This window comes from Heptranchias perlo, chromosome 11, assembly GCF_035084215.1.
Source record: "Heptranchias perlo isolate sHepPer1 chromosome 11, sHepPer1.hap1, whole genome shotgun sequence".
Classification (NCBI taxonomy): domain Eukaryota; kingdom Metazoa; phylum Chordata; class Chondrichthyes; order Hexanchiformes; family Hexanchidae; genus Heptranchias; species Heptranchias perlo.
This window is the reverse complement of record NC_090335.1, coordinates 59,654,871-59,943,228: the sequence shown is the minus strand read 5'-3', so window position 1 is coordinate 59,943,228 and position 288,358 is coordinate 59,654,871. Positions and strand designations below refer to the sequence as shown.

At 42.3% G+C, this 288,358-nt stretch overlaps 1 protein-coding gene across 2 annotated transcripts; it reads right to left on the bottom strand.

The window, feature by feature from the left end:
• Positions 1-49,112: 49,112 nt before the first annotated feature.
• Positions 49,113-267,640, bottom strand: epha3 (eph receptor A3). Of its 2 annotated transcripts, none has more exons than XM_067993160.1 (17): positions 267,446-267,640; positions 248,230-248,294; positions 217,135-217,798; positions 145,086-145,241; positions 131,635-131,970; positions 107,970-108,094; positions 102,461-102,623; positions 101,983-102,085; positions 96,621-96,688; positions 94,557-94,682; positions 93,599-93,784; positions 92,145-92,206; positions 91,832-92,041; positions 80,921-81,070; positions 77,526-77,719; positions 66,860-67,015; positions 49,113-50,037 (listed from the first exon to the last, which is right to left on the bottom strand). In XM_067993160.1, exons 1-17 carry the CDS (start codon positions 267,627-267,629, stop codon positions 49,932-49,934), a joined length of 3,054 nt encoding a protein of 1,017 aa, XP_067849261.1. In that variant the 5' UTR covers positions 267,630-267,640; the 3' UTR covers positions 49,113-49,931. The 2 variants fall into 2 exon arrangements, with proteins under 2 accessions (XP_067849261.1, XP_067849262.1); XM_067993161.1 differs by having other exon boundaries at positions 102,461-102,620.
• Positions 267,641-288,358: the final 20,718 nt, after the last annotated feature.

Genomic DNA, 288,358 nt, shown 5'->3' with positions numbered 1-288,358 from the left:
TGGTGTCAAATTTTGTTTGATAATGGTCCTGTGAAGCGCCTTGGGACGTTTTGCTACGTTAAAGGCGCTATATCAATGCAAGTTGTTGTTACATCCAAGTAGAATTTGAGTTATTGGGCATGATTTTAGCCCCCAAGATCGTGTGGGATGGGGGGGGGGAGGCAGAGAAAATTGTTGTTTTTCGGAGCGTTTTACCCAGATGTATCAGGGTGCGCGCTGCTTCAGGAAGCCAGAGGTCCCACCGGCAATTAAAGCTGGCAGGCCGATATTTAAAGCAGCGATTAAGATACTTAAAGTATTTAAAGTGTTTACTTTTTTTGGATTGAGGCAGGGAAACGATTCTGCCTCAAGGTGTTTCCTGTGGCCTCTGAAACATGCCATGGAAACAGAGCCGAGTTGCAGCCGACAGCCACTTGGACCTTTAAACGAGTGATTGACACGTGCATAAAAGATGAGTTTTTGCTGGATGGCAATCAGTTCTCTCGCCTTTGTGTTTAGATTGAGATGCCTTTGCTCACACTCACAATTCTTGTGTTCACACGTAATCACCTACATTTTGGACCCCCTCAAACTGACACCATCAGGATAAGGTTTGGGGGCGGGGGGTGCACAATGGATTTATTCAGCAGTACATCTGAGGAGGAGGCACATCACCATCCTTGCAGTTCCACAAGGCAGAGGTGCACCACAAGGACCTGTAGAAGAGCAGAGAGGGGAACAACGGAGGGGCCGAGGTCACAGGAGGCACTACCCATATGAGAGGGCCTACAAGCAGAGGCTGAGCTTCCTGGACCTCTCTGAGGAGCAGTGCCTACGAAGGCTCAGATGGAGTCTCCAGGTGGTCGCAGACATTTGCACACTCCTACATGCAGAGCTGCTCCCGGCTGGGCCTGATGGCAACGCATTGCCCATCGCAGTCAAAGTCACCACTGCCCTCAATTTCTTCACCTCCGGATCCTTCTAGGCTGCCACCGGTGACATCACCAGGATCGCTCAGTCGTCTGCACATAAGTGTATATGTCAGGTGATGGATGGCTTGTTTTCCAGGGCATCCCACTACGTCAACTTCCCCATCGCCGACATCAGCCAGACTGTGAGGGCAGTGGGTTTCCACTCTCTGGCTGGCTTCCCATGGGTATAGGACGCAATTGATTGCACACATGTAGCAATCTGAGCATCTCCACATGAGCCAGGACTGTTCATCAACCGAAAGGGATATCACTCCATCAATGCACAGCTAGTTTGCGACCACCGGAAGAGGTTTCTACAGGTGTTTGTCAAGTTCCCTGGCACTTGCCATTCTTCCTTCATTCTGCGCGAATCCAACATCCCCGGCCCTCTTCCTTGCACAAAACAGACTTAAGGGCTTGCTCCTTAGAGACAAAGGATATTCCCTGCAGATGTGGCTCATGACATCTCTGAGAAACCCCACCAGTAAGGCACAGCAGTGGTACAACCAGAGCCACATCACCACCAATCTGTCATTGAACAAGTCATAGGACTGCTCAGGATGCACTCCAGGTGCCTGGATCGATCTAGGGGAGCACTTCAGTACACACCAGTGTGAGTGTGCGGAATAATAGTTGTTTGCTGCATTCTGCACAGCATTGCTCAACAGAGAGGATTATCAGTGGATGAAGTCCCATGCGCTCATGAAGCATTCGCATCTGCCATCAACATTGAGGAGGAGGAGGAGGAGGAGGAGGGGGAGGAAGATGGGGAATCCATCGTGAGAGCAGCGGCTTTCTTTTACAAATGATGTCAGTTGGTGTAAAGCTTCCCAGCACTTTGCCAAGATATTGTTGCCACAAATGTTTTTCACAATTGCAAAGCATTTGCCTTCACTGCAAATCTGCCATCAGTCAGGGTAGACAGGGAATATATTTGGGAATTAAAGCTTTTTATTTCTTTTAGTTTTCTCACTTTTATCTCCTCCTCATGGTTACTCATGCTGGGGCACAGTTGCCTCCCAATCAATTTAACCTCACCAGCTGGTCAGAAAAGGATAAGAGGGCTGGGGATGTGTAATGCCTTTGGTCATCTCTATGGGTGAACACAGAGTTAGTGCCAGACAAAGGAATACCAGAAAAGGTGTTGATCCCTATTCAGGAGCATAATCCATAGGCATGACCTCTTTTTCAACTTCCAAAGTTATTACATCCGTCAAGAATGTCCATGCACTCCTCCAACATTATTGGAACACAGTGCCAGAAACAACAAAATCTAGTACAAGGAAAGCTCGCCTAAGGGTGTCATCTTTCAAAAAGAGCATCTGCTATGGGCAAAATTACGTTTTTAACAGAAGAGTTGACAGTTCCAGATCAATTCTGTTCAGCCATGGAGGATGCAGGTTTTTACATTTTATTAAGGATTTTGCAAATGGTTTATAAAATCCTCTTTTGGCTCCAGCTAAAGTGAAGGTTAATGCATCAAAAGAGAGAGGGAGTTAAAGGCCAGCTCAGCTGATTATTATTGAGTGGATATATTTTAATAATCTAATTATTATTTTAATAATTTTAGAATCATTGCTGACATAGAAACTGGCACTATTAATCTAGTGATGAATAGGTTTAGTATTACATGAGCTGACCTGCAAGCCACCTCAGTCTGGAGGTGTAATATATACCTGTAATATAAAGTGATCTCTAATGTCATAGTCCAGGGTGGATTTACACTTCAAGTTTAACATCAGTACAGAGCAATTTCACCTTTATGCCAAATTTAAAATTGCAGTGTAAATCCAGAGTCAATGGCCAATCCTGGACAGGGTAGTCTTACACCGCTTTGGACTGACACCACATGCAGTGCAATTTCAGTGCAGAGAGTTAGAATTGGTATAGAAGGTGCTTAGGGGCCCATTGGACCCATGCACCTACCTGACCTTAATTTGAGAATGTAAGAATATAAGAAATAGGAGCAGGAGTAGGCCATTCTGCCCCTCGGGCCTGCTCCGTCATTCCATAAGATTATAGTTGATCTTCTACCTCAACTCCACTTTCCCGCCCTATGCCCATATCCGTTGATTTCCCAATCATTTATTTTATTCGTTCATGGGATGTGGGCATTGCTGGCAAGGTCAGCATTTATTGCCCATCCCTAATTGCCCTTGAGAAGGTGGTGGTGAGCCGCCTTCTTGAACCGCTGCAGTCCGTGTGGTGAAGGTTCTCCCACAGTGCTGTGAGGAAGGGAGTTCCAGGATTTTGACCCAGCGACGATGAAGGAACGGCGATATATTTCCAAGTCAGGATGGTGTGTGACTTGGAGGGGAACGTGCAGGTGGTGTTGTTCCCATGTACCTGCTGCTCTTGTCCTTCTAGGTGGTACAGGTCGCGGGTTTGGGAGGTGCTTTCGAAGAAGCCTTGGCGAGTTGCTGCAGTGCATCCTGTGGATGGTACACACTGCAGCCACTGTGCGCTGGTGGTGAAGGGAGTGAATGTTTAGGGTGGCGGATGGGGTGCCAATCAAACGGGCTGCTTTGTCCTGGATGGTGTCGAGCTTCTTGAGTGTTGTTGGAGCTGCACTCATCCAGGCAAGTGGAGAGTATTCCATCACACTCCTGACTTGTGCCTTGTAGATGGTGGAAAGGCTTTGGGGAGTCAGGAGGTGAGTCACTCGCCGCAGAATACCCAGCCTCTGACCTGCTCTTGTAGCCACATTATTTATGTGGCTGGTCCAGTTAAGTTTCTGGTCAATGGTTACCCCCAGGAGGTTGATGATGGGGGATTCGGCGATGGTAATGCCGTTGAATGTCAAGGGGAGGTGGTTAGACTCTCTCTTGTTGGAGATGGTCATTGCCTGGCACTTGTCTGGCGCAAATGTTACTTGCCACTTATGAGCCCAAGCCTGGATGTTGTCCAGGTCTTGCTGCTTGCGGGCTCGGACTGCTTCATTATTTGAGGGCTTGCGAATGGAACTGAACACTGTGCAATCATCAGCGAACGTGCCCATTTCTGACCTTATGATGGAGGGAAGGTCATTGATGAAGCAGCTGAAGATGGTTGGGCCTAGAACACTGCCCTGAGGAACTCCTGCAGCAATGTCCTGGGGCTGAGATGATTGGCCTCCAACAACCACTACCATTTTCCTTTGTGCTAGGTATGACTCCAGCCACTGGAGAGTTTTCCCCCTGATTCCCATTGACTTCAATTTTACTCGGGCTCCTTGATGCCACACTCAGTCAAATGCTGCAGTCACTCTCACCTCACTTCTGGAATTCAGCTCTTTTGTCCATGTTTGGACCAAGGCTGTAATGAGGTCTGGAGCCGAGTGGTCCTGGCGGAACCCAAACTGAGCATTGGTGAGCAGGTTATTGGTGAGTAAGTGCCGCTTTATAGCACTGTCGACGACACCTTCCATCACTTTGCTGATGATTGAGAGTAGACTGATGTGGCGGCAATTGGCCAGATTGGATTTGTCCTGCTTTTTATGGACAGGGCATACCTGGGCAATTTTCCACATTGTCGGGTAGATGCCAGTGTTGTTGCTGTACCGGAACAGCTTGGCTAGAGGCGCAGCTAGTTCTGGAGCACAAGTCTTCAGCACTACAGCCGGGATGTTGACCTGTATATTCCTACTCTTTATTTTCTGTCTGTTAACCAATCCTCAATCCATGCTAATATATTACCCCCAATCCATGAGCCCTAATCTTTTGTAACAACCTCTTGTGTGGCACCTTATCGAATGCCTTTTGAAAATCCAAATATACTACATCCACTGGTTCCCCCTTATCTAACCTGCTTGGATAGAGGATTGGTTAATGGATAGAAAACAGAGAGTAGGGATAAACGGGTCATTTTTAGGTTGGCAGGTTATAACTAGTGGGGTACCGTAAGGATTGGTGCTTGGGCCTCAGCTATTTACAATATATATTAATGACTTAGATGAAGGAACTGAATGTAATGTATCTAAGTTTGCTGAAGATACAAAGGTAGGTGGGAGAGTAAGCTGTGAGGTGGACACAAAGAGTCTGCAAAGGGATATTAGACAGGTTAAGAAGATGGCAGATGGATTATAATGTGAGGAAATGTGACGTTATTCACTTTGGTGGGAAGAATAGAAAAGCAGAATATTTTTTAAATGGTGAGAAACCATTAAATGTTGATGTTCAGAGATATCTGGGTTTCCTGGTACAAGAAATACAAAAAGTTAGCATGCAGGTATAGCAGGCAATTAGGAAGGCAAATGGCACGTTGGTCTTTATGGCAAGGGGGTTGGAGTACAAGAGTAAGGAAGTCTTGCTACAATTGTACAGAGCTTTAGTGAGACTACACCTGGAGTACTGTGTACCATTTTGGCCTCCTCATCTAAGGAAGGATATACTTATCTTGGAGGCAGTGCAACGAAGATCCACTGGATTGATTCCTGGGACGAGAGGTTTGTCCTATGACGAGAAATTAAGTAGAATGGGCCCGTACTCTCTGGAGTTTAGAAGAATGAGAGATGATCTAATTGAAACATATAAGATTCTGAGGGGGCTTGACAGGGTAGATGCTGAGAGGTTGTTTCCCCTGGCTGGAGAGTCTAGAACTAGGGGACATAGTCCCAGGATAAGGGGTCAGCCATTTACGACTGAGATGAGGAGGAATTTGTTCATTCAGACTCCCAATACCCACAAAAATCCAAACACCTCAACACACAAAAAAAGCAAAACCCCAAGCCCCAAAACACCAAAAAAAATCACACCCTCCCCCCCTACCCACCATTCTTACTCGCTTCCTTCTCCCCACATTCTCCCGCCCCAAAAATTGAAAGCTCGAAAGGTTCAACCTCAGCTCATTGAACCTCATGGGCTCAAGGGCCAATTGATGCAAAAAAGCTGCTCTCTCATTGTTGGAATTAGATCAATCATCTCATATTAAAAGCACAATGCTGATTTTAACCATTACGGTACCCCACTAACCATTTCAGCTCCCTGTGAAGCTAAATGTAGTTCAAACTGGCTTTGTGCGTTCAATATAAAAAGAAGTGTGGGCCAGAGCAAGGAGACACTCAAACCAGATTTGGACCTTGGGCTGCCTGTTGGATGCAACTGCTTTAATTATTTTATGCTAATTCAACACCTTAACAACTGGTAATGAACTACTTGACTTTGTTAATGAGTCTCAGTTAATAGCAAAGAAAAGAAAATAGTGTGGCTAGCAAAGTTGACCAGGCTTTCAAGAATTCTTTTAAACAGGTCTCGTACAATTTTTTTTTTGATGATTGTGCCTAGGTATCAAAAAGCCTGGGCATAGTCAACAAAACAAAATGACAAAATAACCCCATGAAGCCATTACAAAAAGCATTGTTTAAAGAGTTAAAGGATGGTTCAGCTGCAGGTGCTACACTGCCAACAAGAAAAAAAAGTACAAACAGTGATGCTGTGACCCACTCAGAAAAATAACTTGATAGTTGATGAAATGAAGATTTCTCTTCTCTTCCACATTGCTTGGATGAGGAAGCCAAAACATCTGACTTCTGCGACTGGTAAGTACATTTCCAATACACATATAATAACATCCCACTCACTATATCCAGATATCAAACATGTGCAATGCAAGGTAAATTCATATGGATGACAATCTCTTTTATAAAGCTTACTAATGTTCATTGACATCTCACAGTTCATAAATTTGAGTGGAAAATTGATCTTGGGGTCAAATGTAATTGTCTGAAAACAAAAATAGGTTTGCAGATGATGATCCTTCAAAAGTCATAAATTCATTATTTAATGTTCACATCTTCACAAGCTGATTCATGCACATCCCAAGACACCAATGACTCTTCTCTTCTGGCGATGAAGTTCTTGTGGTTTTGAATGGGCAGGAAGAAAAGGATTCTGAGGGGGAAAGCAGTGAGTCTGAAAATTTATAAGCACTAACATCCCAGGAGCAAACAAGAGCACAGTAGACTCAATGGGGGGAATCCACCTCTGAAAAGGCACAGTACATCAACTGATCGACCTGTAGGACAGGAAGTGACACATTAGAGGGAGCAGAGGTTGGAGCCTCAAACCCTTCAACCCACATACCTGAGACAACAGGAGGGGGAGGGGTGATGGCAGGCAGGGAATTCGGCCTTCTGCATTGAAGAAGCTAATTTTTAGTTATATTGTTTGCTGACTACTCAATGTTTACACAGCACCAACAATCGTTGGACTAGTTTTTCTATTCAACTAAGATATTAAGCTAGAAATTACTGCTAGCAATGTTATCACATGAATGCTTGACACATTTGTATCAAGTACCAGTCTGCTATTTTGATGGAGGTGTTAACCCATTTAAAATTAATTTAATGTGAGTGCATTAGTGTTCATACCATAGTACCATTGACAGTAGCTTCTGAGCTATTAATGCTCACAAACTCTTACAGGGGAGAGTGCCCTCAGAATAAAACATGCTAACAAAGCAGTTTTAATCTAATGTTTCATTCTTGAGAGAGGTTACAGAGTTCTGTGATTAATGCTTCATATTCTGCTCTGATCTAATGTCAAGGGTATCAGAAGAACAAGCACTCTTTGTGCTCTCTTCATCCCTCCAGAATAACTACCTTTTATACACTGCCCCTTACAATTTGTGTTCAATAAAATAAAAGTGGCCATTTGCTTTCAATTTGTTCAATTCTTACAAAAAGTGTCAATTGTAGGGTTGATGGCCCTGATATTCCTGGGGTCCTTCTCCACCAACACAAGAATGGTGGACAGGAACCTCTGTCTGACCATGCCCATAAATGCAGACTCCATGACGGATGATGGGGACAAAATTATTTGCATAGCCAGGGGACATGCAAATCCGCTGGTTGGATCGTCAGAGCGACAGCATGCTGCTCTGACAGTGGAGGGGAGGTCCTGGAATCACCTGACGACAATCTTACCTTCTGCTCCCAGTGGAGCAAGAGGGACTCTTGGGGAGAGTAATCAGTGCCTTCTGAGATCGATTTACCTTTCCTTAGGTTTGGGGATTGTCACAAGGCTGTCAGCCCTCCATTGGCGTGAGTATCCCTGAGACATTAAAGGCGAAATGGACGGAGTTTCCCATCATAACTTGAAAGCTTTGCCAGGTATGCTGCCTTGATGGTGTGAAGGGTGGGAAGATGTGGGGGTGGAAAAAAGATCCATCTCAACCCGCCCCGCCACTGGAATTTAAAGGGTACTTTGGGTGGAATCCCAAATGTCTAGCCCATCCGAATGGAAATCCTCTTCACCCACACTTTCCAAACCCAATGAACTGATTTGAATATCAATTTTGGAAGAATTTTTAATGCAAATTTAGTGATTAAAGTCATAATGTTTGACATCAGTAGTATCCTTTAATACAGGACAATCAAGGAAGCTTTCCCAGGGACAAAATGCTCTAGCCACTGCATGTAGCAACATTGGAAGTGCACTGATAAAGAATGGGTTTACAATTTTGCTGCACAATGACCACAACAATTGTTCTGATTGTTAAGTTAAGAATCTAACACTTGAACGAATTCAAATTCTGATATTGTTTTCAGTTGTATCTGAATATAATAATCTACAATATTATCAGTGTAATAAAGCTGTAGTGACTTTGTTAGTACAGTTGCCCAAACAGTGAATTAAATTCAGAGTCATAGGCCGAGATTCGTGTCGCATTGAAAACCAGCATGAAATGGGAGTCACAACTGGAATGTGCCGCCAAAGACATTGGCCTGAAGTTTGCTGGAATTTGGGTCTTGGTCCTCATTTGCATGAAGTGGGTGAATGGTAATTGGGTATCCCGATGCAGCTCGTCGGTCAGGGTCTTAGGAATGTTGGCCATCTCCGACACCAAGCCTGCCCACAGGTAGGTCCGGGGGAGTGCAGGGAGAGGGGAAGGAGGCAGAGTTAGGATTTCCTCTACGTGCTTATGTGTATACAAAACCCTGGTTAGACCACACCTGGAGTACTGTGAGCAGTTCTGGGCACCGCACCTTCGGAAGGACATATTGGCCTTGGAGGGAGTGCAGCGTAGGTTTATTAGAATGATACCAGGACTTCAAGGGTTAAGTTACGAGGAGAGATTACACAAATTGGGGTTGTATTCTCTAGAGTTTCGAAGGTTAAGGGGTGATCTGATCGAAGTTTATAAGATATTAAAGGGAACAGATAGGGTGGATAGAGAGAAACTATTTCCGCTGGTTGGGGATTTTAGGAATAGGGGGCACAGTCTAAAAATTAGAGCCAGACCTTTCAGGAGCGAGATTAGAAAACATTTCTACACACAAAGGGTTGTAGAAGTTTGGAACTCTCTTCCGCAAAGGGCAATTGATACTAGCTCAATTGCTAAATTTAAATGTGAGATAGATAGCTTTTTGGCAACCAAAGGTATTAAGGGATATGGGCCAAAGGCAGGTATATGGAGTTAGATCACAGATCAGCCATGATCTTATCAAATGGCGGAGCAGGCATGAGGGGCTGAATGGCCTACGTCTGTTCCTATGTTCCTATGTGTAGGGAAATAATTCTTTACAAATGTGTTGATATGTTAAATTTGACCTTGAAATTATTTCATTAGAAATATGTGAAAGGGAGGAATCCACAGCCATTCTGATGCACTCACATCATGGGCAGCATTTTAGCACCCGCTATCGGGTGCGTTTCTGGCGGGGGGGCCCTGAAAATCGTGAAATCCCGGAGTGGGACCGGAGCCCGCCTCGAACCCACCCACTTCCGGGTTCCCCGCTGACGCGCCGGCGTGCGCGCGCAGCCCCTGCTGGTGGGAATCCCGCAGGCAATTAAAGCCAGCGGGGTTCCACTTGAAAGTATTTATTTGGCTTGTTCAGGTCATTAACTGACCTGATTAAGGGATTATGTGAGGAGGGGTGGGATTTTGGAGCAAACTGGGACTGTTTCCCACACTGGGGGAAACACTCCCAGTTCAAATGGACGTGTTGCAGCTGTCAGCATTGCAGGAGGCCACTCATTGCAGGAGGCCACTCTGTCATTTGGGACAAAGTTTGGCCTCCACCACCCTCCCCCTGACAATCAAAGTCACTAACTTGCACACTTACCCCGGTGTCCAGAGACATGTACCTACCTTGCGGACCCCCTCAGATGTACATCTTCCGGATGGGGGCCGCCGTAGCTGCAGTCATGACCTCTTCGGAGGGCGAACAGCATCACCAGCCTCGCACAAAAGAGCCCTGCAAATACACCTACACCCACTCTGCAGTGACACAATGGGTGGCATCAGTTGTGGGTCTTCATAGTGATCCTCAGGAAAGGGCATTATTGCACAGACCAGACAAGATTCGCGAAGACGTGGCAGTAGTGGTGCCAATATAATATGTGATGTGAGTTGGTCAGAAATTCATTATAAGTAACAACCATGACAAACCCTCAAACACCCTTGTGCATCCCCTTCATGCTCATGACACGTTTGCCTTACGCTGCCTACTGCACATATGTGATGCATGCCCTGTGGCTGCAGCACAGGTAGTGGCAGGTTGGGTGAGGCTGGCCGTGAAAGAGATGCACGAGAGGGTGCGTATGAGATAGAGCCATGAGATTGTATGAGGATTGGGTTGAGTGGTAATGGCGGGATGAGTACTGGCGAGGTGAGTAGGTGCAGGTACGATGAGGATGAGGTTTGAGTGGGTATGAGGGGTGATGTGACAGAGTAGTGTTGGCGGTGCAGAAGGAGATGTGGGTTGGGGGCGGTGATGTGGCAGACGGAGTGTAGGGGAAAGAGTAAGTGTACCCACTTTGGCTGACCTATTGAGGTCATTGGAGCGCCTCCTGCACTGTATGCAGGTGGGCGATATGTTGATTGTGCAGGTGACCTCCTCTGCCACCTCGGGCCAGGCCTTTCTGGTGGCAGAGGCAGGCCGCTTCCTCCCGCCCGCTGGGAGGAAGATCCCTGTCCTCCCCCTCCTCCTCACCCCATGTATTGATACCTGGAGTGAGGCATCATTAAACTGGGAGCAGCCTTCCCCCTGGGCTGCTCCATGCTGTAATTTTTTCTGCTTGTTGCAACATCTGTCAGTGGAGGACTGCCCCTTTAAATAGAGCTCCTCCAGCTGACAGATCTTACTGCGCATGCGCAGCCCGCCCGACGCGCAGACCAGCAGTGGAGAACCCGGAGGAGAAGGTAAGTGGATCCAATTAGTGGATTGGATGCTACAATCGCGCGGGAAGCTGACTAATTTCACCGGGCGTGTTACCCACGCGCCCGATAGCCCCCACCGCTGAGAACCCGCAGCCCTGCTAACATCGGGCCCCATGACTCCAATAATTTCCTAATGGCCTTCTAAAGGGCAAAACCTCTGCCCACCTCAATCCAGATTATTAGCATAGGAGGGGGTTGGACCAAGAGCAGGGATTCCCAACCCCAGTTCTCAATCCTCAGTAACCGGTCAGATCTTTGACAGGCCAGGTGAAACCAGGCATACCAGTCACCAAACAGCAGAAGTGGGACCTACTTAGGGGTCTAGGCCTGGGTCATAGCCTGGACCCTTGTAAAGGAGATAATTGTTTTTTTTAAACAGTCATTTTGGTGCACTTACATGGGGTGTTGAGGGGGCATCTCTCTCTTCATTATGTCACTTTGTAGAAGGAAATGCACTATACCAGAACAATCCCCCCCTTCCCCCACCAAGATATTTATTAAGTTTCCTTTTTGATAGAGTTGTGAAAACTTATTAATGAAGGCCAAAAACCCAAGGGGAGGGAAAATCACTTTTGGCTGCTCTTACAAAGATTGTAAATGATTCATAAGGCTCTTCTCCGCTTCCTATTCGAGGAGGTGCCTGAAGAAAAGACCGCGTGGTAAGTTAGTGAGTTAGTATACATCTATAGAGCGGCGAGTAGTGTTGGTTTGCCGCTCCGAGCAATTTCTACCCCATTGTGAATGGGTTCAAAAAGAACATGATTACATTGTAGCTACACACAACATGTGGGACAACTCTTTGTACAACATAACTGCAAATGAAAGATCTGTGCCATTATAGCGCACATAACACAACTGTTCCATTTGATCTACCCTTCCTCTACCCTCAGACCAGGTGAACTACACCTTCATGTTAAGCTTTGTGCTGGTCCCTATACAACCTTTATAACTGACTCATAATAAAATCACGTATATCAGGATCATTGATCCTCGTGCTGGGTTTTCTTAGTTCCAACTTGCATATCCATATTCAGGCTAACTGTTTCAATACGCCTCAGCAATGATACTCATGATGATTACATACTCAGTAATGATAAAACTGGAGCACTATATCAAATAAATGCTTTTGGCCACTTCAGACTGCCTAACAGCTATAAATGGGATCAATCAAATGCTAAATTTGTTAGATTTCAAACAGGTAATATCAAAGATTAGCAATGAAATAAAATATTGCAGTTTCAAATAATTAAACTACGGATGGATTAAACCATGTAGCAGTATTTAGAGGAAATCTTTTCACTGCATAATTTTTTTAACTGCACTTATAAAAATGATAATCTCAATTCAATTTTAAAGCATTTAAAATAATTTTAAACCAGGACCATGTCCTAATTGTTGAAAAGATGGTATAAAGAACACAGGCATGAAAATAAAAGAATTTTTAGGAACAGCTAAAGGTCAGCCGACGTAAAAAGCCTAATTCTTTTAATATATCAATCCCCCTGCCCCCCCTCCAAATCCCACAAGCAGTTAGATTGGGATAGGTTCTGAGATGCTCCCAGACTGCTTCAGCTTGTTCTCAAATAGGGGATTATAAGAAAAATGGTGATTATAATACATATACTCAGCCTCATTACAGAAAAACATAATCAGCAACAGATTTTCTAAAATCAGTAGACTCTGAAATGGGCTGCAGTTATACTGTCGCTGCCAAGTGGTTTCTGCATTCATGCCAACCTAGAATATTCACAAAAGCCGACAGTCCCAAAAAAGTTGACAATTCATGTTACAACCAACAACTCACAGATATCCCTGAATATAAGCACCACTGCTTTATGGTGACTGAATGGGTGCGATGTGTTGGGTAGCAACTTTGGATGAATCTAATCAGCCAGAGTGGAGAGGGTTAATCAGGGTAACAGCAGTATTTGATGGAGCTTGCTGCTATAATACTATCAATGCTTCGTTTTGCATTTCATAAGGTTACTGAGCATGTTGTAACTGTGTGAAAGTTTCACTTTTTGTTAACTTTTCCACATGTATTCTGATGACACCCAGCTCTACCTCTTTACTATCTGTCTTGTCCAACATCAAGTCTTGGATGAGCCCTGAATTTCTCTAGTTGAACATTAGAAGACTGAACCACCATCTTCAGTCCCCACCACAAACTCCGTAACCTTGCCATTGAATCCATCTCACTTTCCTGTCGCAGGCTGAACCAGACTGTTCTAAACTTTGATGTCTCATTCAACCCAAACTGAGTTTCCAACCCCTTATTCTTTTCATCACACAGCCCACCTACTTCCACCTCCATAACATCACCAAACTCTGCTCCTACTTCAGCCCATTTGCTGCTGAAATCCTCATCCATGTCCTTGTCACCTCTAGACTAGACCATTCTAGTGCTCTCCTAGCCAGCCTCCCATCCTCCAACCTCCGTAAACTTCAGCTCATCCCAAAACTCTGCTGCCCAAATCCTGTCCTACAGCAAGCCCTGTTCACCTATCACCCTTGTGCTCGCTGACCTACTTTGGCTCCTGCCCCCCCCAATGCCTCAAATTTAAAATTCTCATCCTCATGTTTAAATCCCTTCATAGCTCTACTCCCTCCTATTTCTGTAACCTCCTCCCTACAATCCTTCCGAAACCCTCCGTTCCTCTGACTCTGGCCTCTTGTGCATCACCCCACCATTGCAGGTGTGCCTGCAACTGTCTAGGCCCCATGCACTGGAATTCCCTCCCTAAATCTCTCAGCTTCTCCTCCTTTGAGACCCTCTTTACTACCCAACTCTTTCACTCCTCCTAATATCTCCATCTTTGGCTCAGCATATATATTTTTTAACTACACCTCTGTGAGGCACCTTGGAAAGTCTTTCTACATTAAAGGTGCTATATAAATTAAAGTTGTTGTTTCCCTTTCTACAGTAATAATAAATATCTGTTTTCTGTACAAAGATAGGCACAAATCCAGAACACAGTAACCTATCCATATTAATGTCATTTCCCCCAAATGCATTGCAGAGAGAAGAAGCAATGACATCTCCTAGTGGTGAAAAATCAATGTTTATAAATAGTATTTCTCCGTAGCAGGATACATCAAGTTACATCGAAACTACAGCACAGAAACAAACCATTTGGCCCAACTGGTCTATGCTGGTGTTTATGCTCCACATGAGCCTCCTCCCTCCCTACTTGATCTAAACCTATCAGGATACCCTTCTATTCCTTTCTCTCTCATGTGCTTATCTAGCTTCCCCTTAAATAAGGTGTGAAACCCAGGTTGAGGGGGAAATATGCAATGAAAGCCTCAATTTCCATCCATTAATATTTCACATACAAAGGTGTAAAAATTGTAACATCTTTGTTTGCTTGTTTACTTCAAAAGGAAAGGCTATAACATAGAATAACATAGAATTTACAGCACAGAAACAGGGTCTAAGCCGACGTTTATGCTCCACACGAGCCTCCGCTAAACCCTCTTTATCCAACCCGATCAGGATATCCTTCTATTCCTTTCTCCCTCATGCTTATCTAGCTTCCCCTTAAATGCATCAATGCTATTCACTTCAATTGCTCTTTGTGGTAGCAAGTTCCACATTCTAACCACTCTCTGGGTAAAGAAGTTTCTCCTGAATTCCCTATTGGATTTATTGGTGACTATCTTATACTTATTTTTTGTCTCCCACCACGCCCCCCAAGACGTCCCATGGCACAGAATTGCAGGTCTGACTTCTAGTTTACAGTTATGGGTAAGAATAATAAACTCCAAAGGGTGTAATGGAACTTAAGTAATTCACATGAAACATCTCCAAAAATTGAACTATTTCATTTAAAGGACCTGTCAGTTGCTCACATGCTGCACATGAATTACTGAAAGAGAATACGTTATCTGCTGTGGATTGATTCTAGTTCCATTGTTTAAGTGATGTGCTGTTTTAGTACGTTTGCTGTGCTCTGTATATTATTTCATCCGTAAATAAGTCTGAACAATTAGTTTGCCTGACAGCATGTTATTATCTGCCTTTAGATACATGGTGGGCAACCTATGTATTTCTGTAGTAATCAATTTTCTGTGATTAGGAGCTAATTGTTCAACACAGGCACTTTAATCTGTACAAGACAGTGTAGGTTTAGGTTTAGAAGGGAATTAGTCTGCTTATAGAAACTGACCACAGGAGCCAAGTGTTGGGAACTATGCCTGAACTGTAAGACCCAGATTTTGTCCTCGCGTGTGTACTCTCTAGCATGGGATACTGAATAATCTTTGCTAATCATAGAATCATAGGAAGGTTACAGCACAGAAGGAGGCCATTTGACCCATCGAGTCCGCGCCAGCTATTCCCTTCAGCAGTCCAACAGCAACGAGACCAATTGTAGTGTCCCTAGTGTTGCACCAAATGAGATCAGCTAACTCCACACTGACCAGGAATCAAACCTGGAAACTATATTTTTAAAAAATAAGATGAATTCCCCTGTAATGTGAGTGTTCAGACAGGAAGTGTTTTGCATGGTCTCCCACTGAAGTGAATCTTCCTTGACAGGAAGAGAGGTCATTTTTACTTGTAAAGGGATTTGTGACATTTATATTGTTTGAAATGTTTAACTCTGCTGTCTTCCCCCCTCCACATCACCCAGCCATTGCACTGTGGAGGGGTTTCTCAAACTCTGTTGTTCACGAATGAAATGCCGCGCCAGGGACCAAATGCTCTTCAGGCAGACAGAGGCACCAGTGGCCAGTGACTGTGGTTCCCAGAGACATCTGGCAGTCTGTGATAGCTTTCTGCAGCTTTCCTTTTCGTTTTATTTGCGTATGTAAGTGTATCAAAAATAAAGATAATGATTGGGAAATGTAATTCCTTTCTCTCTTCACTCAGTGACCACATCAAATACACTCAAATATGGTGGTTGTGTTATAGTAGAGCTTCATCTATGATGTTCATACAACTCCAACATCTGAACAGTATTCTCCCTTCCCCAAGACTGATATTTTCATTCTCAAACTTTATACTTCTGGCATTCCTGAGCAAATATGTATTTATTAGGCTAAAGTTGAAGGATACTGTAGACACTGGATGGTATACTGGGAAATAGATTGAGTCTGCCTATAACATTTTCCAAAGCATGTTGTTTCCCCTTCTTTATTTTCTATTTGGTATCCCATTTTTCCAATTAATAAATTGAGCAAGCAGAAATGTAACTTCCCCCCCTTCTTCCTCCTTACTGGCACTAACAATATGGCTCCTAAAATCTGCAGGGTTGTAATCCTGGTGGTTAAGCAGTGATCGTGCCCACCGTGGAACTCTGCTGTTGCTATTGCCAAAGTTAACAGGATCGGGGAGGAGCCTGCAGGAGCAGACCTTCGACTGTGTGGCAGGTATCTGTAGCATCCCACCACTGAAGACCCTGGAAATGCAGTGGTCAATGCCTAACCTCAGTCCAAACACACACCCCCCGCCTCCCATTGTGGAGTCCACTTGCACCCTTCAGGAGATCAGCATGAGTCATCTCAGTAGGCATACCAGCCTCCAACCATATACAGGCTCTCGTTGAGACTGAAGAAGTGGGAACTCCCAACAAGCAGAGTCCCTGCCACCTCTGTGCCAATGGTCATGGTTAGGATGGCTAAGGCCACTGGAATCTCCCAGGCCAGGACTCGATGCATCTGGGTCCCAGCGGAGTGTCCAACCATTCTGGAAGACTCCTGCCAAAGTCATAGTGGGATTCTGCTGGAACAATTGAACAAATTTGGGGTCTACATATTTTTTGAACCACAGGTTTAACTTCAGAGTAAAGTGCTTTCTTACAGTGACGTTAAAGGATCTGCCTTCAATTCCACTCTATTGTCTTAAGGTGAGTTTACATAGCCCTGAATGGCAATGTCCTTGTACTGAATGGTTGGGCACTAGTATAATCAGCAGACTAATAACAGAATCAATGTATTTGATTAATTGGGTCCAGCCTTGTTGGATAATGAACAGCAAGTCAGCAATGCTGTTATGCAGCTTAAATAACACATACAGCACAGAGGTCCTTGAAGAGCTCCCATCCTTTGGATATCTCCAAGTATGAATCCAGAGCACAAAACTACCCCTAACTTGCACTGTCAGTCAAGTGTCAGTTTGGTTCAGTTAATAGTACTCTTGGTTGGGAGTTCAAATCCCATTCTTGCACTAACGCAGAAATCTAGACTCACACTATTGTATAGCATTGAGAAAATTGTCAGAGGTCCTGTCCTATATATGATGCGTTAAGCTTGTTCCAGTGCTTGTTCCAGTGGTTCAGGTGGATATTAAATATCCCATGGTAAAAGAACAGGATGTTCTCCCAGTTTTCTGTTTATAATTTCTCCCTCAACTAACATCACAAAAAACAGATTAATTGGTCATTGCTGTTTTTCAGATCTTGCTGTATGGAAAATGGTTGCTGAATTTGCCTCGATTATGACAATCATTGTATTTGAAGCACATTGAGATATGTTTGAGACATATGATAAGGCCCTATATAATGACAAGTCTATCTGATTGCACTTCCAATTAGGGAGGTCAGAAGCCATAAAGTTGTCAGGTGTGGAAGATAGGACATATCTTAGCATGCAACATTTCTATCTCATGTCCTGACATGGTGCAGCAGGGGATGTTCTTCTGACATGTTATTGGGATTAAAGGTAAATTTACGTTTCAGTTGGCTGTGCTGTACCTGATTTAGGAGTGCTTGTTGCTGATCGTACATGTTCAAAACGAGAAGGCGTTCCATTCTCCAACACATACATGAACCAATAAATTGCCACATGCAAAATAATCGGAGCAAATGAAGTCAGTGATCCGACAATGTCACTGCTTCATCAATCATGCCAATCCATTTTTTGCTAAGTGAGTAGAATGCATTCCAGCACTTCTTCCTGCCTACGATTCAGAGGTAATAGTCTTCAAGTAGCAATTCTACTATAATTAGCATTGACTCATCCTTCATAAACATGAAGTTGAGCAGTGAGCACTTCTCTCTGCTACAGTGACATCTAATTACTCATAAAAAACACACACCCCGAAGGCTGGCCATGTTTCCTGTTAATTGCACCAGAAACAGACTTGCAATGCATCACTCTTGATGAACAGTGACATTCGATTGTCGTTCGAGCTTGTGCCCAGGTAATTTGCCAGCTGAAAATGCCAAAGTCGGTTTAGGATCTGGCCTTCAAAAAAACACATGCAAATTAAGAGTTGTAATTAGTGTTGACCTTTGGCTAATGTTGCGTGCCAATCAATATCTCACTCTGCTCAGCAGGTATATGTAAATTCCAGCCAACAATTATAAACAAGTAAAATGTGGAATTGAATTGGATTAGAGAAATTGATGCTTTGGAGAAATGATTGCATCAAGTGACTTCTTTTGAGAAAGCCTGTTATAGCAGCTTGCACAATAATATGTGCTAACTCTTGCTGTTTGGAGAAAAAAAAACTTATTTCTTGTATTGTTATATTACAATTGTTAATTAACCTGTCATGTGTCATCAAATAATGCTGCGGGGGGGAGGGCGGAGACAAGGAGAGTTAATTAGAATGTGTAATCATAATTATAAATCAACAGGAAAAATAGCCAACTGCTGTTTGTGATATTTTGGAATGTTGTTCTGGTTCATTTTAACAAAAACAGACATGAGTCTACATTGTGCCATCGAAGAAAGAAATACTTGCATTTATATAGCAGCTTACAATATAAATGTTACCATGGCCCCGATATTACCAGGGAGGCGGGATGGCAGCGGGGGGCAACTGGGCGCGTGAGTAACCCGCCCAGTAAAATCTGTCCATTCCCCATGCGATCGCGGGTAAATTGAAGCCACTTAATGTGGCACCCGCATCACAGGCTGTCAGCTGGAGGAGCCCTATTTAAAGGGGCAGTCCTCCAATGACTGATCCTACAGCAAAGAACCACACAGCACCATGGAGCAGCCCAGGGGAAAGGTTGCTCCCAGGTTTAATGATGCCTCACTCCAGGTCTTAATAGATGGGGTGAGGAAGAGGTGGGAGATCTTCTACCCAGTGGACGGGAGGAAGTGGCCTGCCTCTGCCACCAGGAAGGCCTGGCGCGAGGTGGCAGAGGAGGTCAGCAGCAGCAGCAACGTCTCCCACACTTGGATACAGTGCAGGAGGCGCTTCAATGACCTAACTAGGTCAGCCAAAGTGACTACACTTACTCATTCTCCTACACTCCATCTTCCACATCACCGCCCCCACCACAACTCCTTCGGCACTGCCAACACTACTCTATCACATCACTCCTCACACCCACTCAAACCTCATCCTCAACTTACCTGCACTTACTCACCTCCCCAGTACTCATCCCACCATTACCATTCAACCCAATCCTCATACAATGTCATGGCTCTGCCTCATACCCACCCTCTGATGCATCTCTTTCATGGTCAGCCTCACCCAAACCAATGCATTCAGCGGTTGGCCACGTCATCATCCCTCACTCACGCCTCTCTACATTCTCCCCTTATAGGAAAAGAGAGCCCAGAACGCACGGGAGAGGGTGAAGACCGGAGGGGGGCCGCAACATCAGGTCATCCTCACGGACGCGGAGCAGAAGGTTCTTGAATTGAGCCGCACCTCGAGTGCCTATCCATCGGGACGCCGAGACTGCCACCCGACAAACGGCTGGTGATGGAACTTTAACATTCAGCACTCACAATAGCAAATGATGTTAACATGCCTTGCCATCTTCAGCACCTCAACATCTGTCATCATGCTTAATATTGCCTTCTATTCTCTTACAGGGTCTTCAGCGACTGCTGTGACGGCAGAGGGCGATTCCTCAGAGGACCTGCCGGCCTCTGAGGCGTCACCATCATATCTGAGCCAACCATCCACCAGCGCAGATATACACACCTCGGTGGGTCCCCACCCTCAGTTAGTTGGGGTCACACATGGTGAGTCACCACACACGTGAGCACGAGCAGACACTGGTGGTAGGGGCAGTTGTGGAGAGTCCACGTTGGTGGGAGCACTCCTCTCCAGGCTCTGCTCAGCTGGACACAGATGCTGAACTCTGGGGGCCATCCTTTAAAAGGAGAATGATCGAGGGGCAGCAGCACATTTGCGAGGTGCTGGAACAGGTACCACGCGCACTCTCCACAATCGCGCAGAGGATGGAGGAGTCCAGCTCCTGCATGAGTGGAATGGTGGCACAGGTACAGGAGGGGATCTCTGAGATACTGTCACAGGGACGTGAGGGCATCTCTGAGATAGTGTCGCGGGTAAGTGCGGGAATGTCTGCGATGGAGGGAAGGCTAACCTCCATCGAGCTTCAAGCACGGCTCACCAATGAGTCCATTGAGGCCCTAACAATGGCCCTTCGGACTCAGGGTGAGCAACTTTCTGCCGCCTTAAACAGGCAGGCAGATACACTAGCACTGGCCTTACAAGGCTTCACACATGTCCTCCAAACTGTCGTTCAGCAGTGTGATAGGAGTGATATGGGCCTGGCTCAGGAGAGGTATGATGGCGAAAGAGGACATGGAAGTAGGGACACCACTCAGAGTGCTTCCATGTCTCACCCATTGCCCCCCTCTCGACCAGTACCCGCAATGCTGCCTCCTGTCCAGGTGGTCGAGTCTGCCCCTGCACAGGTGCAGGTGGAGCAGTCTTTGGAGGGGCCCTCACGAGCACCGAAAACCAGAGGGCGTAGGCCCAAAGCATCTAATCGGTCAGGGCATGAACAAGAGCAACCTCTGCTGCAGCCACAGGGGAAGCACCACGTAGGAGTAATCGGAAGCGTAAGGCAAAGGTTTTGTGAGCACAAAGGGGACTCACAAGGATGTTTGCCGGTTTGTCATGTTTTTTATTTATATTTGATTTTTGTTAATGGCACATTAAATATTATATTGTCACCACTACTGCCATGTCTTGGCCATTCTTGACTGGCTTGTGCAATATGTCCCTTTCATGAGGTTCACCATGAACACCTACACTTGATGCCACCCATTGGGTCACCCTACAGTGGGTGTATGTGTAGTTGAATGACTATTTTGTGCTGGCTCCTGTGGTGCAGCACTGTGTTGTGGAGCTCCACGTGGTGGAGGTAGACTGCGTGCCTGGCGAGGTTGGTGATGTTGCTCGTCCTCGGATAAGGTGATGAATGCAGCTCTGGCGCCCCCCATCCTGACGGTGTGAGTTTGAGGGGGTCCACAAAGTAGGTAAATGTGTTTGCACAGCAGAGTTTAGAGTATAAATTAATAATTTTGAATGGAAAGACAAAGGTGTTGCAGCCAAAACTTTGTCTGAAGTGACAGAGTGCCCTGCTGCAATAAATGAGGATTTCTCCCCAACTGTCAAAAAATCTTTTGCATCTCCAACTGGCTGCTGACTGAAACACGTCTGCTCCAACAGGGAGTGTTTCCCACAGCACGGGAAACACGTTGAAGATCCTTCAAAATTGCACCCCTGCCAAAATCTCCTGTCAATGAGGTCTGTCAAGTACCTCAACTACCTCAATAGTATCTAAATTATCATCCCGCCGGCTTTAATTGCCGGTGGGAGTCCCGCATGCGAGAACTGCACTCACACCTGAACACATCATTGGCGAACCCGGAAGTGGGCGGGTTGAAGCCGGGCTCCGAACCCGCTCCAGGATTCCGCCATTTTAGGAGCCCACCCGACCCCAACACACCCGCTCAGCCATCCGAAAATCAGCCCTCATGTCTCTGAAAGGGTTAAAATGCTTTGCATACAATGAATTTAAAGTGCAGTTACTGTTCATATATAGGCAAACTAGGCAGCCTTTTTACACACAGTAAGACCTCACAAACAGCAATAAAATGAATGATTAATTATCTTTTTTTGCCATTTTGGATGTGAGAAATTTCTTGGGCAGGATACCAGGAGACTTCCCTGCTCTTCAAATAGTGCCATGGATCCTTAATGCCCACCTGAACTACCAGAACAAGCAACTTTGACTTTGATTTAATATCTCATCTGAAGGGTGACACCTTCACAAATATAGCACTTCCTCAATCCGAGGAACTGTACATGAACCAGGACTATTCATCAGCGGAAAGGGATATCACTCTCTGCGCTCCTCCAATTCTATCCTCCCCAATTTTCACTGCTCCACCATTGGTGGCTGTGCCTTTAGCTGCCTAGGTGCTAAGCTCTGGAATTCCCTCCCTAAACCACTCCACCTCTATACCTCTCTCTCATCCTTTCAGACGCTCCTTAAAACCTACCTCTTTGACCAAGCTTTTGGTCACTTGTCCTATTATCTCCAATTTTTGTTTGATAACACCCCTATGAAGTGACTTGGGACGTTTTACCAAATTAAAGAAGCCATATAAATGCAAGTTGTTGTTGTTGTTCAAACTCCAATCAGTGCTGAGCTAGCTATTCTGAGCCAGGCAGCAATAAAGGCATCACCATTGGCTTCAGTGCTCTGGGATTAGGGATGGGGAAATCAGCCGCTCTTGATCATTATACAATGACTGGAAGCATGCATATCTGGATGCCAGCTGAGGACAGAATATGGCTGTACTGTGATGTCCCCCCTGTGATGTTCAATTAGCCTGCTGAACCACACTGTCTGAGTGAGGCGCAGGAGGGTGAACAGCGCACATGGAACTACATCTCCAATAATTGCCATCAGCAAAGAGGAGAAAATAGGCAGGTAAAAACTATGGTTGTAGAAGAACGTTGAATACTATTGCAAATGTATTATAATCTGGACGATTACATATTGTAATGAGCTGTTTGTGGAGTATTAGCTCAGGCAGTTTCCAGGACTGAGAGAAGTAGGAAAATAGTCCATTCACCACACCTGAATAAATTGTGCAAATGGCCATAAAACAACAAATTCATATTCAATAGTTTGTATCCCCATAATAAAAAAGCCATTAAAGAAAAGAAAGACTTGCATTGATATAGAGCTTTATAACGCCCCTTAGAAACATATCAAATGCTTCACATACAATGAATTACTTTGAAATGTAGTGAGTTATGTAGGCAAATGTAACAGTCATTTTGTTCACAGCATGGTCTCACAAACGGCAAATCGATGAATAACCAGTTAAGGCGTTGGTTGAGGGAAGATTGTTGGCCAGGACACCAGAAGAACTCTATCAAAATAGTGCCATGATATCTTTAAACTACTGGAACAGACGGACAGGGACTTCGTTCCACTAAACAGTTACACCATCACTGGATAATATAATGTGGAATTAGCAGGGTTAATGTTGTGAAATATAAAACTGTAAAAATTTGGTAGCAGATGATTTATAGAAATGAACAACTCTAAGTAGTTAAGGCAGGCATTGCTTTTCAAATTTTGTAATAATGGGTGAAAAGATCTCTTTTTCAACAAGTGGGCTTCTAAGTTGGTCATAAAAAAAACAGATGCTTTCATGAAATAGTATATTATAGTTATAAAATATATGTAAGATAATATCCCATAACTTATAAAAGTATATATTTTCATAAATATTAAGATTTTAGGCATGAATTCACCGGGATAGACCTTAACTTAAAACGGGCGATAGCGAGTCGGCAGCCTGTTTTACATCTCGGAAGCCATTCTTCCATCCTCCCGTCCAAAACGTAATTTTGCCCTTTAACTAGCTGCAGCCTTATGAAGACTGCAACAGCACTCCCTCCCTCCCTCCCAGCAAGGTTAAATAATGGAGAGCAGCATTTCTGCTCCTAGCCTGCCCTGCATGTATGATTAAGGCCCTGGGAGATTTTCAGTGGGATAGTGATGGAATCATGCTGGCCGATGGAATTTCCGCTCCATGATGAACCAACCAACAGGAGAAGAATCGAGGCCAAGGACATACAAGTCCTATCGTAAAAGAAAAATGCGTATGCGTTTACGTAGTTTCTCTAAGGTTTCCACAGATCTTCCGCCAAAGTTACAGTGGACAATCGGGAGAATCCCTGTGGAAATTCAACCCTGTAGAATCTTGAGTTGCAGAAGTGTGAATAGCTTAGGGCAGGAATAGAATTGGTGGAAATGAATTGCCATTTAGAGGACCAATTTGCTTCAAGAGATTTAAATTCAAAACGATATGCAGATGTAGCAATTGAGCAGATGAATGGAAGATGATACTTTGAGATATATAAGGCAATTTATACCTCACTTAAAAAAGCAAATATTATTGCAATGTGGAGAATATACCATTAGCTAACATAATCATGGTATCATAGATTCATAGAAATTTCTGAAGGAAACAATTTGACCCGCTGTACCTATAACTGGTGGGATGAAAGTCTCCCTTGTCTGCTGCCTATAAGGATCCTATGTGAAATGGGTTTGAGCATATTCTCTGCCCACTTCCTACACAAAACGGAGACAAAATTGTCACTATATGTCACTCAGAGAGGTCACAGAAGGTTGTTGCTAAAAATAAAAATGATCCCCTGGTGTTCTTTTGCAGCTGAGGTTGAAACAGATTGTTGGGACAGAAATGAGAGTTTCTGCATGTAACCATGCTATGCCTGACACTAAAGCCTCAATTTTAAGGCAGGTACGGTGTGACTTTCATCCGAGTCCTGCCCGAACCCAGCCAGATGCACTACTTGGCTGGTGACAGGTGGGAACGGCAGATCACAGGCAGGAGTCCGCAGCCGGGGACCCGCAGGATCGGCCCCAGGCAGTCAGGTAAGTGGTGAGGAGAGGGGTGGGGGGAGGTCGAGGGGGGGGTCGAAGTGGGGTGTGGGGGTGGTGAAGCCTGGGGTATGAGAGGCCCAAGGCTTCCTTGTGAAGAGCATTCCTGGCCCACTAGCAAACCTAAAGAAACATTTTTAAAACTTACCTGTCTGGGTCTCTAATGGCCCACAATTCAGCTCCCGGCCGTTCTGGCCTGACAGGGAAGCCGTCACTGCTCTCCCGCTCAGGCCTCCTATTTAAATTGCAGTCATTGGGACCCAATCTGCATATTTGAAGAAGGACTCCATTGCCTTCCTGATCACCTGCTCTAAAGAGCAGGTCACTATCGAGATATGATGGGAAGGACTTGGGATCTCAATGGATAAATACCCTGCCCTTCTTATTTTAACTGTCCCTCCACTGGGTCTCTGCCAGACAAGGGGGATTACAATCGGGGTCTAAATGCCCAGAATTGACAATGCGCTATTTCTCAATGCTAAGATCTCTCATTTTGATGAGCGTGGAAATTTACAGAGAATTAAAAGTGTTTATGTTTTGTACATGAGCCAAAATGGTGGGGAGAGTGTAATAGGAAAGCTACAGAAAGCAATTTGGGCCAGTGATGTTAGATAAAAAAAGAAAAGAACTACTCTCTGGTGGCTTATTGATTTTATTTAGTGGTAGCTGAGCCATACAAATCAGTAAGGCTGCATAGGCTCGATCTCCAGTCTATGTTGAGTTAGCTGATCTCAACTAAGGTGGCAGTAAGGCCATTACAATTTGTCTCAGGGTTAGGGAAGGGAAAATTTACCAGAATGCCCACTCCTGATTGCTATCCAATGACTCCAGCTGGAAGTGCACATGTCGGATGATGGGTGAGAACTCAAGCCAGCTCAAGTCCCCCTGTGATCAAATAGTCATCTGAAAAGTCAAGGATCACACGTGAATAATGCCCACTCGAGTGAGGTATCAGAAGTGCAATCTATGAGGTGGGGCTAGCAGAAAGTCAACATCTTCGGGAGAGGAGAGGAGAGGAGCAGAACATTGGCAATAGGAAAATTGTGAACATTGGACATCTGACATCTGATATCCTACCCAGGATGCATTGTGGAATAAAGAAAGTGTGGACAAATAACATTTTAGCAAGCTGATTTACTCCATAACACACTGGAATATGATAGAAAATACGTATTTCTGTTCTATTTGTGAGTAAACTGCTGAGAAGATTATCCTAAACAGAGTAGAATTCCCCATCAAAATGGTGGCTTTAATTTCCTGTAACATCTAACTATTTGTTAAGATCTGCATTTGTTAACATTGATAAACCAAAGTAACTGTACTGTTCAGTTACTGCATGTAATCATCCTCTTGAAACCCTTTCAAAACGGCCAGTATTTCCTTCTATCCCTTTAGGGTATTTGTGGTGGGAGTTTGGCAGTGGTAGCTAGTTTTAATAAGTGAGGGAATGTTAGAACATTAAAACTGCCGATTGTATACATTGGCCCATGTGAAATGATTTAGTTCATTGAGCCACTTGTCTGGGAATTCTTATTGTACCATTTATATAAATACGCCCATTGAGACTTCTTTGAGATTGCTTTGTCAGATCTGTAGAACTGGTTGGGGAGGTGGGGGGGAAAGAAAGGCAAATTATCAGTTAGAGTTCAGTTTGAAAAAAATAAGAAGTGGCAGAATGGGGAGGACATCAAGCATTTTAGCAATTAGTTACGGTCGGGATCCAACTGTGAATGTGGTGCCAAAGGATCATGACTTGTCTTAATGGACTCAATGTAATCAATAAAAGTGTTGATGTGTCAACATACAGGATTGCACATGAAATGTTTGTAATGACTACCTGTCTGCTCAGAGTGGGAACCAACAGTGTACACATTGCACTTAATAGGTAACTATAATTTAAGAAAATCTATAGAGTAGTGCATTGGTAAGAGTGGCATGCTTTTCAGCGCTTGCTTTTCAAGAATTTGAGAACAACAACAACTTGCATTTATACAGCACCTTTGATGTAGGAAAACATCCCAAGGCGCTTCACAAGAGTGTTATCAGACACAATTTGACACTGTGACGCATAAGGAGACATTAGGACAGGAAAAATGTAGGTTTTAAGGAGCAACTTAAAGGAGGAGAGAGAAGTGGAGCGGCAGAGAGGTTTAGGGAAGGAATTCCAGAGCTTAGGGCATGGCAGCTGAAGGCACGGCCGCCAATGGTGGAGAGATGGGAATCGGGGAAGCACAAGAGGCCACAATTGGAGGAGCGCAGAGACCTTGGAGAGTTGTAGGGCTAGAAGATAGGGAGGGACGAGGCTACGGAGGGATTTCAACACAAAGATGAGAATTTTAAATTTGAGGCATTGCCGGTCCGGGAATCAATGTGGGTCAGCGAGCACAGGGGCAATGGGTGAACAGGACTTTTGGATGAGCTGAAGTTTACGGAGGCTGGAAGGCGGCAGGCCAGCCAGGAGAGCATTGGAATAGTCAAGTCTTGAAATTTGTAACTCACTGCGACTATTGCCAGAAGGATGTACATCATAATTGTGCGAACAACAGTAGTACAGCATCCCTGGCATAGTATTGTGATAATTTTGTAGACATTGTTTAAGGCTTAGACTGTCCTAAAATGGTTTCTGTGCTGAAGGACATTATGTAGCTCATACATTTATATTTCACTGTTATAAATCTTTACCACTCCACATGACAAGAAAATAGATAGTAAGCTTAGATACTGTATTTCAATAAGGATATTCTCAAGCAGTTTTGTAAAAAAATAAACATGTTTTTGAAACATTTTGGTATGCCATCCCCAGCTCACTGAAAATATAGTTGTTAGGATGGGAACTGAACCTAGATCGTGCACTTTGGATCAGGCTAGACTCTGATGCCTCCTGTGGCCAAATAGCCTGTTGACAAACATTGCCTAGGCTCACGCATATAGAACGGCCATTTGGGTGAGGTGCTGGAGGAGAAAAATGAGGAAAATTGGAAGGGGAGACCAAAAATAGAGAAATGTGAATATGACAAATTGAAAAGATGTCACCCATAGATAACTGCTCCCACTGTGAAACTATAAATAACTAATGCTGATTTTCTGTGTAAACATGCTTATAAAATTTGTATTTAACAAAAGACAAAATAAAATTATAGCATCACAGCATTCTTAGAACTGACATTATGCAACTGACATGTAGAAGTGTAATTTCAATATATCTGAACAAACAGTCTTGGAGCCTAGTGGTGTTTTTTTCATTAGAAAAGGCTACGATTTGAGAGTCTGATAATCAAAAACAATTGATTATCTGCCGTTTTTCTTCCAGACATAACATTGCTGCCTTGTTAAGTGCTTTTGAAAAACTTAATTATCTAAACACATGGCATCATCAGTAAAACAGCCATCTTAAAGGTAGTTATGGTAAGTTGCAGAACAGAAATAATTTATTGCGAAGACTGTTTTACATTTATGGTAACAGTATATTTTGGAACTGTTCAAAGAACTTAAAATGAGATTATTACACTAACCAGACACTAAACAATTAGTATAGCACAAATGGTAGTGTGGAATTTAAATTATATCCTTAAAAAAATCCTTATTACAGTATTTTATCTGGAACAGAACAAGACAAATTTGGATTGGACAAATTTGGGCATCTAAAAAAAAACACTCTAGGTTTAACTGTCTTTGTTGAACGTTTTCCCACCTCCTCCAAATAATTAGGGTGGAATCCTACTTCACTGATCATGAATAGACAAAATTTCAACCTGGGCCAAAATTCCTTGGCTCTTCCGGTGCACACCTGTAATTCCTCCAACGGGAGTGCAGTGGAATGGCCGGAAAACTGCCTGGTACCCAGACACACTAGTCCCAGCCTTACATCCTCAATTCCTGGGGCCTTTATTTTGGGGCAGAGCCTTCACCTGCTCCAAACAAGGTCACTGGAAGAGGTGGGGCCAGGCCAGCACAGGAGCTCCCTATGCTGAGAGTTTCCACATCTCCAGTCTCTCTGAGGTCTAGCACATCTTCAGAAACCAGTACGTCGGGGAGAAAGAGGCATCTTCCATGGCAGTTGTAAGGTCCACCATGGGGGTTCCAGCAGCATATTAATTTTCAGGCCCAGTGGCTCTTTTGCTGCTATTCTTCCTTGGAGCCTCAGGAATTGAGGCTCCAAGGAAGGCAGCCAATCCCCCAGCTGTGCTACTGTTTCCTGATGCAGTGGTCTGCCAGGTGGGCCTACCCCGGGAGCATGAATGGTCTGGACACAGCTCAGCCTACTCGGGTGCAGCACACTTCAGGTGCGTTGCATCTGGCCAGCACCCACCCCCGGGGGCAGAGGGGAAAAAAATCAACCCCTTAATCTACTGAACGAGGGAAACAACCATAAGCAAAATTTCCAACAAGACGCTGTGAAATCTTTCCCTCCAGAGGTGGACAAGCAAAGCCCAAAAACAAGCCATAACCAATTTCTAGGCCTTTGTTCTTTAAACTCACCAACCAACACCAGATCTGACCTGGAATTTATTCCCTTTTCAATCTGGCTGTGCGGTTGTGGAATGCTGCATGAATTCCTCATTGATGAACAAACAAAAATTGCAAATGATTTTTTTTGCTCCAGTTCATCAAGTCATTTTTCTTAAGAGGGAGGAATATTCAGAGCAGCAGATGATTTGCTTTGAATGGTTTTTGTGCTTTTTTAAATCTGCGGATCGTAGTGCCTTTATGCAAATACTCAAATGTCAAATATCAGACTCAAATACCACAGCTATCAATGGCCAATCAAATGTTTGCCTATTTGGTGACAATCGAACTTCAGCACTGAATCAATTGTCCTGACTAATCATTAAAGGGGGTGCAGGAACAGAGAGACCTGGGGGTGCACATACACAAATCTTTGAAGGTGGCAGAACAAGTTGAGAAGGCTGTTAAAAAAGCATACGGGATCCTGGGCTTTATTAATAGAGGCATAGAGTACAAAAGCAAGGAAATTATGCTAAACATTTATAACACACTCATGAGGCCTCAGCTGGAGTATTGTGTTCAATTCTGGGCACCACGCTTTAGGAAGGATGTCAAAGCCTTAGAGAGGGTGCAGAAGAGATTTACTAGAATGGTGCCAGGGATGAGGTACTTCAGTTATGTGGAGAGACTGGAGAAGCTGAGGTTGTTCTCCTTAGAATAGAGGTGGTTAAGGGGAGATTTGATAGAGGTGTTCAAAATCATGAATGGTTTTGACAGAGTAAATAAGGAGAAACTGTTTCCAGTGGCAGAAGGGTCGATAACCAGATTTAAGATGATCGGCAAAAGAGCCAGAGGTGACATGAGGAAACATTTTTATATGCAGCGAGTTGTAATGATCTGAATGCACTGCCTGAAAGGGTGGTGGAAGTAAATTCAATAGTAACTTTCAAAAGGGAATTGGATAAATACTTGAAGGGAAAATAAATACAGGGCTATGGGGAAAGAGCAGAGGAATGGGACTAATTGGATAGTTCTTTCAAAGAGCCGGCACAGGCACGATGGGCTGAATGGCCTTCTCCTGTGCTGTACCTACTATGATACTATGATCACAGCCATCAATACCATTGACCTTTCTTCATAAAATGAGTGAAAATAAGGCAGCAACCCATTGTAAACCAGATTTCGTGCCTAGTGAGCTTTCTTGCAAAATAACATCAATAAAATTAAACACTTCTGTTTTGACATTTTCTCTGTGATGAGTTCCTGTTGGCACACTTGAGCACGATATAATTTTTTAAAAACTTGCAGGAGCAGTTCACATTGTGAACTCTTGTTTGTGTTGTCTACAATAGGGCATTCAAGTGGAAAGTGCGAAATCACACTGATTACTGGCTTTGCACTTGAAATCACGCTCTGTGATGCATATGGACTTCTTCTATCTATTTTATCAGCGGCAGTTAGATAAATAGATTAAGATGACCACTGAGTACTCAACAAAAGAATTTCAGTAGAACCAGCTAAGCATTCATACTAATATCACACAGCGCGATCTCAAGTATCTGAGTCTCAGTTCCATAGGGTAAGCAATGCAGCCATTATAAAAGGTTTGTATGCGTTACAGTCTTACGACTTCATTTGGAGTCCAGTTCAATGTTGATATCCCCCCCCCACCCCTTCCTCACATATGAACGTCAGAACATAAGAAATAGGAGCAGGAGTAGGCCACATGGCCCCTCCAGCTTGCTCCGCCAATCAATCAGATCTTCGACCTCAACACTTTCCCACTCAATCCCCATATCCCTTGATTCCACTAGAGTCCAAAAATCTATCTATCTCAGTCTGGAATATACTCAATAACTGAGCATCCACAGCCCTCTGGGGTAGAGAATTCCAAATATTCATGACCCTCTGAGTGAAGAAATGCCTCCTCATCTCATCTAATTCCTAAATGTCTGACCCCTTATCCTGAGACTATGTCCTCTAGTTGTAGACTCTCCAGCCATGGGAAACAAATCTCTCAGCATCTACCCTATCGAGCCCCCTCATAATCTTATGTTTCAATTAGATCACCTCTCATTCTTCTAAACTCCAGAGAGTATAGGCCCATTCTACTCAACCTCACCTCATAGCACAACCCTCTCATCCCAGGAATTAATCTAGTGAACCTTTGCTGCAGGGCCTGTAAGGCAAGTATATCCTTCCTTAGATAAGGAGACCAAAACTGTACACAGTACTCCAGGTGAGGTCTCACAAAAGCCCTGTACAATTGTTCTGGATAAAGAACATTTCAGGCTTAATAGGCTATACTATAAAATTAAATACATGTCACATGTGGCACAGTTAGGTGGTCTGCACTATGCTCTAAAATTTCAAGTGTTAGAAAAACACTCCCATCACAATGCGTGGCGAGTCCAGCATTCCCCTGTGAAAGCGAGGGTTCAAAGCAATCAAACTCGAAATTCTCTTCTGTAAAAAATACTTTCATCATGTTTATTATAAAAATATAAATGTTTCCACTACAAATTGTTTTACATTAGTAACAGGCCATCTACAATTGCACATAATGAACACTAAGCGATGGGGAAAATCATTGTAAAAAATGTACGTATTAAAACAAATAGATATTAGCAATTATAGTGGGATTCTATACATTACTGTTTATTATCTCCATTGTCTCCTAAACACTGGATTTAAACACAAAGAAACAAAATCTTGTACTGTATAATGTCAACAGAAATAAATAATACTTGCGTATTATGCTGAAAACATAATATGAAACAGATCTAATTGGGGCATTTGTCCAGATCAATTTTGTTAACTAATCAGTTATACACTGTAATATCATATATCCTGTACAAACAGATGGCCCACATTATTCCAGTACCTTTACTCCACAGTAAAATACTTACACTGTCTGTACATATGTACAGAGAAATACTGTAGCAAATTCCAAATACACCATTTGTAGGTGGAAAAAAATTACAAGCAACACTTCTTAAAAAAAATTTTCAAGGGTATATACTTTTTTTTTCATTCTTCTGTGCAACTGCCTCAGATTTAAAGAAAAACAATGCAGGTGTGGCAAGATAGATTTGTGAAATGGAGGACATGTAAGAGCAGCAAGCAAGCTGTAAGGTTATAATTACACAATTCTAGTTCATAATTGGCGTTGCAAGGCTTCCATACAAATGTTTGTGTGTATGTGTATAATACTGTAATATCAGTGAATGCATACAGTTTACATTCTCTTTTGTAGTTCTTTCCTTCTCCCCTTCCCCCTACCCCCACCATCTTTCACTCCTCTTTTAAAGTGTTTGACTCATGCTGATGTATGGTTCTATGGCCTCTGGTAGTCCACCCAAGTGTCCATTCTTCATATGTGAATCTATAGCCTATTACACCATGGAAGGTATTGTAGTCGAGCCCAATCCTGTTCTCACCTGTGGTTCGTACACACATGCAGACACACACACACTTTCCAGTCGGGGAGGAGGGACGCAGCCACATGCTAAATAAGAAAGGGAACCCCAGCTGGTTTTCTCTCCCTTTCCTACTCCAAGGAATGCTAGGGCCAATTATAGCACTCCAATTACTGCCCGGGCTAAGATCTGCACAGGTAAGGGGATAAACCTGGAATGTTCTGTTTGTATGGCTCAGTATCACACCATTGGGAAGAATGAACTTTCTTAGAGAAAAATATATATTAAGCTCACTTGAAGCAATTGAGTGCCATTGGTCACCATCCCACAGCACCTATTAACCAGGTTCCAATATCTCGCACATTAAGAATATTTCAAAATACAGGTTAGGGCAGTTTGGATTGGCAACTGCAATTTACTTCAAACCATGTACGTAACAATGTTCAGTCTTTTATATATATTTCAACATTTTCAGGAGTGTGCAACTTTCACTTCATTCCACATGGATCAAAGGGTTAGTGAGGAAATCCTTTCCCCACTTTGTAAGTTCTCTGACACTGTTTATATGCAGGGTTAATAATATTCTACAATTAAAATAAAGTCACTGAGTCTGATATTAAATCGGGCTGCTGTGTAGGATGGGGGCAGTGACAGCCTGAAAATCGAGTTGCTGGACTTAGCACCTCCTTCCTGCTACATTCCTACCTGCCATTATTTTCCTGAGGGCCTGTACATGGGTGACCCTGGTGTCTGCCTGTTTCAGGTAGTCAGGTAGGAAACTCATTCTAATATGCTAATTGGGGTCCCATGAGAGAGAGATATATATAACCCTGACGCAATTTTTAGGTACCGATGTGCCGAGCATGTGCTAGTCCGCGAAGTCCGCCCTGGTTAAATTCTACAACGGTCATGGTAAAACTTGTCAAAGCTTAAACCTTTTATAGAGATGGAACTTCATACATCAGAACATGAGATACACCAGCAGATGATAATCATCTAAACCCCAACATTTCATTATTAATTAAAGTATTTGTGGTGTATATTAAAGATTTACCCACTAATCCACCCATGCCTAAGGCTTTTCATCATTTTGTTAATCTATTCCACACTGAATTTTCCAACAAATTCTTGAGAGTAAAAGTTAGAACATGGGAATTTTAGGAATGGGACAGGACCATTCTGCCAATGTCTCCTACGTACCTTCTCAACATGTCTCTCAATCCTTTCTGTCTCCTGAAATAGATCTAATCTCATTGCCTATGTCCCACTTTGACAGGCATGGTTCCCTGCAGAAGAGGGTATTTCATTGATTGAAAGGCCTCTGCCAATTCCACTCGTAAATTAGTTAACGCTATTAGAAAATATTCAAAAAAGCTGCAGGATCACTTCCTGTATGATCCCTCTTCTTCTGGCAAGTATTTCTCCCAGGCAGCATGGCTGAGACTGGCAACTCACTGAGTGAGAAATCATTGACAAAAGGCTATTTCCTACCAACGCATGATGCATTATGTTAGCACATCATATGGACTCAAGTAGATCAACATTTAGCAGTGTTGTGTATGAAACCTGATCTTACTATTCTGTTCTGGAAAACATTTGCTGAACTTGCAGTGGTCTATTAAGAGACTTGTAAAACAAGCTAGTATCTTAAGAGTCACATATGTAGTCACTCAAATTGTCATTTAATTATATTGTACTAAAGATTATTCTTGATGGAAAGTTACAGTTGTGACTATATGACTACTACTTAATTTTAGGTACCACCTTAAGTAAGTGACTCTTTATATAGAAGTTAAAAGACAGATTTTGAATCAGAGTGCGAATATGTTCAAGTTTTTGTAGGTTTTAGGATGTGTCTGTTCAGCTGTACAATTATAGTGGAGTTTGAAAAGTTTATAAATGTAGTATTCATGCTGGCTTGGCTAAATTTTTGTAGCAAATGAACAACAAATTAATTTCACCTGTTTAAGTAGACTAATGCCTGACAAGTATTTGCAAAAGGAAAGATAATACCATAGTACATTGTACTCTGGATACTGAGGACGACACCAAATTGGGGGGTATAGTTAATACTGAGGAGAACTGCAACAAAATACAGGAAGACATTAATAAACTTGCAGAATGGGCATGAAATTGGCAAATGAATTTCAATATAGATAAGTGTGACGTAGTACATTTTGGTAGGAAGAATAAGGAGGCCACATACTCCTTAGAAAATAAGACTCTAAATGGGGTAGAGATGCAGGGGAATCTGGGGGTACAGATACACAAATCACTAAAAGCAGCAATGCAGGTTAATAAGGCCATAAAAAAAGAAAACAAAGCACTGGGGTTCATTTCTAGAGGGATAGAATTGAAAAGCAGTGAAGTTATGTTAAACTTATATAGAACTTTGGTTATTCTGCACAGTTCTGGTCTTCATATTATAAAAAGGATATAGAGACACTGGAGAAGGTACAAAAAAGATTTACTAGGATGATACCAGAACTGAAAGGTTATACCTATCAGGAAAGATTGAACAGGCTGGGGCTGTATTTAATAGAAAAGAGAAGGCTGAGAGGTGACCTGATAGAGGTCTTTAAGATTATGAAAGGGTTTCATAGATTAGACATAGAGATATTTCCACTTGCTGGGGGGACCAGAAGTAGGGGACATAAATGTAAGATAATCATTAATAAATCCAATAGGGAATTCAGAAGAAACATCTTTACCCAGAGAGTAGTTGGAATGTGGAACTCACTATCACAAGGAGTAGTTGAGGCGACTCGCGTAGATGCATTTAAGGGGGAGCTAGATAAACACTTGAGGGATAAAGGAATGGAAGGATATATTGATGGGGTTAGATGAAGAAGGGTGGGAGGAGACTCGTGTGGAGCATAAACACCGGCATGGTCCTGTTGGGCCGAATGGCCTGTTTCTGTGCTGCTCATTCTATGTAATTCTATGTAATGTAGTGAAAACAGATAACATCATTCAAATTGTCCTACTTTTGGATTTTAAATGGGTTATTGCCAGTGAGAGAAAAATGTCAATCAAAAATTCTACACCACAAAGTAGAACAGAGGATGGTAATGAGATAGACTTTCAGCTTCAAGTTTTGTCATGCTTACTATCCACCTGTCATCTACAGGATATGTTTCTCAAAGCAAGCATTCCGTGCAGTTTTAGAGCATTACTGAGAATGGAGCCAACACAACAGATCTGATTGAAGTCAATGGAAAGGAAAATCGTGCGGGGTGTATAATGGGCATCCGTTCCACTATCGCCTGTATTGGGCCACCACCGATGTTGAGTTTCACCTCCTTCCTATGTAAACGTGTCACATTGCAATCACACCCATCTGTCAGTAGTGGCTTTGCAGCGCCTCCACTGGAGCAAGGGTGTCATTACAGTTTGACAGATTTACATAGACAATTCCCATTATAAATGTGGTCATAAGAATATATAATGGAAAGAGTTAACAGGAAGTATGAATAGACCTAAGATTTTAATTATATTATAAATATGTTGCTTTTGTTAATTACATGGAGACATTACATGTTCTATGTTACCTTTTTTATGATATTTGTCACACAGCTTTTAAATGTAAAATAAGATCATTATTAGTGCAACACCAACATTACATTGGCATTTACACTTAACAGGAGTAAGACATGATGTAATGCACAAATTGTTTTAATATAAATGCTTCTTATTTTACAGTTATAGTACAGTTTAAAGAATTTAGAAGTATAGTATTGATTCTGGCTGGATTCAATTCTTGTAGTGAGCATATGAGGAGTTATGTTTACCTATTTATGAAATAACTGAGTAACTAGCATTTGCAAAAGGCAAGAATGGGGATCAGGAAGATGTCATTTGCTCCCATTCATACTGTAGCAGGCATTTCAGTGAGAAAATTACTTGCCTTATGTTTTTAAATCACAGGGCATTGAAATCTTGTGGAATCCCCTATGCACCAGCACTGACTTAGACCTTGATTCAAGCCTAGGACTTTCTTGGTCACATTTTAGACCTTGGAGATTAACTGCATCACTGAGGTGCCTCATCTTAAATTGCTGATTGTTCATTTTCTATTCTGGGGTAGCCTCATCTGATGTTGGAAGCCAAGCACTACGAATGAGCTGGATTGTTAGTGAGACCTGTCTCTTGTCGTCTCATTTACAGGTGATTTTTCTGTAAATCTATCTTTCTCTTTCAATCTATAATTCCAAAGGGCTGCTATTAACTATTGTTACTCTTTTGCGCATTCAACTTCAATCATTATACTGTCCAGCTCCCTGCTAAAGATGACCAAACATCTTACATACAATGATAAACATTACAGAGGCATGTGTATTAACTCAATTACTGTGGGTGTTGTGTAAGTTCACAACAAAATACTATTCCCACTGCTTGTCCTGGACTATTTTATACAGAATTAAAGGCACACCGTCTTCAAGAAAAAGTGATATTTTTGATAAAAGAGAGAAAGAAGAATCATGAAGAAGATTTTCACTCCTGCCGGGCTTTGGGCGGGAGGTGTGTAGGGCGAGCACAAAACGCACTCACTGGCTAAGTTTGAGGCCTGGGGTATTTCGACTCCTGCCCATCATCTACGTGCCACTGGTCAGCTGCCCGCCCAAAATGGGTGGAAAGCAGCAGCTGGCTGGTAGATGAGAGAGAAAATTCAGGCAGGAGGCACTAAGGGAAGGCTGGCCAGCAAGCAGGTAGATTGTGGAGAGGGAGTTTCGAGAGGGGTCTCATAGGAGGGAAAGAGGATGGGTGATCCGGGGCAGGGGAGGCCGTGACTTTCTTGTGGGGTCCAGGGGATCACGCCACTGCTCAAAAGAAAGCTTGCCATCTCTTGTTTATCTTGTCCCTAAATGGCTCCCAATCAAGGCCCTTTGGAAGCAATTTTTTAAACATGCTTTACACACGTCCACAATTGTGAGAATTACGCATGACCAAGGGGATGGGAATGGAGCTGAAACAATGAAATTGCTGTGACTAGGGTTCATTTTGTCAGTAAAGGTACTGCAGAATGAACTCTTCACCTAACCTCCCCACTTTTTTTCTTTCACTGTAACTTGATAGAAAATTCACTTTCTAAATCAAATTCATAGCGCCGTATAAATAACAGGGCCTGAGAGCTGGTGTGGAGCTAGTTACATTTATCTGTGTATTTGGGCCATCAGTAAACTGCATCACGATTTAAGCATGCAGACACATGGAACTGGCTCCATGCATTTAGCGGGCCAGCAGAGGAATTGCCTAATCTGCGTGGCCCATGAAACTTTGGGTCTGCAAAACCTCCAGAGGTCCTTTGCGATTGTGAGTCGTGTTGACAGCAAGAAAACAGTGAGTCTGCCATTTCCGCATCGTTCACCTGAGGAAGGAGGTAGCCTCCGAAAGCTTGTGAATTTAAAATAAAATTGCTGGACTATAACTTGGTGTTGTAAAATTGTTTACAATTGTCAACCCCAGTCCATCACCGGCATCTCCACATCATGTCTGCCATTAAAGGCAGTCTCTCAAGATAGAAATGTTGGTTGAAATGCTTTGAAGAACTAATATGTGAGTCTGTGCCTGATATCTATCAGTGAATTTTTGCACTCTTCAATGTAAAGGTTGTCAGAGTTTGGAATGAAGCACTTTTCTTAAATTCAGGCAGTCAGTGGCAACATCAAACATACCCAGTTTAGATACAAAATAATGTTTCCTCTACTTTGTCCAAACAGTTGACTAGATTTCCCAATTAACTGACTTTAACATCACTGTTAACCCATTCAAAATAAATGTGTTAATGCAGATTGAATTTCATTCACCTACCCTGCCAATTAGAAATGGTGCTAATGATGGACGTTCAAACTAAACGAATCCATCCCCAGCGATGATGACTAACACAAACATTCACCAGAAGTATACATTTTAAAAAGCAGATATGATTGAGACGTAATAAAATTAAATAGTTGGACTATAGTATTAGACTTCATTACTGCGATAATTTTCTGAAATATTAGACTTGGGTAGATACACTTCCAATGGCTGAGAAGGGCTCCCAGAATTCCTGGGCCACTGTCTCCAGACACAAGCCAATCTAGGATAAGATCTGTGATCTAATTGTACAACTGGGTGGGTGTTTATTTTCCACAGCTCAAGTAGCTATCATATAAAAATTTCACAATTTTACTGAAATCCTAGTGATAAAAACACCGAGAGTGTGGCAGTGTGAAAATTTCATACACCTACCATGACACTTTAGTGATACCCTAGTGACAACAGTGAAAAAGATAGATCAGCAGTGAATACGAATCAGAGTCAAGTGACAAAAGCCCAGAATTGTTATTAAAGAAAATATTTTAATTATGGTTGTTGATACTAGATCTGTGGCTAAGAATTTAGATCATAATTTCAATAGGAAATGGAAACTGCAGCAGTTGATGTCAAATAATTTAACTAAACAGCACACAATTTTCAAAATAATTGGGGGGAAATTACATTTTATTCAGAAACGTTCCTCAAACTGCGCAATCAGCCGGTTCATTTCTGTACGTTCTGATGAAATATAATTCCATCAAATTTTCTAAAGTAAGAGACTAATCAAATCCAAGCTATTTATTGCAAGACTAACCTTTCCTCCCTGATTTCTCAACCCTCTCCAGAAATATTGGGTAGATTTTGTAGATTGGGCGATCGACCAACAGTGAAGAGGCCCCTGTCATTTTGAGGCCGCAGCCTCATTTAAATTCGGCAGGTGAGCTGCAGGGCACCAAATAGCAGCCCAACACAGCTTGCCAAAATGAAGTCTTAAAATCGGGCCGGAGCTGCTGCCAGGAAGGTAAGTTGCGGAGGGGGAGGCCCTTGGTGGGGGTGCACTCCTGGGGCAGAAGCGGCCCAGGTTTGGAGTACAAGAGTAAGGAAGTCTTGCTGCAACTGTACAGGGCTTTGATGAGACCATGCCCGGAGTACTGTGTGCATTTTTGGTCTCCTTACCTAAGGAAGGATATACTTGCCTTAGAGGCGGTGCAACAAAGGTTCACTAGATTGATTCCTGGGATGAGAGGGTTGTTCTATGAGGAAAGATTGAATAGAATGGGCTTATACTCTCTGGAGTTTAGAAGAATGAGAGGTGATCTCATTGAAACATATAAGATTCTAAGAGGGCTTGACAGGGTAAATGCTGAGAGGATGTTCCCCCTGGCTGGACAGTCTATAGTCTCAGGATAAGGGGTTGGACATTTAGGGCTGAGATGAAGAGGAATTTCTTCACTCAGAGGGTGGTGAATATGTGAAATTCTCTACCCCAGAGGTCTGTGGATGCTCAGTCGTTGAGTATATTCAAGACTGAGATTGATAGATTTTTGGACTCTAAGGGAATCAAAGGATATGGGGATCGGGCAGGAAAGTGGAGTTGAGGTTGAAGATCAGCCATGATCTCAATGAATGGCGGAGCAGGTTCGAGGGGCCGTATGACCTACTCCTGCTCCTATTTCTTATGTTTCTTAGATTATTTTTGTGGGGTCCCAAAATAATTCACGACTTACCTTCGCTGGACCTCTTCCTTTCCATCGCCTATGGGAGTGCACAGGCTACGTGCAGTTCCGACCTACATCACAGGACCCCTTTTCTCATATTAAAAGGGGCCTATCACCTGAAGCAGGCAGGTGCTTTCAACACCTGGTGGTAGGCCCTTTCCAAAATGGAGCCAGCCGTATTTCCAGTTTTAATGGGGGGGTAAGGTTACCGAGCCCATTTTGAGGTCGTTACCGCCCTGTTAATGCCAAGTGAAGGCGGTCAAAATCGACCCCGCTGGCCTCTTAATGGTAGGTCCCTCACAAACTCCCATTTATTTTTCTTAAATGCTTCAGATAATTGTCCACCAATAAAAAGCACACTAGTTAATCCAAATGAAATGTAATACCTTCTTGGATTTATCTTGGCAGTTACATTATAATAATATTTAATGGCTACTTTGATTTCATGTTTAAATAAAAAAAATAGTTTCTGTCTAATTCTGGTGCCTGCTATGCAGTACATTGTTATGCTTAAACCAAAGCAATTTCTAAATGTAAACTGTTCCACACACGGCAGTTAGTATCAGTGGAAAGATCAGAGCTGCAGTTTTACAGCCACTTTCGCATTGATGGGAAGAGGTTTCTGGTGTGGATCGTTGTGAAAGTGGCACCATAATATCAGAGTCAGGTCCCAATCTCTAAGTCTGGAATGCACTAAAGCTAACTGGTGGGAGGCCCTCTCCAAGAGGCTGCCTCACACCATTTGGGCTCAGTGCTGTGTCAAGTCTAACTCCAGTATGGTGTGAAGCCAGGTTTAAAAAGAGCTCATGTGGCTGAGATGTCTCCTGGGTGCTTTATAAACTTATTGCAGAATCTTTTTAATGTTCTGAAAAAGTGGATGCTCCTACCTGCACTCTCATAACACTGAACTCTCTTCTCTCCTGGTGGGCAAAGTCTGATTCACAACCCAGGTATTGCCAACTGTGCTTTGCCCTCAATAGCTACAGGTCCTGGACTGGTAATAACTGTAGCCCAACATACACCATATGTGCTTCAAATGCTGTTATGTAAGTTAGGAGGAGACATACACGTTGTTTGTAGCAAAACCCTTGTTTTCAAATTGATCTGCAGAAGAATTAGACGTCATAACACTGGAAATGATCAGGAGTCGGTGGGCTTGTGACCATACCAGTGGAATTGTCACCAATGGTTCCTGTAGGTGTCAGCCATGGCTCAGTGGTAGCAAAAGGTCATGGGTTCAAGCCCCACTCCAGAGACTTGAGCACAAAATCTAGGCTGACACTCCAATGCAGTGCACTGTCAGAGGTGCTGTCTTTCAGATGAGACGTTAAATCGAGGCCTCGTCTGCCTTCTCAGATGGATAGCAAAGATCCCATGACACTATTTCGAAGAAGAGCAGGGAAGATCTCTCCAGTGTCCTGGTCCATATTTATCTCTCAACCAACATCACTAAAGCAGATTATCTGGTCATTATCTCATTGCTGTTTGTGGGACCTTGCTGTGCACAAATTGGCTGTCGTGTTTCCTACATTACAATAGTGACTACACTTCAGAAAGTACTTAATTGGCTGCAAAGTGCTTTGGAATGTCCTGAGGTCATGAAAGGCACTATATAAATCCAAGTTCTTTAATTGGTGAAAGGACAGCATACAGTCGGTGTCAGTGCAGTCACTGACTTCCATTGTGCTCCAAGTCACGAATATGTGAAAAAGTTCCTAGTAAAGAATCAATGAGTGTGACACTGGTGTTGCATTTTTAGCAAGAGACCATTTGCAGTCAATTATCAATTACCAGGAAATTCAGAGGCCAATACCTTTCACTGATCAACAACACTAATATCAAGAATCAAATAAAAGTGAGTTTTTAATCTAGATTTTAACACATAAAAGTCCATTTTAACTGGGTTTATCTTGTTTCAAAATGATCCCCAGTGTACTAAAACATATACCCCATTCTCATTCGTTACTCTCTAAACAAAATTTCTGTCATTCTAAGTAAAGGACTGAATCCATATTTCTCAATGAATCTTGTATTTTGCATATTCTGATAACAGCATATCTACCACTATTTTGTTTTAATTATTTCCACATCTAATGCCCAATGTTTATTTCATATCCACTGTGCACCAGAGTTATTAGCTCACTCTAACAGTTTTTAGTTCAATCATTTGCCAAGCTATAAGTGCTCATGCTATTGTTATGGCAGGTTCAATGGACTATTTCCTTAATTGATAGGGACGGAAGCATCTGTAACAATTCTTACATCTATATAGTGTCGTATCATATCAGAATATCCGAAAGCTTCACGTAAGAAATTACTTTGAAGTGCAATGACTGTAGTTACGTAGGCATATAGAACAGCCCATTAAGAGCCATTAAACCATCAGTTTACATGTTTTTAGGTGATGTTGGTTGAGAGAGGAATGTTTTCCAGGATATATCCTGACTCCTTTTCAAATATTGTCAGGGATCTCAAACACTTAGCTGAACAGGCAGTCATCGGACCTTGGTTCAAAGTCTCATCTGAAAGTCAGCACTTGCAACAGTGCAATACTCCCTCAGTACTGCAATGGAGTGGCAGCCAGATTATACATTCAATTCCGGGTATAAACCTTGAATCTAGGGCTTCTGACCCAGAGGCAATAGTGGTACCATCTGAAGCACTGATGTTCTGAGGAGGGAATTCTGTTAAAGATATTTCTATCTTCCCCCAACCTTCCCCCTCCCCCCTTTCTATTTTTAAAATGCTTTCCTTTGAGTTCCAATCACACTTGCCTTCTGACATTTTCTTTACATAAATATTGACCTGCGATAGTAAATGGTGCATGAGGGTACAGCATGCTCTTTGACTTACTCATGGAAAAACCTTGCTACCGTCACTCCCTAGAGATCCAGTCATCAGCTCTAGTATGGCAAATTGCCAATATTTAGAAAATGGAACTATCTGAACTGATACATGATCTGAATGACATTCACACTGTTGTCTGGTTAAGGTCATACTAAAACCACTTCCACCGTATGCTGGTTTTAAAAAGGCCCAGGAAGAAGTCCTGTAAATAATCTGCAGTAAGTGTCTGCAGCTCGAGGAACTTCAGCTGAGAGTTGTTGAGTTGGAGTCTGAGCTGCAGACATTGCGATGCATCAAGGAGGGGGAAGAGTTATCTGGTCACTTTGATCCAGGAGGCAGTCACACCCGTTAGGTTAAGTCGTGGTTTAGATTTGGTCAGGGGTCAGGGGCAGGAGGATGTGACTGAGAGTCAGGCAGCTATGGGGACCCAGGACATAGTGATGGAGGAGACTTAACCTTTGACCTTGTCCAACAGGTATGAGATACTTGCTACCTGTATGGATGAGAATAAAGACTACAGGGAGGATGGGCAAACTGACCACAACACCATGGTACAGGAGGCCATTCAAGTGGGGGGAGCGAAAAGGAATGTGGTAGTGGTAGGGGATAGTATGGTCAGGGGGATAGCTACTGTTCTCTGCAGCGGCGATCGGTAGTCCCAAAGGTTGTGTTGCCTGCCCAGTGCCAGGGTTAAGGACATTTCCTCACGGCTAGAGAACCTGGAGCATGAGGGGGAGGATCCAGTTGTTGTAGTCCACGTAGGAACCAACGACATATGTAGAACTAGGTTTGAGGTTCTGCTGAGGGAGTTTGAGGAGCTAGGCCCAAATTAATAAGCAGAACCTCAAAGGTAATAATCTCTGGATTACTACCTGAGCCACGCGCAAATCGGCACAGGGTCAAACAGATCAGAGAGTTAAATGTGTGGCTCAAAGAGTGGTGTGGGAGACAGAGGTTTCAATTCATGAGGCACTGGCTTCAGTACTGGGAAAAGAGGGAGCTGTTCCATTGGGCCAGGGTCCACATAAACCAGGCTGGGACCAGTGTCCTGGTGAAACGAATAACTAGGGCTTTAAATTGGGCTTTAAAACAAAAAGGTGGGGGGGTGGGGGGTCAGGTAAGGGGAACTTTATAAACCTAAGGAGAAAAGTCAAGGCCATAGAGCAGTGTAACGATTTGGGTAAAGATAAGCAGAGTGTGACTGGAAGGGACAGAGAGTTTAACAGTAATAATGCATCAGTGAAATAAGGTCAAATCAGGGATAAAAAGTAAAAATTAAAGGCGCTTTATCTGAATGCACGAAGCATTCATAACACGATAGACGAATTAATGGCACAAACAGAGATAAATGGATTTGATCCAATAGCCATTACTGAGATGTAGTTGCAAGGTGACTAAGGTTGGGAATGAAATATTCCAGGGTACTTGACTTTTCGAAGAGACAGACAAAATGGAAAAGGAGGTGGGGGTAGCCCTGATAATAAAGGATGAGATAAAGACAGAAGTGAGAGAGGATTTTGGCTTGGAAGATCAGGAAGTAGAATCAGTATGGGTGGAGATAAGAAATAACAAGGGACAGAAATCACTGGTGGGAGTAGTTTATAGGCCTCGAACAGTAGTTATACTGTTGGACAGGGTATTAATCAAGAAATAAGAGGAGATTGTAACAAAGGGAACGCAGTAATCATGGGGACTTTAATCTTCATATAGACTGGGCAAATCAAATTGGCAAAAGTAGTTTGGAGGACAAGTTCATGGAATGCATTCGAGACAGTTTCCGAGAACAATATGTCATGGAATCAACCAGGGAACAGGCCATTTTAGATCTTGTCTTGCAGCAGGTGATCAAGAAGGCCAACGGAATGTTGGCTTTTATTACTAGGGGGGTAGAATATAAAAACAGGGAGGTATTGCTGCAGTTATATAAGGTATTGGTGAGACCGCACCTGGAACACTGCATACAGTTTTGGTGTCCATACTTAAGAAAAGACATACTTGCTCTCGAGGCAGTACAAAGAAGGTTCACTCGGCTAATCCCGGGGATGAGGGGGTGGACATATGAGGAGAGGTTGAGTAGATTGGGACTCTACTCATTGGAGTTCAGAAGAATAAGAAGCGATCTTATTGAAACATATAAGATTGTGAAGGGGCTTGATCGGGTGGATGCGGTAAGGATGTTCCCAATGATGGGTGAAACTAGAACTAGGGGGCATAATCTTAGAATAAGGGGCTGCTCTTTCAAAACTGAGATGAGGAGAAACTTCTTCACTCAGAGGGTAGTAGGTCTGTGGAATTTGCTGCCCCAGGAAGCTGTGGAAGCTACATCATTAAATAAATTTAAAACAGAAATAGACAGTTTCCTAGAAGTAAAGGGAATTAGGGGTTACGGGGAGCGGGCAGGAAATTGGACATGAAGCTGAGTTCGGATCGGTCAAGGCCCTGTGGGTGGCAGAGCGGACCCAGGGGCTGAGTGGCCGGGTCCTGCTCCTACTTCTTGTGTTCTTTAGGTTTGAGGTTGGGATCAGATCAGCCATGATCTTATTGAATGGTGGAGCAGGCTCGAGGGGCCGATTGGCCTACTCCTGCTCCTATTTCTTATGTTCTTATGTTCTTAATGAGACAGGGTTAATTAGTAATCTCATACTAAGGGATCCTCTGTGGAAGAATCAGCATAATATGATAGAATTTCACATTGAGTTCGAGAGTTTCGTGCTTAAGTCCGAAACTAGAGTCTTAAACTTAAACAAGGCCAATTACATAGGTATGAGGGGCGAGTTGGCTGAGGTTGATTGGGAAATTAGATTAAAAGATATGACGGTAGATAAGCAATGGTGAACATTTAAAGAAATACTTCATAATTCTCAACGAATATACATTCCATTGAGAAATAAAAACTCCACGGGGAAAGTGATCCATCTGTGGCTAACTAAAGAAGTTAAGGATGGTATTAGGTTAAAAGAAGGGACTTATGATATTGCCAAGAAGAGTAGTAAGCCTGAGGATTGGGAGAGTTTTAGAAACCAGTAAAGGATGACCAAAAAATTGATAGAGGGAGAAAATATGAGAGTAAACTAGCAATAAATATAAAAACAGATTGTAAGAGCTTCTACAAGTATATAAAAAGGAAGAGAGCAGCGAAAGTAAATGTGACTCCCTTAAAGGCTAAGACAGGAGAAATTATAATGGGGAATAAAGAAATGGCAGAGACGTTGAACAGATATTTTGAATCTGTCTTCACAGTAGAAGATACAATAAGCATATCAAAAATAATGGGGAACCAAGGGTCTAATGAAAGTGAGGAACTTAAAGCAATTAATAGAAACAAAGAAACATAGAAAATAGGAGCAGGAGTAGGCCATTCGGCCCTTCGAGCCTGCTCCGCCATTCAATATGATCATGGCTGATCCTCTATCTCAATACCATATTCCCGCTCTCTCCCCATACCCCTATTACTAATATTAGTAAAGAAAAAGTACTGGAGAAAGTAAAGGGACTAAAAGCTGACAAATCCCCTGGACCTAAATCAAAATAAAAATACAGCGAATGCTGGAAATCTGAAATAAAAACAGAAAATGCTAGAAAAGCTCAGCAAGTGAGGCAGCATCTGTGGAGAAAGAAATAAAGTTAGTGTTTCAGGTCGAAGACCGTTTGTCAGAGCTCTGGATCACCTGGATCTGATGGCCTACATCCTTGGGTTCTAAAAGAGGTGGCTGCAGAGATAGTGGATGCATTGGTTGTGATCTTCCAAAATTCCCTAGATTCTAGAACAATCCCAGTGGATTGGATTGCAAATGTAACACCGCTATTGAAGAAAAGAGGGAGAGAGAAAACAGGGAACTACATCAGTCATCGGAAAAATGCTGCAATCCATTATTGAAGATGTGCTAACAGTGCAATTAGAAAATGATAATATGATTAGGCAGAGAAAACATGGTTTTATGACGGGGAAATTGTGTTTGACAAACCTATTAAAGTTTTTTGAGGATGTAACTAGCAGGGTAGATAAAGGGGAACCAGTGGATGTAGTATATTTGGTTTTTCAAAAGGCATTCGATAAGGTGCCACACGAAAGGTTGTTACACAAGATAGAGCTCATGGGGTAGGGCGTAATATATCAGCATGGATAGAGGATTGGTTAACAGACAGAAAATAGAGAATAGGAATAAACGGGTCATTTTCAGGTTGGCAGGCTGTAACTAGTGGGGTGCTGCAAGTATCGGTGCTGGGGCCTCAGCTATTTTCAATCTATATTAATGATTTAGATGAAGGGACCAAGTGTTATGCATGCAGGTTTGCTGATGATACAAAGCTAGGTGGGAAAATAAGCTGTGAGGAGGACACAGAGTCTGCAAAGGGATATAGACAGGTTAAGTGAGTGGGCAAGAAGTTGGCAGATGGAGTATAATGTGGGGAAATGTGAGCTTATTCTCTTTGGTAGGCAGAATAGAAAAACAGAATTTTTTTAAATGATGAGAAACTATTATGGTGTTCAGAGGGATTTGGGTGTCCTTGTACACGAAATACAGAAAGTTAACATGCAAGTACAGCAAGCAATTAGGAAGGCAAATGGTATGTTGGGCTTTATTGCAAGGGGATTGGAGTACAAGAGTAAGGAAATATTGCTGCAATTGTATAGGGCTTTGGTGACACCACACCTGGAGTATTGCGTAGGTCTCCTTGCCTAAGGAAGGATATACTTGCCTTAGAGGCGGTGCAACAAAGGCTTACTAGATTGATACCTGGAATGTGAAGGTTTTCCCATGAGGAGAGATTGAATAGAATGGGCCTATACTCTCTGGAGTTTAGGTGATCCCATTGAAACATATAAGATTCTGAGAGGGCTTGACAGAGTAGAATGCTGAGAGGCTGTTTCCCCTGGCTGGAGAGTCTAGAACTTGGGGCCGTGGTCTCAGGATAAGGGGTCGGTCATTTAGCACTGAGATGAGGAGAAATTTCTTCACTCAGAGGCTCAGAGGGTTGTGAATCTTTGGATTTCTCTACCTCAAAGGGCTGCGGGTGCTCAGTCGTTGAGTGCATTCAAGACTGAAATTGATTGATTTTTGGAATCAAGAGATATGGGGATCGGACAGGAAAGTGGAGTTGAGGTCGAAGATCAGCCATGATCTTATTGAATGGTGTAGCAGGCTCGAGGGGCCATATGGCCTACTCCTGCTCCTATTTCTTTTGCAGGTTATTAAGAACATAAGAATACAAGTTATAAAGGATTGAAGCTTGCAAGTTGCACAGGCTAACTTGTTGGTGTTGGGCTTCCTTCTGGACTCATGACCCAATATCAATTTATGAGCTTCATAATATATCTTGAGCCAGCCATTATTGTTTTTTTAGCTTGAACTGCATTCACTGTCGCTAGATGTTATATATGTGAGCATATCGCACTGAAATAAACATCCCGTTAATGAGTATTAAGGCCCTTAATTTGTGAAAACATTGAAGAAATTCATGAAAAATTGCTGAGAATTTATAAATTTCACAAAAAATACTCCTTCTGCACTACACATAGCTACAAAAGCAGCAGCAGGGATAATGTAGAAGATGGAACCGCTCAAGGATCTATACATGATTTAGAGATAGGATTGGCACCATTAGTCTCGGGAGATATTACAGTAATGCCTGACTAGGATAAAATGTTCTTTTCAAGTTGTACATATATTGAAATTTGGACCTAGTCCACATCATGATCCTTTGAGGACTGAGGGACCTTTACTTCTGCTGTGAAATCCATCCCTTTTTTTCACCCTGAAGTGACATTCTGTAAAATCCTAATGCTGGCTTTAATGGAACAGTCTGAGAACAATGTGTAGAACACATGGGCTAGGTCGCCAATTATGGCACACACGGAAGGAATTGGAAACTTCTAATCTTGTATTATTTTTGGACACGGTACAAAATAAATACTCCCTCAGTCCAAAGGGGATTAGTAGAAAGAAGTGCACAAGTATGCATTGAACCTATGTGTATGAGCCTACTAATCCAAGCCTAAGAAATGAAACTGCCACAGCTATATAGGCTACGTTTATCGGTTAAATATTCAAACTTCAGCTGCCATATTGTGATGTGCATGTGTGTGTTAGTAATGTAGACATCACAATACAAGAGCAATGGCAAGATGTTGTGACAAAAATAGATAAAAAATTTAATGTAGATAATACATATTTCACAAAATTTTCAATACTGTGGGGGACACAGGTCATTTTTGAAAAATGAATTAACATTTTAAGACGTGAAATTGAGTTACCTTGTATAGGCTAATGTTTAATGATCATCTGTGCACACTCCAACATGGCAGAACAATAGGGGAAGTTGGGGGAGGGGCTTCACTCTGACAGCAAAGTCTAAAATATGATCTATGAATTGTTTGAGACATAATGCTGTAAGGTATTCATTAAACTTTCCATTCACCATGAAAAGTCTATTGCCAAATTTTATCGGGCTTGTTTTAGTAAATAATTTAACCAATTTAAAACTGAAAGCCACACTCACGCTTGCACTATTTCTGTTGCTTCTAACTCATAGATCGGCTTAACCCTGTCCAAAAGTTCATTTATCTCTCTAACTATAATGTTTTTCTTTTATTTTAAAAAAAAAAGAGAAATTCCTTTCTTTCCCGTGGCAGATTTTAACTCTATTTTCTTTTGATGCCTTCACGCTGAAAGATTTTGAGATTTTCATTTTCTTATCATCATAAATAATACTTAAACATACCACCTTTTTTTAAATATATAAAAAAGGTAGAAAACAGAGCCATCATTCCTTTTTTAAGGCATTTACACTTAAAAGAGTTTGAAAGTCTTTCACGCACCACATCAACTGACCAAACTGGGTTTCCCATTCCTACATGGCCTCGGTAGTATTATCAGTCACCATGCCACTGCTGTGTCATTCTCATTGGTTAAATCCCTGTTGCACTGCAGTCTGATGCACAAAGACTTGGCTTGAAGTTTACACAGGGACAGGGCCATTCTTTGTGTGCGTTTCCAGTTGCTTGATGCTGCTCACTATCTTTTTCTGATGTCCAGAAAGAGTAACTCCTATCTTCATTATATCACTGAAAAAGAAGGCACAACAATATAGTGTTTTTTTTAAAACCATGTTCCTTTCTTCTCAGAATTGCTAAATCCACAACTCCTATTTATTCCTCATTTTGACCCGAACAAATGAGCGAGAACTGGCTGTCGATGTGTACATTCCTTCCATGTTAAACATCCCTTGCCTTCATGGAACAATCAAACATTGATAGCAATAAAGGACAGTTAAACTGCCACTTTCATGTTGATACAAAATGGTTTTGGGGGCACACAAATACAAAAGTGGCAGTATGACTCCAGAAACTAACACACACTAAAAGCAGGAGTTTTTGTTTAGGAAGTCATTTCATATCGGTTTGAGTTCAGCCTAATTGAACCGGAGCAGATTTCTTCCTGTGTTTTTGCCCTATTGTACTCTCCACAGCCTTCCATCTACTGACATGGAAGAACAAAAGATAGAAAATTGAAACCAATTATTTGTTTTATTACATCTCCCTGTTTAAATGTATTTATTTTTGAAATCAGAAATGCTGACCCATTTGAGAAGCAGCTGTACTTCGTGATATTGGAAGCCAACAGCACAACATGTGGGCGCCCCCTTTCAGCATTTTGGCACAAGGGAGCATAACACGTGCAAAAATACATAGCATTTTAGATTGAGATGTATGTGGAGGACAACTACCTGGAACAGTATGGAGACTGAAAAAGCCAAGCATCTTGGTTTGGTTACATGCAAATTTGAAATGATCTCGCACATACATTCCAGCTCCTCCTGGCCCCACAAAAGTCCCCCCCACCCCGCAAAATGTTTGTGCCGTTTTTGGAGTGGCATCCAGCAGTCCAGTGCACACTCGCTCCATTTACACTTGAAAATTGCAAACGGGATCCTACAACCCTGTAGGACCCTGACATGCATAGGCAAATGGCCTCTCGCCTGTTTCAGGCGTTGACTGCTGGATGCCCATTTATAGGCCTTACTACTCTTGTAAATCACATCATGCGGGTTTTGGCATCTGTAGGTTGGCTGCTGTTTTGCAGCCGCTTTCAACTGCTGGAGTCCTTGGAAAATCAACCCTCAAATGGTTTCTTTTCTTTTCATAGGTACATGATGGAGTATGATGGTGCCGTGGCTACTCTCCATGTATGAGCCTTGACAACGTCAGCAGAATCGTCGATTGTGGGATGCCATCACAGCTGAGCCTGATCTTGGCCCTGCCAAATATACTCCAGCAGGAGTCAATGGATAGCACTCTGGGGCAGAACTCCTGCCTTAGCCCAGGGACACTGAGACCAGCTCTGGCTGAGATCAGATAACTCAGTGGAGACCAGCAGTCAAACTGAGAACATCCTTCTCTGTATGATGCAGCAGCACACCAAGAAATGGATCTAGCCTGAGCCAATGGGCAATTTCTCCAAATGCCCAGTTTATCAAGTAAATTTCAGAACATCTTTGACACGTCTCTAACAAATTCCAACTAAACAGTTTTGAACTGCTCTCTTGTCGTGCTTAATGATAATTTTGCTTAAACATTCTAGAGTACATTTAAAGCAGTTGACAAGAACATTGTATACCTTACTATCTTTGTGTCATATGGGTCAGCTCTTCAGGTTAAATATCTGATGTTAAAAAATGAAAAGGGGAGGGAGGGACTAGATGGCACAATGGGTGAGATTGTGGCCTTTCATCTCTGGAACTCAGATGGATGGGACGAAAGTCTCCTCTGTCTGCTGAGAATGAGCAGTCTCAATCCGAGTGGGCATGGGCCTAAAACAAACTGTCGAATTCAGCACTAATTGACAATCTCACTTAGAAAGGCCACAGAATGGCTGGTGTGGGAAAAGGAAAAAATGTCCCACAGGTGCATTCGGGATGCTCTTTTTGAGGTTGAGGCTGAGGCTGAGGCACATTGTTGGGGCAGAGTAGATGTAGGTTTACTCTGTATCTGGTTGTGCTATACCTGACCTAGGAGTGCTGATACCGAGTGCCTGAAACAGGAAGAATGCCATTCCCTCAAAATGATGAGCACAATAAAAATATAAAAGAACACAAAAAAAGAAAAGAGGAAAAAGGAACCTTTGTGGAGATAAGTAGAAAAATGTAATAATAATAATCAGTTTTGGAGACTGACTTGTCTTGGTAATTTCACAAGGTATGTAAGTTTCCTACATGACTTCCCTTTTACTAAAACTATAATTGGATTCTTTATTAAAAACAAACTCTGCAGTTTTAGCCAGATTGGAAAGGATTGCTTCCTTTAATATACTGCAGCTTGGAGCAGTTGATACGAGCCTGTTGTTCCCTGGTCACAGACAGGGACAAAACTCAAACTTCTCATTCTTGGCCCAAAGAGACAAGTTTCCGATTTCCATCTCTGTTTATAATTCTTAATTTCCAACAGCAGTGTTTAGTCCTGCCAAGGGGAACATTTGGCACAGCAGTAAATTCCCAGGAGTCCCTTTGTGAGCTGCTAGCCCTCAATCAGACGTTGTTAGGTACAGTAGCAGCCACTTCCTGTTTTGAACATGCTTGGTCAAGACCTATTTACCTTTTTTTTTGCTTTATAGATTAGACAATTAAATTGTTCAGTGTTCAGAATTTTTTTTTAACATCAAGAAAGATTAGTTTTTAAAAAAAGACATGAAGATTTTCTCTTTGTTCTTTAAACCAGGTTGACCATGTTTAGGGAAATCCTTACCAATATATATTTGTCCCGTGGCTGTTGTTTTGGAAACTAATCTATCATTTGCCCATTCAAACAAATCTGAAACTGAACTTGAAAAGTTACAATTTTTTTGATCCATGAAATAGTAAATATTTTGTGGTTATCAAATTTCATTTTGTGTCAATATTCTTTGATCGGCTTATCACAAGAAAAGATCAGTATCTCAGCTTGTGTGTGTATTCATTCAGTAAAAATGTGATTGTTATCTGGAGGGTATTTCAATAATCCTCATTACATGAGCTGCTGCTCAAATCCATCTCCAGAACTGTTTTGAAAATCCCCAAAATGAGAATTAAGCCTTCAATTCACTGAGCTGCCCATTCTATTTATCAGTGAGCTAAAGAGCTAGTATGAGCCACCTCATTCAATGAAAACACTGGTTTGGCCACAGTTGGGTTATTGTGTCCAATTCTGGGCAATGTGCTTTAGGAAGGATGTCAAGGCCTTGGAGAGATGCAGAAAAGATTTACTAGTATTGTTCCAGGGATGAGAGACTTCAGTTACGTGGATAGATTGGAGAAGCTGCGGTTGTTCTCCTTAGAGCAGAGAAGGTTAAGAAGAGATTTGATAGAAGTGTTCAAAATCATGAAGGGTTTAGATGAAGTAAATAATAAGAAACTGTTCCCATTGGCAGAAGGGTCGAACACGAGAGGAATCAGATTTAAGGTGATTGGTTTAAAAAAACATGAGGCTCGATGGGCCAAATGGCCTCCTTCTGTGCTGTAACCATTCTATGAAAACACAAAAGCATAATCTCTTTGTTTAAATTTACTGCTGCCTGCATTAAAAGAAACTCTTTGGCCCCCATATTTAAGGGAAGCAAGGAGGGAGTGGGGGAACATGACTGCGGGGCGGGGTCAAACCTGGAAATGCCAGGAAGGTGGAGGTCCTGCCGAATTTAACGGCATGACCTCATTAATATTTTCTCTTCTGTTTCCCGCCCAGCAACCGGCCAGATTGAGAGGCTGGCCGGCTGCTGGGCACGAAAGCCTGCGGTAGAAGGCCGTAGCTGGGGACCACTGGGGACAGTCCCCGGCAATGGAAAACATCGGAGCTTGGTGGGGGGGTGTCAGGGCATGGAAGTGAGGAGGGAGGGAAAGATCAGGGCATAGTGGGGGGGGATCATCAGATTGCGGGATGGAAGCAGATTGCCGGGGGGTGAGGGGGTTGCAATGGTGGGGGAGGCTGATCGCAGAAGATTTGCTTTGGGGGGGCCGGGGGGAAGCACTCCTTCTCCTGGCCCACAAGTGCTTCTGGAGAAGTACTTATCTACTGGATCCGGCAGTTCTCGCCTCCCTTTAGCTGTCGGGTTTCCCCGCATCCGTTAAATTCAAATGGCTGCCAAAATCTGAGGAACGGAGCCTCATTAACATATTATAATTACGGACCCGCCTGTCCAGAGCGGGTTACTTGGCCATCCCCCAACCAAAGGTAGGTGCATTTGCGGCTGGTCGGGGTTGGGTTTCACTTATTTACCAATTTAGCCCCTACCCACCCCCCTGCCCCGATTCTCTCCTGCCTGTCGTGAGGGGGTGTTAAAGTTACCCCCTTTGTGATTCCATACAGCAAGCCATAACAGCAATGCTACTTTAAAGCACCTGATAATGGCCTGTTTTGAAGCAATTGGGAGGAACCAGTCATTCTCGCCATGATGCTATTTATGATATTTTAATATTTAATGTTTTGGCATGTGTCTTCAATTTGTGCCAAATTTCACCCGACAATGAACAAACCTCTACAGATAGCACTGGGGCTCAATCCAGTAACTGGCCATGACCATCAATAAAAATACAAAAAGTAGTGTCAGGATTTCAAACATTTCAAATCTATAGCTCTGATTTTTTAACTCAGGGCGGGAATTGGGTGGGCAGAGGGGCGAGGTGAATGGGTAACCCCCATGATGTCACCAGCTTGAGGCCCAGGCGATTTTTAACTCCCAGACCTCATTTTAATATGATCGATGGCTTACAGCACACGGTGGAGCGCCCAGCATGAGTGAGCAACTGCGGTACAGGTGGAGAGGTCCTCTCTCAATTCTGCTGAGCAGGACAGAGACGATAACTTCAGAAGTCCAGCTGCAAAAAGAAAAATGCTTGCCTCTCACGAGAGACTTATACCAGACATTCGAAGGCCTACCAAGGAGTTTCAGCACTATGGCTGAAAGTACAGAGAAGTGCATTCCCAACCTGTGTGGTGTTGTCTCGCAAGGCACTATGCAGTTTACCTTAGAGAGTGCAGCCGCCTCCAGGGACGCAGGAGTCAGTGTCATAGCCCTTCGCAGCTGCCGTGCAGGCTCTGGGCTCCACCTTGGAGAGACATGTGTCCACCTTGGACAGGTTGGTGGACCGAATAGATGGGGGCTTTCAAGGAGTTACTCATCTTCTCCAGTTTACTCTCCCACAGATCTGTGGAAGTGATGAGCCCCAACCGCCCAGTCAACAAATACCAACCATGGTGCCAGCCAGTCAGCTGGGTCAGACTGCCCTGGCAGTAGCAGAGGTGTAGCAATCTGCAGCCGGACCCTCACAAGCTCAAGCATCCAGAATTCACCGGCCACGGGCATCTCAAGGGTTCCAACATGAGGAACAGCAGCCTTCCAGCAGCTTTGCTGAGGCCACTAGGAGAGCACCTCATAGGAAGAGTAGAGATAGGAAAACTTCTTATAAGAAAGGCACGAAGGGGTTGACACTTTGATGCGAAGTGAATGGAATTGCTATGTTTGGGAGTTAAATTCATCACCTTTATCACATTTGGCACTTTTGGCTGCAGTGTGGTTTTGTACCAGCTTCTGATCTGAATTGTCCATATGTCATTGATGTAGAAGTTGGCTGAATGGTTTCAGTGTTCTTTAATGCAGGATTAAGGGTATGGTGAATGATGTAACAATGACTGTTACTGCAGAGAAGCTTTATGTAAGTTTTCAGAACAGGGTAGTGAGCAGATCACTGGAATCGCCGACCAATTAACATTCTTCATAGCTCTTACTGCAAGTTATTGAGGTGGCCCTCCTTCTTCTGCTGCTTCCCTGGGTCTTCCTCATCCGAAGAGGATGGCTGCTGTTGTTCTGCTTCCTCCAAATACAGGCCTCTTTGTATGGCATGGTTACGCAGAATGTAGCACATCACTATGATGTGGGACTCTTCACAGGGCATAGTATAAGGAGTCCCCATACCTGTCCAGACACCTGGACCTCCACTTCAGCAGTCCTATGGTGTGCTCACTAATCATCCTGGTGGCTTTGTTTAAAGCTGTGTTGCTCAGGTGTGGTGGTGAGGTTGCAGAGGGGTGTCATGCTCCACGTATGCAGAGGAATCCATTGTCCTCCAGCAGCCATCCTGTCACGTTGGTGGAAAGGTCGAATATTGGGGCGATGGTTGAGTGTCGCAGGATAAATACATCGCGACAGCTGCCTGTGTACTTTGCACAAACTTGCATGATCCTGTTTCTGTGACTGGAGACTAGCTAGACAATAATGGAATGGTAGCTTTTCCTATTGACAAATGCTGCTGACTGGTAATGTGGTCTCCCAATAGCAACATGTATGCAATCAATGACGCCCTGGATATGAGGAAAATTAATCACTGCTGTAAATCCCCACTTTAGCGTGTTTGCTGTTGAAGTCAATGGGGAAGGTGATATACTGGCCAGCTCTAGCGAACAGAGCATTGGTGACCTGCTTAATACAGCTGTGTACTGCCGACTGGGAGATGCAGGAGATGTCCCCTGGAAGGAGCCAGTGACAAAGATTTTAAGGGCATGTGGTGACTTTGACAGTCACTGGCAAAGCATGGCCCCCTGGTCCAGCAGACAGACAGTAGGTCCTGTTGCAGGAGGCTGCAGAGGTTTACCACAACTTAACTGGAGAAGGGCAGCCTTCTGATGAATTGCTCTTAAGATAGATCCAAGAAACTGACTCTTGACCTGTACACCCTTTGTGCTGAATGTCGCCTCCTACAAGCAGGCCCCCTCACCTTCTGTCTTCTAATAGGTGCTGCTGCTGCTAGTGCTGGTTGTTGAAGCTGCTGCTCCTCTTCCTCCAACTGTTCCTCTATCCAAATTAAAATGGCAATAATATCACCCATCATAAGCAGATAGAGCTTACTGAGGGTAAGTAAGGCAAGAAAATGTGAGAAAGGAGTGATCTGGAAGCTGGAAACTCTCCTGGCAATCCAAATGGTACACAGATCCTGCGATCCAATTAATTGCAGCAGAGTGCCTCTTTAAATATTGCTTCAATGTCTCTGGGAGACCAGTCCCACTAGATACTACTGGCAGATTGGGTGCTGGGCAGGACTTCTGAGACCTTGCGTTAAAGTCACGTTGGGAGCCTAATTGCGTCATCGGACCCCGATTTGTGAGGAGCCTATCTTCCTCTGGAGGAGGTTTCAGCTGACTAAAGAAACTGCATGGTTAAAATGGTGGCTGGCGGGGAGGCAGCGAAAACGGCACGGTGATTCCTCTACAGCAATTGTAACCGCCCGCCTGCCCCGTTCCTGCCACATGGGCCTAGTTACAAACCCCTTACAAATGATTCAACAAGTGACTTTTGAACTGTCGTAGTATTTTAAGAATGTTGGTGAGATGATGATTTATTTTAAGAGAATTGTCTGGACTTAGAGCCAATTTAAATCTCTTAACTGAGTGATTCCATTGATCAGTCAGCACTAAATGTTAGCCAGGTTTTATGACTTGCACTTAGCAAGTGATTCTATTTCATTGATATCTGATGTTCCGTAAATATAATAAAAACCACCATTTCCTCATGCCTCGGGATCCTGATAAACAATGTCATCAATTTACCAAGAAATTTGATCCTTGGATTTGGATATCCAGAATCTACAGAGAAAAATAGCTCATTTGCAAATTGTACTATAGACATTTTTCAGTATTTATGCGGCAACTCAGTCCAAACAAATTCAACAACAAATGTTAACTCAAAAAAGTACACAAAGATGATAAGAATTCTGAAATGCACTCTTTTGCTCTCGAGTGAAGTCTGGTAGTGGATTAACCACCTCCAGCCTACTGAGTACTAAAAATGGGAAACGTTTCATGGCTGGGTTGAGATTATCTATTAAATGTTATGATTGGATCCGTACTTGGGTGCAGAGAGAGACAATGGGCAATGGTTCATTACACTGCAACCTATGTTTGGATCTAGTACATGTTTATCTAGAATCCACTGTATAATTTATTAATGTTTTTTTGGTTCTATTTTTGTGGTTGTTTTTCCTTTGTTCTTCGGATTACCTGATTTTAATCTGAAGTCATTGGCCTCTCGGAGAAACAAAAGAACAAGATAAAAAGATGGACTCAATTAGAACTTTCTTAACCAGTGGCAGTGACGATGGCACCTTTGGGAGAACTGGCTCAGAGGGGCTTTTACATCTGACTCAATGGGGAAGATTTTGAAGCCTCCCGTCTGCCAGAAATAGAACAGTATCGTCCTGAAAATGGTGGGGTATGATTCACCGGCCCCTTCCTGCTAACAGTGAGGCCTACGCTATATTCCTAAAGGCCTCCTTCTGGGTGGCTGGCCCTTTTAACACGCAAATCGGATTCCTATGCCATACATAGGGCCCTGATTGCCATTTTAGGGTTCAACTGGGTGAGTGTGGGCCATGCACACTCCGCATAGTTTCACCTAGGGGTGTAGCCAAAGAGCAGGCCACAAGGTAAGTTTGCGGGGTTGGGAGTAGCAAGAGTGCTCCTCCAGCCTCCACAAAAACAACCTGGGCTGCTACAATACTGGGTTCTTCTCTCTCTTCGCCACCCCTCCCTTCTCCAGAACGGATTTTTCCCACCCAACCCCCCACTCCGGAACCAACCTTTTCCAGGCCTGGAAGTCAGGCCATTCAATATTGCTGCAGCCTAGAGCAGAAGGCCCGACTAGAAACACTCATTTTCGGCCAGTAGGCCATCGGTGCTATGTTAACGAAGCTCGGCTCTCAAAATGGACCAGATCTCCTTTTGGCACTTTTGAGCGAACAGTTGCGTGAAAACTGCATGGGGAAAATCTACCCCATTGAGGGAGCAAGATCAACATTAAAGAGATACATTCCTTGACTAGAGGTGCTTTGACGATGTTGATAATTTATTTGTAAACACTAAAAAGAAAAGAAAGACTTGCATTTATATAACGCCTTTCATGATCTCAGGATGTTTCAAAGGGCTTTACAACCAATGAAGTACTTTTGAAGCGTAATCACTGTTGTAAGGTAATTGAGCTCCATTTATAATCTGTAACTTACCCCAGTCAGGTTCTCTGATGATCTCATCAACACTCAATTTAAGTAAAAACACATTTTAAAATCTCAGCCAGGACAAGAAGTGGAGAACTACAAACGGCCTCAGTGCAATTGGCCTAAGAGGGAAAATTCAGCCAGGGTTCCGACTTCAGATTGCCATACAGTGACTCCTGCTGTAAAATGTACATGTGGGCATTGGATGGGCACAGGGCTAGCTCACGAGGTGTTGTAACCTGCTGACCCTCCCTGTCTAGCCTCACACATGAAGAATGCTTACTTTGGTGAGGTTCTCAAAGGTGACGGATACCCAGGAAATCTTACCTCATCATGAGTCAGGAGACAAAGGGGAAAATTGGAGGGAAAAATGTCAAATCATGATAATTTTCACCCATTTGATTTTTCCAACAACAAGCCTCTCTTGTTTCTTGGAGCTGGATTTGAGCACTTTGCAGTTGTGGAGTACCCGACTGAGAGTTGGCTAATATCTATTCTCTTTCATCACCACTTGGGATCCCAAGTTACAGAAGTGTCCAATGTAAAGGGCTGGTAACAAGAATTTTAGTCATTTAATCTTTTGTAAAGACAGTTTCCCAGGCATTTCATTTCAAATTTTGGATCTTCCACCAGCTGAAGATCAGTCAGCTTAGAAGAAAAGAGAAGGACTTTTGAAATGTATTCAAACACAACTAACGAGGAAGCAATGCCCATCGAACTAGTTGGTTCAAAAATATTAGTGATTTTAAAAAAAATTAATTTTCAGGTTGCGGGCGTCACTGGCAAGGCTGGCATTTATTGTCCATTCCTAGTTGCCCTGTGAAGGTGGTGGTGGACCTTCTTCTTGAACTGCTATAGCAGTTTGATACAAGTGAGTGGCTTGTTAGACGACTTCAGAGGGCTGTTAAAAGTCATCCACGAGGATCCTTACCATTCCTCAGCCCAGACCTACTCTTTTCCTTGGTTCATTTTTGATCAGTTTTCCTAAATGCTTTGAGCCATCTTAATCCGAAAATAATCATTCAAGTGATGTTAAAAGCTTCCCCTTTTGGCTCCAGTGAGTCAATGTACTTCTTAATGAGATACTGAGTTATGCAGACCAGGAAGATCCCACAGTCAATCCCTGGTCTGTGGTGAGTTACCCTTCAATACAATAATGACTACACTTCAAAAGTACTCCTTTGTTTGTAAAGCTCTTTGAGGCGTCCTATGGTTGTGAAAGGCACTATACAAATGCAAGTTCTTTCTTTCTATCTCAGCCAATGGAATTGCGGTAGTGCCAATATTGGTTCCAGTACTCTCATCGTTTTTAATAGCATTGTTCAATGGAAATAAAATCGGGAGAGATGTAAAACGGGCTGCTGATTCGCTATCACCCGTTTTACACTATCGCACAAAGTCAAGATCTCCCCGATATTGTTTCAACCTTTTCAAAAAAAAACCTCATCAACAAATTTTGTAGATGCTGTGTGAACAAGAGGCCCTGGTGGTACATGGAGAAAGAAACCGCAAATAGATCAGAACCGTATGAGGCTTGTGAGTTATGGTTACCCAATGATTTGTTTTTCAGTAAATAACTAAGAATATATTATATATTATACACGATAACAAATATTTTGGAGGTAGCTGAAAGAAATAATTTATAGCCCAATGTACCAAAATAATTGTGTTGATGTATAACACTTTCACTCAAGGTGCACTCTCAACTACATTTCAGCTATTATATTAGACATGTTCTCAATGTCAAAACTACAACAACAACTTGCATTTATATAGCCCCTTTAATGTATAAAAGATCCCAAAGCACTTCACAGATGCATAAGGAAAAAGTGACACCAAGCCAAAGAATGAGATATTAGAAGCGGTGACCAAAAGTTTGGTGGAAGAGGTGGGTTTTAGGGATGGTCTTAACGGAGAAGAGGGAGGTAGAGAGATGAAGTGGTTTAAGGAGGGAATTCCAAAGCCTGGAGCCTAGACAGCTGAAGACATGGCCGCCAATGATGGAGCAAAGGTAGAAGGGTGCACAAACGGCCTGATTCAGAGGAACAGAGTTTGAGGGGGGGTTGTAGGGCTGGAGAAGATTACAGAGATAAGGAAGGGCAAGGCCATGAAAGAATTTAAACCCTAGGATGAGAATTTTAAATTGGAGATTTTGTACGACTTGGGGCCAAGAGAAGTCAGTGAGGAAAGTGGTGAAGGCTGAGCAGAACTTGGTGCAGGATAGGATATGGGCAGCAGAACTTTGGATGAGCTGAAGTTTATGGAGGGTGGAGAATGGGAGGCTGTCTGGAAATAGTGGAGTCTGAAGGTGACAAAGTCATGGGTGAGGGTTTCAGCAGTGGTTGGGTTCATGCAAAAGCAGAGATGGGCGATGTTACAGAAGTAGAAGTAGGCGGTCTTTATGAAGGCGAGGATATGGGGTCGGAAATTCAGCTCAGGATCAAAAAGGACACCAAGGTTGTGAACAGTCTGAGACAGTGGCAGGTGCCATAGACGATGGCTTCAATCCTACAAATGCTTAGATGGAGGAAATAGCACCTCATCCAAGACTGGGTGACAACAGAAAGACAGTGGAGGCTGACTCCATTATTGCCTGTGGGGGAGGGGGGTGATGTTAATGTTCAAAAGTTTGTCTCATTAAATCAGAACCAAAATAATCACTGGGACCGACTGAAATGAGCAATTGTGATTTTGTTTCATATTGCAGATGGTCTTCAGAATGCAGCCGCTGAATCACTGCCTGATGTGAGCTACAAGTATTAGAACAGTATTGCTGCAGCTCACGCACCAATGTGAGAAGATCTAGGAAAGTCAGAATGTTCAGTTCATTCAAAGCTCAGTTTTCTATTAGTTTTACTTTGTATTCATAAATAAAACAGGTCTTGTACAGAGAAAAGTGCTAATCAACTCTTATATTAAAAATAGCGTCTTTGAGAGCTGCTGTCAGTATTTAGAGGGTTGGCATTTATTACTAAACTTATAGACATTTATGGGAAAATCAAGTCAGATGTTTTGCAAAGGCAGATTTATTAGCAGATTAAGATGCCAGGGAAGCAGAATGCTTTTAAAGAAAATGGTAAGAAAATCAAAGATTCAAAAAGAATGCATTAACAGGCTAAGACAGTCCAACGCCACAAAAGCTAGGGGGATTTATGTTCGGTTAAGAACACGGGTTTCTCTATTTCAGTTTATAATAATTATTGAGGCGTATCGTTCAGTTGGCGTAGTTCTGGTCACCACATTACAGGAAGGACGTAATTGCTCTGGAGACAGTGCAGAGAAGATTTACAAGAATGTTGCCAGGGCTTGAAAATTGTAGCTACGAGGAGAGATTGGATAGGCTGGGGTTGTTTTCCTTGGAGCAGAGGTGGCTGAGGGGAGACTTGATTGAGGTGTACAAAATTATGAGGGGCCCAGATAGAGTAGACAGGAAGTACCTGTTTCCCCTAGTGGAGAGTTCAAGAACTAGAGGACATAGATTTAAGCTGATTGGCGGAAGGATTAGAGGGGACATGAGGAAAAACTTTTTTACCCAGAGGGTGATGGGTGTATAGTATTCGCTGCCTGAATTGGTGGTAGAGGCAGGGACCCTCAACTCTTTTAAAAAGTACCTGGACCTGCACATAAAGTGCTGTAAGCTGCAGGACTACGGATCGGGTGCTGGAAGGTGGGATTAGAATGGTCACCTGGTTGTTCTTCGAGCCGGCGCAGACACGATGGGCCGAATGGCCCCCTTCTGTGCTGTATCTTTTCTATGGTTCGATGGTTAATGCTTTTCACAGCGGTTACTGTGTAAAGTATGCCATTTAGGGGTCTCTTTTCAGAGTTACAAAGCTCTGGGGTCCAGTACCATGAACTGACTGATTGTGAATGCCTGGACACCATCTTAATACCTCTGTGGGTGTGCACAGCTGCCCTGGCCTTCTGATTGCATGAGTGAAGAAACAGTGAGAGGCAGAGCTAATAAAGGGAAGGTTCTGCAGCACACCTGTAGAATAGCAGTGGGTTCTGTGTGTGTGCATGTGTGTGTTTATGTGCTTACAAAGCAAAGGTGACTACACCTCAAAAGTACTTAATTGGCTGTAAAACTCTTTGGGATGCCCTGCGGTCATGAAAGGTGCTATATAAATGCAAATCTTTCTTTCTTTATCTATTTAATCATCCTCCTCATCTATGGAAGTTACAGTCCTTCAGGTTTTTGAATGAGTGGTGTCATAGTATCAGGGGCTGTTTCCAATAGCTTGCTGCCAAAATGCCACATCAGTATGTAAATACGGTAAATGTCATCCTCTACCAAGGGGGTGTGCAAGAGAACAGACTTCTGCTAATACCACTGTGTACCTGGCTGTTGCGGATATACAAGAGTAGTTTGGGCTGATCTGCCTTCGATTTTCTTCCTTCACTGCTAGGAAGTGCCCGACTTCCACTCTGCACCTGCCCCAAAGGCAAGGCTGAGACTGGGAATTCATGAGCACAAGTCTATCTCCCAGCATTCTATAGAACAGCACATTGGAGTAAGAGAGGAATTTATAACTGAAGCCAGTTCTGGGGAGGACATCGGTGTGTGTGTTGGGAGTGGGGGGAAGATAATTGGCTGGGAGGTGGAGGATGGGGGGTCTGAGGCCGGATTTAGAGATCAGGAGGTCGGATGCTGGGATTTGGAGATAGGGGGGGTGGCCGATGCTGGGAAGGGATCATAGGTTTAGGGGGACCACCACGGTGGGGGGGGGGGGGGGGGGGGTCGGCCGATCACAGGGGTCCTGTCAGCCTGCTGAGCTTGTTGGGCCTGGATGAAGCACCCCTGCTCCTCCGGGCCCATAAGCAGTGCAATAAAGGCACTCACCTTTCTGGCCCTTCCAGCCTGCTTTCACCTGATGTGAATTGGAAGTGATGATGATGGGAAACCCGAACAGGTTGAATTCATTTAAATTTTCCAATATACAAAGATTTAAGTACCTCAAGTATCCCAATGAGGTTCAATGTCCTTTTAAGTATCGGCCCGCCGGCTTTAAGTGGGGTGGGACTTCCTGATGTCTATTGTGCACATGCAAACAAACCTGCCTGGGTTATTCCCAGAAGTGAGCATGTTGGAGCCGGGATTCGGTCCTGCACCAAAAAGTTGTTATTTCAACCTCCCACCCGTTCCCAACCCACCCATCCTTGGAGATTAAAATTATCTCCAAGGCCTTCATAAAACTTAGTTATTGTGGTATAAAATGAATGAGTTGCATATAAAACAGGAGCAATACAATGAAGAAGGATTAATAAAATTAGACAAATAGCATGTACAAGCTCACACAGCTTTAAATTTAGACAGCTAAGGTGACATTTTATCACAAAGGCAGAAAGAAATTTTCTTCAATTATGTACAGTGAAAACATTGCACTGAAGTTCAAAGTAGATGTAAAGTTATCCCAGTTATTAAGTTTCAGCATTCAATGCGTGTAGCATGATGCATTATCTTACAGATTGCAAGTGTGAAGCCAACAGTTTCACAGCTTCTAAGTCTTTACAGTCCTAGACAGAACTGGCAGTCTGAAAGAGCCTCTTTAAGCTGTGAGATGTCTTATTTTGAATTGGAAGAATGCTTTTCTGCTGGTGCTGTGCACACTCCCCCCATTTGTGAGGGGCCTAATCAATGCTCCTTAAAAGGACCACAGGAGGCCACTCAAAAACGGCCCAGGAAATCAGAGAATCTTGCAGTACAGGAGGAGGCTATTCGGCCCATGGTGCCTGTGCCAGCTCTTTGAAAGAGCTATCCAATTAGTCCCACTCCCCTGCTCTTTCCCCATAACTCTGCAAATGTTTCCTTTTCAAGCATATATCCAATTACCTTTTGAAAATTACGACTGAATCTGCTTTCACCACCTTTTCAGGCAGTTCATTCCAGATCACAGCTCGCTGCGTAAAAAGAAATTCTCCTCTGGTTCTTTAGCCAATTATCTTAAATCTGTGTCCTCTGGTTACTGACCTTCCTGCCAATGGAAACAGTTTCTCCTTATTTACCCTATTAATACCCCTCATAAATTTGGACACCTCTATTAAATCTCCCCTTAACCTTTTCTGCTCTAAGGAGAACAATCCCAGCTTCTCTAGACTCTCCACACAACTGAAATTCCTCATCCTTGGTACCATACTAGAAAATCTCCTGTACACTCTGAGGAAGGAGGAAGCCTCCGAAAGCTTGTGAATTTAAAATAAAATTGCTGGACTATAACTTGGTGTTGTAAAATTGTTTACAATCTATTAATAAAGCCCAGGATCCCATATGCTTTTTTAATTGCTTTATCAACTTGTCCTACTATCTTCGGTGTATGTGAACCCTCAGGTCTCTCTGTTCCTGCACTCCCTTTAAAATTGTATAATTTAGTTGCCTCTCCTCATTCTTCCTCCCAAAATCCATCACTTCACACTTCCCTGCATTAAATTTCATCTGTCATGTGACTGCCCATTTCACCAGCTTGTTCATCACCTCCTGAAGTCTGCTGCTGTCCTTCTCATTGTTTACTACATTTCCAAGTTTTGTCATGTCTAATTTTTTTTTTTGGTGGGGCTAGGAGGAGCAGAAGTGCTCCTCATGGGCCCACAAAAAGAACTCCGACCAGTTGCCGGGCTTTCCAAGGCCCCACCCCATCAAATTGCTTCCCCCTTCAGGTTCTGACTGTTGGCCAGCTCAGCAAAGGAGCCAGCTAATTTTCTGCCTTCCCACAACCGGTGAGCTGCTGCGGGGTGGCGCTTGGTGCCTGTGACTCTCTGGCGGCATGTAAGTGAGGCCTGGGCCTTAAAATGGCTTGGACCTCTTGCCTGTAAGAATGGCCGAGCAGCGGGCAAGCTAAACCTGCTGCCTGCCTGTTCTCCACCTATAGTTAAAATTGGTCTTCTCTCTACTCTTGTCAGCAAATTTGAACAGTTGGTTTCAATATTCAAATTATTTATACAGATTGGAAACAGTAGGGATCCAACCACTGGGCCCAATGACTTCAATCAATGCCTTGCCCTGTCTGACATACACACCTCACAAGTGCTCTCCATTTCCTATTTTGTATCTAGTTCAATGTTCTAGCCTGGATTCCTATGGCAAATAATTTAATTAGAAGTCTTTCATGTGGAACCTTGTCAAAAACGTTCCAAAAGTCCAAATAAGCTTTATCATAGAGAGCTCCATTACCTATTTTATCTGTAACATTCTCAAAAAAGCTCCACAGTAGGTGACAGCAGGACTCCAATCCTCACCCAAGTGATCATTTTACAGATGTCAGCCTGGTCACCGAGTGTAAATGGGCTGTCCTTTTTTTGGGTGGTATGGAGAAATCAAAGCTAAAGCCAACTCGGTGTTCACCTAGAACCGACAAGTGCTCATGTCTAGTATTAGGAGCAGGAACCCTGGCCAGTTTCTCCTTTCTCTAACCTAACAACACTAAGGCCAACTGTAGCACCCCCGATGCTCTCTGACTCAAGTTTTCAGACTCATTGCAGACCATTGCTCAACCCTGAAAGCTTCCTTTTTATACGGCTCAGTGCTGCCCCACATAGTTCATTTACCTGCTGAATGATCAGGAAACCTGAGAGGGCTTTTTTAAAGGATGTCACATGTGCAAGGCGTCAAGTGACTCCCATTTTTTCCAGCATTGCACAACCTAAAGCATTGACATTGGCTTGTCTCTGTAGTATTTCAATCATTAAAGCCAGATAGGAAGCCTCTATGGTGAAATAAGATCTAATTATCTCAGTGTTAGTACTACAAGATGCTTGCGAATCCAAGGTTAATAATGACACTAGCAGTCGGATGCACACATTCCAGTGCTAATGCAACTTCTGGAACCTAGCACTTAATTTCGAAATGTTCTATTGTCAACGAAGATGATAGATTAACTTACTCTGAGGACAATTTTGCCACCATGTCGCAGGAGCTGTATCCCGCCCCCATGAAGCTGTCCTTGTATTGTCCCATCCGGACACCATCAAGCCAGTCACCCACGGAGCGGAAAGCTGTAACGTCTGTGTTGCTTCGGTCAAGCAGCAGATTTGATGGCCTAATTGGAAGGAAATCAGGAAGCCAGGAATAAGTACAGAGCATTGTGTGTGAAAGCAGCAACTAGTAACAGCAGGGACTTCCAGGCTGCACGTAGCTTTTCAGCACGGCCATGGAATTTATCTGTCACTTTGACTTCATCTGTTCAAGCTGTCAGATTATGGCATTGACCGACCACTGTGCAATCTTCAGGTTTGAAACTAAGCAGTTTGTGCCTGTTTTCTAATGAAGCAAAGGATCCAAGTGAGGACATTAGCAATGCCTGAGGAGAGCGTGAATTTAAAAAAATATATGTTTCTGTCTAGTTATTGCCTCCTAACAGACGAAAGTGGACTCTATGTGAGAGGATGGAACGGCTCTGCCCATGGAATTATCAGTGGCCTCCTGCTTACTGTGAATATCCATTAGGGGTGTGAAACTCAACCTGAGGTGGGCCCCCCCACCACCTGACAATTTTTTGATGTTGACTAGGCCCTTCACCTCTGCTACATGTTGTAGCTAAGAACCCGCCTGACAACCTGACAAGTCCAAGTGACCTGGTCAACTGAGACTGGAATTCAAGATTAGGAAACCGGATGGGTGGACAGGTAAAATAGACGTAGCGATTTACCCCCTCCCATCCCGCTGCCTTTGCATGGGTTGCGATTTTGATTTGCTCTTTTGAGCAGACGAGTGGGACACCCGACAGAAGGCAGTGGAGTCCTACTTTAAATATGCAGGACGGTCTCCAATGACGTCATCAGGGCCTGATTGCAATTTTAACCCGAGGCCTGAGCATGGGAAGCCATTTTAGCTTCTCCACCAGACCAACTGGGCGGCAAGCGGATCGGAGGCCAGAAGAGGCCCAGAAAATATGATTTATTTTTGTTTGTTTTGTTTCCTTGTGAACCAAAAAGAGCAGGAGTGCTCCTCCAGGCTCCACCTTGGGCAACTGCTGCTCAGGGCTTCCCTCCCCCTCCAACTGCAATGCCCTCCTGATCTCCCCCCACCCCCTATGCACTTATCTGACTGCCAGGGACTGTTCTTTTGGATCCCCGGTGGTGGCCTCCTGCCCCCAAAATTCCACGCCCACCCATCCGCCGACTGTTAGCGCTTACACCGTATTCCGGCGGGAGTCTGACCAGGCCCATGCAGCTGAGGCCCGGGAGTTAAAATCTCTCAGGCTTCACACAGCGGAAGGCCAGATGGTTTCCATTTCAACTTGGCCCCCACCCGCAGGAGTTAACAACTGGGCACAGGTCTCTCAGGTTACAACATAGTGCAGTAACATGAGTTACCACGCTAACCAGTCCGGTAAACTTTAGCTTTCCCAGATGCCGTATTCTATAAAAATCAAGGACATTTTGCTTTAAATAAAAATAAATCCAAATGGGAGAACTAAATTTTTTTTTGTGTGTGTTTTTTTTGCTTTTTTTATATTTGCTGTAAACAAATTGGGACTGAATTTCTGATACAAGAAATTTATTCCTCTTTTGAACTTTTTTTTATTCAGTTCCAATGCAAATTCTTAGATGATCAGGAAGCTAGGATTATCTGAATGAGATAACGAACTGTCAATTCCTAATAAATCGTTCTGTAGATTTTTGAAGCTCATTGAGTTACCTTATTATAACATTCACCACTTAACAACATGGGGTCACAAAGTAATTTATTCTTATTCGTAGATCTCCTGTGGCCCTTCTCATGGTAGGTTGGATGACAAGCTGTGTTATGATAGGAGCTTATATCATTCAATGCACAATGTACTGTATTATTCTGTTGCTAAAGTGGAACTGTGTTTAATGTGGCCTGTCCCTTTAAGACCATAAAATCTTCTTGCAGTAAACATCCGTGGGACAATAGCAGATTAATTGGTGGAATTAGGCCATTCAGGAGAGAAGTTAGGCAACACTTCTTAACGCAAAGGGTGGTAGAAGTGTAGAACTCTCTCCCACAAAAAGCAATAGATGTTAGCTCAATTAATAATTGTAAATCTGAGATCGATAGATTTTTGCTAGCCAAGGATATTAAGGGATATGGAACCAAGGCGGGTGGATGGAGTCAGGATACAGATCAGCCATGATCTCACTGAATGATGGAACAGGCTCGAGGGGCTGAATGGCCTACTCCTGTTCCTATGTCGAAGGAAGTTTGCAGATTGCCAGTGCTTGTAACTGTCTGGCTCCAGGTCATTTTGCAGGCGTACCTCAACAAAAATCAATTAACCTAATTGACCTAAGCAAGAAGTAACTGTTAATCTTTCTCTGTTGTTTCATATTTTTGACACTTTGAAGTGCGACATCTGAAGCGTGATAGACACTCCCAAAACTTTTTATATAGTCTAATGGGTCTCCCGTGGCATTGCTCACAGTGGGTCAGAGCATGCACTAAAGTGTGGGGGGTGAAAATGGTGTTTGGCGGGAGCATGAAATGGGCATTAGCGAATCAGCAGCTCACATTATACCACGTCTGAATTTCTTCATTGACTTCAATGGAAAAGATAAGCGAACTGCTGATTGGCTATGAGCCCGTTTTGCGTTACCGAACTGTGACATCTAAAGTGTGACGGGAAATAAGTGTGAGGCTTACAGGAAGCGCTAATGTCGATTTTAAAAGGGAGTTGGAAAAAAATAGTAGACTTAGGCTGACTGAGTTGGAGGGCTGGTCATTTAGTGAGGTTCTACTGCAGTAACAGTGGCAAACATCGCTGGTAACAGCTATTACTCACAAAAAGAAGTTTCTCCTTAACAAATTGAGCCTGCTGCTAACAAGCAATTATCTGCATTTGTCTGATGATAGTTAAACAAGTCTGTGTAGGTAAAAAAAAATCATAAAGACCACAGGAAGCACCTCATTTGGGGATTGTATTCTTTCCTTGGCTTTCTGCAGCATTGGGATTTTGGGAGTTGATCAATATTTACCTCATTGCATTGACAATCATTACTGCAAATTTTTGGTGAGTTAGTTAATATTCCCTGGAGACTGTGGACCAGGACTAGGGAATGACGATAACAATCAATGCGCAGATTAAACACTGGTCAATTCGTACCCCAGAGGTTTGCAAGCTTGCTCTGAAGTATTGATTATCCAATTCCAATCAAGGAGAAAAGGTCCAAAGAAAAGGTAATAAACTGCGTTATGTGGAGTCAATTAATGAACTTTACCAATACAACTGAAAGGTTCGTGCCCCCAGGTACCCTTAGCAACCTAATACTTAAAACAAGAACCAGAGCTTACTGGCTAAATACAAAACCTGAGATTCTGATTAAAAAAAACACTCGTCAATAACCACACATTTTTTGTAGTTAACGTTTGATTGTTTTCAAAATGTCAAGTATGAAGCACTTTTACAGTAATTATTTATTTATAATGTTATGTCAGTTAATACGGATCAGTTGTTATAAGGATATTTGCAGATAACAGATGATTAATTGCTGTTCTTGACTGCTCTCAGGATGTTTGCATATAATCGGGGCTTTTTGGCTGTTGATCTCCATCAGCAACCAGCAGGCCTGATTTTGGAGACTTAACACACAGCTGCAGGCCTGAGCTAACCTCAAACATTTTCCCCCTTCTGTCGAAACTATGCTCTGCCAGCGTGCAACAGGGGTGCTCTCGAGCCATGTTAATGGGCTGGGATAGGAAATACTAGCACTCCTGGGCCTGGACAGGGGCAATGCACTTTGAGTGTGCTGTTCCTGTCCAGCACTGAGGTTGCAGGGGAGAGAAGGTGAGGGGGCAGTAGATCTGCTCTGATACGTTTGACATAAGCATGTTACACACAGATTGTTTTTCACATTTATGCAGACAGTAAAAATCTTAGGTAATTAAATGATGACCCTTTGTATTAATGGAAATGTTCTTTCTGCTTCCTACAGACAGAACTAAAAGCCTACTCAATTCATCAAATGTCTTCTACAGGTTGTACATTAAGTGCTACAATACGGCAATGTTAGAATGCAGGGTGTGTTTTTGATGGTTCATTATATTCAGGTGAGACTCATATATGGACCTATGGTTCCCTGACTAGCACACAGAGCCTCCCATGTAAATTCTCCCAGCCCTGGTATCTGTTTAGTCAGCAACCATCTGTTTCATAGAATCATAGAAATTTACGACACAGAAGGAGGCCATTCGGCCCGTCATGTCTGCGCCGGCTGAGAAAGAGCTTTCCAGCTTTTGGTCCATAGCCCTGTAGGTTACGACACTTCAAGTGCATATCCAAGTACTTTTTACATGCGATGAGGGTTTCTGCCTCTACCGCCCTTTCAGGCAGTGAGTTCCAGATCCCTACCACCCTCTGGGTGAAAACATTTCTCAACTCCCCTCTAATCCTTCTACCAATAACTTTAAATCTATGCCCCCTGGTTATTGACCTCTCTGCTTAGGGAAATAGGTCCTTCCTATCCACTCTATCTAGGCTCCTCATAATTTTATACACCTCAATTAAATCTCCCCTCAGCCTCCTTTGTTCCAAAGGAAACAAACCCAGTCTATCCAATCTTTCCTCATAGCTAAAATTCTCCAGTCCTGGCAACATCCTCGGAAATCTCCTCTCTAGTGCAATCACATCGTTCCTGTAATGTGTAGACCAGAACTGTATGCAGTACTCTAGCTGTGGCCTAACTAGTGTTTTATACAGTTCTAGCATAGGCTCCCTGCTCTTATATTCTATGCCTCGGCTAATAAAGGAAAGTATCCTATATGCCTTCTCAGCCACCTTATCCACCTGTCCTGCTACCTTCGGGGATCTGTGGACATGCACTCCAAGGTCCCTCTGTTCCTCTACATCTCTCAGTATCCTCCCATGTATTGCGTATTCCCTTGCCTTGTTTGATCTCCCCAAATGCATTACCTCACACTTCTCTGGACTGAATTCCATTTGCCACTTTTCTGCCCATCTGACCAGTCCATTGATATCTTCCTGCAGTCTACAGCTTTCCTCCTCACTATCAACCACACGGCCAATTTTATCATCTGCAAACTTCATAATCATGCCCCCTACACTTAAGTCTAAATCATTGATATATACTACAAAAAGCAAGGGACCTAGTACTGAGCCCTGCAGAACCCCACTGGAAACAGCCTGCCAGTCACAAAAATAACCATCGACCATTACCCTTTGCTTCCTGCCACTGAGCCAATTTTAGATCCAACTTCCCACTTTCCTTTGGATCCCATGGGCTTTTACTTTTCTGACCAGTTTGCCATGTGGGACCTTGTCAAAAGCCTTGCTAAAATCCAAGTAGACTGCATTAAATACACTACCCTCATCGACCCTCCTTGTTACCTCCTCAAAAAATTCAGTCATGTTAGTCAGACACGACCTTCCCTTAACAAATCCATGCTGACTGTCCTTGATTAATCCATGCCTTTCTAAATTACAATTAATACTGTTCCTCAGAATTTTTTTCAATAATTTGCCCACCACTGAGATTAGGCTGACAGTCCTGTAATCACTCGGTCTATCTCTTTCTCCCTAAAGGTACAACGTTAGCAGTCCTCCAATCCTCCGGCACCACACCTGTAGCCAGAGAGGATTGGAAAATGATGGTCAGAGCCTTCGTTATTCCCTCCCTTACTTCTCATAATAGCTTGGGATACATTTCATCTGGGCCTGGTGATTTATCTACTTTCCAAATGCTAAACCCTTAGTATTTCCTCTCTCACTACATTTATCCCATCCAATATTTTTTAACTATAATGTCTGCATTGTCTCCCTCTTTTGTGAAGACAGACGCAAAGCATTCATTAAGAATCATACCCACATCTTCCACCTCCACACGCAGGTTACCTTTTTGGTCTCGAATAGGCCCTACTCTTTTCTTAGTTATCCTCTTGCTCTTTATGTATTTATAAAACATCTTTGGGGTTTCCTTGATTTTACTTGCTAATATTTTTTCATGCTGTCTCTTTGCTTTCCTAATTTCCTTTTTAATTTCACCCCTGCACTTTCTATACTCCTCTAGGCTTTCTGCAGTATTGAGCTCTCGGAATCTGACATAAGCTTCCCTTTTTGCCTTATCCTACCCTGTAAACTCCTTGACATCCAGGGGGCTCTCGATTTTGGAGTCCCACCCTTTTTCCTTTGTGGGAACATATTCGCTCCAAACCCTCTCTATCTCCTCCTTGAATGCTTCCCACTGCTCTGATATATTTCTTGATATATTTCATAAAAAGGTGAAATAGTTCAGTCAAAAAATCAGACCTTGCAACAGAATCTTCTTCACATTCATTCCAGATCAGTTTATGTACAATATACGTACACCAACACACACACACACACATATATGCACTGCAAGTAAATAATTCAAGGTTGTTACTTAAAGAGGAGATATAGCTGTAATAACAAATCTGTTGACTGCATTTTGATGATGGCTTAATGTAGCTAAAAGTGCCCTATCAGCTATGCAAAGTTTAGGTTGTTCTTTTACCATGTATTAAACTTAGCACGTGTTAGAACATAATCTTATTGTCATATATGATTTCTTTGCCATCTAACTGAACTTCATTTGAACATATGGATTTCATTTCCATATTCACCTGAGGAAGGAGGAAGCCTCCGAAAGCTTGTGGATTTTAAAATAAAATTGTTGGACTATAACTTGGTGTTGTAAAATTGTTTACAATTGTCAACCCCAGTCCATCACCGGCATCTCCACATCATAACTGAACTTAGGTCATCGTCTTTTCCATTTTTTGTGTCTGCCAGCTGTATGAATATCATTTGTTAAGCAGGGTAAGAATTAATCATGATATAGATGTATACCAGGAGTTCTCCCAATTGGCTGCCATAACTTTGGCAGCAGAGCAGCAGAAACCCCATTTAGGCGGTGTTGCTGGGGTTTCCGTTGATCTTACGCCGGGAAAACCCCAAAGGAAATTCATGTACTGCCTGATACAGATTTAGGGGTTAAAATCATATTGTGCAATATTGGTAACATGTTCATCTGAAATTCCTTTCTCCACTATCTTAACGTATCTCCAACTGCCCTATCAGTAATGAAAAATTTAGGTTGTATTGTTTACCATTTATTTTGTTTGCAATTAGCCCATTTATTTTGAAGAAATTTTATCAGAATGCATTAACACATTCGCCATTAATACTGCAGGGTGTGATTTCAACCCATCAGTGGTATAGTTAGCATGAGCTTTCACCCTGTGTGGGTGGTAAGAGCTTGGAACCCCTGCTGCAGCCATTTGATAACTTTTAGAAATGAACTCATAATTTTGAAGATGGGTATTTCCAGCAAATTTCAGTGAATCATTTCAGATTTTTGGAATAGCAGCTTTTTAAAAATAAATCTCTTATGTTGGAGTGGAAATGGGTTTAACCTGGGAGAGACAGAGACCTCACTGAAGGGCAAAATGGAAGCAGTAACATCAATGTCCAAGGAAAATCCTGGTCTGAGTCATTCTTTGTTTCACCTCAAAGAAATGTACCTGTAACATGACACTGGGTGCTCCTTCCAGCAACAGCAAATCAAGTTTAGTTTAATATTCAAAAGAAGACTAATGTTGGTGATTTAACATTAAAAAGAAATTGCTGCTACTTTAGTGCAATTTAAATTTCTTTACCATTGCCGGGTCATGCTTAAGCCTAGAAATTAAGGTCAGCAATGTTATCATACAGATGCTTAATGCACTTACACCAAATGCCTCTCCCCACTATTAACCTGTTTATTATCAATAGTATTATAAACATTATAAGACAGCGGAGATAGGAATTCAATATGAGTGTGCTAAGGGTTTACATGATAACATTGCTGTTTCTAACATGTACTGCTGAAAACAGGAAAATGGCTGAAAATTTAAATATTTATAAATGATGTAAAAATATACAAGTCAAATGCAATAAGTCAATTCGATTTGTTTTTTAAATAGGATCTTTTTCCTGCTGGTAACTGATAGGATTACAAAGTGTACCGCTACTTAAATGATGGTGTTATTGATTACTACAGTGGACTTTAGCTTATGTTGAAGTCAATTGAACTTGTAAATGAAATCTAAAATTACCAGCACTAGCATATTCGGAGAGCCCTGCCTCCCCCCACCCCCCACCCCAGTGATTGCAAAGATACTGGCTATTTTTTTTCCTCCTGAGGGAGGACATCTGGACAATTTAGTAGTCTAAAGGAATTTGGATCTGACTGTGAAGAGTCTGTGATGTCTCAATGCGAGACCCAGGGAACGGTGGTATTCCGGAACAGTTGCATGCATCAGCATGTGACCCAGATGCCTGTCTGTGGCCTGGACCATGCAATTTATTGGCCGGGTCATGCATCCTATTAATTCGTACAGGAACAGACAAATTAGGTGTGTTTTACTCTCTGTTGCTCTTACAAGCTGAGTTGCTGTCCTGCTGTTTCCTACCAGGTTGTTAATGCCTTTCATAAATCACCAAAGCTTAGTTTCTGGGGGGGAACATGAACCAATTTTCTCTAAAGGAAATCGCAGGGGCTACAGGAGCAAATCTGCAAGATATTAAAAGTCAAAAGTTTTAACGAGCTCAGTCTTCATTTGGAATATCAAACTGTCACAAAAACTAAACTTAAAAAATGTGGTACCTCTCCTAGTAATGGAAATAACAACCCTGAATACAACCTTTGTAAGAGCCTTCAATTGCTCTTCATCTACTGCCTTTAAAACACCTAAAGTGTATTCTCTGTGCTAAGTGTCATGTGTAGTCCAGAAATACAAGTAAGTCTACAGAACCTGGCTCTGGTACTGAACAGATCCTGAGAAACTGGTGACTGAAGCTGGTCTGGTAGTTTGATTCCTGATGTTAAACCCCTGTTTATACGGCTCTAGTTGAAATCCCGCCTTCAACTGTCTCTTGAATTTAGATAGCCACGTTGGCGGAGTTTTGCTGGGTCACTGACGGAATACCTTGTGCAGACACTGCAATGAGAGGGGACCTTTGGAAAAAAATATGGAGGCAGACTTGGCCTACCGCACACAGTATGCACCTATTGGCATTCAGTGGCATTGGCAAAGGGCACGGAAAAATCCATGGGGCAGACTGTTACTCTGTGGCAACTAAAGATGAACAGGGTGCAAACTGAGACCTTTAAAGAGAAATGAAGGAAATGCAGGGGTTGCCAGAAAAATTAAAATATGAAACACTGGTGCACATGTAATTTATTTAAATATGCTTAAAAAGTCTCATTAGCGGCAGCCAATTTTGAAGAGTAGAATTCAAATGTTACCACCTTTACTAAATTTATATAGTTTTCTCCTAAGAAAGAAGATTGGAAAGTTATGCTGATAAGGTTAGATGAAGTAAGGTGGGAGGAGGCTTGTGTGGAGCATACACACCAGCATAGACCAGTTGGGCCGAATGGCCTTTATCTGTGCTGTAATTTCTATGTAACTCTAATTAAGATGAGTCTTTTTTTGAGGTTTGTTTCTGATTATTAAGGTAGCCCAGTTAGAAGTTCCATTCGAGAATTGACAAGACTTGTCCGACATGTTGGTCAGGAGGGTGGAGTTTCCACCCAAGACTCAGAACCAGAAAGAGGAGGTAACGATGTGAGAATTCACAACCAACATCAGGGGCCATTCATCCTTAATTGATGTATAGCTTCCCTAAATGCACTAACATAAATAAAAATTAATAACTTCTTGAGATCCAGGAGGCACTGATTTCAACCCCATTAAGAATGCCACACAGGTGGATGGAGAAGCAGTAGCCTATTGTTAGTGGTTTATTTTACAACATGAACCACATTCAAATGAATGATTGTGTTTGATCAAGACTGAGCCTCCGGCACTAAACCGCATAACTTTATACTGCACGACTGATGTATTACCATACCAACAGATTGCTTACACACCCAAGGGAGTCCACTTAAAACCAGCTACATTTATGTATACTCTATAATCCTTAAATCATTTTATTCAAATTACACATATTACAAAAAAAGAGTGAAGTAGGGGCCCCAATATGCGGATTGGGATTTGAGGCTTAATACTTTTATAATATGTTAATGCTGTTTGAACAGAGTATGGTGTTTTGTGCATAAAATGAATATACTCCATAACAATTGTTGGAGGGAGGATGCGGGGTTGGGGTTGGGGGGGGGGAGAGCAACAGAGACAATTCTGGAATTTAGAGAAGGAAGAAGAGACCTAGCCCATACCAAAATTTTTTTTTTAGGAGGGGTATGACCCCCCCCCCTCCCACTCATTGCCATCCATACCCCTCCCTCGCCCACCCCATGGTTGCGCCTCTGCTCTCTCAGAATGAATTGCAATGGTGCAGGAGAAAGCATGAACTGGTACATGTTGCCACTGAATTCAGTGTACGATGGGTTTACCAAGTGCATGTTACTCTGGGTAACGTTTTTAGTGGCCTCTCACATCCCTGTAGTCTGTGAATGGCCAGCACCGTTCACCTTTGTCAACACCGAAAGATAATTGTGGCAATTTAACTGATAGTGTGCGTCCTGATACTCCAATTTTGTTTTTTTGTTTAACTGAGTCATACATATTGAAAACCTTTTTTTTTTGTGAAGAACCAATTGGGTCACCTTGCTGCAGTATTGGCGATGATCTTCAGGCTGCTGGGATTCCGAATCAACTTGTCCAGGATACTGACGATCTGTTCAAACTTGGGCCTGTTGTTCCTATCCTTCTGCCAACAGTCCAGCATCAGCTGATACAGGGCAGCTGGGCAGTCCATGGGGGGCGGCAGCCGATACCCTTCATCGACCGCTTTAATTACCTGAATGAGGATTCAATAGAGGACAACTTCGGTGAATCACCGTATCACAATAAAACACTACTCCTCTGAGGAACGTGGTCAAATTGAAAGAGAAAGCGTTTGTTTATCATGGATTTCAATGCAGTAGGGACTCTATTGGCATGAAGCAAGGCTCAGCTATTGCTGAATCAAGGGCTGGTGTGTTTAAATCCAGATAAATGTACAATTTAAAGCCCTCCTCATACAGGAGCTGCAAATTTGCAGCTAAATAGAACGATCTGGTGCAGACTCCTTAGGGGTCATTTTGCCTTTGTGCGATAGTGTAAAACCGTTGATAGCGAATCGGCAGCCCGTTTTACATCTCTTCCAATTGATTTCAACAGAAATGAAAATTGTGAGAAATGTAAAATGGACTGCCCATTCGCTATCACCCGTTTCATATTATCGCACAAAGTCAAAATGACCCCCATTCACTCTGATCATAATTTAGAATAAACCCTACAGGGATCAACATTTGTGTTTAATTTGGATTTTAAGTAAAACAGAATTTGGATGCAGCTCAGATGGTCTGCATCTGAAGTTTTGGATTCAGTGCCAAGTTTGATCTTTCAATTCATATAATCCAGAGTCTGGATACTTCTGAGCTGACTGAACTTGGAAAACATACAGATGAGTTTAAACTGACTCTGTTTAGTTCAGAAGAGACTTTGGAGCCCATCCCTATCCATCTCTTGAGCTCTGAGCTGCTCTCAGCAGTGAAGGAGGGGAGTGACACTGGACTGATGTAAATGCCTGATGTGAATCTCCTACTGTTTTCTGTGGAAAATGAAATTCAGCTGGTGCTGAGGGTGAGTAATTTAATACGACCGGAGCATTCACAAATCTGGGCCGCTCTCAGCATAAACACACAGATTGCATTCAGCTCAGGTCATCTTGATGTGAACTAAATGTTATCTGTGTGTGTCTGGGGTGGGGGTGGAGGGCGTATTGTGTAAATGGATCATTTCAGATTACCATTACATTAAAGGTATTTTTTGGTTACTGTTTATTAAAGGGATACTGTACTTGGAGAGATTTGGGGAAGGCTCCATTCCTGCAACAGCAGCTGTCTCCAGGAACTTTGCAAATTGGTCAGCAGAGTAAGGATGAATTGGAGACATATTTCTGACAAATAGACTGCGGAATAAGATTTTTAGACTGCATAATAGGATTATATCTGCTATGCCGTGAATGCTTACAATGCATTTTATATGATTTTTTTTTAAAAGCTGGCTTACTGAAATCTTACTAAAACTTAAAAAGCCATACGACTTAGTGGTGGTGGGGAAGAGAAGATTGAGCAAGGTAATAATGGGATGAGACTGGCAGGAGGAATAGAGAGAAGTAAGCAGAATCAAAGTGTGAGGAGGAAGAGGGAACCAAACAGGGTTGAAATGGGAGGGGAGAGAGAGGAGACCAGAAAGGGTCACTGTGAGAGAAAGAGGATGAGACGAGGCAAGGTCACAATACGGGAAGGAGAAAGGAATTGAGGCAGAGTCACTCACGAGAGAGAGAAAGGAGTAGATTTTGACTTTGTGCGATAGTGTAAAATGGGTGATCGTGAATCGGCAGCCCATTTTACACTATTGCACAAAGTCAAAATCTACCCGAAAGAGTTCAAGTAGAACCACCACCGAGAGGGCAAAGAAAAGGAGACTAGGAGGGAACAGAGTTGGACGGAGAAGAGGAGGCAAGGCTGTTACAATGGGGATGGGATAAAGAGATGAGGCAGAGTTGCAAAAAAAGAATGACTTAGCAATGATAAGTTGGAGTCACATTTCTTGCCATTTAAAAGGTGGAGTTTGTGAAGATTGTTTTATTTGATTTTCAACCAGTATTTTTTTTGCTGTCATGGTGGACTGTGACAGATCCCAGGTTCCCAAGATTAGATCACATAGTTTGAACATCAATGATATTTGGATTCTGTTTCCCTGTATGTTACAGAGGAATGTTGCTTCTTGCATGCATTATAATGACATATACATTCATCACATACTGAAATACACATACTACATCCTGTGCGATGCAGACATTAGCTTCATGTATACAATTTATGATGTCGGACAGAATTCTGATTTTGATGTATGCTTTGCTGTACCACAGGGCCTTGATGTGTTGTCACATGGGGGTATATTTTACAACTAGCACTGTTCCTATACAACTGCATAACGCATTCATACGGAATTCTTCTGTGTACTTTTTCACCGCAGGCATTAACCAGGTGGGAAAATACACCTCATATATTTATTTGATGGTGCAAAGCAACAGTTAAAGCAGCTGAATATTAACTTGCATGATGCTTTCACATTGATATAGTGGAACTCTACTGGGATATCCAAGAGGAAATGGCCTGCGGGGTCAGCACAAACACAGAGGCCTTTTCACCCCTGTCAAAAACAAGAGAACTTTTTTTTAAATATGTGCAATCCAGAAAAAAATTAACAGCTACTTTGAAGCAGAAGAGTAACCCTGCTCTACATTTTTGCCCAACAACTTGAGACTAGGAATGAGTCATGTGAGGAATTATAGGCTTAAACTTGTGGTGTGCTGCTTTAGTAGACATGAACTCTGCACCACCTATTGCCTACAGGATACACTGTTCACTGTTAACACTAGCAAATGTAAGGAGTCGTACAACACCAGGTTATAGTCCAACAGCTTTATTTGAAATCACAAGCTTTCGGAGCTTTGCTCCTTCGTCAGGTGAGGAAGGAGCAAAGCTCCGAAAACTTGTGATTTCAAATAAAGCTGCTGGACTATAACCTGGTGTTGTACAACTCCTTACATTTGTCCACCCCAGTCCATCACCGGCATCTCCACATCAACACTAGCAAAGCCAGTGCTAACTATTTTTAAGCAACTACTATGAACAAATGATATATTTTCTCAAACATGTCAGAGCATACATAGTTTTCTGAGTTGTAGTTCATATAATCTAATTATTTTTTAACTAGTCCTTAGTTACTTCTGTGAATTACCACATTTTTTTCCCATTTTACAACTGGTGCTTTTCTTTTATTGTAAGCGTACATACTAATAAGATGCTTAAACTACTCCTCAGTACTGAAAGTTCTCTGTCGCTCTAAATGACACAGAAATGCATGGCCACCTGGCATTCCCATGCTTGACATCCTCACCCAGCTTAACCCATTTTCAAAAGAACAATTCACTGAAGATACTCACATCCTGATTAGACATTTCCCAGTAAGGCCTCTCTCCGTACGACATCACCTCCCATAGAACAATCCCATAACTCCACACGTCACTAGCTGAGGTGAACTTGCGATACGCTATGGCTTCGGGCGCAGTCCATCGGATGGGAATTTTTCCACCCTATGAAAGATTTTTTTTATATAACGGTTATATATGAACAAGTCCTTGAGTAACCATGAAGGAAAAGTTAAACTTATTTATAGATGAAACCAAGACATTTTGCATTAAAATTACATTAAACAAAATTAGTAGCGAACATGTTATGAAACTCCTTTGTGTGCTAATTTAACCAATACTCCATATGAGGAATTAGAAATGCACTTTTACTAATAGCAGACAGCATGATTTCAATCTAATTGTTTGAAGGTAGTTCCTCTGTTTATTTTGATTCTAAGCATATTGCCATAAAACAGAACTTTTGCTGATCTTAAAAAATTGCATGTGGCCGTAGATTGAAGCAGATTTTCCAGAATTGGTGGCATTTTCTGCCACTTGGTGAAAGAAATTGAGGGAGTAAAAGTGTAAAAACCCCACTTTAGTAGATCAGCAAATCCTTATTTTTCCACTCAGTGGTATTTAGTATCGATCCAATGTTTCCGAGAGAATATTATTTTCACAGTACATCTGTGGTCTGTTGCAGATATTAGTTAAAACAAGTGCAATCATACAGCGGGCTAGCAGTTTTCATGAGATGCAAGCTGCAGTTGGGCTTTTAACCTCATGGGTCATGAGATTAAGTTCTGAGGGACACTTGGGGCATGATTTTAAAAGGGAAAAACGGGTGGGTTGGAGGCGGGGGGACATTCAAAATCGCAACCATTTTGGACCCGCCCTCCAACCTGCCCACTTGCGGTTTTCACCGGGGCGGGACGAGGTGACCTCAATGACCCGCGACCCCACCCCCCCACAACGATCGCAGACCCCCACAATGACCTCTGATCCCAACACCCACCCTGTGACTGACCTCCCGATCCCTCATCCCATGATTGACGCCCCTGTGCTAACCCATGCCCCCTGTGCCAACCCATTCCCCTTCCCCCATCCATACAAACAAAGACTTACCTGAACACGTCCTCTCCTTGACTGCTAACCATCCGACTGAGACCAGTCTGTCAATCAGGCTGGTCAATCGGACGGCAAACCGACAAAAGAATATAAAAGACGTTCTTGGGCATGATTTTAACCCCGAGCTGGGAAGGGGGCGGGGGGAGAGGGGTCAAATTGCAGACGGGAAACCCGGAAGTACAGAAAAAAAGACGTCCTTACAATTTTGATGTAAGAACATTTTTTTTTTGTTGGTATGTCGTGTGATTGACTGGCCTGATTGACAGGCTGGTCTCAATTGGACGGGAGAGCAGCCAGGGAGAGCAAGTGTTCAGGTAAATCTTTGTTTGTTTGTTTGGGGGGGCATGGGTTGGCACGGAGGTCACGGGCGGAGGAGTCTGTCATGGGGTAGGGATCGGCGGTCAGTCACGGGGGGGTGTCGGGATCGGGGGTTATCGGGGGGGGTGTCAGGAATCGGGGCTGATCGTTGCGGGGGGGGTGTGTCGGAGATCGGGGGCGTGGGTCCGCGATCGTAGGGGGCTGGGGGTTGGGGATCGGGGGGTGGGGGTCCGTGATCATTGGGGGAGGGTGTCGGCGATTGGGGGCAGGGGTCTGCAATCATTGGCGGCGGGATCGGGGGTCATCACAGGGTTCTGTGATCGTTGGGGTGTTACTGCAGATGGGCTTGTTGGGTCTGAGGGAAGCATGACGTGGCGTGAAAGAGAAGGCCCGGGAATCCTGGCCACCACCCCCCCCCCCCTCTCCCCCAGGCTTGACATCAGAAAGCATAGAAAAATGAAGGCCCGAAGCCTCCTTGAATGGTTTTAATCACCAACTCGGTTCCTAGGAGGTGGTTGGTCGCCTGCCCCTCGTCCCGCCCTGGTGAAAACCAAAAGCGAGCGGGTTGGAGACAGTTTGGGGGCGGGTTCGAAATGGTTGCGATTTTGAATGCCCCCCCCATCCCCAACCCACCTGTTTTTCCCTTTTAAAATCGTGCCACTTACCTCAAAATCGTAAGGACCTCCAGGAAACCTGTATTTCCGGGTTTCCTGTCCGCAATTTGACCCCCCCCCACCCCCCTTCTCGGCTCAGGGTCAAAATCATGCCCTTGGACTCACCAACCCACCTTAGTAAGGTGAGTTTTGCCAGTTCTGGTCCACCCCCTTCATCTAAAAGAAGAAGCACGGTGGTGGAGAGCAGCAATGGAAAAATTAGAATAATGGGAGAGGACTAAGTAACGGGGATCTATACTAACATTTTTTTTTAAATGACAAACATAATTACTAAGTAAATTGAAACCAGATTATCTGTATGAAGGATAATTGCACATTCAGCAAATACTGAAGCAAACCATGTTAAATCTCGAGATTTAATCTCAAGAAGTCAATGAAAACAATGGTGAAGTAGGGCAATATTTTTAAATTAAATTGTTACATTCTCACAATAAGAAACCTGAGATTTATTGTTGTTGGTATAGGTCCTAATAGACGCTAGGGGTTTCCTAATATGCTCCAGATTACCCAACAATTGGGTAACGACCTTTTGTGGTGAATTATAAAACTATTTTAGTTCTATTTGAGGGGGTTAATCATTTAGATTGAGGTAACTGATAAAGGGGTATTGTCATCTTGTGAAGTGCCAGATTTGTATAAAGTGCAATCTGTGAGGATGTGATGAATGAGGCAACGATGTCATGGTTTCACTGATGATGATGTTCCTTGTTAAAAATGTTATTTACGTAAAGTTTCATTAAAAAAACTATCACAATACAAACAAGAAACGAGAACCGCAACACCAGTTTGCACTGTGGCAAATACAGGAGCTGCCACAGATTAAGCTTTGTGAGATGGTAAAGAACCCAACGGCTGAAATTCAGATCGGCCTGCTCCGCCAGCAGAAGTGTGGGCCCATGAGTGCACCGAGGTCAGTTACTGTGGGCCCCACTCCAAATTGAGAGGACAGGGTCATCCGCATAGTCCACATGGCGTTCCGCATTGGTAAGGGCAGATCACTAGCTACCGATGTAACTCAGAGCTACCTCCAGCTATTTGCTATGGAGACCCCGAAGCCCTTCCCAGGCCGAAGATGGAGTTAAGTTTTAAAAAGAATCTTCAGCTCCTATTTGCTGGCAATACAAAAGTTATCCATCCTCTCCAGGGCCTTTGTCTCCAAATATTCTGTGGTCCTTCCAAGGAACTCAATGGGATTCTCACCAGGTCTCAGCTGGGTTTCACTGCAATTATATAGGGCTTTGGTGAGACCACACCTGGAGTACTGTGTACAGTTTTGGTCTTCTTATCTAAGGAAGGATATACTTGCCTTAGATTGGGTGCAGTGAAGGTTCACTGGATTGATTCCTGGAATGAGGAGAGATTGAGTAGAATGGGCTTATTTTCTCTCGAGTTTATAAGAATGAGAAGTGATCTCATTGAAACGTATAAAATTCTGAGAGGGCTTGACAGGGTAGATGCTGAGAGGTTGTTTCCCCAGGCTTGAGTGTCTAGAACTAGGGGACATAGTCTCAGGATAAGGGGTCGGCCATTTAGGACTGAGGTGAGGAAAAATGTCTTCACTCAGAAGGTTGTGAATCTTCAGAATTCTCTACCCCAGAGGGCTGTGGATGCTCAGTTGGTGCATATATTCAAGACTGAGATTGATAGATTTTTGGACACTAAGGGAATCAAGGGATATGGGGATAGGTTGGAAAAGTAGAGTTAAGTTAGACGATCAGCCATGATCTTATTGAATGGCGGAGCAGGCTCGAGGGGCCATTTGGCCTACTCCTGTTCCTATTTCTTATGTACCTATGTTCTTATGTTCACTCCATTTTCCAGTCTCCGTCAGCCAGTTCTACCAGAGAAGTGCCCAGGACCAGAAGAGAATTTTGGAGCCCTAATGATTTTTCAAAGTGGATCTGTTTCAAGTCCTCGACTTTTCTGAAATCTCCCTGATTAGAGTTTTCAATTTGATAAACCTAAGCGAAGGACCAAAGCCAGTTGGATACTACTAAGGCTGAGAATGTGACTCCTTTATTTGCTGTTTGAATGGAGATATTAACCCATTTGCTTTTTTTAAGGTTAATACCTTCATTAAAATAGCAGGCAGAGGAATTTCATATGGCATGCTGACACTGATATTGCCCAGAAAAGAGCTGAAGACCAGGTGAATCACAAAGTTGTGATCAGGTGATGCCAAAGTTGTGCTTTAAAGCCTGTAGATTGATGGAGGCAGAGAAGACTGAGGGAGGTAAGGAGTTTTACAGTTTCATGGTCCTGGGAAAGAATGAGTTAGTGTAATTAAATCCTGTTGGAGCAAACAACAGTCTCTTATTTGTGCAGAGAATCCTCTGCAAGCTCTCAATTGCAGAAGATAAAGCCACTATACGGCGAGGAAAACACAGCTGGATGTTAAACTGACTAAATTAATTTGAATATTTTACAGATCTGTCACCTATTTATTTCTCCTTCTGAAGCACTTTATGTCTTTATATTATTGCTCCTCAATGGCTTTCAGCATATTTTAAACAGAACCACTATTTTACATACTAATTAGATGCAAGGTAGTTTCAAATCAGAATGTTAAAATCAGCAGATTACTTCACTTGTTATTGTTTTAACCCTTAGATTGCAGGTCCAGAGAAATGATTCGTTCGCTGGGCTGAACATTTTTTAAAGCTATTAGTTCACACATTGTTAGGCTGAAACTAACATTGTATCAAGAAAGCTTTTTAAATGGCAGGAGTAGATTTATTGCTGTAACCTTAGCCTTAAGCTAGAAAAATAAATGCTTAGAACAATTTAAATAAAAGTTAATTAAAAAAATTAAACGCTTTACTTAAGCAGTTCCTCTTTTCCTTTCCCCCCATTCTTTCTCTCCTATTTGTTATTAGTTTAACTTTGTTCTTTTTCTTCCTAAATGAACCTATTTATCTTGCTTTTTTTTCCTGTAAATCATAGCATGAGGCTCAAAATTTGGTCATTTCATTGAAAGCAGGAGAAATGCATGTTTCTCCCAAGTATTCATGAAATGGTAAGAAAATCACAGGAATGTGCAGCTTTTAAACAAGCGATCTGTGAGAATGGGATTTCACTGGTAATAACAAAGAAGTAGAAGAAGAAGAAATTTTTCATTTCATTAAGGCTTAGTTACTGCCAAATAACCCCGCTGGCACGGAAAATTAACTTTTACGAGTGTGAAGTCTCATTCCTTCAGATTTTAATTATTGTTGGACATTTAAAAAACAATTAAATAAAAATGTTTTTTCTTAATTTTTCTTTCTGTCTCCTCTTTCTCTGTGTCTTAATCCAATATTTCTTTCCCTTTCTATTTTGCTTACTGTACCTGATTTGACATTGAATTCACTATTCTAACTTATACTTCCTGGTTCAGACTACGCTGCTCATTAACAATGCTTCAATCTGATTAGTTAAGGAGATACAGCGCTGCCTGCCCTGTTCACACAGGTCCCAGATGCCCTGTAGAGGACGTCGTGCTTTTTGGATCTCTAATTTAGAGGAACTTGTCCTACAAAAGCTCATAGAACGTCTATGGGCAAGTGCAAGTCTGGTGAAGGGCTGGCACCGTTCATTCGCAGCTCACATCAAAATCCATCTCAACACCTCAATCTCCATTACGCTTATGTTTCAAAGCAATTTAAAAAAAAATATAACAGTGTACATCAAATAAAACCCCAGATATTAAAACGTTCACTCCACATGAGGGAGAGATTAGAAGTCATTGAGACGGTGGAGTTTGGATAAGAGGGTAGAGCTAGTGGTATGTACCACGTTAACCATATATTCTATGATTTCCATGATATGTTACATCAAAATGCACATACTGATTGCAGACAAACACAAATAATGCGTGTAAATGATGATACAATCCCCAAATGGACAAGCATGCTTATAGTGTAACACAGCAAACAGAACTGGTGGACAACCAGCTACCTGAACACCAACCATCTTTATCCCTACTTGAAGCTGTGAGCAAATCAGAAACGCAAGCTATAGGATATGAAGATAACAGTATAGTGAGAAAGGAGTAATAGTAGTGGTAAATTGATGAGGGATTAGTTCGTAAAGAACGTGGGCCCAACCTGTTGAGTGGCCCAACAGGGTTGCCTAGGGCTGCTTTGAACTGGCAGCTAGTATAAAAGTGGCATCTCATTGACCAGTCACAGGCCTCCTTATACTCATTATTGGAAGGTACTCTGGATAGTGTGGGGGAGCCTAACACCCAGTTATCTATGGTCATTTCTCAGTACCTTCCTGGTGAACCAGCACCTCCTTCACAATGCCCAGTTAACTGTTATGGGTCTTGTGCATCCTATGCCTTCCATCCTCCCAAACCGTCCTGTCCTAAGAATATAAGAAATAAGAGCAGGAGTGGGCCATGCAGCCCCTCGAGCCTGCTACGCCATTCAAAAAGATCATGGCTGATCTTCTACCTCAACTCCACTTTCCCACCGTGTCTACCTCCTGCTCCATGGCAACTGGCTGTTACACCCATGCTTTCGAACAGAAAACTCCTTTGTATTATTCAACTCTCTTACTGCTCTGGTGATATTATGAAAGCTGCTTCTCATTGATTCTGATCAAACTTCAGGTCTGACTTGGAGTAAAATGCTCACTTTTTGATATGATCTCTGCAGCTCTAGAATGCCAATCTAGCTCATCATTAATAACTTTTAATTATGCTTTTAATAAGTTATCTTGTCTTTTCCTTCTCACTTTTTCCTAGCATTTCTTACTCCTTTTGTGGAGGGGCAGAAATGCCTAGAGCGATATTATACAGGATGTCTCATTCATTGTTGCTTTCTCCAACATCCCACCACTCTTTACTCATACCGCCTTTTTTTCCAGTCGGATTAGTGAACATAGAAATGTTGGGCCCTTATTTACGAGCCGGTTTTCTTCTTCCATCTGGCTCCCATCTTCCAATTCGGAAGTGAGAATATCTTACAAAAAACTAGGTTTCATTTGCATAAAACCTGCCACAGCCAATCAAAAGTCCGAAGATTGGTTTGACGATGTGATCAGCTCAAACTTAAAGTGTAAAAATCACAGGTGAGTAAAGCTCATCAGCAGCCCAGACCATAATTTCACCCAGGCAAGTAAACTCGTTTGTGGTAAGGGATGAGCTGATATGGGGGGAAAAAATGACTTTGCTATATTAGCTCAGGAGAAAGAAATAATAAGCAGTCAGCATTATGGAAATAAATCAAAGTGCTAATTATTGTTATCACCTTCATCAGCACAAACTACACTCCAGATGTCATCCTACTTCTATTTTTTTTCTTTCATAAGAACTTTATTTTGTACATTAATAAGTTGAAATTCTAGGTACATTACTGGTGATGAAATTCCTTTGACCACTGTTTCAAAAACAGGTTAACATCTTCATTAAATAGCAAACACAGGGATTCCATTAGAATTAAAATATCTGTTCCTAATATCCCACAGAGGGATTTCAACTCTTAAGTGGCATAGCAAAAAGGTGCAGCTGGATACAACTATAATTCCCTCCCTAAACCTCTCTGCCTCTTTACCTCTCCTCCTTTAAGATGCTCCTTAAAACCTACCTTTTTGACCAAGCTTTTGGTCACCTGTCCTAATATCTCCTTATGTGGCTCGGTGTCAAATTTTGTTTGATAATCACTCCTGTGAAGCGCCTTGGAACATTTTACTATGTTAAAGGTGCTATATAAATGCAAGTTGTTACTGTTGTTGTATAATGACACCTCAAGAATATGATGTTGGTGGCTGCTAGGAACACAGAAAGTTGCTTTGGAGGTATTGTACGTGTGATACTATTGACTCCCTGCTGTGATCTGTGTTCAAATGGAGCGGTGATTTGGTAACAGTCTGATCAGATTTGTGCTTAAGTTACAGGTTGGAGCAGTGTGTATCCCTGGGCTTAAGCTTTGGCATTGCTGTTTGCTTTTTACAGCAAACTGAGGTTATTTTATTAGGAAATTGGCTACAGCAAATAGGACAATAGTGGACTTTGAATCAGGCCTACATGTGCAAATTCTACAACTTTTTCCATTGATGCTAAATAATCTGCACTATTAATGGGTCTTCTATATATTATGAAAACATCCAAATGACAGCAAGTTCTATTTCTCTCTTGACAGCCCTTTTTGTTTACATGTGTAATTCTGACAGGGTCGTACTCCATAAACTTCATATAGGGGAGTAAGAAAATATCAGAAGACCTCTTTTAAATCAGACATGCAAGCTGCAGTTATGCAGCGACTTAATGGCTTGCCATAATATTAATATAATCATTTTTGTTATACTGGCATGTATAATATTGCAAGCAAGCATGTGGAAACCTCAGAGGTCTCTTCTCTAAGTAGCTGAGTGGTTGGTTTAGCCCACTGTTTTCACTTAGATTCTTGTATGCTTAATCAGGAATTATGCTCTAAACCATTGATCCATCATTGGGACCTGACCAAGCTCAACATGGTCACATGTCAAGAGATGGAGACAAATTGTAAAACTGAGTGAGATGAAAATATGAGGCACAACAGAAAACTGCTGGAGTTTTACACAAAGCCAATTAACAAATCTTGCATCCTGAACTGCACTTACTTGCTGAATGGTATAGATACAAGCAGAATGGGTGTGCTAAGTTCTCAGGATGATAATAGCTTATCTCTGCAGTAATAGTGCTGCACACTTTGTATAGATGCATGGCAAATTCCCTTCTCCATCTTATCCAAAAGCCTGCATAATGATCTTAAAGAGACTGCATCACCTTGTGAAAATTTCCTGCAAGACCAAAACACTTTGGGGGAAGGTTCCATCTGTATGCTAGGTATGGAACAATTGTAAATGTCCTTTATAGAAACCTTTGAGACTTTACTACATCAAATGTTCAGAGGAATCTTCCCCAAATGGGGTCAAGTTGGATGCCACCAATAGAATGCATCAAATCTGCAGTAATTTTTATAATAATAATGATTGTGAACGGCTTCAAATTTGTGATTTGAAAAGTTCCATTTACAGCCCTTCTCACATGCTACCACCCGGGAGCTGTGTGGGAGGAGCAATAACACGAGGCTGGTAACTAATGCTGGTAATATTAATGGCTGAACGTGTTTGTATGACATTCTTCTGTCTTTTATTTTAGCCAGTTTATTTTAAACGGGTTAATGCTTTCACTCAAATAGTGGACAAAAGGAATGTCACATGAACACATTGCGTGCTAGTGGGCTGATAATATTGTAAACAGGAATTTCTAGGATTTTACGATTAAATATTCCAGCCATAAAACTGTGATTTCACAAAAGATAATGGAGAATTCCAAACTTTCACTGTGTTTTCTGAGTACTGCTGAACCAGCACCAATAATGCTAATATTACCTATCAAGATGAATTATTTCAATTATAGTGTACAAGCAGGTGTGTAAGTGCCATGGGGTTAGCACACCAGATTTGTCAAAGCAAAGCAATTTTCATTAACTTGAGATCGGATGAAAGAGCTATTTTACTTTTTTCACCCTGATAATTGTCAGAAGGCTGTATAAACAAGTGGAGTTAATGAAGTTCAAGTGATTTTCCCAGGTAGACATTCATATCTGAGCCTTCCCATTGCTAACACAAGAGGCTAATTGGTGGCACAGTACTTTGTATCATGTTAACTGTATGTGGCTTTGAGGTGAAGCAACAAGGGACAATGTTATTGTTATATTCTGGTGTAAGTGGAGGAAGTAATTAATGAGTTTATACCTTTGCTGATTGAAAATGTTCATGAAGGAATTAATTGTATTAAAAGTTGTAATCCATGGTGTCCCACACACGCAGGGAAATGCAGGAAATATTATTAAGTCAGAAAATATCAACTTTGTGCTTTTAGTGAATTGTCTACATGTTGTGAAATCTATTACCTCCAAATAATAAAGAACTGATCTAACAATAATGGCTGTTTGTATAAGAGAATCAAATGGGAGTAGCACAGCAGGATTCAATCCCATAAATGAATTATGATATGTATTGTATAATATAAGATACTAGCCTGTGTATCATGCAGCAAACACGTGACACATGTGCAGACAATGTTCATTGTTTGTAAAAGAGAGGTACACCATTTATAAATATCTAGCCAAGACCTTACTAAATGAGTACTAGCTCCTCCGTTACTAATGCAGCACACTCCTTTTGATTGAAAAACTTAAGTGAAGGGCCAACTTAACAGTGCAGTGCACCACCAAGCCGGCAAATGGCACAAGATAAACTGCGGTAAATCAAGAAATGGTACGTGGGTGATACCAAGTTTGGGTTTTAAAAGCCTATATGTTGTAGGAGAAAGGAAAAACTGAGGAGCTCATTTCCTACATTACACTTCAAAAGTACTTAATTGGCTGTAAAGCACTTTGTGGCATCCTGAGGTCATGAAAGATGCTATATAAATGCAAACCTTTCTTTCATTTTCTTTTAATATGATAGGAGGAACAACAGAAGAAAGCTCAGGAAACACTGGTCATAATAATATCAATAAAGTAGAAGGTGACAGGAAAGGTTGCAATATACAGGGGAGAGGCTGGGGCTAGAGGTGAGAGAGGGATTGCACAAAGAAGACAAAGCTTTTTCTTATTCTTGATCTTAAATGTCAGCTGTGCTTTTACAGCTGGTATGTAATCTAATCACCTTTCAGCACACCTGCACTGGTCAAAAACACAAACTTATAGGGCCATATCACTTGAGTGAACTGTCAGCTTCCACCTGCTTTATGTCTTGATTATTATCCGATTATGAAATATTATACTGATATAATATAACGAAGAGACGGGATTGATGGCATGATCTGGGCAGAAGGGCGTTTCCTTACCCGTGTTGTGTACGCAGCTTCTGGATCATCTTCAAGGACCCTGGAGAGTCCAAAGTCAGACACTTTACACACCAAGTTGCTATTGACAAGGATATTGCGAGCAGCCAGGTCCCGGTGCACATAACCCATGTCGGACAGGTACTTCATGCCTGAAGCTATCCCCCGAAGCATGCCGACAAGCTGGATGACTGTGAACTGGGCATCATGTTTCTGAAAGAGAATGGATAAAGTTTTTGTGCCCAGTCTAAAGTCAACAAATAGGATATTAGAAGCTGTTAATTTGAACGACCTGGTGAATCATCAGTGCGCCTACCCTGAGAAAACTGTCCAAGGAGCCGTTTTCCATGTACTCTGTAACAATCATGACAGGCTTACCTAAAGAAAGAAAGAAAATTCACATGTGCAAGCATAACGTAACATGATATAAATTGGAATTATCCTGTTTAAGCTCTGTGTTGATGGTAGCGGCTGTTGATGTGGTTCTATAACAGTAACACAAGCAAAATCACTAATTATGTTATGTCCTTTTCACTTAAAAAGTATATATTTTTTTAAAAAGCAACAAATGAAGGGATGCAGGTCTGCTATCTTTGAAGTGCAATAGATGAGAACTTTGCAGCTCTGGGCTCATACCCCTACCCAGGCTATCTGGGAGTACTGGTCAGTGTTTCATCCCTTAATGTCTGTGGTCTCCTCACACCACAAGGGAAACACTGACACTGAGGGATGAACACAGACCAATACTCCCATACTTGAGATATGATTTTACTTGAATGTAGCCAGGGAGGATGAAGGGAGGCTATGTCAAACGAACCACACTGACTCAAACTTTTCCAGGTGTGACTCAGATGCAGCAACAGGAAAATCTGTCCCTCTGAGACTGTTGAATTGCTTGGGCGCAACGATGATAGGAAAGTCGGGCAGGGAGGAACACGTGTGCCTAACAGAGCCTGCCCTATTTTCCATCCGTTAATTGAATTGGATGGATGAATGAGGAAGGCTCCCTTAAAAGGCATGTACTCCTCCCCAACCAATGTTCCTGTATTCACTGCACTCAGGCGATCCAATAGACTCAGGAGCTGGAACAGGAAAATCTGCCCCAAGTCTCTTTTATTTCATCTTAGTATTAAAAATCGGCATTATACCACCTCAATCTTCAAATAAATATTTTGAAATCCACAAGTGCAATGTTCACATTTGTGATTTTTCTCCATGTATGCAAATTCAGTTTTTATAGGTATTTAGTGACCAGCTCTGAGAAGGCTTGCATCCAGGTGAATAGATCAGTCGTTCATTTGAATTGAATTGGATGTTTTCATCTGTTGACACTAGTCTTGTGCTTGCAATCATGGTGGATATGAAACAGCTAAGGAAGGATGAACTGGCAAATCAAAACCCCATAAAGGACAATGTAGAAATGTAGAAGGTGAGGTAACACTTGCAACAAAAAAAACCCAGAAAAGTTTGCAGAAGGAGAAGAAGACGTTTCTGACCAGCTGAGAGGACATCCCTTTGTTTTAAAGTTATTCACATTGGGCAGTTGTAATATCAGATCAGTTCGTCGGTGGACAGTATTGATACAGCATAGCGGTTTGTATAGCATGCATCAAGTGACAAATTTATATTAAAATTTTGTTATCCTCTATTCCATATTCCAACCTTTCTTCAGAAACCGTAGGGAAGTTCATTTGCTCACTTTCCCTTCCAATAGACGGTATATAGAGAATATTAATAAAAATGCTGGTTACATTAAGGCAGGTCCCTTACTTTTTGTGACTACTCCTTCCAGATGAATGATGTTCGGATGGTCAAATTGTCCCATGATGCTTGCTTCGCTCAGGAAATCCCGCCTTTGTTTTTCGGTATAACCAACTTTAAGGGTTTTGATAGCTACTGAGATCTCCTTTTTGGAGGGTAGCTTCAGACGCCCACTGCACACTTCTCCAAATTCTCCTGCAGTATAAAAACCAATGATTCTGTCTGTAGATTCAAAATAAGCTCTACATCCCATTCGTTTTGCATCACATGTAGAAATTACTCATGTCAAAACTGGGTCATGTTTCCTCAGATTATGGTTGTATTTGGAAAGAACTATTTTGAGACAGTTTTAAAACATAATGGGATCAATAATCCAATGGTAGGCCCTTGACGCATTGAAGTTGATAATACAGGAAGTGGGAGCCACCTCCATATTGAGGTGTGCTGGGTGCCCACTCTCATTATCAGGTATGATGGCCTGAGGCCTGCAATGCACCTAAGGCCGCAACTAAGTTCCAGTGTGGGCAGCCAGTGTAAATGGAGGCGGGAGCTTGGCCATGTTTTTTTGAGGCCCCCGAATTCTATTCGAATTAGGGACTGCTCCATAATGCAACTGGAATGCCTGAGCAGTGGCCACTGAATGAGAGGTCATCCTTAAAAATCAAACCTTTCCCCTATGCCTCGTGCTCCCTTGTGTCCCCTCATCCCATGCCCTGGCACAGAATGGGCAGGCAGGTGTCCACTGGCTGTTGGCACCCAAATTTCCAGTCTTGCTGCTAAAAGTGCGTCTGGAGCAATAAACCCTGAGTGCAGAGAATGACATAAATGAGCTAACCTCATGTTATCCATGAAGGTCCTGTCTTTTGTATGCAGATCAATGCAGTGCCTGAACAGCATTGACGTAACTATCAATTGTCTCATACCAGTAATCTGCAGTCATTTAATAATCATATGTAGAATTTAGTACCTGCACCAACAACTTTATCAATAGATATGGAGGAAGAATCTAGCTCCTTGGCAAACTCATGGACAGCTTGGCTGGGGTCCTCATATGTGTGTGGATCCACATATGTTCGTAGACCTGGAAGTTTAACTGTTAACACAAAAGTTGAGAAATATCACATGCACCCGTGGCATTAATACGACTTAACAATATTCCCAACACTATGGCTTCCACAGATAATCACTGTGGAGAGAACAGATACAGAAAATGTCAACAATTAATCCAGCTGTTTCAAACATTTCAGATTCAGTGGTGTTCCTGAATTTAAAAAAACATTTGTAAGCCCAAGTTTTTATTTTCCCTTTTCTATTTCTCCATTCTATCATTCTCCCCTAAGTGAAAATTTGGCTGCCAAGCTTCACCTGGATCCCTGCCAATATCACTCTGTAATCAATCCATCTAAGATATGTAACAGCAGACTGGATGACTCACTCATCCACCCTCCCTGTACAAAAGTGCCTTGTCTCAGTGTAGCATCTCTCTACGATATATGGTAGTACAGGCAGTAGTGATTAGGCAGAGCATATTTTTCATGGGGTCAGTATATCATGATGAAGACCATAAAGCAGTTCATGATGGGCCCAATTTAGAGATTTAAATAAAAGTTCTATCAGTCAATGGCTGATGTAATAGTCTTCCTAGTTGCACATCACCTCTTCTTCTTCTTCCTCCTCCATCAAGGATTCAGACCGATTCTCCTGGTTTTATTTCTGAAGGGTTCCCCTCTCTTCACGTTTATGCAAGAACTGCAGGCTCAGATCATTTTTGATGCCTTGTCAGACCTGTAGAACAGTAACCCCGCTGATCTGTCCAGACAGCAGAATCTCTGCCTCAGTGTGCCAATTGCATGTTATACCAGAATTTGGGTGGAGGCATAAGTTTCATTGTATTTCTGCATACGGGGGGTTTTCATTGGGGTTGAGAGCTAGCACACCATGTGGTAGTCTTGGTTCTATTGCAACTAATTAACTAGTTAGTCTGCTTGCTTCTTCAAATAATGCTGGCATGGTGGGCTACTGCAAAATGAGGGCATCATAACTGCTGCCAAGGAGTAGGCTGATACTTAATATTAGAGGTCAGCGTAATGAGGAAAGACTGGAGAAACTTGGGCTTTTTAGCTTTGGAAGAGGGTGTGTGAGAGGTAATATTATAGAGGTCTACAAAATAGTAAATGTTATGGCAAAGATAAATTTGGAAAATTACTTTAAACTAAGTTGCAAGAATAGGACATGGGGATACATGTTTAAAGTAGTTCAAGGCAAGTTTAGGGCTGACTATGAAGCAACCAATTTGTGTAGAGCAAGATCCCACAAACAGCAATGAGATAAATGACCAGATAATCTGTTTTTAGTTGTTTGGGTTGAGGGAAAATGTTGCCCAAGACTTCAAGAGAACCCTCCTGCTCTACTTCAAATAATACCATGGAATCTATTCCGTTCACCTCAGATGGGGCCTCATTTTAACGTCTCATCTGAATCGGTGCAGCACTCCCTCAGTACTGCACTGAAGAGTCAGCCTGGATTATGAGCTCAAGTTCCTATTTTAACACAGCCTTTTTGGGTTTATTTTAAATCGGTCAATTTCTGCATTTAAATAGCAGACAGAGGAATGGCACACAAACCCACCAAGTATTCATTTTCTAAAATCGCAAACAGTACTTTCGAGGCTTGCATTGTCTTTAATTTTCACAAATGTTATCCAAATAACATAATTTATGGCAATTTTCCACTTCTTTACCCCCACACCGCTAATGTACATTGGAATATTGGCTGCAGGGGACTGCATGGCCAATACACAGCCTGCCTGATTTTCCTTCCACTCATTTAAATGGAAGTAACATCGGGCAGACTGTAAAAGGGGCCTTCGTGTTCCATTATTCTGGTATGTGCTCCTGGTGTGGGATTCTCTGTGTGGGGGTGCAAATGCAGACAATTTAACCTTGATTTATTAAAAGCAGATATGTTTTGAGCGTAATAAGCGTGAAGACAGATGTAGTTTATTGCAAAGTGTTTGAAGTTCAATACTTACTGTGACCATTTGGGTAATATATTCTTTTGTCATCAGAAATATGCTTTGATTTGTTGTACCCACAGAACCTGCATAAAAATCAAAAAAAAATTAAACACTCTTAGTAATCAAGCGTTTCAATATTTCACTGCACGGAAAGATTATTTTACTTTTGTAAATGTCAAATATTTTATTAACAAGTGTTCCCTCTACAGAAATGCAAAAAGCTCACAGCACACTCCGAAATGTCAATGTAATTCTATGTAAGGAATCTTACAACACCAGGTTATAGTCCAACTGTTTTATTTGAAAATCACACACTTGCTCACCTGGCGAAGGAGAAAGCCTCCGAAAGCTTGTGATTTTCAAATAAAACTGTTGGACTATAACCTGGTGTTGTAAGATTCCTTACATTTGTCAACCCCAGTCCATCACCGGCATCTCCACATCAATGTAATTCTAGGTATTTTCACAATTGCTCTTGCAATTCCCCTCTTGACTTATCTCATTACTTCTGGTGATTATTACAACATGGGGTAAATTTTAACCCCACGAACGGGTGGGTTGGGTGCAGCTGGGGTGGTAAAAATCTTTTAAAAAAGTAAAACCCGACGGCAACCCGCCCACTTCCGATGTTAACGAAGGCGGGTGGAGGGGTGGGTGACCAGCCCGCACTTAGGAGGCGGGTTGGTCGGTGAAATCTTTCAAGGAGGCTGTGTGCCTCCATACTCCATAGGTTTTTTACTTTTAACTCTTGGGTGCCAGAATTCCCAAGCCTTCTGCTTCACGCCATGTAAGAGGAGGTGAGAAGGAGTGTTTCCTCCAGGCCCAACAAGCCTACCTGCCGCGATCGGTCGACCCTCTCCCCCATGTCCGACCCCCCCCCCAACAATCTCCGACCTGCCCCCCTCATGATCTCCGACAACCCCCACAATGTCCAATCCCCCCTGATTATCTGAACCCCCCCATGGCTGGGCCCCTGATGACCGACCCCCAAATGACCGCCGACCCCGATGACTCCCCTGATGACCCTGACCCCCGATGACTCCCCCTGATCACCCCCGATCCAGATGACCCGCCCCAATGACCGACCCACCACCCCCCCCCCCATGACCAACTCCCCCCCACCCCAGCACCCGATGACCAACTTCCCCCCGTACTAAGACTTACCCGCTTGCATCCGTTCCCTGGCTGCTCTCCCGTCCGACTGACAGCCAGCCTGTCAATCTGGCTGGCTGTCGGGCGGGTGACCTACATAAAAATTAGGAAAGACGTCCTTACGTCAAAATCATAAGGACGTCCGGGAAACACATACTTCAGGGTTTCCTGTCAGGAATTCCCCCCCCGCCCCCCATCCTCTTCCCAGCTCCCCGTTAAAATTTACCCCCAAGAGTCCATATTATCTGCAACAAGATCCAGCTATGATTGATTGTTGGCCTAAGGCAACATGTTTTGACTTTATTAGCGAGCTAAGACCAGGTAGGGAAGAAATTCTATATTTTTTCATTGTATTACTTACTCTTCTCTCCTTTTATTTAATGTTTTATGAATGTTTCTTATTCCTCTGGCTAGAGTAGCCTGTGCTCGCTTATTTAAGACATCTGGGTGGTTATGTTGAGCCAAATATCGATGGGGTCGATATCCCAGTATAAGCGCTGGGATGTGCTTACCGGTGATCTCTGCTTCTGACCCCCACCAGAGTACACGGAGTCCGTGAAAGGTAACTTTATTCAAATATTGCCAGTAGGGGCCCGCACCACTGGGGGCTCATCAATAGTGCTCCTCCGGACAGTGAAGGCCACAAAATGTGAGAAAGGCTGCCTGCTCCATGAGGGATGTGCCGGGGCCAAAACCAGGAAACATTACACAAGGTTACCCATCGGCTCCCTTCGTACGGAGGCCAAAAAAAATCACAGTAGAAAAAAATGTGTTTAGGGATCTGGGCCATAACCCAGTCCTGCACCCCGAGGTGGGTCCCACTTGTGCCTCTGCAGTAGCTGGTATACCTCTTTTCACTGGGCACACCAGGCACTGCTGGTTCATCAGGCCAGGGATGAGAAACTCCAGTTCATAGGACATAGGAACACAGGGAACAGGAGTAGGCCATTCAGCCCCTCGTGCCGGCTCTGCCATTTGATAAGATCATGGCTGATCTGTGATCTAGCTCCATATACCGGCCTTTGGCCCATATCCCTTAATACCTTTGGTTGCCAAAAAGCTATCTATCTCAGATTTAAATTTAGCAATTGAGCTAGTATCAATTGCCATTTGCGGAAGAGAGTTCCAAACTTCTACCACCCTTTGTGTGTAGAAATGTTTTCTAATCTCACTCCTGAAAGGTCCTCTCCTCCAAAATACAAAACCTGTGATGTGGGTGACTTTGTTTTTGGGTGGATGGAAGTTAGCTTACTATAAGCTTACAGTGCCAACTTGGTTAAGTTGGTAGTGCCTATTGGTCAGAAGGTGTGGGTTCAAGATCCACTCCAGGACTTGAGCACACAATCCTGGTTGATACTTCAGTGCAGTACTGAGGGAGCATTGCATTGTCAGAGGTTCTATCCTTCGTATGAGATGTTAAACCAAGACTTTATTCAAAAGCAAAATACTGCGGATGCTGGAAATCTGAAATAAAAACAGAAAATGCAGGAGAAGCTCAGCAAGTCAGGCAGCATCTGTGGAGAAAGAAACCGGGTTATCATTTCAGGTCGAAGACCTTTTGTCAGAACTGGAAGATGTTAAAGAGTTAAAGTTTTTAAGCAAGTACAGAGCCAGGGAAAGGCGGTGGGGTGGGGGGGAGAGGGGAGGAAAGAACAAAAGGGAAGGTCTGTGATAGGGTAGAGGGCAAAAGTGATTAAATGACAAATGGGATGATGGTGCAAGGCAAGGAGGATAATAATGGGAAAATGTCCCATAATGGTCCCATTAAGTTTATAAATTTTTGTCATTAAATAGTCTATTGGTATTGTATAAATAACCATGATCCTTCAATTTCAAAGGAAACTATTTAAGCTGTGGTAAATTACCTCTTACAAATATAAGAACATAAGAACATAGAAATAGGAGCAGGAGTAGGCCATACGGCCCCTCGAGCCTGCTCCGCCCTTCAGTAAGATCATGGCTGATCTTCAACCTCGACTCCACTTTCCCACCCGATCCCCATATCCCTTGATTCCCCGAGAGTCCAAAAATCCATCTATCCCAGCCGTGAATATATTCAATGACTCAGCATCCACAGCCCTCTGGGGTAGAGAATTCCAGAGATTCACAACCCTCTGCGTGAAGAAATTCCTCCTCATCTCAGTCTTAAATGGCTGGCCCCTTATCCTGCGGCGATGCCCCCTAGTTCGAGACTCTCCAGCCAGGGGAAACAACCTCTCAGCAACTACCCTGTCAAGCCCCCTCAGAACCTTATATGTTTCAATTAGATCATCTCTCATTCTTCTAAACTCCAGAGAGTATAGGTGCATTCTACTCAACCTCTCCTCATAGGACAACCCTCTCATCCCAGGAATTAATCTAGTGAACCTTTGTTGCACCACCTCTAAGACAAGTATATCTTTCCTTAGATAAGGAGACCAAAACTGTATGCAGTACTCCAGGTGAGGTCTCACCATAGCTCTATACAATTGTAGTAAGACTTCCTTATTTTTATACTCCAACCCCCTTGCAATAAAGGCCAACATGCCATTTGCTTTCTTAATTGCCTGCTGTACCTGTTTTTGTGTTTCTTGTACTAGGACACCCAAGTATCTCTGGACACAACATTTAATAGTTTCTCACCATTTAAAAAATATTGTTTTTTCTACACTTCCTACCAAAGTGAATAACCTCACATTTCCTCACATTATATTCCATCTGCCACCTTCTTGCCCATTCATTAACCTGTCTATATCCCTTTGTGAACTCTTTGGCCCCGATTTTCAAAGGAAATTGTGGGTGCAATGGGGGTGGGGGGCCTGCGAAAATTGGGAAAATCCCAAGTGGGTGAGGAAGCCGGACCCAACCCACTGACTTCCGGGTTTCCCACAGACGCGCCTGTGTGTACTCGCGCTTCCTGAATGTGGAGGTCCCACCGGCAATTAAAGCCGGCGGGATGATAGTTAAAGAACCCACTGTACCTCATTGAGGTACTTAAGGTACTTTATTTCTGAGGTGATAGATAGTTAAAACGATTTTAAACTTACCTGGGCGGCTTTTCTACGGCTTCCGATTCACGCCTGGTGAAACCAGACGTGAGGGGCCGGATCAGGCAAAAATAAACAAAATAAATTAAATAAAAAACCATTGCACAAAGTTAAAAAACAAAATAATCCTACCTTTCCACCCTGCTCCGATGTCCAATGTCTCCCTCTCTGATGTCCCCCTCTCCCCCCGATATCTCCCTCTCCGATGGCCCTCTCAGCCCCCGATGTCTCCATCTCCGATCTCCCTCCCTCTCCACCCCTGATCTTCCCCTCTCCCCTCCCCGATCTTCAGCGCCCTCCACTCTCTGTTCCAGCGCCCGATGAGGTCTCGGTCTCTCTCCTTCTCTTCCCCCCACCACCCTCAACGTTGCAGCCAGCCTGACAATTAGGCTGGCCGTCGGGCGCAAAACTGGGAAACAACTTTAATCACCATCAATTACATCATGATTGCGTCGGAAAAGGTAAGTTTTTTTCATTCGGGTTTGCCATGCGCACCTTCACCCCCATCCCCGCCCCCCTCCCCCCGCTGCCATCCCGCCACCATTTCAAAATTGAGCTCTTTGTGTCTTCCTCACAGCTTACATTCCCATCTAGCTTTGTATCATCAGCAAATTTGGGTACATTACACTCAGTCCCTTCATCCAAGTCATTAATACAGATTGTAAATAGCTGAGGCCCAAGCACTGATCCTTGTGGCACCCCACTAGTTACAGTCGGCCAACCTGAAAATGACCCGTTTATCCCTACTCTCTGTTTTCTGTCCGTTAACCAATCCTCTATCCATGCTAATATGTTACCCCCAACCCCATGAGCCCTTATCTTGCGTAACAAACTTTCATGTGGCACCTCATCGAATACCTTTTGAAAATCCAAATATACCACATCCACTGGTTCCCCTTTATCTACCCTGCTAGTTACATCCTCAAAAAACTCTAACAAATTTGTCAAACATGATTTCCCTTTCATAAAACCATGTTGACTCTGCCTCATCATATTATGATTTTCTAAGTGCCCTGTTACCACTTCCTTAATAATGGATTGCAGCATTTTCCTGACGACTGATGTCAGGCTAACTGGCCGGCAGTTCCTTGTTTTCTCCCTCCTTTCTTGAATAGCGGGGTTACATTTGCTACCTTCCATGTACAGTAAAATTACATGGGAAATGGTAGTTTTGACATCGAACATAAAGTAGAACTGACCTCCCAATTATGATGTACATCACCACTGTGAGGAGGACGATGGCAACAGCTGCTGATATGGCAATCATGATGACCTGGCTATTCTCACCGGCGATGGAGAAGGCTGAAACCAAAAGAAAATACCTTATTCTTGGGATGGAATTTAGGCAGATCAGAAACAACGTCAGGATCATCATTACCGTGGAGAGTGGCTAGCTGGTATAAATTACAAAGTATTAGTCATATTGAGGGGTTCCAATGGTGATATAAAGTGTGATCGCATAAACCATTAGCTGAACTCTCTGATGAAATTACAGCAATGTAATCATTCCCTAAGCTCATAAGTTTCCAAGTGCTCAGTCACTCTCTCTGGTGATAGATTCCAGTAACTTCCCCACAATTGACTTTAAGGATGGGTCTGTAGTTACCTGGCTTCCCTTTCCCTCCTTTCTTAAATAATGGAATTTTTTTCCTTTCAATGAAACTAATTTTCACTTACAGTCAGGACTGGTCTCAAATTCAAACTTGCGGCTGCTGGTCCCGTAACCAGCCGCAGTCCGGGCCCTGATCTGGAACAGGTAGGTGGTCTCCGGTTTCAGTCCATTGATGGTGACATTGGTGCCCTTTGACCTCATGATAGTGTAACTGGTCTCCTGCTCCTGCTTTAAGACAAACGAAAAAGCATATAATTCATTATGATTCAGTTTTACCTTTAAAGCTCGGTTCCTGTTTGAGATACAACTTTTTTCAACATCAAAAGTTAGACATCACGTTTGAATTTGGATTTTTATCCCTCTCCCATTTTTTTTTCCCACTCACTCCTCCACTCCTGAAGAAAGTGATTCCTACTGGACTATGCCTCTACATGTGGCCCTCCAAATGCTTTGGCCACATGGCTATTCTTCGTGCATCAGATTTAGACTGTAAATGTTAAAAATGACAACTTGCATTTATATAGCACTTTAAACAAAGAGAAACATCCCAAGGTTCTTCACAGAGGAGCAATCAAAAAATGGACACCGAGCCAAAGAAGGTGATATTAGGAGGGATGACCAAAAGCTTAAGGTGAAAGAGGTAGGATTTGAGGAGGATCTTAAAGGAGCATAGGGAGCTGGAGAGATGGAATGATGAGGGAGTGGGCTATTTGACCATGTAGACCACTGCAGCCTGACCTGATCTGTCTTCACCCAATGCCACACATGTGAACTTCACCAGGTATTGGAGAACAGTGATCAGAAGCTGGATACCTGGATGAATTTTCCTCTTCCAGGCCTTGGTGACACTGAGGCCGACTGTAATGTCCCCATCGTCATTTGGTTGAGATAAACTATTTAAATACAGACCAACGATCTAACTTGGGACCTTCCTAGTCTGTATGGTTCAATGCCATGCCATATAGTGCATTCAAGTTTAGATTTTCACTTTAGCACTGATGCCAGCTCATGCATCATAAAGATTTAGGAGTCAGAGTTGCCTAAAGGATAAGATGTTTGGAACATCTATCAAGCATTGAGGTTAGTCAAAATGCAATTAGATGCCATGATGGAAAAGTCAGTACACCAGCGAAATGAGCTTTGATATGCTGAATGACAATTTTTGGTTCTTGACTTTATGTCACCCTTTCATAAGAAAGATATTATTCTCCTTGAGGTGTTACAGAGGCCAACAATCAAAGTGATTACTGGTATCAGGAGGTTAACTGGTGAAGAAAGTTTATGGAAATTGAGCTTCTCCTTCAACAAGAAGAGACTTTGAAGTGAGCTGATTGAAGTTGTGTAGATTACAACAGAATAGATTCCTACATTACAACAGTGACTACACTTCAAAAGTGCTTCATTGGCTGTAAAGTGCTTTGGGATGTCATGATGACTTGAAAGGTGCAATATAAATGCAAGTCTTTCTTTCATTCTTTAGTTAGAGCCAGGTGAAGGGCTAACATCAGCACAGGCATGATGAGCCAGTTGGTCTCATTTCTATGATCCTATAAGTTTTCAAACTAATGTAGGACATTGACAAACCCTAGAATGGTTTATTGTTGATGGTCTAGTCTCCCAGTTGACAGTTAATAATGATAGGTACTGGAGATGATATAATCAATGAGGGATTGTGAAATAATAAGGAAAACATTCTTTTGCCAAACCTAAGTTGGTCAGGGGCCTCATTAGAACCCTGTACCTTCCACAGCCAATGCTGATGAGGATGAACCATGAGAGCAGAAAAATATCTGTAAAAGATTCCTTTAAAAACTTTTCAAAATGGCACTGTGTGACATAATGAGTTACCACACTGTCTTTTCACCTCTGGAAATTGGATCCAATATCAGACCAGATGAATGGAATGAAAGCCTCTTTTCTTCTGCCATATATGATTCTTAAGTAAAATGAATTTGGAAAGTCTCAATCAAGTTTTTAGAGGGCATGGAACTACTGCGCAAAACTATCCAGGGATTTGCACTAAATCTCAATCATACAGGGTTATATAGATGATTGATATGGGAGGTTGGAAAACCAGCCTGGGTGTATTTAAGGTACCCTTCTGAAGGTGAGGTTAAAGCATACGCAGAAAGAAATTTATTCTGCATCTTGCCGTGCTATACCTGGCCTAGGAGTGATTGATGCTGACAGTGAGTGACAAAACATTATTCCATTCCCTAAGACTGACATTCCTCACCCAAATGAATACAAAACAACCCCCCCACCAAAAAAAAACTCCTAAAGGATTTCAGATAAAATCTTTTCATTAGGTAATTCTAAGCTATGATATTTGCATGAACATATTGAGGACAGAGATAGTTCCAGTTTAGCTCAGTTCAAGGCCTACTCTAAGACTTCAGCACATAATGGCGGAACAGGCACGAGGGGCTGAATGGCCTACTCCTGTTCCTATGTTCCTAATCCAGGCTGACATGATAGTGCACTACTGAGGGATTGCTGCAGAGTCAGAGGTGCTGCCCTTTCAAATGAGATCAAGTCCCTGTCAGCCCATTCAGGTGGGTGTAAAGGATCCCATAGTACTACTCAAAGAGCAGGGAGTTCTCCAAATGTTCTGGACAACATTCCGCCTAAAAAAAACAGATTAACTGGTATTATCTAATTTTTTGCTTGTTGCTGCATTTGCTTAAATAACAATAGTAACTATTTTTCAAAAGTAATTTATTGGTAGTGACACACTTTGAGCTATCCTGAGGACATCATAAGGTGCCTTATAAATGGAAATTATTTATTTCTTATAGTCCCAAAGTGTGTGGAAGCTCCCCATTCAATGTAGTCATCATATCTCCTTGGAATGTTCCAAGGGTAGCTGTCATATCGTACCTACCACGGTTTGTGATATGTTTTAGCTATTTTGACTGTTTGGGGTGTAACATAAACAGCTCAATTTGCAGCTTCTGTGAACTGCACTTTGGATTTTTGGATGGTAACTTTATATGGTAACTTTACTTTAGATTCCAGAAATAACCAACAGTAAGATTTGATCCTAAGGGAATGTACTGTGGGCCTCTGACACCATTAACCATGAGAGCAAGTATGTGTAAACCTAATTAGAACTCACCGATTCTGTAACAATCTTGCATGTTTGTTAGTTTTTAATGAACATAAGCAACTTATTTGGAAATTCTTGTCATTTCTGTCCTCGGCCTTGGGCCCCCTCGTTGGTCTTGGTGGGAGAAATTTGATGATGCCGTAAATAGTAACAACGCCAGAATAAAATTGTTTTTGTAACACTGTTGTAATAATAATTAAATAATTCTGAGAGGGGAAAAGATTTCCTCTTGCCTTTATGTGTTAGCGACATTGTAAACAGAGCGGGACGATTTCTTATGGGGTCGATAATGCAGCCATGATGCTGCTCCTCAGGCCCGAGGTGTGCCTAGGGTTGCCAACCCTCCAGGATTGTCCTGGAGTCTCCAGGAATTAAAGATCAATTTCCTGGACACTGCTGCAAGTAACTCAGGATAAAAATTATAGGGACATTAAAAAAATGGTGTGTTTTGTTTTCATTTTCTTTGAACACTTTTGTTTATTAGCTAATAAAAATATTGGAGATGGAGGAAAAAAGACTGTTTGACTGGGTGGGGTGGGGTTGGAGGGGGTGGGGGGAGGTCATGTGATGAAACTTCCAGGAATACGTCTAACCAGAGTTGGCAACCCTAAGTGTGACTGTGCCTCGCAGAGCTGCCATCACCCCATAAAGTGAGGCTAGTTTATTAGCATAATTTTGCCAATGCTCCCAGTTCTCATGCATTGGCAGAGCACTGAGACTGTGGGGCAAGATATCAGGCACCAGCAAGGTGAAGGGGCTGCTGGCAACTCTTAGAGAGGTGCCTTGATTTTTTTTTCCTGCCCAAAATGTTGCTGGAGGAAGATTCTCTAATTGGGCATTAGAGGTCATGGAGAATGAGGTCCTGCCACAAAGGGTGGTCCCAATGTGAAAAAGAGGGCCAGCTAGCAAAGCAGAACTTGAATGTAATTGTTGGTCTCCCTTGATGTGCCCGTTACAAATGAGTGCTGGGACTCTGGTGCGCTACTTATGCACTTCAGCTGCATTGTGGGGATGAACCCTAATTTACATAAAAACAGTCTACTAAGTAAGTGCAGCCATTTTACATCACTTTATCGACCCCTACTTCTATGTTCTCTATTCCTAGAAACATGGTAAATGGATAGTTTTATGATTCTGTTAGAACTGGTGAGCAGATGGAACCTTCCTGTTGCCTTTACGATGTTGCTAAAACAGCTTGTGGAGGAAATTTTCCCTTTGTGTGCATTTCCGCTAGTGACAGTTGAGTGAGTAGTTTGCATAGCAGTGCTCTCTCTTTTAAAATCAAGTGTTAGAAAAAGAAGGTTTTCCAACATTTACTTTTGGGTTGTAGCAGTGTCAACTGCCAAGAAACAAAACAATTAATAGCATTTTTTTAAAAAAGACTGAAAATGCAAAGCTGTATTATCAGCACTTTCAAAGAGAAAAAGACAGGTTAATGTTCACCAGAACTCATATTTATTTATAGTATTTCTATATAATCAGAATATATGGCAGAATCTTTGCAATAAGCAATGTGTACTCTATGGCCGAATATTAGCATCTTCTCAAGATAATAGAACGTGCCTCAGTTGGGAAAAGAGCATGTTGAAGGCCAAAGTTGAAATGGTAGGACTGTGTACAGGAAGAGCTGAACAGAAGAATGACAATGGGGAGCTGATAGAAGGAAGAGCACAATAGTGAGGTCTTGTGGCATCCACGGGCAGCTTAGTTATGGTGACTGACTAACCTTTATACTGCACAATATTTAATTGGAGTTCTTGTAATTACAAATTATCCCTTTGTATTTGCATTTCATTATTAATTGTGAAACGAAAAGCAAAGTTATTACCTTCTAATTACATTGCTACTCATAAATTCTACAGTAAAGTGCTACCCTTGAGATCTGAGGCTTGGTACTGAATCTTTAAAACAAGACACAACCTGTGTAAATTAAAAAGGAAGCAGTCTATTTAGTATGCGCTCTAAGAACAAGAGAATGGGAGCAGCAAAAGAAGACACTTTGATTCATTAAGCTAGTGGAGAACAATTTCCTCTGTGTTCTCTGTGTCGCAAAATCGTACATGCATTTCTAAAGTACGCATTGATGATTTGGCTGCACAAGGCATACAGAGGAAATCATCCCCCATTGAATCTACCTAACTGGTACTATTAGCAGGCCCAACTCATTCGTTTCCACTGATTCCCTATTCCCAAACCCACAGTTGACGTGTCACTACCTCACCTTAAGAACATTTTGTGAAATCAGACCGAAAGTTCAGAACCAATATACTCTCAGCAAAAGCTGATCAAAACCAAAATGCAGCTCTGGCTCTAAAGTACATCTGTGTACATGAGACAAATTAGTCACAGAAACTCGAGAAGTAACGAATGCTCCTTGAAGTGTTGAGAGATCATTTCCAACACTGTTTTCAGTAATATGTTTTTTTTTTGGTTTGTTAAACACCACTTTTTATTCTTTTTCCCACCTTTTCATAGAACTTGACCTCGTAGTCTAATATGATCCCGTTAGGATGTTCTGGTTCTTGCCAAGATAGAGCAATGCTGTTTCGGGATGTCCGGTCCTTCTTAATGACAGTGACTGTAGATGGAGCTGAGAAAGAACAAGATACAATTAAAGAACATTTTGCAAAAACGTGTGCCAAGTGGAATCATTTCCATCCAAAACAATTTCTACTAATACTGTCCCTGTGGCAAGACTGAACAGCTGGAAAAACTGTCTTTGAACACATGTTGGAAATGATAACCTTAACAAAAGATTAGTCTCAACTTCATAATTAATTGTTCCTTCAAGTGGAGACTGCCACAACAGTGAGCAATCTGTCACAATCTTTAACCAAGTGACTGGTGTGTATCTGGATAGAGAAATGCACAGGTATTGCATATGTCAGACTAAAGCTTTGCCAAAGTCATACCCGTTGGCTCACAAGTGTTTTAAAGTTACAGTCCATCCCTGCTAAGCAAACAGCCTACTTTTAGCAACACTGAATCGCAAAATTATGGCGAAACATCGGTATCCATGATGTGTTGCACAGACTCATCCACACTTTTAATCTTATTCTACAACTGTTTTTAATGTAAAGTGTTTCGTATTTTTAAAGATTTGGTGGTCGGGCTCAATTCTTGCAATAGGCAGCAAAGGGCTGCTCTGAAAACTGCAATGATGGAGGATGTGGCAGATTTTCAGATGATACAAAAATTGGCCGTGTGGTTGATAATGAGGAGGAAAGCTTTAGACTGCAGGGAGATATCAATGGACTGGTCAGGTGGGCAGAAAAGTGGCAAATGGAATTCATTCCGGAGAAGTGTGTGGTAATGCATTTGGGGAGGGCAAACAAGGCAAGGGATACATAATAAATGGGAGGATACTGAGAGGTGTAGAGGAACAGAGGGACCTTGGAGTGCATCTTCACTGGTCCCTGAAGGTAGCAGGACAGGTAGATAAGGTGGTTAAAAAGGCATACGGGATACTTTCCTTTATTAGCCGAGGCATAGAATATAAGAGCAGGGAGAATGCCAGAACTGTATAAAACACTAGTTAGGCCACAGCTTGAGTACTGCATACAGTTCTGGTCACCACATTACAGGAAATATGTGATTGCACTAGAGAGGGTACAGAGGAGATTTACGAGGATGTTGCCAGGGCTGGAGAATTTTAGCTATGAAGATTGGATAGGCTGGGATTGTTTTCTTTGGAACAGAGGAGGCTGAGGGAAGATTTAATTGAGGTGTACAACATTATGAGGGGATTAGATAGAGTGGATAAGAAGGACCTATTTCCCTTAGCAGAGGGGTCAGTGACCCTGGGGCATAGATTTAAAGTAATTGGTAGAAGGGTTGGAGGGGAGCTGAGGAGAAATTTTTTCACCCAGATGGTGGTTGGGGTCTGGAACTCACTGCCTGAGTTAAAAAGTACATGGATGTGCACTTGAAGTGCCATAACCTACAGGGCTATGGACCAAGTGCTGGAAAGTGGGATTAAGCTGGATATCTTTTTTTCGGCTGGCATGGACACGATGGGCTGAATGGTCTCCTTCTGTGCTATAATTTTCTATGATTCTATGATTTATGTTTCAGCAGATGCCACTTCTACCCTAACGTTGTTTTTAAAACATTCTTTTGTTTCAATTTAATTTTCATCTTTCTTCCGCTGAAGGCTCGTGTTGAGGTATAGTTTCCTGAGTGTCAGCAGCTCTCTGTTACCTTGCCCAAGTAGAATGTTTTCCTTTGTGACTATTGGCAGGCTAAACAACTATGGGGCCCAATCATTTCTTCATCCAACATTTACACATGCACACATCACGTGAGGAATCGCTGGAGGCTGATCAAACACAGGGACTTTGATTGCTTTTCCCCTTCCCTAGTCTGGGGACAATGAGCCAATTGCACTGTTCCAATTAATGCAACGGCTGAGATAAGCTAACTCAGAAAACACCAAGAGATCAAACCTGAGACTTGCCTGACTTGAATAGATCAGAATACAGTTTGCAGTGCATTTCCCCAATGAGCCATTAATGGAGCCCCAAGACAAACATTTTCAATGCAGTCTTTTAGCTTTTCTTGAAACTAAAATAACCGGATATTCTTCCAGAGTTGCGTACCTGGAGGATAGACTCTCTCATAGGAAGCACATATCAGAAATACCATTACATGATTTTACAACCATTATATAGAATCTACAGTAGAGAAACAGGCCATTTGGCCCAAGAGGTCTATGCTGGTGTTTATACTCCAACACAAGCATCCTCCCACTCTAATTACCTCTTCCCATCCTGCTTCTAGCTCCCTCTATTGCCTTCTCCCTCATTTATGCATCAAGCCTACCCTTAAATGCATCAGTGCTATCTCATTCAACCACTCCATGTGGCAGCAAATTTCACATTCTTACCACTTTGTGTAAAGAAATTCATCCGAAATTCTTCATTTGATCTGTGAATGACTATCATGTATTTATGCCCCTTTGTTTTGGACTCACTAACAAGTGAAAACAGTTTCTCCACAACCACCCTATTGAACTCCTTCATAATTTTAAAGCCCTCTATCAGGTCTCTTCTTGGTCTTCTCTTTTCCAGTCAAAAGAGCCCCAGCCTGTTCAATCTTTCTTGATAGTTCCATCCTTTCAATTCTGGTAATGTCCTTGTAAATTGTTTTACTTTTTAATTGAGCTCCTAACTTCTGATAATCCCTTAACAGGGTCTCCTCCCTGTTTATTCCTATGTCATTGGTTCTAACATAGACCATGACAACTAATTCTTCTCCCTCCCCTTCCAAGTACTTTTCCAGCTGCTTTGAAATATCCCTCACCCTGGCACTGGGTAGGCAACATACCCTTCATGACTCTCAATCGCGACATCAGACGATACCCTTTATATCCTTAATTATCGAATTGCCTAAGACGACAACCTTTATAATCTGCTTGGAAAATCATGCATAGTGTGTACCCAAATTTCCGATATGCATGATCAGCTGGCGAGACTCCCCGCTGGAAGCCTGACTTTGGGAATTAAACCTAATAAATTTGTTAAACCAGAAGAGATTGTGATGAAATATAATTGCTGATTATTGCTTTTTATCCTTCTTTGTGTGTAAAAGAGCAAAGTGCTTTATAAGTAACACTGCCGTGACAATACTGCTCCTTTAACTTGCTGTATGATGGTTGGTTAATGGGGCAACAGAAATCATGAATCAAGCAACTGGAGTTTGGTCCGTAGACATTGTTTCATCTTGCAGGGCAACAGGATTGAATATGATGGAAATATGCAGAAAATAATTTGGGGTTCTTGATTTCTATAACAGAATTTTTTATTTAATTGGAACTAACTCTGTATACAGCAGCCCTGTTACAGCCTTGTCAGTACATTCCAAATATATATAGAACTGTTTGTTTGCCCTGCTTTTAGAATAAATAGAAACTGAGACACAAGGAAGTAAACACAGGCATCTCTTTCCAGAGATACCTTCAGGCTGTTGATAATTAACTTGCTTACACTGGGAAACCCCAATCAAGTTACTCCGTTTTCAATACCATGACTTAACATTACAATCACATCTACCTTGAGTTAGTGGGCCTGTCACACTCAAACTATGCATCATGCAAAAGTTGACAATGGCATGTATTTCAGATGAGTATCTTTTGCATAGAAGTTTATATCTTTTCTAAAGCTGTTGTACCCATCTCTGATATCAAACCAATAAATACTGATGCTTCCACCACCAGCACAGCTAGCCCTGTTCTCAGGTCTCTACTCCAGTGTTACAGTGTATGTACGTGCACACTTTGCAGTGTGCATAGCTCTGAGACAAACCAGATGTGGGTGAATTGTCAGCTTGCAGCAGTTATGTATTAGAACCTGATTAACGCATGTGTTTTCCTTGGGGCAGAATGGGACTAAGAACTTGAGACAGATTGCTGTGAATACTACTTTGCAGTTGGCTATGTGGCACCTGGAGTTTGGAATTTTACTCCAAACTAAGTTGGGAATAAGGAACTCTGCTCTGGTGTATAGAATTTTGACGGCTTTAAATCTGGAGATGGGGCTCTCCTTTAATCTGCCTCGTGTGAGCTATCTTAGCCACCAGGATCTCTTTACTACCCCATTCCAATCCTAAACCTTCAAAACAAATAGATGACTTGCACATGAAGCCCATCTGGATCACTGGAAATGTGGCATGAAATGAGTTACTAATCCTTTCAGTAACATATTTATTCAAGTTACAACACATTTTTGCATTAATATTGTGTTTTATGCACGAATTTCTAATTTATCAGTAATACGTGGATAAACAGAACCACATGATGTCATCATCGAGCATCACCTCCAATAGAGGCCAATATTTTAATCACAGCACTGTGACAATGTTTAAACATCAACATATGAGCAAACCTTAGGCAACAATCCTTTGCGGAAGAATCAGTAAAAATTAAAATCTTTGCGCACATGTAGAATGGATAATCCTGCAAGATTAATGGTTTAGTCTTCTCATGTAAGTTGCCTGAATGGACAGATATGATTAGAGGTTCCTTCAAAAGGCCAGCAAAATATTATTCTTTTCTCAGCGTTTGCCAATCAAAACAAGGATGTAGGTTTAATTGGGAAAGTTTCTATTTGTCTGCGGTGTTCAGTCTTATAAAGTATGAAGGAGTTATTGTTGGAATTCGTTTCTGCAGAATTAGGTACTTGCAGTCTGCAATAATTGCTCAATAATCGTAGAAGTAATTGAGAGAACATGAACTGCTCAACATGATCAAAGTTTTCTCAATGTGTTGTTTTATTCCATATAAGTAAGTGATATTTTCCTTGTCCAGGAACATGGTGACTGTAGTGGTTTGTTATTCCTTGATAATAATGTACAGCATGCAATGCTTATCAGACATTTTTTCACAGTAAATACACTTAATGAACAGAACTTGCTCATAGGAACAATTTCCTCAGCATGACGTCGCCATGGCAATATCTCATTTAAAAAAGTATTTGGTAATGATATTTGAACTTTGACCTTTGCAACAATTTTCTTCAGAATTTTAACACTGAGTTGTTTAATTTTATCAAATCTTGTTCAGGAGGACAGGCTACGAGGTAGAATGCAACAAATATATTCAACTATTTGTCTGATGGACTGCATACTGGTACATCCTGTTCCATGACAGGTATTTCTGCTCTGCTTACTTCTAACACAAATAAACTGTAATACATGTTAGTTTTTATTTGTCAAGCTAACAAGCCCCCTCTTTGAAGATGTTAAAACATCAGTAATGATGTTTGTTTTCAGAGCGTATCAGGAAGTAGATCTAACATCTCACTCTAACACACAGGAAAAAAGCCATTTTTTAATTTTGGAAATCTGGGTTTCCTGTACCCTTAGTTCTATAATTACATTTTGTGAGGAAATCTGCAAAAGGCATGCTTAATACAACTGCTAACAAGCTTAAAGTTACGAGCACAACTCTAAAAGTGCAATTGAAAAATCCAGATTAGAAAGCACATCAACATATAAATCACACCCACTTTTTATAGATGACATTTTGGTTAAAAGAGAATGTATCTACCTAAAAACATAAGAAAAAGTCAAGGACAGGAAAGACCACTCAGACCATCAACCATGTCCCTTAAATATGTATATATTCCTATAATTACCCACTGTTGTACTTATATGTGGTTGAAACTCCACTTTGCGATATTAGTAATGAATGTGTTAACTCGTGCATTTGAAATGTCTCTTGTTAACATAGGATGTAAAACAAAGAAGTCCATGCCTTTGTTAAAATAGCAGAATTTAATACAATGTGATTTCAACCCACTGAGCCACACACAGCTCAGAAGGAAGCCGTTTGACTCCTCATGTCTGTGCTGACTGATACGTAGAGCAATCCAAAACAAATCCCACTCTCTCCCACAGCCGTGCATCTTCCTCCTCTTTAAATGTTTCTTCCCTTAAAAGATGCAAAAATCCACGTCTCATCGACTCCCTGTGGTAAAGCATTTTATGCTCCAAGGATTCTCTGCATGATGAAATTTCTCCTAGCCTCTCCCCTCATTCTCTTAGTGATAATTTTATATTGACAACCCCTCATCACCGACTCTATTACAGCTCCTCGACTTTTTCTGCCACAGTGGAAATATGCTCAGTGTCTCAAACCTTCCCTCGTAACTATAGTTTCTCATCCCAGGTATCATCCTGGTGAATCTACGCTGTATTTTCTCTATGTCTTTCACAGCCTCTCTAAAACAGGTGCCTAAAACTGCACACAGTCGGGGTCATTTTGACTTTTGGACAACCGACCGGCAGAGTGTGGGGGAGGGAGGCGACGCGAGCCGAGGCGGGGAAGGCCGGGCCGTCATCGGAGGAGCGGTCCTGTTATCCTGGTTATTGCCAGGAACCGGCACAAAATCGGTGACACGTTGAAAAGACGCTCCCGAAGACAGAGGCCCGAGGTTCACTCTGAATTGGGCCTCGGTTCTTATCTCCGTAATACCGGTGAGTTGCGGACGCCCATCGGACATCCCTGGAAATGGTGGGGGGGGGGGGTGCGAATGGGAGGCAGGTGTGCACAAGCCGGCAGCAGTCTGCAGCGTTGCTGAGGATCCAGGGGGAGCAATCCTCCTCGGTTTTGGCTTCTCATCGATGTAAACTCTAATTTGTACTCTGCTACAAATGGGGGGCAAATTGTTCCCCGTCGCACCTGTTTTTTGAGCGCAAAATGGACGTCGAGAGGAGCTCCACGTTGAGGTAAATGAAAACCGAAAAAACTTACCTGTTCTCCAGCAGCCTCCAGCGGTCCCTTTAAGAACTACTGATTAGGCCGGCGAAGACCAAGAAAAACTAAGCGGAGCGCGCCTGGCGGATATTCAACCCAGTTTTTGGCGAATTTGGCATCCAGGTCCTAAAACAATCATTAGGCTCCTGATTAGCATATTCAAGGCCCAAGTCCAGTTTCAGGCGGGCATCCCCAACACTTTGGAGTGACTGTCTGCCAATTTGACAACTGGTGCACTTCAGGGATGGATCAGGCATGGGAAATTGTGTCCGGAATTCATTCCCCTCAATGTCCATTTTACACTGAGTAAACAGGTGCGATGGGGAACAATTTCCCCTCATTTGTAAAGAGTACACTATACATTTTACATTGATGAGAACCAAAAACTAATTTACACAACACAAACTGCACAAATGACATATTTAGCCTAACAGAGCCACAGAAAAATAGATAAAGTCTTAATGTGTCATGCTCTGTGTAATTTACCTAATACTTTGGGTGTTTGAATTATTTTGAGCAAAGCTGATTATCTGTCCTTCAAATGGTCACTGAGGGTGCGGTGAATGAATAAAAATGATAGGATGAGTTAGATGTGATCACAGCCCTTTCTTGCCCTTACCTTCTCATATTCTTAAAGTTGTATCTCTTGGTTGAAGTGAAAGTGAAGGGTCATATTCAAAGAATTAACATTTAGGGGAGGGCAGATGACTAAGGAGTACACAAATTTTCAAATGCAGTAAATTGTCTCAAAGCAGAAAGGATTAAGCTCTTTGTACTAATATAAAAAAAAACATATTCGTGGGTGGCCTAATGTTAAACTTATCCCTCTGTGAAATCTATCCCTCCATTAAATATATGTCTGTTAAGCTTATCCACCTATCAAGACCGTCCTTATATTGAGCTTATCCTCTGTTACTCTTTATCCCTTTTCCAAGTATATGCCTATTAAACCTATCCCTCTATAAACTTAACACCTTTGTTAAGTTGAACCCTCTGTTAAGTTCATAGATGATTAAAAGGTCTTTAGGCAGTCTGGTGCTGTCCCTTTATTGTAAATGCAAGACAGCATTTTCCCAATGAATTGCTTTTCATCATGAAATGCACTTTGCATTTATCACTTTTAAAATATTCTTCCAATGTAAGTATACATAAGTAATGTTTCCCCCATTGTCATCATGCAAAATATTACTTGTCTTTTTTTTATATAAAAGACTTCCCTTGATTCAGGACATTAGTGATGGAGTCTTAATGCATCAGTGACCTTTAAGTTAACCTACAATTTTTATAGGTGATTGCCGGAACTGGAAACTGGGGAATTAGAGAACTGGGAAAAGGAAGCTCACTGAGAACAGGAAGCTTTTCACGACAGCTTAAAATGTCAAAGGTTAAGAATAAATTGGGAGCAATGATCCAGAAATGGAGGTGAGGAGGCATTGTCCCCTCTTATCTCTGTCGCTGACAGTCAACCATTTGTGTGGTAGTGCTGATTAATGGAAGTAACCCTGTAACCAGTGTAACACTACTGGTATGACACAACTATAAACTTTAGCAATGTTCACAGTAACAGCATATCACACTGTTACATTCTACCTCCACGTATAAAAAATCCTCAAAATGAAGAAACTTGCGGTTATATAACATCTTTTACGGCCTCAGGACGTCCCAAAGCACTTTGTAGCCAATGAGGTACTTTTGAAGTGTAGTCACTGTTATAATATAGGGAAACGTGACAGCCAATTTTCGCGAAGCAAGGTACCACAAACAGCAGTGAAATAAATGACCAGATAATCTGTTTTTTTTAGTGATGTTAGTTGAGACATAAGTATTGTCCAGGATACCGGGGAGAAATCCCCTGCTGTTCTTCAGATGAAGGCATCCTATTTTTTAAAATGTTATTTAATCTTCAGCAGCTGATTCTTTCTGGGGTAAAGTCCCACATACACTAGGAGCCCTAAGGCACCGCACTACTTCATGAGCCTGGACAGTGAATGCCAACAGGCTATTCTACTGTGTAAGGCATCACAAATTAGACCAGTCTTGTTTTTTTTATTCATTCATGGGATGTGGGCGTCGCTGGTAAGGCCAGCATTTATTGCCCATCCCTAATTGCCCTTGAGAAGGTGGTGATGAGCTGCCTTCCTGAACCGCTGCAATCTGTGTGGTGAAGGTTCTCCCACAGTGCTGTTAAGCAGGGAGTTCCAGGATTTTGTCCCAGCCACAATGAAGGAACGACGATATATTTCCAACTCAGGATGGTGTGTGACTTGGAGGGGAACGTACAAGAAGTGTTGTTCCCATGCGCCTGCTGCCCTTCTAGGTGGTAGAAGTTGCGGATTTGGGAGGTGCTGTCGAAGAAGCCTTGGCGAGTTGCTGCGGTGCATCCTGTAGATGGTACACACTGCAGCCACAGTGCGCCGGTGGTGGAGTCAGTGAATATTCTCACTTCATGTCTGCATACATGCAGAGATCACTGGTAAATTTTCCCCCTCCCTAACATATGGGTAGCATAAGGGTACCAAGGCCAATTGTACCTACTTCTATCCTGGTCTGTATGGCTAAACACAATATTGGCTGTATTACCAGAAGTATGATACCTTTGTTAAAATCATGAAACTGATAAGACGTACATTGGGGCGATGAACTTGCTTGCTTGTGTTATGTGGTAAATTCCACTTGTACAAATAGTGTTTCACACCTGTAGCCATGGAGTTCCTTGCAACACATCTGTGAGGCATTAACATTTGAACAGGGCTGCTACAAGTGCTGTGGGAGTCTGCAATCAGGAAGGGAGCCGAACAATGTCTTGAGTGAAGGGGGTTGTTATTGTCTGGGGAAGAAGGGTAAGCCTCGTGATTCATCAACCCATGTCGCTTTTGTTTTTTTTAAATAATAAAATGAGCTAATGGGAATGCAATTTATAGAATTTTCAAAGCATAAAAAATGATTCATTTGCTTATAGGTAGAGGGAGGCACAGAGTACTTTCATGCTGGTGTGAGCATGCCTGATTTAGAGCAAAGGCAGTTTTCACACCTTTATGTTACAGCTAGGTTTGTTTTACTAATATCGCTTACATGTGTTGAACTATATTGCATTTCATCAATAACTAATAATGCATTTGTCATATTTTTTCTATTTTATAGTTTTCTGGTATGGCCTCTCCCCCTCCCACCCCCATTCTCCAGGGAGATGAGGAAGTTTAGATTTAAAGGGCTATCCCCCAGGACGTCAGCAATGCTGCAAATTGCAGGCAGCATTTTAAGGGTAGCAGACTCAAGTGTTAAACAATGAAGTCAAACAATGATTTCTCACTGGTACCGCAGGATATTCCCCAGTAAAATGAAGGGCACTTGGGCTGTCTGACAGCTCAGAAAGCGATTTCTCTGTAGGTCTTCTTAATACAGGAAACATTTTTAATAAGAAATGGAATTTTTTAAAAACCACTTCTCCGAAGCAGGTGAAAGGCATGAGGTTAACTGTTTCAATTACGAGTGAAACAACAGTCGACGAAGAACTTATAGGTCAAATTCAACAACTCCAAAAGGTTACTGATGAAATCATGGAACGTCTTCAGAAGGAAGTAAACACAGAGAGGTGCGTTATTGTAAAAAAGCATGGAGAGTCTGTTCTCGTTCCTAAACATTTTCTGACCAATGAGGCATGTTTTATTCAGTCTATTTCTGTGACATTGATGTCAATCGCTACACATTTAACATTTTGATCATGTTATATAGGAACATGGGAACACAGGCCCCTCGAGCCTGTTCAGCCATTCAATTAGGTCATGGCTGATCTGTATCTTAACTCCATCTACCCGCCTTGGTTCCGTAACCCTTAATACCCTTACCTAACAAAAATCTATCCATCTCAGTTTTGAAATGTTCAAATGACCCAGCCTCAACATCTTTTTAGGGGAGAGAGTTCCAGATTCCCACTACCCTTTTTGTGTGAAGAAGTGCTTCCTGACATATATGTGGTAAGATTTCTCTCAAAATACGCTGACATGTCAGACTTTTCAGATTCCCTATAACTACTACAACTTAAAAAGAAAGGTTTTCTCCCCAAACAACTGCTGGAGGAGTTACTGTTAGTGACTCTGATAGAAATCCTACTATTGCCAGGCGTTAGGGCCTAGATTTTCCTCTTCCAGGCACAGTTTCGATGAGTCCATCCCTCCATGTCCGCACCAGCCCCAACCCATTTCCCTTCGTCGGGACTCATTAGACATGCACGGTGGGCTCGGGTTGGGATTCTTGCTCTCATGACGAAACCCGCTGGTACCAGCCAGGAATCTCTCCCAAAGATCCAACGAGGGACTTAAAGGGCCAGAAGTGCCTTGCAGATTGGAATGAGACCTCCCAGCCATCTCGGCCAAGACCGAGTCCTTTAGCGATTAAGTCCTTGAGGAAACCTGGAGGAATAGTAAGCTGGACAAGGTCCTCTCCCTCTATTTGGGTATTTAACGGGGCCTGCTGCCACCTCTGCAGGAGGAGGGTGGGGCTGAAGCAGGCAGCGGCGTTCCCGGTGGAGGATAGGTAGAGGGAAATCCCAGTCGAACAGTGAGGACGTGGTAGGTCTCGCCGCCTGAATTTTCCGACATTCTCCACCGCAATGCTACAGATTTTTAAAAATCCTGGATACATAGCAGAACATAAATTTAAATGATCAATGTTTCACCAGGAAGACCTTTTGTTCAGTGGCGGCCATTGCAGAGGGTCGGTAGGAGAGGTTCTTCTTTCTAATATGAAGTTTTTGTGTGGTTCAAGTACAACTGTATTCACTGGGGCCGTATTAATCAATGAAGGGCACCCAGGGGGCTGACGATAGCTATCATGGCAGGGGTTAGACAAGCTCCCTCCAGCCTTATCTGCACCACCAAAAGCATTCACCACAAAAGAGGGAAATTGTACTGCAAGCCTGTTCCCCTCAAAAGCAGCCCAAACAGGAACCAAGACCAAATGAATTGCTACAACCCTTAAGGATACATTATTCCCAACACATGCAAGTCCAATATACCAATGTACTTTCCCACAGCAGCATGCAATCAAAATGTACAATGGCTTCACAAAATATGTACCTGTGTTATATTCTTGAAAATATTACTAAAAAATTTTTAAATAATATAATAAACCAGGTTGTATCCCAAGCATATTACTCCAGCTCTTAGGATAAGGGGAAAATCTATTTTGCAGTGCAACTGCTATTTGTAAACATCCAGCCACCAAGTGTAGGAATTCCACACTCAAGGTATTTTACATGAGAGGTGGAAAAAAAAACCCAAGCTAGGAGACACTGGTGAAGTCTGTGAAAGAATGAGGAAGAATTCACTCCTGAAATCCAGTCTGCACCCCTTTTAAGGAAATTTTCATAAGAGATTAACATCACATAAGAATAGCCAACACCTCCGCCATTGTCAAAATATATATCCACCCTGCCTACGATTTCAATGCACTGATGTTCCCTTCAAGAGACTTTGCCCATTTTGTTAGGTCTCCCTCGACCACACATTGATCAGAAGGACAGATAACCTGCTCCTAGATCCTCTACCTTCAGCAAGTCTGAGAGTAGGTCAAGATATCTCCATTTCCATTTCTCCCACACTCCCTGGTTGTTACTTTACAGTGCCCCCTGATGGTATAGTTTGAACCAAGAACTCAGCATGGACAAATCTCGCTAATACTTTGATAAATACTCATGAGAGAACATTGACGTGGAACAGTCATATAAGTAGCCCGATATAAGGAAAGGTTATTTTACATGTTGAAGCGGGCCTTGTAAACTTAGTAGTGTTCTCCATTCGCCCTGAAGGCAACCCATGTTATTTTACGGACTTTGTTTATTGTCAATCTGTGTGGGTAAAACTTACATAGAGTCAGTGCTGTGAATTTTGATACAGTTCAGGAATAAAATGAAGAAGATATTGTGCACATTGGAAAGAAAGATTTAGAACATCGGTTATTATTCAGATCAACTTTCAATCCAGCATTTGTTATTCCTGTTCTACTTCAGATTTTGCATACATTTTTAGCAGACTGTTATATTTATAAAGAAACATATAGTCTGCCATGATTCCAGAAATAAAATATTTTAAGAAATAAAAACGATCCTTTGTCTTCTCCCAGCTGAGTATTACAACAGATCTGAAATGTAAAATTTTTATTTATAGCCGGGCTGTTTGATTGTCAAAAGATATATGCCTTTTAAAGGGAGCATGTCTCGATCTTGAACTGAAACAGGCTGCAGCTGTAATAACAGTCAGTGAAGCACAGACTTACTATATCATGTCGTTAGATGGCTTTTAATAATTTGCGATACATTTTATGGGCACCTGTAGGGGGAACAATCCATATCAGGCAATAAAATTCTCTTTTGGTCCTGTAAATTAAATGTGAAGATTCAGCTTCCCAGGAATGCTTGTGAATATGATCAAAATAATAAGGAACCGTCAGCGTTAACCCTTTCTAATTCAGACCCCACAAATATGTGCAGTATACTGAAAGCATCCTGCTTTTGGACCACATGAGAAGGGAAGGCCACAGTGAACAATAACATGTCTACCAGCAATAGAATAAATAAAAGTAATTCAGTGTTTTACAGCTCAGATTTGTAGATGTTAATTGGGGTGAGGGAAAAAGCCTAACTAACGGGGCACACTGCGAGATGCCCCGCTCTAGCAAATTCTGGGCCAATATTTTCGGAAAGTCTTCCTGGGCAAATTGATGGGATTAATAAGCATCGCGATCCAATCTTGTACAATCACTCCTCAATGTAGGGTAGACATCTTATAGCCGCACTCTGCCCTACCGGGTTGAACCCTAAAAATTAAAATAGGAATAAAATGAAATAAAAATTGTTTTAATCTTTGTTAGTATAATTCCCTGCCCCTAATGTATCCACAGCTAAGCCAGAAATCCCAATGCAGTCTCTTGCAAACAGCAGGCAATTAAATTGTAGTGACTTTGAAAAATGCGTACATGTTAAATTTTGAATAAAGCTTTTTTTTAATTAAAGAAACTGTCAATTACAATGTAAAAGTGTTACATTTGGATGAACAGCAGGGAGGTGTGGCTAACTGATGAGTGATTTTAGTTTCAATACACATTTCTGTCCTATACTTCCCTATCAATTAATAAGCATCGCGATCCAATCTTGTACAATCACTCCTCAATGTAGGGTAGACATCTTACAGCCTCACTCTGCCCTACCGGGTTGAACCCTAAAAATTAAAATAGGAATAAAATGAAATAAAAATTGTTTTAATCTTTGTTAGTATAATTCAGATTTTACCTGAGGAAGGAAGAAGCCTCCGAAAGCTTGTGAAATTAAAATAAAATTGCTGGACTATAACTTGGTGTTGTGAAATTGTTTACAACTATCAATTCCCCACTTCCTTCGTCAGTCAAGAGTGTGAGCTGGATGTTCTGAGTTATCTGCTTCTGCACAGCCACCAACACCGCTGCCCCATTATCAGCTAACATAGGATCCACTTCTGCAGGATGGGATTGGCCTCAGTCGCATCCTCCCTCTCTCCTAGTACAAGATGGAGAACTTTTTCTGAATGATTTGGCTGAGAACTACTGAGAGTCACCAACTGGAATGACAGTCATGGCTATGTCTTAGATTTGGACCAGCCCAGAAACACCAAACCATCTAGATGCCATTCCACTTTCCTACAGCTGAGCGTCTGCCATTATCCAATTCAAAGAGTTTGCACAGAATACCAGTGACTAAGCTCCATGTGGGAGGATGTCCTGTCCTGGCTATTAGTACTGAACCTGTCAACATGTTAGAACATAAGAACATAAGAAATAGGAGCAGGAGTAGGCCAATCGGCCCCTCAAGCCTGCTCCGCCATTTAATAAGATCATGGATGATCTGATCCTAACCTCAAATCTAAATTCATATCCAATTTCCTGCCCGCTCCCCGTAACCCCTAATTCCTTTTACTTCTAGGAAACTGTCTATTTCTGTTTTAAATTTATTTAATGATGTAGCTTCCACAGCTTCCTGGGGCAGCAAATTCCACAGACCTACTACCCTCTGAGAGAAGAAGTTTCTCCTCATCTCAGTTTTGAAAGAGCAGCCCCTTATTCTAAGATTATGCTCCCTAGTTCTAGTTTCACCCATCCTTGGGAACATCCTTACCGCATCCACCCGATCAAGCCCCTTCACAATCTTATATGTTTCAATAAGATCACCTCTCATTCTTCTGAACTCCAATGAGTAGAGTCCCAATCTACTCAACCTCTCCTCATATGTCCGCCCCCTCATCCCCGGGATTAACCGAGTGAACCTTCTTTGTACTGCCTCGAGAGCAAGTATGTCTTTTCTTAAGTATGGACACCAAAACTGTATGCAGTATTCCAGGTGCGGTCTCACCAATACCTTATATAACTGCAGCAATACACCCCTGTTTTTATATTCTATCCCCTTAGCAATAAAAGCCAACATTCCGTTGGCCTTCTTGATCACCTGCATACTAACTTTTTGATTTTCTTGCACTAGGATCCCTTTCTTACGATTTATGCGCAGTAGCTAATGAAGAAAATCATCCGCCCGTATTCTTAAGGACCTTTAAGTCAGTTTTTAACTGCAGATTTAAAAATCCAGGTTTTTTATTTTTGGATGTTTCTCGGTATTTATTTTTAGTTACATTTGTGATGATGTCACACTCATCTCGGGATGGACTGGGAGCAGGGAAAAGCCTGTTTTTTTTGAAGGTGAGAACGGGCAGAAATCTATTTCCATCAACTTAGAAAAATCTGGGAATTTATCAGCGATAATTAGTAAAAGCCAATTTTAAAAGGTCTCTACGTATTCCGCTGCCTCTGCCTGAGCAGCTCTTTAAAGACAATGTGCTCCTCTTAGATGTGGAAATCCAAACACCAAAGAGTAGATTTTCCAGTGAAAGTGCTCGTGGGGCAGGTACAGCGAGTCATGTGGACTGACTGCTTCTGTGTGGCCAGTCCTGCTGAAACTCCCAAGGTCAGGCATCATTGTGCATTCCATCCAATTTCCACCTGTTCGTTCTCAGGAAGCTCACACACCGAGAGGTGGGGTTTCCCGTATTGGCTTGGGCTCTTAAAGGGGCGAGTCGATTGAAGTGATAATTTTTTCTCCTCCCCTTACTAAAGTGAAAGATTAATATGCAAAATTAGAAAAGCAAAGAAGTGCTTGGGAATGTAAACTGATAGGGTTTTTATCCAGACATGGAAGTATATGGCTGCACCATTTGAAAACTTATCACTAGGTACTAATGTTGATAAGTAATAGATACAGGGTAGAAAAATGAAATGTTAGAGTGATTCTCTGGGATGTAGGTGCAGTGCAAGGGACAACTTATATAAGTAAAAATGTTGCTTCTATCAACAATTACTGTCCTGGAAGTGAGGCGGGGGGGGGATCTGTACAATTAACAAAAAGAGTGCACTGGCAAGGAAGGTGATTGGGGAGTTTTTTTGAACCTGTGTGGCGAACAAAGTGAATTAAAGCATTTTGAACTGTAATGATGTTGAGTGTTTGGTATTTTTCAATTACCTTAAATATATATTTTTTGCAGTTTGCATTATAAAGCAGAATCTGTAAAACTTGTGAGATGAGGAAATTCCCTCAAAAAGAACCCTAATTGGCTGCAAAGTCAGTGAAGAGCAAACTGCAGGAAAACTCTTATTTAAAGTTTACCCTGACCAGCTACAAATAAAATACATTGATTAAAGAAACGATAGAACCAGTTTGCAATTAAAATCAATGACGCACATGATTGATGTTCCTATTTCATATGAGCTAAAGGGAAGGGGTTTAAAGATGCATGCTATTTCTCACCAATGGTAAGTTCCTGAAAGAACATTGGCTATTTAGTGGATGGTACCCTTGAAGTGCTGATGCAGACAATAAGACAAAAAGCAGCGCCGTCCTCATTAGCATTCAAGGGCAGCCTCCCCAGAGAAGAGTCCTCCAGACACCTGGTACGGCATAGCTGGCAAGATATATTGCTCTCTGCAACACCATGTCAACCTAGCTGCAACTGGGAAAGTAGGTGACAGACCTGAGGAAAGCTGCCAACATAATGCTACCCAGGAGATTCCTGCATGATGTATCTGTCCTAGGTATAATGCCACAAAGTGTATCCTCAAAATCTATTATCCTTGTCCTGCTCACCCCTCCATAGCTCTCATACAGCCTCACAGCCCTTTCAATGCTTGTCATGTATGTACAATGTATAGAATGTCAGGCACACAGGATGTTATTTACATAAGGAACTGTTGTAGCACTGAAGTCTTCACAAAGCAAATCCTTCCAACACACCCTAGCTGCACGATAAGCATCTGGTTGCTGATACAGAAGATGGGCTGCAGGATGGCCACTTTGTGTGCAGAAGTTGGGCAGCCATTTTATGTTACTGCTGGTACTCAATGGGAAAGGAGATGGAGTGGTGGCTCTGCTGATCATTTAATGAGCCACTTGGTTAATGTATCTTATAGGCAACAAATTAGCTAATATTGCAGAATATCCCTACAGAAGTCTGGAAAGAGGTGGAGGAATAGTAGTTGAGGAAGGAGGTGACCTCGACTCCCACTGGCAGTGGTGTCCATGTGGTAGAGGTGGGCTGCAAATATCCTTATAGTTAATGACATAGCTCTGTAATTGTCTCTGTGCTGAATCGGAGCCCATGGAGCTTGTTCCCCATCATTGCCAGATAGGTGATTGCCAGGATCTGTAAGTATGGTTGACGGCATGATGGCAGGTGCAGGCAGTTTGGCTCTGGTGCTAGCTGGTATGCCTTATTTCATTTTCTACCACTTAAAAGCATTCAAACTGTCTTTGGTGGTGCTTTCAAAGCAAATTCCATCATTATTGTCCCGTCAAGAACTATGGGTGGAAATTGGACATGGGTGGGGGACGCAAAATAGGCGGAATGGGATCGGCCGTCCTTTATAGGCCCTGCTCGATACTCCGTTCCAATGACTTCAACAAAATTGCATATCGGGCGTGTCCTATAATTAGTGACAAAAGCGATTCCGCCTGCTTTGCCTCCCCGCTCAATTTCACCCCCCTATGTTTCCCTTATGTGAGAAATCACCTTGCCTTAAATGTCCATGTTGAATGGGCAGAATTAGTGCTGGGCAGGACTTTTGCTCAAAGCTCAGAAAATTCAGGGCTTAATGTCAGTGCCCTCATTTGCATGCACTGAGTATGAATTAGCAAACTCTGACACATTCTGTGCAAGACCACAAGATGCTGACATGAAAGGCCGGTTGGAAAATTGGACCCAAGAAGTAGCAATTACCAATTTGACCAAGGTTGCTGTGATGTGCACAAGACCAACAATAGGACAGCACCTCCCAAACCCGCGACCTCTACCACCTAGAAGGACAAGGGCAGCAGGCACATGGGAACACCACCACCTGCACGTTCCCCTCCAAGTCACACACCATCCTGACTTGGAAATATTTCGCCGTTCCTTCATCGTCGCTGGGTCAAAATCCTGGAACTCCCCTCCTAACAGCACTGTGGGAGAACCGTCACCACACGGACTACAGCGGTTCAAGAAAGCGGCTCACCACCACCTTCTCAAGGGCAATTAGGGATGGGTAATAAATGCTGGCCTTGCCAGCGACGCCCACATCCTATGAACGAATAAAAAAAAAAGGACTCTGGGCTTTTCTGTTAGCATCTCAGCACAAATTCTCCCACAGTCATCAGAATCAATGTCATTAGGTATTTGCCTTCTGCAAATTTGTCTCTGGTTGGACTTTAATGTTAAGCTACACTGCAAACTAAAATCATTTCAGAACATTACAACAGTGACAATCCCGCTCTGCTCATTAAAAAGAATTGGGTATTAGAAATCGTCAGACTGAATATGAATACGCCCCTTTAAGATAACCCACAGGTAGGTGTGTTTTACAAGGCAGGAACACATTGAGGGGGTTCACATGGTATTATGACGCATGACAGTGAGAGCAAGATGGCATCTTAACCCTGAGAAGCATTAAGCCCCCAACACAGTGTTATTCTTTCTGATAAATATTGGTTTATGGATGTAGTTTGATTCCAGCAAAAGTGTTGGTATGAATACAAAACAAAAAATTCTGTCTTGAATTTACATCAACTTTTGCAGTAAAATTATCAACAGGAGGAATTTCACCCTTAGGTTTTATTTCACTGCATGTTAGAGGGGAGCAGGACGGAGACAGGCTACCTGGCAGTGTACAGCAGCTGCTTTAAGAGTTTGAAAAACCATAACTCACAAATATCACAAGTACAAGTGTGCTGCGATGGTCTGCATCAACTATGAAAAATGCCTGACACTTCCTGTCATGGTGAGATGTTCTGGTTATTCTAAGGGCACATGATCGCAGAACATTAAGCTTTTCTCCTAATGTGATATAGTTCATCTTTGATGTCCTGGTGACCATCCAACAATTTTCTTTTCGGTACTCTTTCATATAGATTGGTGCTGTTAAAATATAAGGTTACTCCTATCAAAATGTCTGGAGCAGAAAAATGTCATACAAAATATATTAAAACAGTCGATCCCATTATTTCCTCTAGAATGGGCAATTCTTTAGGTTTAGTGCTGACCTGTGAATTTTTTCCACTCGTAATCCATTGCTACCCTTGTGCCAAATCCTCAACATAATATCTGGGTGGGAATCAATTGGACCTCTTCCTCCTTAAACACTTCTATAAATCAACTGCAGAGCACCCAGTTTTCCTGCAAATCATCTAAACAATAATGGACAACTGGGAATACGACAGTTTGTAATTGTAGGTATTAAGCCTGATTGAAGAGACGACCTATGGTCTTATCTATCAATCAAGATGCCTCTCCTCAATTATACCCCATTGTATGTGTATTATTGCTAATCAACCACACCCTAAAGATATTTTGATTTTTAGTTATACTTTTTTTTAAAGTAATTTCTCATTTTCAAATGCTGCCTGTTCATGTGAAGGATGCAGCTTTCAGTCATTGTCCCGGACAGTCAGGATCTCTCCGACTGTCACAAAATTGTGAACCTGTTCTTTATAAACACGTTTACAGTGCAGTACTGAGGGAGTGCTGCACTGTCAGAGGAGCTGAACACAGCCCAAGATCCCACTCTATACTCTGCTATTTGGGCTTTGGACTTGGTGAAAAGTGCCAACCTTTATATACAGCATTTGTCCTTCCTTCCACCCCTCCCTACACTGCATGCCTTGCAATCAAAATCAGACACTCAACAACTATTTCAGTAACAAGGTGGGAATGTCATTGAATAAATTTATTTGTTCAAATGACCATTTCTAGTTTTAACAGGAGTGAAATATTAATTCGGTGAATCTCAAAATGGCTAATTCCACCATTAGTATAAAAACGGGTCCCATTATGGACAGCTTGATTTTAGTTAAACACTTAATTAGAAGTTTCCTAATCATATACTGTTGATTGAGATGTAAACTTGTGCCTGAGAGCAGACCTTGACTGCAACAATCAAGCAAAGGGATCCCACAGTGGGAGTTGCTGAGAGCTCATGGGAAATCTCTTGATAAAACAGACCTTGAAATCACCTTACAGTATGCATTCTCCATATAATAAAAACTAGTCACTGAATTTACCTCCACATCATGACTGAATTTACCAGTTATTGGCTACAAATTATCTTGATAAACTTGCAGAAACAATGTCACAATTGTCAACCTTTTAGTATTATTGGAGACAGTTGGAGTCCCTGCTGATGACCAGTGCTGGCATAAAAACCTAACCAAAGTTGAATAAAACCATCTTATAACATACCTTGCTCTGAGGTGATTTCACAGTAACTGAATCTCAAGGTTCAGGTAAATGGTTTCAATCACTCATGGGTCGCTCTTGCGATGTATGGTTCTATCTGAACCCATTGAGGGCAATTTTTGTTTTTGGCGAATTCAGGCGGGCACTGGGAAGGGTGTACCCAGTGGCCTCCTGATGGGACCCGATCCAGTTTAGTCCTGGGTCCTCATTATAATATGGTTGATGAGCTGCCAATGTAAAATGTGCTCCCCAATAGTGTGATGATCTGGAGGTGAAAAATTGGGGCAGCCAAATGTGAAAGGGCTGCAGCAGCACCTTAAAGGCGAGGGGAATAAGCGTCAGGAATGGAAGCATGCAGCACTTTAGAGCAGCAGGCACCTCATGTGTAGAACCTACACCAGAAACTTTTGGAAACCTATAAAGTTCAAATCCACAAGCGACTGCCATAAAAATGTCCCCTAAACCTTCATCCAGCTTTCTCGGATTGCAGCTGAGGATCCTTTTAATTTTTGCTGAAAATGGCTTCCTCCCTTTTTAAGCACAAACGGGGTGTTAGTGATATGAAAATCATCCCCATTTATTGAGCCCCTGGCTTGTAATCACTCCCAGTTACCCATTATTCGCTCTGTGCGCTGTTTGGTATATATTATGCATTATTTTAGACTATGCGTGTCAGTGTATTTTGTAGACGTTAATTGTACTGACCACAAATGCTGCTAGCTATATTTGAATCCTGCAAATATAAAGGCACAGGATACAGTGCATTAAAATTCCCTACATTCTTCCATCAGGAAAGATACTGATCAGGGGCTTCCAGCCAACACACTGGGGGAGACCTATCCAAGTTAAACAATTGCTGCTTTTATACAAGTCTTTTAGCATGAGCACTTTAAATGATTAAAAACAATAAACTCATCTGTTCCTTTCATTTGTGCAAACCTATATTTATGTTAAACTGATACATGATTTACACTCTCTATTGTATTATCTTATACTTGTTCAATAAACAGAGGTTACTTAATATATCCCTGTGAAAATATTTTTTTTTCTCTTGTTCCATAAGTGAAACTGACTTTAATAACACACAAACACCAATGTTACTAGTGACGACATGAGTAGATACCAAGACATCTTTTGAGCTCCACGGTGTCTTAGTGGGTAAGTGAGCCATCAAATTATAGTACTGAGCCATACAGACAAGGGAGATTTCGAGTTTGATCCCCTGCCTGTGATTTCAGCTGATCTCAGCCGAGGAAACAGTTTTGAGAGTGTGGCAATTGGTCTCAGTGCTCCTGGGCTAAGAAGGAGGAAGTTAGTCAGGGGTCCCACTTGTGATCGCTGTCCAATGACTCCTGCTGTGATACTGCCCATGTTTGAAGTGGCATCACAGTTCAGAGACTAGGCTTGCACCAGAAGAACGGCCACTTGGGTGAGGTACTGGAGAGTTGCCAGTACTCATGGAACCCTACCTAACACGAATCAGCATCTACAGGAGAAAAGACTGGGAAAAGCTGCCAAAAAGTCAAGTAAATAGAAAATATTCTTCACTGAAAATGGTGAGTGTCCTGTTTCTGACACTTTTTTTACATTTCATTCTTTTTTGTTCCTTTATTTTAAAGTTGGAAACCAGAGCAAGTATCACTAGGCCACTGTAAGGCAGTAAATGTGGGATAGTGCTTATGATTAATATTAATATCCTTTTGTTTTGTCCCATCTTTATCAATTTTTGAATTCAATGAATGCTAATAATATCACAGGAATGCTGGCTTCAATTTGTTACTGAAGCTAGCTGTTACAGACTGGAATTAATGTCAACACAAATACAGTCATAAACCAGTAGACGATTCAGGATCAACTTTGTTAATATCCTCATTATACTGGCAGTCGACTCACCTATCAGAGAGGGCTGAGTTAGGTTGCCAGGTCACACCACTACGAGGGGTGGGAATGATACAACTCTGCATATTTTCACTTAAACAGACACGTATGCCTTCCTATAAAATGCAGTGTAGTGCATGAGTCAGTCAGCTCTGTTCAACCAGAAGGAAACTGAATGGTAGCACAGGTCGCAGGGTTAGTCATGAAGACAGTCAGTAAATACATGAGGATTGTGTCATCTACAATTATATTACAGTCAGCGTGAAAGGAGGAGGTCATGGGTGTGGCCAGTAATTCGATGAATGCACACACAACAGCTGCCTGGTGTCGTCCTTTCGCTACCCCCCACCCCCCAAACCATCGTGACCCCGTGACTCGAATGCAGATAGCAACCTTGTTGTACATCCTGCTTTCTTTCTGTTCGATCAGTTTAAAGAAACAAAATGGCTTTGGAATAAGAACAATCTCATCCCTCCAATTGATTCGCCTGTCCCAGCAAAATAAATTTATATACCATTGCGTTCATCATGCACATGACCCTTTGCTCATGGAGGGGCAACTCACTGAGGTTGGGTCAGTACCAACAGAATTACATTGCGTTTTGTAGGATGGCACGGGAATAATTGACAATGTGGGCAAGCACTGGCTATATAAGTACAAGATAATTAAGCCATCATAAAGTTTCCTCACATCCATTGGGTTCAGAAGCCCTTCTGAGTCAATGCCCAATAACGTCATTAACACACACAGTTTAAAACAAAATATTTGTAAAAAATCAACCAAAATCTACAGACCAAAAAGAAAAGATTCATAGAATCCTAGAATCATACAGCACAGGAGGAGGCCATTCAGTCAGTCGTGCCTGCGTCAGCTCTCTGAAAGAGCTACCAATTAATCCCACTCCATTGCCCTTTCCCCATAGCCCTGCAAATTTTTGCTTTTTAAGTATATATCCAATTCCCTTTTGAAAGTTACTTTTGAATCTGCTTGCACCACCATTTCAGGCAGTGCGGTCCAGATCATAACAACTCGTTGAGTAAAAAAATTTCTCCTCATCTCCCCGCTGGCTTTTTTTTGCCAATTATGTTAAATCTGTGTCCTCTGGTTACCGACCCTCCTGCCAGTGGAAACAGTTTCTCCTTATTTACTCCATCAAAATCCCTCTTGAATTTTGTCCTTTTGTTTCTTTTGCCTCTTCAAATAAGGAGCAAACAAGTGACTTACCCGCCTGATTGGTGGTGATGGAGACAGCAGCAAACTGTCGCGGCACTGAGCTGATTCCGGACACCCCATTCACGGCCTCAATCTCAAAGGTGTAGTTCGTGTGAGCCAGCAGGTCGACCACCGTCACCGTGGTGTTGGCCAGGCCCGTCTGCCGAGGCACGAAGTGAACGTTGCTCAGACATGGCTCGCACTGCCTCGGGCCACCGGCACACTTCTTACAGATGACGCTGAAGGTGACATCCTTGCGGCCCCCCGCGTCGGTCGGCCAGCTCCAGTCCAAAATGACGGACGTCTCGTTGATATTGGAAAACACATTCCTTGGGATGGAAGGAGGCCCTGGGACCAAGGGGGGGGGGAAGAAAAAAAATCAAAGGCAGAAGAAATGTTACTGCAGCTCGGCCATCACAACTTACTGGTTTACAACAAACGCATTTAGTTTTAAGCTTGGGGGAACTCAGCATGTCCACGTGACTTTTCAGACTGCAATAATATTTTAATTAAATGTGGCTTACCACAATTTCAGCTTAATCCTTTGGACCCTTGCTGAAAAATGTAACTGATGTCTGACTTTATTAACAAAAGAAAATACGACATGCGAAAGAGATTCATATTCACAATTCATCTCAAAGTGAAATGAACTATTAATCCTTCTCCAATGAGTTTTTAAGTATCTGAAGCCCAATAGATCAATGATTAACCCATAGAATTATGAAGTATGCAGACACTTTATTGAATTTTTTTTCAACTAATATTTCTTATTTCTATTATATTCGCAAGGTGAGATAATAAACCACTATCCAATAATGCCTCTGGGTCTTTTTTTTTACTTTGATGTCTGACAAGTTAGTCCTGGGACCAGTTCTCCTAGAAGCATTGGTACAAAGACACTCCTGCCCCTCGGTTTCATTAAGTCCTGTCACTCTGCTGGCTTTGCACTGCCATACTTAAAGAGATTTTATACTTTTTCTACATGCAGTTTGGGAGTGGTGAATTCAATCAGCTAACAAGTAGCCAGCACAATTCTCCTTGCATTTCACATGTTTAAGAGTTTACCTGAAGCACTCCACGGAGTGTTTCTGATTTTCCTTTTGATGGCAATTACATCTCAGGAGTTGAAACTATGCTGTGTGATATTAGAAACAGATGTGTCAATGTATTTGTATGAAATTCCTCTGTCTGCTATTTTAAGAAAGACCTGAAATCGGTTTACATCTCAGTAATTCTATAGATTATGCAACAGTTCCTGCAGAATGGAGTGTGGCAAATGTAACCCCACTATTTAAAAAGGAGGGAGAGAGAAAACAGGGAACTACAGACCGGTTAGCCTAACATCAGTGGTAGGGAAAATGCTAGAGTCTATTATAAAGGATGTGATAACAGGACACTTCAAAAATATCAACGGAATTAGACAAAGTCAAATTGGATTTATAGAATCATAGAATCATAGAAGTTTACAACATGGAAACAGGCCCTTCGGCCCAACATGTCCATGTCCCCCAGTTTATACCACTAAGCTAGTCCCAGTTGCCTGCACTTGGCCCATATCCCTCTATACCCATCTTACCCATGTAACTGTCCAAATGCTTTTTAAAAGACAAAATTGTACCCGCCTCTACTACTGCCTCTGGCAGCTCGTTCCAGACACTCACCACCCTTTGAGTGAAAAAATTGCCCCTCTGGACCCTTTTGTATCTCTCCCCTCTCACCTTAAATCTATGCCCCCTCGTTATAGACTCCCCTACCTTTGGGAAAAGATTTTGACTATCTACCTTATCTATGCCCCTCATTATTTTATAGACTTCTATAAGATCACCCCTTAACCTCCTACTCTCCAGGGAAAAAAGTCTCAGTCTATCCAACCTCTCCCTATAAGTCAAACCATCAAGTCCCAGCAGCATCCTAGTAAATCTTTTCTGCACTCTTTCTAGTTTAATAATATCCTTTCTATAATAGGGTGACCAGAACTGTACACAATATTCCAAGTGTGGCCTTACTAATGTCTTGTACAACTTCAACAAGACATCCCAACTCCTGTATTCAATGTTCTGACCAATGAATCCAAGCATGCTGAATGCCTTCTTCACCACCCTATCCACCTGTGACTCCACTTTCAAGGAGCTATGAACCTGTACTCCTAGATCTCTGTTCAAGAACTCTCCCCAACGCCCTACCATTAACGGAGTAGGTCCTAGCCCGATTCAATCTACCAAAATGCATCACCTCACATTTATCTAAATTAAACTCCATCTGCCATTCATCGGCCCACTGGCCCAATTTATCAAGATCCCGTTGCAATCCTAGATAACCTTCTTCACTGTCCACAATGCCACCAATCTTGGTGTCATCTGCAAACTTACTAACCATGCCTCCTAAATTCTCATCCAAATCATTAATATAAATAACAAATAACAGCGGACCCAGCACCGATCCCTGAGGCACACCGCTGGTCACAGGCCTCCAATTTGAAAAACAACCCTCTACAACCACCCTCTGTCTTCTGTCGTCAATCCAATTTTGTATCCAATTGGCTACCTCACCTTGGATCCCATGAGATTTAACCTTATGTAACAACCTACCATGTGGTACCTTGTCAAAGGCTTTGCTAAAGTCCATGTAGACCACGTCTACTGCACAGCCCTCATCTATCTTCTTGGTACCCCTTCAAAAAACTCAAATTTGTGAGACATGATTTTCCTGTCACAAAACTGTGCTGACTGTTCCTAATCAGTCCCTGCCTCTCCAAATGCCCGTAGATCCTGTCTCTCAGAATACCCTCTAACAACTTACCCACTACAGATGTCAGGCTCACTGGTCTGTAGTTCCCAAGCTTTTCCCTGCCTCCCTTCTTAAACAAAGGCACAACATTTGCTACCCTCCAATCTTCAGGCACCTCACCTGTAGCTGTCGATGATTCAAATATCTCTGCTAGGGGACCCGCAATTTCCTCCCTAACCTCCCATAACGTCCTGGGATACATTTCATCAGGTCCCGGAGATTTATCTACCTTGATGCGCGTTAAGACTTCCAGCACCTCCCTCTCTCTAATATGTACACTCCTCAAGACATCACTATTTATTTCCCCAAGTTCCCTAACATCCATTATGAAAAGGAAATAGTGTTTAACAAACCTACTGGAGTTTTTTGAGGGTGTAACTGGTAGAATAGATAAGGGAGAACCACTGGATGTGGTGTATTTCGATTTTCAGAAGGCCTTTGATAAAGTCCCACGTAAGAGGTTAGTGTGCAAAATTAAAGCACATGGGATTGGGGATAATATACTGGCATGGATTGAAAATTGGTTAACAGACAGGAAACAGAGAGTAGGAATAAATGGGTCTTTTTCAGGGTGGCAGGTGGTGACTCGTGGGGTACCGCAGAGATCAGTGCTTGGGCCCCAGCTATTCACAATATATATCAATGATTTGGATGAGGGAACCAAATGTAATATTTCCAAGTTTGTTGACGACACAAAACTAGTTGGGATTGTGAGTTGTGAGGAGGATGCAAAGAGGCTTCAAGGCGATTTAGACAAGTTGAGTGAGTGGGAAAATACATACAGAAGCAGTATAACGTGGATAAATGTGAAGTTATCCACTTCGGAAGGAAAAACAGAAAGGCAGAATATTATTTAAATGGTGATAGATTGGGAAATGTTGATGTACAAAGGGACCTGGGTGGCCTTGTACACCAGTCACTGAAAGCAAACAGTTGGGAAGGCAAATGGTATGTTGGCCCTCATTGCAAGAGGATTTGAGTACAGGAGCAAGGATGTCTTACTGCAGTTATACAGGGCCTTGATGAGACCACACCTGGAGTATTGTGTGCAGTTTTGGTCTCCTTACCTAAGAAAAGATATACTTGCCATAGAGGGAGTGCAGCAAAGGTTCACCAGACTGATTCCTGGGATGGCAGGACTGTCGTATGAGGAGAGATTGGGTTGACTCGGCCTGTATTCACTCGAGTTTAGAAGAATGAGAGGGGATCTCATCGAAACATATAAAATTCTGACAGGGCTAGACAGACTGGATGCAGGGAGGATGTTTCCCCTGACTGAGGGGTCTAGAACGAGAGATCTCAGTCTCAGGAGACGGGGTAGGACATTTAGGACTGAGATGAGGAGAAATTTCTTCACTCAGAGGGTGGTGAACCTGTGGAATTCTCTACCACAGAAGGCTGCGGAGGCCAAGTCACTGAATGTATTTAAGAAGAAGCTAGATAGATTTCTAAACACAAAAGGCATCAAGGGGTATGGGGAGAGAGTGGGAATATGGTATTGAGATAGAGGATCATCCATGATCATACTGAATGGCGGAGCATGCTCGAAACACTGAAAGGTCTACTCGTGCTACTATTTTCTATGTTTCTATGTTTCTATATACCAGATAGAGAAAGTCAATGTGAATGCATTAAATCTTCAATACAAATATAACATAAAATTCTACCCAACTGTCTTTTTTAAATTTTATGAGAGATATTTTGGGTAAGTTTCATCTTCTTGTATTTTTTAACTCCTTTCTTCAACTCCCCTTGGTTGGTGCCTGCAGGGTGGGTGCATGGTCTGCACTCAAAACACAGTCAATGCTCCCCTATAGCTGCCTGCCAGGAGTTGTCAAGGACCTCCTATCTTTAACTCTCTCCTCCAATTTTCTATCCCTGCAACCTCAGCTCTCAATGCAGTTCAGCTTAGAAATGGGAGTGAAGCACAATTCAATTCATCAGTCCTTGCTCTGTGACACTCGACATTATTGCACTAAAATCCCACCACACCACCTCACCGAACTATTCATTAGATAACAAAACCATAAACATTTGATATCAAAGAAAGGATTGTCTGATAGTCTGTAGCTGAACTCTTAATAATGTCGGGGTGGAAGATTCACTCAAACTAATGAAAGTTTCAACAATCACCAGTAGGACAAATATATTTGTTATTGCTGATATCTACTTAGAAATCAGCATTTTCACTGCTTCCGGCACTTTTTACACAAAAGTGCCATTGGTGGTTAGTGCAGAAATTCACACGGTTTGTCATGGGATGTTGTGCTGCCCCAAATCATTGGGCCTACTTGTCAGTGAATTCTTCCACTTTTATAATGTTGCATATATTGCAATATTGCATCTGAACCCCATCACAGCACTTGTGCTAATAGATGAAACACCCGTTTCGACAGCAGGACAAGCAATAAAACACTTTCAGGAGAGATGTAAAACATGACATTGGCTAAATATAACTAGATGTGAACTATTAGGTACTAAATTGTTATGTTTAGGTTAACATGCATGATAACAGATAAAATGAATCCTACAGTCTGCTTCAAAACAGTAACATATTGAGGAATTCAATTTACACTGTAGCCCATTGCAACCAGCAGGGTACAATTTATGAGACATCTGTCATGTTACAGTTGGCTTTGGTCATGACCTTTCATTCTACAAACCGATACATAAAGAAAGTCTGATGGGTTTATCAGTGTGTAACTGCCTTGGAACACATTCCTGGAGCTTTTTCTTTCTTTACAAGGTAGATTTCCCAGTCTATAGTGTTGGTTTCCCAGGGTTGGGCGTACCAGAGAGATTCTCGGGCTGGTCTGAGTCACTCCAGAACGCTCCCCGTCATTGATGCCATCAGAAGTAAGACCTTATTCAAGATTCTCCAGGCCAGTAAGAAACAATATTTGTACTAAAACTGAAAAAAATTCTGCTCAGCCTATTTTCTTCTATAAAATGGGGGACTATTTCAACAAGTAATGCACCCTTATAGACTTTCCTTCCCCATTTAACAGAACAGACTTCATAGAGTCCATTACAAACTTGTATATTGCTGTTAAAAATCTGTACATTTAATGGGGACATAATGACTGGCGATACAGTGCAGCTAAATTCTAGCCATAGCACATTATTCTAGTGTTCATATTTATTTTATCATGGGCAGTACAGATCCCGTTTTAAAGACTTCGATTATCTTGATGGAGAGGGTTGGTGCTGGGAGTGAATTCAGGTGCTGACCAAGTTGAGGGATGGGCATTGAAACACTTATCCATTTTTGTCACTCAGTATCAGCACCAAGCTTTCAAAGGTCAGGTATAGCATAGACCACATTGACATTAAAGGTCCTTTTATACTGCCCCAATTTCAGAAGAGCACCCCTTACTGTACTGGCAGAAATATTTCAACTTCTCAAAAAATCCAGGTGGGAAATGAGGGAACATTTTTTTACGTAGCAATCTGTTATGATCTGGAATGCACTGCCTGAAAAGGTGGTGGAAGCACATTCAATAGTAACTTTCAAAAGGGAACTGGATATATACTTCAAAAGGAAAAATTTGCAGGGCTATGGTGAAAAAGCAGAGGAGTGGGACTAATTGGATAGCTCTTTCAAAGAGCTGGCACAGGCACGATGGGCCGAATGGTTCTCCTGTGCTTTACGGTTCTATTCTATGATTATCACACCAACCATTCTTTCGACCTGAAGTTTACCAATTTAGTTCTGAATTGTGTCACAAATCATTTTCAACTTCAGGCTGTGTCTACTGGGAACTGGATTGTGACAGTCCAAACTCTAAGTCCAACAGAATGAGAAGAGTTTAATTTCATCAGAAGTGACAGAAAAACAAGTGTTGCAAACCTAAAGGCAGAAAATGCTGTAAATACACAATTTCTATACACAATCATCAACATTTCAGAGGCAAGTCACCTGGGCCACTTTGATACATCTCCCAGCAAACAGTTAGAGTGGCTGAACCCAGGGAACAAGGACCTGTACACCCACTCCAACAGAAGATGGTGAATAATACAGGGGTATGGGAAAGGGCAAAAAACTATCTTAAGCCAAAGTTAAATACGTTTGGCACCACTTTAAGCTGCATTTGCAGGATCGAGGAGAAGTGGAGAGTTTCAATTACATTAAAGGATTGTCACTCCTCACTTAAAATGCTTGAAGAAATGTCATGTGGTGAAATGAAGGCTTCCAATGACACTGGGAGGATCACTCTTCACTCGAATACACAAACGAAAGTGACGTGAGGAAGTTTTCCATCAGCAAAGGAGACGAGAAAAAGTGATGACAGCCTCATTTAGCATAATTAATTTGGTTGAACAAATGCAAATGGATTGAAAGTGAGGTTAAAAAGTCTGGTTTCGGGCCATATGATGATACCATTACGCTCTTTATCGTGTCAGCCCACTCTGATCTTTGCTGTTCTTTTCATGTAAATCTGTTAAAAATGTGGTTTCAGGTACATGTTAAAGATTACATGGCACTATTTAAAGAACAGCGTGGTGCTCTCCTGGCCAAAATTCCTCCCTCAACCAAAACTGCCCGAAAGCAAATTTACCGTGCATTCATCTCATTGTTCTGTGTGGGATCTCACTGTGCAAAATGACCGCTGTGTTTGTTTACATGACAACAGTCACTTTACTGCATAGTAATTCATTATGTCTATATTTTTAAGTTAGATATAGGGAGATGGCAATGCAGAGAACCCTTATAATGTGGGTGGAGTGCAATATGTGAGCTATCATGAATCCTCAGTGCATCCAGAGACAGCACATTTGCACTATCAAATTGAGTCTCTGAAGCACAGCATCTCCATGTTCGAGGAGCAACTGCCACATTCCACGGCATCAAAAGGATATGGGGTTTCTGAGTCATACTATACAGAATATGGTCACTGAAGAGGCAGTGCTAGACAGTTCAGAACATAGGAATAGTGTAGGAAAAAAGAAAGCAGATGGAGATAGGACTCGCAGGTGCAGAGAACCCCTGAGTTACTGGAACTGTCCAGTAGATACATAATATTGGACAAATGTGAGGTGGACTGTGATAGTGACTTAAAGGAAAATGGTCCTGAGCAACATGGTGGCACTGTGGAGCAAAGGACTACCCACCAGGGTGAGAGTCAGGTTGACCAGAAGAATAGGTGAGTCATAGCAATGGGTGATTCTATAGTCGGGGGAATAGATAGCCATTTTGCAGTCATGGTATGTTGCCAGGGTGAAAGACATCAGAGAGTGGGTAGAAAAACTTCCGTAAAGGAAGGAGAACATCCAAAGTCACGTGTCCATGCCTGGAATCAGTGACATGGATAGAAATACATATGAAGTCTTGCAGAGGGAGTTTAAGAAGTTAAGCACTAGATGAAAAACAGGACCTCAAGGGTGGTGATCTCCAGACTGCTTCACCGCCAATCTGGACAAGAAAGGAAGTTCATAAAGGTCAATGCATAGCTGCATGGCTGGTATAGGAAGGAAGGATTTACATTCATGGGGTATTGGAATGAGTTCCGGAACAAGAGAAGACGTTCCTGAAGGGACAATCTTCACCTGAACCAAAACAGAATCAATATCCTTGCAGAGAGGATAATTATAGCAATGGAGGAGGTTTTAAACTAATATGGCAGAGGATGGGGAAATCTGAGTTTGAGACTAGAGAGGGAGAGCAGGATTAATCAAGCTGTTGGAATAGAAGCAAAGGGTTTAGCTAAAATAAATAGTGAGAAATTATCAGGAGGAGAAAAGGAAAGAAAAAGGCTTTGAGATAAAGAAGGATAAACACCGTTGTAGAAGGGACAAGGGATAATAAAAAAAATTAAATGAGAAAACCAGGAAAAAGAATAAAATCATAAGAACATAAGAAGTAGGAGCAGGAGTAGGCCATACGGTCCCTCAAGCCTGCTCCGCCATTCAATAAGATCATGGATGGTCATCTACCTCAACTCCACTTTCCCACCCTCTCCCCATATCCCTTAATTCCCTTAGTGTCCATAAATCTATTGACCTCAGTCTTGAATATAATCAACGACTGAGCATCCACTTCCCTCTGGGGTAGAGAATCCCGACGATTCACAACCACCTGAATGAAGACATTTTTCCGCATCTCGGTCCTAAATGGCCGACCCCTCATCTCGAGATTATGATCCCTAATTCTAGACTCTCCAGCCAGGGAAAACAGCCTTTCAGCATCTACCCTGTCAAGCCCTCTAAGAATTTTATACGTTTCAATGAGATCACCTCTCATTCTTCTAAACTCCAGAAAATATTGGCCCATTCCACTCAATCTCTCCTCATAGGACAACCCTCATCTCAGGAATCAATCTAGTGAACCTTTGTTGCACCCCCTCTAAGGCAAGTATATCCTTCCTTAGGCAAGGAGACCCACACAGTACTCCAGGTGTGGTCTCACCAGAGCCCTATACAATTGTAGCAAGACCGCCTTACTCTTATACTCCAACCCCCTTACAATAAAGGCTAATATACCATTTGCCTTCCTAATTGCTTGCTGAACCTGCATGTTTCTGAGATTTGTGTACATGGATACACAAATCCCTCTGAATATCAACATTTCTTAGTCTCTCATCTTTTACAAAATATTCTGCTTTTCTATTCTTCCTACCAAAGTGGATAATTTCACATTTCTCCACATTATATTCCATCTGCCACCTTCTTACCCACTCACTTAACCTTTCTATATCCCTTTGCAGCCTCTTTGTGTTCTCCTCACAGCTTACTTTCCTACCTAGCTTTGTATCGTCAGCAAACTTGGACACATAACCCTAACCCTAATGCAGTACGTTAAATGAATTGAGGGAAAATTATAGACCTGGCTAGGAAATTGGCTGTACGGAAGGAGACAGAGAGTAGCGATAATGGGCAGGTACTCAAATTGGCAGGATGTGACTAGTGGTGTCCCACAGGGATCTGTGTTGGGGCCTCAACTATTCACTGTATTTATTAACGACTTAGATGATGGGATAGAGCGCTACATAGCCAAGTTTGCCGATGATACGAAGATAGGCAGCACTGTAAGCAGTGTAGATGGAAGCTTAAAATTACAGAGATATTAATAGATTAAGTGAATGGGCAAAACTGTGGCAAATGGAGGCAAGTGAGAGGTCATCCACTTTGGACCTAGAAAGGATAGATCAGAGAACTTTCTAAATGGTGAAAAGATCGAAACAGTGGAGATCCAAAGAGACTTAGGGGTCCATGTACTTAGATCATTAAAATGTCATGGGTAGGTACAGAAAATAATCAAAAAGGCTAATGGAATGCTGACCTTTATATCTAGAGGACTAAAACAGAAGGGGGCAGAAATTATGCTACAGCTATACAAAGCCCTGGTTAGACCACACCTGGAGTACTGTGTTCAGTTCTGGGCACCGCACCTTAGGAAGGATATATTGTCCTTGGAGGCAGTGCAGTGTAGATTTAGTAGAATGATGGCTGGACTCCAAGGGTTAAATTATGAGGAAAGATTACACAAATTAGGGTTGTATTGCCTGGAATTTAGAAGATTAAGGGGTGATTTGATCGAAGTTTTCAAGATATTAAGGGGAACTGATAGGGTAGAGAGAAACTATTTTTGCTGGTTGGGGAGTCTAGGACTAGGGAACATAGTCGAAAAATTAGAGCCAGGACTTTCAGAAGTGAAGTTAGGAAACACTTCTACACGCAAAGGGTGGTAGCAGTTTGGAACTCTCTTCCACAAATGGCAGTTGATGCTAGCTCAATTGTTAATTTTAAATCTGAGATTGATAGATTTTTGTTAATCAAAGGTATTAAGGGATATGGAACTAACATGACTCTATGGAGTTAGGTCACAGGTCAGCCATGATCTCATTGAATGGTGGAACAGGCTCGAGGGGCTAAATGGCCTACTTCTGTTCCTACGTTCCTATGTCCCCTTATCTAAGTCATTGATATTAATTGTGAACAGCTGAAGTCCAAGCATTGATCCTTGCGGCACCCCACTAGTTACAACCGGCTAACCCAAAAATGGTCCATTTATTCCTACTCTGTTTTCTGACCGTTAACCAATCCTCAATCCATGCTAATATATTACCCCCAATCCCATGAGCCCTAATCTTGAGTAACAACCTCTTGTGTGGCAACTTATCAAATGCCATTTGGAGATCCAAATATGCTACAACCACTGGTTCCCCCTTATCTACCCTGTTAGTTACACCCTCAAAAAACACTTAATAGATATGTCAAAAACGATTCCCCTTTCATAAAACTGTGTTGACTCTGCCTAATCATATTATGATTTTCTAAGTGCCCTATTACTATGTCCGTAACATTTTCCCTACTACTGATGTCAGGCTAACTGGCCTATAGTTCCCTATTTTCTCTCTCCCTCCTTTCTTAAATAGCAGGGTTACATTTACTACCTTCCAATCCACAGGGACTGTTCTAGAATCTAGGGGATTCTGGAAAATCAAAACCAATGCATTCACTATCTCTGCAGCCACCACTTTTAGAACCCTAGGATGTAGGCCATCAGGTCCAGGGGATTTGTCATCTTTTAGTCCCATTAATTTCTCCAGTACTTTTTCTTTGCTAATCTTAATTACAATAAGTTCCTCACTCTCATTAGACCCTCGGTTCTCCACTATTTCCGGTATATTTTTTGTGTCTTCTACTGAAAAGACAGATACAAAATATTTGTTTAATGTCTGCCATTTCCTTATTCCCCAATATAATTTTTCCTGTCTCTGCCTCTAAGGGACCCACGTTTACTTTTGCTAATCTCTTCCTTTTTATATACTTGAAGAAGCTCTCACAATCTGTTTTTATACTTGTTGCTCGTTTACCTTCATATTCAATTTTCTCCCTCTTTATCAATTTCTTGGTCATCCTTAGCTGATTTCTAAAACCCTCCCAATCCTCAGGCTTACTATTCTTCTTGGCAACACTGTAAGCCTCTTCTTTTAATCTAATGTTTAACTTCTTTCGTTAGCCACAGTTGGATCACTTTTCCTGTGGAGTTTTTATTCCTCAAGGGAATGTATATTCATTGAGAACGATCAACATTCCAATATATTGGAGTCAGGATTGAATGGTATGCATGTGAATGCACAAAATATTCAAAACAAAACTGGAGTGTTGGAAGCATTATGAACTATGGAGGGACATGATATATTAATTATAATGGAGACATGATTTGAGTTTGGACATGACTGGGAACTAAATATTTCTGGCCACAACATTTTCAGGTGAGATAGGGAAAATGGGAGGTGGGGTGGCAGTGTTAATAAAGGATCCTATCAGTGCTGAAATATAAAGAAGTCCTGGGGTTATGTTAAGACAGAATCCAAACGGATGGAGTTAAGAAATAGAAAGGGAAAAGGACATAGGGCACAGGGAGCATAGTCTTGAAATTTGCTGATGACACAAAAGTCAGGGGTTTGGCAAACAGTGCGGAGGACTGTAAAAGACTTCATGAAGGCATAAACAAGTTGCTGGATTGAGCAGATAGGTGGAAAAAGCAGTTTAATGTGAACAAGTGTAAAGTAAAACATTTTGGGAGGTGAAACAAAGAACAGGAGTACACACTTAATGAAAAGGCTCTGAAGGTTGTAGATGAACAGAGGGACCTCCTGGTTCATATACTTAATTCTCCGACAATATGAGTGCAGGTGGGTAAAGCCATAAAAAAGGTCAACAACATTTTGGGTTTTATAAATAGAAGCATAGAATACAAGAGAAAGAAGTAATGATAAATTTGTACGGAATGTTGGTTGGATCACAGTTAGAGTGCTATGTGCAGTTTTGGGTGCCCCTTTGTACAAAAGATATACAAAGCCATAGAGCATATACAACATAGATTGGCTAGAATGGGAAACTGTAGTTATGAGGAGAAACTTGAGATACTGGATTATTTCCACTGTAACAGAGAAAGCTGAGGATATTTAATACAGGTTCTTAAAACTATGAGGGGTTTTGACAGGGTGCACAGGGAGGAACTATTTCCTCTGGTTATAGAGTCAGTGACAGGGGGTCATCAATTTAAAAGTGCAACTAACAAAGCAAGGAGAGAGATTAGGAGTGAAAACAGAAAATGGTAGAAATACTCAGCAGGTCAGGCAGCATCCATGGAGAGAGAAACAGAGTTAACGTTTCAGGCCAATGACCTTTCATCAGAGCTGGTTAGGAGTGTTGGAGCATGGAATAATTTGTCACAGGGAATGTTTGAGGCGGAGACCATTGCATCTTTTAAGAGAAAATTAGACAACTATTTGAAGCAGGGGAAGATACAAAGCTATAGAGAGAGACAGTGGGATTCATTTAGGATTACTCCAGCAAAAAGCCAGCACAGACACAATGGGATGAATGGCCTCTTTCTCTGCTGTAAACGTCTGTGGTTCTATTAAGTGCTTTGAGATATTTGCAAGGCATGATAAAGCACTATATATTTAGAAGTCTTTCTTTTACTGTCAACTACAATCAACAGCCCCCATCACCAAGATTTATGTGGAAACTTGTAGATTATTAAGATCCATAACCCTGTAATAAGCTTCTTAATGCTAATGATTAAAATGCTATAAAAACCATCTCTCATCCAGGAAACACAATGAAAGTATAGATTTCAATATCACAGTAAGACTGGGATGTCACTAAAACTGATTGCTTTTCCTGTATGGTCAAAACCAGAGAGAAAGATTAGTACTCACTAGTGCAAGCCATGGAGACAGGATCTTTGTCTGCCCTGAAGTAATTCCTGTCACAGTTGCAGTGCACAGAGCCTTCATCTTGAGCATGGCTGTGAGGAGGGCACTTAGCACATTTAACATTTCCAGCAAAGGCTTTGTAGAACCCAGGTTTGCAGGCTGATGGGAAAAGAAAAATGGATTTAGGTTAATATTACATACTGTGCCTGTAAAACCTTGCTCATGTATCACTGTCAAAACAATTTTATATAACCGTGTTTTCGTATTGAGGAAACCCAGATGAAGGAACAAGGCACATGGTGCAGGACAATACCAAGGCTAAAAAGAGTAGAGAGTTTTAACGGCCTGTAGATTGTGGGAAGAAGGAGAGACAGAGGAAGATAAGATGTTCTCCAGACCTGAGGTCCTTGGGAAGAAGTATAGGAGTTTAGAGTACAGGACAACATGATGAGTTTTGATCAACGTTTGATTTGAGTTCCTCCACACTGGAGCTTCTGCTGGAACAAATGAAAGGATTTGTTCTAGTAAGATGTTCATAGGATCAAGGGCTGTAGTAATAAAGGTTCCAAGGTAGAGGCCCTGACCGCCTCATTTACAATTGAAAATGGGGGTGGTAGGCAAACATAATTTGAAAAACGAGCCTCCCACTGGCTGCCCAAGGCCTGCCTGACTTGAGAGTGGGCCTGGAAATGGGCGGCCAGCACTCCTGTCCAAAACAGTTGTGAGCTTTGTTCAAATGTTTAAATGTCTGTGTCTGGATCTTATGTCTGTTGTACGACCCCGATGTGATTTCCGTGTACTAATGGGCAGGGAGTGAACCACATGTGCCCTCCGCATTGGTCCCTATCTTGGAGTGTCCTTATCAGTGGTTTTTAAAGGGACCACTATAAGCCGTTCCAAAAACTGGGGCCAGGAGGATCAGGAGCTGGCTGATTTCCCGCCTTCCCCGGCCGGCGAGCTGTCTCGGAGCACCTGGCCGCATGCTGGTGAGGCTCAATTGCCAAGATGGTTCGAGCCCCTCCCTGCTGAATTGGACAGGCGGCACCATCACAATGTCCACCACCGACCAGCCGCCCTATTACCACAGCTAACCAAAACAGCTCCATAGTTATAGAATGTTCTTAATTTGTGCTGTTGAAGATATCTACAATCACACAGTGGAGCTGATCTGTCCTTTATAATGTACCTTTGTATGGTATAAGCCCTGATACACAGTACTTTTGCCTCCTTATTAATAGAAAGCCTACACTTTCTAAGGTAGACTTTCAGTTTGATTGCCAACATCAGCACTAAGTGTGTAAGTAGATTGATAGTATTCCAATGCATCCTAAAAGATTCTCCATGATTTCAATGTTTGAAATCATGGAGAATCTTGTCACTTTTGTTGAAGCCTGATGACTTCAGGATATTTGAGGCTGCAATCTTGGCCATTCATCAGCTGTGGTAAATTAAAAATGCCAGGTTTGAGTTTTATACATTTCCCTTTGAGCAATTTTATCTCTGCATCCAATATCTTGATTAACAAATGGAGGTGTTCATCTTAATCTACTTTGTTATGGGAGTTTGATTCATCTCAATAGATGGGCCTGTAATATTTTCACCATCAGGGTTTCTTGCGAGAGTTACTCATCTGTAATCCCATGGTTTTTTTTTGGTTCACTTTTAACCTGCCTATGAAGATCTTCATTCCAGTCAAATTTAGTTTTTATATTTGGTGCTTCTGCAGAACAGTTTGTGGGAGAATGCTCTGCTTTCCTATTTTTATATTGAGCCAGTATCTATAGGTGCACTGGGCTCTCCTTTTATATGGAACCCCTCAGACACGAGGCTTCCATCAGGGCCCTACAGGCAGCAGAACCGGCTCCCTGTGTTTACAATGAATGAGAAGGATACACCTCACAATGAAAGCTATAGATGAATTGTGCCACCTCCTAGAACAAGACCTGGAACCATGGAGCCATATCAGCACCATACTGCAGGAAAAGTGATCATAATATACATCTTTTTTTGTCACAGGTTCCTTCCAGGCAATGGCAGGAGACTCTGCAAGGATCAGTCAACTTCCAGTTCACTTTTGTTTGGAGATCACACATGCCCTATTTTGATGTGCTGGTGAATATGTTTAAAATCAGTACCAATATGCAGCAGCATCATCAGGAGAGGCTTGCAGGCTTTTTTCAAAGGATTGGGATAACCAGGGAAAACTCACGTGACTATTCAAGCACCTGTGGAACATCCTATGAGTTCACCAACAGAAAAGGATGCCACTTGATGAACGTCAAAAGGACTGTTGTTACTGCCAAATTATTATGCTTGTGAATGCATCATTTCCAGGGAGTGCCCATAGGAAATCGTGGTACCCCACTTATTCCAGGTTGAAGTAAAGTTGGATGGTCGGCTGCTCAGAGGTATGGGTTACCTGCTCAAAGCATGGCTTGGGACACCGTTAGGGAGCAAAGAGCATACAACAGTGTGCATTCAGTCTTGTCCAGAAGATGTTTGACTTGCGGTATTAGTGCACGAACCATTAATGCACTCATATGAAATTCCTCTGTCTGCTATTTTAGCAGAGGCATTAACTCTCTCCTTTTAATTCGGAGTTATTCAAAAGTTGCCATTGTGGATCTTCCCTGGTGTTGTTGGGGGAAATTCTGTACAGCCCAGAAATGCAAAAACTGTAGTGAATAGTGAACTGTAGTAAATCGGGAGGCTGAGAACTCAGCATAACAAGAACACAAAGGTGGCATCGCCGATGGCACTGCATCTCTGTGAGTGCAGGGAATAAACCGCCTCCTGAAGTGAGTCTCTGTGCTGCCAGAGGCACAAGTGCCACCTCGTTTACATTATGTCGTGGAAGCCAGAGGTGGGACAGCCTCCACCAACAGTGCTGTAAAAGAACAGCGGCATGAATCGCACTCACAGGGACCACAGGATCAATGAAGAACGTGTGATCTACACTTGGTATAAAAGAACATGCAGCGTAATAACAGAGTGCCTGACAGGCTGAAGTGTGAACAGTATAGTTTAAAAAAAAGCTACTGCTTCAGTAAATTATCCATTTTAATATCTCAGCAACAGGCAAAACCTTAGCAGAGACGCTTTGCGTTCAGTCTGATCATGCTAACACTGCCGATAAGGCAAGCACACAATAATTGGGCCCTCCACTCTAAATGGATCTTCCTCTGTGTACATCACCAAAACCTGTTCTCTCCACTGTTTAACTAAGACGCCATGGGTGCCACTTTGTGGCTCATGACTTCTGCCCAGGCACAGCTGCAGAACTGGCCTACAACGAGAGCCATACTGCCGTCAGAAACAGTAATAGAGCTGACAGTCAGCCTGCTCAAGCAACACTTCCTCTGCCTGGACCGTTCAGGAGGACGGCCCTGAGCGGGTATCCAGATTTGTGGTCATCTGCTGCATGCTCCATAACTTTGTCATCATCAGGGACCAGCCCTTACCACCACCTGGGCAGTCAGAAGTGCAGTAACAGAGGAGCAGGAAGAGCAGATAGAGCAAGAGCAGCATTGACTGCCAGTGCCCCTAGCTGCCAGAGCTCTCAAAGAGCAACTCATCCAAGAGCGCTTCACGCACACTATCCTTCCAGTACACCAACAGTCCTGCAATCCTCATCACCAGCGTCCTTACTACCACCATCTGATTGCCTTCCTTCAGTCTGGCCTTATGGATCTTGCCCTCACTTCACTTCAAAAATAAACGCCAACACCAAATCCAGAACAATAAACAAATTTATCCAACAACTCAATTCCATCTGTATCTAATAGTTAACAGGAATAATTAAAAATCACCCATATACAAGCTCTTAATGTCGGTCTTCTGTTCTCGTTCACCTATCCGAGTGTTCCTACGAAATGTTTCCCCAGTGGCTACAGCTTGCGAGGTGAAAGGCTGCTGAGCTTCCATTGAGGACTCTTCAGATGGTCATGGTGGGGGACCTTGAGCAGCTCTGGGCCTTGACAGACCGGCTGCAGACTGCAGTATCTCGACGTGGGCCGGGGCAGTCTGGCCCAGTTGGCTGTGTGGCACTAACACATGTGGGTACGGTACCATAGTGGTTATGTTACTGGACTAATAATCCAGAGGCCTGGACTAATAATCTGGAGTCATGAGTTCAAATCCCGCCACGGCAGCCGGGGAATTTAAATTCAATTAATTAAATAAAATCTGGAATTAAAATACTAGTATCGGTAATGGTGGCCATGAAACTAACGGATTGTTGTAAAAACCCATCTGGTTCACTAATGCCCTTTAGGGAAGGAAACCTGCCGTCCTTACCCGGTCTGGTCTATGTGATTCCAGACCCAGAGCAATGTGGTTGATTCTTAATTGCCCTCTGAAATGGCCTAGTAAGCTACTCAGTTGTAAAATCTCGCTAAAAGAGGTCATAATAAGAATAAAACCGGACGGACCACCTGGCATCGGACCACTAGGCACCGGACACGACAAAGGCAAACCAAGCTCAGTTGACCCTGCAAAGTCCTTCTCGCTAATATTTGGGGACTTGTGCTAAAATTGGGACAGCTGTCCCACAGACAAGTCAAGCAACAGCCTGACATAGCCATACTCACAGAATCATACCTTTCAGCCAATGTCCCAGACTCTTCCATCACCATCCCTGGGTATGTCCTGTCCCACCGGCAGGACAGACCCACCAGAGGTGGCGGTACAGTGATATATAGTCAGGAGGGAGTGGACCTGGGAGTCCTCAACATTGATGCTGGACCCCATGAAATCTCATGGCATCAGGTCAAATATGGGCAAGGAAATCTCCTGCTGATTACGCCCTACTGCCCTCCCTCAGCTGATGAATCAGTCATCCTCCATGTTGAATACCACTTGGAAGAAGCACTGAGGGTAGCAAGGGCACAGAATGCACTCTGGGTGAGGGACTTCAATGTCTATCACCAAGAGGGGCTCGGGAGCACCACTGCTGGCCGAGTCCTGAAGGACATAGCAGCCAGACTGGGCCTGCGGCAGGTGGTGAGTGAACCAACACGAGGGAAAAACTTACCTGACTTCGTCCTCACCAATCTACCTGTCGCAAATGCATCTGTCCATGACAGTATTGCTGGAGTGACCACCGCACAATCCTTGTGGAGACGAAGTCCCATCTTCACACTGAGGATACCATCCAACGTGTTTTGTGGCACTACCACCATGCTAAATGGGATAGATTCAGAACAGATCTAGCAGCTCAAAACTGGGCATCCATGAGGCGCTGTGGGCCATCAGCAGCAGCAGAATTGTATTCCAGCACAATCTGTAACCTCATGGCCCGGCATATTCCTCACTCTACCATTACCAACAAGCCAGGGGATCAACGCTGGTTCAATGAGGAGTGTAGCAGAGCATGCCAGGAGCAGCAGCAGGCATAGCTACAACTCAGGACTACATGCATGCTAAACAGCAGAAACAACATGCTATGGACAGAGCTAAGCAATTCCACAACCAACGGATCAGATCAAAGCTCTGCAGTCCTGCCACATCCAGTCGTGAATGGTGGTGGACAATTAAACAACTAACGGGAGGAGGAGGCTCTGTAAACTTCCACATCCTCAATGATGATGAGTGCAAAAGACAAGGCTGATGCATTTGCAACCATCTTCAGCCAGAAGTGCCAAGTGGATGATCCATCTCGGCCTCCTCCCGATATCCACACCATCACAGAAGCCAGTCTTCAGCCAATTTGATTCAATCCACGTGATATCAAGAAACGGCTGAGTGCACTGGATACAACAAAGGCTATGGGCCCCGACAACACCCCAGCTGTAGTGTTAAAGATTTGTGCTCCAGATCTAGCTGCGCCTCTAGCCAAGCTGTTCCAGTACAGCTACAACACTGGCATCTACCCGACAAGGTGGAAAATTGCCCAGGTATGTCCTGTCCAAAAAACGCAGGACAAATCCAATCCGGCCAATTACCGCCCCATCAGTCTACTCTCAATCATCAGCAAAGTGATGGAAGGTGTCGTCGACAGTGCTATCAAGCGGCACTTACTCACCAATAACCTGCTCGCCGATGCTCAGTTTGAGTTCCGCCAAGACCACTCGGCTCCAGACCTCATTACAGCCTTAGTCCAAACATGGACAAAAGAGCTGAATTCCAGAGGTGAGGTGAGAGTGACTGCCCTTGACATCAAGGCAGCATTTGACCAGTGTGGCACCAAGGAGCCCTAGTAAAATTGAAGTCAATGGGAATCAGGGGGAAAACTCTCCAGTGGCTGGAGTCATGCCTAGCACAAAGGAAGATGGTAGTGGTTGTTGGAGGCCAATCATCTCAGCCCCAGGTCATAGCTGCAGGAGTTCCTCAGGGCAGTGTCCTAGGCCCAACCATCTTCAGCTGCTTCATCAATGACCTTCCCTCCATCATAAGGTCAGAAATGGGGATGTTCGCTGATGATTGCAGTGTTCAGTTCCATTCGCAACCCCTTAGATAATGAAGCAGTCCATGCCCGCATGCAGCAAGACCTGGACAACATCCAGGCTTGGGCTCATAAGTGGCAAGTAACATTCGCGCCAGACAAGTGCCAGGCAATGACCATCTCCAACAAGAGTCTAACCACCTCCCCTTGACATTCAACAGCATTACCATCGCCGAATCCCCCACCATCAACATCCTGGGGTCACCATTGACCAGAAACATAACTGGACCAGCCATATAAATACTGTGGCTACAAGAGCAGGTCAGAGGCTGGGTATTCTGCGGTAAGTGACTCACCTTCTGACTCCCCAAAGCCTTTCCACCATCTACAAGGCACAAGTCAGGAGTGTGATAGAATACTCTCCACTTGCCTGGATGAGTGCAGCTTCACCAACATTCAAGAAGCTCAACACCATCCAGGACAAAGCAGCCCGCTTGATTGGCACCCCATCCACCACCCTAAACATTCACTCCCTTCACCACCGGCGCACAGTGGCTGCAGTGTGCACCATCCACAAGGTGCACTGCAGCAACTCGCCAAGGCTTCTTCCACAGCATCCCCCAAACCCGCAACATCTATCACCTAGAAGGACAAGAGCAGCAGGCACATGGGAACCACACCACCTGCACGTTCCCCTCCAAGTCACACACCATCCCGACTTGGAAATATATCGCCGTTCCTTCATCGTCGCTGGGTCAAAATCCTGGAACTCCCTACCTAACAGCACTGTGGGAGAACCTTCACCACACGGACTGCAGCGGTTCAAGAAGGCGGCTCACCACCACTTTCTCAGGGGTAATTAGGGATGGGCGATAAATGCTGGCCTCGTCAGCGATGCCCACGTCCCATGGACGAATAAAAAAAAAAGGTGGCGGGGGATCAGGCATGCTGCCATCCTGCGAGAGGACAGTAGGTGCCACTCCCATGGAGCAAAGGCCACTCTCCTCAGCACTGCTACGGCTCTGCGTGAGAACAGAGTTCAGGAGTGATGTGACGCTCTGTCAGTTCCCATCAACAGTGGCCCCCAGAACCAAGATGGCAGCCATCTGAGCTTCCATGGCAGCAACGTGACCTGCCGTGCAAGCTGTCAGATCAGTTAATAGAGGCTCCCTCATGATGGGCACTACAGTTGTGTTCACGGAGCTGACCACTCGGTCCAGTGGCGAAAATGGTCTCCATACCCTGCGCGATGCCTTGACACAAGTGAGAGCTGGACTCCTCCATGCACTGCGGCACTGTGCGCAAACTCGCTGGCAGGCTGCCCAGTGCACCTAACATTTCCTGCCATATGCCCAACAGCATTCTTCAGTAGCCCGGGCCCTCGAGTCCTCTGCAGCAGAGCCAGTATGTAATCTTGCACTCCAGTGAGCTGGCACCTGTGGTGACCTATCCCCCTATCCTAGCTCCTGCATACTTGTCTCCCTCCTCCTGTCCACTATCTGGACCAGGTTCTCCAATGCGGCATTGGAGAACCTAAGTGACCACTCTGGACCTCTTCCAACCATTTTCTTTACACTGGGAAGTTTCCCTGTTGTCTGTAGCCAGTGTGCACCTCCCCTTTAAGAGTTGCTAGCTGCCTTAAGTGGCTTCAGAGACGTCCGATTTCCGTCCCAGGCCCCAAATTTAACGTGGTGCCTGGGACCATGTGAAAAGGCATGTAAAAATGTGCCCTACCCGCTGCACACCCGTTTTCGGGTGCAATCCTAGGCCATTGCCTTTAACGGAAGTCTCTCCGCCCCCCACCCCCCATGCAATTTTATTCAGAATGAAACAGTCGCAGTTCAATAAGAATTCGAGCAAAAATTGGCAGAAATAAAGAAAACAAAATCTGGAAATGACTTCACGAACAGCCAGAATGCAGCTGCATTGCAAAAAACTTGTATCTTCCCTGAATTGGCAGGTGAAAAGGTTAATTATGAAATGGTGCCCTATGCTTTTAAAAAGTAAAACAATGTCCTTGATCTCAATGCAAAAAGCACCAAACTAAGCCAAGCAGTGATTGAGCACAGATGGGAGATTCCTGCTGCCACCCTCGCCCATCAGCACTAGATGCCACACATTTGGTGGCAAAACACTACCTGCCTGCTGCTCATTGTTGGCCCTGAGGTGGTGTAGGTGGGCACAGCGTCGTCGTGGTAACTGAGCCTTGAGCTCAGCAGATGGTTGGTTACACTCAATGTTTAAAGGTACACCACCATCATGAAAAAAGTGCTGGCAAATCTTTAATTTTTTTTTGCAAATACTCAATGCAATGAAGAAATTCATATTGAAATGCTTCGTTGTGTCATTTGTGTGTGATACCACGGTGACAAAAACACTTGGCCCTCCCGACTCTATTACTCCCCCAAACAAAATAAAGGGTTTAGCGAGTACATTTTTTCCACAAAAAATATTGCATCTTAAGTTTTCTTGATCAAACACAAACAAGAGTGCAGCTGAGGGTTATTCTCCTGAAATTACAGCACATAAACCCTCCAGGATATGGTAGAAATAAATAGTTTTACATCAGTTTTAATACTCAAGAGGCCCTGATCACCAGTCTTAGCGCAGCAGCTGACAAGAGGCCAGGTGGTGTTATTTTCTGTGTGCTGTGGAGAAAAAACTAAAAGTGGGGGGGGGGTGAAATTAAACAGGAAAGAGCGGAAAGCATTCCGAGGAGGAATAAAGAGCTCAGATTGCTCTTTTCTCCAGGGAGAGGCGTTGTGATTGGGTTCACACTCATTTCACTTCCCTCAGCTGTTACTGCTCTAAATGATGCTGAAAATGAGTTATTCAGGACCCCGCCATCCCAGCCATGGGTTTTCAATTCATTGCTTTTCCTCAGCTCGCACTATCGTTAAAGCACTACACTGGATAATACTGAAAATGTTCTTATTAGGAATGGACCAGAAGGACCTTATTGATACCACAAAATGCACTCAATTCCAACTAGTAGGTTGAATACATTAATTTTTCCTTTTTCTTATAGTGGCAACATTACATTATTGAAGGGTCTTTGGGCATATTGGTGAAAAATCTCTCTGGAAACTGCACTTAAATGATGCAACGTAGGCAGGCAATGCAGCACAAGCCTTTTATGCAATGTTTCTTGGTTCCAATTTTGAACAGGAAGTTTTAAAACAGAATTGCCGCCAGGCATCATTAGTAATGCAACGACATCATGATGCCGCTCACCGTGCTATTCCTCTGTGCACAAACCTGATTAATGCTGGTTGTGGGATGATTTACTAGGCGATAATCCCTTCAGATACATAAATGTCACTCCCCAAATGTCTCAGTTGGTAACGAGAGTCTGTTACTAAGGAATACAGACCGAAAGGAGTGATGTATGATCCTCCGTTCCGTACTGAGTGAGCTGATCTCAACTTGCCTAACATTGGAGCACTATAAATGGGCACAGAAGCACTGGACTACAGGACAAAACTGTTAGAGTTTCCTCTGCTCCAGTGATCCTTGCTGTAAAATACACATGTGTGGACATCGGGTGAGGACCGGATTGGGGATTCCATGTGAAGCCCCCCACAGTTGAGTGACTTACCATCATTTACTGTCAAGGCTCACACATAGACACTTGAGAGATATACAGGAGGCCACCTGGTGCTTATAATGAGTCAGTGCCTTCAGAAGAGGAGGGGAAAAAATTGGAGGGATTTTACATTAAAAAGGTATAATAATTTATAAAAGCAAGAATTATAAAGCAATTTAGAAATGGGTACTTTGTCATTTGTAGTCACAAAAACACTGTTAGCTTCTTTTGATCGCTCAGTGGGTAAATGTACTTCATTTGTGATATTGAGTTATCCACATTAGGAAGGTTTGTGTAGAGTGAACTGATTTCAGCCAAGATGGCTGTGAGGACATTAGAATTGGGCTTCATTATTCCCAGAACAGGAATGGTAAAGTCAGTCAACGGTCTCACTCCTGATCACTATTAAAATTAAACACACAATGAGAAGGGCACACCTCCTGTTTAATTTCTTCTGTACGTTATTCTTGATACATTAAATGGGTTAACAACTAGCGGAGGCAGGAATTTACAGAACCGTATTAACAGGTGGGCTAAGTTTAGCACACAGAGGAAATTAAATTCCTTGTGGTTGTGTTTCACATCGAATTATCACTCTCAAGAAACATCTCTTTGCCCAATAGTTTGGGATAAAGCTAATGGAAAAACAATGTCGTATGACTTTAAAACTATCTTTCTAAATAGGAACTCAGTCAGCTGCAAATTCTGTTTTCCAATACAACATCACAACATGGATTAAAGTTTAATTACTTGGCAATTAGAATAGCTGTGTGGACAAACAGATTTTTTTTCCTGATGATTCAGAGAATGATTTGGATTGGATATTCAGCTCCTGGTCTGATATCATATTGGTGCTTTCTATAACCTTTTATATTGAATGATGTATCACATGCTGTCTACAGAAGATAGAACACACATACAAAGACCTCCATGACAGTGTTTGACCTGGTGTAATCTTACAGCCAGTCGGGCTTGCAAGGAAAGCTGTAATCAAAGCTCTAATCATTACCTGGAGTTATTGCCCAAATAGATTGTGACAGGCTGGTAACAGGCAGCTTCTGACCTCACACTGATAATAACCTTGTACTAATTACACAACAAAGTGACCCTCTGTAACTCTGGCAGATTAGAACTACCAGAAGCTATGTTGTTTATCCTAATTACAAGAAGAAGTGCCATTCATCCAACCATTCACTCATATTTGATCTGAATCAAATGGAACTAGTTTGGGCTTTCATGTAAATGGAGGAAACTGACTTTGAGTTTCTAAGTAGCACGCGTACTTTCCTCTATGACCTTTGACAAAATCAGGTTTGCATAAGCAAGCTTTGCTTATACTACCGATACAGAAAGCTAAGACATATGATGTATTATGTGATTGATTATCCCTTTGAGCATTGAATTTCCCAAACACTTTGCAGAACACAACGCTGTTTTCCATCACCTAACAGATACAGGAACGATGTTTAGTACAGTTGTAAAGATGAATAATAATGTGATAATAAGTTAATGACTTTGATGTGAGTTGTTCGGTAGTTTTGGATTCTTCAGTTGCAGGGTCAAAAGTTTGAATGCCAGTCATGACTGACATTTAAATCTACCAACGGGTGCCTTTGATAAGCTCGAAGCTGAACTGCTGGATGGCACGTTGCACATTAACAAAGGCCTACGTCCAATGGAACGAAAGGCTAGCAGGACCTGGCCCACCCCGCAGGAAAGCACTTTCTATCGGCCATTAAGCAGCTCTGACAGTAGAAAAGGGCACAGCCAGAGCAACTCTGGCATGTTTGTCTGTATAACAACGACCACTACAAAAAAAAATTCATGTGAAGAGCTTTGAGATGTTTCTCGGTACTGAGGACTGGGGATGCATGAGTTTGCCTCCATCTTGGCATAGATAGCTGAGCATCGGCAACTAAAACCAAAGCAAGAAGTGGAGTTTTCCTTAATTAAATGTGGTCCTTTCTGTGTGTAGTCTCTGGCAGTTTAATGGGGGAAAGGTGAGGTGGAAGGAGATATCTAGTCTTGTGGGGAGTATATTTTTAAGTATCCAAAATCACAATGGGCACACACAATTCTGATCTTTGTTTTTGGGTTGGGGAATGGGCTTGTGATCAGAGGTGCCCTTAGATATAAACTTTGTACTTGTGCAGTCATGCTTTTTTACATTATGACAAGCTATGGTTTGTATTGGGTTGAGTTCAAACAAACTTCCAACATTTGGATGACTTTGGGTTGCTGGTTTAGTTCAGTGATTATCCCAAAAGGGAATAGGCTGGAGTGAGTAAGGATCTCCCTGGGTCATATGGTCATGTGGGACCTGCAGCTCCAACACATTAATGGGTTTATTTTTGCAATTCAACATGTTGCTGATCTCAACCATGTTATCTTGGGGAAGCATCAAGTCATAGAATCATAGAATCACAGAATGGTTACAGCAAAGAAGGAGGTCATTTGGCCCATCGAGCCCATGCCGGCTCTTTGTAAGAGCAATTCAGTTAGTTCCAATTCCCCGCTCTTTCCCCGTAGCCCAGCAAATTTTGTCCGTTCAAGTATTTATCCAATTCTTTAGTGAAAGCCACGATTGAATCTGCTTCCACCACCCTTTCAGGCAGCGCATTCCAAATCATAACTACTCGTTGCCTAAAAAAGTTTTTCCTCATGTCGTCTTTGGTTCTTTAGCCAATCACCTTAAATCTGTGTCCTCTGGTTCTCGACCCTTCTGCTAATGGGAACAATTTCTCTTTATTTACTTTATCTAAACCCTTCATGATTTTGAACACTTCTTCAAATCTCCTCTTATCCTTCTCTGCTCTAAGGAGAACAACCCCAGCTTCTCCAGTATATCCACGTAACTGAAGTACCTCATCCCTGGAACGATTCAAGTAATTTTTTTCTGCACCCTCTCGAAGGCCTTCACATCCTTCCTAAAGTGCCGTGCCCAGAATTGGACACAATACTCCAGTTGTGGCTGAACCAGTGTTTTATAAAGTTTGAATATAACTTCCTTGTTTTTGTACTCTATGCCTCTATTTATAAAGCCCAGGATCCCATATGCTTTTTTAACTGCTTTCTCAACCTGTCCTGCCACCTCCAAAGATTTGTGCACATGTACCCTAGGTCTCTCTGTTCCTGCACCCCCTTTAGAATTGTACCATTTAGTTTATATTGCCTCTCCTCATTCTTCCTGCCAAAATGTATCACTTCGCACTTCTCTGTGTTAAAGTCCCACAGGCCACTGTTCGGCACTTCTTAGCACCTAGTTATAGAATGATATTAGCAGAAGCCTGGGAGAAGATTGCATCTCCACTCTCTTAGTCAGAATGACCATGGATAGTTTGGTGAAGGAAAGACCACAAAAAGAAGAGGCGAAAAATAATGATTTTAAAAAAATGGTCAATCTATATATAAGAGACACATCTGTCACACTTCAGGTGTCACACTTTCTCACATATGCTTTCAGAGAAACTTCCCCACCTGTACAGAATACCCTCAAATCGGCCTCAGGTCCGACATATGAAAATAATGCACAGGTCCATCCAGCCTGTCCCACACAATTGTGATGCCACTTTTGAATTTGAGGATGGACATGACTTATATGTGTTTTAGTTTGCTCTTATAAACTTGCCATTTATATTTCACATCGGTTTCATCCCTATCCAAATGAGTTGATCCATTGACCTGTTCCAAATCCTCTGTCGTATTATTAAAGTTAGTCCTTTTGAAATCTCGAATTAATTGTAGATTTTCAGTACCTTTGGTTCAATCAGCCAATTGAAACCTTATAATATTGTGGTCACTGTTTCCCAGGTGTTTTTCTACATGGAGGTCTGATACCAAGTTAGGCTCGCTAGATTTAGTATATGATTAGTCCTGGTTTCCTCTTTGACATGCTGATAACAGCAATTATCCCTTAATTAACTTTAGAATGTAATTGTATAGTGGTTAGACTTTATGGCCTTAAGGAGGCACAGCTCCAGAATAATAGATCATATATTAAATGCAGAGCATCACCAGCAATGGCTTCTCTTCCTGCTCCCGCACTGTTACCTCTGGAGTCCCCAAGGATCTATCCTTGGCCCCCTCCTATTTCTCATCCACATGCTGCCCCTTGGCGACATCATCCAAAAACACAACCTCAGATTCCACATGTACGCTGACGACACCCAGCTCTACCTCACAACCACCTCCCTCGACCCCTCCACTGTCTCTGATTTGTCACGCTGCTTGTTCGACATCCATACTGGATGAGCAAACATTTCCTCCAACTAAACATTGGGAAGACCAAAGCCATTGTCCTTGGTCCCCGCGGCAAACTCTGTTCCCTAGCCACCAACTCGATCCCTCTCTCTGGCCACTGTCTAAGGCTGATCCAGACTGTTCGTGACCTTGGCGTCCTACTTGACCCTGAGATGAGCTTCCGACCACATACCTGCTCCATCACCAAGACCGCCTACTTTCACCTCTGTAACATCACCCGTCTCTGCCCCTGCCTCAGCTCATCTGCTGCTGAAACCCTCATCCATGCCTTTGTTATCACTAGACTGGACTCTTCCAATGCTCTCCTGGCTGGCCTCCCATCTTCCACCCTCCACAAACTTGAACTCATCCAAAACTCTGCTCACCGCATCCTAACTCGCACTAAGTCCCGTTCTCCCATCACCCCTGTGCTCGCTGACTTACATTGGCTCCCAGTCCGGGACGGCTCAATTTTAAAATTCTCATCCTTGTTTTCAAATCCCTCTATGGCCTTGCCCCTCTCTATCTCTGTAACCTCCTCCAGCCCTACAACCCTCCGAGATCTCTGCGCTCCTCCAATTCTTGCCTCTTGTGCATCCCCAATCTTAATTGCTCCACCATTGGCGGCCCTGCTTTCAGCCGCCTAGGCCCTAAACTCTGGAATTCCATCTCTAAACCCTCTCCGCCTCATTACCTCACTCTCCTCCTTTAAGACCAGCTGTTTCCCGCACCGTTACCTTCAGAAGTCATTGCAGGTGAATCTCTGCATTTAATGTATGATATTATTCTGGAGCTGTGCCCCTTTAAGGCCATAAGGTCTAACTACTATACAGTTACATCCTAAGGTTAATAAAGGATAATTGCTGCTATATCAAAGAGGAAACTGCTCCTTAAAACCTACCTCTTTGACCAAGCTTTTGGTCACTTGTCCTAATAGCTCCTTATGAGTCAAATTTTGTTTGATAACGCTCCTGTGAAGCGCCTTGGGATGTTATACTACATTAAAGGCGCTATATAAATGCAAGTTGTTGTTGTTGATGTATAATATTATATACTGTCCTTGTAAAGCAGCATATCCTCTGACTCACCATGATTAGCACTATCAGAGATCAGCTTAAATTTTAAAATGTCTTTTCCATTTTATGATGATTATAATCTCCCAACATATTCTTCAACTTTACATTTCTTATTCTTCAGCTTAGATGATTTACAGTCATCCCCAGGCCTAATACATCCTCTGTTCCCCACCCAATAAAAATAAAAGCAAATCCAAACAGGCTCCGGTTACAATATAGGTGAATATTTCATTTACAAAATCACACTGCAAACTCACCTATTTTGAACCTGTTATGTGTAAAATGCAAGATTTCAGTTTCATTTTCATTTAATTGAGATCTTAACCTTGAAACAGCTTTGGGTAAAAGTGGCTGTTCAGTATACAAACCTATTTCAGCAAACAGGCCAACATCACCGTAAACACACTTAATGGTCTAAGCCATATTGGCTAACTAGATGATTTCCTGACCCCTCTGTTCTGGACCTACTGGCTCCTGTTTACATACAAGGTCAATGTAACTGTTTATTTAAAAAACGAGATTTGCTCCAAGTTCCTACAGGAAATCTATTCTTCGCATTATGAATGGAACAGAAGCATGGAGGCAATGCTCCAAAAGTTTCAATACCATGGAAGTGGATGGTGGCATTGTGAATTACTGCATGCAGTACTGGGACTGTACAGTGCTGGTAAGTATTTCCTTCCTGTGTTATTGCACCGTACAGTTTAATTACAGTATAGGTAATAACTTTATTTTATGTTAAGTGAGCAACTTGTTTACCACTTTACATATCATGGATGTTTACATTTCATAGAAGTTTCAATCACATTCCTTTTGTGGGCACTGACAGCAACTTAGGTACAAAGGGGCCTAAATTTGTTAGCGCCCCAAGCCGAGCACAATTCCGGCAGTGCACAGCACCAGAAACAGGGAGGCCCGAGAACTAATTTCGTCCTCTGATCTCAGTCATAATTTAGGCGAGCTGCAGGCACCAATCATGCCCCCAGACACAGTTCGCCTGTCGCGGCCTTACCAATTTTACGCAGTGGCCCACAGTTGTTTTGTGGACCAGTGAGGAGCACTCCTGCACCTTCCAACTCCACAAATATCACAGTCCTGGAAGTTTTGGGGTCTTTTTATGAACTAGAGCAAACAAATTTAACAATCCGGGTCTGAAATGGATGCAGGGGCCTCATTTCAATATTGAGGTGAAATCTATGCTCATTTTGCCGCCTAAAAAAAGGCCCCGACCAATTTAGCAGTGGGCCCAAAGCCCATTCAGATAGGGCAGAGGCCCACGCTCTGCTAAATCGGTTATTGTTGCGCCCGTTTTAGGCCCATAAAATGGGCATAGCAAAGCTAAATTTAGACCTCAAAGTTTATGGCTGACAGACCCAATTTTTACCTGCCTGGCAACTTGTGTTATTCTACTCTGCAACATCGCATTTTTAAACTATATGCAAATAATCTAACAACACAGTGGGAGAGAAAAGTACCACCACAGGAATCCACTCTTAACAACCTCAGAGTTCCACTGTGCTTTTGAGGAATGTATCTCTTCTGTTTAGGGATATAAATTCACTATAATGTTAACAGACCAGTTTTTTTTAAATAGCAAAATATTTTATGTTTAATCACAATGGCAATTCAGAGGAAAGTGACTTGATGAAGTGTTGAGACAATTTCTGATGACTGTTGCACTGTATCCAACTGTTCAGCTAAAATGCCTACACTGCATGGACGTTTGCTAATCAAATAATATATTTATGTACATTTGTGTAAAAAGCTGAGTCCTGTGGATGACCTTTGCAGCTTACTGCCTCAAATTTTCTTCAGCTTTCTGTTGGGTTTTGTAAAATATCTTGGTGCACATTACAGAAGACACAGATAAGGTGCAAACTCTTTTCCTGAATTTTTTTATTCAATAAAAACAGTTCATTTCAGAGTGAAATGTGGAATTGATTCTGCTCTTCCCCCCGCACCCCCCCCCCCACCACAGTTTTCTCCCCATCACGCCTGAATGCACTGCCTCATGCAGAGGTAAGGTTCCAGGATACATTGCCCAAGTGACCGTTCTTTAAACACAGCTTAGACGATGACTATCAGCAGGCTATTCATCCGTGGAAGGGTGGTACCAATACTAGAGCTGCACCTGATCCTGTCATCATCCTAGTTCCACATAAGGACACTTTCCAGCAGGGGTCACTGGATGGTCATCAGGAGTGAGAACCCCGGCTGGTTTATCCTCTTCCTTTACCCGTAATGCTTCTTCCGCTGCCCCTCGAGCACCAATTTAGAAGCAGCTTTTGTCTGTCTCTTCCCCATGCCTCTTCACTGCCTTATTTAGATATTTTCCCACTCTTTTCTTCTTTCAATGTCTTGTCAATGCTTGACTGAGATGCTCTTCGTATATAAGCCACCAGTTTTTGCGTCTTCCCAGCTTTTCAATAAACACTGTTTTTTGGGGCATCGGCTCATTATCTCCTCTAAATGACAGGAGTCAACATTCTTGATTCATGACCCCTACTCGTTGTTCTTTCCACTACCCCATTTTGTTCAGTACCATTTAAGAACATGTTTCTCTTACCGTTTCTAGTTCTGTTGAAGGGTCTACAACTGATAAATTAGCCTGCCTTTTCTCTTTATAGATGCTGATGGACCTGCTGTGTATTTTCAACACTTTTCTGTTTTTATTTCTTCTTTCTTTCCCTCTAAACAGATCAGAGCTAAATAAAGAGCAGCACAACAAACAGATTAAAAAGAGAAGCATATGTTGAGAGAAGGAATCAGGAGGGTGTCTCTTGGCTGCGTTGATCTTTGCAGGTACATCAAACTAAAAGTCAAAACAAGCAGAACAGCCTACGCAGTAACAGAGTCAAGTACTAATTAAGCACTGTCAGTGGTTCTATATAAAGTTGTAGCTACAAGAATCTTAAAATAAAAAGCTGGGCCTTGCCTAGAGATATTTCAGATGGCTGCACACTTACTTAATGGAGTTCAATCAGCTCCTTGCTTTGTTAATTCAGTTCTGCATTTCTGTGATCACAATATGCACAGTGTTAAAATGTCCTCCAGGTTCATGATGCGTTTTGCTACACTTTCCACATAAATAGTACCCAGAGTGCCTGCAATTAGCTTTTATGATTACTTGCTATATTTACATGGATGGGAAAATTAGACCCATGTTGCCTGTATGCAATCAGCTAATGGATCTCTGACACCACCCAGGAATTAAAGCCTGTGGAATATAAGGGTGGGAGGGAAAATTAGATGGCGAGCCACTCTGCCATCCTTGCAGGTCTATCCGCTGGTTCACCTGCAGCACTGTAAAGGTCTAAAAACCTTGGGTACTTGTTCTCTCAGGCAGAGAATAGTGTTTTTTTTAGTTCTCTGGATGTGAGGGATGCTGGAAAGGCCGCATTTATTGCCCATCACTACACGACCTGAAAAGGTAATGGTGGGGCCTCCTTCTCAAACGGCTGTAGTCCTTGTGCTGATGGTGCTCCCACAATCCTGTCACATAGGGAATGTTAGGATTTTGACCCAGTGACGATGAAAGGATGGCAGTATAGTAGGGAATTCCAAGATTTTGACTTAGAGATAATGAAGGTACTGTGGTATAGTCCAAGTCAGGATGGTGTGCAACTTGGAGGGGAACGCAGAGGTGATGGTTTTCCCATGGGGCTGCTGCTCTTGTCCTTGTCAGGGCTGGGAGGGGCTGTCAAAGTTAGCTTGGAGAGTTGCTGCAGTGAATCCTTGTAGATAATACTTACTGTAGCCACAGTGCACTGGTGGTGGAGGGGATAGATATTGAGCCTGGTGACAGGGGTGCTAATCAAACAGGCTGCTTTGTCCTGGATGGTGTTGAGCTTTAGCGATGCTGTGGCTGCAGCCATCCAGGTGCGTGATGACTGTTCCATCACACTCCTGGCTTGAACCTTGTAGATGGGGGAGATGATTTGCGGAGTTGGAAGGAGGGCCACTCATGGCAAGGGAGACCTAAAGAGAGAGAATGACCTACTACTGTGCTGTAAAATTGGCTAATTCTATTAAATATTTGAAAATGAAAAATTTAAAACATAAATATGCAAGAAAGGGGAGGAAATGTGACTCAGATTTAGAGCAGGCGCAAGGAGCCAAATTGCCTTCTTCTGTTCTATAGAATCCTCTGATTCTATGCTTCAAGAAATGGAGAGGAGACAATAAAGTACATTTGTTACGGTGTTGAATGGAATGTTTTTGTGATTTGGATAGTTTTTTTTATATCAGCCATGTCACCCTTATTCCCTGGAAGTGCCTGCACTGGTCCACCTCTCTACTTGCCTCTATACCTTCAAGAACTTTCTCAAACCCATCCTTTTGATCAAGCTTTCAGTCACCCGTCCTAATCTCTCCCGCTATGGTCTGTTCCCTTTGTCTATTTTTAGTTTTTTTTTGTCTCTCCCCATGTAAGGCACCTTGGGGTGTTTTCCAAGTTAAAGTAGTTGTCGTCGATATTGCTTACTCACAAATATGCTTCTTTACCTAATCTCCTGAACCATGCTGTGGAGAAATATGGCTCGTAAAGTGGCATTTGTTCATCAGCTGGCCAGTCACTATTCCTTCTCTTTTCAGCACTGCACTCTGGCAAGGCTGGCCTCACTGTAGTTAGCTTGCATCTACATGATAACATTTTTAGAGAACCTTTATCTTGCAAACAAAACTTTCACTTCTGATTGATTTGTAAAAAGATTTGTGGAGCATCTTGTTGGGCACTTCTAGGCTGCAAGATGTCTATTCTGACACGCAGTTCGCAGATTATGTCACGTGAAGGAGAAGCAATGGTGGTCAAAGACTTTTACAATGTTGCAAACCTATTCTCTTCACGACTCACCAGCACAAGGTTCAGGATATTGAGCAGAGAACTGCATTCACGAGTAGACTATTAAAGTAATGTATTTATTTTTAATAGAAATGTTCTATGTGATAACTCTTACATATAGCTGTGCCTGGTTTCGCATTAATGCATGGGGAACTGATCTCTTTTCAGCTGCCTCCTGTACTTTTGCTGTTTACATTACTTGCAGCGTCACTTCTTAATCAGACAGTCTTTAAAATGAAATGGCATATCAGACAAATTAATAGAAGCAATCTCTTTGCTGCCCGTTGTTTAACAACCATAGCCAGTAAGCATATTCATTATATGGCGATATTAGATATTTCTGTCCAACCCTGGGAGGAGCACACAGTCTCCAGTTGAACAGCTTAATAACTGTATGCTGGTGACTGCCCTGATAATAAATCAACAGCAGCAAATCACGCACCTTCAAACAAATACAGTAGCACTTTCACATCTAGTCAATACAGGATACACCGATAATGATGAAATCACGGTGCAGCCCGAACATTAACTGAAATTGGAGATTTCTTTTCTTTTCCTTTATTTACCTTTAATCTAGTAACACATGTCTCATTCTGTTCTCTTGTGGATTTGTCAAAATGTTTCAAGCGTTGTGTTTGATGTGTTGTGGTGTTTGATGTGTTGTGGTGTTTACACTGCATATTTTTGCAAGTTAACATCAAAAAATTAAAATTATGCGAAGCATTTCAATATGTATTTCGGATTTGCAGCAGCCCAGCAAGTAATGCAATTAAAAAGAAAACTTTTTAAAGAACTGTAGCCCTTTTCTATGCACGTACCCCCCCTCACTGACACACACACATAGTTCCCTTGCTTATAGAGCATTTTTTAAAAAGCTACAAGTTGACCTCCCGTGACATTGCTCACGGGGAGTCAAGACCAAGTGTAGTCGTCAGGTGAAGAGAGATTAGACAGTGAAAATTAGTTGGAACAGGGTGCAGAGACAAAATTCAAGTCCACTGTTTAAAGTCCTACATCCTGTCCTCATTTTTATATTTCCAGTGCCTCTACTGGTCAGAAAAGTAGACTGGTCAGCAAAGTAAAAGCCCATGGGATCCCAGGGAAAGTGGCAAGTGGGATCCAAAATTGGCTCAGTGGCAGGAAGCAAAGGGCAATGGTCAACGGGTGTTTTTGGTGACTGGAAGGCTGTTTCCAGTAGGGTTCCACAGGGCTCAGTACTAGGTCCCTTGCTTTTTGTCGTATATATCAATGATTTAGACTTAAATGTAGGGGGCATGATTAAAACGTTTGCAGATGATACAAAAATGTAGTGGATAGTGAGGAAGAAAGCTGTAGACTACAGGAAGAGATCAATGGACTGGTCAGGTGGGCAGAAAAGTGGCAAATGAAATTCAATCCAGAGAAGTGTGAGGTAATGCATTTGGGGAAGGCAAACAAGGCAAGGGAGTACACAATAAATGGAAGGATACTGTGAGGTGTAGAGGAACAGAGGGACCTTGGAGTGCATGTCCACAGATCCCTGAAGGAAGTAGGACAGGTGGATAAGGCAGTTAAGAACGCATACAGGATACTTTCCTTTATTAGCCGAGGTATAGAATATAAGAGCAGGGAGATTATTCTAGAACAGTATAAAACACCAGTTAGGCCACAGTTAGAGTACTGCGTAAAGTTCTGGTCTGCACATTACAAGAAAGTTGTGATTGTACTAGAGAGGGTACAGAGGAGATTCACAAGGATGTTGCCAGGACTAGAGAATTTTAGCTCTGAGGAAAAGGTTGGATAGGCTGGGGTTGTTCTCTTTGGAACAGAGGAGGCTGAGGGGAGACTTAATTGAGGTGTATAAAATTGAGAGGGGCCTAGATAGAGCAGATAGGAAGGACCTATTTCCTTTAGTAGACAGGTCAATAATCAGGGGGCATAGATTTAAAGTAATTGGTAGAAGGATTAGAGGGGAGTCGAGGAGAATTTTTTTCACCCGGAGGGTGATGGGGGTCTGGAACTCACTGCCTGAAAGGGTGGTAGAGGCAGAAACCCTCATCGCATTTAAAAAGTACTTGGATATGCACTTGAAGTGCCATAACCTACAAGGCTACGGACCAAGAGCTGGAAAGTGAAATTAGGCTGGATAGCTCTATTTCGGCTGGCACAGACACAATGGTCGAAGGGTCTCCTTCTGTGCCATAAATTTCTATGATTCTATACTGGCAGGAGAGTGTAATTACAGCATGACAAATTTACGTGGGCAGTTTTCAATATAAACATGGAAACAGTCATTTATAATGGAAAAGGTTGATAACAAGTGAGCATGGACTTCAGTTCCCCAAGTTTTGTAATATATTACTAGTCGTGGTATTGCACATGGAAAGTCGGAAAATATTGCCTCTCAGCCCCAGGACATTGCTGCAGGTGTTCCTCAGGGCAGTGTCCTAGGCCCAACCATTTTCAGCTGCTTCATCAATGACCTTCCCTCCATCTTAAGGTCAGAAATGGGGATGTTAGCTGATGATTGCACAGTGTTCAGTTCCATTCGCAACCGCTCAGAAAATGAAACAGTCCGTGCCCGCATGCAGCAAGACCTGGACAACATCCAGGCTTGGGCTGATAAGTGGCAAGTAACACTCGCTCCAGACAAGTGCCAGGCAATGACCATCTCCATCAAGAGAGAGTCTAACCACCTCCACTTGACATTCAACGGCATTACCATTGCTGAATCCCCCACCATCAACATCCTGGGAGTCACCATTGACCAGAAACTTAACTGGACCAGCCATATAAATACTTTGGCTACAAGAGCAGGTCAGAGGCTGGGTATTCTGTGGTAAGTGACTCACCTCCTGACTCCCCAAAGCCTTTCCACCATCGGCAAGGCACAAGTCAGGAGTGTGATGGAATACTCTCACTTGCCTGGATGAGTGCAGCTCCAACAACACTTAAGAAGCTCGACACCATCCAAGACATAACAGCCCGCTTGATTGGCACCCCATCCACCACCCTAAACATTCACTCCCTTCACCACCGGTGCACAGTGGCTGCAGTGTGTACCATCCACAGGATGCATTGCAGCAACTCGCCAGGGCTTCAACAGCACCTCACAAACCCGCGACCTCTACCACCTAGAAGGATAAGTGCAGCAGGCACATGGGAACAACACCACCTGCATGTTCCTCTCCAAGTCACACACCATCCCGACTTGGAAATATATCGCCGTTCTTTCATTGTCGCTGGGTCAAAATCCTGGAACTCCCTACCTAATAGCACTGTGGGAGAACCTTCACCACACGGACTGCAGCGGTTCAAGGCAGCTCACCACCACCTTCTTAAGGACAATTAGGGATAGGCAATAAATGCTGGCCTAGCCAGCGACGCCCACATCCCATGAACGAATAAAGAAAAAACTTACCTCTCTACTGTCGTTGTGTTACTGTTTCTCTCTCTCTCCCCCCTTCTCTGGATCTGTCTCTCTCTGTATTTTTTCTTCTGCTTCTGTCCACTTAACTCTAATTTTTGCTTTTCCCTCCTTTTCTACTTTCCTTGTTTCCTTTCAGGTGGGAGCTGGTGGGCGGTATGACATGGCGTAGAGGGTAAAGGAGCCACCTACAGCTGCAGGCTGCTTTCGTGGCAGATGTTATGGGAGAAAATGTGGCTACATTGGCTCCTTTCCCATCACTCTGACGTCCCCAACACCCTCACTCCTAATGTGTACCTAACACTTTCACCTTCTCATTACTCATTCCCATCACTCCAATCTCTTTTCCTTTGAACTATCCACTCAACCCCATTATCCCCCCTCTCCCTTGCTCTGCTATCACTTACCTCACCCTTAACCCTACATCCAGTACCTCCACTCCCACCCGCTCCCCTTAGGGCAGGTGACTAGAGGTCAGAGGTGCCCACACTTTCAACCAGTTTCTCTCCTCCCCTCTCCCTCTCCCTCTCACCTTCCCGTCCTTGCTTACCCCTCAAAGAAACTTTGTTTGCTTCAAAATTCAATGTTTCTTTTTAAAAAGAAATCAAATTACAATGAGCTTTCCCAGTGGGAGCAAGAAAAGAACAATTTTGCACATCTATGTCCCATGCTACATTGACCTGGGACGATATTCAGGCATCCTGTGAGGCTGCCTTGAACAGGCGTTTTTGAAAATTGAAGTAGCATTACATGAAGAAAGACAGATAATCTATCTTCTCTTCAACCTATCTATCTTCTCTTCAACCAACCTATCAACCAAGTGCAGGCAATTGGGACTAGCTTAGTGGTATAAACTGGGCGACATGGACATGTTGGGCCGAAGGTCCTGTTTCCATGTTGTAACTTCTATGATTCTATGATTCTATCTATCTCAGTCCCCTCTCTCTCTCTTTCACTTTCTAAAGTTTATAGAATACAAAACAAAGGCTACAAAATAAGTGTAATCAGAACACTGCCATAATTTCTCTCTGTCTCTCACATATAGACAGCCTCTCTTTAAAAAAAACTGTAGGATTTTTTCTTAATAAAGCTTTTGAAATTTGTCCTATAGCTTTCTTCAAATAATTTTGGAAACTGAGCAGAAACTACTAGAGGCTGAAGAAAATATATATGGCAGTATTGGGATTGTTAGCACATTTCAGAGAGGTTTGCGCCCCTGATGTTGGATTGGTTTTATTCATTCCGCACAGCAAGACAGGAAGAAATCAAGAGGCCATAAACTATTTGTAGTATTTGATTTTTAACAATAGTCCTGATGAAATACCCTATTTAATGATTCAATTCTACAATTATAATGAATAATAATTGTAACTATGTTGTGTAGTCTTGCTCTATGTGCTAATCTATATATTTTTTTTAAATTGTGTTTTCTTTGTGTAAATAATATTGCTGGAGATCAGATCTATTTTACGTTATCTTGAGCTTGGTTTAGATATATAATACATTACTCACCTCTGTCAGCGTTACCCTTACACTCTCTGATAAAGTAGCCTCAGAGAAGGTCCTCCCACTACATGAATGTGACTTTTCATTTCCCAGATTGCCTGTCTGTATAGCATCCTGGGTAAGATTGCCAATTTTATGCCAGTTGTGCCATTAGGCCAGTTTTGCACTGCAGACTCATGGGCACTGAAACATAAATTGAGATTCTGCAGATTCATTTAACTTACTCTTAAGAGCCACCAAGCAGTAAAACTCCATCTCATCTGTCTGTGCTAGGTAGCATTGCACCACCAGAGTCCTGATTAAAGACTATTTTAAGTGTAGACTATCAAAGCACTTACGGCATAGGATTGATTGTGGATAAAATGCTCTGCATCTTCTATCATTTTATCCTTGGTTTCTCTTTTTTTAATTAATTTTTCTTCAGTTTTCTCTGGGAAGATGATTCATAACTAATGGGCAGTTGAAGCCCTCTTATACCCAAGGTGACCATTCTTCATGTGTGCATGTTAGCAGGATATTTCATTACGGGAGCATCACTGAGAAACTCAGCCTATCTCAAGCAGACATCCAGCAGGGGTCACTAGACAGCAATCAGCAGCTGGAGCCCTAACTAATTTGTTTCCCTTCCTTACCTTAGGCACTGAGCCCTATTGTAGTGCCTCCACTGTTGTGTCAGATGAGATCAGCTAACTTTACAGAAGAATTGAGCTGAGATCTTCCTTTATGGCTCAGTGCCATATCACATTTGGTCTCACTTTGCTGCAATAATCAATGGAATAGCACTATATTCTAGTTAACTCTTCCAGAAATAATTGTAGGTTGTTTTGGCTAAGTGATCAAAACTGTTACACAACAATCACTCCCAAGCCCTGAAAATAAAACCTCAAATCCAGTTCTAAATACAGATCATTCTGTTCTTTTCCAGGTCATTTAAAACCAGGATGGCTTTGAAATTGTTTAAATGATTACTTCGGAGAGGAGATATTCCCATCAGAGAGACAATAGCGCACTCTCTGTAAGTCTCTAATTAATTCACTCAAAGTCCATTTACTTTTAACAACTATAACTTGAAAATTGAACACCTAACTCTCTGGGGAAAGTAGAGGGCTAACAGAATTATGCTTACAGTTGGATTGAGAATCTCAGCTCTTCAAGAAGGAAAGAAACACCTGAAGAAAAAAATCAGTTCCACACAAACCTCAGCCACATGCATCCATATATCAGGCACTGATCAATCAATACTGACTGATGGGATATTACATTTACTCCCTAATGAATCAGGCGCTTTCATCACCTTTTAACACTGCGATTGTTGTCAGAAAAAACAATCACTAAAGGAAGTACTTCCTGACTCTCTCAATAGCGACATAAACCCTCCACATAGGCTTTAGGATAGCACAGTCCCTTTAAGCGACAGCACATGTTTGCTTCATGAATGTGAAGGCAAATGACTGTTCCTCTGATGAATTATCTTGTGAATGAATCTAAATTGGTATGAGAGGCTGCACAAAATGGCAATGTTTCTCTGAAGTCCACTGAGTCAGTCGTGGTATTCTAAACATAGCTGAGCACTTTAAACTATTGAGAAAATCCCCAGTCTATTAACAGTCTATAGGTGAATATTGTGATAATATTCAATTCTCCTGATGGTATTCCTATTGGTGCTTAGATGCTTACAAATGTTGCCTGGTAATACTGTGGGGTTAAATATGCAAACTTCGGCTATGGTGATGTTAAGGGGTTCTTATGCTGAACCCCAAACTGTGCTTTAAGTGGTCTTGGATGGTAACGCAAAATGGGCAATGGCGAATCGGCAGCCAAGGCAATGTGGAGTAACTGGCCCACTGAATATCTCTTCTTCCTCTTCACTCTCCTCAACTCTTGATTGCTATCCAGAGACCAAGCTTCTCCAGTCTCTCCACATAACTGAAGTCCCTCATCCCTGGTATCATTGTGGTAAATATCATCTGCACCCTCTCCAAGGCTTTGACATCCTTCCTAAAGTGTGGTGCCCAGCTGAGGCCTAACCAGTGATTGATGAAGGTTTAGCACAACCTCCTTGCTTTACTTTTTTTTTTATTCGTTCACTGGATGTGGGCGTCGCTGGCAAGGCCGGCATTTATTGCCCATCCCTAATTGCCCTCGAGAAGGTGGTGGTGAGCCGCCTTCTTGAACCGCTGCAGTCCGTGTGGTGACGGTTCTCCCACAGTGCTGTTAGGAAGGGAGTTCCAGGATTTTGACCCAGCGACAATGAAGGAACGGCGATATATTTCCAAGTCGGGATGGTGTGTGACTTGGAGGGGAACGTGCAGGTGGTGTTGTTCCCATGCGTCTGCTGCCCTTGTCCTTCTAGGTGGTACAGGTCGCGGGTTTGGGAGGTGCTGTCGAAGAAGCCTTGGCGAGTTGCTGCAGTGCATCCTGTGGATGGTGCACACTGCAGCCACGGTGCGCCGGTGGTGAAGGGAGTGAATGTTTAGGGTGGTGGATGGGGTGCCAATCAAGCGGGCTGCTTTATCTTGGATGGTATCTGCAGTATTATGTAGCTTTACATAAAACCCCTTTGTACAAAGCCGTCTTTCCTTATAAAACTCGCCCTCCCATCCACCTAATAAATTATACTAAATGTCTGAGCCTTTGTAAAGATCCTAGAATTGAAAACCTGGATGGTGACTTATGTTGCAGTGAGCATTTGCACGGAGTGTGATTGTGAGGTAAGGTTTCTCTCCACCTTTGAGTCACAAAGACTTTTCCAGCTGCTCTGGAGACAGCTGAGTATCATCCCCTGCAGCTGTCCCAGCAGTCAGCAGACAGGTCGCAGGATGGGATGCTGATCATTCCAACCTAAACAGAGAATTCAACAGCTAAGAGGCCACATTAACTACCAGCTGTACCTCACAACTCAGGGCTAGTGTAGAACAATGACATTACAATACAAGGGATTATTTTCAGCTTAATAAATTATGCTCTGTGGCCTGCAGCCAGGATATCCCACTTGGGTTACATCTCTGAACTTACCACGAACAGATTCGTTTGGACTCAATCGCCACATCGTATTTACCCAGAGCCAGCTAGCAAGGTACAAAACTGTGTTGAGGTCAGGCTGAATGTATTTGGCCCATCCCTCCATGCTAGTATAGATATTGAGAAACCAGCCCCTTTGAGCAGCAAATAAGCCAACAGAAACTGGTAGGGAGAGAACAACAACAACTACTTGCATTTATATTGTGCCTTTAACATAGTAAAACGTCCCAAGGTGTTTTATAGGAGCGTAATCAAACTAAATTTAACACCGAGCCACATAAGAACGTAACGGCATAAGAAATAGGAGCAGGAGTAGGCCATACGGACCCTTGAGTCTGCTCCGCCATTCAATAAGATCATGGCTGATCTTCTACCTCAACTCCACTTTCCCGCCCGATCCCCATATCCCTTGATTCCCTTAGAGTCCAAAAATCTATCTATCTCAGCCTTGAATATACTCAACGACTGAGCATCCACAACCCTCTGGGATAGAGAATTCCAAAGATTCACAACCCTCTGAGTGAAGAAATTCCTCCTCATTTCAGATCATAAGGACATACTAGGACAGGTGACCAAAAGCTTAAGGAGAATCTTAAAGGAGAAGAGAAAAGTAGAGAGACGGAGAGTTTTAGGGAGGGACTTCCAGAACTTAGGGCCTAGGCAGCTGAAGGCGGGGCGAATGGTAGGGTGAAGAAAGTGGGGGACGCACAAGAAGGCAGTGTTAGAGGAATGCAGCGATCTCAGAGGGTTGTAGGGCTGGAGGAGGTTACAGAGATAGGAAGGGGCAAGTCCATGGAGGGATTTGATAACAAAGTTAAGAATTTTAAAATTAAGGCATTGGTGAACCAGGAGCCAATGTAGGTGGATAAAGGGGACTTGTTGTGAGTTAGGATACGGGCAGCAGAGCTTTGGATGAGTTCAAGTTTATGGAGGGTGGAGGATGGGAGGCCGGCCAGGAGAGCATTGGAATAGTCGAGTCTGGAGGTAACAAAGGCACGGATGAGCGTTTTAGCAGCAGATGGGCTGAAGCAATGGCAGAGACAGGCAATATTATGGAAGTGAAAGTAGGCAGTCTTGGTGCTGGGGAGAATTATGGGGTCGGAAGCTGAGCTCAGGGTCAAATAGGTCGTTGAGGTTGCGAACAGTCCAGTTCAGCCCTAGACAGTGGCCAGGGAGGGAGATGAAATCGGTGGCTAGGGAATGGAGTTTGTGGTGGGAGCAGAGTCTGCCCAATGTTTAATTGGAGGAAATTTCAGTTCATCCAGGGTATGAAGCACTCCCAGCCAAGTGTAGTGTAATTAGTTACAGAGTAAAATTCCCTTTATTGTGCCCCAACAATGTGGCCCAGCCTGAAACTCAGAACAAGACCTTGTACTGTACCGTGACATTTTCCATATGAGCCATTCTGTGGCTTCTCTAAGATTGCCAATTTAGTGCCAATTAATGCTGAATTAAAGGCAGTTTTGTGCTGTATGCCACCACAGTGGCAGTAATCAGCAATCAAGCCATTTATGGTCTCTAGACTAATAGAGAACGTATCAGAGACTGCATATCTGGTTAAGAATAGAATTGAATGTTGAAGGAATTGGTGCAGAAACAGATCAAATACCCAATTGAATAATATGGCTCCAATCTTCCTGGGATAATGGAGCTGTCATCTGTGCAATGTAACCAATCAGGGTTGAACAATATAGACTAAAACACTGCTCGACTCCCTTCAGGGATCAGTAAGACACTTTGTATAGCTTTCTCTTCTTAGAAGTTTGACCTCAGGGGATTAAATAAGTTGACAGTCTGTACATTAGACAAATGGACCTGATGAGCTAAATTGCCTTTTTGTTACTGTATACCTTTTTTTAGTACAGACCATCACCAACCATCTCACTACACACGTGCACACACATTGTTGCTGCTGTAACAAAAGCTTAAACGGCAAGTTACCATGTAGCTATTGATTAATAAACAAAGTGACTTTAAAACAATTGATTTTGAATAAATTATTTACCGAAAGGGCCAGGGTTGCTCAATTGGGGAATTTTCAGGAAGGCTCAGCTCCAGGAGCAGCTTGCTCCAAAGATTCCATTACAACACCATTGTGCTGGTAACAGCATCAAGTCAGTGCTGCAGCAAACCCTACATCTGCTGCAGTGTGAACTTGATCAATGCAATTTTTGTGTTTTGACCTAATTAGAACTGGAATAAAAATAAATTTGGGCCCATTAATATCATTGGTGATGTGGTGTAATTTTACTACTTGGTAATTTAATTTATCATTGCACTCATCCCTATGTACAGTGGATACCATAGAATGCCCAGCAAGACTCTGCCTCTTTAAGTTAGACCAGCATGGGAGTAAAAGGTCAGGCTTTATGACAGTGCTGACAGTTGACTGGAATATGTGTGCAGGACTCATTCTTCTGGAAAAGAAAAATACCTTCTCTCCCTAAACAACAGACACCCATTCTGTGTTTTAATTTCCATCCATTTTTAAGATCTCTTCATCCTTGTACTTGATTTCATAATGACGCCAGTATGCATATGTTTTTCTATGTGTCACAAGTAAGGTCTCCACAGGAGAAAATAAGTGAAAATCAGTTTGTCAAAGTCGCTTTTGTTGAGAAAGCTGTGGGAGATCGCCAAGGAAACAGTGAATAAAAATAACTTAACCCCACTATTTAGTCTCTGGTTGTTCTTTGAACAAACTTTAATCATCAATGGCTCCAGGATACAATGAGCTGGTGTAATAACATGCTGTGATGTGACATACTAAGATGAAAGCTTTATTTTTGTCTTGACACTTCTCCCACAGTGGACATCTGGGATAACGCTGAGTAGAGACCATAAGAGATAGGAGCAGGAGTAGGCCATTCGGCCCCTTGAGCCTGCTCCGCTATTTAATGAGATCATGGCTGATCTGATTATTACCTCAACTCCACTTTCCCGCCTTTTCCCTATATCCTTTGACTCCTTTGCTGATCAAACATTTGTCTAACTCAGCCTTGAATGTATTCAATGACTCAGCCTCCACAGCTTTTTGGGGTAAAGAATTCCAAAGAAATAGTGATGAAGATCTTATCCCAGAAGGAAGGAGGAAGCATGATCCAACTCACAGAATCATAGAATCTTACAGCATAGAAGGAGACTATTCGGCCCATTGAACTTGTGCAGGCTCTTTGAAAGATCTATCCAATTAATCCCATTCCCCTTTTCTTTCCCCATAGCCCTGCATTCGTGTCTTTCTTGTATACCTCCCAGCCCTCTCGGTGGGTAAATGGTCCTTCCAGCAGGCAAATATAACAATGAGGGGTTGGGGGTGGGATTTCAAAAAATATTTGGTAAAATATTTGCTGACATGATCAAATATTAATTCAGCCAGCAAGCACTGTTAGGCATAAAAACACACCCCAGAATCAGCCTTCCTGGTCACCTGCAAAGCACTTTGAAGGGCTTACTCCCTATCATACTGTACAATGTAAAGTTTACTATATTTAGTATGTTATGAATGTAATGTATATCTGTGCTTTAATTGCAGAACGATTGCAGCAGTATTAATAAAACACAGCAACAGACTAGAAACATGTGGAACACAGTTCCATCTCATTCTGAAAATCATTAAAGGAAAAGGTAACCTTGGGGGAGAAGAGGCACTTTTTTTGTACAAATATATATAAATTTTTAAAAACTATGACTTTCCAAGATACTTTTGAGACTGCAATTTCATGCCTCTGCTTCCCCCTTAATGTCACATGGGTGACACAGGTCAGGCCTCCTGCATCTCAACTTTAGTGGGAGTTGGGGCGCTAAATTGGGCCGTGTAGCACCCGTTGTTTTGGCGCTACACGGCCTCTCTGACATCGAAGATGGCGTCTTGGATGCACACGCACATTTCCAGCATGACGTGCGCCGGACGCCATCTTGGTATAGGAGTTAGCGCAGGCGCAGATAACGAACGCTGGAATCATGTAAAGTAGGGAGAAAATGGCTTCAATCAGTGTGCAACGCTGATTTAAAGTGATGACACCATTTTGGGACTTAATGCTCAACTCAACGCACAGTCTTAACCCCAACAATCTGAACGTGTCTTAGAGTGCCTGGTGGACCCCGCATCAATGCTATTTAAAGAAACCATGCAGGATTTACAGGTTAGTTGCTGGATTATTGCTTCTGGCTGCCGAGACATTTGTAACTGCTTTTGAAGGTCTCCAACACTTGAATACTGAGACACGGGGACATAGCCTAACATTTAGAGCCAGGGCGTGCAGGAGTGAAGTTAGGAAATGCTTCTACACGCAAAGGGTGGCAGACGTTTCGAATGCTCTTCTGCAGCTGGCAGTTGATGCTAGCTCACTTGTGAATGTTAAATCCCTCCCCCCTGTGGATATAAGATGTCCCTCCTTCTGTCCACCTCTTGCACCAAGGCTTCTAGTGCATCAGCAGAGAACCTTGGTGCACACACTCTCAGGCCTGGTACCAACTCAGATCGGCAGATTGGAGGATGTGGGATTTATTAGTGCGCAACCTTTATTCAATGTTTTAACATAATCATCAGTGTGTAAACATAGGGATGGGACCTGCATCTGTGTTTTACGTGTGCGATGTCTGATCTCCGTTCAGACTCAGTACGGACATTCGACTTTTATTTTCAGCAAATAACAGGTACCAGCTACCATTAAGAGATTTCTAAGAAACATCCTCCCTTTAAGAGATTGAGCTCCCCCTGGTGGTGGAAAGTGCAAACTGTAGTGTGCAAGGCCCGGAATGGGACGCCAATTGGAGGTGAGTCTTCGGGCCGGCCGAAACTCGAGTCCTGCCTGTGCAGAGGTCATTGGGCGCGGAGTAATAGCGCATCACACTACCTACGCCCAAAAATGGGCCTTATCCAATTTTTCTTTCCCCGCTTGGTGTTTTGGGCTGGCATGCTGACTAACCCTGAGCCACCTGACCCAGGAGAAACACACTGCTGGCTGGGTGTTACTACATATTCTGTTGGTAGGGGATTTCCAAGGTCAGGTGGGTCTGGAACAGTCCCCGAGCTGAAACACCCCTTCTTATGAAATCAATAAGCCACTCTGGGACATACATGGGGCATAGGGTTGCCAACTCTGGTTAGATGTATTCCTGGAGGGGTTGCAACCCCTTAATCTCCGGCCTCGACCAATCAGCCTTTTTTCCCCTAATCTCCAATATTTTTATAATTAATAAATGAAAGTGTTCAAAGAAAGTGAAAAAAAACACACAATTTTTTTTAATGTCACTATGATTTTTCTCCTGGATGGCTCGCAGCACTGTCCTGGAGATTAATCTTTAATTGCTGGAGACTTGGCAACCCTAATGAGGCATCCTCATAACTTGTGTCATTGCGGGGGGAAGCAGAGACAAGAAATATCATCCTCCATGGGATACAATAACCTATGAAGTTGAAGATATTTTCTGAAAGTATATTTTATATATATATATATATATGCAAGATGAGAGAGAACTTTGTATGAAAGTATTTTCTTTCAGACTCTCCTTCCCCTCAAATCAGCACAAGTTATTTTTGCTTACATACATACAAATCCAAATATAGATATATATCCACACCAGAGCTAAACTAAACAGAGAAACTTTCACTGATTTCAGATGAAGAATTAGTGGAGCTTTGTTTATTTGTGAGGAAATCAGTGACAGCCGCTGTCGTTTCCTGTGTTTTATGAAAAAAAAAATCCGATGCCAGAAATGCCACGTGTTCACACGGGCTGAGAGAATCAATCATATCAGATGCCTACGGCTCAGTTGGGATGTCACCACATTCATTAATGTTCGGCTGCCATCCCCCCACCCACCCCCATTTCATCTGCACTGACTAGGCTCAGGCCCTTCCAGCCAGCATCGCCAAACGTGCTCAAAATACATCAGACCTCATCTAGAACGTTCACTGAGGGAACAGAAGTATTCATAAATCACATCAGCTGTATGCCAAGGTCACATAAATCACTAAACCTTCCAACGACGGAAGGCAAAAAAAGCCTCACTGTCCTCGCCATCGATAACAGACAGAGGAGTCAAGCGGCACATGCACTGATTCTCATTATACACTTGGCATGTTAGTTTTAACTTTAGTATTTCCATTAGACCAACTATCATGCTCAGACACAGTTGTGAGTTATTGAATCCCTAATAGATTACAATCTGGTTGAAGATGTTATTCTCCTCTTTCCTTGATGCACTGATTCTTGCTGGAGTACAGTCGCATGACGCTGGTGAGTCCTTTGGTATCTCATCCAAGTGGCCAGTCTTCAGTATCTGTATGCTATACAACTGTGGAAGGCATCAAAGTCAAGCCTAACTTTGTCCTCACCCAATATCCACACATGCACACTTTGCAAGCAGGAGTCACTTGATCTTGATCCGATGTGCCAACCGTGGTTGATATTTCCTCTCCACAACCCAAGTGCTGAGGTTAATTGTTGCACCCTGTTGCTGTCCCAGGTGAGATTAGCTAACCCAGCACTAACTGAGAATCAAAGACGCTCTTTCAAAGGGAATATTTGCTCAGATACAGATTAACTCCCTACACATCCTAATGGAAATATTGATGGTTTATGGAGAGGACTCTCTGCAACTCGTCCATTACCAGGTTTGCAGATACAAGTAGCTGAACTCTTTTCCCACCCAGAGGCTTGAAGAATTCCCATGAAGTTAGAAGGAAATTCATACATTTTTTTGGCCACCATAGCATGGAAGGAGACAGTAATGTCAGTCATTATGTGAGTGGATCTGGCATAACCTCATGCTCTGCCATAAAATAAACCCAGTCAATTTTACCCTCTTTTGATTACATATTGGGGTGGACTATTAACATTAGCCCTATGATGCATACAAGATACAATTAAACTAAGGCCTGTATACCTTTAATGGTGTGTTTGCATTGCTGAAGTATTTGAGTGAAGGGAGACTCCCAATAGTATCTCTATTAAAGGGTTTCACTGACAACTGGTGTATAAAGTGAAGGGGCTTTTTTCTTCTTTTTAAAAAGCATGAAAAGCAGATGGGCACTAACACACTGACCCTCTTTCCAGGCCTCCTATTTTTAACCTGAGCCAACTTCAGGATCTGCAGCTGTGCATTCCTAACCCCCTGCAGCCTGACCCCATTTCTCTGACAGCATGTGGTATGGGGACAGATGTGATAGGTCCACTGTCCTGTCTGTCACAATGCCTAACCCCGGTTAACCACACTGACTTGACAGAAACTTTGGAATACAGGCTGTGCTATTCCAATAAAAAGTTTACATTAAATTTTTAAAAAAGGTAATCCCCTCACGCAAATGAAAGTAGGTGGAGCAAAATCATAAGTAAACTCTTCCACAGCGATACCTCCAAATAGCAATTCCATGAAGCTTTTTTCCTTCATTCTTCTGAATGTTTTCCCTCCTCTCTCAAGATACAATATGGGAGATATTCCTGGGTCTGTATCCAGACACACTGAAATGTCTGAGCACAGCGAATACTGGAAAATAAGGCAGGCTGAAGCATGCAACTGTACAGAAATCTGCCCGATTCTTCTCCATTAAGTTAAATCAGGAAAATCGGATGGGTTCCTTTACAGGAATGCATGCCAACCAGGGTTGCCAACTATGGATGGGCGTATTCCAGGAAGTTTCATCACATGACCACTCGCCTCCAACCGCCCACCCCCATGCTCCCGCCATTGGTCGCCCAACACGTCCACGGCACCCCACTTTCCCACGCCAACTGGAAAGCGCACAGAAACTTCATTACCCGTATGACTCTTGGCTGTTGGTCAAACAGCACTTTTTCCCATCTCTAACATTTCTATAATTAATAAAGTTATAGAATGGAGTCTTTAGGAGGGATGTAGGGCTGGAGGAGACTGCAAAGGTAGAATGGAATGAACCCATGGAAGGATATAAAAATAAGAATGAGGATTTAAAATGTTTTTGTATTGGAGGACAGGGAGCCAATGTAAATCAGTGATGACAGAGGTTTGTGCAAGATAGGATATCTCCTCCTTTGAGACCCTTCTTAATACCCACTCTTTGACCAAGTCCCTTCTAATATCTCCATCCTAGTCTAAGCATCCATCTTTTTCTGATAATGCCTTTGTGGTGCTCTTTGGAGCGTTTTGCTACATTAAAGCCACGTAAGTGGTTGACTTACAGCAGAGTTATGGACAGGTTGGAATTTATGGAGGGTGAAGCATGGGAAGCCAGGAAGGATAACATTGGAACGGTTGATTCTGGAGGTGACGAAGGCATGCATAAGGATTACAGCAGTTGAGGTAGTGGTGGTAGTTGATGATGGTGCAGAGGTGGAATGGAGTCTGAAACTCAGCTCACATTTGAAGAATGTCCACTTATGCAAGGTACAAGAGGACTGTTGGCACCCATCAAAGCTGAAATCCGCATTAATCAGCATCTTCAAAGGGTATGGAGAAAAGGGGATAAGAAGAGAAAAAAGCTCATTCCCTGTTGGTTGTAAAAAATACAGCCCTGACAGCGGTAATATAGTTCCTGATGGCACAAAACATCCCACTCTCCCAGCTAGAGGAAGAAATACTCTATTTATGCTGCCCCCTGATAGGGGTGGCTCTGGGAAGCTTCTGGTTCCATCCTAGATGTGGGGAAAGCAATCTGAATAACAGTAACAAAACTAAAAATACAAAATGCTATAAAGTAGTTTGATAAATGTTCTACATCTAAAGTGTAAAACCTATTTTTTTCCTGACAGGTACTGATAGGCTTGCTGTGTATTACCAATATTTTTTTTACTTTTGTTTCAGATTGCCAGCATTCTTTGTTTTTTTTTTCTTTTTATCACCAATGATCACAGGTCCGAGAGAAGACCTGCACACTAGAACTAGTCATCCCTACAGACAGGCTTTTCCAGTACAGCTATAATACTGGCATCTACCCAAGAATGTGGACAATTGTCCAGTTATGTCCGAGCCACAAAAAAACAAATGAAACCCAGCCAATTACCAATCTATCAGCCTCCTCTCAATAATCACCAAAGTGATGGAAGGAGTCATCAATAGTGCCATCTAGAGGCACCACTCACCAATAACCTGCTCACTAACACTGTTTGAGTTCTCCAAGAATCAGTCGACTCCACACCTCATTATAGCTTTGGTTCAGACACAGATGCAGGAGCTGAATGCCAGAGGAAAATTGAGAGTAGCTACCCTTGACTTCAAAGAAGCATTTTACCAAGTATGGCACCAAGGAGCCCTAACAAAAGTGAGGTCAAGGGAGGTTAAGAAGAAAATGGTTGTTGTTAGAGACCAATCATCACAGTCCCAGGATATCACCGTAGGAGTTCATGTGGACAATGCCCTCGGCCCAACCATCTTTAGCAGATTCATCAATTTCCCTCTCTCATTAGTTGAGGACTGGGGCTGTCCAATAACGATTGCACAGTGTTCAGCTCCATTCACAACTTCTCTGATAATGGGCAGCCCATGCCCCTCCAAAGCAGGACCTACACAACATCCAGGCTTTGGTTGACAAGTGACAGGTAACATTTATGCCACGTAAGTGTCAGGAAATGACAATCTCCAACAAAAAAGGCCTAGCCTTTCAACCACGTGACCATCACCAAGTACCCCATCACTGACATCCAGGTGGATCACCACAGACCAGAAGTTTAACTGGACCAGACATATCAACACCATGGCTACAAGATCAGGGCAGATGCTGAATACTCTGCAACAAGTTGCTCACTTCCTGACTCCACAAAACCTCTCCACTATCTGCACAGTTCAAGTCAGGGATTATTTACTAGATTTACTAGAATGATACCTGGACTCCAAGGGTTAAATTATGAGGAGAGATTACACAAACCAGGGTTGTAGTCCCTGGAATTTAGAAGATTAAGGGGTGATTTGATCAAAGTTTTCAAGATATTAAGGGGAACTGATAGTTTCTCTCTATTTACCCTATTTCTGCTGGTTGGAGAATCTACAACTAGGAGACATAGCCTAAAAATTAGAGCTGGGACTTTCAGGAATGAAGTTAGGAAACACTTCTACATGCAAAGGGTGGTAGATGGTTGGAACTCTCTTCTGAAAACGATAGTTGATGCTAGCTCAATTGTTAATTTTAAATCTGAGATTGATAAATATTTATTATCTAGGGATTAAGGGATATGGAGTTAAGGCAGGTATGTGGAGTTAGGTCACAGATCAGCCATGATCTCATTGAATGGTGGAACAGGCTGGAGGGGCTCAATGGCCTACACCTGTTCCTATGGTCTTATGTTCCTATGAATGTGATGGAATACTCACCACTCACCTGGATGGATGCAACCACAACAACACTCAAAGCTCACCACTATCCAGGACAGAGCAGTCTGCTTGATAGGCAGCCCTGCCACTGGACTTGATGTCCACCATATTCTTAAAGGCAGAACATTTTTTATCTTCTGGAAACTAGAAAACATGTGTACTCTATTAGTATGATATTCACTGAATTGGTCCAACAGACCACAACTCAGTTCAGATTTCCTGCATCCTGATTAAAATAAAATCTTGAAACGGCAGATCTGAACCCTACAGCCACCCATATACTAATTTATGTCCTTTCTAATTCAGTTTAACCACTTCATCAAATAATATAAGAAAGAATTAAGTATGGAGATTGCAAGGAACAAAGCACAACAATCTGATTACCAGCAGCAGAATGGAAATGCTTTTGAGCTGGCTTATCCACACTATGTAAAAGCTGTTAGGACAGGTACTAATGCAGAAATCACCAGGGAAATCAAAATGAGAACTGCGTAAAATATGATGGAAAATCATGGTTTACAAAACCCAGTACGTGAACAAATCAAAAGGGCAGAGCCAAGGAGAATTCCCCATCATCACAACCAATTGCTTTAGCTAAGTTTGGTTCTTTCATGTCAAAAATCACAGGGAAAAGACATTGAGTGAAATGAACATTCATATATACAATATGTAATCTATATGTACAGTATATGCTGATGTTTAAGCAGAGAAATGTATTTTTTTGTGAATTGCATGTGAATTATAAAGTTATTCATGCTTAATTATATTTTTGGAGATGGTTTTAAAATGAAACGTCCAAGTAGATAGAGGGCAGAAAGCTAATTAAAGCACAAGCTAAGAGCTGAGGGAGTTAATTAGCTCAAGGCCAACTATTCTATCAGAGAACCTCTGGGTCATAATATATCAGCATTGGTACGCGATTGAGCCAAGATGAGCCAATTTGACATTTACTTCATGCCAACATGTTTTGTTCTCTTCCTATCTGTTGACGGTTAAGAATTTGGGAATTATCTTCTGCACATTACTTTTTAATCCTGATCTTTTATGCTGACACATTATTAAATTATTTTTAAGAACTAGTTTTTAAGAACCATCTGTCTCAGCTTAGCTGAATGGTAGGCCCACTCTAGGATTTGGGCATCTAGCCTGATTGACACTCCAGCACAGTGTTAAGGGAGTGCTTCATTGCCAGAGGATCAGTCCATCAAATGAAACAGCCTAGATTTCCCTATTGGGTTCGCCTAACTTGCAGGGGTGAATCTGGCAAGCCCAACTGGAAAACTGATACATTTAATCTCTGCCCACTTTATTTCAGATAAGGCCCACCAACACTGGGATGGGCAATAAAGGCAACCTTGCCAGCATCACCCACATCCCAAGAACAAAGAAAAAAAAATCTACCTTTGTGCAAATAGCTTCCTCTATTTACTTACATAACAGTAATCACCACACTTGGAAAGTAAATAATTGTGCATGAAGGCCTTTGAGGCATTTTTGAGAGAGGTGATAAGGTGCGATGCAAATCAAAGCATTTTAATTTAGGATTTTTTTTTTTTTTTTTTTAAATCGAAATGTCCAGTCAATCACAATCTTACTCAACAGTGTATCAGCAGGATAAATGCTTGAACATGTCCAATGTGATTTACTCAGGAATAAGCAGAAGGTGCATTCATATACTTTAACCTATATAACTTCCCTTATTGCAGCATAATACATTATTATGTTCATTATGACTGATGGCATACACTCCAAATTATTTTCGTCAGTATTTACTGAATTTTCTGAAAGGAAAGATTTGCATTTATATTGCAATTCATCATACCTTCCAGAAACATCTCAAAGTAATTCAAAAAAGTGCAGTGACTCTTGTTATGTAGGCAAATTTGCACGCAGCAAGATCCCACAATTCATAATTAGGACCTTGGTTTAACATCTGAAAGACAGCACCCCCAACAGTGTAGCAATAAAACATCATCCTGGATTATGCACCCAAGTCCTGGTGTGGAGATTGAACCTATAACCTTCAGACGTAGACCTGAGTGTGCTACCAACTGAGCCAAGTTGACATCATGAATTAGCAGTGCATTCGAAATTAAAATGAGTGACACTAACATAAAGCATCACCAAAGGCAAATGGAAGGAGGCATTACTGCTAAGCCCACATCTTGACATTTCACCTGGATCTGGAGCAGTTCTACTCATTGAGGCTGATGTTTTAAGACCCATGCAGAATCCCTTCATTAACGGTGTCCCAAATGAATTAAGCCAATTGCGTATGCATGCTAGTGCCTGCTAGTTTTTACACATATGTCACAAGCAAAAGTCACATTAGTACCTTTTCACCTGCATCAGATCTATTTCAGATTTAGTGCGAATTAAAGTGTGAGTGTGGGGTGTGTGACAGATGCAATGTAGTGAGATAGTCCTACTCAATTTTGACAGTTGGTATGTATGCAAATATTTAACAGCAGCTGCCATCTTCGTTTCATTAAGATGCACTGAAATGTGAAAAAATACACAGAAAAGAGAGATTTATTTTCTGAGTACATTGTTCATTAAATCCTTCTTTAATGAGCATCTTCTATCCATAAGGAAGTTATAAATACCATATTATACCCAGGTCATAAAGGTGTATCACAGAAAATTGTGGTAACAGACTATTGCATCACTACTAATGTAAAATAATAAATAAATGTTACCAATTTTATTTCAAAGGAGCTGTAGCCTGTTGTAGTGCTGAGCTATACAGATCAAGATTTAAAATTTGATCTCTTGCCTGTGCTGAGTTAGGTGATCTCAGCCAGGATAGAGGTAGGAGCATCATAATTGGCTCCAATTTCCTTTATGATGTGGAGATGCCGGTGATGGACTGGGGTTGACAATTGTAAACAATTTTACAACACCAAGTTATAGTCCAGCAATTTTATTTTAAATTCACAAGCTTTCGGAGACTTCCTCCTTCCTCAGGTAAACATTTACCTGAGGAAGGAGGAAGTCTCCGAAAGCTTGTGAATTTAAAATAAAATTGCTGGACTATAACGGTGTTGTAAAATTGTTTCCAATTTCCTTTGGCTAGGAAGCAGATTTATCAATCCTGATTACTATCCAGTGACCCCTGCTGACACAATTGTATGTCTGGATGTTTGGTGAGGACAGGAATGGACTATGATGCCATAGCTGTCACCCCTGCCTGCACTCACTGTCCAAGCATACACATGAAGAATTGTTTCTTGGCCAAGATATCAGAGCCCATAGAACCATAGTTGTCATATGAGTTACTGTGGATGAAGAAAATTCAAAACATAATGCCCGAAAGTTCTAGGCTAGGGAGTTTTCAGGCATTTTCAGTTCAAGAAACAGCCGGGTATACCTGTTAAGCATTTTTGCAGCAAAAGAAATTTGACTCACTTTTCCAATGTGCTACTCACAGCTTTATCTCAAGTGTTCATTAAAGCTATTATTCTATCAATAAAACTTGCATTGGCAAATGCAGTCTGCACCACAGAATTGCTTCAAACATTATTGGGCCCTCTACAATGTACATTTGTCTTATAGAGCCTTTAGCATGGCAGCAGTGCTCCGTAAACAAGTATGATTTGATGGTTAGTTTTCCAGGGAATATGATCTAGCTCTTTTATTTAGGTTCCTTAATTCTTGGCCCTATAGAATGACATGGGAATTAATTAAATATTGAAAATATCAATATGTTAATAATATTGAATTGACAACTCAGAATGTGTACAAGGTTCTGATCTCTGAGCTGGTTTCTCCAGGTTTGTACTGATTGGGAAATAGAATGTTCTTTATTTTGCATCTGCAAGAACTGGCATAATTAGAAGTGCTGCCATGCAGGATTTATCCCTTTTTTGTTTGTTTTGGTATAGCCCAAATGTTTTCCAAATTCCGGTTTGAATATCTGAAATTTGGATAATTTGACTCACTGAAAAAGGCAAATCTTTTAATGAAGCAAAAAGGAAGATTATTTTTTTTTAATCACCGACTTCAACATATATTCAATTTAATAACCAGTTGCCTTTAAATCTCTTCCAGCGCTCAGCATGGGGACCCCTTCAGCTGTTCTTACTTTCTCGACAATTTCCCCCCCCTCCCTCCAAAGACACCCATTCCATGCTGAGATACAGTTCGATGTTTGCTGATTTCCCTTCAGCCCTTCAACTAAGTGCCTATTATTCATGTGTTATCCTTAACAGTGAGTGTTAGCAAGTTTTTCGGTTACAGCAGCATCAGAGCTGAGCCTGATCCTGCCCTCACCAGCATTCGCACCACATGCACCTTCAGCAGGGGTCACTGGATAATGATCAGGAGATAGCCAGCTGTAGTAAGGCTCTATTTACAAGCTCTCCTATCACCATACTGATTCTGAATGCTTGATAATCTTAAATTTAGTCACTACAACCACAACTTGCATCTATATAGCACCTTTAATGTAATAAAGCATCCCAAGACACTTCACAGAAGCAAAATAAGACAATAAAATTGACACTGACCCAATAAAGGAGATATTAGGACAGGTGACCAAAAGCTTGGCCACTGAGGTAGGTTTTAAGGAGGGTCTTAAAAGGTGGAGAGGTGGAGATGTGGAGAGCTTTAGGGAGGAAATTCCAGAGTTTAGGCCTAAAGGACTCGGCCACCAGTAGTGGGGCGAAGGAAGTGAGGGATGCACAAGAGGCCAGAGGTGGCGGAACACATATTACTCAGAGGGTTGTCGGGCTGGAGGAGGTTACAAAGATGGGGAGGAGTTACTTCTATACTTTGAACACTATCCTGATCACATGTATGGACATGGGTAAAATACAAATTATTTTAAGGTCTTTCAATATTGGTCTTCATTTAAAGCTGGAAATACATAGATCATTTCCCAACTTTGTGCTTCCAGCAGGGAGGCTTGGCAACGCATCATTGAAATTCAGCAGTGCGCAAACTCCAATCATTGTTATATGGAAAATCAGGCACAACGCAGGCCCAAATCTCTGATAATTTTTTTCCAGGCAAGGTTCCCACCAGCAGTGCAAAGTTAGAAAATTCCACCTTACAAGTCTTCCACCAGGACACAAACAGGATTTAACAGGTGCTGGTTCACGGGTGACAGGATCCATCTTAAAAAAAATATATGTATAAAAGTGGCTCTCGTGTGGCTAGCATATCCCCTTTTTCTTTAGTTTAGGAATACAACATATATATATATATAAAGGTTGATTCAGTATTAATGACCAGCAACTATATGTTGCTAGTATTGCTAGTAACTGCTGTATCATATTGCACTAGCAAGCTAAAGAGCAGAATGCCATTATCACAGCAACTTTTACTCCTGCTTCAATCCAATATTAAACTCCTAAAGTGCAACAAATTGAATTCTAGTTCTATCCACACCTTCTCACCAACAAAGTCCACACTGTACTTCTAACTTTTAAGTGAAATTACAGCAAATTAGGTATTTTTTCATTCTCGCATTTCAGAATGTCCTCCCTTTGACAGTAATAATCCACTCTTTGTAAGGGCCATACTCATCTTAAGTTTTGCTCATAGATTTTCTTTCTCTTTTCGTCTTCTTTCCAACAAAAGGCTGAGCTTTTTCATTCATACTACAGCCAGGCCCTTCATTATATAATTTTAGACCCTGATCTGTCAATTTGATCCCATCAGGACAATGATAAGGTTCAGACTGATCATTGGTCAGTTAAAATAGAGTTCACGCCCAATTAATTTAGCAGAAAGGTTAGGTGGTTAGACACAATCTTAAACTATCTCCCAGTAATGATCTGCCCTGGTAAAACACACTGCTTGGTTGCACATGTCTGACTTCTAGCCTTTAAGCTGTCACAAAATGCTTAATACCACACTAAAACATTAGGCGCAGGGCCTAGGTAGCATAGGCTCTTAACTGTTATCAACTGCTGTCAATACTTGAAGCTTCTTCTGGAATTACTGTTCCAGAAGAGTGGTGAAGCTAACAATAAAGTATAATGTTTTAAATGATGTTTTTGTACTTAAAGTGCAAATTCAGATGTGTTTAAAAAAGGCAGTATCTGGGTTTATGTTCAATTTTATCAGAATTGTGGTTTACATTGTAAAAATTGCATTTGTTTTAATAACTCTCACGTAGAACTGCAATGCATTATCCTGCATTGGAATCAATAGACATCACTACTTAATACATCAGGGGAGCTGCAGTACTACATAATTCTATGGCATTTTCATAATATTTAATACAATATCCTAAATGCTGCTGTAGCTAAATGAATAGATTACAGGTTCCTCTGTATATTTTTGAAATCCTAATTACAAAACAATTTTGGAATCTTAGAATCATAGAATCATAGAAGTTTACAACATGGAAACAGGCCCTTCGGCCCAACATGTCCATGTCGCCCAGTTTATACCACTAAGCTAGTCCCAATTGCCTGCACTTGGCCCATATATAGAATCATAGAAGAATCATAGTGTCCTTTCCATTCAGCCAAATCACCTCTTAGTTCTGTAAAATTTGCCTTCCCCCAATTTAAAACGTTTAACTCTGTCCTTTTCCATAATAATGCTAAAACTAACTGAATTGTGGTCACTATCCCCAATATGGTCACACACTGTCACTTCACCCACTTGCCCATCTTCATTTCCCAGGACTAAATCTAGAATTGCATCCCTTCTTGTTGGGCTTGTCATGTACTGGCTAAAAAAATTCTTCAGGACATCTGCCACTGAGAAGACCTTTGCACTATGGTTCATCCCAGCATCCAAACTGAGTCCATCCCAAATGATGGAAACTAGTGGCCTGGCCATCTTGTTAAGAATTTCATAACAAATTGTATTAAAAACTAAAAACAGCTTTGTTTATAATGTAGGGGTAAAGTAAAGATTGATATTAAAAAGAATTACAAAGAATGTACAGCACAAAAACAGGCCATTCGGCCCAACAGGTCCATGCCGGTGTTTATGCTCCACGTAAGCCTCCTCTCACCCTTTTTCATCTAACCTATCAGCATATCCTTCTAATCCTTTCTCCCTCATGTGTTTATCTAGCTCCCCCTTAAATGCATCTATGCTAGTCGCCTCAACTACTCCTTGTGGTAGCAACTGGGCAACATGGACATGTTGGGCCGAAGGGCCTGTTTCCGTGTTGTAAACTTCTATGATTCTATGATTCTAAGTTGTGGTATTGATGCCTTTCATTAAAGGCACAGTGTCCCCTATGGTGGAATGTTTTGTAAGATAGTTTACCATGGCCATGCATACTAAATTGTGTCATGACATAATCAGTGAAATCATAGAATACATTTAACCCGCTCCCCCCCTCACAGCCTGGGTGTTGGCAGGTGGAGCACACCCAAAATGCCATCCGCCTGCCCCGCCCTGAACCCACTTGTATTTCCGGGCTCAGTGTCATTACCACAGGCCTGACGCTCCCCGCAAGCAAGCCCACCTCTTGGCAGGAGCCTGCGTCCAAAAGCATGGACGGAAAGCCAAAAGTTGTGCAGGCCTCTAAGACCTCACAGTGGAAAAGGCTGCCAGCTTCAGGTTGTCCAAAAACAGTCGGCCCGTCCTCTGGGAAAACCCAGGAAATACAGGGCAGCACAAGATGAATACAGACTCAATGTAATGGGTCTCCGACCTTTTTTTCCTCTGCTTTGTGACCGGGAAATAAATGTTCCCTGGTGCAAAGCAAAGCAAAAAGGTAGAAGAATTAGAATTCATTTATTAAAAATGTTCTGTGATTCAATATATTTCTATCAGTCTCCTTTACTTTCCAGAATTGGAAATATACGGCAGTCCAATCAGATGGGGCATTCAGCAAATCTTTGTTTTCTTCTGATTTTCCTACCTATCCTGAGAGCCCTGGCTGACTCATTCTGGGCTATGGTTCCATGAGTACTGACTACTCTTCGGTCATTCTTCATGCATGAGCCTAGATGGTGAGAATAGGTGGGTTTTTGACTACAGCAGGCATCACATTCAAAAAGATGCTGTCCCACACCCAATGTCCACAGACAGGCCTTCCTATAGAGATCACTGAATGATGCCCAGTAGAGCAACCTCTGGCTGCTTTTTCCACTCCCTCGTCCAGTGGTGTAGAGATCAATTGTAGCACTCCCACTGGTTTTCAGCTGACATCAACTAACTTAGCACAGACCAGGAATCAAACCTGTGACCTTCAGGTCTGTATGAGGTAACATTGCCCCAGGCGGTGCCTTTGCCTACTAGACCATTAGGGGAGCATTCAATGTAATGCTCACTCATACAATGCCAAGGTTTGTGGAACTAAACCAACTACAAAAGATTTACTCTAATAATGTACAATGTCAATGCACTAACACTATATATTTTCACTGAGATATTCAGCCCTGGCCATGCTGACAATATAATGTACAGCCTTTCTGTACTGGAGCATACAGAACAGATTGTAATACTCTTGATGGATGCATTGATACAGCTCGTTCTTCATAGAAGCACCTACTGTCTGTATAAAAGTGGGAAATACAATACAAAGGCCTTCTTTGAAAAACATTTTTACCAGCAATTATGTTTGCAGATGATGACAGATAAGAAATATGTGCTTTGAAAGCTGAAGATCTTTCATCCCCAAAGGATTTGTCCTGCCTTCTCGATGGTTGATTTCAATTGCATCTTTCAATTTAGAAACTGTCGTAACAGTTGCAGGATGATTCTTCTTCATATTTATAATGTTTTACATTATGACTGTACTTTATTTTGCCTTTCCTTTCTCTCCCCTCGTCTCCCGATGGTGCTGACTCATGCTGGGGCATGGTTCCAAGAGTGCCAACCACCCTCTTGTACCTCACCCAAGTCACCATGCTTCAAGCCTTAGCCTGAATGGTGAGGCCAGGGTTCCCTGCTTCTGTGCTTGCCAGCCATGATTTTCCATTGAATGAAGAGAATGGGAGGAAAACTGCGACTGGCGAGCACAGAAGTGGAATAGTCTTGCCTTAATGTCAGCAAGGTACCCGAGGATAGGAGACTCTACACACACATCACACATACATGTGCTGACATCACACATACATGTGCTTTCCAGCCAGGGTCACTAAGTAACAATCTGGAGCAGGCATTTTGGTTGATTTTTTTCCTCCCTAGCCCACAGGTACTAAGGCTAATTGTAGCCATACTAACATCCTTACTGAGATCAATTCATTCAGCACAGACCTGCAATTAAACCTAGGACTTTCCTAGTTTATATGGCTGGAAATGTTGTTACTTGCTGTTCTATTGGTGGACTCCATGCTCTGGAAGTCTCCCAGGATTCCCATAACATTCCCTGTTCCCGAGCATCAGTCAATGACATTCTTGAACCAGTCCCTAGAAAGTGTATGAGGATGGCAAATCTCCTCGCAGGCTTTCCTCCCTGTGAGCAACTACATAACCTTCACTTTATACCTACCCTTGATGGCATTACTCATGAAATACTAATGGGGGGAAATGTAGCACTAAACTATGGTCTACCATTCTGTAGGAAAGTACATATGCTGCCATGTATCTTTATAATCTTCAATATTAGTGCTGTTCCTGGTTTTCTGTTATTTTGCCCTACATATACATGTGTTGATATATGTGTAATTTTTCCTATTTTGCTCCATCCTTGAACAATGGCTTGTGTTATGTCAGGTTGAGCTGATGAGCAAAGTCAAATGACCGAAAAGAGCAATTAAGTGCCATTTGAAATGAAACAGCACAGTGGATGCCTGACATCCTAGGGTCAAAATTACAGGCAAATGTCTACAAAAACATGTAAATTACAAAGATTTTAGTGTTTAAATTACAGGGATGCTGGTTTTATAAGTTACAGAGGAATACATTGCTTTTGCACATATTATTGTGTAATCATTTCAATAAATAGTAGATTACTCTATTATACAAAAAAATTATATCAACTTCATCCTATCAATGAAATTCAAAAGTATAAATTGAAGAACAAGCTTGTTATTTATTTAATGAGTCCTCAAACAGCGCAGTCCAATTTATTAATCTGTATTGTTTTTGAAAGATATATTAGATTGTTTGAACAAAACATGGAAGCCTTGAAATGAGACTGAGAGAAGCAGTTAACAAATGCTTAACACATTTGTATGAATTTCCTCTGCTCACTATCTTAAAGAAGTCATTAACCCCTTTATTTTGTTTTAAATAGATTTAACGTCTGTTAAAGTAGCAATCAAAAATATTTCATGTGATTCTGCTAAGCATCTGTACACTATTATTGTGGAGTGTCATTCAAAGCTAAAGGTTTTATTTTACCTTGTTTTCTGCACCTCCAATACAGGAACTCTTCTCTCCCTTTACCTATAGCGACTTAACTCACAAAATATCTGAAGCCAGATTTTACTACACTTGGACACTTTGAGAAACAACCGTACCCAACAGGATAGTACTTCTATCCCTCGTCGATTAGAATAGAAACATCAGTTGTCACTGGCAGAGTGCTTTGATTTGCAGGAACTGTACAACAGACAGTAAGACAAGATGACAATGTGCCCCAGTTATACTCTTCAATACCCAGTGGTTTTCCTATTGATCTGGTGTTAAATTTGAGAAGCATTCCCCACACCCCTGTCATGGAGATGCAGACAGGCTGTCTATCCTGGTGCTCGCCCTTCGACTCCAGTAGAGGCCTTTGGCTGCTTATCCAGCCAATCGTTTGTCCAGCTCCTTCAAGGCTTTGAATTCAATGGACAGAGAAACAAAAAATCAACAATTTCCTCCCTGTTGTTTTGCAGAGGGAAACTAATGTCCTGCAAAGCATGTTTGTTAATGCATTCTCATGCTAATGTTCACAATCTGTTAGATAACGCTTGCTTGAAGCCTTTTGAGGGTAAGTATTCAGCTGTTGTATTACGCTGTGCTCTCCCAAAGGCACCGTGACCAATGTAGTGTTCTGTTTGTGTTACCTGACCCATGATTTAACACAAGGTAAACCCTAATTAATAGCTCGTTCTCCCTCAATAAACCCTTGTTAGCTGATGGCCAAGTAAAACCGAGCATTCTAATTGGGTGGCTGATTCCTGATATTTGAATTGGAAATTAAAATCTAAATTATTAATGAGTGGAAATAAAAGGCAGGAAAGAATGTCCAAAATCTAAGAACAATTTTGAATTGTCAGTGGAAAACACAGTTGCTCCCACCCTCTCCATTCTCTCCCAAAAGCACTGCATCATGATGAAGTCCAGTTCTATGGGGCCTACAGGCGTCCAAGTACCTCACTCAAGTGGCTATTCTTCATTAATGAGTTTACACACCTAGGCGGTAATATGATGAATCCATGCTGCCAACGGCAAGCCTCGCCCGATGGCAATGCAAATCAAGCATTCGGATGTGCGCTGCTTGTCATTTTCCATCCATTCATTTTAATAGTCATAAAATCGGGGGCAGCACTTGACCTAAAATTTCTGGTCTGTACTGCAGGTGGGTGAGGCTCCCGGCCTTCAGCACAGGCTTGGAAATATTGCCCCCTTAAAGCAGTCAGGCTGATTGACCATATGGGTGCATCACAGCCACAGATGTCCATCCCACACATAGGGCTGGATTTCCAGGTCTCCTGCCTGACAGAAACAAGATGAGAGCGTCCCATAAATGGTGGTGGGGGAGTGACCCATCTCCCGGTTTCTGCCATTGCTGTGGCAATGTTCCTCCGGGCCTATACCTGAGCGGTCAGAGCAGCCCCACCCCGTGTCAGGCGGTAGGCCCATTTAAAATGCTAATTGGGATCCTACGACATACATAGGACTCCAATTTCCACTTTTTGACTTAACTGTGAATGTTCTGTCCGGTAGCAGCTGGCGGCCCGGCAGAGGAGGAGCCCGAAGATAAGCACATCTTTATTTTTATAGTGCCGGAAATAGTAGGGGTCTCCTCCAGGCTCCATAAGACCAACCTGGCCTGCTGCCTCTCCAGCTCCCCAAACCCCCACACCGAGATTGGGTCCCTCCCCCCACCCCGCATCTGGCCACCCGTTGGCTCAGGCAGCTCGGAGCTGGCAGGAAGCCCCTGGGCATTTGATCTCCGACCGCAGCCTGCCATCCCAATGCTAATGAGCACATTCCCCCAGCCACCCACCCCAAGTCTGCTTGGGAGGAAAATCTATCTCGTAGTTTCCACCAGGGATTACTTAATAGTGGTTGGGAGCAGACCAGGACAAAGCAGCCCGCTTGATTGGCACCCCATCCACCACCCTTAACATTCACTCCCTTCACCACTGGTGCACCGTGGCTGCAGTGTGCACCATCCACAGAATGCACTGCAGCAACTCGCCAAGGCTTCCTCGACAGCACCTCCCAAACCCGCCACCTCTACCATCTAGAAGGACAAGGGCAGCAGACACATGGGAACAACACCACCTGCACGTTCCCCTCCAAGTCACACACCATCCCGACTTGGAAATATATTGCCATTCCTTCATCGTCACTGGGTCAAAATCCTGGAACTCCCTTCCTAACAGCACTGTGGGAGAACCTTCACCACATGGACTGCAGCGGTTCAAGAAGGCGGCTCACCACCACCTTCTCAAGGGCAATTAGGGATGGGCAATAAATGCCGGCCTCGCCAGCAACGCCCACATCCCATGAATGAATAAAACAAAGCAGTGACACTGACTGATTTCCATCCACCAACCCCTCCTCTTCCCCAAACTTGGGACACTCTGATGCTAATTGAAGTACCTGTACTCCAACAGCTAATTCAGCACAGACCAGGGATTGAAACTGGGATCTTTCTAGTCTGTAGGGCTCAGTACCACAATGGCCAATAATACATGAAGCTAAGCCATCAGGGGGATTTCTGATGGTTGTAGTGTATAACAAAAGTAGATGCCACTCTGGAATTTGTGAATTTTGAGCTGACTTATTACTTGGCTGTTGACTTGTGCTTCAACCAGCTCTCGGTCCTTTATTGTAACATATCTCCTCTTAATTACACACTATTTCAGATGTAGCAATGTAACACAACTGCTAATAACCAGCTAGACACCTAGAGTATGTTTTTATGGGGACATTTACAGTGGCTTTAAGCAATTTGATTACATTGAATAATAAGAACATTTTGGTTGTTCTTATTACATTTAAGTGTGACTAAATTCTAATTTAACTCACTATTAGTTTACAGCACTAATTAACAGCTCTGTACTCCAGCCTAGCTGCAACATTTATTGGAATAGCACTCTTCACCCAGCTATTTTCAGCTGCATTCATACCAAGTAACAGGATCTCACCCAGACAAACATGCTTTGGGTCGGTTACACTGTATTTTTAATCACAGATTTGCATTTAGCTAAACAGCTGGTTTTACAAACAGTGACCTGCCCCGTGATAACACAAGTATGAGTACCTGTAAGTATCCTCCAAATCTGGCCTCTTGTCCATCCCCCACTTCCATCACCCCACCATTGCTGGCTGTGCCTTCAGCTGCCTAGGCCCTAAGCTCTGGAAATCCTTCCCTAAACTTCTCCACCTCTCTTTCCTCCTTTAAGATCCTCCTTAAAATCTACCTCTTTAACCAAGCTTTTAGACACCCATCCTAATATCCTACATTGGCTCCCAGTCCGGGAATACCTTGATTTTAAAATTCTCACCCTTGTTTTCAAATCCCTCCATGGCCTCGCCTCTCCCTATCTCTGCAATCTCTTCCAGCCCTAAAACCCTCCGAGATCTCTGCGCTCCTCCAATTCTTGCCCCTTGTGCGTCCCCGATTTTAATCACTCCATCATTGGCGGCCGCGCCTTCAGCTGCCTAGGCCCCAAGCTCTGGAAACACCTCCCTAAACTTCTCCACCTCTCTCTCCTCCTTTAAGATCCTCTTTAATACCTATCTCTTTAACCAAGCTTTTAGTCACCCATCATAATATCTCATTCTTTGGCTCAGTGTCAATTTTTGTCTGATTATGCTCCTGTAAGAACATAAGAACATAAGAAATAGGAGCAGGAGTAGGCCAATCGGCCCCTCGAGCCTGCTCCGCCATTCAATAAGATCATGGCTGATCTGATCCTAACCTCAAATCTAAATTCATGTCCAATTTCCTGCCCGCTCCCCATAACCCCTAATTCCCTTTACTTCTAGGAAACTGTCTATTTCTGTTTTAAATTCATTTAATGATGTAGCTTCCACAGCTTCCTGGGGCAGCAAATTCCACAGACCTACTACCCTCTGAGTGAAGAAGTTTCTCCTCATCTCAGTTTTGAAAGAGCAGCCCCTTATTCTAAGATTATGCCCCCTAGTTCTAGTTTCACCCATCCTTGGGAACATCCTTACCGCATCCACCCGATCAAGCCCCTTCACAATCTTATATGTTCCAATAAGATCGCCTCTCATTCTTCTGAACTCCAATGAGTAGAGTTCCAATCTACTCAACCTCTCCTCATATGTCCACCCCCTCATCCCCGGGATTAACCGAGTGAACCTTCTTTGTACTGCCTCGAGAGCAAGTATGTCTTTTCTTAAGTATGGACACCAAAACTGTATGTAGTATTCCAGGTGCGGTCTCACCAATACCCTATATAACTGCAGCAATACCTCCCTGTTTTTATATTCTATCCTCCTGTGAAGCGCTTTGGGACGTTTTACTATGTTAAAGACTCTATATAAATGCAAGTTGTTCTTGTTGAATCTGTGGCTCCCTTATCCTACTTTCAGGATTTTGTTTTTGAAAAATCACTGTTTGGTTTGAAGTATTGTCCTGGATATATATTTTATATTGTTTACCATCTTATATACAATTATAAAGTCATCTCTCAGTTGCCTCCTTTCAACACTGAAAAGTCCAGTGTTCCTCATAACTGGGTCCTCTGACACTAGGGATCAAGCTAATGGCTCTTCTCTGAACTGTCTCTGGAACATGAATATCTCCCTTGTGTCTCGGTGATCAGAACTGGACACAGTACTCATGGTGTGGCCTCACCAGACCACTTCACTGTTTCAACATGACTTCATCCGACTTGTTTTCAGCAAAGAGCAGAAAGTGTGCCCAGTGTTCTGACCGATATTCTGACCTTGACTAATGCCACCAAAAATGGATTAACTGATCACATTCACTACATTGCCATTTATGGGATCTTGCTGTGCACAAAATGTTTGCCACATTTGCCTACATAACAACTATTTAAATGCCATTCATTGCATGTTAAGTGCTTTGAGATGTTTCTAAGAGATGTGATAACACACTATATAAATGAAAGATCTGCTACTTCTATTGGCCAAAAAACACAATCAGTTCAGGCAAGATGTTGTTTACATGCTTGTCATTCTCTGCATGGCAATTGCCTGAATTCAATCGAGCTGTCACAGAAAATGTTGAACAGAGGGAAGATGTCCTTTAGAAAGGAGGGTGCCAAGAGGTAATTCAGTAGAGGGGAGGTGATGAGCAGAGGGAAACTAGCAAACTGAGATGAAATGTGGGAAGCATGAGGTGCCAAGTAGAGGGAGATGTTGAGAAGATAAGTGTTGAGGAGACAAAAAGGTTCTAATATGTTCAGAATGTCCTTTGCTTTTTATGGCTGACAAGGATATAACAGACAAATTAGCACTTAGCATCAGAATATTGAGAATGAATAAATAAAAATGGAAAGTTTAAATCAACTCTTCAGTATCAGTATCTTTCCCTATCAGAACTGGCAAATGCATTTATTGTTGTAAATATTATTTCAGACGACTGCAGACCTTCTGAACACGTTGTCAGGAATTGTCAGTTTATAAACTCTGGGATTTCTTTCCTTCACGGGGATTCTGGAAGTAACACTTTTAAAAGAACAGTGCGGTCAGCACCAGTGATCAGTGTGCTGCTCCTCACGGGTAAGGACAGCAGCGGCCCCATGCAATGTTTCAGTTTAGTCAAAAGCCATTCACCTACATTCTATCGATTGGTCCATCTTCAGCTTATTGACTGAGCCTCTGCCCTATTGGCATTGTCAGGAAGTCGGAGTCAAAAATCTCTTTTTTTTTCTCTCGCTGCGATTCACTGTCAACGAGACTTTAACCCACTTGAAGTTGGGGCCCAGGAGGCCTGGAGACAAACTACTGACCCTTCCCCTGAGCTGAGTTCTATTTGTCAGTTGTGCACGTCGCAGCTGTCACATATTCTGGGGATCAGCTGGTTTGAAGTGTGAACAGAATAGACCTATTAGCATGACTATAGCTCAGCCCTGTCCACTTGATTACAAATTCATTCAAATTAATTAATTTTTAATTTTGCGCTATCTCAACAGTTATAAATCAAGTTAGCTGATCGCTTAAATGTTTGGGGAGATATTAAATGTCTGAGGCGGAAAATGGCAGATCACAGGCTGTGCTTAAACAATCTGTCCCTCTGCTGCAGAACAAAAGACAATTATTCCTCGTAGACATTAACTCAACCCTATTTTGAAATATCACTTAAATTACTTCTATTGCTTCTGACAAATGCTGCTAAATGCAGAGAAAGGCTTTGATTTACATCAAATAGCTTTCTGCATGCAGAATTAAGCACTAACACTATTAGTGACAGAAAGGTTTGATTTTTTCTGGCTTATTGGCAAAGCAGTCGACTATGACACAATTTACATAAGCTCATCAGACTAGACAACTGTAGGAAGATTGTATGAGCTACTATTCAATAAATGTACTGAAACCCATGGCTTAAAAGCAGAAACCAATTGAAACTTCTTTCGATAAAAGACTGTTCTTTTCAACTCTGAAATTCATAAATATGATTAATTAGAAATAAGAAGTTGGGAATGAGAGCAGGTTGCTGAGCTTTCATCGTTTTGCTAAGCATTAAGGTTCCTTTTTCAGTATTGTAGCTGCTTAAATAATTTTACAATTTACTTGAATAAAGCATTTGCTGTGATTTTGGTTTAGCATGCAGGAATTCCATAAAGGAATCAGAAAGGTAATGATTTTGTGTGACACACCACAGAACTCTGGCTCTTCTCTCCCAGGGGTCCAATATTGTTTGATTGCTTGACACATTTAAGTTCAGGTAATAGCATGTTTACAATGAAATTCCATTTAAAAAAAATAATAGATGTGCCATCAGTACTCCCTGGAGATCAGGATTGGATTATAGTGTCGTAGCCACATCTCCTTTAAAACTTTGCCACCATTTGGGCACTACATTGCATCCAGCGGCTGTCTCATTGCACAAGATGTCCTGCTGAAAATATTGTCCATGCATTTGTGCCACAAAATGTGATGCAACCACATTTTACCACAAGCCAAATGTAATAGAATTGGGCTCTTACAGTTTGATACTGTTGATAGAAACCTGGCAACCCATCAAAGCCACATTTAGGCCATGTTATATTCGAAATGACATACGTAGAGCTTAATTACTAAAATGGACAATTCTAAGGAGTTTTCAAAGCTGCAGCTATTCTGTTTCATGGAACACAGATCTGGATCTTTCTAACAGATTGAATTAGATATGACCTGCCAATCATTTTACTGGAAGGGAGGGAATGATGAATTCTGAGAAAACCAATACCAGGCAACTTAAAGGAATGAAAAATGTCAATTTTCATTGTTTTTTTTGGACTTGATTTTTGTAGCAACGTAGCAAAGTCACCATGAAATTTTGCTTCAATCTAAACAATTATTTCTCAGTCGCACAGATTGATTTCTTTAATGTTTTCTTCAAACTGACTCAGATTTGTAGAAATAAAAAGCAGTTGCTGCATGAAGCTGACTTTCATGTGTCACAAAAGCAAAGTCCAGTCTTTAACACACATTTTAATACATCCTATTAAACAGCGACCTCAGCCATTCCTGTCTTCTTCAGGGACATTTTGGAATTTGAAGCGCTATTGGGAATTTATTCTTATATCATAAATCAGAAGCACAGGTATAATTATATAAAAATGGGGGGAAAATGGGAGAAAGTTAATCCATTTTCCTTCCTTTCCTGAAGGTACTGACTCACTGCGCGCCAAATGTGCCACATCCGCCATATTGGTAATGGCATAAAAAGGAGTCCAGGGCCCACACCTGAAACAGGCATCAGGCCCTTTGCAGATGCATATAGGGGGCTAATGTTTGTTTGAGGCCCCCTTTGCAAATTTGGGCTGCCCTGAATTCCAACGCCAGGCTGGCTGCGTTTAGGAAAACGTGGTCAACATGAGGCCTAACCAACGTGTCTTAAAGGGACCACTGGAGGCCATAACCAAAAAGGCAAATTTGTGAAAAAATCCTTACCTGAATGTAGAGCAGGGAAGAGCAGAGGTGCTACTCCCGGGTCCACTGCAGTGCCGAAGACTGTTGCCGGCCCCCTCCCGATTGTTTCACCTCTCCTCTCCCAGGGCCTAACTGAAATCTTGAAAAACATTGAAGCCCTCTTTGCTGGCGAGCAGCCTGGGGATGCCCAGCAAGTATCTGCAGCTCGCCAGTCGCATGTGAATATCGAGTGTGCCTTGGGGCTACCCATTCTGTCGCAGAGATCATTCCAATTCCCATTTCTAGGCCAGAGTGTTCAAGTCCTGGAATGGTGCTGGAACCTTCTGACCCAGAAGTCAGAGTACCACCAACTAAACCAAGCTAACACTTTCAGCTTTCAGATCCAGATCTTCCAGTTAGCAGTGACTCATGACAGACCTGGCCAAGAATTAATCAACAGAAAGTAGATTGTGCTGAGGCTTCCTAAATGAGAACTTTGGGTTGAAGTGGCTCCAAGATAGCATGTTTGGCCATGGAATTTCAGAAACAAGTCAACTTTTGCGGCAGAACTGATAATTTGCTACCCGAACCAGACAAGTTTGGTGATGATCGATATGCCGGCTTAGTTTACTAATGTGGCCTGGAGAGACGGACTGGTCACTGGGAGCTGGGATTCTTCCCACTTGGCTCCAGATAGCCCTGCAAGCCAATGCCCTAATGAGTAGAGTGGTCATGGCTGGACATACAGTGGGGAGCTTACCTGTACACTAAACCACTAGGCTGTGTGCTCTGTACACATTTGGAGGTCATAGGCCTTAACTTTTACCAACATGCACCTAAGCATTCTGGACTAGGGTGAGTGGGATATGTCTTTAGGGGAAACAGTCGCACTGCAGATCAGCAAATAGAAACTTTACCTGTATGGATTTCTGAGTGGCTTGATTTGGAGATTCTTAAACATAGTGATGGGATTCCATACGTGGCAAGCACCAGCTGATCAAAAAAGAAACTGTGGTGGGACTTAATAAAGTCCCCAATTGTCCTGTGTTTTGTCAAGCAAAAACATATGTTTATGGAGGTGTTACTGATTACAGAAAAGGTTGTCCACAGATTTTACCAAATTTCACTGCAGATTTTACCATGTTTAATATTTACAAATTTGAAATAAACAATACAAGTAACACAGCAAAGTTGCAGTTTAATGCTTAAAAAAGTCATCGGATGATTTGATTTAAGCAGCTTTGAATCAAAAGGAGTAGATTGTATTCCCTTGTATCAAATTAATATGCTGTCAGAAAGTGCATAGAATATGCCACTTGAGGCAATTTTAGCCTGGAAATTATTGTCAGTTTTATTGCATGAATGTTCATATCAAATTCATCTCCCCACTATTGCCGTTAAGAAGTGAAGAGTTTGATATAAGTGCAGTAAACATTTGCATGGTGACATTGCTGACAGTAATTTGTACCCTAATGTCATTACAAGGGATTGAGTCTATAAAAGTCCACCCAACTTGGTAACTGGCAGGGGAATTAAACAATAATGAATGCTCAAACACAGCTTAATAGCACCCAGTGTGCATTCTTTTTGCCACCTATGTCGAATGAGTAAGTGCTCCCTGGTCATAAAGTTTAATTACCACCGGCTTAAAGCAATTAAACACAGTGGGTTAATCGGGTTTTCACCTCAGTAATATGATTCTGTTAAATGGGCACAGGTCCCAGTTCCAACATGGCCAATTCCAGCTTCGCCGGATTTAACTGCTCACTCGTGAATCGAGCGTTTTATCCTCGTAATTAAACACTGTACTTTCAAGTGGATTAATGCCTGCTCACTAGCCAAGTCATCTTTTTAAATTAATTCCAACACACGTGGCATCAGCTTCAGTTTTGTTCTTTGTAAAGATTTTAAAGCTATAGCACAGTGAAAAAAAGTGAAAATTTTTTAAAGAGAAAGTCAAAAAGGTCTTAAAGTCTGATTATTCAAATCTTTCTGCAGGAGCATGATCCAAGAATCCCCTGCTGGGGTCTGATTCCATCCCTTCCACCCCTGCACTTAGAAGGCACAGTAATAACAGGCTGAGGCAGCTAGCAAGGAATCCTGTGGCTAGGACACTAGCTTTAGAAGCATATACCAGGGAATGACTAAATTTTTACAACATAAAAATGAACGTGATGAATCTCTCCTTTGTTGCTAAAATAGCAAGACATCGCTCATCTATGCAAAAGGCAAAGCTGAGTATTACAAAAGATTAAGTTACAGCTCAGTACTGCACATACCTTTCAGTTTGACACTTATAATACATTGCCTGCACTTTAATATAATTATCAGATAACCTGTCTGGTCGTTCATTCCTGGTTAACTATACTGACCCTGCTTTATGAATGTCACTAATGGGAGACCAGTGAAGATCAACAGGGTAAAGATCAAGAGGTTCCCAAATCCATCTGAGACGTGATTCACTGTTTTATAAGATTCCATTTTGCCAGCTTATTTAGACCTATATTTATAGCCAGTGTTATCTCCAAACTGTAAATTGTGTCTTGTTTATAAGCACAGTTGAATCCGGGCACACACATCACTGCATTAACAAGGAATGCTCTGCTTGGATCTCGTTTTCTATAAGCTTCAAATAAAATAAAAAATATTTGTAATGCTACTCACTTATTCATTCGTTCAAATCCAATCTAAACAAATCTAACAGGAAATGTCTTTTTTACACAGAATTGATTAGATTTCTAAAATGTGCATCCATCTCCAGGTACAATGTAACAATCGGCCAATTATATTTAGTGTGCTGAGCATTCAAAAGTGGGCGATGAGGGCTAATCTTATGTTTGAATCATGATTTTCTATTTGTGTTTATGGCTTAGATGAGGAATTTTATACAATGAAACTGAATGGAAAGAGGTTCGACCTTTATAATTCTATACAATGGGAGTGGATCAGAATATGTGGATTTGAATGGAATTTTCTGCAATTGTAATGATTGGGAAGAATTTTTTTCTGATTTGGATTCAAGCCTGGATCAGAATACTGCCTAAGTTGGGTGGTGTACACTACTAACGCTGCAGGGGGCATCACGGATGGTCCGAGTCCTGACCTTATCTGATGTTCCCACACTTGAACTCCCAGCAGTGGTCTGTGGATAACAATAAGAGCCAGAACCCTGGGCAATTTTTCTCCACCCTAATCCAGGGGTGCCAAGGCAAATTATAGCATTCTATCATTGTCCCAGGGGGAAAACTCTCCGGTGGCTGGAGTCATACCTAGCTCAAAGGAAGATGGTAGTGGTTGTTGGAGGCCAATCATCTCAGCCCCAGGGCATTGCTGCAGGAGTTCCTCAGGGCAGTGTCCTAGGCCCAACCATCTTCAGCTGCTTCATCAATGACTGTCCCTCCATCATAAGGTCAGAAATGGGGATTTTCGCTGATGATTGCACAGTGTTCAGTTCCATTCACAACCCCTCAGATAATGAAGCCATCCGTGCCCACATGCAGCACGACCTGGACAACATCCAGGCTTGGGCTGATAAGTGGCAAGTAACATTCGCGCCAGACAAGTGCCAGGCAATGACCATCTCCAATAAGAGAGAGTCTAACCACCTCCCCTTGACATTCAACGGCATTACCATTGCCGAATCCCCCACCATCAACATCCTGGCAGTCACCATTGACCAGAAATTTAACTGGACCAGCCATATAAATACTGTGGCTACGAGAGCAGGTCAGAGGCTGGGTATTCTGTGGTGAGTGACTCACCTCCTGACTCCCCATAGCCTTTCCACTATCTACAAGGCATAAATCAGGAATGTGATGGAATACTCTCCACTTGCCTGGATGAGTGCAGCTCCAACAACACTCAAGAAGCTCGACACCATCCAGGACAAAGCAACCCGCTTGATTGGCACCCCATCCACCACCCTAAACATTCACTCCCTTCACCACCGGTGCACTGTGGCTGCAGTGTGTACCATCCACAGGATGCACTGCAGCAACTCGCCAACGCTTCTTCCACAGCACCTCTCAAACCCACGACCTCTACCACTTAGAAGGACAAGAGCAGCAGGCACATGGGAACACCACCACCTGCACGTTCCCCTCCAAGTCACACACCATCCTGACTTGGAAATATATCGCCGTTCCTTCATCGTCTCTGGGTCAAAATCCTGGAACTCCATTCCCAACAGCACTGTGGGAGAACCTTCACCACACGGACTGCAGCGGTTCAAGAAGGCGGCTCACCACCACCTTCTCAAGGGCAATTAGGGATGGGCAATAAATGATGGCCTTGCCACGACACCCACATCCCATGAATGAATAAAAAAAAACATTTATACTGGAAGATCCTAATGCTAGTGCCACTGGGTTCCTCAAGCACAGATCTTGTGCAGCCTACTGCAAGACAAAGATAAAACTGCTGGGACTCACTAAAACGACTACCAGGAAGACTTGTTTTCAGTGAATCTTGAGACCTGTGCTTAGGGAAACAAGTGGCACTAGTGTTACATTAAAGCGCCTTTGTTCAGCAAAGAGTGGGGATCAAACCAGGAAGCTTCCTGGTCAGCTATTAACTGCCTTAACCATCGCAGGAGCTGGAGTACGCCAGCAAAGCACTCCATCGAGAGGGAGACTGAGGAAGGCAGAAAAGCTGCGTCAACTGGTGTACTCTTTCTCTCAGCTGATCACAAAGCAGCCTTGCTATTGGCCATGAAGTAAGCCAACACCCAAGATCATCCCACCATCCAAGCTATAAGAAGTGCATCAACTTGCACCCTATTCACACACTTCCCAGCAGCTGGTTATGGAGTAGCATTGACAGAGGTCAGGGAGCAGCTCATCCAGTATCATGTAATGCACACATCTGATCACACCCCATCACATCTTCAATCTTCATCATGATTGTATTGTAATACATAATGCATCATAACTGTGTGAGACAGACTGGACAGACCAGTGGGTCCATTCCTGTCTGCCATTTTCATATGTTCGTATCAGTGTTAACATCTTTCTAATAGGTTTTCTGGAAATGTCAGCACTGTCAGATCCTTATCATGTTTTGCACAACTTCTCCAGACTACTTATAACACTAACTAAAGCTGTGGTCCCCACACTTTTTTCTTGTAACATTTGTATCTGTAGCTGTTATTATCACTGCCACTACTGGTGACACTTTACAGCAAGGAAAACAAAAGCAATATCATACAAGTGAAAATATCATTCGCCATCCCTATCATCTGCTGTGCTCTTTAGAGTCTGTATTGGTGTTTAATACCGCACAACTATCAATTATGTATAAAAGCCTCCATCTCTCACTTGACCTTTTCAAACCTTTTCAACATAAATAGTTTTACGTTTTTTTTTCTATATTGAAACAATAATGAGTGCTTAATAAATAGAATTCTTCATTCAAAGTGGAAACATAACCAAATTTGGTTTAGTTTGTTTCAGGGATACTCACAACTATTATTTTCAGTGGAGAAAGTATTTTCCTTGTAAAGATGATGTAACTGCAGGTTAGCTGCTGCAGCAGTACCAACAGCCCTGAAATAAAAACCAGGTAGCACAGCGGAATTTAGGTAAAGCAATTGGTCTAGGAATTGGTTGCGCTGGGCCCATTTTACAGGCGTAACATGGGTGCCAAAGTTTCCAATGTAGTGGATGGTGTGCGTGCGCTCATTCCGCGCCAGAAGTGCGCTGCCCGCCATTTTGGTAGAGATAGAAAAAGAGGCTTCCTGGGCCCACACCTGTAACAGGCGCTAGGCCCTCTGCATATGCAAATAAGGGGCCTGAAGTCACTTTGAGGCTCCCTTTGCTAAATTGGTCAGCCGTGAATGCAGCCGACACTGAGCATGCTCGCCAGTCTCATTTAAATGAGGCTGGAGGACTAATATCGGGTGTGCCTCAGGCAATTCCGTTTTGGCACAGGGACTGTTCCCTGCTGTCAGTTTGTGCTGGCAAGCCAGTGCGAGCCAATTTCTAGGCCAATGACTCCAAGGCTCTACAGAATAATAGTTCAAAGGGGACTATTGCAAATAGTCAGTTTTGTTTAAAACCTAGCATTGTACAACACATACAGCAATATGCTCAGCACAGAAGTAACCCAGAATTATTGATTCCCTTTATTTGAAGCCAGGACATTCCCATTGAGCCTGTTAGTTATATTCCCACAGTTTCTTCATTTATTTTTGCAGACAATTATTTACCTTTATCATATTGTGCCAAACATTGTGAAACATTGTTATTCTTCAGCTCCAGTAGAAGGACATGGCTTCAATTATTCCCTATTGTAGTAAAGTACACAGTGAAACCCCAATAGGCCATAGAAGCCTTCTCTCATTCACATTTCTGCCATTTGCTGCTGACAGGACTATAGAGGAAATCATCCATCATAGTCACATGTCCTGCTGTCTGCTGGCAAACCCTTCGCTGGACATTAGGTCCTTGGTCAATAGCTCACCAGCAGTGCCTGTGCTGAAAAGGGGAGCCCAGGTTACATTCTTTACCGCACAACAACAGCATGTGAAGTAAAAAAAAAAGCCCAGGCACAGCCTAACATCCCCACTTGCAAGGAACAGATAGAACGAAGTTGGCAACAACAGTTGTGACAACAAAGGAAGAATGCTTTGATGTTATGAAAAGAAGAAAACTAGTTTTGTTGCTCATGTTAACGTTTTACTCAATATGGACATCACATAAATGATCTCTGATTTTATGTGGTCGATTGTATATCACATTACATAGGTATTATTTCTATTGGCCAGCCTTACATTATATTATATTCCTCCTTAAGGTACAACCACAAACAGGAAATGTCCTCAGTTTAAACGTATTAAGAACGTTATTGTGTCTAAGTTTCTCACGATTAGACAGTAATTCAAAAATGTATCAGTTTGATCACCTTGGCATTACTTTTTACAACTTTTTTTAGCAATCAAGTTATTTGAACTGCACTGTTTTGCTTTCCATTTTTTTAATGATGAAATCATGATAATCCCACCCTTGGGAAGAAACATGGCATGATGGTCATATGTTTGCTAATTTGTAAATAAACAGTAAACCGGTGAACGAATCTTCACTAGTATGAGATATATTCCAATGTACATTAATCTAGTTGTTTTAGTTTTTAATTATGAAAGGCTTTCATCCTTCAAAAATATATCTTATGCCATGGGTCTTTCTTTCAATGTCTTGTGGAATGCTATTTTAATAAAATATGCTCAGTGCCACAGTGCGAAGAGGTAACTGCAGCTTATGATATAATGGACTTTCTACAATGATTGTTGATTAAGCTTTCACTATAATACTGAACAGAAACCTTTGATTCATTTCAAATTTCCACTCGATCACATATTGATTCCAAGTGCCCATAAAACTCAGGAGGAATAATAATATTTATTCGACTTGTACAATCTCCAAAGCAGGAGTGCTGCATACACTGGGGACATAGAGAGGGACATGATGCAAGGGCATAATTGACATTCACATTTCACAACATTTTTACTTGTTAAGAAATTAATACAATTGTGCCTTAGCACTGCCCAGAGCCTGAGTTGTCTATTCCTGCCATTCTTCTACAGGTACATATGTTCTAAAGATTTTCTTATTTTATACGTGCATTTCTTCTCATAAATAGGGGATAACCCATTGTGGCTGTTGTATATCAATTGCACTAAATGCATAACACAAAAGCGAGGAAGTAACATGGTGTCCATTCGGGTCCATGGGCTACGGTATCACACCAGTAGCACCTGAGCATATGTCCATTCTAATCATAGAATCACAGAAAGGTTACAGCATGGAAGGAGGCCATTCAGCCCATCGAGTCCACGCCGACTCTATGCAAGAGCAATGCAACTAGTCCCACTCCCCCGCCCTTTCCCCGTAGCCCTGCAAATTTTTTCCTTTCAAATACTTATCCAGTTCCCTTTTGAAGGCCATGATTGAATCTGCCTCCACCACCCCCTCGGGCAGTGCATTCCAGATCCTAACCACTCGCTGTGTAAAAAATCGTCACCATCGCATACATTCGTTTTTATTAAAGCTTTAGTCCAAATCCTCACCTATATAGTAGTGATGCAATTTGACCTGTGTGGTCCATACGGTGTATGGTTAAAGTTTTTTGTAGACCTATGAAATGTAGTATCACATCAATCATATCCCACTGAACATCAGCATTACTTTCATTAAATAAAACAAATCTGAATACACAAACTTTATCACAGGGTGAATAGTCCCAAACGTTAAACCTTGCAATAGCAGTGAGTATATTTGGGGAAGATGTATTTATGGGACACAGCGGGACACTGTCTCATTGGCCCCGATATTTACTGGGAAGCGAGGAGAGAGTGAGGACGACTGTCACGGTTGGGAATCCTGGAAATACAGGAAAGGCGGAGGTCCAGCCAAATTTAACCTCATTAGAATTTTTGTACTCAGTTTTCCGCCTGGCAGCCGGCCAGATTGAGAGGCTTGCCGCTGCGGGGCAAGAAAGCCTGCTGTACAAGACCGGCTGGGGACCGGAAAGAAAGGAGGGAGAGATCAGATCGCGGCGGGAGGTGTCTGGAGATCATGGAGAGGGGGTCAGCCGATCGCGGGGTGGGAGGCAGGTTTGCATAGGGCCCAGACGGGAAGCACTCCTGCTCCTCCTGGCCCACGAGCAGCACTGGAAAAGCACTTACCTGCTGGATCCGGCAGTTCTTGCCTCCCTTTAGTTGCCGGGTTTCCAGAGCCCCTGGAAACCCAGCCCGCAGCCGTTAAATGCAAACGGCTGACAAAATTTGAGGCACGCAGCCTCATTAACATATTATAATTACTGACCCGCCTCTCGAGAGCTGCTCGCCTGACCCCCAACCCGCCCTGGTTAAACCAGAAGTAGGTGCGTTTGCAATGGGTTGGGGTCAGGTTTCCCATTTTTTTACAATTTAATCCCTACCCCCCGCTACTGTCCCGCCCGTCCTGGGGGGTTAAAATTCCACTCATTGATTTTAGAACGTTTGTACGGCAGTCAGATGACACAGTGATCTCACAGTTACTAATCTACAAATATTAGATTGTGAACTAATTATTTTTATATTGTATCAAAGACACTTAAAAAATTTCATCTCAGCTGTGGAGTGATTGGAAAGTTTAACCCTAGAGTGGGATTTGTATTACCTTTTACTTTGCAACACTAACCTATCTCCCTCTGTCATGAAAGTGGCCATTACAGTGATAACTATAATTATTTTCACAATGTTAATCCTCAATTTTACCACCCTATTTCAGGTGGCTGTTAGCGTAAAATGAAGGGGTGACGCAAAACCTCACATTCTTGGCCGTAAAGATTTTCCACCGGATGTGACAACAGTAGCAAGAAGTGCCTGCCCAAGAGTGGGTGGGCTAAAGAAATGAAAATTAGGTCCTGATATCAGAATCCTACTTTCCATATTTTGCACCTCTGCACCGCACAAAGCTAAGATTGCCGGCATTCTCCATTGCTAACAGGCAATGTAAAGCATGGAAGTGAAATTAAAGGCAGTTGCAGGTATTGACTGGCAGGTATCACGAGTGTGTGAGCCGTTTGTCATGCTTTTTGATTTGTTTTGCTCCCTGTCGCTGCTGCTCGAGAATGGTGTTTGTTACCTGTTGTTGTGGGACAGACATTTCTAACCTTTCATCCATTCAACACAAAGGGCAATGGGACTTCCTTTGGGATTCCCGCTTTATCGATATTACTTAGAAGAGGAGGTGGAGGATGAGCAGGAACGCAGGGAAGCCAGGTTGATCAGGCCGCAGAGGAGGCATAATGTACCTACCTGGCCTAATGTACAGACCAAAACACTTCTACCTTCACCTGCAACAGCAAAGGATTCCACTCATTCAATGTCTGACTCGTTGCTGACCAACATTAGATCATGCACACTAATGCTCGGTTTCCTGGCAACTGTCGCCTGGGAAGGGAGTTGGGGGGGGGGGGGGGTGCGGGGGGAAATTTCCGGGTGCGAAACCTGGAAGGTAAGTGGGCGGTTAATGTGGCCCATCAATTTCACTTCCGGGTTTCAAGCCTGGCAGCCAGCCTGATAGACAGGCTGGCTGGTTGGCGGTCAGGAGGGCCTGCTGCAGCAGGCTGCAGCCGGGGATCAGAGGGAGGGATCATAGGCCGGGGCAAGATCGGAGGGCGGGGGGGGGGTTGCGGCCAGCAAGATCATTGGAGGTCCGGTGCAGAACTGAAGGTAGGTGGGAGTCCAATGTGGGTGGGGGATCCACCATCGGGGAGGTGGGGGGTCGGCCAATCACGGAGGTCCTGTTGGTGTCCCATCAGGTGAGCTTGTTGGGCCTGGATGAAGCACTCCTGCTCTTCTGGGCCCTCAAGCAGTGCAATAAAGGCACTCACCTCATGGATCCGGGCCTTCCCGCCTGCTTTCATCTGAAGTGAATCGGAAGCGATGGGAAAACCAAACAGGTAAGGTTTTAATTGTCCAATAAACAAAATATTAAGTACCTCAAGTATCTTAATGAGGTACATTGCCCTTTTAAGTATCGGCCCGCTGACTTTAAGTGGGGTGGGACTTCCTGGTGTCTGGTCTCCACATGCAGACAAATCTGCCTGGGTTAAACCCAGAAGTGGGCGAGTTGGAGCCGAGATGTGGTCACGCTCTGAAAACTTGGAATTGTCACTACCTACCCGCGCACAACCCACCCGTTCTTGGGGGTTAAAATTTACCCCAATGTCTTTATTTTAAGGCAGTCCACCGTTCCACTTCTCTTCACAACTCAAAGACAATTCTCTGCATGGATCCAAGGAGATCAAGGCTATCCTCTGCAGCCATGCTGATGACATGTGTGCACTTTTTCGGGACACCAGCTAAACACCGCAATAATGAGGTCCATACTGCTGCAGAATCATCGTAGGGCATATTGGTATTCTAAAGGTGCCTGGATCAGTCTCGGGTGGAGGGGACCTGAAATATAGTCAGGCTTGGGTTTCAAGGCTAATGGTGGTCTGCCACATGCTGCACAACCTAATCTTGCCAGAAGAGGCCAAAAGAGGTAAATCTTTTAAACTTTTTTTTTACTTTCCTTGCTCTTCTAGGCTCCCAAGGAAAGTTTAGGCCTTACCTTAGTGCCAGGGATAGCTTCATCGGATCCCGTTGGCAGCCTCCTGCTGCCTGACATTGTGCTCCCGCCCACTGGCCAGCTGCCGCCTTCCACCAGTTTCGGCCGGGCAACTGACCGGGGGGGCATGCAAGGTTCCAAGGTCAGGACAGTTTGCCGCCCACCTTCGTTCCCAACCGCCTCATTCGGGGCTTGTCCGTTAGGATTCAGATTCCCATTAGAACTTTCAGAATTTTGACTGCCCAAATCTGAATGAGCCTATTTGAATAAGAGGCACAAAACAAGAACCAAATACGTATGCTATTGTAATACAAGTCTTGACATTCAAATGGGTAAGGGAAAAATCAGGCCAAGCAGCCTGACTTGCATTGATTTAGACATTCAATTTAAAAAGCCCAGTATCAGGGTCAGAGATCTGAGATACATTAATTTAGACTCTCAGCTCAATGGGGCCAAAATTTAAGCTACCTGATCTTGAACAATTGCACAGGAACAAGTTGCAGACTTTGTCACTAGTCTGAATTACATCAATTTAGACATTCAATTAGTCAGGGTTAAATCTATGCTAATCTGAATCAGATCTTCTGTTTAACAAAACTGGTTCTAAACTTGGTTGGTTTGGTTAGGTCTCAGTTTACTGTAGCTCTCTTTTATAATGGCAAAATTCTCATTTTAGGACCAGAACAGTAGAGTTTCAACAAGTTTTAATTTGTCTTAAATTTTATAAGGAAATAGTAATGTTGAGGATTTGGATCTGAGTTTGAAAAGCTTGAATCAGTTCACATCGACATCACTCAGACACCGTGACCCAAGGCTGGTTTGCTCGGTCATAAAATTAGTGACACAAAGTTCCAACATTTAGCATTAATCCTCTGACTTCAAACGCGGCTATAATGCCAAGTCATATCTTCCGACAATCCCAAATATTTTGCAGTTGCAAACATCTGGACAGGTGCAACCCATTTTCTCATATTACCATTACATCTTGAATTGTTTAGATTGATGGATGCATCGAAATTATTAAGCAATGCCTAGTCCTCCCTTGAAAATTTTCACAAAATATGGTAAAAGGTGGCAGTACTTCATGGGGAAATACATGAGATAAGAGATTCAAATTTCAGAGCTCGTTGCTATTTTGTTTAGCCCAATATCAATGGTTTCTATGGAAGCGATCATTATAATAGTATTGTTTTCATCAACTACTTCAATTTGATTTTAAATTTTTAACATCTTTGTGGTCATATACTGGCCTATTACATACTGCACTGCCAAGTGATTTAAGAGGCATGATAGAAAAAACACAACAGCGTTCTATTTTCTGAAGCCTACACAAAATTACAGTTAAAGTCCAAGTGCAATGTTTGGACTTTCCATTTCATTTCCTTGCTGTTTTTTTTTAAAAAGCATACCAGTGAAAGCACCAGAGGGTATCGTCTCAGCTGTCACTGCTATGTAAGATGATCCATTATTAGCCTCTATTAAGTGCACTCTAGAAGTACTACAATAATGGGTCCTTCAAAAACATCCAAGAAAAGATTCTGCCCCACAAGTGCTGTGGATGTACCACGTTTCTTCTTCACAACAGAAGCTGCTGCAGCTCAGCCACCTAAAATAACATTTAAGGGATCGGTGGGAATCAAAAAGATAGAAAGCACTGCATTACTACGGGCTGGGGTTTGTATATTGTAATGATAGGTAAGGAATGCATTACAGAAAATAATCTCAAAACTGAGAAAACTGTTTTTGTTGCAGCAATGGGACAAAATGACAGCTGCCTTTCACCACACTGCAGCCACAGGGCCTCTTAACTGACATTGTTCTTTTAATCTCCCTGGGGAGAAAATTCATTCCCGTGCACTGTCCATCCGCCTGCCTGTGACTGTTAGCTTTTCAATAGTTTAAATGTGTGTCAGATCTGAATCAAAACTCCAAGAGTGACTTTCGTACTGTACCTTTAACACTGACACACCAGTGCAATCATTTAAAAACAATTAGTTCAAAACACCGGTCAGAGCATTGTGAATTGCCTCTCCTTAAAACTGTTGCTTGTGGTTAAGAGTCCATTAAACTACTGAAGTGTTTACAGCTTTATCATGCGACACCTTCATGCAGATTCCAATAGCCTTGAGGATGGGCAAAGGGAAGAAGTAATCGGAAAGAAAGGCAGGAAGAAAGGAGTGGAGGATATTGAAATAATTTGAAATTAATACTTGCTCATTATTGTCAGACAATACAAAGGAAAATACTGGACCTTGTCAGATTTGTTAAGTTCACATGGCAAATCATTTAACGCTTGTGTGTATATATAGTCATTTATTTGATTCATACTTTTTATTTCGTCATTGTATTTTTGAAGTTAATTAAACAAATGACTTCAGCAAATAAATTGAACATATGAAATATTACATGCACATAGTCTTTGTCACATGTCCACTTCTTTTTGGCATGATTTTCACCTCTTTCTCTACCAATAATCTTTGGTAGGTAGAGTTCTGTGAGTATTACTTACATTTGTATTTTAAAGGAGAGGGCAGCCCAATGGAGTAAGTGTTTACATCAGCTTGGCTAAGTTAGAAGCATTGTGATTTTTGGGTCAGAAGTGTGTGGATTTGGGTCCCATACCAGGAGTTTGAGCTCTTAATCTAAACTGACACTGTGGAACTAAGCGAGTGCTGCATTGTGAGAGGTACAGTTCTTCACATAAGGCATTAAACTGAGGCCTGTTATGATGGTTCAGGTGGACGTTAAAGTCCCCATGGCACTATTTGAAAAAGAGCAAAGGGATCAGGCCGACATTCCTCTTTCAACCAATACTATCAAAAACAGATTAAATGGTCATTTATCTCACTGATCTTTGTGAGAGACCTTGCAGTGAGCAAAATGGCTGCCATTCTTACCTACACACTTCAAAGTAATTCATTGTGTGTCAAGCACATTGGGATGTTTCTAAAAGATGTGATAAGTTGCAATATAAATTGCTAAATATATGCAAGTCTTTTTTTCTTAGCTCTCTCTCATATTTTTAAACTACTGCCATTAAAAAAAAATGTACTGCTAGGGTTCCTGGAGCTCTCTAGATCCTCCAGTTTTTTAGGGATGTGTACTGGAGTGGAATAATCCAATAAGATATTCTTAGAGTGTGTCTGATTTTTGACATCAGTGTCAGTGGGACCAATCAATTCTGAAAATGACTGAGAGATGTTGTTCTTAGCCTCAATTAAACCACATAAAATACTCAGCAGGGACTGAGAAGAAAGACAGTACATAGTTGATCTCCAAGGATAAGAAGTGATAAAGGAGGTGACATACTCGAAGGTGATATTCCCTCAGTTTACATCACCCATACACATCCACTCAATTATTTGTTTAACAAAAGAAATGAGCCATGCAATTAAAGTATTTTGTTAAAACAACTGTTTTATATAAAAAATGACAGAGTGGTAAGTGGGGTAGGTACTTACCCTGTACAGTACTTGTATGATATGCTGCCTTCTCTTTTAAACACTATTAGGAGCTTGACCTAAATGTGTTCTACTTAACACTCCAAACATCTGTCCAAGTTTATTTACAATAAAGAACATTCATTTCATGATAGTACTAAGGAAATGGGATAAGGTTAACATCTGTTATATTTTGATGGGTTTTCTGGCATGCTTTGAATGAATCTGAAGTGCCATTCTGTGGATATTTAAACAAAATGCCGTTACCTTGTCAGTGTGCCAGTACTAGGCAATGACCACAGTAAATATTTTATTGAGAATTTGCTATGTTTTACTAAATGTATTAAGCTATGATCACAAGTATTTTGGTCCATGTGGTTAGAGTGATAATACATCAAACGCACATTGGTGTTATTGAACTTGCTAAATCATTTTTAAAGAAATACATTGCCAAAATATGGCAGTGAGGTAACACTTAACCAGGCCAAAACATAATCTTGTGTAGCTCACAAAGCATGTAAAGCTGTAGGTCCCAAGGTAACCATGAGGACTCAATTTGTACAATTCTTGAGAATCAATAAAGCTCCTATAGTTTTTGCTGAGTGCACTCGAGTGGGAACTTACAGCTTTTGGGATCCCACGAATCTCAAACATGAATAATTGGAATTCTGTGAACATGCCAAGTGTGACCTGGAATTACCTGTGTTATGTCACTGCAAGATTGAATTACATTTTTTTCCCCCAAAAGGTTCTAGAATTTTGTCAACAGATTTTAAAAAAAAACAAATATGACCTAAAAAGTTGTTGGAAGCATTAAAACACAATCAGATTTAAAGAGAAATTCCAACCTGGTGTGGGCTAAGCAGTATGTTTTGCTACAAGTTTCTGTAGATGAATGTGTTAACATTGCCTTGTAAACAAGGGGAATTCTGTAAATCTGTTGAAACTGATAACAAGTATCTGAAATCAGTTCAAAAACTTTACAAACTGCTGACTAGGGAGTTTTTTCCCAATTCTAGCCCAACTAATTGTTACCTTGGCACGTGCTTCCTCTTTCTTCATATCCAGCATTACACAGGCACTTCCCTATTGGCACCAGCCATTCCCCATCAGTGCTGCAATACATCCTGGGTGGGTCCTCCTCCTTGGAATGATTGACACAGGAACCACGCACCTCCACAAGGGACAGAGAGTCCACTCCAGGCACTGTGTCTGGGAACATAGCCAAGTTCCTTGTGGTGAAAGGGCACTTTTTGAAGAAGACACGCACAGACACTAAAGCAACACAGGCACCAACATCCTGAAAGGCCAAATAAAATCCTTTCTTCTTGATTGGTCCAACCTCACGGACCTCAGTGTTCAGCTTGAGGATTCTGTCCCCAAGATCCATCTGGGTGAAGCTTTCATCAGCAGCAATTGTGTCAATTTTCACAAACTGGCTTTCTCTAAACTTGACAATGTGATCTTCATCAGATTCCATATAATAGAGGTTGAAAGTTTCTTTACAGGTTCCCAGGACCAAAGGGATGCTGTTGCAGTCTCTCAGAGTGAACTTAAGTTCAACATAAACCTTCTGAGCAGAGTTCCGGGGAATCCAATTTGTCCGCAGCCAGTTGTTCTGGCTGGGTTCCATCACATTGCATACCTGGTAGGTACGGATTGGTATGTAGTGTTCATCCACTCCACTGATTTCTTCCCACTGAAAAGAAAAGAAAAACATTATAAATAGTCATTTTGAACTTAAAGCTTATTCATGTGGGGACATGACCCTTTGTGAACCTCTGCCACTTGGTGACTTTCCAATACAACTTTCTTGGAATGTTCGCCCTGGCCATAAGTCCAGGCATCCAACCGAACACCATAGGGAAAATCAAAAGTTTCCAAACTGGATAGAGTGCCAATATAACAAAGAAAAATTGGTGCAATATGATGTTCTGCCACTAGTCCATTCAATAAATACTGTACCACAAAATGTTTATACAGCATGCTTAAGACAGAGAAACAAAACATTATTACTGCTCCATCTTCCCACACCCCACCCCCCACAACTCCCACCCTTCCTTCCCAAGATTCGGGGAGGTGGGGGGGACGATTTTCAACTGCTGGCCACCTGTAACGCACCTGAAAAATAGACAGCCTGCAGTTGAAAGTTGAAGGAGGAGTCACCTCAGCCACGCTATTGATGCTTAAGACCTACCTAACGCAAATTTCAGTATGAAGCAGGCAGATGATTGGTAAAATATGCAAATCGGGGTCCTACCCACATTTACACCAGGCGTTCAGCGGCCTAACAGCGGTTCTTAAAGGGACTGCTGGACCCTGCTTTTTAACCCCAGCCCACTGCCAGCCCATGGAGGCCCCTTCGGGATCACCTCCCAGCTCCAAACTCAACCTGCTGGTTGACTCAATGTAGAGAGCTGGCCGATTTCCTGCCCTCCCGCAACTAGTGAGCTGCAGCAGGGTGCACACTTTGCACCCACATGGTGCCCGCAAATCGGCAGCAGCATTTAAATGAGGCGCATGCCAAAAATGGTTTGGTTTGCCTGGTGTTGGCATAAGGTGGGCGGCACTGTTGATATAATGCCTGCTACAGGTGGAAGTTGAACATCGCCCACCAATATTTAACTGCTGAAAAACCAGACAGTGGAATTGCGGGACTCTCACTTTCAGAATCCTTTAATTAATTCTCCTCATTTCCAAACTATTCAGGACTGTCACTGCCAACCTCAAAAAGAAATAGAAATTTCCAAAACATTTAATAGCACGAAGGATTTTATACCCTGAGGGAATGTGTCATCAGGCAAGAAAGTCTCGCAATGTGTGCAATGATAACATTGTGTCACTGATTGAATGTAATACATTCATTCGTTGAAAGAAATCCCTATTGTTGACTTTGTTTTGATAAAAGTGACTGACAAATAGGTCTTGTTACAACAGATGCTCCTTCTGCTACAGTGTAAACTTTTTTTTTCAGTCTTTTTTCCAGAAGACAATAAGCAAGGCTTCTGATTTTAGAGTTAAATCTGATAATTACCCCCCGGGAAAGATGAATTCCAAGGTGAGAGTTCAACTTGAAAAAAACTGGATTTCTGGTGTGATGCTCGAAGCCACTTTCTCTGTTTGGCACAGGGAGCACTTCATGCTCCGTCTATACCAACAGGCAGCATTGACGTACAGCACACCTTCACTCGCCTTGTGATATCTCCAAGTGGCTGAACAAAGTTCCATGGGGGTGGAGGCACTGAGGATGCAGCTAAAGATGCACATTAACTCCTTTTAGCATTATACTTGTGAAGACAGTTGCAAGCATTTATTATTTACTAGTTCCTTCTAAAACTGATCAAACCTAAGGTTTTCTGATTACAACCATTCTGGGATGCCCCCACACTCCAAAAGAAATCTGTTTGCTCACAACTGATTTCACTCAATATTTTCACCTGAATGCAGGAAAAAAATGATAAAACCCCCATATCAGAAGGCCTAATAATGGGATATGCTATTCCTGGCTGTTCTACAACTTGAGACTACTGTATCTGCAATAACAAAGCACCGTGAAAATATCAGATCAAAATTTACTTATTATATAATTGATCACCCATTATTATTTTGGAATAAAGCTGGCCTAATGGTCTGCCTGGAGCGAGGCCCATTCCAATGCTAATGATTCCTTAATGGGTTATTCACTGATACTAATATATTTACATCAGGGAGTTGCCTGGTAGCTACACTAGGGATACAATACAGGAAACTAGTGCAAGTCAACAGCTACCGTTTTATTTTGACAGTTACTGGTGTCAGAACGCTCAGATTCAAACTTTGCCCTTTTGTTTCAATTAATGTAACACTTCATTATGTCAATGAGATATCACAGCTGTTATCAGTCTCCAATACATGCACAGATGGACAAGGACAGTGCAAGTCCTTTTAGGCCCTGACTAAAGCTGTGCAACTGCTGGAAGCTGACAACACATTAAGGCCACTTATTGCGATATTACCAGGTTTTGTGTTGCTGCTGCCAGGAATTGCATCCAGAATTGCCTGCCTGTATTTGAAATTCCATCCATGTTAGCTTCTTCCATACACTGCACATGATATTCTGCACATATCATCTCAATATAGTAGATTTCATTCTTTAACGTCCATTTTACTATTACAATTTTCTAAAATTCCCAATTTTTTCCAACACCTCCTTGTTTATTTTTTGTTCGCTAACATTACTAGTTCATCATGAGTTCCTCGCTGCCTCTCTTTTACACAATGCTTTTAAGAACACATTTTATTATTTTTATTGTTACATTATTCAGATGTGAGCCCGGCTTACTCCAAGTGGACAGTGTAATCAGAGTGTCTACAAAGCAATCGCAATCACTGGAAAAAAGAGACTGATATCACAGATATTGTATCTGAACAGTTAGCTCAAGACGCTTGACGTTTATTGTCTCTTTGTTAGTTGACACACTGGAATAAGCAGTGTCAGGGCTCCATTCTATCTCTTGGAGAGCTACGAGTACTATTTGGAACAGGGAAGTTACTCCTCACAATTTGGATCACTACTTGTGAGAATGAAACTAACAATTCGCTCTCTTTAACAAACTATTTGTGGTCTCCACAACAGTTCAGTGGGTGCGAGCATTGCCTTGCTTGGTAGGGCTATTACAATTGCCCTCACATCCCTTGGGATAGGGAGGGCACAATATCAACCTAGGTTCCTGCTTCTGATCAGTAACCTGCTGGAATGTGCATGTGCGTATGGGCATCAGGGGATGACAGAATTGAACTTCGCTCAGTACCCTCACAGTCAAATAGCTCGCCTGTGCTCACTGTCACAAATAGAATGGGCGCTTGAGGGAGGTACTGGAGTGCTGCTACAGCTTGTGGAATCTGACCCCACTGCGAGTCATCATTTCCCAGAGAAGAGGGAATAAAATGAAAAAAAAAATGTCCAGGTTCTTGCCACATTCCAAACTATTCCATGTGGAATGACCAGCAGCGGGATTCAGGAAAATAATTCACCAAGTAGTGTTGGGATAACATGATGAGAATTCATGGGTTATATGATTCCTGACATCAGAAGGTGAATTGGTTTGTTGCCACCCACAATTCTTAATTGGTACTGTAGACCTTCCATCCATGTACCAATGATTCAACTTGCTGATCATCCATCCAAATTTTCACGGCTCTGTTGAATAAGCATTGTACTGAACCACAGCTGCTGACACCGATCTCCTTTAATCTGACATAAATTAACATGACAGCCCAAGAAAGATTCAATTTAATTTATGTTATTTATGTTGTATTTCTCTTCATCCCTGTGCCTATTGCTGTACCATACATGTAAGATCATGGCATGGATTTTAACTGCCAACGGGTTAACATCGGGCACCACGCTGGCGAGTTAATTTCCCGCCCGCTTGCGGCAGAATGAAACTCTAACGATTTTAACGGACAGCCCTCATTTAAATCCCGCCTGCCGAGTCGGCAGAAAGCAAGGGAAAATTGCACGGGCCGGAGGCCGCATGTCGACAGCAGGTAAGTAGCGAGATTGGCTGCCGGGCCGTCCCATGATTGGGGCAGGGGTGGGGGGCGGGGGAGGAGGAGCAGATCACGGCAGAGGAAGCTTAAGCTTTCCTCCTGCTCTTCCTGGCCTCACAAAAAAGTTTAACATTTTTCTTTAAAACTTACCTTTATGGGCCTCTTCTGGCCCCAATCCAATTCCTCACTGGGTTGGCCTCGCAGGAAACTCATAAGCACTTCCAGCTCAGGCCGCCTAGTAAAAATTGCAGACGGGTCGCGATGATGTCATCGGGACCCAATATACATATGCAAAAAAGGACCCCGCCAGGTTTGGGTGAGTGTCCTTGTCGCCTGCTCAGTTGACCAGGTTAAAATTGTTTTTGATTAGTTCCCAGCGGCTTCAGGGTGGGTAAGTAACTTGAGCGATTTTAACTGTCCATCCATAAGGCAGGTTGGGTTAAAATCTCCCCCCCACAACCACAATTTGAGGACCATCAATTATATACCAATTTCTATTATTCACCAGGCGGTCCCTTCCATTATGGCAGATGATGGGGATTCCACATAATTTTATTTATACCTTTCAATAATATAAGCACAATTTAAACAGTACTGGTGATATTGGTGACTTAAAGCGGGGTGACTGTTACTGGGTGGTGATATCAGGCAGGATGATTATTTCCGGGTTATGAAGTAAACATCTAGGCCGGGAATTTCCTCGGAACTGCTCCCGTTCCAAGGCTCGTAACTTCACCAGACGTGTGATGGAAACCCAATTATATCCATAAAGGGGGTTTCTGCTGGACTTCTGGAGAAGTTATGGTGGTGGAGCAGGAACAGCTCAGAGGAAATTCCCGGCCTTATTAATAAATAGGTGCTTTTCAGATCACCTGTGTGGCAAATACTATACATTATTAATTTAATTTATTTTATCTTATTGCTCAAGATAAGCGGCCTTTGGATCATGCATGTCTTTAACAAGGTTGAATTCCACCACTGTCTCCAGACACTCAAATTACATACACAAGTTTGCTTCATGCATATTTCATAGTCTGTATTTCACCAGCCCAACATGAAAGGATTGTTTGATTGAAATAAAGCATTTGAAGCACAAATAATGAAACAATCTGTTTGCAGTAATATCACAGATGTAATTACATTCTGTCTAACCCTGTGTGATGTCCATTGTGCATATTCTTCAACTGTAGATCACTTAGCAAGCTTGACTTTCATCTTTTGTACAACAAAGCTTTAGTCTGTGTTGTATTTGAAAGTATGACACAATAAAAGGTCTTCCAGGTGTCAGCACTTATATGTAGGGTTCAAACAAGTAGATCTAATGATTCTTATGCTTCTGTTGAACATTTTCCTGGGAAGCCACCCTAAGCACTGTTCTATAAGATGCACAATGATTCCTTTTAATGAGACCTGCCAGAACTTCTAACTCCTAACCCCCAACTCCCCATTGCTCCCTTTACATATCATACCCTCATGAGGTGTTGGGTTACTAGAAATAAAAAAGACTTTCATAGACAATTGAAACAAAATCTTGAATTCTATTGTTGAAACTAGTTTCTTCCATCCCGGGTACAACAGATTCAGATATCATTAGCTTAACAACGAGAAACTCATTAAGACTTCGGTTTAACAACAAGCTGGCCTTAGACTACAAATTTAAACCCATAAACTTCTCAATTGCTGAACATGATAACATAATCTGAAGCTTCATGGGAATGGTGCCATCAATTGCTGTTAAAAATAGTACACTGAGCAGGGCAGGGACAAACAATTTCTGCAGCATTCAGCTGCCTAGATACAAAAATGTAACAGGTTTCTCATCGTTCTGTGATGATTTAGATACATATACCTAAAACATCCAATATCACACAACACAAATATAATTTCTCTTTTTTATACAAATGTAAATATACCAATGTTTACAATATACAGAATTAATTTGATTTGTAACGTTAATTTACATGGTGTTCCCACTAACATGAAGATTCTCGTATTTACACAAGTTTGTTTCCCACGCTTGCCTGCACGACATGAAAACAACAAACCATGCAGGATTCTTCAAACTTAGTTTCAGAAATCCCTGGGAGGTAATTTCATACGTTTTACAAGGTCAGAGGTAATAAAGTAGTCTCCAAAATTCTCCAACAATCTTTAAAAATAGTATTGAAGGAAAATAATCCTTAATGAGTGCCTGGTAGTATTATATGATTAAGGATACCTCCCAGACTTTTACTTAAACACCAATAGGTCGAGCCTCGTTAGCTTTCGCTCCTCATGACAACATGGTACCAGGGAAATTCCCTTCTATATTTCAATAAGTCAGATAACTTTTTTTTATTCTACTTGATTTCATAGCTACTCTATACCTCATTTATAATGGCCAATAGGGGCTCACTAAACATTGCGGCCCCAATATTCTCCCTCTACCCCACCCCACCTCCTTTGCCCAGGCACAGCTGCATCTGCCTAGGCCTCAAAACTGAATCTGGTGGACGGAATTGTTTGCATGATGATGTTGCACTCCCGGCACAAGCACAGGACAGTGCATGGCAGGGCCTTAGGCTGGCAATCAGGGGCGGGAACACAGGTGCAATATCCAGTACCTGCAGCTGCCGAGCGGCAGCCAGCAGGCTTCCAGGCCCAAAGATCTATGGGGAGGCTGCCAAAAGAAGCTAGAACTTAGCTTCTCAGGATTCCCTTGCCTTGCTGCATGGCCCCCTCAGACCCCCTGATCTGAAGGGGTCCCGGATATGAGGAATAAAGCCAGCTTCTTTGAGCGCCCCTCAAAAAAAAGCACCACAAAGAGGAATATCAGGGCCGTATGAGCTTTGAAGCTTTCAGGGTATGTCGAACCCCATCTGAACATCCAAAAACCCACCAGGAAAAGTAAAATCAATCAGGAGAACTAAAACCCATCAGGATACCCATAATGTGACAGGATAACACAAAAAAAAAAGTCAAGATAAACAAAATCCAATCAATTAATCAAAAACTTTTCTTTGGTAGGTTTTGTTTTTGCTAGCTTTTCTAAGGCTGTACTTCCTTGGAGTGCCTGCTGCTATAAATACTGATAGGCACTACAAGCAAGCTTGCAGCTGGAAATTAATAAGATCTGCCACCAGTTGATCTCCCCGCGCATCTTGTACCCTCTCATTTCCTTTCTAACTGCTTTTGAAGTGGTTTTCATGAGGCCTATGTACTTGGGAGTTAGCTCTTTCTGCTGTGAGTCTGAAAAAATAGCAAAGAAAACAAATAAAGAGGCTTCCTGTGCGCACATGAAGTGTTGTCACATGCAATTTTTTCTTCATCTTTTTTTCTTCACTGCTTTTCAGACTAGCGTCAGCTGTGGTTCAGTGGTAGCACTTTCGTCTCTGAGTCAGAAGGTTGTGGGTTCAAGTTCCACTCCAATGAGTTGAGCACGTAATCTAGGCTGACATTTCAGTGCAGGACTGAGGGAGTGCTGCACTGTTGGGAGGCCTTGTCTTTCAGATGAGATGTTAAACTTAGGCCCCCTTTGCCTTCTCAGGTGTCTGTAAAAGATTCCACAGCACGATTTCGAAGAAGAGCAGAGCTCTCCCGGTTTCCTGGCCAACATTTATCCCTCAGCCAATACCTAAAACAGATGATGTGGTCATTTATTTCATTGCTGTTTTTGGGAGTTTGTTGTACTCAAATTGGCTGCCATGTTTCCCTACATTACAACAGTAACTACACTTCAAAAGTACTTCATTGGTTGTGAAGTGCGTTGCGACGTCCTGAGATAATGAAAGGTGCTATATAAATGCAAGTTCTTTTGTTTTCTTTCTTTCTTTCTTGGTGGGAGGCATGACTAAAGTGAGAGGATGAGAAACCGATGTACTGGTGGCAATCTTATTATTTGCTACTGTTGCGGTGCAACTACTTGCAGTATAAATGGGATTGTTTCACCAGTAGGGAAGGGGTTGAGGCAGATTACAAATGTCCACAGTCAGTTTCCAATGCATCTCTGTAGTGTGATCATGATATTGAACCATCCAAACAGTACTGGATATTGTGCGCAATTATTTCAGGTTAAGTTGCTACAGGATGCTGTATAAAAGCCCTTACAAAAACAGACCTCTGTAGCTTTTTGGCTGGCTGTGTTGAAGTAATCAAGCACAGCTCACTTTAGCTGCTACAAGTAGACTTCCTGTCAGCCAATTGTGCAGTGACATGGCTGAGGTTATGGAGAATCCATCGATTCTGTGCTCTCCAGTTTCTCCAAAGTATTCTTTTCCCCTTATTGGCCCTGGGTTTTTTCTCTGGTTGTTTGTCTCTCCCAGGAGATGACATGGGCTGCGGGAGTGGGTGAGAGGTGAAGTGGGCGGGGAGGTGTGGGTGGGAAGAAGTGTTTAGCCATGATGGTTTGGCCATCATGGTGTGGGGTAGGTTTGATAGACCGGCTGGTCATTTCCTGCCCGTCAATTTTGTACATTTGTGCATTCTGTTGGAAGAATGAAAGCTGTGGAGTCCTGTGAGGACTCCATGAAGATCAATCTGGTGGGTCTGAAAATTAAATTTTAAAAATTCCTGAGTTGTTAACACCCAGAGCAATCAACTTTACTGGGATTCAGTAGAATATACACTTATTTCTTCAGTCCTTCAAGGAGCATTCCTGTCCTATCAAGAAGAGTGAGGTACGCAATTATGATAACGCCTCAGAACACGCTCTGCTGTTAAAAGTACCGATTTTACTATTCAACATTATATTGAACTGCGAGTCTATCAAACACCTTAAGACAATTTCAGTGGCACAAATCTTGGGTTATTGGCTTTAACTACTTGTAGACTGCTAAACACTGGATATTGCCAAGCAGGCAACTGAATTAGATTAGGAATTTCTAGCTTGCAAACCCTAAACTCTTGATCACAGCACCTCTTTAATTTCTATGAGAATTACATCCAATACTATAATATTGATGAGTATTGTAAATAGGCTAAGAACAAAGACTGGCTTTTTATTCTTTTAAATGGTATTCCAGAAAGACTGGGTGGCACAGTGTGCAAGAAATCAGCCATTTCGTCTCAGAGAACTGGATTCAAGTCTGGCCCAGACTGGTGGAATGAATACTTCCGCTTTCTGTTGGCTCTGTTGGATCCTGAGATAGTCCACAGCACAAACCTGCTCAAACTCAGCACCATTTGGCACTGGATTGCTATTTGCACTCAGAAAATACTGTGGATTATTGGTGTGAGAAATTGAATGTCACACAGGATTCTTTTCGGTTAACAACAACAAATTGCATTTATATAGCACTATTAGCGTTGTAGAATGTCCCAGGGCGCTTCACAGGCGCATAATCAGACTCTGAGCCAAAGAAGGAGACATTAGGATAGGTGGCCAAACGTTTGGTCAAAGAGGTAGGTTTGAAGCAGCGTCTTAAATAAGGAGAGAGAGGTGGAGAAGCAAAGAGGTTTGCCAAGGGAATTCCAGACCTAGGGCCCAGGTGGCTGAAGCCATGGCCGCCAATGATGAGGAAAAGGAAGTGGCAGATGCACGAGTGCAGAATTGAAGGAACGCAGAGTTCTCGGTGGGTTGTAGGGCTGGAGGAGGCTACAGGGCAAGACCATGGAGGGATTTGAACACAAGGATGAGAATTTTGAAATCGGGGCGTCGGTGGACCGGGTTCGAAAAAAGTAGGAGGAAAGATGAGATAAATTTAGAAGCAGCAGTTAGGTAATTGCAAACCTGGATTCTGCAGATTATACAAGAGAGGGAAGAGTGAGGGAGGTAAGGAGTTCTACAGTTTTGAGATCCTGGGAAACAACGAGTTGGAATAGGAGACTTTGCGATGTCTTTTTTGTTTATTCGTTCACGGGATGTGGGCGTCGCTGGCAAGGCCGGCATTTATTGCCCATCCCTAATTGCCCTCGAGAAGGTGGTGGTGAGCCGCCTTCTTGAACCGCTGCAGTCCGTGTGGTGACGGTTCTCCCACAATGCTGTTAGGAAGGGAGTTCCAGGATTTTGACCCAGCGACAATGAAGGAACGGCGATATATTTCCAAGTCGGGATGGTGTGTGACTTGGAGGGGAACGTGCAGGTGGTGTTGTTCCCATGCGCCTGCTGCCCTTGTCCTTCTAGGTGGTAGAGGTCGCGGGTTTGGGAGGTGCTGTCGAAGAAGCCTTGGCGAGTTGCTGCAGTGCATCCTGTGGATGGTGCACACTGCAGCCACAGTGCGCCGGTGGTGAAGGGAGTGAATGTTTAGGGTGGTGGATGGGGTGCCAATCAAGCGGGCTGCTTTATCTTGGATGGTGTCGAGCTTCCTGAGTGTTGTTGGAGCTGCACTCATCCAGGCAAGTGGAGAGTATTCCATCACACTCCTGACTTGTGCCTTGCCGATGGTGGAAAGGCTTTGGGGAGTCAGGAGGTGAGTCACTCGCCGCAGAATACCCAGCCTCTGACCTGCTCTTGTAGCCACAGTATTTATATGGCTGGTCCAGTTAAGTTTCTGGTCAATGGTGACCCCCAGGATGTTGATGGTGGGGGATTCGGCGATGGTAATGCCGTTGAATGTCAAGGGGAGGTGGTTAGACTCTCTCTTGTTGGAGATGGTCATTGCCTGGCACTTATCTGGCGCGAATGTTACTTGCCACTTATGAGCCCAAGCCTGGATGTTGTCCAGGTCTTGCTGCATGCAAGCTCGGACTGCTTCATTATCTGAGGGGTTGCGAATGGAACTGAACACTGTGCAGTCATCAGCGAACATCCCCATTTCTGACCTTATGATGGAGGGAAGGTCATTGATGAAGCAGCTGAAGATGGTTGGGCCTAGGACACTGCCCTGAGGAACTCCTGCAGCAATGTCCTGGGGCTGAGATGATTGGCCTCCAACAACCACTACCATCTTCCTTTGTGCTAGGTATGACTCCAGCCACTGGAGAGTTTTCCCCCCGATTCCCATTGACTTCAATTTTACTAGGGCTCCTTGGTGCCACACTCGGTCAAATGCTGCCTTGATGTCAAGGGCAGTCACTCTCACCTCACCTCTGGAATTCAGCTCTTTTGTCCATGTTTGGACCAAGGCTGTAATGAGGTCTGGAGCCGAGTGGTCCTGGCGGAACCCAAACTGAGCATCGGTGAGCAGGTTATTGGTGAGTAAGTGCCGCTTGATAGCACTGTCGACGACACCTTCCATCACTTTGCTGATGATTGAGAGTAGACTGATGGGGCGGTAATTGGCCGGATTGGATTTGTCCTGCTTTTTGTGGACAGGACATACCTTGGCAATTTTCCACATTGTCGGGTGGATGCCAGTGTTGTAGCTGTACTGGAACAGCTTGGCTAGAGGCGCAGCTAGTTCCGGAGCACAATACTTCAGCACTACAGCTGGGATGTTGTCGGGGCCCATAGCCTTTGCTGTATCCAGTGCACTCAGCCGTTTCTTGATATCACGTGGAGTGAATCGAATTGGCCGAAGACTGGCTTCCGTGATGGTGGGGATATCGGGAGGAGGCTGAGATGGATTATCCACTCGGCACTTCTGGCTGAAGATGGTTGATTTCAACACAAGGAGGATGCAGGGAGGAGGAAGTGTGTGGGGGATGGCATATTTGGATACTGAATGTGACACTCAACAGGCACCATTGGCAGAAAAGTGGAAGCGTGTTCCATTTGCCATCCTACAAAAATATAGGAAAGGCAAACAGCATTCTTTGAATAATTTGCCTAGTTCTGAACCCATTATTTTACGAACTGGGTGCAAAGATGATACTCCAGCAATAGCAAAAGCTTTTCTTAAAAAAAGTACAGCATTGGCTTGATTTTCAGTGGGCCCGAAAAAGCAAATTTGATATTGGTTACAGGAAAAGGAAATATCTAATTGGATGCTTCACTGCACATCTCCTGACAGAGGCGATAGATAGACAAGGTTAAACTACTTTCTCCAGTGTAATTGATAGGGTAATTCAAACTATGTGGCTTTCATCTGCACCTGAAGAAATGGTTATTGAATAAATGCCACTTAACAGTTGAAGAAAGGACCTTCCAAATCTTAATGTGAAAACTGCAAAGTGTTTATTTTATTGGTCACATTCGAATCTCATGATCAAAATCTCACAGAAATGATGATGGAATTTATTCTCAGAGACAACACTATTTGATACATAATTTTCCTGCATTTCCAATCATAATTGCTTTTTGGTTGCTTACAGGGATAACAGTTAGGTAATCACCTGTCCACTTTTGGACCAAACTGTTCAGAAACCTCAAACATATAGCAACATCAAAACAAATGACATTTATATACAGCCTTTAACATCCCAAGGCACTTCACAGGAGCGTTATCAAACAAAAATTGGCACCAAGCCAAAGAAAGAGACATTAAGACATGTGACTAAAAGCTTGTCAAGGAGGAAGGTTTTAAGGAGCAGCTTAAAGGAGGAGAGAGAAGTCGAGACTCGGAGAGGTTTAGGGAGGGAATTCCAGAGCTTAGGTCCCGGACAGCGAAAGGCATGGCTGCCAATGGTGGGGTGAAGACGTAGGGGATAGACAAAAGGCCAGAATTGGAGGAACGCAGAGCTCCTGGAGGGTTGTAGGGTTGGAAAGGTTACAGAGATGGGGAGGGGCGAGGGCATGGAGGGATTTGAACACAAGGATGAGAATTTTAAAATCGAGATGTTGGTGGACCGGGAGCCAATGTAGGTCAGCGAGCACAGGGGTGATGAGTGAACGGGACAGGCAGCAGAGCTTTGTATGAGCTGAAGTTTATGGTAGAAGATGGGAGGCCAGCCAGGAGAGTATTTGAATAGTTGAGTTATTTGAATATTGCAAAACACCAGACAACAAAAACTTAATTTTCAAAATATAAGCCTACTTTTTCTACTTCCATGCGGCAGCTGTAGTTTTCAAGATTAACCACGTTTTTCTCAGCATCAGCAAAGCAAATATCAGACCTCAAGCTCCATCACCAGCTCTGCCCACTGCTGGTTCTTGGGCTTGGCAAAAAGGTGGTGACACCACTAATACTATATATCAAAAATGTATTATTGCCATATAAGGGAGATTCAAGGCGAGTTCAATTGTCAGAACAATCAGGCCAGTCCCAACAATGCTGCTCAAACCTCACTGCACTGGTTTCCAGGGTAAGTTACTACTGTATCTCAGGGCTTTTGATCTAAGCTTAGAAGTTTGTAGTTACAACTGTATCTTGGGCAGTCTTTCATTTACAGACCCACTGGAGTGACTTACAAGACACTTTACCCAATCCTTACAACCTTTAAGAGACACTAGAAAAAGCCACTCCAATTTTAAAAGTGCACCCCCCACTTCTTTTTGTATATTATGTAAATAAGATCTTTCTTAACTAACATTGTAAGCCAGAATTACAAAAATAGCAGCACCAAAGAACATTGCTTAAAGGCCCAGTGCTACCCTGTGTACATGCATGGGAAGACATAATCATAACATTGTATTGCACATCTTCTCTACTGTGACAAATATATTTTAATTAAAATTCAGATACAAAAAAAATGAAACCCTTATTGAAAAGTTCACCTGGCAGCAGATACAGCACTTTTTGCAGTGGGCACTAACAGAAATATTAAATAATGCAAGCATTGCCATGCAGTTCACAATGATGTTCGTTCCTGACTGGTCCAGGAAATAAGCCTCATCCCAAAAGTTTTTAATTGAAATATTCTGGAGTTGTACTGAATATTTGTAAACTGGCTTGGTTTTCATTTCTGGTACTGAAATCCTTAAATAGTTCAGGAGATTAATATGCAGTGCAACACTTTTGGTGAAGGGAGAGGGGGTTATATTTTAATATTTTCCCTAACCTGGTGGTCTCTGTCTGCTACACACCTTCCCCGTTAGAGAAACAGAAATTTCTAGCATTTTGGAAACGGTTGCTATAGCAACGAAGTCTCCTTAAAGGACCAGCAACGAACAGGACCGCAGAACTTAACCACCCAGTGAGCACCTTGTACAGTCTGCATCAACTCTTCTGTCTGACTCTACAATTACTGGTAATCTTAATCAAACGTTTCTTTGGACAGGGTTGACCCCAGAGGAGAAGGGATGTAATTATTGTGATAAAGGGGGTTCCTTTTTGTCCATCGAGATAATGAGCCTCAGTGAACACATGTGCCTCTTTTGTCAGGCGGCTTTGACTGAGTGGCAATGAGCAGCTGAGCGAGGTTAAACTGCGCACACTTCTCAAACCAGTTGGCCGCCACCTGCCCGCCTTTCCCAGTGTACTCTTCAGACCCAACGTGACAAGCTGCTACTAAACATCAAGGTCTGGAACATAACAACGTCTCATTATGTGCAGAGCTACTGGCATGTAAATGAGGGGCAGTGACAAAAATCAGAAGCGGGAGATTTCCATCATCTGTGTACAAGTCAAGCTCCGTGCAGAATGAAAGAACAGCAGGGCCCTCGATCTGTGCAGTCTGAGCTTTATTTTGTGCTCACTGCTAAGCATTTTCTGCACACGTGTCCCAAATTAAGGGAGGTGGGGGGTGGTGGTGGGTGGGAGCATGATAAGCGATTGCCAACCCAGGAATAACATTCTTCACAAGAAAATCCTGGGTTCAAGTCCCATGATATCGCAATATATCAACTTCAGTTGTGATAAGTTTATCTCTCTTTGTGGGGAGACAGTTAGATGCAGCATCTCACATAGGTGCCAGCTTGGGGAGAGGACAAGGTCGCCATGTAAACCTGCTGCAATCAGGCCTCCTATACAGTGACTGCAGAAAAGCAAGGGCAGCCTGTGAAGTGGGACAGCCCAACCTCCCGACTGAGGCAGGCTGCACAGAAGCATGGGAGTGAAATGAAAGTGACAGTGCAGTTTACAATTCAGAATTTTATAGACTCCTCCCCACTCCCCACCCCCCAGAATTCTTCCAGTGTCACTTCTAGCACAATTGGCTCTGCAATACAAAGAGGACAATAAAATTAGGGGTTTCTCAGATCATCGCGACCTCCGACAATCACCATAAAATGACAGTTTCAAAGTTGTAAGTCCTAAAAAAAATGCTCCTCTTCAATTTACTCACTGTAGCAGGTTAGGTGGTTCTTCAACGAATCATAAGAATTCCCATCATTTCAGCACACAATAAAGTGAGTGGGCCAGTAAACATAACTCAATTTGAACACATTTACTCACCACATTGTCCCTGCAAGACAGCAGCAAAACCCAGCAAAATCTGTCTCAATTGTTACGTTAACAGTTTAAAAGCATCCATAAATTTTGCTCAGTTTTTTGCTAGTGGGTCATAGGGACATGGTGGTAAGTGAATGTGTTCAGAGTGAGCTTTGAGTGTTCTCCTGCTACTTCATTCAACTTAATCTGCTTTTATATTGATGCTGTTTTAATTTGGATTGTGGGAGACCAAAGTCTGTAAGCCAGCTTACAGTTTACATTGAAAAATCTGGTTTCCTTACCCTGGACAGCAGACCCCTGTGGAGGGGCAGATTTTAACCCTCAAGAACAGGTGGGTTTGAGCGATGGGAGGGTAGTTAACATAATTGGTTTCTCGAGCACGACCGGAACCCGGCCCCAGTGCGCCCACTTCCGGGTTTAACGGAGGCGCGTTTGGATGCGTGCGAAGAACCTACTCACCGCAGTCGGGACCTTAGTTAATGCAGGTGGGCGGGTTGTTATCGCAACAATTATGAGACGTTAATTAGGTCTTTTGAAATTGAATTTTACTGACCTTTAAATTTAATGCCTCCAGTGCGGGTTTCCCGGGGCTCGTGAATCTCGTCAGTGAAAAGGAGACGAGGAGGACGAGATCATGAGGTAAGTGCCTTTATTGCACTGCTTGTGGGCCAGGAGGAGCAGGAGCATTTTCTCCTGGCCCAACAAGCTTACCCGCCGCAAGTAGATCCCCTGCAATTGGCCGATCCCACCCAAGTCCAAAAACCCCTGTCAATTTCTGAGGCACCCCTGGGGTGTCCAAGAACCCCCCCCCACCGGCTCAATGTCCGAGAGTCCCCCCCACATCCGAGACCAATCCTATGTCCAAGATCCCCCCGGTATCCGAGACCCCCCCAATATCCAACGTCTCACCTCCCCAATGATGACCGACTTCCCTCAACCCTCCCTCCACGATCGGCCCCCCCATCCAACCCCCAAAGATCCCGATCTCTCCCTGACCCCTCCCCCATCCAACCCTCCAAAGATCCCACTCTTAAACCCGACCCTCCCCATCAACCCCCAAAGATCCCGATCTCTCCCCTCCCCTCCCCCAAAATCCCAATCTCTCCCCGACCCCTCCCCCATCCAAACCCCAAAATCCTGATCTCTCCCCTACTGCCCCCCCCCCCCCCCCATCCAACCCCCAAAGATGTCGATCTCTCCCTGATCTCCCCCATCCAAACTCTGACTTACCTTCCATCCACTACCCGGCCGCCTTCCTGCCCGACAGGCAGCCAGCCTGTCAATCAAGCTGGCTATTGGGCGGGAAACTGTTTGAAAACTTTTTAAGCAGGTTCTACAGTTAAATTCAGTAGGACCTGCAAGAACCCCTTACTACCGGGTTTCCCGTCTGCAAACACCCGCCCCCCCTCCCGCCACCCCCATTCTCTTCCAGGCCCTGGACTCAGTTTTAATTATAATTAGCAACATAAATGCAGGGACCCAATTCATGGAAGTTAGTACCCTGGAATCCAAATTAAATCCAATATAAAAGCAGCATCACTATGGCGCAGTGGTTGGGTGTCCTTGAGATACTTCAAAGAACTGGCCTGTGTATTTAAAGCCACAAAATCCCATAGCGTTTGCAAAATATTTTTTCTGAAGGGGGGATCGGGGGTCACAATTTCATGTTATAAAAGACCAGAACTAGTTTGGATGTCAAAAGGTGATTATTTTCCCAGAGAATAGTGGACCTGTGGATCAATGTTCCTCTGGGCTCTACAAGTTTGGGCCTCCCCTTCCCTCCCCCTTTACTACTGCAAGACCTGAATTACACGCACAAGTCCTGCAAAAAACACTAGATTTGATTCAGAGCTGAGAGCGATATTCCTGAACCAAGCTATCACTTTCCAGTGAATTCTACTTCGGTTCTTATTCCCTTTACTTATACTGATTCTACTTTTACTTATTTTTTCTCTGAGACATTTGTTTTTTAAAACAATGCTAGGGCACTGCATTCAAGGGATAAATGTGGTTTAGAATACTAATTCCACTAAAGGTACTGTGTGTCACCCAGCATTCTATTTAGAGTTGAAAATGAGTGAGCTTTCCATTAGTCAGCAAAATGATTTGTTGAGAAAAATGGCCCATTTTCTTGAAGAGAACTTGCAATTACTCTGACTGACCCCATTCCAGCACACTTGAAGGGGAAGTTTAATGAGTGCTTACAGCTCTGAACTATAACTTATCTGATCCAATGATTAAATGCTATACATAACGCTCCATAACCTCAATTGAACCCATTCCTATGGCATGTTGAAATCACCCCTCAGATTTAGTTCTAATGTACCTGCTTCTAATAGATATGTTACTTTAATTGGTAACATACTGAGTGCTCAAAGTCTCCTATTCACAGTGGAATAAAAGTCTGTTGTTGAGAACACCCCAGTGCTGAGCAAAACTTTCCTTTTATTCAACTATTCTTATTAGACAAGTGTGTAAAATGTATGGGGAATGAATCAGTGCATGACTCAGCAATTTCTTATAATGAGCACGAGATATCGATAACTGGTTAAACTGGTTATATATCATTTGTATGATATGATTTGCTATGTATCTCTGGTAGGGTGCATGAAGAGCTAGAATAAATGGAAACATCTCCTTCTGGTCTTCTTTCTTTAGACTGTCCAGACATTCTAAGTCAAAGATGGCGGATAGGTGACCTGCTCCCAGATCTCTGCCAATACTGCTCTATAACACAGCCCCTAGGAGGAGTGTGTAAGCAGCCTGAGGTGACCGTCCCACCTCATGTTTTATCTTCTGGTGAAGTATCTTGCATCTGCTCAGTAATTCCCCCCTGACCCTGGCCAAGATGGAAACCTTGCTGTGCAAGCTTTTAAAACTTAATTTCAGCTTGACATTGCTGAGAAGTAAACACTTTTCCTTGTTGCATTCACCGTCTCCATAAAGCATTCCCAAAACAGATAAAGCATGAATTTGGAAATCCCCCTCAAGTGCTCCAGCATACTTTAACTCTTAGCTCAGAAGAACACTCTCTATTACAACAGTGAAATATTTCCAATCCGTATACCAGCAATCCTACTGTGCTTTTGAGTAAGATTGTCCAATTATTTCCAAATTATGGGCACTCTTATATTGTGAACTCATGCCCACTGGGAACTGAACTGAGACTTTCATTTCACCGAGGATATTTAACCTTTGTTAGAGAGAAGAATTTCATCCTATCTGGGATGGATTTGAACTCAGGTCCCAGAGGTGAAAGAAGGAAACTATTCTGACCATTATTACATGAGATGCCCAAGTACATTGATGAGGGTTCTACTTTCAAGGCTATCAGGCATTGATAGAAAGGGCTTAATCAGGTGATGGCAGGGCTGTAAAGCAAAGTGTGGCAGGATTCTCCAAAGAAAGAGAGAAAAACTGATGAAATCCATCATATTCTGTTACCAGTACAACCCCTATCAGCTAGAGTTATCACCTTCTGCCATAGATAGAAACTGACCCTAAAGGCAGGAAGATTTGGCACTTTTTTCTTTCAGACGCAAGAACGATCAACGGACTATTAACAATCAATTCTGAAATTGTATGAGAATTTGAAGCAATTGTACTTCTCAACTCATCATTTTGTCTGGACCACTCTGAATTCACCATTAGGTTTTCCCCACATAGTATATTATTTTGTTTTACTAAAAATGCTAAAAGAAAATAATTACAATGTAAGGACCCCTTTGTGGAGCCCTGTAAGTACTTATTCTAGGTAACCTTTTTTAGCACCCAGCTAGAACCCTTGTGACTAAGGCCTGTCCACTGCAGGTTTATGGAGAAATAAGCTGTAGTATAAAATTCTGTCAGGCATATAATGGGCCAAATCTTCCTGGAAAAATAATAACGCATTAATGATGCACGCTGTTATTAATGCGCAAATTGGCCAGCGAGTTCAGGGGATGAAGAGATATGTTGTGAGTTGTGAATCTGCAGAACTTTCAGGTCGATTTATGCCGCTCCTTTGCTTACCTCACAGAAGTGGCATCTCGCCCTTAGCCTCCCCGTTATTTTTAAGAACTTGCTGGATTTGCACATTTTTTGCCCATTAAACTCGCTGCAAAAAAGTTAGGGCTTATAATTAATAGCGTAAGTATCCTTTTAATCATAATATGTTACAGCACAGAAGGAGACCATTTGGCCTATCGTGCCTGTGCCGGCTCTTTGAAAGAGCTATCCAAGCCCCTTCTCTTAATTGTGATAAATGTTAATACAATGCCAATCAATCTCTGCGGCCCAGAAAGGGAACAGTTTAAACTGTTCAATCTCATTCGTGTATGTAGTAAATTGTTGTTAGAGATTTTAAAAATGTCAAATTTTAAATTTCTAATTTTTTTGTTACTTTTCCTCTCTGTCTCTTTGTTCTCTCTCTTAATCCAATCTTCCATCCCTCTATTTCTCTTTCTGTACCTGATTTGACTCTAATTCACCCTCCATCTCTGTCATTCCTCTGTTTCTTTCTCAATCCTTAAATCTCATTGGCTAAAGAGATACACCATTGGTCATGTTGTTCACTAAGGTCCCTGATGCTCTGTTGTCCTCGCCATGCTATGATCAGCTTACACTTCCAGCAAGTTACAGTGTAATTTATATTCCAGCTGAAGGATGCTGGATCAAGTCTAACTGGTGACGATGCCCTGCTCCAGCAAAATTTGGCCCATTATTATTATTTTCATTTTCACTAGTGTGAGATATCACCTTAGTCCATAGAGTATTGTATTAATCACTATTCTCTATTTCCCTACTCTGCCAAACTATGACCATCATTAAACCACCTCTGTAGTTCTTCTGGATAATTAATTTTATAGAATCATAGAAAGGTTACAGCATAGAAGGAGGCCATTCGGCCCGTCGAGTCCATGCCGGCTCTATGCAAGAGCAATCCAGCTAGTCCTACTCCCCCACCCTACCCCCGTAGAACTGCAAAGTTTTTCCTTTCAAGTACTTACCCAGTTCCCTTTTGAAGGCCATGATTGAATCTGCCTCCACCACAACGCCTGGCAGGGCATTCCAGATCCTAACCACTCGCTGTATAAAAATGTTTTTCCTCATGTCACCTTTGGTTCTTTTGTCAATCACCTTAAATCTATGTTCTCTGGTTCTTGACCCTTCTGCCAGTGGGAATAGTTTCTCTCTCTCTACTCTGTCTAGACCCTTCATGATTTTGAATACCTCTATCAAATCTCCTCGCAACCATCTCTGTTCCAAGGAGAAGATTATATTTGTTATTATAGTAATTACCAACAACAATTGAAAAACGCTAACATAGAAAGTACTCGCTGCCATATTACTATCTAGACCTACCGTCACAAAAGAATAGTCATATCAGCAGCATATTTTAAATTGTTATTAAAAGCACAAATCAGAGACAAGTACTTGAAAGTGAAAACAATGGATTTACAAATAATCCTAGAAATCTAACCTACAACCTGCAGCATTCTATCACTTGAATCTTGACTCTAGAGTAACTACACACCAGCCTGTGCTGACTAAGCTGTAAAGTAAAATGAGTTATAGAGGTACTGTTAACACTAGCCTGCTTCTGAAATGACTGCATTTTCAAATACCACCAGAGGCTTCCTTTGGCACAAAAAAAAACTAGACTTCAATCAGTTGCTAACGTCCAAAGCTGCATTTACTTAATGGAGGTATTTTTCACACTGGTAGAAAACTGTTCATCTTAAGTGAGGCTTGAAAGGACTTTGCTAAAATGAGCCCGTCTGTCCATGTATCATTATGTCTGTAACCAAGACTGACAACTGCCACAATTCCTTGATAAAACAAGATAGTAACATATTCAAGTGACTGCTACATGAAATAGAAGCGTGTGATTGATTTGAAAGAGAGCAAGATATTGGGAAAATGTGTAAAATATTTTTGAAAAGAATCAGTGTAAGGGAAATGATAATAGTAAAGATTATACTTCATTGGATGACTTTTTGGCATTGTGAACATGGCTGCAATTGTGTATGAGGAAACCAATGCTGGAGAAGGAGAGAAGGAGAAAAAGGGTGAAAAAGTGAAAGATAGGAAGAGGTGTAACTGAGATTACAGCAGAGATGTATTATATCGGAGAGTAGTATTGATGTATGTAAAAAGGGAGAGATTGGCTGACTAAATAAATGTCTAACCTTGCCTGTTGGAAAATCTGTTTCTTTTATTTAAATGTTTATTGACTTCAATGCCATGCTCCAAAGTATAAAAGTTATGTACCATGACAACAGTGGATGGAGTATATTTGGATTTTCGATAAGGCATTTGATAAAGTGCCACACAAGAGGTTGTTGCACAAGAGTAGGGCTCATGGGATTGGGGGCAATATATTAGCATGAATTGAGGATTGGTTAACGGACAGAAAACAGAGTAAGAATAAACAGGTCATTTTCGGATTGGCAGATTGTAACTAGTGGGGTGCCGCGTGGATCAGTGCTTGGGCCTCAGCTATTTACAATCTGTGTTAATGACTTAGATGAGGGGACCGAGTGTAATTTATCCAAGTTTGCTGATGATACAAAGCTAGGTGGGAAAGTGAGCTGTGAGGAGGATGCAAAGAGGCTGCAAAGGGATTTAGACAGGTTAAGTGAGTGGGCAAGAAGGTGGTAGATGGAGTATAATGTGGGGAAATGTGAAATTATCAAATTTGATAGGAAGAAGAGTAAAGCAGAATTTTTTTTTAAAAAGGTGAGAGACTAAGAAAGATCGGTATTCAGAGGGATTTGGGTGTCCTTGTACATAAATCACAGAAAGTTAACATGCAGTACAGTAAGCAATTAGGAAGGCAAATGGCGTGTTAGCCTTTATTGCAAGGGGGTTGGAGTATAAGGGTAAGGAGGTCTTGCTACAATTATATAGGGCTCTGGTGAAACTACACCTGGAGAACTGTGTACAGTTTTGGCCTCCTTACCTAAGGAAGGGTATACTTGCCTTAGAGGGGGTGCCACGAAGGTTCACTAGATTGATTCCCTAGGATGAGAGGGTTTTCCTATGAGGAGAGATTGAGTAGAATGGGTCTATATTCTTTGGAGTTTAGAAGAATGAGTGGTGATCTCATTAAAACATCTAAAATTCTTAGAGGGCTTGACAGGGTAGATGCTGAGAGGCTGTTTCCCCTGGCTGGACAGTCTAGAACTAGGGTTCATAGTCTCAAGATAATCGGCTATTTAGGGCTGAGATGAGGAAAAGTTTCTTCACACAGAGGGTTGTGAATCTTTGGAATTCTCTACCCCAGAGAGCTGTGGATGCTAATGTCCTTTAAGGAAGGAAAACTGCAGTCCTTACCCGGTCTGGCCTATATGTGACTCCAGACCCAAAGCAATGTGGTTGATTTGTAATTGCCCTCTGAAATGGCCTAGCAAGCCACTCAGTTGTAAAATCTCGCTAAAAAAGTCATAATAAGAATAAAACCAGACGGACCACTAGGCACCGGACACGACAACGGCAAACCAAGCCCAGTCGACCCTGCAAAGTCCTCCTCACTAACATCTGGGGACTTGTGCCAAAATTGGGAGAGCTGTCCCACAGACTAGTCAAGCAACAGCCTGACACAGCCATACTCACAGAATCATACCTTTTAGCCAACATCCCAGACTCTTCCATCACCATCCCTGGGTATGTCCTGTCCCACCAGCAGGACAGACCCACCAGAGGTGGCAGTACAGTGATAAACAGTCAGGAGGGAGTGGCACTGGGAGTCCTCAACATTGACTCTGGACCCCATGAAATCTCATCGCATCAGGTCCAACATGGGCAAGGAAACCTCTTGCTGATTACCACCTACCGTCCTCCCTCAGCTGATGAATCAGTCCTCCTCCATGTTGAACACCACTTGGAGGAAGCACTGAGGGTAGCAATGGCACAGAATGTAATCTGGGTAGGGGACTTCAATGTTCTGCACCAAGAGTAGCTTGGTAGCACCACTACTGACTGAGCTGGCCGAGTCCTGAAGGACATAGCTGCCAGACTGGGCCTGCGGCAGGGGGTGAATGAACTAACATGAGGGAAAAACTTACTTGACCTTGTCCTCACCAATCTACCGGTCGCAAATGCATCTGTCCATGACAGTATTGGTAGGAGTGACCACCGCACAGTCCTCGTGGAAACGAAGTCCCATCTTCGCACTGAGGATATCATCCAACGTGTTTTTTGGCACTACCACCGTGCTAAATGGGATAGATTCAGAACAGATCTAGCAGCTCAAAACTGGGCATCCATGAGGTGCTGTGGGCCATCAGCAGCAGCAGAATTGTATTCCAGCACAATCTGTAACCTCATGGCCCAGCATATTCCTCACTCTACCATTACCAACAAGCCAGGGGATCAACCCTGGTTCAATGAGGAGTGTAGAAGAGCATGCCAGGAACAGCACCAGGTGTACATAAAAATTAGGTGCCAACCTGGTGAAGCTACAACTCAGGACTACAAGCATGCTAAACAGCGGAAGCAACATGCTATAGACAGAGCTAAGCGATTCCACAACCAACGGATCAGATCAAAGCTCTGCAGTCCTGCCACATCCAGTCGTTAATGGTGGTGGACAATTAAACAACTAATGGGAGGAGGAGGCTCTGTAAACATCCCCATCCTCAACGATGGCGGAGTCCAGCACGTGAGTGCAAAAGACAAGGCTGAAGCGTTTGCAACCATCTTCAGCCAGAAGTGCCGAGTGGATGATCCATCTCGGCCTCCTCCCGCTAGCCCCACCATCACAGAAGCCAGTCTTCAGCCAATTCGATTCACTCCACGTGATATCAAGAAACGGCTGAGTGCACTGGATACAGCAAAGGCTATGGGCCCTGACAACATCCCGGCTGTAGTGATGAAGACTTGTGCTCCAGAACTAGCTGCGCCTCTAGCCAAGCTGTTCCAGTACAGCTACAACACTGGCATCTACCCGACAATGTGGAAAATTGCCCAGTTATGTCCTGTCCACAAAAAGCAGAACAAATCCAATCCGGCCAATTACCGCCTGATCAGTCTACTCTCAATCATCAGCAAAGTGATGGAAGGTGTCGTCGACAGTGCTATCAAGCGGCACTTACTCACCAATAACCTGCTCACCGATGCTCAGTTTGGCTTCCGCCAGGATCACTCTGCTCCAGACCTCATTACAGCCTTGGTCCAAACATGGACAAAAGAGCTGAATTCGAGAGGTGAGGTGAGAGTGACTGCCCTTGACATCAAGGCAGCATTTGACCGAGTGTGGCACCAAGGAGCCCTAGTAAAATTGAAGTCAATGGGAATCAGGGGGAAAACTCTCCAGTGGCTGGAGTCATACCTAGCACAAAGGAAGATGGTAGTGGTTGTTGGAGGCCAATCATCTCAGCCCCAGGACATTGCTGCAGGAGTTCCTCAGGGCAGTGTCCTAGGCCCAACCATCTTCAGTTGCTTCAACAATGACCGTCCCTCCATCATAAGGTCAGAAATGGGGATGTTCGGTGATGATAGCACAGTGTTCAGTTCCATTCGCAACCCCTCAAATAATGAAGCAGTCCGAGCCCGCATGCAGCAAGACCTGGACAACATCCAGGCTTGGGCTGATAAGTGACAAGTAACATTCGCGCCAGACAAGTGCCAGGCAATGACCATCTCCAACAAGAGAGAGTCTAACCACCTCCCCTTGACATTCAACACCATTATCATCATCGAATCCCCCACCATCAACATCCTGGGGGTCACCATTGACCAGAAACTTAACTGGACCAGCCACATAAATACTGTGGCTACAAGAGCAGGTCAGAGACTGGGTATTCTGCAGCGAGTGACTCACCTCCTGACTCCCCAAAGCCTTTCCACCATCTACAAGGCACAAATCAGGAGTGTGATGGAATACTCTCCACTTGCCTGGATGAGTGCAGCTCCAACAACACTCAAGAAGCTCGACACCATCCAGGACAAAGCAGCCCACTTGATTGGCACCCCATCCACCCCCCTAAACATTCACTCCCTTCACCACCGGCACACAGTGGCTGCAGTGAGTACCATCCACAGGATGCACGTTAGCAACTCACCAAGGCTTCTTTGACAGCACCTCCCAAACCCGCGACCTCTACCACCTAGAAGGACAAGAGAAGCAGGCACATGGGAACAACACCACCTGCACGTTCCCCTCTAAATCACACACCATCCTGACTTGGAAATATATCGCTGTTCCTTCATCGTCGCTGAGTCAAATTCCTGGAACTCCCTTCCTAACAACATTGCGGGAGAACCTTCACCACACGGACTGCAGCAGTTCATGAAGGCGGCTCACCATCACCTTCTCAAGGGCAATTAGGGATGGGCAATAAATGCTGGCCTCGCCAGCGATGCCCACATCCCATGAACGAATAAAAAAAAGTCATTGAGCATATTCAAGATTGAGATCGATAGAATTTTGGACTCTATGGAATCAAGGGATCTGGCAGGAAAGTAGAGTTGAGGTCGAAGATCAGCCACGATCTTATTGAATGGCAGAGCAGGCTCGAGGGGCCGTATGGCCTACTGCTGCTCCTATTTCTTATGTTCTTATGTTTGTCCCAGATTTTTTCTAACAATTCCTTGTTCAAGTCACTTCAGTAAAGTTTCCACCCAGCCCTGAGACCATCCTGGTCAAAGTTACCAATATCATCCTCTGTGACTGTGATCATGACACTTTGGGGGTGATTTTAAACCCCAAGTATGGGTGGGTTGTGGGGCAGGTGGGAGTTGAATATAATTGTTTTTTTGGGTCGCGACCAAAACATTTTTGGACTTGGCATTCCCAGTGGGAAGCCTGTACTTTTCCGCGCCAAGGTTAAACCCAGAAATAAAGCCAGGTTGCAGTCGCGACCCAAAAAACAACTGTTTTCAACTTCCACCTGCCCACAACCCACCCGTTCTTGGGGTTTAAAATCACCCCCTTTATGTCCCTCTTTGTCCTCCTTGACATGATCAAATACTCCAACGTCCTCCGCCACCACCTCTCCTCTATGTTTCTCCATAATGGGACGACCCTAGGCTTGTTTCCACTTCTATCTGTCCCAAAGTAGCCCTCTCATCTCTAGCAATGCTTCTCTTCTTGCCCCAACATGGTCATTTCCGGAATACCCCAAGATTCCATACCCTTCTGTTCCACATTTATGTGTTGTCCCTCTGCAACATTGTCTGCACGTATGCTGTTGATACTCAGCTCTACCTCTCCACCACCACCTCAATTTCACAACCATCTGTCACATTGCTTGCCTGACAATTGAGCCAGAATTTCTGACAATTGAACATTAGAAAGGCCAAAAGTATTCTGATTGTCTCCCAACAAAAACTCCATACTCTTACTCCTGAACAAACCCCCTTCTCCAGCTGTTCGCTCAAGCTGAATGAGAAAGTTCAAAACCTCAATGTTCTATTTCATCCTGAGTTGGGGCTTTAAACCCCACATCCTATCCATCACCCTAATCCTCTACTTCCACCTCAGCAACATCCACATCTGCCTTTAACTTACTTTAACTTCCACTGAAACACTTATCCATGCTTATTTTTCCACCTCCAGACTTATTTCTCTGAGGCCCTCCTTGTTGGCATCTGAAGCTTTATCCTTGTCCATCACACCTGTCTTTGCCAACCTCTATTGCAACCTACCCCTCAATGCATCAAATCCAGGACCTTTGTTCTCATTTATAAATCCTTGCATGGCCTTGCACCTCCTTACTGCTGCAACTGTATCCAGCCATATGCCCCAGTCCTACATACCTTCTGATTTTGTTTTCTGCAGATCTCAATCTCGCTTCACTCCACCACCAGTGGAACAGCCTTCCATCACGTCAGCTCTTCCATCACTCTTTGGAACTCCCTCCCTAAACTCCTCCACCTCTCTATCGCTCCCTCTGCTTTCCAAAGCTTCCTTAAAATCTAACTTTTTAACTAAGCTTTTGGTCACCTCGCCTAACTGTCATGTAACTGTTTGACATCTGTTCTTCATGGAATGTTTTAATGTAATAAACTACACCCCATTCACCCGTACTGTATTAGAATTACTGATTTAGACCAAGATGAGATAAGGAAAGACAATGGATGTTAATGTAAATAAGCGTAAGATAATGGTTATTGGAATAGGAAATACCAAATACTATAAAGTGAAGAGGTGTCCTTCAATAAAGATAAAGAAAAAAGATTTGGGTATGATTATTGATCATTTACTGAAAGATTCCAGGCAGTGCTAAGCTGTAATCAATAAAGCTAATCAAATACTAGGATACATCAAGGTTATTCTAACCTTGTATTGATCACTAGTGAGGATACATTTGGAATATTGTTTGCAGTTTTCAACACTCTACCTTCAAAAGATCATTGATGCTTTGGAGAGGGTTTGGAGAAGAGGGGCAGGAAGATTCTAGGCCTTAAGGATCTAAAATATTGGGAGAGACTTTCAGAATAAACATATTTTGATTGGTGGAATGAATCATCGAATCATAGAATGATACAGCAGAAATGAAGCCTCTCGGCCCATCATGCCTGTGCCGGCTCTTTGTAAGGGCTATCCGATTAGTCCCACTCCCCTGTCCTTTCTCCATAGCCCTGCAAATTTGTCCCCTTCAAGTAATTATCCAATCACCTTTTGAAAGTTATTATTGAATCTGCTTCCACCACCCTTTCAGACAGTGCATTCCAGATCATAACCACTCGCTGCATTAAAAATATTCTCCCCATGTCACTTCTGGTTCTTTTGCCAATTACCTTAAATCTGTGTCCTTTGGTTACCAACCCTTCTGAAACTGGAAACGGTTGCTCTTTATTTACTCTTATCAAAACCCTTCATGATTTTGAGCACCTCTATTAAATCTCCCCTTAACATTCTCTGCTCTAAGAAGAACAACCCCAGCTTCTCCAGTCTCTCCTCGCAACTGAAGTCCCTCATCCTTGGTATCTTTCTAGTCAATCTCCTCTGCACCTTCTCTAAGGACTTGAGATCCTTCCTAATACTGCAGCTGGGGCCTAACCAGTGTTTTATAAAGGTTTAGCATAACTTCCTCGCTTTTGTACTCTCTGCCTCTGTTTATAAAGCCTAGAAGATGAATGGGGGATGTGATCCAGGTCTTTAAATTACTAAGAGGCGTATATGCAGATGTAAGTTGAATATTTGCCTTGGACTGTGCGTGCAGAACTAGAGAACACAGGTTTGAAATTGACAAGCTTCAGGTAAAACAGAAGAGTATAAAAAACCTTTCCCTCCTCCCTCAAAGAAACAGGCTTCCATCAAAAGCAGCTGCTATTGTGTCAATGTATTCCTTCTAACAGGATCTAGTTAAATGTGCTTGGGAACTGGATTGAAGAATATGAAGGCAGGCACAGACTGAGCTGATCTAATACATTGTGGTCAGGAACACTATTTCCGATGACTTCGATTGAAATAAAAACCGGCGGAGATGTAAAACGGGCTGTCGACTCGCTATCACTCGTTTTGCAGTATCGCACAAAGTCAAGATTTATCCCATGGTGAGAGGTGATTTTTGTGTGATTTCATTTTCATTTTCAACCTATTGTGATGTTTTTAAATAAAACTTAGCAGCCATGACCATGTCATTATTTGCTCTAACTCAGTGAGATTAAAGAAAGTGTGAGAAATGGTCAGTAATTGCACAGTGGTTTCAAAACTGGTCAATACTGTGATTTATGGAACAGTTTAGAATCCCATTATCTCCAACAGAAAATGAACTCTGTGTGTTTTACATTTTGAATTGCAGTGTTGAAAACCAAATTTGTCAATGATGAAAGAGAATGTGCTGGCGTGTGATGGTTCTGGAACTGGTTGGGTTGCTATTAACCTTTATTATATCCTTAATGACCATACTACTACGATAATACAGGTACAAATCTTCATAATTACAACTGAATAACATATTTATGTTATTGATGCAAATCATATTTCAGAGTAAAAATTCTCCATGGTATGTTTGCCATGGCGAAACAGGGAGATTAAGAACATTCAGTTACAAATGATGCAAGTGTCATGTCAGATATCTGTTTGTAAAATACATGTATGTCAAAGACAAATGGTATCATGTGAATTAAATCAGGACTAAACTCGAGAAACAGATGGAGGATATATTCAAATCCAGACAGCATAATCTCTAAATGACTGGGAGCATAAATAGGTTCATTTGAAGCACTTTGTAAAAGATTTAATCAGCTCCAGGCTGAAGCATGGCTGGTTTCTGTTTAGTTACAGTAGACTTTGTTCTTCTATCTGCACTACACATCTCTTTCGTGTTCATGTAACATTCTCTTTAAGTTTCCTACAGGTAATGATGCAAAAGCCAGGTTTGTTAAAGAAATAATTTTGCCCCAATTTTTCTGCTCTTCATTTCTGAAGGTGCTGTCTCATGCTGACTACAAAGCTGTCCTACAGCACTTTGTCCATCATGGCCATTCTTCACACGGAACCACAGACAGTTTGCATATGTGGGCTATTTGATCATGACAAGCATGTAGCCAAGGCTGATTCTGGCTTCATCCAATACCTGCGCAAGCACACTTTCCAGCAGGGCTCAGCAGCAGGATCCGCTGATGATTTGTCCCTTCCCCAGCCTAATCCTGAGGCCCATTGTAACACCCATTGCCATGACTGAGATCAGTTAATTGAGCACAGACAGAGGATTGAACCCAGGAGCTTCCTGGTCTGATAAGGCTCAGTATTGATCCAGACATTATAGGGGTAATTTTCTGACTTTGCATTGCCAGCGATAAGCAGTGCCCACCCGAATTTCCGGTATGTGCTTCCAGCAGGCAGGACTCCCCACCAGAGAAGCAAATTCAGAAAATTATCCCTTATATTTACTCACAGGCATTAGGGAAGCCCTAAGGGGTCATTTTAACCATGGACAATATCAAAATGGCCACCCATTATATACCCTGCCCGATTTTTACTTCCATTGACTTTCGGGCGTGTTGTATAACGGGCGGCCATTTCGATATCCCGTGTTTTACACCAATCTCAAAGTTAAAATGACTCCCCTGAACTCTAGGGTATTGCCTGGTGGGACTGTTTATTTGAGATCAAACTGCACATTTTCGGTATAACTGAAGTTGATAACAATACTTACGGTTCTAGTGGGCTACCTGCAGTATCAGTTTGGGATTCAACCAAATGAATTATTGTAACAAATATTTACAAAGAAAGAAAGGAGAAACTATTCCCTGAAGTTAGTGTGAGAAGGTAGTGTTAGAAACAGGAAAGATATTACAATGCTGCTGATATTTTGAACATAAGTTTTAAAGGAGAAACATTCTGGATTATTAATCCTTGAGAAAATTATTCTAACAGCATGGTTGTGTATGTTTTTTGTTGCCCCTTTTCTCCTTTAACCCTGGGCCCATGAAACCCAACTCATACTTAAGTGAAGTCAAGAACAAGGGTTGTCTGTATAGAATCTAAATCATCAGTTAGATTTAAGCATTTTGCAGGCTGCTGTTCTGAACTTACCCCATGTATTGGGTAGGATATCCAACCCAGCTCCCCTTGAACTGCTTTAGAATCCAGGAGGTTAACTGTGGAAACAAATAACATCCAATAAACAACAAGTCCCATTTTTCTTCACCAGACACCTTCTTCAAAATGGTTGTCTCTCATGTGAGCTATTCAAGACAGTCAATTTCAAATAAATATATATCTGATCTGAGTACAGATTTCCCAATGTACCAAGCCACTTCCCATTCTTTCTCCTCCAGAAGTACAGATCCAATATTTAATTCAAGTCCCAAATGCAGTGTAAACTAATTCAAAAATACCCATTTTGTAACAATCCCCGTATTGAATACAGTCATAGAACTCTAAATAGACACTCTTCTATTAGATTTTACAATACAGTCCAGAGAGTTATAATATTCATAAATGAGCTGGCAAGCACATGTTAATTGAGCACGGATGTGCTCCAAGATTTTCCTTGAACCTCAACTGTGGAACCACTTACCTGCCTCAACCTTAAGATTGGCTGTTGTACACGGTTGTCAGATTTTAATTATAATTATCTTTATTGTCTGAAATTATACGTTATAGTTAAATCCTGATAAGTACACAATAATTTGTCGTGAAATGTGGTGCTTGGTTCAGAATGAGAGAAACATATTGTGACAATTAAACAAAAAAAGTTCTCTAGTCTGCCTGAACCTAACAGTTTTAAATCATAAACCCCAGCAATGAAAGGCAACTAAAAGGCACTATATCCCTTTATAATGTTTATGATTATGTAACAATTCAGTAGAATGCACTTCCCCTGTGAATAGGGACGGTATTGTGAACAAGCCTGTGAATGCGGTAAGAAAGAATTTGTATTTACACAATACGTTATCACATCCTCAAAAAGTCCTGCAGCACTTTACAATCAAGGGATTACTTTTGAAGTTCAGTCACTGTTGTTACGTAGGAAAAGATAGCAAGGTCCCACAAACAGCAAATTAATGAATGACCAACAAATCTTTTTCACCAATGTTGGATGTGGGAGGAGTGCTAGGCAGGACACCAAGAAAGCTCAGTCCTTGAATAGTGTCATGGAATCTTTTACATCCACTTGAGCTGGCAGACAGGGCCTTGGTTTAACACCTTACCTGAAAGATCACCTCCAACAATGCTGCACTGCCTCAGTACTGCACTGAAGAGCCAGTTAATATTATGTGCACAAATCCATAATGGGGCTTGAATCCATAGGGTGGGGGGTTGTCTTGGGCACTAGCACAAAATCCATTGGAAAAGAATAGTGAATGGAATGTAAAATAGACTGCCGATTCGCTATCGCCCATTTTGCATTACAGCTCAAGACAAATTTAACCCCCCATCCTAACTTTTGACCTAGAGGTGTGAGTAAAACAAACTGAGCTATTTAAAGTTGTGCCTGTGATCAAGGTAAGGATGTCATTGGAGTAAGTACTGTGAATGTTGAATTCAGTGACTGCAGTAAGTGCTGTGAGTATCAAATACTTATCCCCAGTGATGACCCATGGTATTTCCACCCCCTTAGAAATGCCTAAGTTAAGACAATCACATTGAAGTCTCCTTAGTGTTGCCCCATTAATCTGCAATTTTCTCATTAAATTCTGACACCTTATCACTCCCTTATTCAAACTGAACTTTTCACAGGTTTTACTGAGTCAAACCAAGGCACACGTGTTAATCATCACCTCCATTGCAGATTGGAACATCTGTTAAAACACATTTCTACATTTCTAGTTATCAGGCAGAGGTATGAAAATGTCTGAAACCTGAGGACATTTATTTGTTTGCACCATTCTTTAACAGAACTAAAATATTCAGAGCCAATTCTATATATGTATATAAAGAGTGTTGGTTACTGTGGGTGATGTTTCCTGGCTGTAATTCAACTGAGATACTGACGGAAGACATGATTTGCTAGAGTATAGGACAAACGGTTTCTGAATATCAGGAGAAGCTGAGAATGAATTACAGTCTTTAACTCCCTCCATAGCAGCTGTTATTTTATATAATAGTGTGCGCTAACTATGATTCTAAAGTGCAAATGGAATCAGTAACACATAACGTTACTGTGCTGATGCGTAGGCAGAGGGGTGTGAGGAAACCATAATGACAGTTAACAGCAAAGCTGCAAGACTCACAAAAGCTTTAAACTGCAGTTTGTGACATCCACAAAACAGAAGAATGGCATTTTTTGATTCATAGGAAGGTACAACGGCCTATTTTTTAATGAGGATTCTTAAGTGTGATACACAACAGCGAGCAGTGCTTTATGGGACAAGGCTATAGCCCCGATTTAAGCTCGGGGAGGGAATCATGCGGGCGGGAGTTGAGGCAGATGGCAAACCGACCCAAACTTGGCAATGTGAGGCTCGGGAGATTTTAACTCCCGGTCTTCACCTGTCAATCTACCACCCAAAATCAGCGGGAGCAGAATGCCGGGGAGGCAGAAGGCTGCTGCCAGGTACCAAATGAATGGACAACGGCACTCAGGTAAGTGGTTGGGAGACGGTTCGGGAGGACCTCGTAGTTTGGTTTGGTGGGGGGGAGCTTAACTTTCCTTGTGGGAATCGAAGCAGCACTACAGTTCCTCCTGGCCCCACAAGGAAAGTAAAGAAAAAGAGAACCACTTACCTTTTTGGGCATTTTCTGGCCCTGGCTCCTTTTCCCGCTAGACTGGCCTGATGGGGAAGCCACATTGGTTTCCGTATGCAGGCCTCCGGTTATAATTGCAGACAAGCCCCAATGGCATCTTTGGAGCCCGATCTGCATATTAAAAAAGGACCATGCTGGTTTCTGGCTGGCGTCCTTCTCTCCTACACAGAAGAGCAGGAACCCGCAGGAAGACGGTGGGTCCTCGGCAGTTAGTCACAGCTGGCACACCTGTGATTTTTTAAAACACACTCCCTACTTGGGCAGACTCACAAAATTGAGGCCAAATTGTTTGTTTTGGTAGGAAAATACTATAATATACCGTAGTCCTGGAAGGGTTAATGCAAAGTACAGTTTGTATCAGCTCATGGGCCTTAATGTTTTCAGGCAGAGGCCTGCACTTCAATTCTAAGTGAATGGCGCTGATAGACTAGAGCCTAATGTGCTATGATTGAGGTGGATGATAGTGCGGCCGTCCATTTTCATGTCTAATGTTTACTCTGTTACCGATAGGCATTTGATCATTTAGTCCTGAGCACTGTTTTTATAACACGGCACAGAACAGATCAATCAATAAATGGCATATATCAAATTATTGCTGCAAACCATCCATGGCTATCCATCACTACCCATGTAAAAAACACTGCAATCATTCTCATTCGTGTTTTTTATATTGTATAATTCAGGTTTGTGTCAGTTTAACATGCTGGTACATGTACTCCACGGGGTGTGAACTGCAGGGTCACAGCATTATGACAGACAGGGATTTATATATATGTAGGTCAGTTGATTCCTCACTATATTGCAGGCTCTTAAAGAAGCCTCTTTTTCCAAAAGCAAAAAAAATTAAATTAAAAACCCTGTAATTGAAATTGATCCTGACATGTGGTGTTACCATATTAGGATTTGGGAGATTTGAATGATCTGGGGCAGACTTGCTATTTTTTAATTTTCTGCATGCAAGCCTCTTGTCAAGATGTCACCAGTTGTCATGTCGTTATAATCCCAGTGAAACAGGCTAACATAGAGCAGTGTTTAATAAAGCAACTTTGTTTGTGTCGAGAATAGATTTGGTACATTTTACAATCGAACAAAAGAGATAAGTATAGAATTTACTGTTGGTGATATCAATGGACTGAAACTTAATGCACTCAGGCAACATTCCTTTGTCTATTTTAGTGGAGATGTTAATACATTTAAAATCAGCTGGTTAAATAAATAGGTTTAAAGCCAATATTGAAATAGCGGAGAGAGGAATGTTATATGAACATGCCAAGTAATTGTCTGCCAATATCTCCTCTGTAGAGATTTTCCAGAACTGGGTGGCATAAAGCTCTATAACCTCTGGGACCTGGGTTTGAATCCAGTCCAGCTTGATGGATTGAAGTTCTATCTATTTTGGCTAGCTGTTGGGATTCTATGTGAAATCACTTTCGGCAATTTCAAGCTGGTTCACTGTGCGTGCGAACTCACAGAATTTTAGTGCCTAAAATTTGGTACAAATTGGCACCAAATTGCCAATTCACTCAGAGACCACATGCGCACAAAACTAGAAAACCAGCAAAATCTAACCACCAGTTTCCTAAAAATGCTGATTGCTCAAATATGGCCTTCGATACAGGTCTTACGACACATGAAAACAAAGAATTAGATGGAAAGGACTTGTGTCTGCTGCAGCTCAAGCTAGAAGAATATCCTATACTCAATCACTTTTATTGCAGGGGAAAAAGCATAATGTATGCAAAAGTACAGCTTCCAGCAGGTGAATTTAGGAATTATTGAGGGGGGAATATGAATGCTGAAGGCGTGAGATTCATTTTTAAAGCGAGTCTGAGAACATTCCTTCTGAAGGTTTTCATTATTAACACTATTTGCTGCACTTGACAGAATTTTGAAACCTACTGCAATGTTGTCTTTCAATCCAAAAATAATTTCTCATGGAAGTATTATAGGTATTCCAAATATGAAAATAAAAGCAATTGCGTGGATTTCTATATCACTTTACATGATCCATTTCCTTACAATGGGAATCCATCTGAGATATGTTAATTCATCATGTCAACATGCAGTTGCAATAATCCCAACCAGGAGTGCATTGTCCATTCACAAGACACAGCTGACTCACTATTGCATCTGTTCCTTCCTGGGACCTATAGCAACCCAGAGGCAAGCTAGATTACAGCAACTTGCATTTATATAGCGCCTTTAAAATAGTAAAACGTCTCAAGGTGCTTCACAGGAGCGTTATCAGACAAAATTTGACACCAAGCCACATAAGGAGAAATTAGGATAAGTGATCAAAAGCTTGGTCGTAGAGGTAGATTTTAAGGAACACCTTAAAAGGGGAAAGAGAGGTAGAGAGGTGAAAAGGTTTAGGGAGAAAATTCCAGAGCTTAGGGCCTAGGCAGCTGAAGGCACGGCCGCCATTGGTGAGATGAAGGAAATCAGGGATGCACAAGAGGCCAGAATTGGAAGAATGCAGGGATCTCGGAGGGTTGTAAGGCTGGAGGAGGTTATAGAGATAGGAAGGGGTGAGGCTATGCATGGATTTGAACACAAGATGAGAATTTTAAATTTGAGGCCTTGCTGGACCTGGATTGAGCATTTGCTGACTTAACTAAACATTTTTTTAAAATTTTTTAATTAGCTTCAGCACAAATAAGGGTGAGTTGCTATCATCAAAATAACACTTTAGAAGCATATTCTGATGGAGGGTCAAATGAAAGCATTAACCTTGACTTTTCCTCTCTTAGATATCTGCTGTACATTTCAAATATTTTCTGTTTTTAAAACCTTAAAATATGAGGCTAAAAATTACTGTTGGTAAGAATAGAACAATTGTTTAATACATTCCCCTCTCCACTATTTTAATGGAGGCATTGACCCATTAAAAATAAACATGTTAACACCTGCTTTAAAGTAGCAAACAGAGGAATATCATACGAATGTATCAGCATTCATTCAGTGTTATCACTCACAGCAACTTTTAGAATATATTTCCATTTGACCCTGTCAAAAAGAATTATTGTCATGAACTGGAAGTAAAAATGATTACATGCCACAATCGTTAAAAAACTAAAGTGCATGAAAACAAGGTTTGGAGGAACAGGCAACAGGAGCTGACTTTTCTGCATTTAGGTCGACCTAACTGACTGCCTCCGGCCTAAGGTTTCCAATCTATTATACTCTTATTGTTTATTAATGTTGCTCTGCCCATTTCCCTGAGGATGTTCACTGCTCTGATATGGATGTTGCAGGGTCTCTCAGTAAAATCAGATTTATGCAAATCTTCATGCAGTAACTGGAATGCTCAAAGAAGGCCAATTAATGCTTTCACACCAGGGAACATTTTCCTCATCTCAAAAAAGTGCCTGCAACCAAATTTGAAGAAAATAAACCATCAGATAAGGCAAAAGCTGGGCATGGCTCAGAAAGTTTCTCTGAGAAAAATACATTTTTTAGTTATATATAACTTCTTTAGAGACAAACACTAAATAAATACACTGTCAGAAACCATCAACCTATCTTAACTTTTCACTGTTAAAACTGTTATCACTCACAGCAACTTTTAGAATATATTTCCATTTGACCTTGTCAAAAAGGATTATTTTCATGTTCTAGAAGTAAAAATTATTTCATGCCTAAATCGTTAAAAAACTAAAGTGCATGAAAATGTGGGAACAGGAGCTGATTTTTCTGCAGCTCAAATTAATGCACAACCAACAGTGGGAGAAAATAATGTCTGAATAACTTTTAATCCCACCCTCCAACTGATCTGATTGTTTGTGATAGCCTCTAACTCCACCTTCCCTTGTTGATACTGATTTATAATCCAGTTGATTTTTTTGTAAAATGCTGACAAACTGACACATGAGTTGAAATACTCACTGTCATCTTAAAAAGCTAGTAGTTATCATATATGAGGATTACAAGAATTAGTGGGATAAGAAATGGAAATGCCACACTGATGAAGTAGAGTGTGCACTTCTGAGTTTGGAACTGAGGTGCTTTATTTGGACATGACATTTTATCTTGCAATTAATTCATGCTGTAATTAAAAGCAAGTGCTGTTATGGAAGAATTGTTCCATTCTCAGCAGTGACAGCCCTCAAAAAAAGATTACAAATTCACTCTTCACCCGTCCCAAAATATATAGTAACAATAGATACTATCTTGAGTTCATGCAGTAAATCTCAGTGACTTGACAATTTCCTCACAATATCAACTTGGCTCACTTGTTAGCTCTCTTGGATCCAAGTCATGGTGGGTTCAAGCCACTCCAGGACTTGAGTGTGTAATTTAGGCTTACGCTCCAGTGCAGTACTGAGGGAGTTCTGCACTGTCAGATGTGCCATCCTTTGGATGAGATGTTAGAACAAGACTCTATCTGCCTGTCCAAGTGGTTCACGTGAATGTTAAAAGATCCTGTGATTGTTCAAGGACAAACAGGGAGTTCTTCCAGTGTTTTGGATAATATTTCTCTTTCAACTAACACCACCAAAAAAATACAGGTTAACTATCATTTATCTCATTAATGTTTGTGGAATCTTGCTCTGTGCAAAATGGCTGCAGCATTTGCCTACATAATAAGTCAATTCAAAATAGGTCATTGTATATGAAGCACTTTCACTTTACCTGAGAAATGTGATAATACAGATAGATGCAAGTCTTTTCATTATTCATAAATACATGAAATAAAGTCCTGGAAAAATCATCACAGAGCTCAGTACAGTTTTGTTGCAACGAGTTTTGAAATAACAAAATGTGGCTGTGTTATATTTGAGCATCAAGTGACCTTCCTTCCTGGCAGCATGCAGGAAAGCCAACTTGTCACTGGGTACATGTATAATAATAGAGAAATAATTGAGGAAAGGAAGTGTTTATGTGTTGATAGATAGTCCTTTGACACATAGGGATTTGCGTCTCTTATTATGTTTCCAACCTATGAGTTCCTGGATAGGTTAACCTGCAGTATAGCAAGTAAAATGTGGTGCATTTCCAGCTATGCAATAGAAACAAATTGCATTTATATTACATTCCTTGCATAAAACAATATTTCACAGTACTTTCCTATGTAGGAACACAAAAAGATCAAGATACAAGAGGTACCCTGAAGTTAAATTACCATAGAATTGACCAACTATTATGAGTGTACCATTACAGAAAAGGTAGACTAGTAGATGGTAGTAAGGGGACTACCCCAGGGAGTTATAAAAGAAGCTTGACACCAAAAAGGCTACAAAAAGGTTCCAGGAAGACATCATTGTTAGAACATTGTTGATGATTACAAATTAACTCTGTCAGTCACCATTTATGAGATTTATTCAGACTCCCATACTTCTTTCTGCAAATTAATAACATTTGAATTTGTGTTTTTACTTTTTGAAACTTAATTACTGAATATAAATAAAATGACTTCCCTGTACCTGCCAAAAAATTTCAAACTATGTTTGACATGAAAATTATATTCTAAGAGTCAATAATACAGTAACCAAATGGTTAAAGCCCCCTATGTTGGCTATTATCGTAATTGCACCAATGCAAAGTTAACTGTGATATACAGTCTGCCATGATGGCATCATTACTAAGTGTTGACATTTCAGATTGGCAACTGAACATGCACACTTTGTACTCGTGCTGCAAGTGGCATTTTTGGACACTGTCACTACTGACAAGCTATTAAGATTCTTCAGTAATCTTCCAATGACACTTAGCCACCTACAACAGCTGGCAGGACAACATACTGCCTTTAACGTGCCCTGGCAGGAGTTGTATGTATCAAATATACATAGAAGAAATGTTATTTCATTATAACATGAAATAAAATGTGATATTGATGCAGCATGAATCGGATCACATGGTACATTAGCACTGTGATATGCATCGTGTAGTACATCATTTCAGTTTCCAGCACTTGATTCAATCACGAGAGCCTGTTGTCCACATGAAACAGAACAATTATCTCAGCCAACATACAATGAGAAAGTCTCAAGTATGGTGGAACATACAAAGTAACATCAGTCATTCCATGTTATAAAGTAGTACAGTAACACATTTTAGACTCCTTTTTATTACAGTACTGCCTCTAGAGGCAGAACTACAATATAAACAAGGACATAAACATGTCACTGGAATTGCAGACTACCATTTCACTAGGAGGCTTTGCCTTCTGAGACAAAACATTGGTGGCGGCAATCAGCAAAGACCATGCCTGGATGATGGGCTGCACTGATAGCATACAGATCAGCCATGATCTAACTGAATGGTGGAACGGGCGCAAGGGGCTGAATAGCCTACTCCTGTTCCTATGTTCCTATAATAACTCTGCCACACCCCATCCATTCCCACTTACAGGCCAGAAATGTGATTTTTACATTACAGTTTACCCAATGCGGGCCTGTATATACTTTAACCCAATGTTGAGAAAATTGCACAGCCAGAAATGCAAGGTCACTAGCCTTTTATCTTGCAAATGTACAGTTTAAGTTTGCTGCCAGTGCTTGGAATCTGTTGTACAAAAAGAGCATTTTAGGAACAAAGACATCAGCATCATATCGTTGAATGGCTTCTACTGGAAGCAAATCTACAATGTCAATGGGATATCAGTGTAACAGGGAAAAATGAACTGATCTGGTTTCACTCTCATGTTTTGTGACACTATATGAAATCTTCTGTGTGCTACTATCTGTAACGCAACCAATGTACACCACAGATTGAAATATGATGGCCCAGAATTTCCTGGGAAGTTTTGCCGTAACTATGGTGTAAGAGCGGTGTTGCGTCATTTTTCAAAGGAAATTTGCGCTTAACTGATTTACGTTGAAACATCGTGACACGTGAATTTCCTCCAATTTTTCTAACTGAATGGTGGAACAGGCTCGAGAGGCTGAATGGCCTATTCTTGTCTCTATGTTCCTAGAACCTCGCCTGCAGTCAACATTCATGGAGTATCACACCTTAAAAATCGTTGGTCAGAATCTATCTGAAAATATAATACAGACAGCAAAGAATTGGTACACAGATAATGTCAGAACACGTTGTGTATATGACAGACAGCCGCGCAGTTTGCAGTCAGTGGGTGCGAAGTGATAGGATTGAGCTGGCTCCACTTTAACAATGTGTTAATGCTGTGGTTACTACAGCCATCAATCACCCAGTCCACAGCTGGCATTACTAATCTCCAGCCCTATCAGCTCTTAATTATCTAGCTGGCACTCGGCTCTCCTCTTCTGACAATCTCTTCACTCATTTCAATCTGTGCATGAAATATAGGTTATCTCACCAGTGATAGTGTGCGCGTGTATATAGAGCGGGGTTGAATTTTTTCACAAGTGTTTACCAGACAGAACTCACTAGTGCTGCAGGCATGAGTGAATAATGAATGTGATCTCTGTGAGTAAAAGAACAGTGTTGTTGCAACTTATTTTGCTGCAATATTTCATTTATTCTATGGCCATTGTTCAGGATGGGTGTAGAGCCATGGAATGTGGTAGTGATTGTTAAGTGATTAGTAACATATGTGGATTGTTCCTTTCACTGTAGTTAATGAGCACTTTAGGTCCAAAAAATATCCTAACAATTTAGAGAAGTGGAGAATGGCAGTATATTGTGAAATTGCAGAGCAGGCTTGAAAAACATTTGCAAATATGCACCCTTGGATTTGTAGATACAAAGAAAAGTTAAATGACAAATGGAAGACATCAATTATAACTTCTTCTACTAGCCTAAACCATGATATTCATGAATGTCATTGAACATAATGAGCAGAAATAGAAGTGCAGGGTCCAATAAAAAAATATTTTATTTGGGTGATGGGAAGAAAAAATTATAAAAATTATGAAAAAGACCATAAGCACAGTTTAGAAATCACAGTGATGGCATGGAACGCATTTTATATTATATTTTTAAATTGTTAATTTAATGTGTGATCCTTTCTTATGATATCTTATACAGCTTTCCAGGATTGAGATAATCACATAATTCCTTTAGAACAAATAGGCAGGAGGGACCAAATGGCCTTTTCTCATTTCAAGTTTTCTTATATGATAACAAAATAAGTTGATGACTGCAATTACTCCCAAATTAAAAATATAATATTCAGCATACACACTACAAATTATCCCCCCAAAAATTGTGCCTTAATTCTCTTTAGCTATAAAGAAAATTAACATCTAATTGCTGTGAAGCTAATTCTTTCTCTTGATCATATTGAGCTTCTTATAATTTTTTGTTCGCCAATTTTCTCCCCTCATTTTCTCAAGGTGTTGACTCCCTTGCTAGTACCTTGCTCAAGTGGCAATGAGTGCCAGCAGACTATTGAACCATGAAAGCATCTCATGCGCCTCCAATCCTATCCTTATCCAATGTCCACACTTGTGTACTTGTAGTAGGAGTCACTGGATTGCAATCAGAAGTGGGAGTTTATTTCTCTCCTAACCCAGGGTGCTAAGGCAAACAGCGGTCCAGATACCTAAGGCCTTCCCGTCTGTGTTTCTCAGCCACCCACTGGATAAACTAGCTGAGCTATCAGGGAAGTATGATCATGCTCCTTCTAACAGATAAGTCACTCAGACTAATACCTTTCACAATCAGCCCAAACATATTTTAGCAGGTATTATTTTAAAGGGAAAGTTTTGATTTTTCTTGTCTGCAGAATTCTCCTGTAGCTTAGTTCCTGGAAACAATCTGCCGTGAAATTCTCCTTTCAAGGTCACCCATACTGGCCACTCGGAAATTTCTCATCAGAAAAAAATGTGATGCCGGCTGCAACATAAAATATTGTAACATAGTTTTTGTGGCTCTCTTCTAATTTTTAATAAAACATTTTTAAATGTATTTTTGTGGCAGACTGCTCGCTGGCATGATGACATCACTGAATATGCCACTGCTCACTTGAAAAATGGCATTCCAGTCAAATCACCCCAGTCACATCCTTATCATTTTACCCAGTCAACACAGCCCGCTAAGGTCCACCATATCTTGTTTTAATGTGTTTTAAATTCACATTATTCTCGACCATTATTTAAACAAATATGAATACATTCAGTGATACTATTGCATTTTGGGAGATGCTGTTTTCTCCTCCTGTCAACTTTGAAAATTAGACTTTATAGCGATAGCGTCCATTTTAAAGAGGTATTAACACCAAAAAAATACAAAATGGGAATAACCAATAATAAACTCTTGTAGGGAATATAAATATTTCCACAACAAAGCTGAATCAAATTGTGATGCTTGGAGGTTACAGTGTGAAGAGTACTTGTGGAGAATTCTATCAGCATTAAAACTTTAATTTGTGGCCATAATGTAGCACTAAGAAACAAGAGACTATTCCAATACTTCAGACAGACTAATTAATTGGTGTTTGAATTTTACTTTGGCTCTCATCTTGTTGATGTTCTCTCAAAGGAACACCCTTAAGGCAGCAACAGGGGGCGACGTCACCGTCTTCTGCTCCGACCAGCGGTTGGTCTACATACTGATGGGCATCTGCGACCATTTCAAGCTGGCCTCAGGGGCCAGAGTGAACCGAAGTAAAAGCGAGGCAATGTTCTTTAGCAGGTGGGAGGCCCATTCCTTTGTCCCCTTCACCATCAGGTCCGACTACCTGAAGGTGCTGGGGATCTGATTCGGAGGGCCCCTGGCTTGCACAAAGAACTGGGAGGAGCAGATCACCAAGGCTAAACAAAAGCTTGGCATGTGGGTGGGGCGATCCCTCTCCATAACCGGCAGGAACCTGGTGATAAGGTGTGAGGTACTCGCAGTGTTGCTCTACGTGGCCAGGGTCTGGCCCATTCCCTACATTCCCTACAATTCCGCCGTCACAGTCACCCGAGCTATCATCCACTTTGTCTGGAGGTCCAAGATAAAACGTGTCCACAGGGCCACCATGTACAAGCCCCCAGACAAAGGGGAGAAGAGTGTCCCCAATGCCGCTCTGATCCTGATGGCCACCTTTGTGTGTGGCTGCCTCAGGGTATGTGTAGAGCCCCAGCACACAAACACCAAGAGTCACTACGTGCTGGGTTTCTACCTGTCCAACACACTAGGTCTGGCCACACTGGCCAAGCAGCCACAGGACGTCCCGTCCAGCTGGACCGTACCCCATTACCTGTCCCAGGTGGAGAAGTTCCTGAGGAGGAACCCCTTTGACCACAAGGCCATCAGACAGTGATCAACACGAAACGTTCTCAGAGTCCTGCAAGGAACTAAGAGGGTGGACTCGATCGGTTTCTTCCCCGACCAGATGGTCGAGGCCATTTGGCAGAACGTCTCATCGCCGGAACTGACCAACAGGCTCCAGGATGTAGCCTGGATGGTGGTGAGAAAGGCTCTCCCAGTGCAGTCCTTCCAACACGCACGGAACCTCAGCACCACCACGAGCTGCCCTTGAGGCTGTGGCGGGGACGAGACCGTCGTCCACCTCCTGATGGGCTGCCCCTTTGCGCAGAGGGTGTGGAGAGAGATGCGTTGGTGTCTGTCCTGGTTCATCCCAAACAGTTCGGTAACACAGGACGCTGTGCTCTACGAACTGTTGCCAGGGACGCACACTGAGACAGGTATCACCTGCAGCTGGTAGACTATTAACTGGTGAAAGAGGCCCCTTGGTCCGCCCGAAAAATGCTGGTCTTCCAGCTGAAGGAGATGGCCACGACCGAGTGTTGCCGACTGGCACACTCCAAGATCCAGGAGTACGTGCTGCGGGACGCACTGAGGAGAGATGCAACCTACGCAACCTACACATCGTTCACCTGACGAAGGAGGAAGCCTCCGAAAGCTTGTGAATTTAAAATAAAATTGCTGGACTATAACTTGGTGTTGTAAAATTGTTTACAATTGTCAACCCCAGTCCATCACCGGCATCTCCACACTATGGGGAAAGGCCACTGTGTAAGGCCACCCCACGTTGTATTGTACACCATGAATCATGAGAAATACATTGTTTGAATTGTAATAATGAGATTGCTTTGTGTACGATCTGTAGCGTTCTTGGTTTGAAATTGTGATATTTACTTTGAACTGTGTGTATCTTTAAATTCTATGAAATAAAATATATTTTGAAATTTAAAAAATTCTTTTGTATCCTGATATTCGCATTGTACAGACATTACTCTGTTATCACTAATACATCACTGTATACATAGCATGTATACATTAGTTATTGTATACAATGATTGGTATATCACTTCTATTATTTTTATAGGTGTGCTAACAATAGCAAACATGCTTCATAAAGTTCGGTGTATAAACAACAACTTGCATTTATATAGCGCCTTTAACGTAGCAAAAGGTCCCAAAGGCACTTCACAGGAGCGTTATCAGACAAAATTTAACAGCTTTCAAAGTCAAAACGTATTGGTAACTTTTTAAAATAAGGACAGCTGAAATTATACATAGTCGTTTTCAATTTATATTAATAGTGTGTACTAATATTTGAATGTAGCCTATGAAGCTATATTGCATCATTACTATTCGTTTATATTTCTAGTGACTGACATCATATTATCACATTTTGAATAACCCCGATTTCTATATTTTTCGCTTGTGAATGGCATCGAACAGTTAATAGTTGTTGCCCTAGTGATTCCTACACGGGGTGCCCCGCCGTGTTAATGCTCGTTGCATTAACCTTTAGTAATCAGATTGATTCTTTGTATCCTCCTGAAAAGATCTCGTTCACACTTCACTAAGCAAAACATTCTATTTAAATTTTTTTTAAAAAGACTATTATTTCTACCGGCACGCTTAGTAAGGCGAAGACAGCAGCACACTTTCAATTTTTGTAAATTAAGTAGGCAATTAAATAAGCCATTAGCGACACACACACACACACATTAGTATATACCAATCACACACAAAGCAAACCATTAAATAGTGGAAGCTTTTTGAATAAAATACGAATTATGAAAGAGTCGCACGGACAGCAGCTCCACTCCTAAGGATACGTTAACAAGACCTTTCTGACACTGCTGTTAAAGACGGCGGGAACATTTGCGAGGCGGTGTGGGGGTTGACAAGGTCATGTCGTGCGGCGGCTACACATTTGTCCGTTTATTAACAGTTTATGTTCAACGCGGGGTTGCAATCACTCCGCTACGATTATCGGGGCGTCAAATGCACGTTCATGTTAAGACGGTGTTACCCAGGCTGCTCCCTCCCCGAGGGTAGTCAACCCAATACATTGCAGCATTTCATGCAGGACAAGAACCGGACAAAGCTCACACTCGTCGCTTTATCGACTATATTTTCTGTGTTCATTCAGCATTAAAATAACCGCGCGATGGTAGTTGGCTGTTTAAGCAGTACTTTCATCGCGATTCTCAGCTCAGACGCTGTAACTCACTGGAGATTCTGGCCCGAAGCCGAATTTAAACGGATTTATCGCTCTATTCAACGCTTCCTTAAAACCAATCGCCCAAAAAAATCACTTGCAAGTCAGTGTGCTATTTATCTTTACTGACTAGGAATCACAGATGTAAGCGGCTTCTATCACCTGTACAGATATTTTTATCATCCCCTCCCAGAGTCAGCACCTTGGATCCGGGAGTTACCATCAATCGAATTAAATCTAAACGTGTCTTTCAAACACAATTTTACCCGTTCCTCTCTGAGTTACTGACCCCCCTTCTGACGGATAAGCGGCCAAGTAATGAGATGCGATCTGTGCCATCTGTATTTGTGTGGAAAGTCGCGAATGTCGCTATTAAAATATTAATAGTGGTGGTAAGACAGTGAGTGCCATCTTATTAGAAATGTGATCGAAAAGTGTCGCCTTTTAAAGTACCCGGTCTATATATGGTCCGCCCTAGTGCTGGTCCGTTAAGTTGGTCCAAAAAGGTCTATTTATGCCGTAGAAGCTTCTTCAGCCGAAGGAAGAGGCAATCTGCCCAACCATCTTCTGTTATTTACAACCAATAAATTGGCCCAATAGGAAGTGACAGATGTTTTGCTTGAAGCAATTCAGTATTAAACTCCAAGCACACCGCCTCAAACTGGGTACTGGATTCAACACTTTAACTCGATCTATTTACAGCCTATTGAGCAGATCTTGTCTAAACTTGAACAAGCTTTGGAATTTTGTTTTACCGATCCTAACCTTAAAAATCAAATCATTTAACACATTTAACTGAATATTAGAAATACAAGTGTAAAAATAGAACTAATCATAATGTTACTTTGTGCAATTTTCTCATTCTTAATCTAATAGATGTTTGTATAATTTTGTTAATAATAAATTACGTGTAATATTTTAATGGGCAGATGGAACACACGAGAATCATCTAGGCAGCCTTTTGTAGAGACTGGACAGTTCCAACTCATCTTGATCGATAGATATTTTATATATATATATATATATGTGTGTGTATACATATATACAGTGCCTTCATTAACGATGTGAAGCCGGAGAGTAGAATGGATCAGAAATCCCTTTAGAGACAATAGGGGAGATCTTTTGAGGGGGAAAAAAAGCAAAGTTATAACCATTGCAGCAAACGCTCCAGTCTTGTTATTTTAACGTATCGTAGCGTTGGCTGAGAGAACTTCACGCTGAAGGGGAAAAAAGCTTGTGCTAGTTTTGGAGTTCCACAATTTAGTTTTGGAGAGAGTTCTGCTCAACCGCTCAAACAATCGGAAAACTGACACTGACAATTTCACAAAATCAAAATGATATTTAATTGTGTCTTGCTAATAAGTGAACGGTATACCTTGTAAAATAGACAGCAAGTTTTTTTTAAAGATATAAGTTGTTGTTTAAAGACCCCTTCTACGGCGCGATTAAATGAACATTTTTTTTGTTCATTTAAACATATAATTTTATTCATAATTGTTTTAATTTTGAATTTAAAGTTTGATTCATATTCCATGTTTTTTTTAATGCAGAAGAAAGTTTTGTTTACAATTAGGTAGAATATTTCCACTCACTGATTTAAATTTAAAAATTAGCGAAAAAAAATCTATTTTCGCACTATCAGTTCCGGCTGATCGTCTTTCTTTATCGAACACTGTGGCTGCATTACACTGAGTGAGAGTTTGTTTACCTCAACATAAACAACCCGGAATATTCTTAAAACAAAACCTTTCAGTTAATAGCCTCAAGTTACATTTTCAGATTGACACTTCAATTGCTTAAATTATCCAGCGGCCAGGACGTTTGTATTAACATTACATTCGGCGCTATGCTTCTAGTCTATTCACCAAACCCCCTCCTTACCCACCATAGTAACCGACTTCGTTTAATATAAACCTATAGAATGAGACTTCGACGTTAGATTTCGTGCCCAGTCGATTCACATTACGCGGAAAACGCCGCGATAAAGTAAGGTTTTATCTAGAAAGTGTCAAACTTGTCTTCCGATGCCAGATCTCTCTCCCTTTCCTCGGAAAAGCTCTGCAGTGACCCACACTGGTCAGATTTCGAGATATTTCGACTAATTGAATAATTACTTCATGGTGGGTATAATCGCAGATTTTGTTCATTAATGCTAAAAAGCAAACCGAATAAGCAGGCTCCTATTTGTATAGAAATTATGTCTGTATTGCTGCAAAACTCAAAATCTGAAATTTAACAATAAAACCGATTATGAAATACATGTGCATTTAAAAAATATCTGGAAAACCTGCATGTATTGATACAAATAGATCTTTATACAGGGAATTAGAAACTCGACCGAAGATAAACGGAGCTCTTTACAAAAACTCTGCCGAACTCGCGTACGTAACTAGCATGAGTTAATGGTCAGCAAGTTTCTGTAAACTGTCAGGTGAAATTGAATTAAGCGCAGAATGTCCACCCAAACTTTAAGTGTAAACTTGATGTGTGTATAGCGCGTTGCTTAACAGCAAGAATGAGTGGTAAAGTTTACTTTTTCGCAATAACTAGATGCCTACGAATGTCGATTAGCCGAACGGAAAATGCAACGTTTTTGCACTTAGTCTAACAATGGAGCAATTAGTTGTATTATTTTGCATAGTGACTTTTAAAACAAAATACTCGTTTAATTTTATCAATGTATTTTAAGAGAATCCACGCTGATATTTATATTCAATAACACCTCATTACCAATGCATATCTGAATGGTAACTAAAACCCAAACCAGTCTTACAACTGTCTATTTTATACTTTTTGTATTAATCTAATAACCTTACATTAGTGATATGTGAATAAGTCAGTTTCTTTATCCATCTCCCAATCGCAATCAACACATTTTACTAACCTATCGAATTTTACAAAATATCTTTATGAAGAACTTTATTCCTTTTTTTCCGCTAATAAGTTGTATCTCACTCCTGGAAGGTGAAACTACGCCTGTGTCTGAGTTAGACATCATTGTTATTTGTAAGATCCTTTCCTCTATAAACCCTTTAATCTTGGGGCTTTGTACAGAAAGTAAAGGAGCTGTAGAGATAAATTCGCCTGTGCTCGTCCAACTGTCTATGTGCATGTATTTAAATAAAGGTGATTTAAAGACGAGTCCTTCCATGCAAGCCCAAATAGTTATGAAAATGTTTCATTTTCTCCTGTCATTCTGTTGACTGCAGCACGCCCGCACCTATTCTTGTTTAGTTCTTTCTTTAGTTAATGAAGTCATTTCAAACTCTCAAACCCACGTACAGTTACAGTTTTTAATCCTGGGTTGTAATTTACAGAGAATACAGAGAGTTCAAGGCAAAAAATCAATTACTTGCTGAGTACCTCAATACCACATACCAATCTAACCGACCGACTGCAGCTTTATATGTTAAAATCAACCAGCAATGTAAAACAAAACAAAATAGACCCAACAACAGAATAGTAAACCAGTTACAAAAGTTTCTCCCAAATTGATATTCTCCTGGTTTGTGATTTTCTTCATGAGATAAATTATGGGCTAGAATTTAAATAGTGGTCGAACTTTCACAACTTGCTATGATTCGCCAGCCTTTGATATAAATACTTGGAAAGATGATGTCAGTAAGCATTATGAATCATTTAACCTATCCTTCGAGAACAACACTTTACAATATAAACAGAACCTATCCCTGTCTTCACATTATCTTACTTACAGATTCGCTTCTTATAAGTATGTTGAGATTTCGCCCCAGTCTACGCGTTCCTGTTGGATGTGGCTGACTTTACATCCCGTCTATGGATCGATCACCTTACTGTACCAAGCGTTTAATGCATCAATTCTCAAAATAACAGAGGACAAACACCCAGTTTAAAATAATTTCCTGCATTCCTGCCTTGTTAACCGTAGAACTGTATCCTATATATAAACTTTCTCTCCTCTTTTTAACCTCTGGTTCTGCATTAGATTGGTTTTATTTCGTGATTATTTCATTGCAGTAATACTTATGATAGCGTTTAAATATTACAGTGATAATATTACGAGGCCGTGGCTGAAGTTGTTTGATGAAGCTCGTTTGATAAATTAATTGTTGTTAAATTGCGCCCTTGACCACCTTAAGAGATGATGGAAGCGCAGCCTCTTGCTGTACAATGCCACCCACCCGGTGTGTGCTGGACCGTCTCTAATACTTCAGTCAGGAAAATGTTCAGATCTCTCTTTTTAATTCTTACCTTCATTTGCAGAATGCCCAATCGATTGTGCCGCGCTGATAACACAGTAGAGGATCAGAGGGAGAATGCAGATTTGGAAACCCAAGGCCATTTTGGAGCTGTGATCGGTTGTGAGTGGAGCATATCTCTGTGAAGCATGCCAGCAATGAACTGAGGGAGCTGTGATCGCCGTGGAAGTTACCATGCACAGCTTTCAGGGTGATGTCAAGTTTGACACTACAGATAAGGAGGAGTCAGCACTGCCTTTCTGCTGCCAGCAGAGGGCCGCGACTGGGTCCTAAAGCCCGCTAGATTTGTCATTAGCAAGCCATCTGGTTAGGATATTTAAAAGTTCAATGTCAACAGATTTTTTTTTTGTTTTCAGCGGTCTAAACCCCTCCCCTTGCACTCTCTTTGTTAATGTTAATATGAATACAATTAAGGTACATTATGCTGAAATAGTGTGTAAGAGGGGGGAGGGGGAGGCAGGAGGGGTCCCTTCACTTCATTATAGTACATGCTGCAATGTTTATTTTCAGGAAAAAGTAGAATTCTATTCTGTGCACATACTGTTAAGCTCTTTTTCCCAGTAGAACCGTTACTCTCTCCCATCGTGGTTGTTTCCCCTCCAATGGCCCCCATCTTCTCTCCCTCAAGTCCAAAGGGTGCAGACTTGGGTACACAACTGATTTAGCCATCCATCATCAGATCTGGCTGGAGCACATCAAGCACTATCGGGCCTCACTCTCCTCAGCCAAACTACTCACAACTCCAGGATTAGCCATAGACAATCCCTGTTTTTTTTCTCCACTACTTACTGTCTCCTTAAACCTATCTCCCCAGCCCCTCCACCCTCACCTCCAACAACAAAAGTTAGGCACTTGCGTACTTCATTGTCATTAAGATTGAGACCATCCATTCAGCTGTCTCAGCTGCTTCACTCCCTTCCCCTTGCCCACAAAGCCAAAACTGCTCCCTAGCTCTCCCCTGCCCCAGACCTGAACCCATATCTTTCTCTAGTTTCTCTCCTATCTCTCCTCATGACCTCTCTGAACTCATCTTATCCATGAGACATACCTCTTGCTCCCTTGATCTCATTCCCATTAAACTGCTGACCACACAACTTCCCTTCCTGGCCCTAATGGTAACAGACATTGTGAATGGTTTCTTCTCCTCTGGTACTGTCCCCCTCCCTTTCAAAATGGCCACCATCACACCCCTCCTCAAAACCTATCCTCAATGCCTAAGTCCTTGCAAATTATCACACCATCTCCATCCTCTCTTTCCGCTACAAAGTCCTTGTAAGTGATGTCACCTCATAAATCCTTGCCCAGCTTTCCTGCCATGTTTGAATTTCTCCAATCAGGCTTCAACCCTGCCACTGCACTGAAATTACTCTAACTAAAGTCACAAATGACATTCTCTTTGACTATGCTTACTTGCCTCCTCGACCTCTGACTCCTGTCGACCATTCCATCCTCCTCCAACACCTCTCCTCCATTGTTCAGCTCAGTGGGACTGTCCTTGCTTGGTTCCATTCGTACAATCTGCAATTAAAGCCTGAATATCTCTAGAAATGGCTTCTCTTCCTGCCTCTGCACCTTACCTCAGGAATCGCCCAAGGATTTTCCTTAGCCCTTTCTCTTCCTTGTCTACATGCTGCTCCAAGGTAACATCATCCAAAGACATGGAGTCGGCCTTCACAGGTATGCTGAAAACATCCAGCTCTATCTCTCTCGTCTCCTCCACTGCCTTTGTGTTATCCGACTGCATGCCTGACATCCAGTCTTGGATGAACTGCAATTTCCTCCAGTTAAACTCTGGGAAGACTGAAGCCATTGTCTTTGATCCCCACCACGTACTCGTACCCTTGTCATCAATTCAATCCCCCTCCTCAGCCACTGTCTCAGGCTGAACCAGATTGTTTGCAACTTCGGCCTCCTATTCGAACCGATCTCTATCACAAAGAATGCCTACTTCCACTTCCGTAACATCACCCACTCTATCTGCCATGAGTAGATAAGTCGTTACAATCAAGCTATTAGATTGTCTATTTCAGTGGAGATGAAAGCATGCATTATATAGAATTACATAGAATGTACAGCACAGAAACAGGCCATTCGGTCCAACAGGTCCATGCTGGGGTTTATGCTTCACACGAACCTTCTCCATCCCTACTTCATCTAACCCCATCAGCATATCCTTCTATTCCTTTCTCCCTTGTGTGCTTATCTAGCTTCCCTTTAAATGCATCTATACTAGCCGCCTCAACTACTCCTTGTGGTAGCGAGTTCCACATTCTAACCAATCTCTGGGTAAAGAAGTTTCTCCTGAATTCCCTATTGGATTTATTAGTGACCGTTTTATAATTATGACCCCTAGTTCTGGTCTCCCCCACAAGTGGAAATATCTTCTCTACGTCTACCCTATTAAACCCTTTCATAATCTTAAAGACCTTTCAGGTCACCCCTTAGTCTTCTCTTTTTGCTCAAACTTCCCTGATAGGTATAACCTCTCAGTTCTGGTATAATCCTAGTAAATCTTTTTTGCATCTTCTCCAGGGCGTCTTTTTATAATATGAAGACCAGAACTGTTCACAGTACTCCAAATGTGGTCTAACCAAGGTTCTATACAAGTTTAACATAACTTCTCTGCTTTTCAATTCTATCCCTCTAGAAATGGACCCCGGTGCTTAGTTTGCTTTTTTATTTAATGGCCTTATTAACCTGAATAAGGCGTTCTGAGGAGTTTATGAAATGGTATTATATCAGGTCTTAAATTTACACTATTGTTTCCCATTTCCCTTTCTCCTATCCGTCGACTTAAAGTAATAATTAATGTTTTAGCTTGTCATACAGTGCTGCACTTTGTGCTTTAATCAGCTCACTATCCTCGATTTCAACATTAAACATACCAGAACATTCATTAGAATCACGTTAATGCATAGTTAAGCTATTGGCTAGCAATAATTATTACTCAGTGAAGACGCTGGGATTGAAGAACAAATCCTAAATTCTTAAAGCATTAACATAAAAAAGACGGAACAAAAAAGTGACATTCTGTGGATAAATTCCATTCCAAATCCTTAACTGTTAACAGGAAACCTAAAGAAGCAGCATTCTAAAAAAAAGCCTCAAAATTCAAAAACTTGACATAAATAAATATTTAAAGATAAAAGTAAAATTGTGAACATTTCCTGTATGACTGTAGTGAATGATCCGGGAATTTATACTCATTTAATTGATACTTGATGCTTCTCTATTCTCCAATCCAGCATAACATCAGTTTAAGTAAATTGACTACAGCCTTCGTCGCTCAGTTCTGAAACATTGGCACCATGTGTGTATTGTAACATAACTGGTTAAAATGCTTTAAAACTTTTTTTCCCATCAATATATTTTTTTGGAAAAATTGCAATCTGAAATGCACACTTTGGCATGAGGACAGGCATTTTATAACATTCACTTGAGAACTGAAACATCAAAAATCTGGAAGGAAGATGATATTTCTCGTAATCATAGTATCATAGTAGACACAGCACAGGAGGAGGCCATTCGGCCCATTGTACCTCAGCCAGCTCCTTAAATGAGCTATCGAATTAGTCCCATTCCCCTGCTTTTTCCCCATAGCCCTTTAAATTTTTTCCCTTCAAGTATTTATCCAATTCCCTTTTGAAAGTTACTATTGATTTTGCTTCCACCACCCTTTCAGGCAGTGCATTCCAGATTGTTACAACTCGCTGCGTAAAAAAATGTTTCCTCTTTTGCCGATCACCTGAAATCTGTGTCCTCTGGTTACCGACCCTTCTGACACTGGAAACAGTTTCTCCTTATTTACTCTATCAAAACCGTTCATGATTTTGAACACCTCTATCAAATCTCCCCTTAACCTTCAATGTTGTAAGGAGAACAGCCCCAGCTTCTCCAGTCTCTCAACATAACTGAAGTACCTCATCCCTAGTATCATTCCAGTAAATCTCTTCTGCACTCTCTCTAAGGCCTTGACATCCTCCCTAAAGTGTGGTGCCCAAAATTGAACACAATACTCCAGCTGAGGCTTAACCAGTGTTTTATAAAGGTCTAGCATAACTTCCATGCTTTTGTACTCTATGCCTCTATTAATAAAGCCCAGGATCCCATATGCTTTTTAACAGACTTCACAACTTGTCCTGCCACCTTCAAAGATTTGTGTATGTGCGCCCCCTTTAAAATTGTACCATTTAGTTTATATTGCCTCTCTTCATTCTTTGTACTAAAATGCATTACTTCACACTTCTCTGCATTAAATTTCATCTGCCATGTGTCTGCCCATTTCATCAGTCTGTCTATGTCTTCCTGAAGTCTGTTACTATATTCTAGATTGTTTACTACATTTCCGAATTTTGTGTCATCTGCAAACTTTGAAATTATATCCTCTATACCCATATATATATTTTGGAAGAGAGTACAGGCACAAGATAGAGTATGATACCTTTAAGTGAATCAATTTAATAGATGTCAGTAACTTTTTGGAACCTCGCAGCCTCTTATTTTTGAAAGAGTACCCTGTTCTCATCATTGTTTTCAAATCCCTCCATGGCCTCACCTCTCTATTCTCTGTAACCTCCTCCAGCCCGCTGAGATCTCAGTGTTCCTCCAATTCTGGCCTCTTACACGTCCCTGATTTTCATCGCTCCATCATTGTTGGCCGTGCCTAGGCCCTAAGCTCTGGAATTTCCTCCCTAAACCTCTCCACCTCTCTACCTCTCTCTCTCCTCCTTTATGGCGATCCTTAAAACCTACCTCTTTAACCAAGCTTTAGGTCACCTGTCCTAATATCTCCTTATGTGGCTCGGTGTCAAACTTTGTTTGATATAGCTCCTGTGAAACGCTTTGGGACGTTTTACTACGTTGAGGGCGCTATATAAATGCAAGTTTTTGTTGTTGTTGTGTGACACATGGAACTTCTGCTACTTGCAATGCATCTGTTGCACTTGAGTTTGATCTAGAAAAGTGTGTCAACATCCTGACTACTAATCAGAAGAATGCAGTGAGCCATTGTATGGAAAACTCCCAAAATTTGCAAATACAATGGGCCAGGTTTTGCTGGAGCAGGGCATCTCACGGCGTGCCCCATTAGTTAGACTTGTTCATGTACATTTAGGTTTTAAAATTTTTTGCCCACAAAGTTGCTGTGAGGGCAACCGGGCATCTGGGACCTTGGTGAACAACGGGACAAGCAGTGTCCCTCCCTAACCATTGAGATTTAAGGAGCCCTAGTGACATTGAAGTCAATGGGAATCAGGGGGAAAACTTTCCAGTGGCTGGAGTCATACCTAGCACAAAAGAAGATGGTAGTGGTTGTTGGAGACCAATCATCTCAGCCCCAGGACATTGCTGCAGGAGTTCCTCAGGGCAGTGTCCTAGGCCCAACCATCTTCAGCTGCTTCATCGATGACCTTCCCTCCGTCAGAAGGTCAGAAATGGGGATGTTCGGTGATGATTGCACAGTTTTCAGTTCCATTCGCAACCCCTCAGATAATGAAGTAGTCCGTGCCCGCATGCAGCAAGACCTGGACAACATCCAGCCTTGGGCTGATAAGTGGCATGTAACATTCGCGCCAGACAAGTGCCAGGCAATGACCATCTCCAACAAGAGAGTCGAATCACCTCCCCTTGACATTCAAACGGCATTACCATTGCCAAATCCCTCACCTTCAACATCCTGGGGGTCACCATTGACCAGAAACTTAACTGGACCAGCCATATAAATACTGTGGCTACAAGAGCAGGCCAGAGGCTGGGTATTCTGCAGCGAGTGACTCACCTCCTGACTCCCCAAAGCCTTTCTACAATCCACAAGGCACAAGTCAGGAGTGTGATGGAATACTCTCCACTTGCCTGGATGAGTGCAGCTCCAACAACACTCAAGAAGCCCGACACCATCCAGGACAAAGCAGCCCGCTTGATTGGCACCCCATCCACCACCCTAAACATTCACTCCCTTCACCACCGGCGCACAGTGGCTGCAGTGTGTACCATCCACAGGATGCACTGCAGCAACTCGCCAAGGCTTCTTCGACAGCACCTCCCAAACCTGCAACTTCTACCACCTAGAAGGACAAGTGCAGCAGGCACATGGGAACAACACCACCTGAACGTTACCCTCCAAGTCACACACCATCCCGACTTGGAAATATATCACCGTTCCTTCATTGTCGCTGGGTCAAAATCCTAGAACTCCCTTCCTAACAGCACTGTGGGAGAACCTTCACCACATGGACTGCAGCGGTTCAAGAAGGCGGCTCACCACCACTTTCTCAAGGGCAATTAGGGATGGGCAATAAATGCCGGCCTCGCCAGCGACGCCCACATCCCAAGAACGAATAAAAAAAATCAGAAAGGACTGAGAAGGAGGGTGAATTAGAGTGGGTGCATTCAATGTCAAATCAGGAACAGAAAGAGAAATAAAGAAAGGGAAAGAAAGATAGGATTAAGAGAGAGAGAAAAAAGCGACAGAAAGAAAAAGTAAGAAAAAATTGTAAAATTTTAAATTTGACATTTTTAAAATCTCCTAAAACTATTCAAAACCTGAACAAATGAGAGTCCACATTTATAAGTGTTCACTTTCTGGGCAAGCGAGGTTGATTGGCAGTCATTAACAATTATCACATCGTTAAAAGGGTACTTACGCATTAATTACTGGAATTAATTTTCTGTGGCGAGTTTAATGGGCAATTCATGTCCAAATGCAGCAACTTCATGAAAATCACGGGGAAGTTAAGATGCCGTTTCCGCAAAGCTAACAGCAGAGTGGCGCAAATCAATCAGCAAGTTGTACCGATTTGCAATTCACAGGGTTTCTCTTCCTCGCGACAAGTTGCTGGCCGATTTGCACATTAATAACAGCATGCGTTGTTCAGATGCCATTATCTTTTCAGCAAGATCTGGCCCAATATAATTTCTGTAAAGTGTGCTGTAGAAGGTTGGAAATGGCATATTTATCCCTTTATTTTATTGATGCACATTTGCATATTACAAATAGTTTAAGTGTAAAATTTAAACTGAAAGAAAAACTAAATGTTGTAATGTTGAATCTTTGTCATAAATCAAACAATAAATGTCCAGAAAAATTAGAAATTGCCTCAATTCTCATTTTCTTTTGACCTTGTGTAAAACATACACCACTCTATATTGTGAAAATACTGAATGAGGATCATGAAGTGAATAGTAAGGCTGGAATTTAATTTGAGAGATTCAAAACATGTGCTAAACTAGTGGCATATGCACATCTTTTAAATAATAAACTTCAATTACAGCTGTTTTGCTCATTATCCACCTTTTGTCTTTTTATATATTTATTATAGTAGCATTAAAATGATGACAGTACAATTATGCTGATTGAAGCCTGTAAGAGGGTGTTATGGTCTAATCACTATAGAAAAATGTTATCATGAGATTCACAATAGGATATAATAAGGAAATTATTTTGTAGTTGAGAAGTGAAATCGCAGGGCTATTGAAACTATACGCACTTTAACATATGAGTTGAGGTCGTGGGGGATCACTGCTCAAATGGAATCCCCTGACTCCTTCAACTCCTTCTCCCATTTACCTTAGTTAGTTCCGTAGCACAGGATTCTGTGCTCTATGGGCTGTTCCCGGGGACGCACACTGAGGCGGACATCAGCTGCTGCTGGAAGACCATCAACTCGGTGAAGGACGCCCTTTGGTCTGCCCGAGACTTGCTGGTCTTCCAGTGCAGGGAGCTGTCCTCGACCGAGTGTTGCGGACTGGCACATTCCAAGGTCCGGGACTGCGTGCTCAGAGACGCACTGAGGATGGGTACAGCCGCCGCAAAGGCTCTGTGGGGAAAGGCAACCATTTAGAGCCTCCCCGCCATTGTTTACTGAGGGGCTGCAATCAAGGAAAAACGCCCTTGGGCAGAATGTAAAATTCAAATTGATGTAATGTACCCGTAATAAATCTGTAATGTATCTGTCATGAATCACCTGTATTGATTGTGATGCAATAAGGCACCCTAGAGTGTCATGAACTGTAATTATGTCCAATGTGTTTCATTGAACTGTACTTGATGTAACCTGCAAATTGCATAATCTGTATTGTGTACGTTTGGAATGTAATATGACAACTGTATTGTATGTACTGCTGCAAATTTTATGAATAAAGTATATTTTTTGAAAAAAAAAATTAGTCACCACTCCAAAACATGGCATGTTTGAAGGCTGATTTTTTAACACGGACCTGCGTGGGGCTAATGGCCGACAAATCCGCTGGACCTGATGACCTACATCCTAGGGATTTGCAAGAGGTGGCTGCAGAGATAGTGAATACATTGGTTTTGAACTTCCAGAATTCCCTAGATTCTAGAATGGTCCGATGGATTGGAAGGTAGCAAATGTAACCCCGGTATTCAATAAAGGAGGGAGAGAGAAAACAGGGAACTATAAGCCAATTAGCCTGACATCAGTAGTAGGGAAAATGCTGGAATCTATTATTAAGGACGTAGTAACAGGACACTTTGAAAATCATAATATGATTAGACAGAATCAACATGGTTTTATAAAAGGGAAATCGTGTTTGACAAATCTATTAGAATTCTTTGAGGGTGTAACTGGCAAAGTAGATAAGGGGGAACCAGTGGATGTCGTATATTTGGATTTTCAAAAAGCATTCAATAAGGTGTCACACAAGAGGTTGTTACACAAGATTAGGGCTCATGGGATTGTGGTAATATATTAGCATGAATTAAGGATTGGTTAACGGACAGAAAACGGAGAGTAGGAATAAACGGGTCATTTTCGGGTTGGCAGGTTGTAACTAGTGGGGTGCAGCAGGGAATCAGTGCTTGGGCCTCAGCTCTTTACAATCTATATCAATGACTTAGGTGAGGGGATCAAGTGTATTGTATCCAAGTTTGCAGATGATACAAAGCTAGGCGGGAAAGTAAACCGTGAGGAGGACGCAAAGAGTCTGCTAAGGGATAAAGACAGGTTAAGTGAGTGGGCGAGAAGTTGGTAGATGAAATATAATGTGGGGAAATGTGAAATTATCCACTTTGGTAGGAAGAATAAAAAAGCAGAATATTTTTTAAAAGTTGAGAGACTAAGGAATGTTGGTAGTCAAAGGGATTTGGGTGTCCTTGTACATGAATCACAAAAAGTTAGCATGCAGGTACAGCAAGCAATTAGGAAGGCAAATGGTATGTGAGCCTTTATTGCAAGGGGATTGGAGTATAAGAGTAAGGAGGTTTTGCTGCAATTATATAGGGCTCTGGTGAGACTGCACCTGGAGTACTGTGTACAATTTTGGTCTCCTTACCTAAGGAAGGATATACTTGCCTTTGAGGGGGTGCAATGAAGGTTCACTAGATTGGTTCCTGGGATGAGACGGTTGTCCTATGAGGAGAGATTGTGTAAAATGGGCCTAAACTCTCCGTAGCTTAGAAGAATGAGACGTGATCTCATTGAAACATATAAAATTCTTAGAGGGTTTGACAGGGTAGATGCTGAGTGGCTGTTTCCCCCGGCTGGAGAACCTAGAAATAAGGGTCATAGTCTCAAGATAAGGGGTCGGCCATTTAGAACCAAGATGAGGAAAAATTTCTTCAATCAGAGGGTTGTGGATCTTTGGAATTCTCTACCCTAGAGGGCTGTGGATGCTCAGTGATTGATTATATTCAAGACTGAGATCAATAGATTTTTGGACACTAAGAGAATCAAGGAATATGGGGATAGGGTGGGAAAGTGGAGATGAGATACAAGTTCAGCCATGATCTTATTGAATGGCGGAGCAGACTTGAGGGGCCATATGGCCTACTCCTGCTCCTATTTTTTATGTTCTTAGGTCTGTTACTTTGTACCTCATGATGTTGTTGTGTCCCAGGTTTTATATCTGGCAAACATTTTTTTTGCATCTCTGGTGTTCTCGCTTTCATCCTTACTATTATTTTTAGGACAGCCTCCTTCAGCTGGATGATGAGCAGCCTAGACCACAGACATCACTGTGTAAATATTAGGGCTTACATACAAATCGATGCAGAGCTCATTATGTGTATCTGCGTGATTATATGCTTATGTGAAATAGTATTGTTATACAAAAGCATGCAGGCACTTGGAACCTGCAGCATGGGTTTAGCAGGCCAGTATAGAAGTATAGACCGTAGCACCAAGACCCATGAATATATGGGTCTGCAATTTTTTAGGATCTCCAGAGATGAGGTGCGTTATATTTTGGACAACAACAATGGAGATGGGGTGGGGGGAATTATACATCTGCCATTGATACCCAATATAAGAGTATCAAAACTTATAACGCTATAAACTATTATCAGAAAGCAACCTTTGAGCAGACGTCTGCATTATGCCCGCTGGTTTAATCTTTTAAGGCTTGCATAACTGAACATTGGAATATCTTTCTTAATATATCATTCACCAGTGCACATTTCAGAAATAATGTCATAATTTACTCATTTCAGTCAAGAAACTCAATGTATTTTAAAAAAAACCTTTAATAGTATATTTTCAAAAAATGGGCTTCGGGGCTCTGACTCTCTCCGAGGTATTTATTATTCTTTTTGTAAACTGCGTAAGCTGTCTTTCTTTACTGTCACCTTCTCCACAGATGAAGCCCACTTGGGAAAAGCAAGGGACATTTTCTATTTTTTTCTGATACGGGTTGGCACTTCATTATAAATAGGCACTGTTTTAAAATTTGTTCTTAATAATAGCTTTCTGTTCCTCACCATAATTGTCTGTCAGAAATGTAAGTTAGGTATGAATCACATAACATCTGTTTAGGATTTTAAAAACACTTTTCTTTTGAATAATTGTGTTAATTTAATCAAATCACATGAACAAGTGAAGATTTTCTTTCTGAGTCCATTTCTGTACATTGCATTGCATCTATAATTCATCAAAATTTTATCTTACAGTTTTTATTTCTTTTCATTTTAAGTTTGAATTTTCCACACAGGGTTGCACAAAAGTTTTTGTGAAACAAAGGATAATCTGTTACAATAAAGTCAAGAGAATTGACAGCCTGGCTCCCAGTGCCTGGTTGATTTTTAACCAAAATGTTGCTGTGTAGCTCTAAACATGTTTGCCCTTAAAATTATGTTGTGTATGAACGTTTAGTACATTCATATGAAATTTGTCCCTTCACTATTTTAACAGAGTCCTCAACCTGCTCATTTTTAAATGGGTTCGTTTTTAAATGTGTTACTATCTCTGTTAAACAGCGGAGGAGAGCAATATTTAAGTTGAATAATTTCATCACAAAATCATTCTAAAATGAACATAGGGACTTTTTACTGTGCCTTTCAGTCAAACCTTGTAATTGGCAAACTCACAAAGACCAAAACTGCAGTTCTTATCAGGGATTTATCTGATCCAACTATGAACTCCTCTATTAACTGTGCAGTATAGGTTGTTCATCTGAGATTGGGGTGAAACACACAACTGGAGGGTGATTTACCTTGCATCTAATCTGAGCTGTATCTGATCTGGGAGTTATGAATCACTGGATGTTCTATGTTGATACATGTTCCATTTAATAGCACTCACATTTTGACAAACATAATTCATACCAAAAAATAGCAAGCAAATAATTTGAATATTATATATGTGTGTGTATATATATATATATATATATATATATACACACTGTTGTTGCTTAAAGCTTCTACCCTTTGCAGTACTGTTTTACTGGACTGCTGAATCTCTGGTATGTTTGCAACTCAGAACGGGAAGCTATTTTGTTTTATGCAGAAATCATTTAGTCAGTTTCAGATTATTTACATATTTTCAAAAGTCATCTTTATTTAATCAAAATGATTTCAGAGATTTGGATGCCCATTGAAAAATTGAGCAGATCTACTCATTGTAAATTGACATTTCAATGTGCTTCAAATCTATTAATTTCCATTAGAGATTCTGGGCCTTATTTCATTTTTATTGGACTTTGTATTTTGTGCCAGGCATCATCACAGTTTAAACAAAATATATTTTCTTAAAGAAGTTGACATGCTCTCAGGACTCCAGGAGTAATGGTGTGGCAGGCAGGAAGAGAAGCCATTGCAGAAGATTCTCTGGCTACGACTGGATAGGTGAGTGTGGAACCAGGCGAGGGCAATCCCTTTCAGCTGGACAACAGAGGAGTGGATGGTGTGGTCAACCATGTCAAAGGTTGCAGAGAGATTGAGAAGGATGAGATGTGATAGTGCACCATGGTCACAGTCACAGACTGTCACAGTCATTTGTGACTTTGATTAGGGCCGTTTCAGTGCAGTGGCAGTGGGGGAAGCCTGATTGGAGATGTTCAAACATGGAGCTGCAGGAAAGATGGGCACGGATTTGGGAGGCGACAATACGTTCATGGACTTTGGAGAGGAAAGGGAAATTGGAGATGGGTGATAGTTTGCAAGGACAGCAGGGTCATAGGTGGGTTTTTTTAAGGAAGGGGTGATGACAGCAGATTTGAAAGGGAGGGGAACTGTACCTGAGGAGAGGGAACCATTTACAATATCAGCTAACATGGGGACCAGGAGGGGAAGTTGGGTGGTCAGCATTTTGGTTTCGTGGTGATAGGATCGAGAGAGCGGAGGATTGCTTACTACTCCAGGACCATCCTTGTATTCCAGGATGGTCCTGGAGTAGTAAGCAATCTTTGCAGAGGAGAGCAGGGCCCGATAGTGCTTGATGTGGTCCAGTGAGATCTGGCGATGAATGGCTAAACCAGTTGTATGCCATAAACATTCAGATCTGCATCCTTTGGATTTAAGGGAGCAAAGATGTGGGCCCTACCAAGGGGAATGACCAAGGAGGGAAAGAGTAAAGGTTTTACTGGGGACAAGGGCATCAAAGATGGAGGGTGATGGTGTGATCGAGCAGATCAGTAGCTGCAAAAGTATTGTGGCAAATGGAGGGCCAAAGGCTAGACAGTTAGGAGTTTGAAAGTGCTGTTGTAGGTAACCTGGGGGGAGAGATTTTCCAGGGCAGGCGGACACAGAAGAAAGTGGAGTTTTAAGGGGAAGGGGGATGTGTGTTGTGAGGGATACAAGGAAGTTATCAGAAATGGCCTTGTCTGTAATTGAGACGATGGGAATAGACAGGCCACGTGAGATGTCAAGGTCAAGGGGGTGGGCGTGAATACGAGTAGGAAAGTTTATATGGGGAGACAGGTTAAGGGAGGACAGGAGGGCAGTGAACTCAGAGGAGAGAGGGCACGGTGAGTTCAGATGGAAGTTGAAATCACCAAGGATGAGAAGTCACCCAGTGCAGAGGCTGAGGGTGGAAAGCAGGGTGAATTTAACCCCCAAGAGCGGGTGGGTTGGGGGCAGGTGGGAGGTTAAATAACAGGTTTTTGGAGCGTGACCGCATCCTGGCTCCAGCGCGCCCACTTCTAGGTTTAACCAAGGCTGATTCGTCTGCGTGTGCACAGCTGACACCAGGAAGTCCCACCCCCACTTAAAGCCGGCGGGCTGATACTGATAGGGGCAATGTATCTCATTGAGATGCTTGAGGTACCTAATATTTTGTGTATTGGAACATTAAAATGAACCTTATCTGTTCGGGTTTCCCATCGTTTCCAAATCACATCAGGTGAAAGCAGGCGGGAAGGGCCGGATTCATGAGGTGAGTGCCTTTATTGCACTGCCTCTGGGTCTGGTATAGCAGCAGTGCTTCATCCAGGCCCAACATGCTCAGCTGGCCAAAAGGATCCCCACGATCGGCCGCCCTGATGGTGGACCCGTCACCCCATGTTGGACCCCAACCTTCCTTTGACTTCACCTGAATTGTAGCAACCTCCGATCTTCTTCCCCAGCCCCCGATCTTCTTCCCCGGCCCCCATCCTGATCTCTTCACCAGCCCATGATCCTTCCCTCCCCCCCATCCCCGGCTGCGGCCTGCTACCGTAGACCTTCCTGCCCGACAGCCAGCCAGCCTGTCAATCGGATTGGCTGCCAGGAGCGAAACCCAGAAGTAAAACTTATTGGTCTCATTAAACCACATACTTGCCTTCCGGGTTTCACACCCGAAAATCACCTCCCCCCCCCCCCCCATCCCGCCACCCCACCACCCCACCACCGTTCCCTTCCTGGCTGGAAGTGAAAGTCCCGACTGGTATCTCGATGAGATACTTGCCATTATTATTTCATTATTTTGAAGCTGAATCCTGAGAAATTGAATACATACACTATTGAAATACAACAGAAGATATGTTGTCACTCTGTTGCCACACCACAAAATTCTTTGCTTAAAAATATCCTTTCAAATGGTAGAAGAATCCTAGGTTCAGTTCTGTTTGCCATTTGATTAAAGTAGAAAAAAATACATAAATTAGGTAGAAGGAAAAGCCCTGCAACTGAGTGGTATTGAGGGCAAGTTTGTACACATTAGACCTTTAGCTAAAGCAGTATGCCTGGCCATTGGAGCCAGTTTACATCTAAAGGTGAAAAAATAGGATATGCTTGCAACCTTTCAAATGGAGCTTACTTAGTTTGTGACAAGAATCATGATGTCAAGAATTGATCCTAATACGATGCTCGTTTAAAGGTCCTTCCCAATAGGGCATCAGAGGTCTATACCTATCCCCGTCCTGTCATTGTTCGACATTAATTGAGAGTTCAGGTGCTATCTTTCAATTGGAGAGATTAGCTTATCAAGGGTGTCACTATGGAGACTAGGTACATTCTGAGCATTTCAGATTTTAGTTTAAAAGCTGAGAGATTAGAAGGTGTAATATAAGTAAATGTTATTTTTTAAAGTACAAACATCAAAAAAACGGCATTAGAATTCCTAACTTTACCATTTCAAGTCTACAGTGCCATGTTGATTTATTAAAACATTTATCCCCTTGTGACTCAATTTCCTCAACTTCTAATATTCAATGTCTAATAAAAATGTTCCTTTTACAAAAATTATAAATAGCTATTTTTACTTCCAGGTTAGTTCATACAAACACTTTTTCTCACCAATAGCAACAGGAAGTACAGCCGAGTAACCTAACCATTGGGCCAATCAGCAATCAAGGCATGGTGGGCCAAATGGCCTCCTCCTGTGCTGTACTGACTATGATACTATGTAGTCACTGTCATTATGTATGCAAACACAACAATCAATTTGTCCACAGGATGGTCCCACAAACAGCACTGGGATAATCTATTTTTGGTGGTGTTGGTTGAGCATAAATAATGGCCAGGACATTGAGAGAACTCCCATGCTCTTCCTCAAATAGTGTGAAGGGATCTTTTATATCCGCCTTGTAAAGGTGTGAGAGGGCCTTGGTTTAACGTCTCAACCAAAAGATGGCATCTTCAACAATGTAGCATTCCCTCGGTATAGCACTGAACTATCAGCCTAGGTTATGTGCTCAAGTCATGCAATGGAGCTTGAACTCACAACCAGAATCGAAAGTGCTATCACTGAGCCAAGATGGCACTTAAGTACACACTGAAGGATGACCACTTCAGTGAGATACTGGGGCAGCAATCTGCACCTGTGGAATCTTACGGCAGCAGATGTCGTGAAAGGAAAAAGGCAGAAAAGGAGACAAAATTAGCAATAGGAAACAAAAAAGTGGGCTAAACTATTTGCTTTAATGTAATTAATAAACAGATTACTGCCTGTGGATTGGAAATACCTCCATACAGGCTACTTTCACAGAGCTGCCTATATAGACCTGACTATGGCTGTGCCAGTAACATCATTTTCAGTTAGGTTTATGAAGCGTTCAAGGTCATAGCTCCTCACATCCTTCCACATTACATAGGGTTTATCCCTTCCTCTCTCCCTCTTTCTCTTCCGCTTGTATAGATCAGATAGTCCTCCTGAAGCATCTTCGTGATTATAATAAAGCTCAGAGGTAACGGAATTGTTCTTGATCATAAAATGCAGTGCATGACTTTCAGTTGCCATCTGAGTGCAGACTTAATAACATTTGTGGACATAAATTGAACCTTTTCATACTGGAAGCAATCCTACACATATCTCTGTATGTATGAAAGTGTGTACAATGGCCTTAGCACTGAAAACACATATCGCATGGGTGTAAAGACAGCCTCTGTCTGAGACTTCATTGCTCAGCTACATTTAGCTTCTGTCTTTGTACCAATGAATGAATGACATATCAGGATAGAGATGGTGAACAGCTTACTTTTGTTGTAAAGATCAATTTGTCATTATTAGTCTGAGAGAAGGGACATTATAACTTCATGAAATGAAATGATGGAAATTATTACTGCCTTCCTGTTGTACTTCACTAAATTAGTCATGTACTATTATGTCTTGTTAAGATGGTACTGCCCCTTTACACATAACAAAAATCATACGTATATTGAATGTAATATGATATAGATGCACAATTCTATGCAACTGAAATACTTAGTGTTAAACCTTTAACTGAAAGAAACCATAAAAAACATAAGAGTATTAGAAATAGGAGCAGGAGTAGGCCATATAGCCTCTCGAGCCTGCTCCGCCAATCAATCAGATCATGGCTGATCTTCAACCTCAACTCCACTTTCCCGCTCGATCCCCATATCCCTTGATTCCCTTAGAGTCCAAAAATCTATCACTCTCAGTCTTGAATATACTCAGTAACTGAGCATCCACAGCCCTCTGGGGTAGAGAATTCCAAATATTCACAACCCTCTGAGTGAAGAAATGCCTCCTCATTTCAGTCCTAAATGTCCGACCCCTTATCCTGAGACTATGTCCCATAGTTCTATACTCTCCAGCCAGGGGAAACATCCTCTCAGCATCTACCCTGTCAAGCCCTCTTAGAATCTTATATGTTTCAATGAGATCACCTTTCATTCTTCTAAACTCCAGAGAGTATAGGCCCAATCTACTCAATCTTTCCTGATAGGACAATGCACTCATCCCAAGAATCAATCTAGTGAACATTCGTTGCACCAACTCTAAGGCAAGTATATCCTTCCTTAGGCAAGGAGACCAAAATTACACACAGTTCATTAGGTGCAGTCTCACCAAAACCCTGTACAATTGCAGCAAGACTTCCCTACTCTTATACTCCAACCCCCAACATACCATTTACGTTCCTAATTGCTTGCTGTACCTGCATGTTAACTTTCTGGGATCTTGTAGAAGGACTTCCAAATCCCTCTGAACATTTAATAGTTTCTCACCATTTAAAAAAAATGCTGTTTTTCTGTTTTTCCTACCAATGTGAATAAAGCTCACATTTCCCTACATTATGCTCCATTTGCCATCTTCTTGCCCACTCACTTAACCTTTCTATATACCTTTGCAGTCTATTTACGTCTTCTTCACAGCTTACTTTATCACCTAGCTTTGTATCGTCAGCAAACTTGGATGCATGACACTCGGTCTCCTCATCTAAGTCATTAATACAGATTGTAAACAGCTGAGGCCCAAACACAGATCCTCACGGCACCCCACTAGTTACAGCCTGTCAATCTGAAAATGACCCGTTTATTCCCGCTCTCTGTTTTCTATCCATTAACCAATCCTCTATCCATGCTAATATATTACCCCCAACCCCATGAGCCCTAATCTTGTGTAACAACCTCTTATGTGGCACCTTATCGAATGCCTTTTGAAAATCCAAATATACTACATCCACTGGTTCCCCTTTTTCTACCCTGCTAGTTACACCCTCAAAAAACTCCAATAGATTTGACAAACATGATTTCCCTTTAATAAAACCGTGTTGACTCTGCCTAATCATATTATGATTTTCTAAGTGCCCTGTTACTATGTCTTTAATAATATATCCTAGCATTTTCCCTGCTACTGATGTCAGGCTAACTGGCCTATAGTTCCCTGTTTTCTTTCTCCCTCCTTCCTTGAATAGCGGGGTTACATTTGCTACCTTCCAATCCACAGGGACCGTTCTAGAATCTAGGGAATTTTGGAAGATCAAAACCAATTCATTCACTATCTCTGCAGCCACCTCTTTTAAAACCCTAGAATGCATGTCATCAGGTCCAGGGGATTTGTCGGTTTTTAGTCCCATTAATTTTTCTAAAGCTTTCTCTTTACTAATCTTAATTACTTTAAGGTCCTCACTCTCATTAGACCCTTGGTTTCCCACTATTTCTGTTATTTTTTTTGTGTCTTCTACTGTGTCTGACGCAAAAATAAAACAGGAAAGGTGGCTCAACCGTGGCTTACAAAAGAAATTAGGGATAGTATTAGATCCAAAGAGGAGGCATATAAAATTGCCAGAAAAAGCAGCAAGCCTGAGGATTGGGAGCAGTTCAGAATTCAGCAAAGGAGGACAAAGAGATTGATTAAGAGGGGAAAAATAGAGTATGAGACTAAACTAGCAGGGAACATAAAAACTGACTGTAAAAGCTTCTATAAATGTCAAGAGAAAAAGATTAGTGAAGACAAATGTAGGTCACTCACAGCCAGAAATGGGGGAAATTATAATGGGGAACAAAGAAATGGCAGAACAATTAAACATATACTTTGGTTCTATCTTCACAAAGGAGGACACAAATAACCTCCCAGAAATGTTAGGGAACCAAGGGTCTAGTGAGAGGGAAGAACTGAAGGAAACCAGTATTAGTAAGAAAATAGTGCTAGGGAAATTAATGGGGATAAAGGCTGACAAATCCCCAGGGCCTGATAATCTACATCTCAGAGTACTAAAGGAAGTGGCCCTTGAAATAGTGGATGCATTGAACATAAAAACATAAGAAATAGGAGCAGGAGTAGGCCAATCGGCCCTTCGAGCCTGCTCCGCCATTTAATAAGATCATGATCATCTTCCAAAATTCTATGGACTCTGGAACAGTCCCTACAGACTGGAGGGTGGCAAATGTAACCCCACTATTTAAAAAAGGAGGGAGAGAAAAAACAGGGAATTACAGACCAGTTAGCCTAACATCAGTAGTGGGGAAAATGCTAGAGTCTATTATAAAAGATGTGATAACAGAACACTTGGAAGGCATTAATGGGATTGGACAAAGTCAGCATGGGTTTATGAAAGGAAAATCATGCTTAGCAAATCTACTGGAGTTTTTTGAGGATGTAACTAGTAGAATAAATAGGGGAGAACCAGTGGATGTGGTGTATTTGGATTTTCAGAAGGCTTTTGATAAGGTCCCACGCAAGAGGTTAGTGTGCAAAGTCAAAGCACATGGGATTGGGGGGAATGTACTGGCATGGATTGAGAATTGGTTGACAAACAGGAAACAGAGAGTAGGAATAAACGGGTCTTTTTCCGGGTGGCAGGCAGTGACTAGTGGGGTACCGCAGGGATCAGTGCTTGAGCCCCAGCTATTCACAATATATATCAATGATGTGGATAAGGGAACTAAATGTAACATTTCCAAGTTTGCAGGCGACACAAAGCTGGGGTGGAATGTGAGCTGTGAGGAGGATGCAAAGAGGCTCCAATGTGATTTAGACAAGTTGGGTGAGAGGGCAAAAACATGGCAGATGCAGTATAACGTGGATAAATGTGAGGTTATCCACTTTGGTTGTAAAAACAGAAAGGCAGATTATTATCTGAATGGTGATAGATTGGGAAAAGGGGAGGTGCAACGAGACCTGGGTGCCCTTGTACACCTGTCGCTGAAAGCAAGCATTCAGGTGTAGCAAGCAGTTAGGAAGGCGAATGGTATGTTAGCCTTCATTGCAAGAGGATTTGAGTACAGGAGCAGGGATGTCTTACTGCAGTCATACAGGACCTTGGTGAGACCACATCTGGAGTATTGTGTGCAGTTTTGGTCTCCTTATCTGAGGAAGGATGTCCTTGCCATGGAGGAAGTGCATGATTCCTGGGATGGCAGGACTGACGTATGAGAAGAGATTGGGTCGACTAGGCCTATATTCACTAGAGTTTAGAAGAATGACAGGTGATCTCATCGAAACATAAAATTCTAACAGGACTAGACAGACTAGATTCAGGGAGGATGTTCCCGATGGCTGGGGAGTCCAGAACCAGGGGTCACAGTCTCAGGATACGGGGTATACTATTTAGAAGCGAGATGAGGAGAAATTTCTTCTCTCTGAGGGTGATGAACCTGTGGAATTCTCTACCATAGAAGGCAGTGGAGGCCAAGTCATTAGATGTATTCAAGAAGGAGATAGATATATTTCTTAATGCTAAAGGGATCAAGAGATATGGGGAAAAAGCAGGAACAGGGTACTGAGTTAGACGATCAGCCATGATCATTTTGAATGGCGAAGCAGGCCCGAAGGGCCGAATAGCCTACACTTGGTCCTATTTTCTAAGGGACCCACGTTTACTTTTGCTAATCTCTTCCTTTAAATATACACGTAGAAGCTCTTACAATCTGTATTTATATTTCTTGCTAGTTCAGTCTCATATTCAATTTTCTCCCTCTTTATCAATTTCTTGGTTATCCGTTGCTGATTTCTAAAACCCTCCCAATCCTCAGGCTTACTACTCTTTTTGGCAACATTGTAAGCCTCTTCTTTTAACCTAATACTATCCTTAACTTCTTTATTTAGCCACGATTGGATCACTTTTCCTGTGGAGTTTTTATTCCAGAAGGATATGTATATTCATTGGGAATTATGAATTATTTCTTTAAATGTTCACCATTGTTTATCCATCGTCCCATATATTCAGCATGAATTTCAAATCGTCCACAAGCACCTTTCGCTGTGAAGTTGTAGACTACTTTGTGGAAGTCCATGTTGTAATAGCCAAAACATACTTAAGTTTAGGACACTAGGACCCAGGGGAAGTGTATTTGTCCTCTGTAGGTTGACTGTCAGTCGCACTTCTTAAACAGAGGGTACACAGTGGTGTCTGGAAGGCTGTATAAACCACACATCATAATCAAACAATTCTGCTGCTTCAAAGCTTCAGCAGCCGCTGCAAATTGGAGAAGATGCCCCTCCTTATTTATACAATATAACAGCCACCAAATGTGTTATTGGGCTCATCTGAGCCCCTCTGTATACCATCA

What these genes read in the sequence shown, in the direction of transcription:
- epha3 (XM_067993160.1), bottom strand. Translation starts at nt 267,629, where the DNA reads ATGGTAACTTCCACGGCGATCACAGCTCCCTCAGTTCATTGCTGGCAT. An exon ending in TATCCTACCCAATACATGGG is followed by an intron (nt 217,799 to 248,229) that starts GTAAGTTCAGAA and finishes TTTTCTTTTCAG; the next exon opens with TGGGAAGAAATCAGTGGAGT. An exon ending in TGATAAAGTTGTTGGTGCAG is followed by an intron (nt 93,785 to 94,556) that starts GTACTAAATTCT and finishes TTTATACTGCAG; the next exon opens with GAGAATTTGGAGAAGTGTGC.